This window comes from Narcine bancroftii, chromosome 2 (genome assembly GCF_036971445.1).
Source record: "Narcine bancroftii isolate sNarBan1 chromosome 2, sNarBan1.hap1, whole genome shotgun sequence".
In the NCBI taxonomy this organism is placed as follows: domain Eukaryota; kingdom Metazoa; phylum Chordata; class Chondrichthyes; order Torpediniformes; family Narcinidae; genus Narcine; species Narcine bancroftii.
In genome coordinates, this window is record NC_091470.1 from 311,808,295 (window position 1) to 312,033,593 (window position 225,299).

The window sequence follows — 225,299 nt, forward strand, 5'->3', positions numbered from 1 at the left end:
AAATTTAAACATACAGCACAGTAGCAAACCATTTCAGGCAACGAGTCCTTGCTGCCCAATTAACCTAAATCCTCAGTATGTTTCAAACAGTGGAAGGAAACCGGAACCCCCAGAGAAAACTTACGCAGACACAGAGAACGTACAAACTCCTTACAGACAGAACAGGATTTAAATTGCTGGCACTGCAAAAGCATTGAGCCAACTGCTACACCAATCATGCCACCCCTGTATTCTTCCTCTACTTGTGTATAGATCGATTGCTAGATTGCATGCAAAACACAGCTTTTCATGTACCTCAGTGACAATGAACTTGAATTACATCAGAAAACTCCTGTTATCTACAGCTGCAATGCCCAAAATATCATCCAAACGTCCAAAGTTATCATTATCAGTTGCTATTTCAAAGTAAAATTCTCAGATTTACTTTGTAAAGTTACTGCAGCAGCAACTTCACAGATCTTTGCTTCTGGCTAAGATTTCCAAGGAAGGAAATCAGTTTTGCCAGAAAATAAGAAGATTAAACTGTAACTGACTGCAACATTTTTCCATTGGCTGTGAAGTGTTTAACAGCATGCTAAGGTTGTGAAATATGATCTATAAATGCATCTTTTTTTCCTCTTTATTCGTTGGAGGAATTTACATCTTTATTTAAATTTGCCATCAACAAAATTACAAAGTTAATCTTTAAATATAGTTAGAAATTGTGACAATACATGTTTCACCCTTTTACCCAGAGATGGTTGTATTTGACAGCTGAAAATTATTTGGATGTTAGGGAAAATTATTAAATGTTTGTAAACTAGCAATTTGCAATGGTATATGCAATAGAAGCTTAAAGACTGTTTAGACGCTTTAAAAAATCATACCACGCATGACAAAAACTGATAGAACAAAACTGAAGGTCCATTTGTTAATGCTGAGAGATGTGAGGAAATAATCCTCAAAAGTGAGGCAATGTCCTGTTAGACTGATTCCAATTCCCTTCAGCTTTCATTTTTTCCCAACCCCCCCCCCCAAGTTGCAAGTGCAAGTCATCAAGTTAAAATGGTTGATGGAAAAGTGGGTCTGCTTGCTTGACTGGATTTAGAGAGAGAAAAAAATGGAGAAGGTTGAAAGATGGTCAAATCAGACACAGAATGAGGAATGAAAAATGGAAAGAATGTTGGATTAAGAGAGAGTAAAAAGTCCCAGAAAAAAAGAAATCAATAAATGTGACAAAATTAAACTTTCTAAAAAATGATAATAGAACTCTCTGGTTAAGGCTATCCTTTCTGGGCAAGGAAAGTTAACCATAATAAAGCAGCAGAAGTTTTCTCATTAACTGTATTCCCCAGCATTAAATAACATCCGAAACTTTCTGTAGTGTTTTATTATCATTTAAATTGTATAATACATGTGGAAGGTTCAGAGCAAGCTGTACTTTCATAAGGAAATGACTAATGATTCCTGTGGCCTTTTGCATTCACAGGATTTCTCTCCTCACCATAAGTTGCTGAATGACTTATGCATTCAAGAGAAGTGAGTTCTATGAATGTTACCATTAGTTTGGCAACAACATCTGGATCATTACTAGAACCATCATATCAAAAGCAATTTGATAGGAATGGAACAGTGATTTGGCAGCAAAGTATTAATCAGAGTTGTTTGAAAATTACAATTTTTAATTGAAAATTCAGATAAGAAATTAAAATCAACCAGACAATTCAACCAATTAAAGAGATAATATTGTTTTCTCAACTTTCTAGAATCTAAATATCCTTGGATGTATCTCCGTGGTTAAGAGGCATCTTAAAGAATGTTGTAATTCTTTACGTGTTGCCAATTTCAGGGAGCTATGGCCTTGTTTTTCTAGAGACCCCTGTACATCAATAGTGTTAAGAATTATGTAAACTTTCCTCTTCCATTTGACCTATCAAAGTGTAACATCTCTTTCTTGTCTAGATTAAAGTCCATCTACTATTTCTTTGTCCATATTTCCAACAATTTGACATCCTTCTTTACTGTCCACAACTCTGCCATTTTCATGTAGTCTATAAACTTACTAATCAGCACAGATACGTTTTTATTCAAAGCATTTACACACACAACACAGGTCCCAGCAGAGCCCTGCAGAATACTACTGGTCACAAACATGCAGTCAAAATAACACCCCATTCCCAACTACCCTTTGAATACTGTGGTCAATTTGGACAAATTGGAGCCGAAAGCTCCAGACTAAAACTTCTGTGGACCAGGCTCAGTAGAACTAGAAGAAGATTTGTGGCTTATTAAGTTTATTATTATCTGACTGAATAAACTTAACACAAAAAACAGCATTTCTCTGGATCATAGTGCACACCCATATATTCATAATACAAGGTATATAATTATCACACACACACCTCTCGCCCGCGCGCCCGCCCGCCCGCCCGCGCGCCCCCTCCCTCTCTCTCTCTATTTAAAAAAAATTAATATGTATAAATATTCGGGGATTATTTACTGGGTTACCAGAGACTGTTCATCACTCTCACACCTTGTGGGAAGAAGCAATTTAATTGTGCAAAATGGTAATTGGCATTTCCAGTCCACGAGCCATTGCCACCCAATAATCCCAATCCTCTACAACCCCCATACTTTTTGAAGGATGGGAGGAAACTGGAGCACCTGGAGGGAACACACACAGACATGGAAAAAACAAACTCCTGACAGTAGTGTCTATTTTAACCTGGGTCGCTATAATATCTGTGCTTCCTTCCTAGAACCATAGAATGCTACAGCATAGAAAACAGGCCATTCTGCCCTTCTAGTCTGTGCCAACCATTTTCTGCTAATCCCAATTACCTGCTCCCATTCCATAACCCTCCAGATCTCTCCCATCCATGTACCACATCAGATGGAAGCTCATTCCACTCTCTGAGTGAAGAAGTTCCCTCTAATGATTCCCCCCCAAATCTTTCCCCTTTCACCCTAAAGTCGTGTCTTCTCATATTTATCACTCCTAATCTCAGTGGAAAAAGCCTGCTTGCATTTACTCTGTCCATATCCCTCATCATTTTGTAAACATCTATCAAATCTCCCCTCATTGTTCAAAGGAAGAAAGTCCTAACCTGTTTAATCTTTCCCTGTAACTCAACTCCTGAAGACCTGGCAACATCCTAGTAAATATTCTCTGCACTCATTTAATTTTATTGATATTCTTTCTGTAGCTAGGTGACCAGAATTGCACACAATATTCCAAATTTGGCCTCCCAACTCCTATACTCAATTCTTTGATTTGTAGAGGCCAAGATGCCAAAAGCTTTCTTTACAATCATCTACCTGTGCTGCCACCTTCAGGGAACAATGTACCTGTATCCCCAGATCTCTTTGCTCCTCCGCTCTCCTCAGTGCCCTATACTTACAGTGTATGTCCTTCCGTGATTTGCTCTTCCAAAATGCAATACATCACACTTTTCTGCATTTACATCCATTTACAGGCCTATTCTCCCAAGCTTTCAAAATCTTCCTCACTGTTCATCACACCTCCTATCTTTGTCTCATCAGCAAACTTACTGATCCAATTTACCATGCTATCATCCAGATCATTGATATGGACAACAAGCAGCAATTGTCCCAACACAGATCCCTGAGGAACACTGCTTATCACAGGCCTCCAATCTGAGAAGCAACAATCACGAACAATAGGCTTGGAACCTCCAAATACCCTACACAGGGTTTCAGATGACTTGGTTCCAACCACACAACCATCGGATTCTGAACCCCCAAGTCCCCATTTCAGTCCCAGAATCCAAGACACACAGGAAGTTCTGGAAGAGCAAAGTCCACCAGTTCAAGGTGCTCGACCAGAATAACCAGGACCCTAGACAGATTCAACTTGCAAATAATTGTAAAAAACTCGTGTTGCTGAACATGGTCTCGGTTTTCGCCCACATGGACTCTTCTGAAGGAAGGGGTGAATGCAGTGAACTGGAATTCACTGTCTATAGGTAGATTAGTCAATCAGCCCCTCCTTGGATCCACCCCCATCTGTCCCAATTTAAACCCTGCTTCCCGCCTTACCTCCACTTTATCTGAAGACCATTGTAGATACTGGCCATTAATTGTAAGCTAATAAAATATGTTTGCGCTAACAATAAAATATGTTTGCCTTAACCTTCTGAACTAAACTCCTTTGTGGGACCTTGTCGAAGATCTTACTAAAGTCCATGTAGGCAACATTCAGTCTTTCCTTCATCTACCTTCTTGGTAACTTACTCAAAAATCTCTACCTTCTTGGTAACTTACTCAAAAAACTTTACATGACCTACCACATAAAAAGCCAGGCTGACTGATCTTAATCAGGCCCCCCTCTCTCCCTCCTCCACCCCCCCTTTCTCCCTCCTTCCCCCCTCTTCCTCCTCCCCCCCTCTCTCCCTCCTCCCCCCTCACTCCCTCCTCCCGTCCCTCTCTCCCTCCTTCCCTCCCTCTCTCCCCTCCCTCTCTCCCCCTCTCTCCCTCCTCCCCCCCTCTCTCCCTCCTCCCCTCTCTCCCTCCTCCCCTCTCTCCCTCCTCCCCCCCTCTCTCCCTCCTCCCCCCCTCTCTCCCTCCTCCCCCCCTCTCTCCCTCCTCCCCCCCTCTCTCCCTCCTCCCCCCCTCTCTCCCTCCTCCCCCCCTCTCTCCCTCCTCCCCCCCTCTCTCCCTCCTCCCCCCCTCTCTCCCTCCTCCTCCCCTCCTCCTCCCTCCTCCCCCCTCTCTCCCTCCTCCCCCCTCTCTCCCTCCTCCCCCCTCTCTCCCTCCTCCCCCCTCTCTCCCTCCTCCCCCCTCTCTCCCTCCTCCCCCCTCTCTCCCTCCTCCCCCCTCTCTCCCTCCTCCCCCTCTCTCTCCCTCCTCCCCCTCTCTCTCCCTCCTCCCCCCTCTCTCTCCCTCCTCCCCCCTCTCTCTCCCTCCGCCCCCCTCTCTCCCTCCTCCCCCCCTCTCTCCCTCCTCCCCCCCTCTCTCCCTCCTCCCCCCCTCTCTCCCTCCTCCCCCCTCTCTCCCTCCTCCCCCCTCTCTCCCTCCTCCCCCCTCTCTCCCTCCTCCCCCCTCTCTCCCTCCTCCCCCCCTCTCCCTCCTCCCCCCCTCTCCCTCCTCCCCCCCTCTCCCTCCTCCCCCCCTCTCCCTCCTCCCTCCCTCCTCCCCTCTCTCCCTCCTCCCCTCCCTCCCTCCTCTCCCCCTCTCTCCCTCTTCCCCCTCTCTCCCTCCTCCCCCCTCTCTCCCTCCTCCCCCCTCTCTCCCTCCTCCCCCCTCTCTCCTCCCCCCTCTCTCCCTCCACCCCCCTCTCTCCCTCCTCCACCCCCCTCTCTCCCTCCTCCACCCCCCTCTCTCCCTCCTCCACCCCCCTCTCTCCCTCCTCCACCCCCCTCTCTCCCTCCTCCACCCCCCTCTCTCCCTCCTCCACCCCCCTCTCTCCCTCCTCCACCCCCCTCTCTCCCTCCTCCACCCCCCTCTCTCCCTCCTCCACCCCCCTCTCTCCCTCCTCCACCCCCCTCTCTCCCTCCTCCACCCCCCTCTCTCCCTCCTCCACCCCCCTCTCTCCCTCCTCCACCCCCCTCTCTCCCTCCTCCACCCCCCTCTCTCCCTCCTCCACCCCCCTCTCTCCCTCCTCCACCCCCCTCTCTCCCTCCTCCACCCCCCTCTCTCCCTCCTCCACCCCCCTCTCTCCCTCCTCCACCCCCCTCTCTCCCTCCTCCACCCCCCTCTCTCCCTCCTCCACCCCCCTCTCTCCCTCCTCCACCCCCCTCTCTCCCTCCTCCACCCCCCTCTCTCCCTCCTCCACCCCCCTCTCTCCCTCCTCCACCCCCCTCTCTCCCTCCTCCACCCCCCTCTCTCCCTCCTCCACCCCCCTCTCTCCCTCCTCGTTTATTTTTGGAGCCTTTCTTAAGCAGCGAGACAACATGAGCTACTTTCCAATCCTATGGCACCTCTCCCGTGACTAAGGACATTTTGAGTCTATCCATCAGACCCCTTACAATTTTTTTAACACTTGTCTCCCTCAAGGCCCGAGGGAATATATGATGATGGTGGAAGAGATGGAGGATCCTTGAGACTTCTCCCTTGAGAACCCCTGTGCCTGTTAATTTTGCCTTTAATCCTGGTAGGAACAAACACCACACCCTCAAAATCTTGCCTTTGAAGGCCTTCCACTTGCCAGACACATCCTTGCCAGAAAACAGCTTCTTTCAATCGACTCTTCTTAGGTCCTTCCTCATTTCCACAAAATTGGCCTTTCTCCAATTTAGAACTCAACTCGAGGACCAGGCTTATTCTTATCCATTAGTAATTTAAAACCTAAATGTTCCCCTACATATACTCCTGCCACCTGATATGCCTGGTTCCCTAATAGGAGATCAAGTATAGCATCCTCTCTCATTGGTACCTCTTCATATTGAATTAGAAAACTTTCCTGTACATATATGACAAACTCCAAGCCATCCAGTCATTGTGTTAAAATCTTCTACTATCAAAATTTTCTGTTTCTTATAATGGCGTGCTATCTCTTGACAGATTTGTGCCTTCAATTCTCTCAGACTATTGGGTTGTCTACAATACAAGCCCATTAGTGTGCTCACACCTTTCACTTTCCTTAACTCCACCCACATGGCATCTGTAGGCAAGTCCACAGTGCTATCCTGTCTAAGCACAACTGTGATATTTTCCCTAACTAGCAATGCCACTCTTCCTCCCTCATCTCTCTATCACGCCTGAAACATCAGAACCCCGGAATACTGAGCTACCAGTCCTGCCCCTCCTGCAACCAAATCTCACTAATAGCAATAACATCATAATCCCACATGCAAATCCGCGCACTAAGATCATCTGCCTTACCAACAACACTCCTCACATTGAAATAGATACATCATTTCCATCATGTACAGACCTCTGCTTTCTGTCTTTACATGCAATCTTCACAAGACCCTTACCGTTCTCCACCTCACTATCTGCTCTAACATTCTGGTTTCCCTCCCCCTGCAATCTTATCAGCAAGGATGCTAGTGCCCCTCCATTTCAGGTGCAAACCATTCCATCAGATCAGGTCCCACCTTCCCTTTCAGAGCCCAATGATCCAGAATCATTAAAGCTCCCCCTCCTGCACCATCTCTTTAGCCTCACATTTACCTGCATTATCTTCCTGTTTCTGGCCTCACTAGCATGTGGCATGGTTAGGAATCCTGAGATTACCACCCTGGAGGACCTGTGCTTCATCTAACTCCCTAAACTCTCCTAGCAGGACCTCCTCACCATTCCTACCCACATCATTGGTCCCTACATGGACCATGATATCAGACTGCTCATCCTCTCTCCTTAGAATTGGGAGAACTCGATCAGAGATATCACACAGACCCTGGCACCAGGGAGGCCACAGACCACCTGGGATTCTTAATCTCCCCCACAGAACCTCCTATCTGCCCCCCTATCAAATCCCCTAGCGCTACTGCACTCCTTTCCTCCTTCCTTCCCTTCTAAGCTGAGGGCCCAGCCTTGGTTCCAGAGACAATACCACTGCAACTGATCCCTGGTAGGTTATCCCTACCAACAGTATACTTATTGTTGACGGGAATGGCCACCGGGTTCCTCTGCTCCTACTGCCTCTTTCTCTTGCCTCCCTGACAGTCACCCAGCTGCCTGACTCTTACAGCTGCAGTTCCAGTTCACTAACTTGGTTTATCAGGAATTGCAGCTGGGTGCACCTTTTGAAGGTGTAGTCATCACCAACAAATGTGTTGTCCCTCACTTCCCACATCCTACAATTACAACACTGGACTGCCCTAACAAATGCCTCTATTACCCAATGCCTCAGTTAATTAACTACCTTAAATAAAGAAACACCACTCTTACCTTCTGGGAGTGGACTCTTCCTCAGCCATTACTTGACAAAGCCACTAGAGGCAAATCCACAATGTCCCTCTCTGAGCCACTCCGTCACTGGCCACTTTCACAGCTGTCCCCCTTTTCCTATGTCACTGAGCCACTCCATCGCTGGCCACTTTCACAGCTGTCCCCTTTTCCTATTTCACTGAGCCACTCCGTCGCTGGCCACTTTCACAGCTGTCCCCCTCTTCCTATGTCACTGAGCCACTCCGTCGCTGGCCACTTTCACAGCTGTCCCCCTTTTCCTATGTCACTGAGCCACTCCGTCACTGGCCACTTTCACAGCTGTCCCCCTTTTCCTATGTCACTGAGCCACTCCGTCGCTGGCCACTTTCACAGCTGTCCCCCTTTTCCTATGTCACTGAGCCACTCCGTCACTGGCCACTTTCACAGCTGTCCCCCTTTTCCTATGTCACTGAGCCACTCCGTCACTGGCCACTTTCACAGCTGTCCCCCTTTTCCTATGTCACTGAGCCACTCCGTCGCTGGCCACTTTCACAGCTGTCTCCCTTTTCCTATGTCACTGAGCCACTCCGTCGCTGGCCACTTTCACAGCTGTCCCCCTTTTCCTATGTCACTGAGCCACTCCGTCGCTGGCCACTTTCACAGCTGTCCCCCTTTTCCTATGTCACTGAGCCACTCCGTCGCTGGCCACTTTCACAGCTGTCCCCCTTTTCCTATGTCACTGAGCCACTCCGTCACTGGTCACTTTCACAGCTGTCCCCCTTTTCCTATGTCACTGAGCCACTCCGTCGCTGGCCACTTTCACAGCTGTCCCCCTTTTCCTATGTCACTGAGCCACTCCGTCGCTGGCCACTTTCACAGCTGTCCCCCTTTTCCTATGTCACTGAGCCACTCCGTCGCTGGCCACTTTCACAGCTGTCCCCCTTTTCCTATTTCACTGAGCCACTCCGTCGCTGGCCACTTTCACAGCTGTCCCCCTTTTCCTATGTCACTGAGCCATTCCGTCGCTGGCCACTTTCACAGCTGTCCCCCTTTTCCTATGTCACTGAGCCACTCCGTCGCTGGCCACTTTCACAGCTGTCTCCCTTTTCCTATGTCACTGAGCCACTCCGTCACTGGCCACTTTCACAGCTGTCCCCCTTTTCCTATGTCACTGAGCCACTCCGTCACTGGCCACTTTCACAGCTGTCCCCCTTTTCCTATGTCACTGAGCCACTCCGTCGCTGGCCACTTTCACAGCTGTCCCCCTTTTCCTATGTCACTGAGGCACTCCGTCGCTGGCCACTTTCACAGCTGTCCCCCTTTTCCTATGTCACTGAGCCACTCCGTCGCTGGCCACTTTCACAGCTGTCCCCCTTTTCTTATGTTACTGAGCCACTCCGTCGCTGGCCACTTTCACAGCTGTCCCCCTTTTCTTATGTCACTGAGCCACTCCGTCGCTGGCCACTTTCACAGCTGTCCCCCTTTTCCTATATCTTTATCTATTATCTCAATTGGTCCCCAGCCTTAATCAATTATCTCAAATTGCAGTCTCCTGATTCCAACTCAAAAAGAAGCAATGTAAGAGTTCCTTACCTTTTCAATCCTTCCTCTCAGCTGTGCTGACATTATACGCCTGCTCTTTTCCTGACTTTAAAAAAACAATTAAATAGCTAAGTGGCTACTCATAGCACTCACTACGTGGAATCTCCTTGTAGCCTCCTGATTCCAACTCAAAAAGAAAGAAGGTAAGAGTTCCTTACCTTTTCAAACCTCTTTCTCAGGTGTGCCGATGTCATGTGCCTGTGTAGTCTGCCCTCTCCTTTCCCAGCTTTAATAAATAAATAAAAATGGCTACCTTCTTGATGGTAGAGGTCAAGGAAGAGCCCTATTTAAGCAGCATTCTTCGTAAACATCATTATCAGCGGAAAGGAGGACCCCAGTGATCTCAGCCATTTTGATGATCCTCTGTATTGACCTGCAGACTGATGCTCTTTTTATTTAAAGGGACCATGCAAACAACATCACTATCATTACACATGCCAAGATATGCCAAAGCCAACATAATTTCCTTAAGGGAAAAAGCATGCTTGACCAATCTATTGGAATTCTTTGAAGTAATGATAGGCTAAATAACGGAGATGGAGTGAATGTTTATTTTCAGATGACTTTTGGCAAGGTACTTAATAAGATAAGAGCCTCCGGTATAACAAAAAACATACTAGCGTGGGTAGAGCATTGGCTGATTGGCAGAAAGCAGAGTGTCAGAATACAGGAATCTTATTCTGATTATCCGCCAGTTGCAAATGGTGTTCCACATGGGTCAGTGTTAGGACCACTCCTTTTTATGTTCTATATCATTGATTTAGATTATGGGATGAATGGTTTTTGTGGCCAAGTTTGCAGATGGTACAAAGGTAGGTGGAGGAGTATGTATTGTTGATGACACAGGGAGGCTGCAGAAGGACTTGGACAGATTAGGCAAATGGGCAGAGAAGTGGCAAATTAAATGCAAAGCTAGGAAATGTATGGTCATGCATTTAGGTAGAAGAAATAAATGGTCAGACTATTTTCTAAATGGGGAGAAAATGGATAATTCCCAGATGCAAAGGGACCTGGGAGTACTTATGCAGGATAGTCTGAAGGTAAACTTGTATGTTGAGTCAATGGTGAAGAAACAAATGCAATGCTGGCATTCACTTCAAGGGGAATAGAATATAAGAACAGGGATGTGATGTTTAAGTTTAGAAGGTGAAACCTCACTTGGAGTATTGTGAGCAGTTTTAGGCTCATCAGTTAAGAAAGGATGTGCTGACAGAGGATTCAGAGTAGATTGACAAGTATGATTCTGGGAATGAAAGGGTTATCATATGAGGAGCATTTGATGTCTCTTGGCCTTTTCATGTTGGAATTTAGGAGAATAAGGGGGATTTCATTGAAACATTTTGAATGTGGAAAGGCATGGACAGAGTAGATGTAGAAAGGTTGTTTCCCATGGTGGGAGAGTCGAGAACAAGAGGAGACAACTTCAGGATTGAAAGGCATCCACTTAGAACAGAGATGCAGAGAATTTCTATAGCCAGAGGGTGGTGAATCTTTGGAATTTGTTGGCACGAGTGGTTGTGGAGGCCAGATCATTGAATTACCTATTTCTACTTCTATGTCTTGAGTCTTATGGACAACTGTTGGACATGTTACTTGTACTGACAATAACCACACCAGCAGTGCAAGTACAAGACAGCTTTAATAAACTAATATGTACACTAAGAAGTCATCTCTCTGTAAGACAAACCTGGAAGGCTAGAGTGTAGCTCTGGACTGCTTTATGTACAAGGTCACTGGGATGACCCATGGTGACCTAGTGGTATAATTACATATCACCACATTCACCCCCCCTTAAAAAATTGTTATTCCCCCGCCCCCCCCCCCCCCATCCTCCTTCCCTTGTTTGTAAGTTCATAAGTCCAAAAATTTTCATGGCTTCCATTGCCTTCTGAACCTCCTCAGTAGTGGTATAGGGGTGGGATTGAGGTCTGCCTTTCAGCCTTTCTTGGTGGAGGTGTGGGAGTGGGAAGTACTAGATAGCCATGTGGCCGTGTGGGCTGGGAATCCTCTTGTATGGGATTAGGAACTGCCATCGTCTAGGGTGGTAGTATTTTGTGGGGCGGGCGTATCCAGGGTCCTGATTTCCAGGGTGGGTGGTATAGTCCTCTGGGGTAACTCGATGGATGACTGTTCTAGTGACAGCTGCTGCGCTCCATGTTGATCCGTAGATATCTGTGTTTCCTCCAAGTTGTTCACACATCTGGCCGGCGCGAGATCCCTGGTGGCCACCAAGTCCTCTCTTCCATCTGGGAATGTGACGAAGGCGTACTGAGGGTTCACGTGCCTCAACTCCACTTCATCCACCAGCAGGTCCGCTTTGTGGGGTCTGCAGTGCTTCTGTAGGAGAACAGGTCTCGGTGTCATCATCCATTTAAGCAGCACTGTGCCTGTTGTGGCTTTCCTTGTGAAAGAAAAGATACGGTCATGTGGGGTAATGTTCGTGGCAGTACACAACAAAGAACGTATAGAGTGTAGGACTTCTGGCAACACTTCTTGCCATTTAGTAACAGGCAGGTCTTTTGCTTTTAAGGTCAAGAGGGCAATTTTCCAGATAGTGGCATTTTCCCTTTTGACTTGTCCATTCCCCCTGGGATTGTAACTTGTCGTGCGGCTGGTAGCAATCCCTCTCTCGTACAGGTACTGACGTACTTCTGCGCTCATGAATGCAACACCCCTGTCTGTGTGTATGTAGTTTGGGTAACCAAATATGCTGGAGATGGGTTGGAGGCATTTTATAACAGTGGCTGCTGATACATCAGAACACGGGATTGCGAAGAGGAAACAGGAATATTCATCTATTACGTTTAGGAAATAGACATTTTTATTATTGGACGGGAGCGGGCCTTTAAAATCGAGGCTGAGGCGCTCAAAAGGTTTGGTGGCTTTTATCAGGGTGGCTTTGTCTGGCCAATAAAATTGTGGTTTGCATTCCTCACAGATGGGGCAGATCTTGTTCAATGACCTCATTTCCTCTACCGAAAATGGGAGGTTTTGGGTCTAGCAACCCCTGCATTGTGCAAGCTTTGCAACTGGGACATGTGGTTAGGATGGCACAAGTGCCGCTGGACAACACGTCCGGGGGCTCGTTGAGTCTCCCGGGGCGGTATAGAATGTTGTAGTTAAATGTAGACAATTCTATCCGTCAGCGCAGGATTTTGTCATTCTTAATTCTCCCTCTGTTCTGGCTATCAAACGTAAAAGCCACAGACCGTTGGTCCGTGATGAAGGTGAAGTGTTTGCACGCCAGATAATGTCGTCAGTGCCTTACTGCTTCCACAATGGCTAAGGCCTCCTTCTCTACCGCTGAGTGTCTTACCTCTGACCCCTGTAGGGTTCGTGAGAGAAAGGCCACTGGTCACCCGTCTTGATTTAGGGTGGCTGCCAGAGTCACATCAGAGACATCCGTTTCTACTTGAAATGGGATCGACTCATATATGGACCGCATGGTAGCTTTAGCGATATGGTCCCTAATGTCCCTGAATGCTCTGGTGGCTGCTGGGCACAGTGGGAAAACTGAGGCTTTCATAAGTGGGCGGGCCCTGTCGGCATTGTTGGGGACCCATTGGGCGTAGTAAGCAAACAGTCCCAAACACCTTTTTAGTGCTTTCAGCATGTGTGGCACTGGGAGGTCTAGGAGAAGGCGCATATGGGCTGGGTCTGGGCTGATTTCCCTGTTCTACACTATGTAGCCCAGGATTGGCAACTTCCTGGCGCAAAAGACACATTTGTCCCTGTTATATGTTAGGTTTCTTTCCTAAGCTGCCTGGAAGAAATGTTTTAAATTTGTGTCAGGATCCTCCTAAGTGTGGCCACAGATTGTCACGTTGTCTAAGTAGGGGAACACCGCTTTCAGTTGGAACTCATCTACTATTCAGCCCATTTCTCTCTGAAACAGGCACACTCCATTGGTGACACCAAAGGGGATTCGCAGAAATTGATACAGCCTACCGTCTGCCTCAAATGCTGTGTAAATGCGAGCACTGTTTCTAATGGGCAATTGGTGGTATGCTGACTTCAGGTCTATGGTGGAGAACACCTTATACTGCGCAATGTTGTTGACCATGTCTGCTATGCGTGGCAGGGGTAGACATCTAGTTGTGTAAATTTGTTGATTGTCTGGCTGTAATCCACTACCATGCGGTTTTTCTCCTGGCTTTACTACAACCACCTGGGCTCTCCAGGGGCTGGTGCTCTGCTTTATAATGCCCTCCTGTAGTAGCCTGTGGACCTCTGTCCTAATGAAAGCTCTGTCCCTCGGGGTGTACCTCCTGCTCTTTGAGGCTATTGATGTGCATTCTGGGGTCAGGTGTGTGAACAGCGGAGGGGGTTCTATGTTCAGGATAGACAGGCTGCAGTGTTGTTTCTTCGTAAGGTGTAGTGGGGGGTGAGGCCCGTTGTGCATTATTGTAATGCTTTCTAACTGGCACTGAAAATCTAACCCCAATAGTACCAGCGCACAGAGGTGAGGGAGAGCTAGTAATTTGAACCTTTCATATCTTGTGCCCTGGATTTCTAGAGTAACCCTGCAAAACTGTTTTACCTCAGCCACAAGGTTGCTGACTGCTAACAGGATCTGGTGCTCACTCGGGCATGTGGGTGTGAGAGATGGGAAAATTGATCTAAAATTATGAACATGGAAGAAACTAAAGTTCATCAGTTAATGGCTGTAACCAGTACAAACAGGATAAGCTTGGGGGTTAGGATGCAGGAAAGCAGAGTCAGCACGATTAACATAAGAATCTTCTAGTCTTTGTGACAAGACCATAAGACTAAGAAAAGGAATGGTAAGGTACAATAGAATGTAGGAAGTTGAGGTAGTCTGGATCAGATAAAGGTCTCCTAGCCCTGGACAGAAGTACCAAGTCCTACATATCTAATTAGCTAACCATACACAGATTTATACATATGAAATTAGCCAACCCTAGATAGAATGAGTTAACTCTGCATACCAAGAGATTGTAGCCCCGAGAATCAGGAAGGTGTGAATAAGGACAATGACATGATGGGACACCCACAGGATACCCCCTGGTCCTCCAAGTGTACTGAAACTGCACGTAGGCAGGAAGGATTACCTATGCCAAACCCATCCAGGGGGCAGAAGAATGTAAGGGGGAGGGCACTCTGATACTGAAATTGACTGTATAAAAGTTGGGTGAGCCCCAGTATGTGTGTGTATTCCCAGGGTAAGGGGAAGCACCCAACTTTGCATTGTTGTAGTAATAAATGTTCTTTGTTCTCAATTTTTGTCTCGAGCAATTTCTTTAAAGGTACTTTAATTTCTAACAAATGGGGGCTCGTCCGGGATCACACTCCCTCCACTGACAGAGTACCCCGACGACGAGAGTAGGTGCACCCCGGTTGATTCAGCTGGACTCACGGGCGACGGGTGGCTGGTCAGTGGAAGAAGCGAGTGATATCCGAGAAGAGGCATTGAGAACAAACGACGGAAGGAAGCGCGCTAGAGCATTGCTACTGGAACTCGGTAAGAGTAATTTTACTTGTTTATAAGTATGGGAATAATGAGTAGCAAGGAAGAGAGTCCTGGTTCAGGATGTGAACACCAGATAGCTACGTACAGCCCGCTTGGGTTGATGTTATCTGAGTGGGGCACAGGAAAGACCCGTGGGAAAGACAAACTGACAATGGTCAGGTATTGTTGTAGTCCTGGTTCAGGATGTGAACACCAGATAGCTACGTACAGCCCGCTTGGGTTGATGTTATCTGAGTGGGGCACAGGAAAGACCCGTGGTAAGGAGAAACTGACAATGGTCAGGTATTGTTGTATTGAATGGGTTAAATACCCGGTTAAAGGGAGCTCCGTGTACTGGCCAAAATTCGGATCCGAGGATGAATGGATGTGTAAAGCTTTGAACCTATGGCTCTATCAAAACCAGAAAGACAATGTTGAGAGCAGGGAATATGCAGCCTGCTGGCTCAAGGGATCCATTGAACAGCTGGTTTTGAATGAGAAAGAATTCAGGGATAAGAGAGAGGAGGAACCTTTTGTCCCTGAATCACAGGGTTGGGATGTGTTACATTCCCTCCCTCCACCCTATGTTCCTCCTATGCCAGCTCCTATCTTTCCTTCCCCTCCTATGACCTACCCTTCTGCACCTTCCCCACCTCCCCCACCACTAGAGAAGAGAGAAGAGAGCAGGAGTGGTATGATAACTTGCTCACAAAGCACTCGATTACCACCTCTGTTGACAGGAGAGAGAGGTAACTTTAATTCAGAACAGCGTGAGACTCTTCAGGAAGAAAGGGCAGAACCCTTTGATTCATTTCCCAGGGAGCAGGAACCCAGACCTAATAAGCCAGAAACCAATTGGATGAGACCACTGCGGGAAGTTCCCATGGGAGAGGGTCTCGGTTTCGTAAATGTGCCCCTGACCAGTACTGAAGTGCGTAACTTTAAGAAAGAACTGACCTCCCTGATAGAAGATCCCCAGGGATGTGCCGAACAGTTAGACCAATTTTTGGGACCAAATATATATACAATATGGGGGTCTCGACATAGAATCCCCAGCAGGGGAACAATTGGTACTAACAGGTTTTGTTACCAACTCAGCCCCAGACATTAGGAGAAAATTACAAAAGACAGAAAATTGGCATGAGCGGGGAATAACCCAGCTTCTACAGATCACACAAAAAGCATTTGTCCAGACATCTGAGGATAAGCAGAAAGCAAAGGCTAACATTTTGATGCAAGCAGTTAAAGTAATAGTAGATGAGTAACATGGAAAAGGCAGGGACTGTGTGCCAGCTCCTGAATGTTGGGAGAAGCGTCGGGAGTGGGAGAGTAGAGACCAGAGATAATTTCATAAATCACGACTTCCCACTTCAGTCACTGACCAATATTGATTAAAATTCATGCTAAAAATTAAATGTCATAAATGATCGTTTTTCAATACTGTAGAATTAGCGAATTTAACTACCAGTTAATTCCAATTTATGAAATAAATTGTATTCAAATGTGATTTTGCACAGGGAGTACCTGAGAGTTGTGATGTTATAACATTTGCAGGGAGAAATGTTTGCACAAATAGGGTGAGTTCTACACGTCTTATTTTAAGTGTATGTAAGATAAAGAAAGGATCTGATGTGTAAAGTGGCTGGATCAGCCAGTTGAAGGGGGAGTGTGCATGTCCCTTTAAGTGCACTGTGGCACTTGAAATTGAGGCTTCAGGCTCTTGTCTTGCAGTTAGAGGTATTTCTTCTACACATTCAGCAGTCAAGGTCCGTGAGTTTAAAGATCACCCACCTCTGAAGAATAAAGATACCTCTGGGGATTCCTATAAGTTTAATCATTCATTTCTCTGGTGCATTTTCCTCCGGAGTGAAATTAATGCCTCAGCACAATTTCTCTGTATTGCCGCTGTTATTTAATTCATGATAACTTTCCCCATTCATCAGGTTTATATTTAAATCCGGTAGTGCGGAAGTTACATTGTAAATAATCACGGAGGTAAACCCTGCGCGACTGGATTCAGCTTAATGGAGAAATAAACCTGCGAACTGGTCTATGGTGGTGTGTGAGTACTGCAATAGGTGGAATATGATTTAAATTGGTGGCATCGTTCAGAACAATTGGGCGCATAGGAATAATAGCATTAATTACTCACAGATCTTGTACCTGATACTATTCACTACGTCCCGGCTTCAGGACTGGGAAATTGGCATGGTACAGAGAAATTGCCATGGCACCAATATTTCTTGATTCACTAATGACTCCACAAGCTCCAGGATTCATGCAGCTAAACTTTAAGTGCAATATTATAGAAACTAGCCGGTACTTAAATGATTGTGTGTGCAATCAACATTGCAAAAATATGAAAGGTAATACAGGTGCTCCCCTACTTATGATTTTTTTTTTTTCTTTGGCTTGGCTTCGCGGACGAAGATTTATGGAGGGGGTAAAAAGTCCACGTCAGCTGCAGGCTCGTTTGTGGCTGACCAGTCCGATGCGGGACAGGCAGACACGATTGCAGCGGTTGCAAGGGAAAATTGGTTGGTTGGGGTTGGGTGTTGGGTTTTTCCTCCTTTGCCTTTTGTCAGTGAGGTGGGCTCTGCGGTCTTCTTCAAAGGAGGCTGCTGCCCGCCAAACTGTGAGGCGCCAAGATGCACGGTTTGAGGCGTTATCAGCCCACTGGCGGTGGTCAATGTGGCAGGCACCAAGAGATTTCTTTAGGCAGTCCTTGTACCTTTTCTTTGGTGCACCTCTGTCACGGTGGCCAGTGGAGAGCTCGCCATATAATACGATCTTGGGAAGGCGATGGTCCTCCATTCTGGAGACGTGACCCATCCAGCGCAGCTGGATCTTCAGCAGCGTGGACTCGATGCTGTCGACCTCTGCCATCTCGAGTACCTCGACGTTAGGGGTGTGAGCGCTCCAATGGATGTTGAGGATGGAGCGGAGACAACGCTGGTGGAAGCGTTCTAGGAGCCGTAGGTGGTGCTGGTAGAGGACCCATGATTCGGAGCCGAACAGGAGTGTGGGTATGACAACGGCTCTGTATACGCTTATCTTTGTGAGGTTTTTCAGTTGGTTGTTTTTCCAGACTCTTTTGTGTAGTCTTCCAAAGGCGCTATTTGCCTTGGCGAGTCTGTTGTCTATCTCATTGTCGATCCTTGCATCTGATGAAATGGTGCAGCCGAGATAGGTAAACTGGTTGACCGTTTTGAGTTTTGTGTGCCCGATGGAGATGTGGGGGGGCTGGTAGTCATGGTGGGGAGCTGGCTGATGGAGGACCTCAGTTTTCTTCAGGCTGACTTCCAGGCCAAACATTTTGGCAGTTTCCGCAAAGCAGGACGTCAAGCGCTGAAGAGCTGGCTCTGAATGGGCAACTAAAGCGGCATCATCTGCAAAGAGTAGTTCACGGACAAGTTTCTCTTGTGTCTTGGTGTGAGCTTGCAGGCGCCTCAGATTGAAGAGACTGCCATCCGTGCGGTACCGGATGTAAACAGCGTCTTCATTGTTGGGGTCTTTCATGGCTTGGTTCAGCATATTATATAGCATGACTGTCATTTACTTTCATATAATGTGTTAAAGGTCATCACAAGCATCATTGATTTCCTCGTTGGTTAATCACATTTTCGGAAAGCTTACAGGGACTGTTGGGAGAGAGCAAGGTAGTGGGATCCGTATGGGGACTGATACAGCGCTGTCGTTAGAGAGTGGGGCAGCGGGATCAGTATGAGGACTGATACAGTGCTGTCAATGTTAGACAAGGTACGTCTCCAATTAAGATTTTTTTCAACTTATGCTGGGTCTGCTGGAACGCAACCCTATCGTAAATTGAGGAGCACCTGTGATGTTCTTCTATCTAAAGCCAGCTTTAGATAAACTCTTATCATTCTGACAAATCCAGGTCTAAGTCTAATTTTCCTCCAGCCTTTGAGCAAGCGCTTCCACTGCTGCATCTTACTGATCACCTCCTCACCAATGAATCAGAAGACCATGGTGTATGGCACTCACTGCACAAGCAGTCTGAAAATGTGTACAAGCCTGTTCAACTTCACTTTACAAAATCAACAATCGGTTCCAGGCTCCCCAATGCTCTCTGTGGAGAGAAAATTGCCAGATTTTTACCCTTTTAATGCCCTTAGTTATGTTTGCCTCTTCTCAAAGATTACATGGCTGCACAGAGGAGCAAGGCTGAAAGTGCCTTGAAGTAATCTGTTGGCTGCACTTGTGACCTTTAGTCAGAAAATGCATGGGCTCTTGTCTCACTTTGGGTAGTGCAGCGGTTAGTTCAACTATATTACGGTGGCACTGATGAGTACATGGATGTGAGGGGGTTGGAGGGTTATGGGCAGGGAGTAGGTAGGTGGAACTAGTTGGAGTTTCATGTAAATCGGTGCGGAGTAGAAGGGCCAATATGGCCTGTTTCTGTACTGTTATTGCTATATGGTTATTATATGGAATATGGTTGTGAGCTGTGGCACAAGGCATTTTACTTAAGGCAGAACTAAAGGTTGAATATGTTTCAAGTTCTCTTGCAGAGGCTCTTGTGCTACAATGTCTGTTATGTACTCTAACAAATTGGAGGGTTGTGCCCCATACAGACAAGCAGCTCCAACTGCATTTTAATAAGGTCCTACGGCTCCTAGAATGCTTCCACCAGCGTTGTCTCCGCTCCATCCTCAACATCCATTGGAGCGCTTACATCCCTAACGTCGAAGTACTCGAGATGGCAGAGGTCGACAGCATCGAGTCCACGCTGCTGAAGATCCAGCTGCGCTGGATGGGTCACGTCTCCAGAATGGAGGACCATCGCCTTCCCAAGATCGTGTTATATGGCGAGCTCTCCACTGGCCACCGTGACAGAGGTGCACCAAAGAAAAGGTACAAGGACTGCCTAAAGAAATCTCTTGGTGCCTGCCACATTGACCACCGCCAGTGGGCTGATAACGCCTCAAACCGTGCATCTTGGCGCCTCACAGTTTGGCGGGCAGCAACCTCCTTTGAAGAAGACCGCAGAGCCCACCTCACTGACAAAAGGCAAAGGAGGAAAAACCCAACACCCAAACCCAACCAACCAATTTTCCCCTGCAACCGCTGCAATCGTGTCTGCCTGTCCCGCATCGGACTTGTCAGCCACAAACGAGCCTGCAGCTGACGTGGACTTTTTTACCCCCTCCATAAATCTTCGTCCGCGAAGCCAAGCCAAAGAACATATTCAAAACCCATGCAAATATGGTTTGTGTTTCATTTTACAATTTTTACACTAACACAAAGGAAAGTCAGATTGTTATTCATTTTATTAAAATCTAGTGATTGGTTATATGTAAAAGCATGGCAAGAGGATCAACTAAAACCTGCCTGGGATGGTCCCTTCTGTGTACTTTTAATTACAGACACCGCAGTAAGAACAAGAGAGAAAGGCTGGACCCACATTCAAAGAATTAAACCAGCTTCTGAACCACAACATCACGACACACAGATTCAACCCTCAACCTGGCGTGCAGTTCCTCATCCTTCAGACCTGAAACTTACACTGCGTCGTGACAAAGTGCCGTAATGTTACATTTATTGTCCTATTTTAATGGTTTATACAGTTATTGTTGTATTTTTTATTGTCGTATTTTAACTGTTTATACATTTATTGTTGTATTTTTAACTGTTTATTTTTTTAACTGTTTATTCATTTATTGGGGTATTGTTTGTTAACTGTTTATGTCACTTCATTACTCGCTATGTTTTAAGTCCTCCTGGAATAGGGGCAGCAGAGGTTACAATTGAGCTCCTTTAGAATGTAGACAGGGCATAGATTTAATGTATAGTCATAGTGGGATATGGGTTAACAAGGGATTCCAATACGGACCAGGGGAACTGAACAGCTTTAGTGGAGTACATCTAATTTGTATCTTAGCCTACACAGGTATTAAAGACAGGAGTTTTAAAGCCATAGCACAAAGGACATGGTGGGACAAAGACAGACAGAATGGTAGTCAGGATTGTACATGTCGCAGAGAGAGAGAGTTAATACATATGCTAATGTACACAGACAGGCTGCAACTCACAAGTTCAATGATACCCATGCTAATGTTAGCAGACAAGCTGCAACACACAGTTAAATCACAAGAAACAATTCCCCCCCCCCCAGCTTGGTCTCTTTTCATCACCCCGTGAAGGGGAGCACCAGTTATCAACAACGTGAGCTGCTTGACACTTTAATATCAGGCACCAGACAGCCTTCGGAGATCGGTGGCCCTAGGGTTCGGGGCTGAAGAGGACATCAGATACTAGCCACAATTCAACGGAACCGCCTGACTACTGCTACTCGTTCGCTGCTGAAGGCAGCGTTTCTCACAGACTTCGTCAGGACAATGCTTACAAAAGTCGGGTGGTTAAAAGACACTGCTTCAATGTTTCAACGTGAATCTGCCCATGCCCATGTTCAGACGTGGCAACTTCGGACTGATGTGGGATGGACTAGACTCTTTACTGAGAACTGGAGCCTGATACTCGCAACCCTAATAAGCAGCTGGACTCGCTACTCTGACCTTCATGGTGCTCCCCTACCTAAAGACTTTACACAGAGATTACAATTCGGTTATTGACAAGCTGGGTAAAACTACACCTTACACTTGAAAGATCAGTATTACTGATCTAAAAGAAAAGTGAGGAAGGTGGGGGGGGGGGGGGGATCAGTCACACTGACACTAGTAACCAAAGATCAGTAACACTGATCATGGTGAAAGATCAGTATTACTGATCTAAAAGAAAAGTGAGGATTGTGAGAGATGGGAAAATTGATCTAAAATTATGAACATGGAAGAAACTAAAGTTCATCAGTTAATGGCTGTAACCAGTACAAACAGGATGAGCTTGGGGGTTAGGATGCAGGAAAGCAGAGTCAGCACGATTAACATAAGAATCTTCTAGTCTTTGTGACAAGACCATAAGACTAAGAAAAGGAATGATAAGGTACAATAGAATGTAGGAAGTTGAGGTAGTCTGGATCAGATAAAGGTCTCCTAGCCCTGGACAGAAGTACCAAGTCCTACATATCTAATTAGCTAACCATACACAGATTTATACATATGAAATTAGCCAACCCTAGATAGAATGAGTCAACTCCGCATACCAAGAGATTGTAGCCCCAAGAATCAGGAAGGTGTGAATAAGGACAATGACATGATGGGACACCCACAGGATACCCCCTGGTCCTCCAAGTGTACTGAAACTGCACGTAGGCAGGAAGGATTACCTATGCCAAACCCATCCAGGGGGCAGAAGAATGTAAGGGGGAGGGCACTCTGATACTGAAATTGACTGTATAAAAGTTGGGTGAGCCCCAGTATGTGTGTGTATTCCCAGGGTAAGGGGAAGCACCCAACTTTGCATTGTTGTAGTAATAAATGTTCTTTGTTCTTAATTTTTGTCTCGAGCAATTTCTTTAAAGGTACTTTAATTTCTAACATGGGGATGGCAAGGCAGTTGACTAACCCTTGGTCAATAAAACCCTTTCAGAGCTTTCACTATCTATTAAGCAATTTATCCTCACATCATTAATTTTGATGCACACAGTGGCATCAGATAAATTGTGTAGACTCGTCTGATTGATGCGTAGGGAAGCAAGTCTGGCGTGTCCTTCGTGTCCTTTCATCCGATAGTACTCAGTGTCATATTCATCTCCTGAAGACTGTGCCCTCTGCTCTGTAGCATTTGTCCAAGATGGCCGGCTGCACATGGCATTCTTCTTCTTCTGTTTGTCTGGAGAAAGAAGAGCTTTCCCGCCTCTCATTAGCATGAGAATGGGCCTTGGCTGTGGCCTTGGGGCTTCTGCAGACTTTTGCATAATACGCACATTTTCCACAGTTGGAACAGACATTTTCTCTGGCAGGGCGGAGGGCTCTGGGGTACTTTCTTTGTCCACAGAAAAAGCACTTTGGACCCTCAAGGTGTTCTGCTGCTGTGAATTCCTGTGAGGCAGCATACTTTTCTTTTCGTGGGGCTAAAGAGCCCAGCAGTGTGACTTTTGTCCCAGCCCCAGGGTCCTGTGAGTACTCTTCCAATTCTTTCCTGGTGCTTTCTAAAGCTTCTACAATAGTCTCTGCCTCATCTAGCCCCACCAGTCCTTTCTCCAGCAATCGATGTCTCGTCTCAGTGGACCGTATGCCCGCAACAATTCTGTCCCGATTAAGGTCCTCCGCATACTCCTGAGCTGATACTGCTTTAAGGTTGCAGCCTCTTGCCAGGTCTTTCAGAGAGATAAAGTCTCTGGCAGACTCCCCTACTTGTTGTGACCTGGTCATGAGCTACAGGAGTGGACTTCGCTATGCCCCTTACTGTAATGCCTCTGTAAAGTGCTCATGGCCTCTTGGTAGGATCTGGCATCCTGTATAAGGGAGTAAGGGTGGTCTCCCAGCTGGGCTAACAGCAGCATTAATAGCTCTTTATCCGATGCCTCAGCATCCTCCATGTAATTCAGAAAGCATCTCTGCCAGCGACTGAAGTGGGTGCCAGCTCCAGGATTTCTGGGGTCGAGTTCCAGCCTGTCTGGTCGCATCACATTGCTAAGCTGCAGTCTCTGGTCCCTTAGGTAATGTGGGGGCACCCGGGGGTCGTTCCTGATCTCCACATGGTCTCTGGGTCTAGGTGTAGCAAGGGCAGACCCTGGGGTACTGGGAGCTGCTGGTAGAGCCTCTGTGGGGCTTGTGTCTGCTGGAGGAGTTACCTGGGTGCTTGGGGTTGGTGGCTGAGTCTCTGGCTTTAGGACGTTTGCAGTGTCGGACTCTGGCTTTACCCTACCCTCAATTTAGTTTATGTGTCGTCTGAGTCCAGCGTGCTCGTTGAATGAAGTGATAGAAGGTATTCGGTTCAACAATCAGTTTATTATACAGCACAAGAATAAAACTTAACAGAACTCTGGGTCAGTCGTTAATTCATAGGTCACCTGCACAGTGAGCTATTCCCCAAGACTGACCCCTATTGTCCAGTCTGCTCAGTTTATATAGCTACAATTTACCATACAGAACAAAAGTTGGCTTCCTTTGTTAGATTTTTACATAAAGTATATCACCAGCAATTTCCTTATTCTACAGTTTATCTCGGGTGTAAACCTCTTATCTTAAATCTTCCAGATCAGACCATCCTATTGTTTTGACCAGAAATCAATTCCTGCCCCAGATATTTCCAATCATCGTTCTGTTCCTGTCTGGCCAATGTCTTCTGTTCTCCTTAACACCTCCTCATGCCTTGATCTTCTTCCTAGACTGGTTTTCCATTCCCTTTGTTTCTTACAGGATATTCTTTGTTCTGGTCTGGCCTGTGTCTCCTGTGCTACTCACCACCTCCTTCAGTTTGAGCATTCCTCCTAAATCGTTTCATCCATTTCCTCTCCCTGTATTTGGGAGCAGACCATTTTGCTCAGCCAACTTTGCTCCATGCTGTGATTGCCACTTAATTATCTTATACTTTTCCCTTAACCATGAAGTAAATATAAAAATTGTTACATAAACAACAAACTTTCCACTGCAACCGCTGCAATCGTGTCTGCCTGTCCCGCATCGGACTTGTCAGCCACAAACGAGCCTGCAGCTGACGTGGACTTTTTACCCCCTCCATAAATCTTCGTCCGCGAAGCCAAGCCAAAGAAAAAAAAACACATAGTCCTCTATTCCGTGATATTTTAGCCCCTAGATTCCAACAGCAGCTGGCTTAGGGGGGATCCCAGCGGTAGTGTCAGGTCTCCATGGTACTGGGGATACTGCTGCTGGGGAGTAATGGTAGTGGTGTCTGCTTTCCCTGGCTCTGGAGTGGTCGAGAATTCTGCACATACATGGCGATCAGGAGCACGACATAGAGATCCTTCCACCCACGCTTGTAGTGGCTCCTTTCCGATCGGACCGGAGTTTAGGGTTGGTGGCACCTGTACCGGTGAGCCCACGGGCAGGCAGGGCTCTTGGCTATTTCTTACCTGCCCTATCATACTTCTGTGATCTTCCTCGCATTCCACCACGATTCCAGTATAGTGGTCTCTCGCTGTCTCTGTCCTCAGAAGCACATGCATGCTGGTCATCCCCGGATACTATTCCTCATGAAGAGTCTCCAGGTGGTTGGGAATGTGCATTGGAGCAGAAGCAGCTTCCATCCTAGTAGCTATGATATTAGTTTATTAAATTGTACTGACAATAACCACACCAGCAGTATGAGTATAAGACATAAACTAATATGCACACTAAGAGGTCTTGTCTCTCTGCAAGATGAACCTGGAAGGCTAGACTGTAGCTCTGGACTGCTTTATATACAAGGTCACCGGGATGACCCCTGGTAACCTAGTGGTGTAATTACATATCACCACATTACTCTTGTATCTACTGGTGATATAGAAAAATGGCAGGGACTTAATTGAAGCATGTAAGATCCTGATGAGATTTTGACTTGGTAAATGTGGAAAGAAGGTTTCCTCCTGGGAGATCGTAGAATTAGTGTTTCCTGTTTAAAAACAAGGAGTCACCAATACTTGTAACTCTTGTTCTCTCTCAATGAGTTGTGAGATTTAAAGGTGTTTTCACAAAGGGAAGTCTTAGTAGGCTCTTTGAACATTCTGAAGGCAGCAGTGGATAGATTTTTGTTGAACAAGGAAAAGAATGTTTACCACAGGTAGCCGGGTGGGATTGGAGAGTTCAGATTACAATCGGATCTGTCATGTCTTGTTAAGTAGCAGAGCAAGCTCAAGGGTCATTTCAATCTCAGCTGAATAGAGAAAGGAAAAATTATAATTGGGAACCATAGCTGATTCCCCAGTAGAGAGATGTATCTCTTACAGACCCTGAAAAATCATAGTCCAGGTAATCCTGTGCACGTTCAGTATATTAACATTGTACATCAATAATGAGGTAGCAGAGCCTACAAAAAGAATCCCTCTCACCCAGTTTTGCACACGTAAACAATTGTTCAGAATGCAACTTGACCTTTCACTGTCTTGGCTTTCTCTTCAAGTTCTAGTTTATTATTATTCAATTGTATAACCTGATGAAACAGTGTTCTCTGGTCCTCCTTGCAAAAACATACAAACACACAACCAGACCTTACTCACATACAGACAAGTGATGCATGTGCAGTCTAAAAGATTACTTTTGCCACCTCATGGGTCTGAAGGGATATCTGGTCCCTGACACATGATCTTCAGCCTGAAAAGTTCCTTATTAGCTTGCGCTTGCTTGTCTCTTTCAGTGAATGATGGGAGCTCCTTCCATCGTCCCTGTAGCACCTGTGTCCTCCTTGATGGGCATATTGGGTGTTTCTGCTTCAATTGCCATGGGGAGAACACCTTTAAGGAATGATGTGCTTCTCTGTTGCTAACTGACCATACATGAAGTACAATAGAGAAATCCTACCATGAACCTCCACCACCTAAAATGACAGAAGGAGAAGACAACGAAATGAACTGACTCAGTATATAAAAGTAAAAGATAAAAATTTCTTGTTTATTTTAAGTGACGACATTGTTTAATGGATTTAATGTATCTTATAGATTGAACTTTGAATAAATGGGAAGGGGAGGGAGGGAGGGAAGGGAGGGGGGAAAAAGGGGAGAAAATGACACCATATTCAAGAGAAAAATGTCTGTATGTATTTTGGTCAATATGGTTTACTGTGTGAAAAATTAATTTTTTTTTTTAAAAACTGAGCTTAGCCATACAGATCCTCCTTAAGTACTTGATTCTGGATGTTAACCACCCTAATTGTGTATCACACTGGATTTTATATAATTCCATGAGATTTATGAGGATTATTCTAACTTAACATTAAATGCTATCAGGACTTATGCACCAAAAATAGGTGAAATTATCTGAAACAGGCTTTTGTATAAGACATTAAACTGAGGTTCTTCATTTACTCTCAAGTGGACATAAAAGACCTTATGGCACCATTACACAGAAGAGGAGAGAAAGTATCTTCATTGTCCTGGACAAGGTTTACCACTCAATCTCTAAAACAGTTTTTCATACTGTAACGTGATCGATAGTAGTCGGAAACTTCTGAGCAGCACAAACTCGCTTTTATTAGCTTACAATTAACGGCCATTATCAGCAATGGTCTTCAGGTAAATCAGAGGCAAGGCGGGAAAACAGTTTATATCGAGACCGTGGTGGGGGGGAGGGTGCAGAACCAAGAGGAGGGGCCAGCCGTCTAATCTATACATGGACAGTGAATTCCAGCATTCACCCCTTCCTTCGGAAGAGAACCTGCGGGTAAAAACAGAGACCACATTCAGCAACACAAATTTTTATAATTATTTACAAGTTGAGTCTGTCAGGGGCCTGGATATTCTGGTCGAGCACCTTAGTACTGATGGACTTTGCTTTTCCAGAACTTCCTGTGCTTCCTGTGGTTCTTGGATAGTGGGACTCAAAGGGGGACTCAGGGTCCCAGATCCAATGGTAGCTCCGTTGGAACCATGTCGTCCAGAACCCTGCGCGGGGTATTTGGAGGTTCCACGCCTATTGTGGGCATCAGGACCTCAGTTCCTGAAGTTTCCAGATCTCTGATCGAGACTGTGTCCTCCCTGCCATCCAGGTATGCCACATAGGCAGACATTGGATTTGCATGTAGTAGGTGCACTTTCTTGACCAGCGGGTCTGTTTTGCTTCTCCTCGCATATTTTTTCAGCAAGACTGGTCCTGGTGTTGTTAGCCATGTTGGATGAGTGATCCTCGATGTGGATTTCCTTGGGAATGAAAACATTAGTGTGTGAGAAGTTACATCGGTCGCGGTGCAGAGAAGCGATCTTATGGAGTGGAGCATGGTGGGCAGAACCTCTTACCAGTGTGAGTCTGGAAGGCCTTTAGACCGGAGGGCCGATTTTACAGCCTTCCAAACCATTGCATTCTCCTTTTCAACTTGTCCTTTCCCCTGGGGGTTGTAGCTAGTCGTCCTGTTCAAGGCGATGCCTCTTATGAGCAGGTACTGGTGGAGCTCTTCGCTCATAAATGATGAGCCCCGGTCACTATGAATATAGCTGGGATACCTGAACATGGTGAAAATGGAGTGCAGAGCTCTGATGACAGGTGTCTGGGGAGGGGATAGCAAATGGAAATCGCAAGTGCTCATCGAAAATGTTAAGAAAGTACATGTTTCCTTTGGTGGAGGGTAGGGGCCACTTGAAATCAATGCTGAGTTGTTCAAAGGGGTAGGAAGCTTTACCAGGTGAGCTTTGTCAGGGCAGTAGAAATGCGGTTTGCACTCAGCACAGACCTAACATGACCTGATCATCTCCCTGATGCCTTCGATAGAGAAGGGCAGGTTGCGTACCTTGACGATATGGGCCATATAGGAAATCCCCGGGTGGCAGAGTTCATCGTGAAGTTACTGCAAATGGCTGGAGTGTGCAGCAGTACAGTTTCCTTGGGATAGGGCATCTGGAGGCTCATTGAGCATACCTTGCCTATACACAATCTCATAGATATAAGTGGAGAGTTCGATCCTCCTCCTTGCAATCTTGTCATTCTTTATTTTGCCTGTTCGTATTATTAACTATGAATGCTACAGATTGCTGAACAGTGAGAAGAATGAATTTCCTGCCAGCCAGATAATGCCACCAGTACCTAATGGCCTCGACAATTGGCCTGAGCCATCTTTTCCACGGACAGGTTCCAGAGCTTGTGCCCTTGCAGGGTGCGGGAAAAGAAAACTACCTGCCTGCCCACCTAGTTAAGGGTTGCAGACAGAGCTACGTCGGAGGCATCACTCTTCACCTGGAATGGTGCATTTTCGTCCAAAGCATGCATGGTGGCTTTGGCGATATATCTTCTGAGGTAGTTAAAACTGCCAGGGCTTTGGCTGATAATGGGAACCAGGTGACTTTTAGGAGGGAGCTGAGGTACCTCTTTAGTGCCTTTGTGACCCTTGGGATAGGAAGGTCTAAGAGGGGGTGCATACACTCAGGGTCAAGGCCAATGATGCTGTTCTCCACCACATAATCCAGGATAGCTAGACGATTTGTCCTGAACACACACTTCCTGACAATGTACGTGAGGTTCAGGGATTTGGCTGTGTGGAGAAACTTCTGGAGATTAGTGTTGTGGTCCTTCAGGTTGTGTCCGCAAATGGTGATGTTGTCTAGATAGGGCAAGGTAGCCCTTAGCCCGTACTTGTCTACTATGTCATCCTCATCCATCTGCCTCTGGAAGACCAAGACCAAGACCCCATTAGTAATGCCAAAGGGGACCCTCAGGAACTGATAAAGCATTTGCCTCAAATGCTGTGTATGATGAACCTCAGAATGGATAGGGAACTGGTGATGTGCAGCTTTTAGGTCGATGGTTGAATAGACCCTGTACTGCGCAATTTCATTAACCATATCCGAGATTCAGGGGAGGAGGTATGCTTCCAGGAGTGTGAAGTGATTAATAGTTTGGCTATAGTCAATCATTAGCCTGGGGTTTTGTCCCCCTTTAACAACTACCACCTGGGCTCTCCACAGGCTGTTGCTGGGTTCAATTATTTTTTTTTAATCTTGAAGCAGCAGCTATGTTTTGGCTCTAATAAATTCTCTATCCCCTGCACTGTATCACCTACTCTTTGTGGCTATTGGCTTACAGTCAGGGGTTAGGTTCTGAAACATGGGGGGGGGTGGGGTGGGGGGGGGGTCAATATTCAGCGTGGAGAGACTGCATGTGGAGTCTGGATTTTGGGATTTTCTGTTCTGCACCGTGATTGGGGGAAGTGGGCCTGAGTATTCCATGTTCACACTTTTAAGGTGACTCAGGAAGTCCAGGCCCAGCAACACAGAAGCACACAAACCTTTCAATACATACAGTCAGAACTTGCAAAATTCCTCCCCTTTTCACAGATAAGTGCACAGTACAATACCCCTGAACAGTCGCTGAAAACGATTGTCACACTAGATAGATACGGTAGCCCGTGCAGTAAACCTTTAAGATGTACCGCCAAGCAGTCGTAGAGTTTATAAAGCTCTCTATCAAACCATTGTCCATTAAACAAACTGTCAGATGTCTGTTTACCCTCACCTCCATCGTTGAGTTGCTCAGCTGGTGTGGTTTTGCTTGGTTGAGGACGACTGATGCCAGCACTCTGGAGGCTGCAATGCTCCCCCTGCCAATGTCTTGATCTGAAGGTCGAAAAGGTGGCATTGACCACGAGGAGGAGCAAGATGGACACTATTCCCGCCTTTGCATCTCTTCCGGTAGCGGTTCCCACCGAGGCACAGCAAGATGGCAGCGATGAGAGGCAGGGGCCCACACCTCTGGGCTTGGGCATGGGGTGTAGGACTGTGCAGTGAACTGAGATTCACTGATGGTATGTTAGACTGATAGCTGGCTCCTCCCCCATCTACCCATATATAACCCTGGTTTCCTGCCTAAACCCTGAGCCCCTTTGAAGACCACTGTAATACCCTACCTACCTTCAGTTATTAGCTACTAAAAGCATATGTTTTCCCTCCAGTCATGAGAGCTATTATTCACGCTACAATTTTATTGACATGCCCTAAACGATAGAAGCGCTACTCAAGCCAGTAAACTGTTGATAGACCTTCTGTCCCCCAACATGGCAGAGGAGTTCACATACTGGATAGACTAATTCCAGGCCTGTCTGAATGCGACCAGAGATGTCTTCCACACTGACGAACTCAGGCGGTCAGCACTCATTTCTAAGGTAGGAATGAAAGGGTATACAGTCATCAGGGACTGCACTACATATGATGCAGCCATTGAAGCTTTGAAGGCTCAGTTCCTGAAGTCATAAAATGAGGTTCTAGCGAAGTACTGACTTGTTCTACATCACCAATGGCCAGAAGAGACCATCAAATACTACCTGCTGGATCTGTGGACACTTGACAAGAAGTTCAGGTACAAACCGACTATGGATTGCGTTCGTGAAGAAGAACAGATCCGGGATACCTTAATCGTGGGGGTCTGCTCAAGGTACATGAGGCCATGACTACTCGAGTGGGATAAGAAGGAACTGGTTAGTCACATTGAACTGGCCAAATTGTTGGAACAGGCCAAGCTCAAGAACGACAACCTCGAAGCTAGTGAGCTCGCTCACCCAGGTGACCCCTTCCAAGGACCGGCTGCTCCCATTACCCCAGCCCTAATGGCTGCTGCTTCCCAAGCTAGTGAGTGCTCCTGCACTAGGGAGTGCTTTTCTGTGGCAGTGTGACATTTGTCCCAGCCCCAGGGTCCTGTGAGTACTCCTCCAATCACGTTGTCCAGCTAACGACGCAGTGTGTTCCAGATGTGGCAAGTAAGGGCATTGGGTGAGGGTTTGCCATGTGTGAGGATGTCTGAGGCCTGCACCACTCCTGGATCAGATTCTAGCCCCAAGCTCCCTGAATTCACCTGAACCCACTTGCTGCACTACACACCGACGGAGGATGGCAGTGAGGAAACGGGACAAAAAGGCTTGTCGGCCATCTTGCTATGACCCAAATTCAAACACTGCACCATCGTCATCAGAGGAGGAAGGAGGGCGGCCATCTTGATGCACAATAAAGTCGATGCCATCTTACCCACACAGGGCAACCCAGGATTGCAGGAGCCACTCAAGTGTGCAAAAATACAACCTAAAGATGTATCCTTCCAAGTTTTGCATATTCCTTGCCTCTCAGTCACTCTCTACATGTGTTCAACAACATTGTTTAGTACATCTGTCATTTGAAGGGGGAATTTTGTCAGATGCAACTGTATGTATGTACTTGATGAATTGTGTGTTCTGGTGCTGTTGGGTCTGGACTTCCTGTGTCACCTTAAAAACATGACTTTGGAGTATTTCTGGTCCCCTCCAGTAATGGTTCGGAACATAAGGCCCCTAAAATCAGAACCCACAGACAGCCTCTCCACACTGAATATCCACCCCCCCCCCCCCCATGTCTCTTCCCGAATCTGTCCTCTGACATTGCTACCATGAGCAGGAGGTATAGTACAGCATACCAAAATTTTATAAAGTCTGAAACACAATGTCTGCTTGATGACAGTATCATCAAACCTAGCACAAGCCTGTGGAGAGCACAAGTGGTGGTGGTAAAAGGGGAAAACAAGTCCAGGATAGTAATTGACTATAGCCAAATTATTAATCAGTACACAATCCTGGACACATAGCCCCCCCCCCCACTCGAATTTTCGACATGGTGAATGATATTGCGCAGTATCGGGTCTATTTGACCATTGATCTGAAAGATGCTTATTACTATCTGCCAATCCATTCTGAGGACCATCATTATGCGGCATTTGAGGCTAACAGTCATCTCAATCGATTCCGGAGGGTCCGTTTCGGTATTACTAATGGGGTTTCCATCTTCCAGAGGTAGATGGACAGAATGGTGGATGAGTATGCTTTGAAGCCTACCTTCCCCTACCCCGATAATGTCACCATCTGTGGCCATACCTTGGAAGACCATAACGCCAACCTCCAGAGCATTTTCCAAGCAGTGAAAGCTCTGAACCTCACTTATGACTAGCAAATATGTGTTCAGGATTAAATGTCTTTGCCATTTAGTTATCTTTGGCTACATGGTGGAGAATGATAGAATTGGCACTGATCTCGATAGGATGCTCCCCCCTATTAGAGCTCCCCATTACCAGGACCACAAAGGCTTTGAGAGATGCCTGGGGTTTTTCTAATATTACACCCAGTGGATCCCTCAATACACTGATAAGGTTCACCTTCTCTTAAAAGCCACTATATGCCCCCTCTTGGCTAAATCCCAAACACCTTTTAATTACATCTGAAATCACATTGTGAAAGCCGCCATGCACACGGTGGACAAGAATGTACCTTTCCAAGTGGAAAGTAACGTAGCCCTGGCCACTACCCTCAACCAGGTGGGCAGGCTGGTTGCATTTTTTTTCTTGGACATTACAAGGCCACGAGCTCCGGAACCTCTCTGTAGAACAGGAGAATCGAGCCATTGTAGAAGCCATGAGGCACTGGAGGCACCACCAGGCTGATAGGAAATTTACGCTCCTCACTGACCAGCGCTCAGTCACATTCATGTTTAATAATGTCAAGAGCGGCAAAATCAAAAATGACAAGATTGCTAGGTGGAGAATCGAACTCTCCACCTACAATTATGGCATTGCCTATCAGCCAGGAGCCCTTAATGACCCTCCAGATGCCTTATCCAGAGGAAGCTGTACCTCTGCACACACCAGCCAACTGCGGTCTCTGCATAATGAGCTCTGCCATCCAGAGGTCACCTGCATGGCTTATTTTATCAAGGCACGCAATCTGCCCTACTCCACGGAAGATGTCAGGAAAATGACTAGGTCTTGCCAGGTCTGCACGGAGTGCAAGCCACACTTCTACCACCCTGCAAAGGCATACCTGATCAAGTCATCCAGGCCCTTCAAAAAACTCAGTGTTGATTTTAAGGGACCGCTCCCCTCCACGAACAGGAACACTTTCTTCCACTCTATCATTGATGAGTACTCCCGCTTCCCGTTCGCCATCCCATGTCCGGACACATCCACTTCATCAGTCATAAAGGCCCTAGATTCCATTTTCACCCTGTTTGGGTATCCTGGCTATATTTATAATGACTGGGGCTCAGCCTTTATGAGTGATGAGTTATGTCAGTACCTGCTGGTGAGGGGCATCGCATCTAGCAAGACTATGAGCTATAACCCCCGGGGGAACAGGCAGGTTGTGTTAATACAGATTCTATCACCAATGTGTATATGTACATATGTACAGATGGTAGTGTAGGATGACTGTGATTGGCTGAGAGTGTAGCCACACCTACTGGCAGGTCTTAAAGGATTGCTCCTAGCCAGACCAGGTCAATCTGGATATGCTTGTGATATGCTACAGTCTTTTAGTTAATAAAAGCCTTGGTTTGGATCAACTAGTCTTTGGTTCCTTCGACACGCACTACACAGGTTAAAAAGGAAAACGCCACAGTCTGGAAGGCTGTCCAACTGGCCCTGAAGTCAAGAGACCTTCTAAACTCACACTGGCAGGAAGTCCTCCCTATAGTGCTCCATTCCATCCCGTCGCTACTATGTAATGCAACCAACACTACTCCTCACAAGCTCCTATTCAATTTCAAAAGATGGTCAGCATTGGAACTACACTCCCAACCTGGCTCACCACTCCTGGTCCAGTCCTTCTCAGGAAGCACATGAGGAGAAGTAAGACCAACACCCTGGTGGAAAGGGTGAAACTGCTCCATGTACATCTATGTGGACTACCCAGATGGCGGGGAGGACACCGTCTCCATCAGAGACCTGACACCCACTGGAATAAAGGGTCTGTGGCCTCAAGTGCCCTAGCAGCCACTGAGCTCATTCCCACCACCCCCAGTCAGGGCCTCAAGAGATCGGGTTCAGGAGGAAAGTGCACCCCCCTCTACTGTAGAGGCGGAGACCTGCCCGCCTCTCCTCCCTCACAAGAGGACCAGGAGATTCAAGAAACCCAAGACCTTCCCGTGTTTAGGCATTCCACCTAGATCTCCAGGCCCCCAGACCACTTAAATTTGTAAATAATTGTATATTTTTTTGAATATTTTTCTGAATCAATGTTCTCGGACTTCATTCACAGACCCTAAATTCTGCAGGAAGGGGTAAATGCAGTGAACTGAGATTTACTGGTGGTGTATTATACTGATGGCTGGCTCTGCCCTCATCTACCCATGTATTACCCTGGTGTCCCGCTTAAACCCTGAGCTCCTCTGAAGACCACTATAAGACCCTACCCTCAATTATAAGCTAATAAAAGCATATGTTCTCCCTCCAATTGTGAGAGCTTTTATTTCCACTACAAACTGTTTGGGGGCCACGCACGCGGTAGCCTTCATGGGGTTCCCCATTGCCTGATGGATTTTCACCCAGTGTCCCCCTTATTGCATCCTGAACACATGGAGTCTTTCGTGGGGCATCTGGTGCAGGGATATTTAGCCCATCCACAGAAGTAGCACTTATGGTCACGTGTGGCTGTGATAGTTGGTATCTGGGACAGCTGTGCTCTGCAGGCCTGGCTTTCCAAGAAGGCACTGCTTTTGTTAGTGAGGTGGTCTGCTCCCAGTTGGGCCTGTTCGAGGGATTTCACCAGATCGAGGGTACTAACAAGGTCCTTCTTCCCCAAATTCCAACAGTTGTACCTTGAACTCACTCCAGCCACGAGTGTATCCCAGACTTGTTCTTCTTCCCTCACCCGGGCTGAGGCACTTTCTCATCAGCATCCATAGTTCCAGGACATAGTTGTCCAGCAATTCACCTGATTGTTGCTAACATTGTGAGAGTCGATGTCTCGCCAGCACATCATTCTGGAGCCTCATGTAGTAGGCCTTCGATGGCCATCTCATGCATCCCTGATGACCGCATATCCCTTGGGGCTGACTGGAAAGAGGAGGCCAATCTCCAGAGGCCATTGGAGTGGAAGACTTCTTGAGTGGCCACTAAGTAGGACTGGAAGCACTCTAATCAGAAGGTGAATTCTTTTGGGGACAAGAGGGTCGACCTGGAGCATGTCTTGCATCAATAGGGCTTCCATCCTGTCTTCAAAAGTAAGCTAATAAAATCGTAACATGATTGATAGCACTCGGAGACTTGTGAGGAGCATAAACATGCTTTTATTAGCTTACAACTAACGGCTGGTATCTACAATAGTCTTCAGGAAAATGGGGTTTATATTGGGACCATCAGGGGTGGAGCCAAGAGGAGGGGTCAGCCATCTAATCTATACATAGTGAATTCCAGTTCACTGCACATACTATTATCACATAGCTGTTCATGGCAGCTTGCTGGGTGTGAAATTGCCATCAGGCTTCCTACATTTTACAACAGCTATTCTTCATATACTATTTAATTAGTTGTAAAGCATTTTAGGATGTCACAAAAAGGATGTAAAAGGCTCGATATAAAAATGAATCTTCTTGAATTTCCTCCAAAACATTTTATGTTATGATTGGTCCATTGGCTCTCTGAGATGTTTTATGTGGAAAATATTACTTTGGTTCTTTGTTTGATGCTTCACAACAGAAATGGAAGGAGATTGAGAAAATAATGTCTGTGATTTGCATTCAAAGTGCTACAGAATCTTCAAACTGACACAACAATCAATTTGATGTTGAAATGTGTCAGCAAATAAATAAATGATATATTCGTGAATCAAAAATGTGAGTAACATTTGATTGCATCAAGATGAGTGTGTGACTTGAAATACTTTAAAATGAGAAAGGATTAATCGCCACTTTAAAAGCTAACACCAAAATCTTTGCTAAATTCCTAGAGTAAAAACCAATTTATTTGCCCAATTTAAAACAAAAGCAATGCAAAGAGGAAATTAATCAACATTTTGTTCTTCGTAAAAGAGCAAAAAAAAAGAAAAAGGCCAATCTCATTGGTAGAGATTTTTAAATCTTGGATCAGCTGGTGAATGAAGTGTAACTCTATTGGATAAATGTATCTGTCAATACAAAGTATAATTTGAAATGGCTTATTTACATTTTATTTTGAAAATAACACAATGGTATATTCTAGATGACTAAGTAGGAAAGGATTCATTTATGTTGACAGGTTTTCACCAGATTGATGCTAGTTATCATTGAATGGCTTGACTTTATTACTTTGTTTTCTCTCCCCACCCTTGTGCATTTAAATTTGTGCGATTAATGAACACAGTATTTTTTTTGTCCAAAATCCCTGATCCCTGAACTCAGACTAATTAACAGCAAAACCAAAACCAATAGAGTGCATAATATTTCTGGTTTCAGATGAGGCAGACTGGGGGTGAAGAAAGTCATCTGGAGTCATAGTTGAAGATAAAAGTATTGCTTTAAGAGTTTTATTTTACATCCCATGATGCATTATACTGTATATGCATCTGAAAGAATGTGATTAACAGGAATAATCTGGCCTAAAATTTTTTTTGTGCACTCTCACATTGAACTTTGAGTCTGGTGTCAGAATGTCATCAGCAACGTTTGTGATTTGGCATCAACACTTCTCAATAGCAGCAGGCAATGCCCAGCTCAGCAGGAGAATGGGCAAATGCTGTACCTTTTTCAAGAAGGGAAATAGGGATAATCCAGAAAATTATAGGCCAGAGGACCTCATTTTAGTGGTAAATAAACTATTGGAAAAGATTTGCGCACATTTGAAAAAACAGGATCTGATTAGGGACAGTCAGCTTGGCTTTGTGAGGGGCAGGTCATGTCTTACAAATTTACCCACTGATTCAAGGTGAATTGATCTTCTGGAATCAGAAGTATTTGGGCCATTTTTTAAAAAAAAACAGAGGGTGGTGGTGGAAGGATGTTATTGTGGGCTGAGCCCTGTGTCCAGTGGTGTTCTGCAAGGATTGGTGTTGGGACCTCTGTCTGTGATATAAATAAATGATTTGGATGACAAAGTAGGTGTATGAGTTAGTAAGTTTGCAGATGATGTGAAGATTGGTGGCACTGTAGACAGTGTAATGGGTGATTAAAAAGGTAAATGATCAGTCACAGAAATGGGTAGATAAATGGCAGATGGGGTTTATTCTGGACAAGTGTGAGAATGGTGTACTTTGAGAGTTCAAATACAAGGGGAAAGTTTATGGCAGGCCTCTTAAGGGATTGACATGCAGTGAAAATCCATAGCTCCTGAAGTAGATAGGGTGGTGAAGAAGGACATCACCATGGGCTGAAGGACCCATATAGGAATAGTGATGGTAGTAGATACAGTAGCTACATTTAAGAGGCTGCATGATAGACACATGAATATGTATGATTTAGGGATGTGGATCATGTGGAAGTAGCAGAGTTTTTGTTTTGGCTCAGCCACATGGAGTGAAGGGCTGGTTTCTGAGCTGTACAGCTTTATGTTGCAAATTCAGCCTTCTAAATGTCCACAGAAAGCTTGAACTTTTCACTACATGAAAATGCAGGGAGTCCTTATTCTCATGAACAAGTCATGAAATTGAATTTTGTGGCAGCATCATAGTGAAAACCTGTATATTACAAGCATCTTACAACATTTATTTTATTTTTATGGTAATAATAACATTAATAGAGCTCAAAAGGTAAGTCTGTGTCTTTGGCTCATTGATCATTCAGGAATCTGATGGCAGCGGGGAAGAAGCTGTCCTTGTGCAACTTAATGTTCATCGTTAGGCTCCTGTACCTTTTCCTCGATGGTAGCAGAGTGAAAAGGGCATGTCCTCAATGGAGTGAAGTCTGGTACCTGTGATGTTTCAGGCTGAGTTAACAGCCCTCTGGAGTTTATTCTTGTCCTGAGAGTTGGTGCCTCTACACCAGGCAGTGATCCAACCAGCCAGAATGTTCTCCATAGTACACGGTTCTATCGTTTTAGGAAACTTCACCCACAGCAAAGATCTGTAAAAACAGAGGATATTGATTGAGGAATAATGTTAAATTATTTGTAGGGGACCTGAGAAAGAATTTTTACTCCAGATGGATGCAGTCTGGGCTGGTGGGGAAAGCAGGTAATTTCATCTCATTTAAGAATTATCAAGATGAATCTCTAACACATAGAAGTGCTGGTAATTGGGAATAGTATTGATAGGTATGGCAGATAGTATGGACATGTTAGGCTGAATGACATGTCTCTCTGCTCTATGACTCTATGAATTGTTACAATTATTAGAACTGAAAACGAGTCTATGAGGGAAAACATAAGCTCTTTTATTGAGCTCTCCACCAAATGTTAGTAGCTGATTGAAATGTCAGGACAAACTGTACAGCCAATAAACTTACCTTGGTAGCTCATAAAACCAGACATATCATAAGCAGAGAATATTATACTTGCTGATGAAATGAAGGTGTAGCACTTGGGCAAAAGATGTTGCCTGCTTTACAAAGAAATTAAGGCTTGTCAGAAATTTTAAACTTGTATAAAAGCCCAGTTGAGAGGTGTCACATGGCAGAAGTGGTGTGAAAGTTTAATGATGTCAGGAACTATTGCTTGACTTGTGTTGATTGCATTCTGTTTCTTGACTGTTTTAAAACAAAATGCAACTTGTCCTAAACAGTACATTTTTGTGAGAATGACAATTGTCATTATTAAGTCAGCATAAAGATTACCAACTTGGAAAATATCCCCTATGGAATAAATTGCAGTTCAGATCATATAAAATCAGAGCCCTGCAGATCAAACATTGTTACATTTCCATTGTATTTCATTCCAATAGCTCACTTCCTGTTCAAAGTGACTGGTGCAATGGATGCTGAAAATTTACAAAATTGAGAGAAATTTCTAGGTACAGGGTAGGTTTTGTCAAAAGTAGAAGTTTCTGAATGCTTAATTCTGAAAACTCCCATTTTTAAGGACCACTGTGCTTGGGAAAATCTAACCTTTTTTTAAAAAATGACCTATCTTTAAGCTTGATCATCTTCAACTTTTCTCAACATTATTTTAGAAGAAATATTTTATAAATATGAACATGGCAGTATGTTCAAATATTGTTATAAGATGTGGCAAGCTCCCACTTTCCTTTGAACCCTGCATTGGTTCAGTAGCTATTATCTAAACTTTAATCAGAGTTAGAAATGGTGAAAGTATGTGTTGGTGATAGACACTCTGGTGCTTGATATCTTTTCCAAACTATTTCACATGTAATTTGAACAAAATCAGTTGTGAAGGAATGTTAACTTTGTGCTATCAATTTTAAACCTCTGAGCCAAGAACAAATTTGTTGGATGAAATATTAGGATGTCACGTAGATGCCATCAAAGTTTCTCTCCTACCTTTAAAGGATCCCAGCAGGGTTTCTTGTGTTTGCAGTCTCAAACCATTATGGAGCAGGGCAAAAGATAACCCTTCAGATAAATGCTTTCCTGTCATCACCCTCTTAAATCTCCTTGGAAAGGAGTGCATAGCTAAGCATCATTGGTCATGAATGAGTTGAGCCCAAAGGTTTGTTTCTGTGTTGTGAAGCATGGTGACCAGGTTGTAGTGATGGTCTCCCCCAAGATCAGTCAGGATTTTTTTTCTCCCTTCAGACCAAGACCTGGGGCTCAATTCTTCACTTTGTCTTGACCGGCTGAGTTACTCAAGTATTTCTGTGTGTTTTTACGACGATCGTAGTGTTTGCAGACTTTTATGTTTCACTCAATACCCCACTATATAGTTGGATCCTAGATATTCTCACCTCCAGATGACAATCAGTGTAGAGTGACAAGTGCATCTTCTCAACAATTTCCATCAGCATTGGAGCACCGCAGGGGTAGGTTCATAAGCTCCTGCTCTACTCGTTTTACAAATATGACTGTGTGGTTCATTACAACAACACCATTTACAAATTTGTTGGTGATGCTACAGTAATGGGCTGTATAAAAGGGATGCACCAACTCCCATGACGCTGCCACAAAACTCAATTTCATGACTTGTTCATGACAATAAGGACTCCCTACATTTTCATGTAGTGAAAAGTTCAAGCTTTCTGTGGACATTTAGAAGGCTGAATTTGCAACATAGAGCTGTACAGCTCAGAAACCAGCCCTTCACTCCACGTGGCTGAGCCAAAACAAAAACTCTGTGACTTGCACATGATCCACATCCCTAAATATTCATGTGTCTATCATGCAGCCTCTTAAATGGTGCACGAACACCAACCTCTCACTAAATGTCACCAAAACCAATGAGCAGATCGTGGACTTTAGGAAAGCAAAAGCAGAGGTGTATGATCCAGTGATGTTTGGGGGAAGCAGAGGTGGAGAGTTGAGCAAATTTAAATTCCTGGGAGGAACCATCTCGGAAGACCTCTCCTGGATGCAACATATGAAAGTCATTGATAAGAAAGCATGTCAGTGCCTCTACTTCCTCAGGAGTTTGCAGAGTTCAGTACGATATCAGAAACCTTGGCAGACTTCTATACGTGTAATGGAAAGTGTGCTGAGCAGCTGCTTCACGCGATCAGATATAGGGGGACCAATACCTCTTTGCGGAAACCCCAGTATATCACAGGCAAAGCTCTCCCAACCATCAAGAAAATCTACACAAAGGCTGCCATTGGAGAGCAGCAGCAATCACCAAAGATCCGCACCAGCTAGGACATCCTCTGTTCTTGCTGCTGCCATCAGGAAAGAGGTATTGGTGTCACAAGATTCATACCACCTGGTTCAGAAACAGTTGGTACCCCTCCATCATCAGACTCCTAAACAACAGACTAAATCACATTCATTTAAGGACTCTTATTTTTCACACTATTTTTTACTTTTTCAATATTTTTATTAATTTTTGACAAGTAAATATTACTTAGGTACATGATAATAAAGTGAAGTATTAACAAATCACATTTAATAAGAAAAATGATGATAAGGCCTATGTTACATTGAGGGGGGAAAAAAGCCTAAAGTAAAACATTATACTAATTGTCAACCCCCTCCCTAACACTACCCAACAATGAAAGGGAAAGTAATCAATGGGGTCAAAAATAAAACTAAAAGTAAATAAAACCATACAAATTTGGAAAATATTTAAGAAAAGAACCCCATAAGGATACAAAGATACATAGGGGAGCATCTTATTTTTTCTAAAGTCAGACACGCCATCATATCGAAAAGCCTTAAGTATGAGTGGGAGGGACAGTATCTTTCTATCTCATTAATATGGCCCTTCTAGTGATAAGGGAGGTGAGGGCAACTACATGGGATTGTGAAGCAGTCAATATCAGACCCATTGGCCCACTTATTCCAAAAAGAGCAAGAAAATGATTTGGAGTCAAAGTAATATTAAGAACTAAAGACAAGGTACAAAATACACTTTCCCAAAACCTGGAAATAGAAGGACATAACCAGAACATTTGACACAGAGTACCTTCTTCAGTTATACATTTGTCACATTTGGAGAAAGATTAGAATAGAATTTAGCTAATTGGACTTTGAAATAGTGGGCCCGGTGTACTACCTTAAATTGTATTAATGAATGTCTAGCACAAAGAGAGCATGAATGCACTCGCTTCAAAATAATCCAAAGGAGAAGTTGCATGATGAGGAGGACTTAGTACTTGGTTTCCTATAACTCCTAGGAAAAGAGAAGAAAATTATTATCTAAATGAAATGAACAGAGATTAAAATACAAAGGAAGAATAAGATTTGAAGAAGTTATTTCAGTTTATAGAGATGGTAAACAAGTTAAATATTAATCTAAGGCTATACAGAAGGATAAAAGGACATTGATGGTGAATTACAAAAGATGTAGAATCAGATGAAGATAAAGCAAAAAGAAATAAAATATTAAAGATCTGAGGTTAAGGATATGAATGAAAAATATAAGCAGTTACCAGCAAATATGATACGAGTACAAGAACGAAAGAGTGAGGAAAGTCAGGAAGCAATGGAAGGTTGGAAATGTGAAGAAGAAGCTGGAAAAATTGGAGTGAAGGAAGAAATTGTTGAGAGGAAGATAAAATCAGAAAAAATTGATAAGATGGAAAGTTTTAGTAGGAGATACAACATTAAAATTGTTGGTTTGGAGGAAGGAGAAGAAAAGCATGACATGATTTAGTTTCTCCAAGGATGGATACCCAAGGTTCTCGAGGTAAATCAATTTGAAGGTCCAATTGAAATTGAAAAAGAACATAGAGCCCTCAGACCACGACCGCAATCAAATGAGAAACCTCACTCAATAGTAATTGTGTTCAAATTATCAAGACAAGGAAAAGATTTTAGCCTTAGTAGCAGAAAAAGTAAGAATAAAGAAAAGCCCACTTCAATATCATGGTTTGAGGGTTTTCTTTTATTCGGACATTACTACACAGTTGATGGCTAAGAGGAGACAGTTTAATGAAGTCAAGAAAAACCTTATGTTACGTTGCCCAGCGATGATGGCAAAAATATATTTTTTTTAATGGATTACAAAAGAGCATTAGTTTTTATGGAAACTTTGCCTTTAATAGGCTGAGAAAATGAGAGTGAATTATTAGGAATGAGGTAATGGATGAGTAAATTAGAAGCTTTGTATTGATGTGACACCCGGGAGGTGAAGGGTGCTGGAGTCCATCTGCTGTTGTTCATGAGCTCGTTTGTGGCAATGAGCCACATGGTGCATGATAGAGGGGGATGGTGCTATATTCTTTAGCACAATTAAGGGGGAATTCTACTTGTTTCATCTTGTATTTGTATGTGTGAGTTCTTAGACAACACATGGATGAAGGAAAAGGTTCTTTAAAGTTGTTGTAAACCGCATCATGGGGGAATGCCATGAGGCTGCAAGCCTCCATTACAGATCTTGTATACTGTGTGTCAGCCCCTGGTGGCAGCCAAGTCTAATCAAACATGATCACTATCATTACACTACTATTAACATGTGTCTATGAATGGAGTTGTATTGATTATATTGATGTTTTATTTTAATTTAGAGAATTGATTCAAACAGGATTTTAAATTGGATGATGGAAGAGATTTGAGATTCTTAATGGATATATGATTAATTAGGATTAATACTGGATATATTTGAATTTAATATTCAGAATTGATTTAAAGCACAAGATTTAAAAGCTGTTGGTTTAAGTAATCTTTCTAGAACATTTTTAAAAATATTCATTCCAGTTTTTCTTTTCTTTAAGTTCTTCCAGTTTTTTTAGGGGGAGGGCTTGGGACTTTTTCTTTTTTCCTTAGGGTTCCTGGGGGGTTGGGTTGGGAGGGGCTTCTTTTTTTCTTTCTATTTTCATTTTTAATTTTGGAAAAAGCCATGTATGATTAATTGTAAATGAAATGTATGTAATGTGACTGTATGGCATCAATAAATATTTTTTTAAAAGATACAGATAGAAAAGAGACAAATGTGAACAAATAAAGAAATGTAAAGGGTGCAAATGCAGAAAAAAATAAATATTTAGTAATAACGTAGGGTCCAAAGTAAATTAAAATAGAATCCTATGTAGCTTCAGAAATTAACTGTTGAAAGTCTTGTTCAAATAGTTTTAATTTTGTCCAGGAAATTATCCCTTGATCTTAAAAGTACTGATAGAAACCATTTGAGATCAGGTTGAAAATGATAAATCTTCCCTCTAATGTAAGGTTCCAGATCTGGAGGGAGACTCAAAATTAAAGAATTTAAGAAGCTCCTAACCTGTAAATAATGAAAGAAGTGATGTTTAGGTATTATAAATTTGGTGGATAATTGTTCAAAAGAAGCAAGATTTTGGTCAATAAAATTTCTTAGAATAGATTAGGTACCTAAATTTAACCATGGATGGTAACCAATATCTTGAACCAAAGGTAAAAAGGAGGAATTGCCTAAAGTAGGACTAATTAATCAAAATCTATGGTACCAGAAATGCTTCCTGAATTGAAACCAAATTCTCAAATGTTATGTCTGAGAACAAAATTATCAGTTAATTTGAAAGCTGAAACAGGTGTTTCAAGCATTGAAAGAAGAGAATACTTTTTAGTAGATTTAATTTCTGAGCACCTAGATCTTAAGCATCTTAAAGCACCTAGATGTCCCTGATGATGGATCCAAAAATAAATAACATATCTAATTTTAAAACCTAAAGCTGGGTAATGCCATGCCTCCATTTTCTAAAATCTTTTGAAGGAGACCTTTTTAAGACGGGGGCACTTACTTTTCCATATAAAGGAGATGAGAGAGTCCAGTGAATCAAAGAAGGATTTGGGAACAAAAACCAGAACAGCTTGAAAAATATATGGACATTTAGGCAAGATATTCATCGTGATAATATTGACGCATCCAATTAATGTCACTAAAAGAGCGGACCACTGTGTCAAGGACACATCAATTATTACTAAATATTTTTTTCTCGCTGTATTGAAATTTGTTTACATTTCTCTCTTTTGTATATGCATCTTTTCTCTTGAATGTTGCCAATAAGTTGAAATTCTGTGTAGCCCGCAGGTAAAGGAATCTCAGTGTTGTATGTGATGTCATATATGTGCTCTGATAATAAACATGATGTTTGATGAGTTCTTTTTTCTGTTCTGGGTACCATAGTCGGAGAAACACTGACATTCTTGCCATGGATACAAGAAGCTGAGTGACTTGAATTGCCTTTTTACCTTTAGGATTTGTAGCAAAATAAAACCATTGTATACTGCTTCTGTAGTATGGAACAAAGCATAAGCACATCTCTACTGCCGAAAACTGCACCAATTATGATAACACTTGGCTGAATTTATTTCAGTACAACTGAAATGCAAAACCAAAACACAATTTCAAAAATTATGTGCTTCTGCACAAAAGATTTGAGATTCAAGAAGGAATCACATTGATTTTGAATTGAAGCTTAAAAAATTGGTTCACATAATGGTACTCAATAAAAATATTTTAATGTATTTTAGAAGCATTACAGAGAGCAAAATAAACTGCCTATGGCCATGAGGTACCATTTTATGGCACTAGCAACTGATTTTGAAAACATATAGCAGATCGTGATTAGACAAACATTTAGGTATATAATTGAAGGATATTGTTCTTACTCTATAAATAATGAGAGAAATAAAGGCTGAAAGATTATGCCATGCCACTAATTGCTCCTCGAATCAGTTGGGTCTTATAATAAAGGACCCATATAATGTCCAGCAGATTTCATACATTCTAGACTTTGCCTGTGTACTTTTTCCCCACTCCAGGGGGCCTACTGGAGATTGAAATATTATTAGTCTTACCCCATCATTATTAGCTACTTGAAGACAAATACAAAATGTTATTTCATCCTTTATGTAACAAACTAATTTTGAACAACATTTTTCATGTAAACCAGTTTCCTTCACAGCACTTGTTTTGTCTGTATACCTCCTGTCTACTGGGATGCAAACACAAAGGAAGAAACAAAATTTTGCTGGGTTCACTCTTTTTCAGTATTTCTAGCACATGACCTGATATTTTAAAAAAATATTGAGTGATGGAAATTGATCGATGTAAAAGTGTTTCCTACTTTTAAAATTATAAATACACAAAAATACAAAATTTGCTGTACCCCAGAGCTGAAATTTCATCAAAAATAGATCATATTTAAGCCTAATCTGTAATAATTAGAGAATGTTTCACAGAATTCCCATCAATATAATTTCTCATTGTATTCTGCAGACAATGGAATATGTTGGAGAGTTAATTTAACCAATCGTTGTTTGAATTCATGGGAATTCACTTCTTCAAGCTGCTAACATTACATTTATATTAGATCTACATTAAATTGAATGTAAATTATGATGATCTAAACAGCAATTATGTTTTATCTTTTGTTGTACATCAACTTATGCTCTGGATTCACAGTTTAGTCCAGTCAATGGAACTGAAATTCAGAGGTAGAGGACAAAGTCATTCCTTCTTGAAACTCAGCTTAAATGTAGAACCTGACATCAACATTTCGGAAGTACCTAGATATTTTTATAAGTACAGCTCAGCTTCTCGTTTTTTTCCTCAAGCAGTCCTTTGGGATTGAGTACGGCTTGCTTCTATTCCATGGAATCTGAGATAGATGATGAGGCCAATGTGGGAGCCCAGATACTGCCTCCAATGGGCCAGGATGCAAATGAAGGGTAGGCTCGATCTCTGTGTGCACCTGATCAGTAAACATGAAGTTCTCAACAGTAATCCATATACTCTTTTTCTAATTTTAGAGATTATGGACCAGAGTTTCTCAGGAATCAATTACAATGTTTCATTTTGTGAAGGAGATTTTGAGAATATCCATGAATATTTTATGTGGCAAATGAAAGATGCTGGAAATCCAATAATAAAACTAAAAAAAAAGCTGAGCAATTCAGGCAAAAAAGTGGAAAGAAAAAGAGTCAATATTTTGGGTCTGAACTGGGAAAGAGAAGTTCAAGTGAGTTAACTGACAAAATTAGTTAAGTTTTCTTCCAATAACCTTAAAGAAGCTCTACTCTGGGAGTCTCATTCACCTTGCTGAGATGTAGGATTAATAATGAGCATATTGGCATCTCATCCCTAATTTTTTTCTATGTGTCTGCAGGGCATAAGAACATAACAATTAGAAACTGGTGCAATCTATTTGAGTTCTTATGCCTCTTCCACCATTCAGTGAGATCCAGGATGATCTTTTAACTCAGACCATATTTCCAACACCCTTCTGCATCCTCAATTACCTCAACATCTTAAAATTGAAACTGACACGTGGCCCTTGGAGAAGAGAATCCCAAAAGTTTGCCACTACTGGGTGAAGAAATTACTCATCATTCATCCTAAATGATCTACCTATTTATTCTGAGCATGTGACCTCTGGATCTTGATTCCACTGCCAAGGGAAACATCAGGTTGACACCTACTCTGTCAAGCCCTGAGAGGATTTTGTATGTTTCTTTTCCACACTTCCCCCCCCCCCCTCCCGCCACCCCTCCACCATCTGCACCTTATCTTCGAAAGCTTTCACAACTTGTAGCACTCACTCTCATCTATGTTACGCACAAGTTTTCAGGTAGGCTGCAGTCATGACCATAATGAAAACTGCTATTGACTACAGCCAAAGCACACTTCCCTTTTAAGAACTGCATTGGCAGGCTTCAAGCAATGTAGCAAGGTTTTAACTAATAAGTCACTCACAAAGATGGGGTCATTCATACATTCATAACAACAATGGACATTTGGTCCTTTGAGTCTTTCTAGTTTATTGAAGCATGCCCATTCTCCCATTTATTATCGCTCTAACCTTTCCTTTCTCACATGCTTGACAAAACCCCTCACCTCAGTCAACAGGAATTAGTTGCTGCCATATATTGACATCATAGAACAACCATAGAACATTACAACATAGAAAACAGGCCTTTCAGCCCTTCTTGTCTGTGCCAAACTATTCTGCCTAGTCCCACTGACCTGCACCCATTTCATAATCCCTTAGTTCCTTTTTGAGAGTATGACAACTACTGATCTAGAATAGTACAATATACAGTTTCATTTTTAATATTATGTAACTAAGGAACAGGTGACAACTCTAAAAAGGCAATATCTCAGTTATTCGACCTTCTTCCAAATATGGAAGGAATGAGAAAAATTGTGTTGAATCCCCATAGATGTAATTCACTGCCAGACATGGTTTATTGTTGTATTTCATAAATGGATCAATGAGCTGCATTTCCAGTAAAGATTATATAACAGCATCACACATTTAACTTGGTCAATACTGTCAAATGAAAATTGATACCTCTTTGGAGTTGGTGGTCAAGTGCACAATTTATGATTTGTAATATGAAGTGTGCATAAGCTGCAAATCACCATCTTTCAACTTCGCATGAGAGAATGGTCTAAAGAAGAAAAAAAGGTAACATCTCATTATCAAGCAACAGCTGAGCATCAGATATTGAATGTGAAAAATACAGTGATTGACTGCAATTCTACAGTTGGTGTTGCAGTTGGAGATTAACCCTGCTGTGGATACTCCAGGTCCCATTTCCCCATAGGTTTGTTGTTTTCTTCTTTTAATAATAGGGCATCTGGTCTATTTTCACATTCTTTCGGTGGAAATGTAATTGGAATTAACAGGCGTAAAAGTGTTAATTGTATTGATTTTTTTGTACACTTTATAAAGTACAGGAACCTCTTAGCGTTTTTCACATTGATACAATCACAGTGCCCTTCAAAAATTAAAACAAAATTTAAGGTACTTAGATGGTGACAGAGACATCTTTGCTCAAGATTTTTAAAATAAAGATATATTTTGAAGTTCTATTCTTTGAGATAGACAGCCTATGTCTAATTAAAACCTTGCCCCACTGGATGATTTTCTTCAACTTTAATCTTAATACAAACTTGTGTCAGTTTCTCATCTCTCAGATCTCTTAGTTGTTGCTCAGTTAATGGCGGCACTAACAGTCAATGTTAGCTCAACAAGGCAGTGCACGGTTTCAGGATGTGAGTTTTCAACTTGTAACATTGCTTGAAGCCTGCCAATGCGGTTCTTAACAGGTTACAATTGGCACATGTGCTGTTGAAATCCCACTACAAGGTCAATACCAAAGATAAGACAGCAATTTCTGGGCACCTTGCTTTTATCAGTGTGATGACCAGAAACATGAGAAGCAAATTCATGTTCAAACCCAAGTTTACATTTATTGTCACCTCTACTGTAGTAAGGTGAAAAGATTTGTTTTGAGTGTTATCCAGCAAGTCTATCTATACATAAATACAACCATGTGAAACTGTACAGAGAGTAGAGTTACAACAAGAGATCAATTGGAACAGAGAAAGGTTGTTCAGTAGTCGGATACCAGTGGGAAAGAAACTGCTCATATCTGGAGTTGAATTTTTTAACCACAGAAGAGACATCACATGAGCCAGTATCATGAAAAAGGCATTCACATAGGGGAAAAAAAAAATCTGAGGAAATATGGGTACAATTGTTCAGAAACATCCACTGAAATGCTTTAATATACAGTCAACACAAGATTGATGTTTTTGGTCACCAAGGAAATCAATAGGTACTTAAAAAACACAATGCTGGAGAAACTCAGCTGGGCAAACGGTGTCTGCAGTACTCCGTGTTTTATCACAGTATGTAGTACAAGATAGGAACAGTGAGTTTGAAGGTCATGATATTGTTGAATTGTGGAAGCACGTTTGGTGAAGTAGTTAATGCAACGCCTTTACACCACCAGCGATTGGGTCCAGACCAAAGTTTGAATCCTGCGCTTGTCTGTAAGGAGTTTGTACGTTCTTCCCATCTCTGCATGGATTTTATCCGGGGCTCTGGTTTCCTCCTATCGTTCAAAACTTATCGGGGATGCATGTTAATGGGGTGTAATTAGGGCAGCATGGATTCATAGGCCTAAATGGTCTGTTACCGTGCTGTGTGCCTACATTTTTTTTTAAATTAAATTTTGGAATGAGAACCAAACAGCCTATTTCTGCTTTTACTCATGTTCTTTTGTTCATGGGTTTAAACAGAGGAACTAATCCATTATTAAATATTATATAATGGACAGCTTCTCAATTTGACATTGAAATAAGACTTTAAAGCAATTGAAGATGATTTCATCCTTACCTGTCCAGATCAAGTTTTACTTCCTGTTTGATTTTACTTCCCATCTAATGGGGTCAACGTAACATGAATATCTAATCCAATCCACTCAGTTTCATGCTCCATCCTGCCATATGAAAGATCTAATGCAGCTTTAATGATGAGCCAAAATGAATTGTTAAATATGAGTTCCAAGGCATAGTATGTTTACTTTCACCATTTGTGACTATTTCAGAACCCCAGTGTTTGTATATGTTGTGCTGCAATAGAAAAGTGGCATAAAACCATGAGTGTTGTCATCCCTTCTTCAGAATTCAATTGCAGATGATTCTTCAGGAGTAATTCTTCAGGGATAGTTCAAGCAAGTCCATTGTTCTTAATGGGTTCCAGCCAGCTTTGGCTTGATACAGACTGAAGTTAGGGATTGTTAGCTGACATTCATATTAAGTTCAACAAGTGTCAATGGGGTAGTCTGCTGAAACATGAGATGGGTGACATAATGCTCTCAAGAAGTTCCTGGATTGATGTTTTCAATGTGCCCAGAATCAAGCTGGGTAGTTCAAAGCATAGACCATGATGCAATATCAATAACTCCAAAAGACTGAAGTTGGACAAACTGATAGGCTTTTATTAGTTTCTGAGCAATGGTTCTCAAACTTTATCTTTCCACTCGTGTACCACTTTAAGTAATCCCTATGCCATCGGTGCTCTGTGATTAGTAAGGGATTGCTTAAGGTGATATGTGAGTGGGAAGGGAAGGTTGAGTATCACTTCTCTAGACCCAATTGTTACTGAAATAGTTTGTTTGAGAAAAATTGTCATTGGCCCATTTCCTTTGGAGTTATGAAACTGTGCACATAACGAGTCAATTAGATACGATTAAAACGGGGGTTTTCAAACTTTTTCTCTCCACCCACATACCACCTTAAGCAATCCCTTACTAATCACCTATGTCTTAGGGAATACTTAAAGTGGTATGTGAGTGGAAAAAGGTTGAGAACCACTGATCTACAGTTTCATCCTAATGCAGGGATTCTTTTCTGAAATGATGATAAAGGTAAGGTGCTTATTGTCATATTCATTGTACAATGTATATATGCATCTACCTTGATGCGGCTAATAGCTGCACAGGCCTCTGGCATTAGAGGGAAAGTGGTGGATTTGACAAGGGGGCGGGCCACCTTTGTAGACCCCTAAGGCTGTGGGGAAGGGGAAGATCCAGAAGTGGCACATGCAGCCAGGGTCTGGACCAATGACTCAATTTTCAAAGGCACAGCCAAAGATGGCAAGGTGGATTGTGCAAAATCTGCACTTAGCCTTATTGTTCATGAGATTGAGGTGCATTTCCTGCTAGAAGACTGAGTCTCCATTAGTGACGCAGAAGGGGACCTGTAAGAAGTGGTAGAGATGGCCATCTGCCTCAAACCCAGTGTATTGGTGCTCCTCTGGGTGAATAGGGAGCTGATGATATGTGGATTTCAGGTTGATAGTATAAAAGACCCGATATGTGCGATTTGGTTCACCATATCAGATATATGGGGGAGGGGGCACATGTCTAGTTGTGTGTATCTATTAATGGTCTGACTAGTCAATGACCATCTTGTTCTTCTCCCGTTCCTCACTACCACTGCTTGTGCTCTCCAAGCAGCATTTCCTTGGGTGCTCCCAGAGTACAGCGGCCATGGTTGGGTCACTGACCGTGGTGATCGAAGGTGTTCGTGAGATACTGCCGCCATGGACAGAGGGGGTGGCAGCTTGTGGGGCAACCACAAAGTTTGTGATTGGTAGGAGTGTCAAGGGTTAAGGGGGAAGGCAGAAGAATTATGTTGAGATGGAAAAAAAAATCTATGTTTGAATATCGAATCTGACTATGTTCAAATTACTTAATTCTGCTCTGATATCTAATGATCTAACTTCCACATATAGCAAATGTATTAATGATCTGTTTCAGATTGATTAAGTCTTTACAGGTAACCTGTGCTCTTCAAATTTGTACCACAGGTTTTTTTTCACATTCAATTCAACAGCAGAGCCTCAATTTAACACTCATTTAAAAGATAGCAGACCCAGCGTTGCCCCATTTAGTACTGGTCTGCATTGTTAGCCCAAATTCATGTGGCCAGGTCTCTGGAGTAGAACTTCTGATTCAAGAGTCAGAAGCATTGAACCATAGCTGACACCTATTCACTTGCACCACACAAACTCCGCAAACATGAAAAAACCTTTCTGATCTGCACAGTTCCGGACATTCAATCTTTAACAGTGACAGGCACAGTTGGCACAAACATCTGCACAGTAATGCATAATAAATGTGGCCACTAATTGAAATATCATGCTGTCTGAGCCTGAGCTGTGGAGGCCAAGTGATTTGAGTATATGTTCATTAGTGACCATAATGGTTCAGATCTAAAGCAGCGATAATTACAGCAGTTCTGTTCACAAGAAGTATATTTACCTTTGCCAGTGATAAACTAACAGAAAGTTCACTTCACTTAAAGGAATACAATCCTGAACAGTACTCGTGGTTCTGTACAACCATTTAATTGGTATTAATTAACAGTGGGTGAATGCATGTACCCACCACCCTCTCAGTGAAGAAGATACTTCTCAGGTCCCTTTTAAATCTTTCCCCTTTCACCTTCAATCTATGCTCTCTAGTTTTAGACTCCACTACCTTGGGAAAAAGACTACAACCATTTACCTTTTCTAAGCCCCTTACAATTTTATAAACCTTCCACTCCAGTTCTGCTATGGATGAAGTAGGCAGGTTCATTTCTTCTACCATTAAGGTGATTTTCTGGGTGTTCCCAATGAATGACAAGGTTCCAAAAGCTCCTTATGCATTTTCACTGATCATGGGTCAGTTGGGCTTTTCCATTTTTTTTTCCAATAAAGGTTTGAGGCTACGACAAACCTTTTCCTCTCTCTACCTGGTAATCTCCTGCCGTGACAGAGCTCAAAATAGTGTCCATTTCAGCACTCTGGCGTTGGTCAAGTGAATGATGTGGCTTTCACCTGAGTGTAAATATGGCCTCGGTGCCAGGACCTTGGTCCAGCAGAGGATAAATATCAATGGATTTGCAGGATTTTGTAGAGGCAGAATTGGAGGCCCCAGCTTGGTGCTGTTGACATTTCCAAATCTCAAAATAATGTGCGAGGATGGAGATCACTGCTACTAAGTATTTAATGCACTTGTTTCTGGATTGGAGGTCAGGATCTTCAAACACTATTTTTTAACCTTATCAGGCCAAAGGTGGTGCGGGTGTCTTGAAGCCAAAGGTCAAGTTCATCATCAAAGTCAGCCTTCATTGAGAAATGGCTTCTGGAATATGGGAATGTCCACGTTCTCCAGGGTCTCAGTGAAGACCAATGTTCCACAGGGTTGCACAATGCACCAGGGCTCAGGTTGTGAAAAGGCTCCTCCTTTCAATGAAAGTTCATCCTCTTGAATGATTCAGTGAATGAGTTGTCAATGGCTTGGAACTTTGCATTTCAACATGCAAATATCATCTCTGCACTAGAGTGAGTGAAGTTGGGCTGACCAAAGGTTGATGTAAGTTGAACATTTGTCCTGTAGAATTACTTTACTCCAGCAAAATGCTTGCTCAACATGAGGTGCAGGACTGAAGCAAGAAAGGGTGAGAAATATTTGGGGGTATTGACGCAGTCTTGCCTGACACCAGTTTGCAGGTAACCACATTTGAGAAAGATGGTCCACACTCTCTCTCCCCAATGAAGGAGTCAAAGACTTCACTGGCATCATAAAAGGCCATATTTAGTGCTTCATTATAATGATCCTGGAATTTAAAATTGATGTCCATTATACTTCTAGCCAGACCAAATCCACTCTGTGGTTCAAGAAGAAGCTGGATCAGCGAAAACCGAGGGGGGCCTGCCGATGACTTTCTCTCATTAGCACAATAAGATGGTCATGACAATGGTATTCCTGCAGTCCTCTTTTCAGATCTGAGGGATGACACTGGATATTTGTTCCCTTTCTTAGAACTTTTAGAATTTTAGCAGGTGTCTTGTTTGCACCAGAAACCATGGTTTTCTATTGCAATATGATCTTTTAATTTCATATAATTTACACTGTCTCTCCTACCATTCATACTTCATCTTTAAATTACACAAAATTACCTGACAACACATTCAGGTGTATTTTTTTTGTGTTTGTGATATTCTCCCAATGGATATGGAGACTCACAAATATTGACTCCAGTACAGAAATATCCAAATGTGTTCTGAGTTGAACTGTAGATTTTAAATCTGTGTACATCCACTGAAGAAACCCCAAACCCCAATTACCCAAACCCAAATAGCTGCCCCAAAGATTCCATTCAAGTTACACTGCAAATTACACCTCGTTGAATTATTCATCTGGACTTTCATGCATGTGTCAGGAATTTAAGACTTCCACACAAACACTGATGACTCAAATTTTATGGTATAAATGTACTGGAGTAGTGCTGACCACATCCCACAACTGAACCAGGTGCTTAGCTCAACTGAACTCAATGTGCCTTGGGAATTACATTTGGCAGATCCTGCGCTGGACCAAGTCTCCACGATGAGGATCAAGGTAGCTTCTGTTGACTGTCAGTCACCAAAGAATCTCTGCAAAGTAAATGTAAGTAGCAAGCTCTTGCCAAAAAATTATGGTCCATTATTTCCTTTCACTGTAAACAAAAATACAGACTTTGTATTTAGTAGTTAATGTATGTTACACAGCATACATAACTATAATTATGCCTCCCTCAAAGCCATATCAATTTTCGAAGAACAGGATCTCTCTGTGGGCAAACCTCAAATGACATTCTTATAGAGAGCATCAGAGGTTTGATTAGGATGGTGTACTTCACAAAAGAGTTTTCTTCTCAGATTCTAAGATAATTCATATGATAATTTTGCGATTAGAGTAAAGATAATATCACAGTTAACAAAACATGAAATAAAGTTAATTTAAATGATGATTTTTGCCTACTCCTTCTGTGAAACGCTTTAAATTATTTCACTTAATCTAATTTATATGCTTTGCATTTTGCCATCATTATTATTTGCCATTGCTGGCTGATTCTGTCCATAATGTTCATGTCTTGATTCCTCCCAAGTTGCACGTAATTATGCCACAGAGGGTTTTAATATAGCAGTGCTAAATATGTGCAAAGTTAATTCAGAGTTGAAGAATGAGTCAGATACATGAATTTCTCTCTTGTGTTATAACCCGATTGTTTCAAATTAATAAATAACATCTGCTTTATTGAAACCAAAACATCTTGATAATGAATAATTGCACCATCAACCTAACAAGGCCACAACTTGAGACATTCATTAATATCAACTTTTGCTACCACTAATTATTATCTTGCTGCTGTATTCCAAATGTCCACAGCAACTTGCTGGTAGAAATTATATTTTTAGGTTACAGTTTCTTTCCAAATTAATGGAATATTTGGAAGTGATCTGCGGAAAATAAATACGTATTGGTTGGCAAATATTAGGGCAGGCAGCAGATGTGATGATCTTTCACATAAGTCCTAATACAGTGCAGACAGGCTCATGGCACAGTGTTCTACGTTGGTAAATGAAATGAGTTTAATACCATTTCATCTCAATTTCTAATGGGTGTATCTCAATAAACTGAGACAGAGCTTCCCACCATTGAGCTTTTGACTTTCTATACCTTTTCCACTTCTGGATATTTTCCCCAATTTAGTAATAGGATCATTCACCCCAGAAAATTTTACATTTTTCTGCTGTTAACAATCTTGCACCATGATATAAAAGAAATATGATTGAAAAAGATGAAAAGTGAAAGCCAAGTCAAATGCCTGAATTCTTGTTATTTCCTTCAAGTGAGCAAAACCTGGATTCAACATTGAATATAGAACAGTACAGTTCAGGAATTGGCCCTTTAGCCACAATATCTGCGCTGAACTTGATCAAATTTTTAACCAGAACTCTACAATTTGCAAATGATACGTATCTCTTTTAGTTTCAGAAAAGCAAATTTACAAACTCACCTCATAATGTTACCGTGGCCTCAAGAGGAGAGGTCCATATTATTTAACTTTAACTTAGGGTGTGGAGGGGCTTAAATTAATGTGCCAAGACCTGCAAATGGTCCTGGTTTTAAATATTTCTCCCCGGCCTGGGTGTAGCTTTCTCGCTCTGCCAGGTTGTAGCAGATGTTCTGGAATTGAACTTAACCTGGAGCAATGTGGCAGCTCACAATGGAGAGCAAACGCCGCAACTTTCCAAGACTGAACTGGAAATCTCGGGAGAGGAAGAAAGGATAATTGTTCTGATTCATTACAGGATCCCTCCAAATTCTCACAGTGAGTCGTGAGAAGAGATATACATGCTATTATATATAGTAAAAGTGATGGATTAAGCCCTATAAATCAGGATACAATGTTAATGTATGTTTAACAGCTTTAACATGTTTTGTCAAGCTCAGTTTTTGCATTTTCAAAGATCTAATGCCTTAACTCATCAACAACTCCATGAGCCTCACAAAATGCTCAGGGCTCTGCACCCCATTTCTCGGTCACCATCATCCTCGCTGGCAATTCCAGCATTGGATTTTCAGTCCAAAAGGCAGCGATAGCCAGCATATCAGCCTTCAGAGCAAGGGCGCAAATTCAATATTGTCAGGGCGCTTAACTCTCACACATGCGTCAATCAAACTCCAATATGCGAACCTACTGCACATGCACCAACCAAACTCCAATATGTGAACCCACCGCGCATGCACCAACCAAACTCCAATATGTGAACCCACTGCTCATGTCAGAAGATCACAAGACAAAGGAACAGAAGCAGGCCACTAGGCCCATCGAGTCTGTTCCGTAAATCTATACTAAGCTAGTAATTGAAACAGTAGTTTCAATTTCAGGCCTTTTCCACATATCCCTTGATGCCTTCACTAAAGAGATACTTGTCTATTTCTTGTTTAAATACTCCTAATTAACAGGCTTCCACTGTTGTATGCGGCAGTGAGTTCCACAGATCCACGATCCTCTGGCTAAAGAAGTTCTTCCTAATCTTTGTTTTATATGGATAACCTCTAATTTTCAGACTATGACCCTTTGTCCTCGATTCACCCACCAAGGGAAATATTTTACCCGCATCCACACTATCTAAACCTTTCAAAATACAAAAATCCTCTATGAGATCTCCTCTCATTCTCCTATACTCCAATGAATACAACCCAAGAGCTGCCAAAGACTCCTCGTACATTAGCCCTTGTATTCCAAGAATCATCCTAGTAAATCTCCTCTACACCCTCTCCAACAACATTGCCTTCTGCAATCTTACAGTTTCTACTACACTTCCTACTCCGCCACCTATCTTGGTATCATCCGCAAATTTGACCACAAAACCATTTATACCACAATCCAAATCATTAATATAAATTGTAAACAGCAACGGCCTCAATACTGACCCCTGCAGAACACCACTAGTTACAGAAAGTCATCCAGAATGAGAACCCTTAATTTCAACCCTTTGCTTCCTGCCTATCAGCCACTTTTCTATCCAGTTTAATAACATCCCTGTAATTCCATGGGCCCTCATCTTATTAAGCAGCCTAATATGTAGCACCTTATTGAAAGCGTTTTAAAAATCTAAATAGATAACGTCCATAGTCTCTCCTTGGTCTATCCTACTTGAGATTTCTTCAAAAAATTCTAATAGGTTGGTCAGGCAGGATCTACCCTTTAAAAAATCATGCTGACTTGGACCTATCCTGTCATGAATCTCTAGATATTCCATCATCTCATCCTTGAGGATCGACTCTAATATCTTCGCAGCTACCGACGTCAGACTAATCGGTCTATAGTTCCCTTTTTCTGTCTCCCACCTTTCTTAAACAGCAGAACCACATTTTCAACCTTCCAGACTCTGGAATTTCACCAGAGTCCATCGATTTCTGGAAAATCATCGCCAATGGATCTACAATCTCCAAAGCCACCACTTTAAAAACCCGTGGATGCATCTCATCCGGCCCGGGAGATTTATCAATCTTTAATCTATTTAGTTTGCCTAGCACAATTTCCAACCAAACTCCAATATGTGAACCCACCGCGCATGCGCCAACCAAACTCCAATATGTGAACCCACCGCACATGCACCAACCAAAGAATAATACATGCGCACAAGAATCAAGATGGCCGCGCCGAGCCTCTGGACCCTGGGATGCCAAATAACAAGGAAAATGCACATATTTTGGCTCTTACATTCCCTATATCCCTGTTATAGTTTGTCAAATATAGCATTTGATTAAAAAGCTTGCTTTAAATCTTCAGTACTCCACGCGCGCAGACAAAATTCTGACTTGCGTCCATTCTGAGATATGACCTATCCAAGTGGTCCCAATTACAGTTGTAGGTATACAAAAGAGGTGTAAATATAAACAAATTGACTGCAAATACAGAAAATAATAAATATTCAGTAATAAATAATGTGTAAAGTAAGAGTCCTCGAATGAGTGTCTGAATCTATTGATTAGGATGGTGGAGGGGAAACAACTGTTCCTGAACCTGGTGGTACCAGTCTTGTAGCACCTATACCTCTTTCCAGATGGCAGCAATGAGAACAGAGTATGTCTTGAGTGGTGTAAATCCTGCTGCTGTTCTTCATTGACTTTTGAAGAAATCCAGGATCGACTTACACAATGGGGTATTGAGGCCCAGGTTTTGGAGTTTACTGATCAGATTTGAGGGAACTGATGGTGTAGTCAATAAAGAACATTACGATGTATGAGTCTTTGCTGTCCAGGTGTTCCAGGGCTTTGTGTAGAGCCAGTAAGATGGCATCTGCTATCGACCTGTTTCTGCAGTAGGAAAATTGGGAATGATCCATGTTACCACTCAGATAGGAACTGTTATGCTTCAACACCAGGCTCTCAATACACTTCATCACTGTGGAGATGAGTGCCACTACTCAGTAGTTATTTAGGCAGGTTACCACATTGTTCATGAGTACTAGGTACAATTGAATCTAGTTTGAAACAATTCACACCCTGTCAGAATGAGATGTTGAAGATATCCATGAAAACATTAGCCAGTTCATCAGTTAAGGTTTTCAATACTTGGCTGGATACTCCATCTGGACCCGATGCTTACCTCAGATTTATTCTCCTGAAGGGAACCATACATCATCTTTAGATAGTGACAGTAGAGCATCATCAGGGGGCGTGGGGGTGTGCAGAAGTTCTTCCTTGTTCTGATGGTCAAAATGGGCATAGAAGGCATTGCCCTTTTGCAATGGTTTTGGTTGTGTAGCAGGTTATGTCATTTAGGTCTGAGCCACAGTTGTTGGATATCCATCATTGGTTCCATTTCACCTGGGATATGGGCTTTCCAAAGGTCGTACCTACTCCTTGTGCTGTGCTCTGGCTCTGTGGACTTTAATGCCTGTGTCCTAGCTCTCAGCAGCTTCCAGATTTCGTTGTTCTTCCAGGGTTTCCAGTTGGGGAAAAACACTGAATGATTTGGTGGAGACACACTTATCCACAGCTGTTTTGATAGTCCGTAAAGGTCCTGATATAATCATTCACATCCTCAGCTAAATTGTTGAACAACCCCAATCCACTGACTCGAGGTAGTCCTGAAGCTATTCTTCAGACTTCCGTGACCATCTTCTGAAAAGTACATGATATGTTGGAATAGATATAGTAGGAGGAGGTAAAGGAGCAACACTGACCCTTTGGGACATTCAACCAGTTCCCATCAAAAAACCATCCATAAAATCTTTGTTATTCCATGTAAATGTATTTTTACCTTTATTTCCTAGTAATGGTTTACTGCATAATGTTAAAATTCTAGCAAGACGTTAAAAAGCACATACATTAGTATCAGGTTAAGAAACAATGGTTGGTGTCGGCCTGACAAATGCTTAGAAATCAAATAACAAATGAAATTAACACATCCGTCACCAGCCACACAAAAGCCAGTGTCTGTGCTAATAAATTAATTCACAAAATCTTAGTCGGATCAGTTTTACAAAGGTTAAAGCAGATCCACAGAATATTTCATTACATTTGTCAAGGTACACAAATTATGTTATCTTCTCCTTTCCAATATTACAAATCTAATAACAGGAGACTAAAAGGACAATTAAGCCTGAGGTTTTTTTCTCTTTTCCTCTTCACTCCTCATTTTCTCCTGAAGATGTCAACTTATTTCTTGAGTATGACCCCAGAAGGTGAGTTCTCCTCAAGTATCTCTCATGTGGAATGGAAGCCAACGGTTTGGGTGGTGCTAAGCTGAGGCTGAAAGGTGTGCTTGGAAATATCTGCACATTTCCATCTGAATGAGTAATCACGATTATGAATCACAACTAGTTTCTCTCCTTAATTTAGGGATGCTGAGGGAATGTATAATTTCTCTGTTGATATCTTCCCTGAGATTACACATTGAATTTAGGAACTTGTCTGCAGCCAGAAATAGAAATTGTACTCCAATGAAAATTGTACTAGTTGAACAAGTTACAGTGGATTAATGGCACAAGTGGGAGAAGTGTTTAAAACATGAGGAGCGGACCAATCAAGTGGCAGAGCAAGAAAGCTACACCCAGGCCGGGGAGAAATATTTAAAACCAGGACCGTTTGCACATTAGCAGGAATCAAGTTACGGAGTGAGATAGCTACAAAGGAGCAGAAGCAAATGAAAGTAAAACAAGGACAAAGTGGACCAGCTATTGTGGGAGTAGCTGTTGTGTGAGAGGCTCAGTGCAGGAATAGGAACTTGAGGCTTTGGTTTGTGAGGCTTCAGTGAGCAGAAGTAGAGAAGATGGAGGAGCTGAGGCAAGGTAAGGACCAGTTTTTCTAACTTTTTTTCTATTTCATACATAGGAAGCAGGACAGAGATATGCACTTCATGCAAAATATGGATAGTCAGGAATCCACCCTGGCATCTTCATCCATGAAAAGTGCATCCAGCTGCAGCTCCTTACAAATCAGGTTCGGGATTTGGATCTGGAGTTAGATGAACTCTGGATCATTTGGGAGGCTGAGAGACAGGAGTTACAGAGACGCAATCACAGTAAAGAGACAGGAGGAAGGTAGTTGGCTGACAGTCAGGAGAGGGAAAGGGGACAGGCAAGCAGTGCAGGGTACCCCTGTAACTGTTCCCCTCATTAGCAAGTATACAATTTTAGTTACTGTTTGGAGGCAGGGTGGGGGTGGGGGGTGTGGGGAACTTGCCAGGGATGAGCCACAGTGGTCGTGTCTCTGACACAGAATCTGGCCTTGTGCTAAGAAGCGAAGGGAGGAGAAGAGACGAGCTATAGTGATGAGGGATTCCATAGAAAGGGGAACAGATAAGATTAGTGATGAGGGATTCCATAGAAAGGGGAATAGATAAGATGCGCTGTGGAAGGGATCGAGAATCCCAGATGTTATGTTGTCTCCCTGGTGCCTGGGACCAAGATAGATCGAGTTACCGGCATTCTCAGGACAGGGTGAGCAGCCAGACATCATGCTCCATGTAGGCATCAATGATGTGGGTAGGAAAGGTGAGGAGTTTCTGCAACAGGAGTTCTGGGAGTTGGGGGCTAAGTTGAAGGACAGGACCGCCAGAGTTGTGATCTCAGGATTGCTACACATTCCAGGTGCTAGTGAGGCTAGCTAGTTCTGCTTCAGGGGGCTTAAACTAGATTTACAGCAGGATGAACGAGAGTGCCAGAGCAGATAGAGGAGTGGAGGAGGAAAAAGATGATGTGAAGACTTCATGTAACATCAGAAATAAAAGGGTTGTATATGATGGAAATGTTCTCAGATGTAGCGACTTCAATGAAAGTAGTCTTGTAGGAAAGGCAGATCAGTTTAGAGTGTGGATTAGCGCATGGAATTATGACATTGTGGCCATTAGTGAAACTTGGTTGCAGGAGGGGCAGGACTGGCAGCTTAATGTTCCAGGGTTTTTTGTTTCAGACGCAGAGAGGGAGGAATGAAAGGGAGAGAAATGACATTGCTCGGCAGGTTAAATCTCACAGCTGTGCTCAGGCAGGACAGATCAGAGGACTAGACTACTGAGGCTATATGGGTGGAGCAGAAAAACAGAAAAGGTATAACCACACTCATGGAGTTGTATTATAGACCACATAATAGACTTCAAAAATTGAAGGTGCAAATCTGTAGAGAGATAGGAGAAAGAGGCAGGAAACATAAAGTTGTGATAGTAGGAGATTTTAACTTTCCACGTATCGACTGTGATTCCCATACTGTAAACTGCATTTGAACAGGGTTCAAAGTGTGGTCTTACCACTGACTTGCACAGCTAAATCATAAGATCACGCTTTTTATATTCAACATCCTGCCTGATGAATGTAAGCATGCCATATACCTCCCTGTCCGCTTGAGTTGCCTCTTTTGGGGAACTACGCACTTGCATCTGCAGGTTTCTATTCTACAACACTCTCAAGGGCCCTGCCATTTACTGTGCAAGTCCTGCCAAATTACGTTCTGGATGAGTCTTGTCAAATTCTTGCTAAAATCCATGTCGACCACATCTACCACCCTATCTTCATTGATTTCCTTTGATACCCCCTCAAATAAAACTCATTTAGACTCACGAGGCATGACCTTCCCTTCACAGAGCCATGCTGACTGTCCTTGAGTAGTTTGTACTTTTCCAAATGCTCATAGATCCTATACTGGTCTATAATTCCCAGGATTCTCCCCATTACCTTTTTTAAACAAAGCAACTGCATTTGATGGTTTGGGTTGGATTGGGGGAGTGGCGGTGGGGGCGGCGGTTGGCTGCTTGTGGGCAAGGGCTGGTTTTGGGGGCTTCAGGGTCTCAGAGAATTTTCTTTTAACTGAAAGAAGCACTTCATTTAACTTTCTGGTAATGTATCTCTGTTTTATGTCTGAATGAAGTGAATTTTATGTAATATTGCACTTTATAACATGATAATTGAATTTTGGTGAAGATCTACCGGGACCAATGCCTGAAGTGGGCGCACAAAATCAGTGAACCGGTGCGGACTCGAAAGGCCAACATGGCCTGTTTCCACTCCGTAAATGGTTATGTGGTTAAAGGGATGCTTAAGAGCCGAAGACTCGTTATTGATTGTTACCATTTCCAGGTTTAAGCACATTATCACAAACATTACAAGTCCTTTTGTGTTGAATAATAAATAGTTTTAAAACTCATCTGGACTTTGACGTGAATTCCTTGAACACATCAAGGATCCCATTTAGCCTCCGAGTGTCTTTTTTTGTGGATACTAGTGACTACAGTTAGTCAACAGAAAATTATATTTGGAACATTTGGAGGGGAAACAGTTCTTCAAAGTATTTTGTTTGGAGCATACTGAAATCAATATGGCAGGCATGTTAGAAATGGTGAGAGCAGGCTGCTAACAGCAAACTGCCTCCATCGGTCTGAGTATTGGCTACAGAGCTGCTAATCCTTGAGAAGAACATCCTATCGACATGTTGGTAGAGCCATTTCCTGAGAAACGATGATATTATTGACTGCAGCCGCAGTGGAAACTCACTTGTTGACAGCAGAACATCACAGCTATCAGAAATGGTAGGATTATATTTGTGAATTCCTTCTGTGTATTTATTTAGTTTAAAGATTGTTGACAGGCCACACAGGATCTGGCCCACAGCATGACATCCCTTCTCAGCCCATTCCAAACAAACCTTGAGAACACGAGGCACACCATGGCTCTAATGGAAGGATGGGAAAAGCCATGGATGAAGTCACATAGGTGTCACCACCAGGAATAGTGGGAGAATGGGGTGGGATAGACTGGTGGAAGTGTCGCACAATAATGTGGGGCCCTGTGGGTGTGGTATAAAATCTATCAACTTCAACCCTGTAATTGTGGTCCAGTAACTCTGCACATCTGGATCCGCCAACAGGTTCTCGGCCAATTTCACCACATTGAGACCACCACTAAGTGTATAAACGGAGGGTTGGGACAATCCATCAGCTACAAAGTTTGTCTTCTCTGCCAAATGCCAGACGTCCGTGGTGAATTCTGAGATAAAAGATAAGTGCCACCGTTGTCTGGCAGTCCATAGATCAGAAATCTTCTTAAAGACAAATGTCAGAGGCTTATGATCCTTATAAGCTGTAAATGCTCTGCCCTCTAGCATATATCGGAAATGCTGCACCATTAAATAAAGAGCCAACAGTTCCCGATCAAATACACTATACTTTAGCTCTGGCGGCCTGAGGTGTTTACTAAAAAAAGGCCAAGTGTCAATGACCTTGAACCCAACACACCACTGACCACCCTGTCAGAGGCATCTGTAGTGAGCGCCAACATAGCCAAAGTATCAGGATGTGCCAGCAACGCAGCATCTGTGAGCACAGCCTCGGCCGCCTTGAATGCAGAGTCAGTTTCTGAGGTCCAGTGAATGTCCTTAGGCCTGCCCTGGAGCAAAGCAAACAGAGGGCGCAATACGTCACCAGCAGCCAGACAAAATGGTGATAAAAGGACACCATACCCAGAAATTCCTGAAGCCCTTTGGTCGTGCCTGGTCTGGGGAAGCACTGGATGGCTGCAGAAAGGGCCCAGGTAAGGCTGAATTGATACTTAGCAGGATTCACCCTGAGGCCATGTTCCCCCAAACATTGAAACAGATGTGATAAATGGAGTTTATGCGACTGAGCATCCAGGGTGGCAACCAGAATATTATCGAGGTAATTCAGGTCTTTGCTGACAACATCCATTGGCTGTTGAAAAGTTTGGGCCACGTTTTTGAGGCCAAACAATATCCGGAGAAACGTCCACAGGGTGCATTGGAATCTGATGATAATCTTTCACCAGATCCACCTTGGAAAAGACCCGATAGCTGTGAAGGCAAGTGGCAAAATCCTGGATTTGGGGTTGGGGTATCTATCTGGAACCATAACATCATTCAAACAGCAGTAATCACCACATAGATGCCAACCACCCAATTCCATTGGGACCATATGCAGTGGTAACACCCAAGGGCTGTTTGAACACGGGATGATGCCCATCTCTTCATAGCTTCAAACTGCTTTAGCCTGAAGATATTTGTCAGGTGGGAGTCTCCTCGTCCAGGCATGAACATGCGACCCTGTAGTTTTGATGTAATGTTCCGTTCCATGGGCTATTGAGGTGCCATGAAAGCTGGTGGCCAAAAGGGACGGGAACTCAGCAGAACCAGTGTACTCATTCAAGTCTAGAGTGTGCACCCCCAGTGAGGCAAATGAACTATTTCAGAACACCAGGGGATACATCTGACAAGTGGTTGCATGAACCAACTGAACACATTTCACATCAACCAACAGCTCATGTGCCATGAGGAAGTCTGCTCTGAGGATGGCATACACTTCCAACGGAAAGTCACGCCTTCCACACAGATGGTAACCTGTTGCATGCTAAAAGTGTTGATGGATATTCCATTGGCTGCCTGCAATGGGGTCCCCATGAGCCTGTGTGTTTTCTCAAAGAACGAGTGTGGCACTAGGTTCAGCCTGTGATTAATGATGTGCCTCAGGGAATAGTGCTGAGACCATTATTTTCTGTCATCTTTATCAATGATCTGGATGATGACGTGGTAAATTGTATCAACAATTTGCAGATGACATAAAGATTGGAGGTGCTGTGGACAGCGAGTAAGGCTTTCAAAGCTTGCAGAGGGGAATGGACCAGCTGGAAAAATGGGGTGAAAAATTGCAGATGGAAATAAATGCAAATAATTGTGTAGTGCGTTTTGGTACAGCAAATCAAGGTAAGACATACACAGTAAATGGTTCAGCACTGAGGAGTTTGGTAGAACAGAAGGGGTCTTGGAATACATAATTTCCTGAAAGTGGATAGGGTTGTAAAGAGAGATTTTGGCATATTGGCCACCATAAATCAAAGTACTGAGTATAGGAGTTGGGATGTTATGGTAAAAGATGTATAAGACATAGGTAAGACCAAATTTGGAGTATGTGTGCAGTTCTGGTCATGTGGCTACAGGAAAGCTATCAATAAGATTTGAAAGATTACAGGGAAATACTAGGATGTTGCCGGGACTTCAGGAACTGAGTTATAGGGATATGTTAAACAGGTTGGGATTTTATTCCCTAGAGTGTAGAAGAAGGAGGGGAGATTTGATAAAGATATACAAAATGATGAGTGGTGTAGAGATTAAATGTAAGTAGCTTTTTACACTAAGGCTAGGAGAGACACAAACCAGAGGACATGGGTTATGTGTGAAAGGAGAAAAGTTTAGGAGGAACATTAGGTGGAACTTCTTCACACAGACAGTGGTGACAGTGGAACACTGACAAAGCTGAAGTGATGAATGCAGGCTCAATTTTATATTTTAAAAAAATTTAGAGCAGTATGGAAGTCTATGGACTGGGAGAAGGTCAGTGGGACTAGGCAGAAAAATAGTTCAACATTGACTAGAATAGCCAAAGGGCCTGTTTTCTGCGCTGAAATGTTGTATGGTTCTATGTTATTGGCTATTTCTGCTCTGGGAATAAGGTGTTGCCTGTCTACCCTTTCTATACTTCTCAAATCTCTTACATCTCTACTAAGTTACCTCTCATTTTCTGTCGCTCCATTAAAAAAAAGCCTTAGTTCGCACAACCTTTCTTCATAAGGCACATTCTCCAATCCAGGCAGTATCTGGGTAAATCTCCTCTGCACGCTCTCAAAACACTTGGACATCCTTCCTTTAATGAGGTGTCCAGAACTGAACACAATTCTCTAAGTGAGGACTCACCAGAGTTTTGAAGAGATGCAATTTACCTCAAGTGTCTTAAATTCTATCCTCTTGTTAATGAAAGCCAGCACTCCATACACTTCCTTAACTATATTGTGATAGTACAGATTCTATCTGATGGTAGTGTAGGATGACTGTGATTGGCTGAGAGCATAGCCACACCTACTGGCAGGTCTTAAAGGATTGTTCCTAGCCAGACCAGGTCATTCTGGACTGGTCAACCTACTTGTGATATGCTCCAGTCTTTTAGTTAATGAAAGCCTTGGTTTGGATCAACAAGTCTTTGGTTCTTTTGACGCGCTCTACATCCATTAACAACTTTTGCAACAACTATGACATCATGGCTTGAGGTCCCAAGTTCTTGAATTATTTCTCTAAATCTGCCTGGCTCCCTAGCCTTTTTTTTCATGAAAGATGCTCCTTTAAATCTATTTCTTTGGGAAAGCTTATGGTCACCTGTCCTAATATCTGTTCTAGCTTAATGTCAAATGTTGTTCAATAAAGCACCTGTGAAACACCTTGAGCGAGTGGTATTCTGTCCTCATTGTGTCTGGGGGCTGAGGGGGGTAGGAGACAGAGGAGGCACGGGCAATGGCTGAGTTGATCGCAGTAGAGGGGAAGCCATTTTTTTTAAGAAGGGCAACTCTGGAATGGAAGACCACATCTTGGGAGCAGATGCAACAGAGATGGACAATTCAAAGTATAAAAAATCCTTTATTGTCATGTGATGGAACAGAATATGTAATATTACACAAAGTTGTCTTTTGCATGCCATAAAACAGACAAAGAGCTACCATTGGTGTTCCCCTGCACCTCTTACAGTAAAAGAGAAAGAGAAGAAAAGAGAGTCCCTTCAGAGATATTGAGTGCCTGCGGATTTGCCTTAAGAGCTCACGCAGCTGCACAGATTCCCATTCGATTCAAACATCTGACGTGTTCAGGAAGCCTTCAGTGCCTGTAGGAGCCCTTCTTGCCTTCACCAAGCCTCGCTAATCCTGGTTCCAATACCTGGTTCCCATGATCCAGTCGCCAGCAGCCAGCAGCCCATATAAGCCCCCTGACCACAGATCATGCTCAGTCTATGTGGGTCTCTGAGCCATTGAGCCTCTCATTGGTTCGGTGATGTGGTCACCTTCCCCATAGGGATAATCTCTGCTTCTGGTCTAGCACTCCCTGGAGTCTGCAATCCTTCATGGCCACTCCCAAGCATATGTCACTATCTTGAGTGCAGAACTCCACTGTTGCAGGATTTTACTTCCATTCACCATGGGCTCCTTTAACAGGCTGCTTAAAGCCTGCATAGAGTGCAGGCATTAGAACTGGGTGGTTGAACCCTTCAGATTAGAGCTGTGTCTCTGCTCTTCACTTTCCCAGGTCTACACCTGCAACAAAACATGGCTTCTCCTTTACTGCCATTAACTCAGCCCTTACCTGCATCTCCTCTATTTCCCACGTCTGTCTTCACCACCCCCTCCTCCCCTCAGATGTAACAGGGTTTCCCTTGTCCTCACCCATCAGCCTACCAGCCTCCACATCCAACATATTATTCACCACAACCCTACAACGCAATCCTACCAGAAGACACATCTTCTTCTCCCATTTCCATAGGATTCACTTCCCACTTATCCACCACTCATTCCTGTTGAATCAACCCCTGTGAGGCTAGCTACACTTGTACTTAAAGAGCCTAGACAGACATTTCAAGTGAAGTAGTGCTTCACCTGTGAATCTGTAGGAGTCATTTACTGCATTGGATGCTCCCAATAGGGCCTCCTCTACATTGTGGGTTTTGTCCACTGCAATAGCACACACCTCCCAAAGGCCAACCACCTCAATTCCACACCCCATTGCCACATCAACATGTCTGTCCATGGCCTCATGTACTGCCAGGTTGGGGCCGCCTACAAATTGGAGGAACAACACCTTATATTCCAACGAGGTGCCATCAATATTGATCTCTCCATTTGTCGTTAACCCCTCTTCCAGTCTCTTTCCTTCCCTCATCCCTAAAGCTCTCTTTTATAGCCCTCTTCCCCGTTAATTTTCAGCTTCTTTCTTTTCTACACTCCCACCTGCTTCTATTACCTCTTTCCTGTTATCTTGTGCTCCTCCCCTTTGCCCTGCTGCAACCCCCCCCCCATCTTTTTATTCAGGTGTCTGCCTGATTTTCAGCATTTCTGAAGAAGGGCTCAGGCCAGAAACGTTGACCAACTTTTATTTTCTAAAAATGCTGTATTATCTTGCGCTTTGGTGTACTTTACTAGACCCCAGCATCTGCAGATTTGTTTGGTATGACTCTGGGTTAAGTGTTGTTATTCTTAATAGATGTGAGCCCCACACCAGATAAGGTTGACTAACTGTAAGGTATATGGGAAACACCAAGCATTTTAGGTCTTTTAGATGCTTTTTTCCAAAAGTTCTGAAATATCCAATCATCTTTCCTTGGGAATTCTGGAAAATGCCCTGCACAAATTTCAAAGTTCAGATTTATTGTCAGTGGACATACATGACATCACATACAATTTTGAGATTCTTTTAACCAGCGGGCCAGGCAGAATTTATGCTTATCAGTCGTGCAGAAATTTGTGCTCAAGAAGAGATACAAATACAAAAGAGCAAAATGTTAACAAAGAAAGAATGTAAACAAACTGACTGTGCAATGCAAAGAAGTCATAAACAATGTAAGATCCTTAAATGCATCTCTGATTAAGTTTGTTGATCAAGAGCGTGATTGTAAAATGGTAGCCACTGTTCCTGAATCTAGCGGTATGAGTCATGTAGCATCTTCCTGACGGCAGCAGCAAGAATAGAGCATTGTCCTGGTTGGTGCAGATCCTTGATGATTGCTGATGCTCTCCAACGGCAATGTTCCATGTTGATGATGGGGAGACTTATACCTGTGATGTACTCGGTTGTGTCCACTACCTTTTGTAGAGCTTTCCACTCATAGGTATTGGTCCCCCCCATACCAGGCCCGTGATGCAGCCAGTCATCACACTTTCCACTACCTATCTGAATAAGTTTGTCAAGGTTTTCAATGTCAGACTAAACTTGTGCAAAATCCTGAGAAAAAAAAAGAGGAGCTGACGTGTTTTCTTCATGATGGCATTAGACTATTGGGTACAGGAAATGTCCTGCGAGATAGTTACTCCAAGGAATTTAAATTTGCTCACACATTTGTGTAGAGAACAGAGGGGCAAACCATGCATCAGGCTCAATGGAAAAAATAGCCTGTCCATTTTATAGCATTCCCTTAACATTGATTTATATTATGAACAGAAATCAATTTTAATTGTCTCAGAACAAAATGGCAAAAACAAGACCACATGCTGCTGGTTCAGATATTCATAGCAAATACCTTTCTAAAGAGACTGTGGCTTGGTCAGAGAAAAGGGGTGTAATCTGGGGTCTTCCCACTGATAATTTGCATTGGGCATGTGGCAACGGAAATAAATAGTCACCTGCTCCATAGAAATGAAATGCCCTTCCACAGACTATGCAAATATTCAAATTAAATGTCACTGCTTACAAAGTAACTACTGTTAGAATCCATGAATAGTGATCCATGTATTCATTAATATTACCAAAAGATTAATCATGAAATCAATCATTTTTTTCTTTGGATTCTCTCTGTCCTAGGACTATCCTACATTCATTCCTTTCAGTTTCCCCAGTGGCCACATCAATGTTGTCTTTCTGATGTATTTTTTAATTAAGCGCTGAAAGCCATTGAACCCATTTGGAATAATTCCCAATGTTAACTCCCAATGGGCAGCAGTCCCGCTTGAGAACTCTATTTACCACTTAAATGTGTTACACATGTGGAGATCAAGTGAACAATTTAAATGAAAGAACCCAAATGGATCTTCTGATTTTTCTCTGTAACTCTTGGAAAATAACAAGAAAGACCCAATGACAAAAAGAAATATACTGATCTAAACAAAGACCAATTAGTTAAGCAGGATCATCAGAACAGTTTCCATTCCCTACCCCATTCCCACACAGACACTCTTAATTTTTAAATTAATTTTTAGAGATACTGTACAGTAATGAGCTCTTCTTGCCCATGATCCCGTTGTCCAATTAACCTACAAATCCTATACAATTTTTTGGAAGGTGGGAGCAAATGGGAGCACCCAGAAGAAACCCACACGATCATGGGGAGAATATACAAACTCCTTATAGACAGCACCAGATCCGAACCCGTGTTGCAGGCCCTGAAGTACTTTGTTCTCAGTCTCAGCCATTTCCAGGAACGAAGGGAGGAAAGTTTAGGGGAGACATCAGGGGTATATTTTTTTTAAACACCAAGAGTTGTGGGTGCCTGGACTGCATTGCCAGGGGTGATGGTAGAGGGTGGCACAGTCAGGGCATTTAAGAGAATGAATTAATGAAATATATGTATTATATGTGGGTCGGTAGAACATCATGAATTGAATGGGCTGTATTCTGCTGGTATATTCTATGTTCTAGATAACATCACCTTACAATTATATGAATATTAAATTTCCCACTTCCATTTGGAATGAAACAAGGAAGTCTGTTGATGATGCAGTCCAGTGCAACGCACAAACGTGCTGGAGAAATTCAATGTGTCACACGGCATATATAGGAAGTAAAGGGTAACCAAGGGCCCAGGTTCAAAATGTTGCTTAGCTTTTATGGATGCTGCCTGACCTGCTGAGTGTCTCCAGCACATTTGTGCATTGCGCATTCCCATTTGTTCATTCTCTGCTTGTTCATCCCTCACTTTGTCTCCCCCACCTAATTCCACCTGCCCCTCATCTGTCCCTATCTGGCTCTACTTATCACCTACGAGCCTCTGACCTGCCTCCTTTTACCCATCTAGTTTTATCGATCGATAATCCATTTCCACATGGTTTCAACAGTCATTCACTCGACTCTATTCCATCCCCATCTACTGCTATACCTTTGAAATCCTTCCTGCTTCTTCTCCAGCCTGATGCAGGATCTTGACTCCCAACATTGACTTATACCTTTTGCCACTTGACCTGTTGAGTTCTTCCAGTACTTGTTTTCTTCTATTTTTGAAGCTACCAATGGTGAGAAATGGCTGCCACAGCCCTGGACAGTTGCTGTCTTGTGCTGCTCAACTCAGCAGAGGATATTCTTCAAAAATATATCACTAGATTGAGAATTAAATTTGCTTTAAGTTTCTCCATTGATATTTCTTCTACTTCTTAAACAATGACCATATTGATTTTCTCATCAGACTAACTGCTTTGGTTTATTGGAAAACAAGTGTATTAAATTGCAATATATCAATAGAAGATTGGTCCTAGAATTGCCATATAAACAAAATGCCACTAATTGTGTGGCCCAATTGAAAGAACAAAAGGTAGCTGACTTGATGAGTCAATAGATGCATCATAAAAGCATAGTCTATGAAAATAAAAGTTGGTGAGTTGATATCCATTTAACCTATCTGAGAAGTAAAGGTAAAGTTTCCATTATTGACACATAATACTACATTTATAATGTAACATACATGAAATTCTTTATCTTCGTCCACTGTAAGGAAGACAATCACCACTTTGTCTTGTGCCCCTCACAGAAATGAGGCCCCAGCAAGGAATGAACACATGAACCCTGCTTTACAAGATCAGTGCTCTAACCATTGAGCTATTGGAGCCTCTATGTATGATGCAGTCCAAATGTAGACATAAATTAGGACCCTTTCAAAAATAGCAAATGGGACCACATGCATTGGAAGCCTAGATCTGTAATGGAAGCCCCAAAGTAGTTGTTAGAGTCTGCAGTCCTTTAATGAAGGCAAAGCATTCAAGAAGGGATAAGTTAGAGATGGACTAGGTGAAGATGACAGCAGGATGCAAATTAACAGCAAAAGTGTCAAAATATTTGCTTTTAAAGCAAGTGTTCAGTGGCACCAATACTAACTTCAATGTACTATAAAAGGGAGAGAGTCTGCAAGGGTCTTTAAATTGCTACTGGAAGGAAATTGATCAAGGTTCTTAGTCTCTAGTAACCACTAAGTGCAAAATTTCACTGGCCTCAGGAGCTTTTAATTATATCTCTTCATCCTGATGAAGGGATCCTACTGATGCTGCTCGACCCACTGAGTTCCTCCAGCAGATTGTGTGTTGCTCCAGATTTCAGCCTCTGCATGCTCTCATGTGTCTTTGAAATCTATTAAATCATGACTTTGGTTGTGGCGTTTAACCCGGCATTATTCTTTCAAAGGAATGAATGAATTAAACCATCTTTTATATTACAATTAAAGAAATCCCAGGAGCACCATCTTTGTCTGAAATAAGCATCAGCTTGATCCATTTTAGTACTTTTCCCTTTAAGTTGGAGAATTTCAGATTCAAAACCTTACTCCAACATGGACAGTGGGGCTGACAATTCAGTGTGATACTGAAGGAGTGCTGCATTGTCACAGTATATTTGAATAAAAACTTAAACTGATGCCCCATCTGTGTGAGCAAAAGGTTCCATGGCAGTAATTTTGAAAAAAATAAAGGAGTTCTCTCAGTAAAGGCCAATATTCATCCTATAACTAGCAGTACAAAAAGCAACACAATTGGATATTAGTACTCTATTGCATGGAACTTGCTTTAAACAAATGGTTACCATATTTATTCAGAAAATATTAATGGTTTATTGCGGTGCATCCATTAAGGTGTAGCAAGGCTACTCTTTACACAAAGTGAAGGGAGGAAAGTTGAGGAGAGAGAGCAGGGTAATTTTTTTTTTTTTTTTTTTTTTTTTTACACACAGAGAGTTGTGTGTAATGGAATGCCTTGTGAGGGGTGGTGTTAGAGGCAGAAATATTAGGGTATTTAAGAGACCCTTAGACAGGCACATGGTTGAAAGAAAAATATAGCGATATGAGGTAGGAAGGATTTATTGTTTTATTTTGTAGAAATATATAGGTCAGCACAATATCGAGGGCCTTGGGGCCTGTTCTGTGGAGTAGTGTTCTTTGTTCTAATGCCTGAGTAACCAACAAGCTTCAGGGAGTATATCAGTGAAGTCTCGCCTCCAAGCCTCGTGGATATCTCTTAACAGGAGGCAAAGCAGGGGAATGCTTATTAAAACATTGTAAAAGTTGTAGTTGTCTTGAATATTTAGATACATTTAAAATCTATCAAGAATACTTCAAAGTAAATTTTAAAAATAAATTTAAAATACATAAAAAATAGCTGAAATACATTAAAACAATGAATGAATTAATATATTTAAATGGAGTCCAGTCCAATAAATAAAAATATAAAAGATGAAATATAATAAACTTAATGTGTTTCATTTATCCTTTCCTATATAGGATGGTGATCCCCCATTATGTCAATTGGATTACTCCTCCCATGCCATATGGGAGCAGCCTCTATCCTCAAAGACCACCACCCGGGGCATGCTCTCTTCAGTCTTCTACCATGAGGAAAAAGGTACTGGAGCCTAAAGATGAACACGCAACAACACGAGGACAGCTTCTTCCCTGCTACCATCAGATTTCTGAATAAATAATGAACCATAAACACTGCCTTACATTTCGTGCCCTATAATTTTTACCTTTTTTAATAGTAATGTCTTAAGATGGTTATAATATGAACAACTGCACTTTGATGCTGCCACAAAACACCGAATTTCTTGACTTGTTCTTGACAATAAATCCTGATTCTGATATGTGGCTCATATAGAATGGAGAAGGGAGATGAGGAAAGACTCCCCAGAATAATGCAGAAGAATGCCAGCTCCACCACTGGTGATCAGAAACAGAACAGAGAGACAAGTGCAGCAGGATCTGACACTCAATATATCCCACATTTACAATGTGTCTGCCCAAGCCAGAGATTGACTCACCTGGGAGAGCTGAACATCCATCGGTTTGAAGACAGCTTTATTTGGCCTAATTCCTACATGTCAAAAATATGCAAGTAGTTATTAATAATTTAGAATTGTATAAGAAGTGGAAAGTGCACCTATGACTGCAAGTCTTCTTCTATTACTGCATGATTGGTTCAACCAAAACAAATCATGATCAACTGCCATTGAAAAGCAGTGCTTGCACCATGTATTCTTATATTTCACTCCACTCTAAATATTCTATTTATCACTCAAAAAGAAGTAGATTTATAAAGTATTGACCTTTTGATTCATCATTTCATTGAGGATTTGTATTATTTACACTCCATTCATATATTCAAGTACAATTTCAAGAATACTCTTGATTTTGCAGCCTTTGTTTGACAATATGATAAAGATTCACAAATAGAATAAATTCCTATCACTACAAATATGTCCCCAGTTCTTTAATGTATATTGTTAATTCAAGCAATAATTTTGGCTTTAAACCTGTAAATTACCTTCTATTTATTTGCAGATTGATAAGCAAAGTTACATGATGCACAGTAATTTGTACACAGTTGTATTAAAGTGGCATTCAGAACAATTATGCTGTCAAATAATCTTTGGATGTTAAACATATAAACATTGCAACAGCAGCAAAATAGAAAAATACAAAAAAAGAACCAGTGCGCTCAGGTTCACAGATACACAGCACATTTTCCTCTTTGGATTAAGAAGATATTTGCTGTCAAATCTGCAAACAGATAGTGCTCTCTATTTATAGTTGTTCTATATTGTATAAAAGTACCGTTTGGGCAGAGAGCTGATGCATTTTTAAATTGTTTTTTTTTTAATCTTGAGGGTACAACTTTGGAGAAAAAAAATCTAAAAATGTACCTCTATTGCATATTGCAATAAAAGAGTAATACATTCTGCTTGTTTTTAATATAGGTTCATTACAATCATTTTTTTGTACGTATTTTTCCTCATCAATTATTTATCATCCTCTCTGAAATAGATGTGAAGCATCTTGTAGCTCTTAACCCTTAGGAATGTTATTCACATGTGTGCCTTAATGATAGGTGTGTGCTGACAATTTGATAGGTAACATCCTTCAACATAAAAAACATTGTCAACAGCAGCTGGAAGTGAGTACTTGAGCTTTGACTAACCAAGGCCAATTTATACCATTATTTCCATTCAAGAATCAAATAGCTAACTCATTCAGCTGATTAAACCTGGACAATTCAATGAGTTATCATCTAAATTCAAAGAGGCACCAGGGAGAGGGGCACAGATTATTCCTCTTTGAACAGCATTAACTGGCATTTTGATCTGAATTTTAGTCAAACCTTTATTAAGCTTCTTATTTGTAAGGAATGGTGTAGATGAGCCATTTGAACCTGGTCTACCACAGGACGAGCTCATGACTGATCCAGTCTCAATCTTGAAAATTTCAAATGACTCAGTATCCAATCTTTTGTGGGGTAAATTCCAGATTTTTCAATGTATGCACACATGGGTAAAATACTTGGAACTACACACACACATACATGTATTCTAGCCTACATAGATATACATATAAACACTTTTTTTAAATCCAAAAACAAGTTGTTTATCTGCATCTACCTGATTCAAATTTTATCAAGTTAAACAGGTTAATTAATTCATATTTTATCTTCTCAACACAAGGAATACAAATCATAATTTTAACATTAAGGTGCATCTGTGCTGTATTCTTCCCAACACTAAAATATTTTTCTTGATATTTGGTATCCAAAATTAAACACAACACTCTCTGTAGGACCTGATTAAGACTTCACACAACCAAACCATCATCCCTTGCTTTTCATTTCCTCAGAAAAGCCAACACTACAAAATCTTTATTACTTTTTTTATTGGTCTTTCTTCTCACCTCCCACTTTCCCATCATGAAGGAAATATTCCAGGTTCTCAGATACAAAATGGGGTAGCTCAACATTCCCCCACATTGAAATAAACTCCATAAAGTTGGGATCTTATTCCCATTATTTCCAAATGTCTGCTATCCTGGATGGCATATTTGCTCCAAGAAATACTAAAGTTTTTATGTTTGTTGAATTAAAAAGTCTAACTCCAATAATGATGGGGCAACAGCTGTTCACTGCTGAGGAATGTGCACTCTCCACGCTACTTATTTTCAAATTTACACGAAGCCACAGCCATTCTTGTCCAATATTTATTCGTCGACTAAAACCATAGGTCTTATCTAATTGCCACATTTATGTACGTCTGATTTTGCTATGGGAAATCTGATTGATGTGATTCCTTAGATCCAATAACAAGTATATATCAAACGTATTGTCTTGGATATAATATGCTTATTTAGATGTGTGGCATGCATACATGAACTGTTTTAATTGCAGCATTTGGTGCAGATCACCTCAGGTCAAGATCTCGACGGAGGGTTCACTTCACATGCCTGCAAGGAGCTATTAGTCAAATAATCGTTCATATACTTAGAAGCAAAGAGCTGTGTTTGATGTCGAGTTCAAACTCAGCTAATCCACTCTTTGGAAACGAAATTAATCGATACTGAATCCTGGAGTGACATCTCGACGGCAATTGATACATAGAACTACAAACTGATACACTTCCGTTAATAGATCGTCACAGACATTTGGTAAAATAAAACTCGTCCTCGTTGGAAGTTGACTCGATGAAATCTCTCCATTCATCCTTGCCTATGCGGAGTTTGCTTCTGACGAAGCTTCCTCCAATGAAGTATTTGGTCTGAAATTACAGGCGTTTTACTGAACCTTTTGCTTCTAACCTGCTTTAGGAAACGATCGGTGGGTGAGAAATTTGTCGAACCCACTCGCCTTGAAAAGATTTTCGTACTTCGGATTGTCGCATTTTAATTGTCAAACGCCGACTTCGATGCACCCACGTTATTTTTAGAGACGTGTGCCTGCAAGCACTTTATATAATCGTTTTCCATTACTGCAATGACCCCCCCCCCCCCCCCCCAGCCTTTCGTACCAATGGAGAAGGGCGTCGGGTTTGAAACACAATTGTCCAATCGCTGGCATACGATTGAACTAAGTTCATTTATACCTTTTTACAATGAAAAACAAATGCACGAACTAAGCCATGAAGTTCGCAATCATTCCATGAGATACGAAAATCCTGTAATTGTGTGACCAGTCCAAGTTATATGTGTTGTAAGTTCACAGTGCACCGCGTAGCTTCTCTCATTATAAATATAAATGCAACTGGTTTCAAATGCTTCTATATTATGAAAATCTATGTATTGTATATGTATAACTATCCAGTGTATGCACACATTAGGAAACATTTGACACGTGCGCACACCTTCATATAGATCTTCATATAGTGTGATGTACAAAGTCTGACTGTGCATATGAACAAACAATTTGCACGATAGATACGATAAATTGAAAATGATCCTTTTCTCACCCCCACCCCCCAGTTCTGGGTTTCCCCACCCTTACAGGCTTAACGCTGGTCTTCTTTCTCTCAGGCTGCAGAGCACGCAACTGCATCCCCATTTCGCTTACCCACCCTCCCCCTTGCCCTCCCTCTCTCGCTTCTTTTCTTCTCACTCCCCGCCTCGGCACTGCCCCCCTTAAATCTTTCTCCCTCTCCACTCACCTCTCTGGTGCCAGTTGTGCCTCTTCCTCGCTGCTTCTTCCGCCGTCCTCTGATCTCACACAGATCTCGGGGTGACCCTCGCGCTCTCATTCTTGGCAGACTTCCACTCGTCTTCTCCCGCTGCTTTCTAGACCCCATCCCAAATGTAACGTTTATCCTGCCCATTCGATTTAAATGCAAACTTTACATTGTGTGTTGGTAGGCTGTCCACCTCCCGACGCACGAATTGTCCCTTGCTGTCCCTCTCTGGGACCCAGGTTTCTCTCTGGGACCCAGGTTTCTCTCCTTGCCCCTCTATTCGCCGCTTAGTTTGTAATTCTCTCACTCTTCTGCCGGCCTATTTGCTCATTTGTCGCCGTTAACGCCTTTGCCCACTTGTCCCCATTTGCCTCTCTCTCTCTCTCTCTCCTGGTTAATCTACCTCCACACCACCCTTGTACATTTGCTGAGAGCGGTTGACGTCATCACCCCTCCTCCTCCACCCCCCCCCCTTTCCATCCCCAGCGTTTCAGCCCGTGGACGCGTTTTAATCCATTCTTTAACCGGCAGCGATATCAGCAGGAAGACTGATGCCAGCAGTAAGATTCGCACGGACCGCTCGGTTGCCTGCGCTTGCTCGCTGTTGTCAGTCCAGCCGGCCGCTGGAGCTGTGGCACGGCTCCATGGCTTCCCTTCCGCCACGGTCCCTCTCTCCAACCAAAAACTACTTGATTGCGGGCACATTTCTCAGCGTGTTCACTTAGTGGGATGTCTACCGCGCCCCCAATGGAAATCCATCTTCTCCCGTGATCCGCAGTCAAGCGGAAGCGAGGACCGTGAAGGGAGGCTCACATCCCACACTCGACCCTTTTTTCATTGAACCAGGGTTGGAAATATCTGGGCTAGTTAAGTGGAAGGAAAGCAGCTCTCGTGAGTATGGTCATTGGAAACAGGCGTACAAGCTTTGAGTGCGGGCTAATCTCTGTTGCAAAGTATTCTTGGCTAAAAATGGAAGATGAAAGGACGCTCGAGGTAATTTTATAGCGTGTTCCTGATAACGAAGTACGTGATCATGGAATTATCGGAGGTTAGGTGTTCCAGCGCCAGCGACGAACTCTATACCATTAACAAGACTCCGGGAACGAGACCTAAAAGACTACTTTGGCAAAATGCTGTTCGGCACATCACCGAGCAGAGGTTCATGAACGAGCAAACCAGCGCCAGAACCATCTCGTCCTCGGAAGATTCGTGGAGCCCCAACAGGAGGAAGCAATCTGCGGGCAAGACGTCCATCAGTGGGCACAACAACGGCAGCACCAAGGTGTTTCCTGAGCGCACTAGTAACGACCTGGGATTTCTGCACCTGGACTGCGCTCCCAGTAACTCCGACTTCTTTCTCAACTGGGGCTACACCTACCGGGGGGTCATCTTTCCAACTCTGAAAAATTCCTTCAAGTCCCGGGATCTGGAGCGGCTCTATCAGCGCTACTTCTTGGGTCAGCGGCGAAAGTCGGTGGTGGTGATGAACATCCTGGACGTGCTGACCAAACTGACTGTTCTGATCCTGCACCTGACTTTGGCCTCCACCCCCATGGACCTAGTCAAAGGCATCCTGCTGGGACTTTTCACCGGCATCGAAGTGGTCATCTGTGCCTTAGTGGTGGTGAAGAAGGACACGACTTCGCACAGCTACCTGCAGTATAGCGGTTTGGTGACCTGGGTGGTCATGGCCACTCAGATTCTGGCCACTGGCCTCGGCCACGGACTCTTGGGAGATGGCATCGGTTACGTACTTTTTACGCTTTTTGCCACTTATAGCATGCTCCCTCTGCCCTTGATCTGGGCGATCTTGGCCGGCTTCCTGACCTCCGCCTTGCACGTTGTGGTACAATTACTCATTCCCCGAACTGCAACCCCAACTACAAACCAGGTAGCCGCGTAGATGTTTTGCAGGCAGCATGTGAACCAACTCATACAATGCGACATCACACTTCGGACAATGTCTATTTTCTATGTAGAACTAATAGAGTCAAAAATATCTTATTTAGTCCCGTTTACCCGATCAGCCCACAATCCCCCTTTTGACATGGCTTTGTTGGTCATTTTTTTTATGAAGTGAAGTGTTTGCCCATCCGTGTCTGAAATTAATCGAAACTGCCTTTATACGGTATTTATGTTTTCTCATCTTTCCACGCGTATCGTCAGCAGGCCTTTGTCTTCATCGATGGCTCAGCCAGTCCTGACATTTGACTAATGTGTCTGTGGGTGATTAATGTCCAGGTCCTGGTGAGCGTTCGGTCTCCGCGTGGGACATTTCGTTCCGCTCTATCGGGTGTACCTGCAAACAGCGAGCACGGGAAATTGGCAGCCGACCATTCCACAGGCAGTGTGCCCCATGTACATGTTCAGAAGCCACATCCATGAAGAGTTTTGTTTAACTTCATCGCTGATTTTGCGCAGCGAGACTGCGGTAGCGCAGCCCGTTTCGCTGATCGTCGGGAGAGTGGTGGGATGGTCGGCTCAGTTATCCCCAAGTTGCTCAGCCAATAATCAACCTCGTATTCGATGATCAGTATCCTTGCTGCCAAAAGGGAAACGTACTATTTTTTTCCTCTGTCGCGCTCTTACTTCAATGAGGATAGGGGAAAGGTCCCTTGAAAGCCAGTACCCAGCCCTTAGGGTCCTCTTTGCCCGTGTTTCACAACACCCAGTCGAAGTCCAACCATCACACGCAGACTGTAGGTCGGACCACTGGGACTAAGCTCCCTCTAGTGACGGCATTCACATCAAGACTCCTTCCAAACACGTTAAAAGGCATGTCCCGAAAATCACCCAAAGGGCGTTTTTAAAGAATACTCCACACATTGCAGGTGAAGTACCACATGCTGGCTTCCTCCAGCACCGCCTGCTTAACCTCAGTGCTTTTATTGTAGGGGTTGGCTTCAATTGTGATTCACCCCAAACAATCCACGTTTATTTTGTTGCCAACTATTCACGGTGCTTATAACCTAATAGATCTAAATGATGTCAGTAAAGTTGTCTTACACATGAATTCTACACAGGGTTCAATATTTTAATGTTGCTTTGCTCCGCAGTAATTCCTCTCGGTTTGCATGGTCGGCGGTTTTGGAGAGAAACCGCTTGCAATGAAAGGTCGCCAGGTCTGACCACACATCTATGACCACAGTATATGCCGAAACATTGGCCAGCTGTTATCGTAATTTAAAGTAATTGATGTCAAGAACTACTCGATCACGCTCACGCAATAGGTCTGGAATATACAATTGGTATTAAACTGATTTATTGAGATCATTGAAAGTGAATTTGAATGATCATTTGTAGAGGTATTGCTTAATAAAGTACATTAAGAAGCTATACGGCGAACACCTGATTGTTTTAAGGAAGCGTTAAGACAATACCGTTTTTTTCTCTCTCTGAAGATATATTGCCGGCAAATTAAGTCCTTTAACAGAAAAGGGAATAGATGGTCGCCTCTCGAAAGAGAACAGCAGAATTGATCAGACCGGTCGCTTTGAGGTGTTGTCCTGAACAGGCGCCAAAGAAAGAAAACAGAATACATGATTTTAGATGGAAAATGAAGTGTTGGTCTTTATTGTTTCAGGTGATAGCTCAGTCGGTGTTATTCATGTGTATGAACACGGCTGGGATATTTATCAGCTATCTGGCTGACAGAGCACAGCGCCAGGCGTTTCTAGAAACCAGGAGATGTATAGAAGCCAGACTTCGACTGGAAACTGAAAATCAGAGACAGGTAAGGGTGTTTTTTTTTTGAGAAACAGATAGAACTAGTTTGAGAACTGCAATATAACCCAGCTTGTTTTATAAAGTTGTAGATGAAATTGTAATGCAAATTCAAGCATTGAGACCAGAACTGAGGAGTGACTGATGGATGACAGGGCTGTTGGTTACTGGATTTTAAAACCTATGGGAAGATTTGGGAAATGGGAAGGGGTGGTGATCAAAGATGAAATCACATCAGTGAATAGAGAAAGAAAAGAACGAGATAAGTGGACAATGGAATCTGGAAATGAAAAAGTATTGAAAAATATAGTAAGAGGTGTGTTTAAATTTGCTGTGGTGTTTATACAGGAGGCTGCAGAAACCCAGGCAAGAATGCAGTTAAATTTCATTGGGAGGATTTGACTTTCACACAGATGGGCAAATGAAAAATGAGCTCAAGTCTAGAAGTGAAGAGGAGAAAAACACGAAAGTTTCCAAGCACTGTGGTTGAACTAAAAACGCAATGCTGGAGAAACTCAGCAGTGTACATTATATAGCAAGATAGAAAGGACACTGTTGGACCTGCTGGGATTATCTAGCATTGTTTATTTCAAGGCTAGAAGTCATTGAATTTCTTGAATTGTGTCTTGGGGTCAACAAGAGGCAAGAAATTTTGTATTTAGTAAAGGATAATAAAGTAGGTTTCGTTAACAGTGTGTTGATGCATGAATGTTATTAATTTTGATATTCAAATGAGTAAATGCAAAACAATTACTGAGACACTAGATTCAGAAGAGGTTGAATATGTCCAATGTAGCGCTGGGTGATATATATCTATGTGTGTGTGTATATATATATCTATGTGTGTGTGTATATATATCTATGTGTGTATATATATATATATATCTATGTGTGTATGTATCTATATGTGTATATATATCTATATGTGTATATATATGTGTGTGTATGTATCTATATGTGTATATATATATCTATATGTGTATATATATGTGTGTGTATGTATCTATATGTATATATATATATCTATATATGTATATATATATCTATATATATGTATATATATGTCTATATATATGTATATATATGTGTATATATATACATATATGTATATATATATTTGTATATATATATGTGTATGTGTGTATATATATGTGTATGTGTGTATATATGTATGTGTGTGTGTGTATATATATACATATATGTATATATATTTGTATATATATGTGTATGTATATATATATGTGTGTATGTGTGTGTGTATATATATATATATATATGCATGTGTGTGTATATATATGTATATATATATATATGCATGTGTGTGTATATATATGTATATATATATATATGCATGTGTGTGTATATATATGTATATATAACCAAAGGAAAATGGGTATGGTCTTTTATAATCAAGTTAATGTAACATGACTTTCAACAATTGATTTCTGAAGATACATGGGAGTCTATTTTTAAAAAATGAACATTCATTCTCTTGCTGTGTTCAACATTCCTTGTTACAATTTAAAGTCGTCCATAGGGCCACTACTCCAAAGTTCAATTAGCTAAATATTACCCCAATATTTCCTCTAAATGTGATAAATGTACAACCCAGGAAGGTACTTTATATCATATATTCTGCTATGTCCTTTCCTTTGTAACTACTGGAAAGAGCTATTTACTACACTATAATTCTTGATATAAATCTCTCTCTCAGCCTTTCTGTTACTATTTTGGAATGAGTGGACCAATGGATTTTATTTTGACTCATCTCAATCCCATGTTGTTGCTTTTGCTTCCCTGATTGCTAGAAGGCTCATTTTGCAGGAGTGGAAAGATGCTGTCCCTCTCACACATATACAATGGTTATTGGATTTGATAGCATCCCTCTCTCTAGAGAAAATTAGGTGCTCAACTACTAAAAGGAGTTAAAAAAATTCTCTTGGGGGGGGTCTTTTTTCAATTATTTTCAAACTTCATAGATCAATTATTTTTGCGCTTCATTTTATTCATATTTGTTTTCTCTTTTTCTTCATTTTTTGAACTATTAGTATTGAAATTTGTAGATGTTGCTCAGATGATAGGTTGGGGTTAGAAATTAGGTACAGATTTTTTTTTCTTTTTGATCATTATTATTATTAATAACATGGATCATATGTATCTGTTTACCGTTGTTTACTATCTGTCATAAGATAAAACCGCAAAAGCCTTCAATCAAGTAAAAACTGGCAGATCTTTGGGAGAGGAGAAATACACAGGACAGCAAAAGATAACCAAATGGACAATAAGAAGCAGAAAACAAGAGTATGGGAAATATGTCAGATATAACAAGATTAAAGCAAAAATAACCAAATTAGGCTGATCTAGAAAAAACAAAAGCCTTGAAAACAGATAATTATGATATTGAAAATAATGACAATGAGTGGAAGAAGTTGAAGAGGTAACTTTGCATCAGAAGTTGAATTGGAGAAACCAGATTGCATGTCAAAGAGAGATGGGATGGAAAACTTGCTGGAAGCAGTGTAAATGGGAATATGAAATTATTATAAGTAAGAAAAATCTAATGAAGAAAATAATAACTCTAAAGAATGCCAAATATGTTTCCCATTCTAAAGTAGATCCGATTCCTAAATGTGTAGATACTTTTTAAATTTATTTTGACTAACACATCAGTAGAGTGAATAAATAAATAGCTTCTTGGCTAACCTTTTATAAATGGTTTAATTTAGTTGCTTAACACTGAAAAATCACCAGAAGATTTGAAATGTAAGATGACTAAAGAACAGAAAACAATTAGATGTAAAAACAAAGTGTAATGTCACAAATCTATAATATTAGTCTTACTTTGACCACAGAGGCTGGTTTTACAAACTTTCCAAGGTTCATGCTAATGCTTTTTATGGTACCTATTAGGAATTACACGCTGTATATGTGGATGCATTCTGTATGTCAACAATTAATCCAAAATAATATTAATAAGCAAAATATCTTGTGATCAAATCCACAAAGCAGCTTTCTTGTATCTATGTTCTGTGTCATTCTATGTATCATTTGGATCTTTCCCACACATCTGAAGAAATTGTGCATTAATGTTTTATGAGAAGCAATATTCAATTATGTTGTGTTTCAAAAGCTTCTTTAACATTGTATCCCTGTCTAATTAACATTAAGGAGACTGCTTGAAAATGCATTTTATTGTGGGCATCTTTTAATGTCATTCCTGTAGTTTGAACAATTTCCTGGCTAAAAGGGTGATAGGCAAACTGCTCAGAGGCTTCTGCTGATGCCCGCAGGTTTGACAACAACCTGTGCTTTGCATCATCAGGAAATTGCTAAGTGTGAAATTACTAATGGTACCGATATTCAAGGGGAGGATAGTATTGTTTTTGAAGAATGATTCTAATCATATTTATTTTATGTGATGTTTCATTTGGATATTAAAAATGAGGTATTCATAGCCCATGCTTTTCAGCATTATTCCAAGACAGATTATAGCAGTGAAGAGATATTGAGTGGAAATTGGAATATCATTTCATGTCAACTGGTAGTATAAACTAGAGCAGTGGCTTTCAACCATTTCTTTTCCACTCTCATACCACTTAAAGTAATCCCTAGGCCAATGGTGCTCTGTGATTAGGAAGGGATTGCTCAAGGTGGTAGGTGAGTGGGAATAGAAGGCTGCGAATCACTGCTCTTGGCCCAATTGTTACTGAAATATTTTGCTTGAGAAAAATTGTCATTGGGCCATTTCCTTTTGAGTTATAAACCGTGCACATAACAAGTTAATTAGGTACGATTAAAAGAGTGGTTTTCAAACTTTTGTTTCTACCCACATACCTCCTTAAGCAATCTGTTACCAATCACAGAGCACCTATGGCATAGGGAATACTTAAAAAGGTATGTGAGTAGAAAGAAAAAGGTTGAGAAACACTGAACTAGTGGTAATGAATTAAGAGCTCACTTCATTCTTTGTTTGATTCTTGCTTTGTTGTATGGGATCTACAGTGAGCTAGACAATTGGATTGAAAACTGGCTTGCTGGAATAAGTGGTAGTGGAGGATTGTTTTACAGATTGAAAACCTGTGGCCTGGTGTGTGGTGCAGGGATCAGTTGTAGGTGGACTATTGTCTGTCATCTATATGAATAAGTTACATGCCAATGTAGCTAATGTCGTTAGTCCTTTTTCAGATGGCTTCAGATTTGGTGGTATGGTTGACAGTGAGAAAGGCTATCTCAGATTACAACAAGATTTAGTTCAACTGCAGAAGTGGGTTGAGGAATGTTTGATGTCTGATGGAATATAGTTCAGACAAGTGAGAGATGTCCTATCAGAATAGGACAAACACAGTTAATGGCAGAGACCTGGAGAGTGGTAGAATAGAATTACCTTGGGTATATAGTTTCCATGAAGGTGGTGACATGGGTAAACAGTGGTGAAAAAAGCCTATGGAATGCTTGCCTTCATGGGTTTGGGCATTCAATATAGAGATGGAACATTATACTACAGCTGGGCAAGATGCTGGTGAGACCTTACTTGGAATACTGTGTGCAGTACTGGTTACCACACTGAAGAGGGCATGGATAGTCTTATTTCCAGGTAAAGGAAATATAAAGCTAGGGGGTATAGGTTTAAAGAGAGAGGGGAAATATTTAAAAGAGACCTGAGAGGCAGCCTTTACACACTGAGGGCAATGGGATTTTGGAGTGAGCTGCCAGATACTGAAATATTTTGCTTGAGAAAAATTGTCATTGGCCCATTTCCTTTGGAGTTATGATACTGTGCACATAATGAATCAATTAGGTACGATTAAAACCGTGGTTTTCAAACTTTTTCCTTTCCATTCACATATCACTTTAAGCAATCCCTTACTAATCACAGAGCACTTACGGCATAGGGATTGCTTAAGGTGGAATGTGAATTTTTAAAAAAGGTTGCCCACCCTGATCTATATGTTGCTGGAGAAAAGAAAACTTTCCTGAATACATTTGAAAAATTCCATCCTGTCTAAACTTGTCATACTATAACTTTACCAGTCAATATTTGGACCTAGAGCTGGGAGCAATCTCCTTGCACATTTGCTCCTCTAATTCCCATTGGGAACCAGTGACCATTGTTCTATTAGGTTTAGGATAGGTATGGAGAGAGAGAGAGGGTAGGACCGTGACAATTTAGGACTGGGGAAAGGAATTTGAAGGTAAACAATAAGAACAAGCTTGTTAAAATTGGAATAGGTTGTTTGAAGGAAGAGAAATGTTAGGAAAATGCAATATTTTTAATTGTGTGTTGACAAGAGTCCTGTTAGAGTGAAGGGTCAGAAATGCAACCATAACGAGGTTTGGATGATGAGGGAAATTCAGACTCTGGTCAAGAGCAAAAAGGAGGCATGCGACAGGTATAGGCAACTGGGATTAAGTGTACACCTGGAGCAAGCTTTTTTAAAAAAAATAAATGAAATTAGGAGAGCAAAAAGGAGGCTGGAGATAACTCTAGCCAAAAGCATTATGGATAATTCCAAGAGATTTTGTAGGTATATAAGGCTAATAGGGTAAATAGAGAAAAAGAAGGACCCCTCAGGAATTAATGTGGTCAACTCAGTGTGGAGCCAGAGGAGATGGACAAGGTCCTCAGTGAGTACTTTTCTGCTTTGATGATGGAGAAAGTCACAAGGACTAGGGAACTTGGGACAGTGAATGGTAGCATTTTAGGAGCAGTCAGCATTGCAGTTAAGGAATTACTGAAGGTGTAAAAAGGAAGACAGATCTCCTGGGCCTGATCAGATATATTTAAGGACACTGTAGGAAACTAGAGAGGAAATTGCAGGTGATCTAGCTGAGAACCAGACCACAGACATTTGTCCAGAGATCCACAAAACTATGCAGGGAGCAGGTATGACGTATGAAGAGTTATTTCCTGGGCCAAGTGGAGATTCCAGACAGGAATGGAAATGACAAAGGACACACAACAGCTGTGGCAGGGCCCAAATGATGTAAACTGCAACAAAATAAATCTGGTGCAGTAGAAGATGGTAAAGCTTTGCTCAGAGATTAATCCAATGCATTTATGCTCGATTTGACCACCTGAACAAGGAAGAACTTTTGTCCTTAGATGATCCTCTACTGTCAGTATCCAAGGATAATGTGGAAGCTCCCTTCAAGAGACTGAAGTTAAACACAAAAGTCTACAGACACTGATTGTAGTAAAAACACAGAAATGCTAGAGGAACTCAGCAGGTCTAAGTTAAAGATGTATAACCAACGTTTCAGCCTGAGCCCTTCCTCAAGGAGACTGAATCCAAGGAAAACATGCAGTCTGAATTGAGTACCCAGTCAAGTACTGAAAACCTGTTCTGACCAACTTGCCAATGTATTCACGGATATTCAATATCTCACTCTGTCAGGGCATGATACCCACCTGTTTCAAACAGGACTCGATTGTACCTGTGCCCAAGAAGAGGGCAATACCCTGCCTAAATGAATACTAACCAGTCATACTCACAGTAATGGTGTTTTGAGAGGCTGATGTTGAAGTCTACAAGCTCCTGTCTGAGTGTCAACATGGATCCATTCCAATTAGCTTCCTGCAACCAGAGGTCTGTGGCAGATGCAATCTCACTGGCTCTAGATCAAGACCTGGAACACATGGACAACAAAGATGCATACATCAGGATGCTCCTTATCAACTACAGTTAGGCATTCATCACCAGCTTTCTCTCAAAAATGATAAGCAACTTCCGAGACCTGAGCTTCAATGCCTGACTGTGCAATTGGATCCTGGATTTCCTTACCTCCAGACCACAATCAGTGGGTATTGGTAAGAACATCTCCACGATCTCCATCAGTACCATAGGGCTGCAGTATTAGCCCCTGCTTTAATAGCTTCACACCTATGTATGTGTTACTCGGCTCGACAATAATGACATCCACAAATATGCTGCTGTTGATGGTTTGTATAAAAAGGGGCGATGAATCAGCTACAGGAGGGAGACTGAAAGCTTGGCTGAATGGTGCACCAACAACAACTCCACACTCAATGTCACCAAAACCAAGGAGCTGATTGTGGACTTTAGAAAGGGGAAAACCAGAGGTGTATGATCAAGTGATCATTGAGGGATCAGAGGTGGAAAGGTGAGCAAATTTAAAGTCCTGTGAGTCACTACCTTGGACTACATTTCCTGGATCCATCACATGACTGCCATCATGAAGAAAGCGCTTCGGTACCTCTACTTCCTCAAGAGTTTATCAAGGATTGGTATGGCATCAAAAACCTTAGCCAACATGTAGCAGGAAGTGTACTGACCAGCTGTATCACAGCCTGGTATTGGGACATCAATATCTCTGAGTGGAAAGCCCTCAAAAGGTAATGGACACAGTCCAATACATCACAGGCAAAACTCTCCCCACCACTGAGAAAATCTATATGGAACGGCTACTGCCAGAGAGCACCATCATTAATCAATGATCCACACTACCCAGGACAGCAGGTTGAGGAACAGTTGCTACCCCTCTACCATCACCCTCCTAAACAACAAACTCAATCAGAGACAAATTTAAGGGTTCTTACTTTGCACATTTATTTCTTGACTTTTTATTTTCTGTATTGCAGTCTGTTTGTTTACATTCTTTCTTTGTTTAAATTTCATTCTTTTGTATATGTATCTTCTTGAGTACAGTTTCTACCTGGCCAACAGGAAAAAGAATCTCTGGGTTGTATGTGATGTCCTATATGTATTCTGACAATAATTTTGAACTTTGAAATTTGAGATTGAGTTATCGTTGAGTAGAGGTGATGTGTTGGAAGACTGGAGGGCGGCAAATGCTGTGTTTATATTCAAGATAGGCTGTAGTAAAATACTTGAACTACAGACCAGTGGGCTTAACATCTGTGCCAAGTTACTAGAGTTCTGAGGGAAAAGATAAACAGTACATACACTTGGATGGACAAGGGCAGATTTGGGATAATCAGCTTGGTTTTGTAATTTGGAGTTTATGCTTCAAAAATCTGGGAGTTTTTTGAAGATGTCCTAAGAAGGCTGATGAAGGCAGAGGTGTGGATGTTAAATGTATGGATTTTGGCAAGATATTCAAGACAGAACCCCACAGTCAGCTGCTCTGGAATGTTAGATCACATGGCATCTAAGGTGATCTAGCAGAATGGATAGAAACTTGGCTTCATGGAAGAGAGCAGAGGCTGATGGTGTAAATTTGTTTTTCTGACTGGAGGTCTGTGACTAGTGGCTTTCCAGAGAGATCAGTGCTGGGTCCAGTCCTGTTTGTCATCTCTATCAATGATTTTGATGAAAACATAAGAGGCTTGATAGGCAAGTGTCTGGTATTGTAGATAGTGAAGACTGTTGCCAGGTTGAGAAATTGTTGGTGGAATTAAATACAAAGAAATGTTTGACGTTGCACTTTGAGAATTGTAACATGGGTGGGACCAACATTGTAAATGATAGGGATCTGGGGAGTGATCTAGGAGTACAAGTACATAATACCCTGAAAGTGTGGTCAAAAAGGACTTCATCAGTCAATCTATTAGGTATAGAAGTTGGGAGGTTATGCTGCAGTTGCATCAGACATTGGTGAGGCCCCTTTTGGAGTAGCGTTCAGCTTTTGTCAGTTCTGCAAGAAAAATCTTGTCAAATTTGGAGAGAGTGCAGAGAATATTTACAAGGCTGTTACCAGGGCTCTATAGAGAGAAGTTGAGCAGGCTCAGGTTTTATTCTTTGGAGCCCAGGGAGATGAGGTGTTATTAGCTAGAGGTATACAAGATCATGAGAGGAATGGATCGAGTGATGTGTCTTTTTCCCAAGACACAGGAAATCAGTATCCCAGTGGTTCTCAATCTTTTTTCTTTCCACTCACATACCACTTTAAATAATCCCTATGCCATAGGCATTCAGTGATTAGTTAAGGATTGCCTAAGATGGTATGTGAAAGGAAAGAAAAAGGTTTGAAAAAGCACTGTTTTAATCGTACCTAATTGACTTGTTATGTGCAGTTTTATAACTCCAAAGGAAATGGGCCAATTACAATTTTTCTCAAGCAAAATATTTCAGTAACAGTTGGGTCTAGAGCAATGGTTCTCAATCTTCCCTTCCCACTCACATACCACCTTAAGCCATCCCTTACTAATCACATAGCACCAATGTGACTTAGTGGTATGTGAGTGGAAACAAAAGGGTTGAGAACCACTTCCGTAACCAGATGAAATAGATTTAAGACGAAGGGGGTAAAATTTAACAGGAAACTGGGAGGTATCTTTTTTTTTTACACACAGAGTGGTGAGAGCATGGAATGGGCTGCCAGAGGAGGCTGCTGAGGCAGGTACTATTGCAATATTCAAAAAAAAATTGGGCAGATACCTGGATAGAATAGACTTAGGAGGACATGGGCTAACACAGGGAGAATGAGCTCGTGTAGTTGGGACATTTTGATTGGCCTGGGCAAGTTGGGCAGAAGGGCCTGTTTCCATGTTGTACGATTCTATGACTATATTCAAAAGATAATATTCTCAAATGTTAGCTCATGAAAATAGATGATATAAGATTGTCACAAGTTGTCATTAACATAAACAGAGAGAAACTGCTTAAGAATGATCTGTCATTTGTGAAGGTCAAATAAAAGGGTATCTGCTGTATTTTGTGGCGGACAAAATAAATTCACTACTGGTGCTTGCACATCCTTCTCTCTAATCACGCCAGATGTGGATGCATCTCATAAAGTACATCAGCACAGATATCAGAGTTAATGAGGCATTCTGCTGAATCTATTTTTTCTTCAATTAAAATAGCAATGAAATGTAAGGATAAGAATTCTACATATTTCATTGGAAGAGCAACTGTGATTTTCTTCTCATTTAATCCATAATGGAAGGAGAATTACTTAGCTGAGATACAATCAATACTCTCTTCACTTTGAAATGTAAATTGATGTGCATGCTGCTGGATTAAGAACTTTATTTGTGGAAACTAGCAAACCCATTCATTTTGTTTTCTCCCTTTGTTACATTGGTCTTATCTGCTGAAATCCTCACCCATATCTTTGTTTCCTCCACATTTGACTTTTCCAACTTAGTGATGAAGCAGCATATAAAATAGGTAGGTGAGCATTCTGGGTGATATAAAGTTGCGGATAACGACTCTCTGTAATAAACCAAAGCTATGAATTGTATGGTTAAATTTGATCACTGGTTTAAAATTAGTTTGAGGACTAAGGATGCAAATTCTTGACCTTGTTTCTCACATAGTCAAAATAATCTTGTCTTTCAGAGGTGTATAACAAGTAAATATTGATTTAGGAAATATTGAATTAGCTTTCATTCAGCTAAATGCCAGAAATAAAACCAAAGATGCCGGTAACACTGCAGCATGCCCATGTTGACATTTTCAACTCTAACCTTTCACCAAAAGTTTGAGAAGTCAGACATGTAACACATTTTAAAGAAATGAGAATCCATTCAGCTCCTGTTATACATCTCAGAATTTTCATTTCCATTGAATTCAAAATGGGGAGAAATATCTTTTTTTTTAAAAAAAAAAGGAGCTCATTCAACACCACACATTTTACAATACCACCCAAAGTCAAGTTTTCTCTGTTTGCCATGTAGATTTCTGGTCTTGGGCATTAGAAGAAGACATTGTAATTTTAATTACAAATTTTAATGGGTGATAACACATTTCTGTCTTTTATTCATACTTTGATGTTATGTTGACATGAATTCAAAGAAAAATCAGATGGATTTTACAATTCAACATCCCTGAGTTTTTTTTGTGTCCATAATTACATTACCTTATTCCAGGTGGAAGTCAAAGGCTTTACCACAAAATGAGATTTCAGAATATACCTAATTAAAAATTTTTACAGCGTCTCTTTTCTGCAAGGAAATACAAAGATCAGTGTTTATAAAAGAGAGCATGGGAGATCCCTGTGTTTATATTTTTTTTAAAATGGGATGATTAACATTGAGTGTCAAGCTGAAAATTCTGGAAAAAGTGAGCGGGTCAAGCAGCACTGGCGAAGACAGAAACAGAATTAATGCTTTTCAGGTCAATGACCTTCCAATGGGAAAAATGTAGAAATTAAACATGTTTCTCATTGCGGAGAAGGAGGAAGGAAGAAAGCAAAGGATAGTGAATGATGCTGGGGGAGGTTGAGAGAGCATGTTCATCACAGCTGCTCTATTTGGAGCAGATACAGTATAAATAAGGTTAAAATTAGTACAGGAAAGGAGATGAAGAAAACTATGAAATACAGAACCATGCAGATTTTGGACATTTGAAATAAAGCAAATAAGTTGGAGATGCTCAGCAAATAAAACCAGTTCAGATCAAGGTTCTGTTTATAATTATATATGCAGAAAAATACACAAAAAGGTTTAACATTTGTTTTCCCCTATAAAGATGCACAAAGAGGTGCTATTCATAGAGCACCACTATCAAGATAATAAATAGAAACAAAAGAGAATCCCCTCAGAGGCATCAAGTGTCCATAGATCCTGTGCCTCCTCCTTCTGTACCCTGACCAATATTGAACTCAAACTCAGGGCATCCGAGTCACACCTAAACAGCTCTTGGTTCCAAATGGCCAAAGTATTAGGAAGCTATCACCGCTCAAGCTGTTTCAAGAACCCTGATCATTATTGGGCCATCATGAATCCTGGACCCAATCCCTGGTATCCAGACATGGGCTACTGACAGTCTGTGACCTAGTGTGAGGCCCTTGGCTGCCAAACACTGAGCTAGAGCTTCATCTGCTGGTGTGGATTCCTATCCTGTGAAGTTCTCTCCAAACCTTCTCCTCCCCAATGGTCTGGGGGCTAGGAGGGTGGGGTGTTGGTGGTATTCTCCTGCTCTAGAATGCTGTATTGTCCACTGCTTCCTTGGAGCTCAAAACCGTCAAAAGTCTAGGCTACTGAATATGGGCACTACCATTTGGGTCCAGACATCGAACGGCCAATGAGAAAAGTGCCACTGAGACCTTTCCTCAGGCAATTGGGTGGGACAGCTGGGCTATATGACCTCAGCACTGAAAGGCCATGGTCTCACTCCCCACACTTTCCTGAGCTTCACATCAGTGGTGACAATCTGATAACACTGGTCATCCTTGTCGATCAGTGCTGGGTGCTGAGGGTTGTACTGTGCCTGGACAGAAGGTGAGATGCTGTTCCTTGAACTTATTTCAGATTTCATTGGAACAACAAAGAAGGCCAAAAAGGGTGCAGTCACAATGGGAAAAGAATAGTAAAAGACAACAAGTGGCTCAGGGTCACCTGGTGCAAAGCATTCACCAATCTGTGCTTGATTTCTTAAATGCAGAATTCCACTAAGTGTGATATAGTATTAGAGTTATACAGCATGAACACAGGTCCTTTAGCTCAATTTTCCCAGCCAACCAAAATGTCCCACCCGCAAGTATCACCTGCCTGTGTTTGGCCCATGTCGCTCTGAACCCTTCCTATCCATGTATCTGTCCATACTTGGCAGCAATCCTATCAGGGGTTCAAATCTTGCGCTGTCTGCAAGGAGTTTGTTTGTTCTCCCCGTGTCTGCACGGGTTTCCTCCAGTGGTTCTAGTTTCCTCCTACTCTTCAAAACGAACAGGGGGTGTAGGTTAATTGGGTATAAAATGGGAAACAAGGACTCATTGGCTGAAATATCCTGCACCTATGCTGTATGTCAACATTTAAAATTAAAATTTAAAAAATTGCAATAGTATCTGCATCAACTATCTCCTCTGGCAGCACATACACCCACGTCCCTTTGTTTTTAAAAAAAAAAGTTGCCCTTCGTTTTCCTGTTAACTCAGTAAACTAAATTGGAAGAAGAGCAAATAGATCATTGGTTCTCACAAACATTGAGTGGTCAGAAGAACCAAAATAGAAGGTGTTGCTTCTCTTGAGTAATTGCTGGGGATACTCAGCTGGTCAGGCCAGTTGTGATCGACTCCAGTTGTTGGTCTCAGTTATAATTAAAAAGTTAACCAGGAACTAATCCTTTGGGCTACTAAAAAGGAAAGGGTAAGGGAAGATGTGACTGGTTATGGTGGCACATTGAAGACAGACTGATGTGTGACTGGGTGGGTGGCATGTGGGCGCAAGAAGGGGGTGAGAGCAGTTGAGAGCCCTAGCAATTACAGTGTGGAGAAACTAAGCTTAAGGGAACAGGGAATTATCCTGTGAAAGGTGAAATCTCAGAAAAGATGCATCAGAGCCAGAGAAATTGCGAGAATGCAGATTTGAAAGAAGTTTAATCATGATTGCTAGAAGCATCTCTTGCTAGGGAAGGGTATTGTTTGGTCATCCATCCCTTGAGAGTCATAAAGGGTCTTAGAGTGATGCAGCATGGAATAGACCCTTCAGCCCATCTCATCCAGTTTACATTCTGTGCCCCATTTGTCTGCAGTTGATCCTTATCCTTTGAAGTTGGGGAAGTTGAGAAAGGAGAGGGAAGTATTTGTGAAGTTGAGAGCAGGGTGCAAATTTGCAGCAAAGGTGGTGTAGCCTTTAAGTTTTATTTGGGAGCAGGAAAGAGTGCCAATGAATTGAAGGAAGGTATCTGACTAGAATGGAAACAAAGATTGTCCTACATGGATAGGCATCGCTTGGCCACAGGTATGTTCCTATGGCTATGCTTTCAAGTTGGAGGAAGTGAATGAGTTAAAGGAGTTGCAAACTGTAAGAACAAATTCATCCATCAAAAGGAGGTGATGGTGAAGGGGGATTTGTTGGTCCTCTGTGGAAGAAGAATAAGATCATCAGGCAAAAAAAGCTACTTCTGGAAAACACTAGCTAAGTTCATCCAGATGATAATTTTTTACTTTAGATTTCAGTATCTGTTGTCTTTTGTGGCTCTAAGATTCTTGGGATATTTTAGTATTGGTGGGAATGTGAACAGATTGGGCATCCAAGATCAGGATGTATGAATTGCTACCAAGAAATTGTTGAATTGGTAAAGGGATCAAAAGTCACTATTTCAAGAGGAAAGAGACTTGTCAAGGGGAGAAAGGCTAGAAGTAGGTTGTCGATGTTTGTCTCTGTTATTTATTTTCTCCTTCAATTTGCATCTCCTCCAAGTAGATCATCTGTGATTAGCAAGCAATCCGTACCCTCACTAAACCAGCATCACTTCGACTCGGTCTCTCTTATCTATCCTCTCACACACATTCCTTTTGTTTTCTCCATGTCTCCTCATTCTCTGTAACTAAGGCATGTTTTATTTCCAACTTTTTGTAGTTCTGATTAAATGTCAGCAGTTTAGGCATTCAATATTCTGTCTCCCCACAAATTTTAAGTATTTCTGGCAATTTCCATTTGAATTTCAGATTTCCAGTATCTTTGGTTTTTAAAAAAAATTATTGCAAGTATTATTTGTATATTGAGCAAAACTATGCAGAGTTTAATCTTTATAAGGACGTTCAAGAAAAGGTTAGTCTTTTGAGCTAAAAGTAACATTCAAAGAATGGCAGCAAAATAGTAATTGGGATGTATCTGTTGCAATTCCTCCACATCTAAAGGATACAACTTGAACGTATTGCCTGCGATTGCTAATGAGATCCACATGTTCTTTTTTACATAATTAAGGAGAGGCTGGTTCTTTCAGTTTTGCCACGGTTTGTTGTATTGGAAATGATTAATGACATGTCAAATGTGGAAGATGAACATTTACAGCACCAGTTTCACAAAATCTACATACATCGGTATGAAAATGTGAGGTAAGAAAACTATCTGCTAATAAAACAATTTTTTTTCATTTACCATTCATAATGATCCATGGAGTTTAAACACCTCAAATATGGTTAGACTCAATGTCTCACAGATACATTATTGAGAGTTGTATGACTTAGATGATACTTTAATTTCCAGGCTTGCTTCACCATCAGACTCCTCAACAACAAGGACTCATTTAAGGACTCTTACTTTTGCACTTGTAAAAATTTTCTCTGCATTGCCCAGTTTGTTGACATTTCTTTATCTGTTTGCAGTTCTTTATTTGTTTACAAGACTACATTGTGTACAGTTTTATTTACATTTCTTATAAGGGGTAATTCTGCCTTGTTTGCATGAAAAAGAAGCTCAGGGTTGTATATATCCTGACACTATATATGAAATTTGAACAGTTAAGGAAGCCTGTCACTGTGGATGGAAATTGTTGGTCTTGGTTGTTAACATTTTAATTATTTAATGAATGAGGAAACCTACAAATCTAGTTACCAGCTGTGAGTTTGCACCAGTAGAGATAGAACTATCTGGAATAAAAGCAAATTTGGAGATGAATGCCTTTTGAAAGAGAACTCTGAGAAAACTAAATTGCTGTCCAATGATAATGAAATGGGAATAAAATAAGCTGGAATTAAATGTGGATGTGCAGCTCTTTTTAACAGGACAAAGAAATACATATTAATGCAATGTTTTCCATATTTTTAGCATTCTCTTTGCAGACGTGAAAGGTTTTACTAACCTCTCTACAACTCTGTCTGCACAAGAACTGGTGGGGATGCTGAATGAACTGTTTGCAAGATTTGACCGGCTTGCACATGTAAGTGAAACTAAGCACATATGCAGTGGGTGGAGAGCATTATTGAATTTGGCAGGTTAAACATAACACTGACATCATACTGATTTTTTTTTAAAGAGGGCTTGGGCCCATCATAACATCCTGCCAGATGCAAGGAATCAAATTATGATTAAAGTCTTAGTAAAGGTAGCTTTCATTTTTATTTCTTTTGCAGTTTCTTATAATTGCCTCCAAATTGAAGGATAATTTAAAATGATAGACCTTAAAGTTTCATAAATGGTGCTGTTTTCCAAATAAACTTAAGTTTTATAAATAAATGGATGATTTTACAGTAATGCAGACTCCACTATAATGATTAACTGTAACAAAGAAGTTAAGTCCACAATGTGCTTGAATTTTTTGCAAATAGTCATATAATCATAGCAAGGAAATGAGTCCTTTGGACCAATCTGCCCCCATTGACCAAAATGTCCCACCCATACTAGCCCCAACTACGTGTATAGGTGGCTGTGGAAGGCAAAGATTGACAGGTATTTGAAGAGTCAGGCATCAAGGGTTATGGGGAGAGGGCTGGGAAGTGGGGCTGAATGGGAGGATGAATCAGCTCATGAATCAGACTCGATGGGCTGATTGGCTCCTATATCTTGTAATCATAAAGTATTATCAGAAGATCATTAAAATAAAATGTTAAATCTGGTTCTTTCTCCATGTGTTCTGCCAAACCTAAAGAATTTCTCTGGCATTTTTTTTACACTTCAGATTTCCTCTCTAGCTCCCAACTGTCCAAGAAAGAATGCTTAGGCTTGTTCAAGGAAAAAGAAAAGTGCACCATTTGTCACCAATTGATGAAGAATGCTTCTGGAGACAAGGATGAGTGTGTAACCTACTTCCAGTGACCCATCCTCCTATTTTCTGGCCATTAGACACTCTTGGGAACCCAGCCAGCACCCTTTTTAATATTTGCAGCACACTTTCGGGAATTATTCTAGAGGTCAATGAGCCTGCCATAAACATGTATCTGAATAAGTAAGCTTTATCTACATTTTAAAATCCCATGCATTTTCTCTGCTACATTCTCCCTAACCAATTCAAATGATTTAGTCTTTCGTTATATTCTTGGTCACTAAAGGCCATTAGTCTGTTATTAATTTAATGGCAATCATCTAACCTTTTGCCTTTGTATCTGTCTCTATTGCTAGCTGTTGATAGTTCTGGTAAGGCATTCTAATGCCCTGCTTGCATATATAATACAATGCCTTGTGGCATTGGTCTTAAACTCTCACTGACCCAAACTATCTACTGTAATCCCTTGTTACCTTGCATACTCAACACCTTTGAACAGTCCATGCTCTATGATATATAGATGTTACTGATGTTCATAATATCACACTGATCTACATTAAATGACACTACGTCATGAATCTATTTCTCAAATTTAAGTTTATTGTCACGTGTACAGAGAGAACATTTGTTTTGCATGCATTCAAGCTGGCCAGTGTATACATAACACAGGAATAAAACAGAGCAGTTACAGAGTTAAGTTAGAACAGAGGCAAATTATTTTTCCTCGTGCAAGGATCATTCAGAAGTCTGATAATGGTGGGAGCCAGCTTCTTGAGGACTCAAAAGGTGCAGCCAGTAGGAAAAGGCAGATGGGTCTGCACAATGTAAATCTTGGTGCATTGGCAGCCTGATAGACTCTATCAATAACCACAAAGTCGAGAGCAAGGAAATGATGGGCGTTAATAAACACAAGACTTTGGCTGGCCTGAATCCAGGTACAGAAATGCTGGAAGGGGGGAGGGAGGTCGACCTTTGTGGCCAGGTCATAAGGGGAGGAGACCTAGGAAATGAGTCACTAGTGGGCAGGCCAGCCTCATACATACAACAGCACACAGGTAGGGAATAATGTACAAGGAGAAAACGTATCACTACACAGCCCTGCCTGAAATCTTGCATACAACTTTAACCTTCCATGACTGCAAATTTTAGAACTTGATTTCCAATTTGGGAATACCTGTACTTTGTCCGTGGTTCCAAGCTAGAACCAACCATTTCAAATCCATCAACCATTGCCAACAGACATCCCTGTCCTCGACCTCATCCTTTGCCAGAGTGAGGCCAAGCAGAAACTTGAGGAAAAGCAAGTCATATTCCTCCTGAACAGCTTTAAACCCAATGGCGTGAACATCAATCTTTTTCTAATTTTAGTTAACCCTCACCTCCATCTGGTTCTGTTGTTTCCACCTCTTCTTTAACTACTCCAATTCTTATTTTTCTCTCTACCTTTCCCTTCCCTTCACAGTGATCTTTCCACCTGTTTCGACCCATCTCCCATTGTCTGATCGATACTATAATCTCTTAGCCCCTCCCCAGCTTCTTCCCCCTTTTTCTTTTGTATCAATAAAATGTCCTGGTCCGAAATGATTCAGCCTGATGTATTGAGTTCCTCCAGCCTCCCTTTGTTACTTTCAATTTGGAAGTTGCAGCTAACTTCATCTCAATGGTTGTGGACCCATCCTTCTGGAATGCCAGAAGACTATCTCTCAGCTTTCTCTTCAGCACAGGCAAAAAACATTGAAAGGTTGAATTGTGGAGTAAGATCATATAGTTAACATTATGACTGTGGATATGTGGATACCAAGGTTCAAAGAGCCTTTGAGTAACATGGCAAGAATCTGGCCTTCAGTTGATGACGAGGATTGTTCAGGCATCATCCTGGGGAACTGACAGTGACTCAATGAAGCACAAATCTGCTCATCTTTCTCATCCTGACAGTGTGTATGCTGTCATCACAGTAAATTCTACTGTACCCTTGTTGATACCTGTCAATCAGACAGCCCTGATGACTGCCTTCTATGGTGAGAAGATGGAATCTGGTCTCTCTTGGTCCAGAATATCTCAAGTTATCCTCCAATATCATCTCCTATCTTTTTCAATAAAAGGCAACAGGTTTCCACAGTCTGGGAAAAGTTTGTTTGGTCTCACCCTGGCAATGTGAACGAGGTTAAAGATGGATGATTGGCTGACATTTTTAATTTTTATTTTGTCAAAATTTGAATTGTACTCATTCAAAGTTTTGTCTGTTTGTGTTAATATTTAACAGTCCCTGAGGAACATGCCTTCTTTCTCTTCCCCTCCCATTCCAAATTTCTCACTTTCTCCCCTTCCCCATTATCTTCTTTCTCCTCTCATACTGTGACCTTTGACAAGACATGAGCCTAAACATGCAACTTGAAAAAAACAGACCACTCTTCCCCACAATGCAAAGAATATGCAGATGAAATCGGTTCCTGGAAGTATTATTTGAAGATACCAATTGTTTGCTCATACATTAGTGAGTGCAACATTGTTTTCATCAGATACATTTCCTTAGCACAATGGAATTAAAAGCCAGGTGGGAAGAGTTGCCTTGAACTCCAGTATGATTTGGTACAGTGGGTAACTGATGGAGAGAGCAACAGACTTGTGATGAATGAATGTTTCACAACTATTTCTTGGCAGTGACTATCATGTTTGGGTGGCATCCTCAGCTAACAATTGAGGGAATTTACCTGTTCATGTAATCTATCTCAGAATTTCAAAACCAGAGGGTGTGTGTTTAAGGTGAGTGGAGGGAAGTTTAGGGGAGATATCAGAGGTAGATTTTGTACACAGTGAGTGGTGGTGGGTACCTGAAATAATTTGTCATGGGTGGTGATACAATAGGGATAATGATGAGACTCTTAGAAAGGAATGTGAATGTAAAAAATAAAATAAAATAAAAATGGAGGGTTCTGATTTTTGAGAGAGAGGGAGGTTGATTGATGTGAAGTAGGCTTATATAAGTTGGCACAACATTGTGGACCAAAGGGTACTGTACTATTTAATGTTCTATGTATTAATTCATATATAGTGCCTTCAAAGCATAATTGGTGCAATTGACATCAGTCCGTGGTGTCAGAAATCAATTTTTTTTTCAAATCTGTGTACTTGTAACACCTGATGTTCTTTGCCAAAGCAGAATAAAAATCAGTAGCATTGTCTTTTCACACTGGAGTCTCTGTGGGGTACATGTTGCATCAGAATCCCACAGACGGCAAAATATTGTAGATCAGAAGCATCATGACCTCAATGGCCTCCGGCAAAGTGTCCAGGGTGCTGTCTGAGTTGTAGAAGTGGTAACATACTTCAGTTGGGAAAGTGATGATGATGAAGCGAAACAAGAAAGTCTACAGGTGCTGTGATCATAGTAAACACACAAGTGTTGGAGAAACTCAGCAGATTCCAAGTCCTCCATAGGAGGCAATGGTACATAACCAACATTCCAGACCTGAGCCCTTTGTCAAGGCAGGAGCAAAAAGCAGGCAGTGCCTGAATATAAAGGTAATGAGTGAAGGAAAGGAGAGGGAGGGGGTGGAGCACAGGCCAACAGGCAAGAGGTCATAAGTAAACATGGAGAGGAGGGCAGCAGAGAAAAATTGAGAATTGATTAGTGAAGTGGGGTCATTTTGTGGATGCAGAGATGGAGGAAAGGAAACGGGGATAGGAAAGAGAGGGGCAGGGAGCTGGGGGAAAGGAGACATAGCAATAGATAGAGAGAGATTAGGGTGAGAATAAGTTCTGCCAGCTGGAGGAGGGTGGTGGTGGAGAAGGACTGGTTGGGTCTTTTGTTGAGAAAGAACCAAAGAGTTTTGAGGCCTTCGATGTGGGGGTTGGAGGTATGTAGAGATTGGATATTCATGATAAAGATGAGGTAGTCAAGCTCAAGGAACTGGAAGTTGTTGAAGTGATGGAGGACGTGTGAGGTATCGCGACGTAGGACTGGATCAGGGAAGACAAAATAGCAGGGTTCTACCTGTGGCAATCCATTTCAATTCTTTGCCCTGTTCTCATGCCAACATATCTGTCATGCACTGCCAAACTAAGATCACCTGCAAATGGTAGAAACAACACTCTCCAACCAGATGGCATTAGCATTAATTTCTCCAGTATCTGTTAGCCCCTCCATCTCTCTCTCTTTCCTATCAGTCTGTCTCCTTCTCTCCAGTACTACATTCACAGAGCTAATCCTTCCCCAATCAATTCTCTGCCTTTCTCTCCTGCCCTTCTATGTTCTATTCATGACCACCTATAGCCCCTTGGCTGTTGGCCTGTGCTCCTCCCCCTGCCACTTCTTCTCTCATTCCCCCCACCTATTATTCAGGCACCTGCCTGCTTTTTGCTCATCCCTTGATGGTGGGCTCCGGCCTGAAACATTGGTTATATATCTTTGCCTCCTATCGATGTTGCAGTTCCTGCTGAGTTTCTCCAGCACATTTGTAATGACGATCCTGCAGCTGCAGGCCACCCTTTAGTGCTTCAGGTTCGGAGAAAATCACAATGTTGTTAAAGCAAGTATATTCCAATTTTGTTAGTAGTTTGGTAATTCCTTATATATACCTTTGGGCAAAATTGGGAAGCTATTTATTTAAATGTTATCTTAATCTCTCCACTAATAGGACTTGCATTGCCTCAACTGAAGATTTTATTTTGAAACCATTCTAATTTATTTGCATACATTTTCAGTAGAGCCTCTTGATTAATGTTACTTGAGTCATTTGCTATCAATCTATTTTTTAATCCAATGCTAGATTCATTTTCAGATAGGCTAGTTAAATTTAAAAAAGATTCGGCCATTGTAATACGGATGTCCTTTTACTACATGTAATCTATTGCCATAAAACAATTATTTTGTATTTTTCATAGATTTTCAACTTTTTGGCACAGAGTAAATAACCACTTTCTTTTCATCGCAATTTATTCAGTCTATTTTGCTTCAATAACTGGAATATATATCACTTTTTAAGCTGATTTGGATCATGTTGTGTTCTTTAGAACTCGGTAATTAGCATTTCTAGTCACAAATGTCACAGAAAACCATGAAATATTTTCTGTACAGAATGTTACATTATCCTGTGATGTGCAAGTATTCCACATCATTCATTAAAGGAAAGAGAAATGGCTGATTACAATTGTCAGAACATTCAATAAATGCAAAACTATTACAATCTGCAACAATATTTACTTAATTATAAATGTATAGCAACATTTATCATAAAGCAGTGAATATTTGGTTGAATTGTAAAAGGTACCATGATACAATTATGGAAGCCAGTGTATTAATCAAAGTTTTCAATAATATCTTAGGAACATCACTGTCTAAGAATTAAAATCCTTGGAGATTGCTATTATTGTGTATCTGGACTTCCTGAGCCACGTCAAGACCACGCACACTGCTGTGTTGAAATGGGTCTTAGTATGATCAATACAATAAGGTAAATCCATCACCATTCTGCTTATCTCCCTCAGCATATTAAAAATCTCACTGTCCTAGTAAGCATTTATAGTGCACTTAAAGTTTTGTGTGTATATACAATAATTAAAACTGAAATGTAGTAATTTAGTAAAACTTAAGTGTAGTAATTAAGAATATTTCCATCTTAGATTTAAATTGATTTTTAGAAGTTGAGCCTTAATTAACTATTATGAATCATTCTGTTTATTATAAAAGTGGCATGTGCTATTATTTAAATACTTGGTCAATCTTGAAAAATCTTTGATTGTTTTCCATTTCTATGTAAACTATATCAGGGGGATATTTAGCTTCAATCCCTTATTGTTACTTTATGTAAGAAACACCATGATTCATTTTTATTGGATCCATAAAACTTGCTTTGCTGCTTTCCCACATCCATGTTAATGGTGGAGGTTTTAGACAAAAGCAAAGGAGTGGTGGATTCTGTTCTTAAGTATGAAGACTGCAGATAAAAGCCCCATCTTTGATCTATCAGCCTGATACTGAGATTTAGATATATCAGAGCAATGTGTAGCTTCTACTGTACTACTGAACTTTATGCCTTTTATTGAGATGTTAACCAACATGCCCTCGCAGGCCCACCTTCTAATGTGAGAAAGATCATGGGAGCTCTGCCAATATTCTACCCAACATTTATTCCTCAACCAAACTCATTAAAAACTAAAATAGATTCTTTCATCATTTCTCATGAAGGGAAATTAGACTTGTTGGTGAGACTTTGCAAGTTGATTTATGGATTTACCACTGACATTGTGAAGTTTGATGATGAAACATTTTGAAATATCTTAGAATCATGAAAAACACATTACATTTAAAAATGTATCTAACAATTTTATGAAGCTGGACTGGAGGTGTAAACTAAATTAGTAAACTTTCATTTTATGCTGTCCTCCGTCATGGAAATTGAATTTTACTGAATGCTAGCCTTTTTAAATTTCATCAACTGCATTTTTTTTACATCCCAAGACTTGTAATTACTTTGGCTTCGGAAGGTTATTTTTATGTCTACTTACAGCTTTGTTTCTTTAAAGTCTAGTAAACCAAATAAGAATCATGAAACAAGTACAGTCCTATATTCCTAACCCTAATATCTGCATTGTCAGGAACTTTGATGGCAAATTTGGATTAGGCTCCCTGGTTTGGGAAGTAATTAATATTTAACATGTCAGACCTTAAAATTTTGTAATTGATTCTTGAGAATTATTGATTCTGGTTACTTTGAATATTGGTCATTCAAGTTAAGCCTTTGACTGGTACATCTTCCACTTGCCTCTCCTCTCCTTCCAATACCCATGACACATAATATTTGCCCATCTTCACCTCCCCTTCTGTAACTCCCTGCCTCATAGCATTTCCTACATGACCTTTCGTCTCAACTTTTTCTCTACAATTTAGTGCTCACGTTTTTCATTCTGTGTGAAACACGTGGATATTTTTCATGTTTAAAGACAGTTTGTGAATGCAAGTTCACAAAAACAATACTAGAGGCCTCAATAACATGCATAACCTAGTTTGTCCACTTAGCATCTGAGCCATGAAATTTGAAAATTGCTTCAGTAAATTATAAACTATTTGGTTGCGTTAAGGGAAAGGAAAATGCATTGGAGTATGTTACAGCAAATACTTATTCATTTTATTCCAGTTTAAACTACTGATACTGTCACTGAAGCCTTGTTTATGCATATTTTGTCCAGAGATTCACATATTGCTGTACCATATTTTAAAATGCTCTTTTATGGGTCCCATTCCCATTTTACTCCAACTAAAATCCCATCATTTTCCATATCAATTCCAAGCAGTGCATAAGAACTATTTTTATACATGATCCCTTCTCATTATCAGCCATCAATTTGAATTTGTGCATCTTGCAGCAAAAAACATCCTGTAGTGTACTCTTTGAAAATTCAGACAATCACTGATAATTTCTCTTCAAATAATCAATAGGTCCACTGAGATGAATGGTGGGAGGAGGGCGGGGGCAGTTCAACAGGATGGACGTAATGGGAAGTCATGGCATTTAGATTAAAAATGCTCTTTAAAATTTCATTATTTGACTTGTTCTTGAGAAAGGATTTGCACTTAGGCAGATTTTTGGAATGGTGCAGGAAATACAGGGTTGTAGTTATGGGTGATTTCAACTTCCCTAATAATGACTGGCACCTCCTGACTGCAAGTGGGATAAATGGGGTTGCATTTGTTCGGTGTGTTCAAGAAGGATTCATGTCACAGTATATGGACCAGCCGATGAGAGGAAAGGCCATACAGGATCTGGTTCGGGTAATGAACTTGATCAAGTGGTGGGCCTCTTGGTGGGGGAGCATTTTGGTAAGAGTGGCCACAACTCCCTGTGCTTTAGCATAGCTATGGATAAGAATAAAAGCAGACAAAATGGGAAAGTGTTTAATTGGGGAAGGGATCAATATGATGGGATGAGGCAGGAACTAGCATGAGTAAATTGGAAACGGATGTTCAAGGGTGAAAGAACAGAACAAATGTGGAGAAGAGGCCACTTGTGTTGGGTTCTGGATAGGTTTGTCCCACTGGGAAAGGGAAAAGATGGTAGGAAAAGTGAACTGTGGTTGATGAAGCAGGTGAGGAAGAAGGAAACAGGAAGGGCTCATCAGAAGTATATGGTAGCCAGGAAAGAGCTAAGGAAAGGGCTAAGGAAAGAGCTCAAAGGGGGCATAAGAAGACCTTGGCCTGGATGCTTTCAGTGACCGAGACACTTTGGGGGCCCTTCTGGCCCTCAGCATCCTTCAGACTCTTGCATCTGATTCTCATGAGCCAGTCTGCAGCAGCACACAGCCTCTGTTGGTCCCCCGGCTGCAAACAACATGCAGTCCGTGTAGATCCCTCAGCCACTGAGTCCCCTGTTGGTTTTTTGTCACGGTCACCATCCCGCAGAGTCATTTCCTCTGCTTCTCCTCCTCAATGGAGGGAAGGGGTCCCCATCACTGGTGTCTTGTCGGTCCACTGCTCCCTCAGAGTCTGCAACCCTTTATTGCAGCTCCCTCAGAGTCTGCAGCCCTTCATTGCAGCTCCCTCGGAGTCTGCAGCCCTTCATTGCAGCTCCCTCGGAGTCTGCAGCCCTTCATTGCAGCTCCCTCGGAGTCTGCAGCCCTTCATTGCAGCTCCCTCGGAGTCTGCAGCCCTTCATTGCAGCTCCCTCGGAGTCTGCAGCCCTTCATTGCAGCTCCCTCGGAGTCTGCAGCCCTTCATTGCAGCTCCCTCGGAGTCTGCAGCCCTTCATTGCAGCTCCCTCGGAGTCTGCAGCCCTTCATTGCAGCTCCCTCGGAGTCTGCAGCCCTTCATTGCAGCTCCCTCGGAGTCTGCAGCCCTTCATTGCTGCTCCCTCGGAGTCTGCAGCCCTTCATTGCTGCTGCCAAGCACAAGCACTGCCATCTTGGGTACAGATCTCCACAGTTGCAGGATTTGACTTACAAATACTGTTGACTCCTTTAACAGGCCATTTAAAGCCTATATAGAGCACTGGGCAGTTGAACCCTTTGGAGCAGAACTGTGCTCTCTCGGACTGTGCCAGCAGTAGTTGTGGCATTACAGCAACTCTGGCAGCACATAGTCATCTTTTTTGTTATATTTGCTGAAAGATGGCTTACATTCAGACAGGCTGCAGATCCAAGACTAAGACAAGCCATAGGAGTGATTTCCATTGGAATTCACAATAAAACAGGAAGCAGATAGACCTTACTTGTTTATACATTCCTGACGAAGGGCTCTGGACTGAAAAGTTGTTACCTTTTACTTCGTATGGATGCTGCGAGACCTGCTGAGTTTCTTGTACTCAAACTCAGAATTTGCAGATTTTTATAATTTAAATTCATGATTTGTAAATGTATTCAGAAAAGAAGGAAGTTGGATTATTCAGTATCAATGCATTAAGTATTAAAACCAGCAGACAGACAGATTTTCAAGTTAAGGTATTGATTAACAAAACCTTTGAGATACGGGTCAATATTTCTGAAAACTGTTCAATAATAAATCAAGAAATTTACTCCAGCAAGTTTAGCAAGATCACATTGACAGAATTACCTACTATGGTGATGTTTCACACTTTTTTAAGAAACCCCAAAAGTTTAAAAAAAAATAAAACCCCAAGAATGCCGATTAGTAACTCCCTTAATAATGAGAAGTGTCCCTCGCCACTAGTGTCATGAAGACAGAATATCAAAATTTAATTTAAATAAATTAAGAATGATGAGCTTCTTCAAAGTCTCTATTAACTTGATCACCATCGATTTTAACTTGAGCCTCAGTCGGCTGTCCTCCAGGTGAAATTCCTCCTTTCGATTTTTCTTGATCCCTTTGATTTGTTGAGACACAGAAGATTGTCTTCCATTCTGCTTTAATATTAGGCAATGAATTGGAAAATTCCAAAGCTTCAGACTCATTAGTGAAAAATTGAGCTTGATATTGACCATAAAAAAACTTAAGAACTGCTGGGTATGGAAAAGCAAATTTATATCCCTTTTTCCACAAAACTGATCTTGCTGGATTAAATTCTTCTCTTCTTTTGACAATTTCATTACTTAAATCTACTTAGAAAAATACTCTATTATTCTGAATCACTAAAGGACTTCGTTGTTCCCTGGCTTTTTGAACTGCCATTTTAAAAATAATTTCTCTATCTTGGTAACGTAGACATTAAATCAAAATAGAGTGTGGCGGTTGCCCTAGATACGTTTTTTACCTATCAAGTTCCAAACCATTTTGAAAATTGTCTGATCCCAAAATTTCAGGCAGCCAATTTTAAAAAGAATTTACTGGGTTATTGCCTTCAAAGTGCTCAGGCAAATCAACAATTTTCACATTATTTCTTCAACTTTCTACAATAAATCTTTCTTCCGAATATCCCACGCCGTAAAAGAATATTCTATCTTATTAACTGTATCTTTACATTCGTCCACCTCCATATAACATTCCTGGAAATATTCCTCAAATTTTTGAACTTTAATTTTGATTTTATCAACAGTTTTATTACACTTTGCTATATCTGCCTTCATTACAGTCATTTCCTCTTTACTAGTTCCCAAATGAGTAGTAAAATTTGCATCCATTTTCTGATTAATTGAATCCATTTAAAAAAAAATCTTACCAAAACTCTGTGGGTCAAGAGGTTTTGGGGTAACATAATGTGCATCCATTTTACCTTGAATATATTGGTCTCCTTCTTCTTCTGATTCCTCTCCTTGTGTCTGTGGCAGAAGGCTTTCTTTTTCTACTCCTGGTTCTCTTTCTCCCTCCTCCGTTGAAGTTGCCAGGGGCTGAAACTACAGGCGGGCTTTTTGCTTAGCCCTTGTTTGACCATCGATCACTGATGGAGTCGGGTCAATAGACTCTGACTCGATCGCTTCCGTGCCATGCATGTGCGTTGTTTCTACAATCACTTCTGTAGTTTTCTTTCGTGCTCCAGTGCCATCTTCCCCAGCTCTCCGAGAAGGTGGCGAAGGAGCCTGAATCCTTACTGCGGAGCCTTCGTCAGTCAGGGCTGGAGAGGAACCAGAAATGGAGACTGAGTATTCAAGCTAGGCCTAGTTTCATCCATCAAAGTAAATTCAATTACAGTATTTTTTTTGCATTTTGAGTTCTGGATATTTTTGTAGCCATCTTTAGTGACCTTTAAGAAATTTTTAAAACCACTTTACCTTTTTAAAAAAAAAATTAAGTTTGTAATTAATTCCACGCCGCCAACTCCCCCCTTGATGTTTCACACTTGAGGGAAGTGTGTATCAAACTGAAGCTGGATATATCTCCCATCTTTGCAGACAATAAGCAAACAGCTGATCAAGCTAGACTGGAAAAAACATTTTCACCATTATTGCTTCAAAGTCGATAATAAATGAACTAGGACATTACGATGGAGTCGGAACTGCTGTGAATATTAGCACAGTGAAACTTTAAAATATTCTCTTACTGAAGAAGTTGGCCTGTTTCTATTTACACAATGTCAGGTAACGATTACAACACAGAGCAGTTTTTAATCAGATTTATTGTCAGAGAACATTCAACCTTGAGATGCTATTTCTGTGGGTGAGCCAGAATTACCACTTATTGGTAGTGTAAAAAATGGTACCCAATGTACACAACATATACATGTAAACAAATAAAGAACTGTAAACAGACTGCAATACAAAGAGAATTCAAAACATCAATAAAGTGTCCAAGTTATTGAGGAATCTGATGGTAGAGGGGTAGCAGCTGTTCTTGAACCTGAATCTTGTGGCATCTACACCTCTTTCCTGATGGCAGCAGCGAGAACAGACCATGTGCGGGGTGATGTGGATCCCTGATGATTGCTGTTCCCCTCCGATGGCAGTGTTCACTGTAGATGTTCTTAATAGTGTGGAGGGTTTTGCCTGTGATGTCCTGGGCTCGGTCCATTACCTTTTGGAGGGCTTTATGCTCAGGGGTGTTCCCATACCAGACCCCGATGCAGCCGGTCAGCACACTTTCCACAACACATCTGTGAAAATTTGACAGGGTTTCTGGTGTCATACCAATCATCTGCAAACTCCTCAGGGAATAGAGGTACTGATGTGCATTTTTCATGATGCCATTAATGTTTTAGGTCCCTTCTAGATAGTGACTCCCAAGAACTTAAATTTGCCCACCCTCTCCACCACTGATTTCCCACCCCCCCCCCCCCCCCCATGATCACTGGGTTGTTTACCTTTGGCTTTCCTTTCCTGAAATCAACAATCCGCTCCTTAGTTTTGGTGACATTGAGTGCAAGGTTGTTGTTCGTGCACCATTTAGCCAAGTTTTCAATTTCTTCCTGTATGTTGACTTTCTTTATACAACCCACTACCATGTAGAGTGTGTTATTGTCATTCTGAGCCACAGTCGTAGATGTAAAGTGAGTAGAGCAGGGAGCTAAGGACGCGGCCCTGTGGTGCTCTGGTACTGATGGAAATTTTGGAGGAGATGTTCTTACCAATCCTCACTGATTATGGTCTGGAGGTTAGGAAATCCATGATCCATGGAAATTAATGCTTGAAAATCTGTCATTATTACTTTTGTTTTATAGGTATGTGAGAATTCACACAAAACATGAGATCGACATGCGTATAGGCATACACTCCGGATCTGTACTTTGTGGAGTGCTTGGCCTTCGAAAATGGCAATTTGATGTTTGGTCCTGGGATGTTGATATTGCAAACAAACTGGAATCTGGTGGGATCCCTGGGTAAATATCCTGTCTTATGCTCAAGCCATAAGCAATTTAATTTTCATCCAATGATAAATTCAAACAAATCCCTTTGTCGTTAAGGTTTCTGAGGGAGCCGATTCTATGTGGGGATCTAAATGTATTTCTTTTCCTCTGCTATTTTGCAGGAGGATTCACATTTCCAAGGCGACACTGGATTGTTTGAACGATGACTATGAGGTGGAGGAAGGGCACGGAAAAGAGAGAAATGAGTTTCTGAGAAAACATAACATAGAAACGTACCTGATAAAACAGCCAGAAGAAAGCCTACTAACTCTTCCTGAAGACATTATGAAAGAATCCAGTACATCCTGCGACACAAAAAACAGCACTGCAACATTTACTGAAGGTTCCTGGAGTCCTGAGCTTCCTTTTGATAATATTGTTGGAAAGCATAATGTAAGACAACTTTTATTTGATGACGTTTCTCAGGTGTTATGTTTCATTGCAAATCATGTATTAAAGTATTTTGTATATCATACACTGATAATCTTGGAACCCTGCACCAATCATTTGTTGGTCGATAATTCAAAGACTAGCAGACCTTATTGCCAATCATTGCTTCCATACTGAGACCTAACTTTGCCCATAAAGCAATTTTTTTCTTCTGTATTTTCTGCTGTCCCCTTTTCCCACAATTTTTCACTAGAGTCGTATGCTTAAAAAGTACATTGCCTAGAAATTGGAGGAAGGGTCATTTTTCTGTGCAATGTGAAATTTAACTTGAAAAGTTAAACATAAAATGGAAAATCAAAGATCTGCTGTAAACACCTTTGAACTCCAAGGTTGTTTTGTGCAGCAAAGGATCCTGAACAGAGGGAGAGACAGCCACTTGTGTGGCAGGACACTACTTCTCTGCCGTTCGCCTCACAAATCAACCACGTGATGCCCATAACCACTAAAGTCAAAGTCTGACGCTGGTTTCAGCTTCATTTTGAGGTGATCTGCCTGGAATCTAGCACAGCCTCTACAATGATCCCTGACTCTGAGGTCATAATTATCACCATATTCCCTTCCCTCCCTCAATCCAAGAACACTGATCCAACTATCACCCTTACCACTATCCCCAATAGCTGACCCAAACCCTGATATTCTTCCAGGCCTTTTCCCTACTGTTTTATTCTGACCCTATTCCTTCCCTAATCCATCAAAAATGGAGTGTAAAATACAAGCACACGCATAATTCTCCCCACGAGCTTTCAAAAGCCATTGAAATGTCAGAGCAAGGTACAAGAATCCAAGGCAAAGGCAGAATATATTATATGTCTGTAGAATAATAAGTAAGAACTTTTCTATTTGTTTTATAGAAATATACCCAAGGAATTTTTAGATCACAAAAGCAAATCAATAAAGAACCTTGGCATCCACTGTATAAATGAGTACATTTACTACAAACCACAAGAAAAAAAATGAATGCAGTCTTTTTAAATTTATCACTCAGAGAATATATTCCATCCTCCTCCAACTCAACTATCCCAAATGAGTCTTGATGAAGTGTTCTGACCATTCTTTATTTCTTACTGATGTTGCTTGACCCATTGACTTCCTCCAACAGATTCTGTTGCTCCAGATTCTAGCATTTGCTGTCTCCTGGGTGTATCCCAACTGACTATCTTCCGTTCCTCCACTGTTCTCTTGGCACCTTTCATTGGTCCCATCTTCGCACCAAACAGCACATTTTTCCACTGCCAGATGCCTGCTCGTGCTCCAGGGTCTGAGGTTTAGCACCCACTCCAACCATTCCACAAGATAAGTGTTACAGCTTCCCTTCTGACAGATTATTATGCAGGCTGTATGCAGCTAATATATTGTAATCAAGTCAAATGTACAATCAGAATGCCATAAGCAGGTCCAAAGCTGAATAGTACTTCTTTCCTGAAGTACTCTTTCTGAAAGCTGTTCAAATAATTTCATTGCTCTTAGTCAGTTATTCACTCACAATTCAGTTGCTGATAAACTCCGTCAATCAACATGCTTCCCATTTGACTTTTAACGTCAAAATAAAATGAAAACTACAAATGATAAAAATAGAAAAATACCAGAATTGCTCAAATGAAGCAGCTATTATAGTGACATTAAAAATGGGTTTTGGATGGTTGTCCATTATTGGAGACAGTAGAATCTTGGTGTACTCTTATTACGAGACTGTCATGGAAGTATATCACAGTGACATGAGTGATTTATAATGATATATAGTTTATTAATGAGGTGAATAGTAACTATGTGTGACATCAAAATTTGCATTAAATTGTTATATTCTATGGATTTTTTTTTCTGAAGGGAAGGTAGATAAGAGATTTGGGAAGGAAAATAAGAGCATATTGATCAGAGAATTTCATTTCATATTGCTCATAATAGCATGACGTTAATGTCAATTGTGCATGTAAAGATGCACTGTATCAGCATGTTGCTGTCTGTCCATGAACAGACAGTTTGGATATGGCTGTTGAGTACAGGATACAACATAATAGCTTTCTTAACATGTCATGTGCATGCACATTTTTTAGTAAATATAATTGGTCAACAATCAATCAATTACATATAATGAATGAAATATTTGTATTTTTTACTAATTCTGCATGTCTTTGAGTTGATTATTTCTGTTATATAGTGCCTGACAACGTACAACTTTACAATTGATTATTACAATAAGAACAATAATCTTTGATGCATCTTTAAAACATTATCAAGAAAGGACAATGTTATACAGTAGCGATAATTAATATGAATGAACCCTGTACAAATTTTAATATAGGCATTAGATTTTTTTATAATGAACAACTGCATTATCTCATTTTGTTCCTGCTTGCAAAGTGGTTTGTGTGTAACATTGTATCAAACTCATATGTGATTAGTTAGTCTATCTTTATCAAGTGCTATTTGCAAGAGAAATTAAGAGTAACCCCTTAAGGTAAAGAACTTCTATCCTTTATCATTTCTGTGAATATCTCTCAGGTATGTGGTACTCCTCTGGCCACTGTGTTTGTGTCCAATTGTCCATTATTAAGGCTCATTATTATTCAGCAATACAAAACCCTGACAAATTGTGGGCAGCTGAATCATTTTTCTTTCATCTCACAAGATTGGGTTTGATTTTCCTAGTACAGTAATAGTATTAAACTACAGAAATCACCCTTGAATTATTAATTAGAATTAGCCCATTATTGGCATTTTATAGCACCCTTCTGCCTCTTTGGATTTTAATCTTCTGTGTGGGATCCTGGCCCCGTGGATTTACACTTATTAAGTGATTAAGGTAATGTCATTCTGACTCCACACAGGATCTGTTGTTCCACTTAGCTATAGTCCATAGCGAGAAAACAATATTCTTGAAATACAGATACCCTAAATAAGGTTGAGAAACATTCACAATAAACAAATGGAGAGAAACACAAGTAATTTAATAAAAGGAATAACCACCACTGGAGATTTATTCCATCTTAGTAAGCTTTCTGTTATTTTAATATGTTGTTATTTTTGTACTCCCCAATACAGTGATCCAAGATTAAACATTGCACTTGGTATTCCATATACAAGAGCTGCCCTGTCACCAATGAAACAACCTCAATCACAGCCTCTTCCTCCAATAGCATGTTTCAATTTTAACTTCAGAAATTCCTCTACTTCAGTTGAATCACACTTTTATTCCCACACTCTCTCTGTTATTTGATGAACTTAAAATAATTTTAGATTTGAAACCACTTCTATGGCTCAGGTCCACAGGTATGTCAAATTCGATTCAGTTTAAATTGCCTGCAGAAGTCCGAACAAATGGACTGGCTTTAGTTTTTGCCGGCCTAGAATCATTCACAAAGCCTGGAGACTGAATGATTTTGTCCTGGCTCTAGAGATGCCACTACATTTGTACTCTGGATTATAGTAGCCTCCATGTTTTCTGGTACTGTAGAATATTTAACCAGCAAAACCATTTCTGCAAACCTATGAAAAGGGATATTGCAGCTTCAGCCTTTAATTTATATTTCACAAATAATGACTTAGTCATAACTAAGTTTGTAAAGTGCATGTTTGCTAAACATTGTAACATGCTTGAAGGCCATTTGACAAGGTTTTCTATAGCAGTCTGAAATCTGAAGGATTCTGTTTGGTTGTGTGAGGGTGTGTCTGCTTTTATCCTCTTAACCATAAATAGAGCAAAGATATTTTTTTAAAAATATATATTTACATTTTCTTCCCATCTTACTCCATTGAGGGTATTGTTAATGATGTGTAATATCATAGCTTTAACCCTGATGGTAAATACATGGCATTAGGCCATTTGGCTTTATTGATGTAAAAGAAAGTCATTCGTCTGGACCTGCCAAAATGGTAGTGTTACATCAATTGAAACTTTTTAAGTAGTTTATTAAAATGCATACTTTTAAAATGAAATAAAATTACAAATCATATGTTTCATCTAAAAGAAGGGGATATCTGGGGGGGGGGAGAAAGAAAAAAAGGAGGGGAGATGTTTAATATTTCCACATTTTAATAATGGGAGGTCTGGAATACTGGTGAATTGACAACACTTTAATTCTCTTTTTTTAAAAATTCTTATCAAATGAAGTTATTTTCTGCCTGATTTGCCTTCAGTGAAAACAAAAAAAAAAGAAAATAAAATTATTTAAACCAGAATGGTTTCATTTTGACAATGGAAAAAAAACATGGAAGAAAATCCTGCTGGTTTGTTTGCTGTCTATTTGATGTTGTTAACAAAAATTCACTTCAGTCTATATCAAAACATTAAAAACTAATTGCAAACAGATAATTAATCTAATGATAAAGCTTTCCAGGTTGTGTTTCAATTGTTACTTTCTTCACATCGTAATCGTTTATTTAAAAAAAATAAAATAAAATAACAGTCTAATGATCTACGCACTGATGTGATTTGTGTCAGCCATAATTGAAATAAAAAGTGATACAGGAATTTTACTCTTTACCTTCACCACATTCTCACCCTTCTTCCCATGAGTACTTATTATTGTAACCTCTGACTTTTTAAATGTTACGATAGATAATTTTCTATTTCAAATATATCATGAAATGTTCACAAAAAATGATTTAAAAAAAAAAAAAAAATATTTTGAATAGTACATTTAGAAAATTTAGAAGCAAGGTCATATTTTAAAATTGCTAAACAGAATTAGTTACAAGCTATTAAAGGCCTTGCATAGATTTCCTCTGGATGCTACCACAAAAGCAGCAACAATCTAATGAACTGAAGTAAAGTTTCCTCTGTGTTAACACTGGAAGATCTCTTCCTTTCTAAGAGAAGCATTTTCTGATGATCTTATCGAGCATAATCTCCATTCATGCTGATTAGCTTGGAGAAAGAACAAGAATACCTCAGAAATGAGAGTTTATATATTTTAAGGTTTGACACTGAAATCCTACTGTGGCCCTGAATTATTAACATAACCAATGATTTATTGCATGGTATTTGTGGTTTAGTGGATAAGTGGCAGATGTGCTGTGGTAGTTATTCATTCAAAATATCAAGAATGTAATACCAGCAGATGGATCTAAAAGTAGAGTAAAAGAAAATTAATGTTTTTTTTTCTTCTTGATTCAATAACAGATCATCTCCACCTTGTCACATGTCCTTTAACTGTTCATTCTAATGCAATTGAACAGAGGTCTAGAGGGGTTTATTCTCTTTGCATGTGCTTTCCCTAGACTCTGGCTGCCCTAACAAGAAATTCAATAAACCTGCTTCCAAACCACCTTGCACAAGCTTTGCATGTCCAGTCTGGGCCTGAGGAAATTAACAAGCGAATAGAACATACCATCGACTTAAGGAGTGGGGATAAGTTAAGAAGAGAGCATATCAAGCCTTTCTCACTGATGTTTAAAGACTCCAGCCTGGAGGAAAAGGTAGCTGGGCCACAAATACACATTTTGGCAGCCTTAGCAAAGCAGGACACATTAAATGATACCAAAAGCATTAACAGAAAAAGATAGAATTACAATTTTTGAAATTTGAAGAGTAAAGACTTGTTATTGTATAACTTTCCAAGTTTTATACTGCCTAATAAACTGATTAGAGACATGATTAAAATGTGAAAGGTAAACTCATTAAAAAAATAGTTAATCAAAGCTATTTATTTTCATAGTTTGTTCATTGGATTTGATAACTTATCAGATCTCTTATTTTAAATTTCCCTGTAAAGTAATGCAAGCAATGTCATTTAAAAAAAAAAGTCGATAGTTAATTTTTTAGTTGGCACTGCTCATCCTGGTAGGCAAAGTCTTGCTAATTTCCCAGAACTCCTGTAGATACAGATAAATCACTGCAATCTACTGTGGGATCAATGAAATATGGCCCGTTAATGTTTTGTGCTTCTTTCTTACAGTATTCACAGATGCGAGATGAAGTTTTCAAGTCAAATCTGGTGTGCGCTTTTATTGTCCTAATATTCATCACAGCCATACAAAGTTTCCTTCCATTATCAAGGTAAATAGTAGAAATTATCCATGCTGGAGAGATCAATTGTGCATTTGTTTTAACCATCTGATGTACCACAACATGATATGCTTTATGTTTGGTTACATGGCACCTGGGGGGAAGATTTTTATCCATTTAATTTCACATTAAATTTATTTCAAATATCTCTTGTGTCAGGGCAAATTTAACAAAAAGCACAAAAAGTGAGACAAGCATAAAGAAAGAAATAGAGTAGCAGTAGAGAAAGAGACAAGATCAAGACTTAAAAAGAAAATCTCAATATATGTGGATAGGAAAGGCTTAATAAAATATGGGCAATGCCCATGCAAATAGGATTAGCTCAGGTAGTCAACAATAAACCTCTAAAACTACCCAATAACTTGGCTTTATAGCCATTTGTAGCAACAAATTGCATAGATTCACCACCCTCTGGCTGAAGGAATTTATTCTCATCTCTGTTCTTAACATGGATCCTTTTATTGAAGTTGTGCCTTCTGGTTCCAGACTCTCCCAATACTGAAAACATCTTCTTCACATCCACTCTATTCAGCCTTTTCAATATTTAGAAATCCCATCTCATCCTCCTAAACTCCAGCAAATACGGGCCCAGTGCCATCAAACACTCCTCATACGTTAACCCTTTCATCCCCAGTATAATTCTTATAAACTTCCTCTGGACCCCCTCCAACATCCTTAGATATGGGGCCCAAAACTGCTTGCAATGCTCCATATGGGGTCTCACCAGTGTTTTATCAAGTCTCAGCATTACATCTTTGGTTTTGTTTTTGTATTCCCACACCCTCTAAATGAAAGCTAACGTCATATTTGCCTTCCTTACAATCAATTTAACATGCAAGGTATCCTTTCGGGAATCCTGTACCAGGAATGAAAGCAAGAGCAATGCTGTCTGGAGCTATGCTCCCGGTAGGGCCATTAAAGGTGGTAAGGTCAAGGATGAGGTCCCTGACGAAGGCCTCAACGGTAGCACAGGTGGATGAAGTTGCTTCAAACTCGATGGCTGTGAAGATGGATGAAGGCTGCAACAAATCCATCAGCTCCAATCATCATGGTTTTCATGCCATTGAAACTAGTTGGTTGATTTATGAAGTATAGTGTGCTTCCTGGAGTGCAACATTAAGTACACACACAGGCACCTTAATTCGATGGGCCACTTTCCAAGATTGGACTCCTAAGCCACTTGAGAGCCCAAAGGAACGAAGTCCATTATCCTTGACCTCGAGGGGATAGCTATGACAACAACTTGGAATGAAAGTCCATTTGGACTTCTGGTTTCTAAATTTTCTCCACAGTTAGAAAATGGTCCATGCCTTTATTCCACGTACTTGTATTCCTTCTACCATATCTTTGTCCATACTCCCATTTGTCCCTCTTCAGGCTTCCTGCTTCCTCAACCCTACCCACCCCTCTACCAACCTTTGATTTATCGCCTCAATGCCATCAATTCTGTCAATTAAATAATTTACAAACCGTATGGAAAGTAGCAGACGCAACAACGAGCCCTCTGGAACACTACTATCACCGGCAGCCAGCCAAAAAAGGCCCCTTACATTTCTACTCTTTTTGTCATCCAATCTTCAGTAAATCTTGGTGTAGATGAGTTTGGCTGAAGGGCCTGTTTCCATGTTGTACAATTCTGACTCTATGAAGCATTTTGTTATTATAAATATATTTAATCATCCAGGCGATTGGGAATAGAAACTAAGGACAGTTCCAACAATTAATTTATGCTCTTATTCCTTGTCTTACTACAACATAATTTACCAATTTGACACATTCCTCTTTCCATCTATTACAACCCAATAAGGAGTGTAGAAATTCTGGAATAATACTAAATGAAATTTAATAAATTCATGGCAGCCTTACAGACATTCTTGAAATGAAAGCTATTGGGAGATAAATGGATCGATATAATTTTACACTGGACTAGATCTGCGAAGTATTCAGAACCAAAAGGTTAGAGCAAATGACTGAAGCCCTATCAATGCCAGTAAATGCTAACAGACAAAGTAGTGAAATATTTGAAAGATGCATTGCTGAACCTTTATTTTCTCTATTATACTTCAGCTCAGATTCTGAAGATTGAAATAGTCACATTTGCATGTATAAATGCTACCAGGCTTTTTCCACTGAGGTTAGGTGAGATAGAAACTAGAGTACATGGGTCTAGGGTTAAAGGGGAAAAGTTTAGTGGAAACATTATGAGGAACTTCACAGAGAGAGTGGTGGGAATGTGGAACAAGCTGCCACCTGAGGTGGTGAATGCAGGCTCAATTTTAACATTTAAGCAACATTTGGACAGATACATGGATGGGAAGGGTATGGAGGACTATAGAGTGGTTGCAGGTCAGTGGGACTAGGCAGATTACTAGCTCAACACAGACTAGAAGAGCCAAAGGGCCCATTTTCTGCGCTGTAATATTCTATGGTTCTAGTTAGGATGAAAGTGACAGTGATGGGTTCATTTGGTTCCATCCATGAGGCATTAAAAAGAAACTGACTGCCCTGGTAACGGCAAATGAACCTGATAATATCCCAATCATTTTTAGTTTTTTTTTCCACAAGGTGTGGGTATTGCTCAGAAGGGCAGTATTTCTTTCCCATTCCTAATTGTTCTTGAGATATGGTGGTGAGCCAGAAACTTGAACCACTGCAGTCTAACAAAATTAAATTATTCCCTCAGTGCTTTTGGAGAAGGAGTTCTAGGACTTGAATTTAATAATCATTAAGCTTTGTAGAAGGAAACCTGCAGCTGGAGGTGGTCCCAAGCACCTGTTACCCTTGTCCTACTTGGTGGGAGAGATGACAGGTTTGGGAGGTGGTGTCAGGATAGACAGGGAAAGTAACTGCAGTGTATTCTATAGATGTTATACACACCAGAGCCACCATGCTGAAAGAAGTGCCTGTTAAGACAGTTGATGAGCTACCCATTCAAGCAGGCTGTTTTGGTTTCTCTCCCCCCCCAATATGGTATTGAGCTTCTTGAAAGTTGATGAAGCTACACTCATCCAGGCAAATATACAGTGACTGTTTATGTTCCTGACATGTGACTTGACAAAATTTGAAAGGCTTTGGACATTAGGAGCTCAATCACTCACTGCAGCATATCTAGTCTCCAACTGCTACTTCTAGCCATGCTATTTATGTTAATTGAGTTGTAAATCAATGGTCATCCAAGGATATTGATGATAGTAAGACTTGACAATGGTGATGCCATTGAATATGAGTATGCGAGAGAGTTTATTATATTCACATGTACAATGTACACAATATCAAGGGTAGGTAGTTAGAATCCATTGTTGGAGCTGGTCATTACCTAGCAAATTTGTACACCAGAATGTTAGTTGCCGCTTATCAGCCCCTGCCTTGATGTTGCCTTCTTCAATTTATGTCTTGCTAAAAAGTTGAGAATAAAATTGAACATTATGCAATTATTGCAGTTATTTTTCTTCTATTTCAATAATCAATTGTTTCTGTGCATAAAATATTATTGGGCTAGACTACAACTTCCAGGATATCATCCTGGGTTAATTTGTCTGGTAAGCAAATGAAGGATTATACAGAGTGACAGTATGAAGTAAGTGCTTGAACAGAATAATGATGCCATGTTTTTTTTCCTTTAGAACAATGGCAATGGTGATCCAATTTACCATTCTGATCATGTTGCATGCTGCACTGGTATTAATTACTACTGCGGAGGATTATAAATGTCTGCCTTTAGTTCTTCGGAAATCGTGCTGCTGGATCAATGAAACCCATTTTGCAAGGAATGTCATAATATTTACCTCCATTATGATAAACTTTCTCGGTGCTATAATAAATATAGTACGTATTATTGTTTTCTGCTCTTTTATGGGAATAAATCTTTCTACAGGTTTAAATTTAAAACCACTGAAAGTCGTGTAGTTTTAAATGTTGTAGTCCTTTAAGAATATAATCTATAGATTATTTCCATCCTTAAAACAAGTAGTAAACAATTGAACAAAAATAACTCCAGTGTTTGGTTACAGTATATAGTTTGTTTTGAAACCATAAAATATTGGAAAATGTCAGCAGATCAGGTAGTCTCTGTGTAAGCAGAAAAGAATTACTGTCCCAATCAATGATTTGTCAGTTTGGAATATTGACAAATTTCTTCCTGGCTATTGAAGGTTTTTCCAGTCAGTCCTGTTAAGAAAGCTGAATCTGCTACTTTAGTCAATTGCTGATGGAGTCGAGTAGCAAAGGAAGGCCCCATTGGAACTGGGTAGCATCTCCCTCTCTGACAATCACATCTCAAAACATGTCATATTGGATCTAGTATCGGATCCAATACTCTTTACCTCAATGGGGCTTTGTGGGCAAAATATCAGAAAATGAAAGGAAATAGCAAGATACATCATGTACAAGCAGCAAAGCTTTAGTTTAAATTAGGCATTGTGTTAGACATAGACATGGGCTAAAAGGCCTGTTCCTGTGCTACACTGTTCTGTGTTCTAAAGTGCTTTCATTTTATTTTTTACATATTTCAGTTTAATGATTTAAATTATTTATGTTTCAGTTGCTTAAAATTCCACAATCATTCAAATTTTGAATGATTTTTAAAAATTAATTTGCAATGACTTTAAGAATTTGTAAAACATTTAAATCATAATGGTAAACACCTATCACTGGATTAGCTTTCTGACAGATGCTAGTACCTCCTCACTGCTTTGCTCCAGTTTCCTGAGGCAGCTGGAGTTTGGAATGCTAAGAAAGCTAATGTGAAGGCACAGAGCAAGTGCTACTGGGTCAAAATGCAGGAATGTAATGTCACTTTTTAAAAATACAAAGAAGAACAAAGACAAACTGTTCCATCCAGACCACATCCTCAAAGCTGCATGTACTGCAGGGAGAAGAAAATTTAAAAAAAAAAAGGATGGGGAGAGAATCTGGGTTAAGGGCCAATGGGAAACTGTCATTTAACCCCCAAATGTAGTCATGCCTGGAGACTGCAATCTCTAATAAAATTTCACCCCTACCAATTATCTCTAACTTGGAGTGTTTCTTTCTCACTGGAATTCAACTAATGACCTTTTGAAGTCACAAAGCTTGTGCGGGTTGTGGGTGGGCAAATTTAAGCTGCGAGTAAGAGGTGAAAGTTGGGAAAGTGGGCACATGCATGCAGATTTGATTGATCTTGGATAGATAATAATCAGAAGGACTTTATTTTGAGTGATGGTAGAGTGGGAAAAGGGAAGATATAGGAACCTGGGTGTCCTTGTACACTTGGCACAAAAAGAAGCATTCAACTACAGCAATTAATTTGGAAAATAAATGGTATGTTGGCTTTCATTGGAGAATAGGAGCAACAATGTCTTGCTGCAACTATACAAAGCCTTTGGTGAGGCCTTATCTCAAGTTTCATTTACAGTATTTATCTCCTTATCTAAATAATGCAGGGTTAAAGGATGAGGAGAGTTTGGGTTGTTTGGGCCTGTAGTTGTCAGAGTACAGAGGAATGAGAGATTATCTCATAGAAACGAATCCTATAAACTTCTCATGGAGATAGATTATTCATGTTCATGACTATACTGTGCATGGTGGCAGGAGTGTGTAGAACCAGGATCAAATCCCAAGTTGTGGGGTATGCCATTTTGAACTGAGATCGGGAGAAAGGTCTTCACTGGATAGCGATGATCCTGAAGAAATGTCTACCACAGAAGGCGTGAAATTATAGTCATTGAATAAATTCAAGAACGAGATAGATTTATTTCTTAATGCTAAAGGGATCAAGGGAAGGTGGGAATAGGGTATTGAATTTGATGATCCATAGGTGCTTTGTAAGGGATTATTTAAGATGGTATGTGAGTGGAAAACAAAAGATTGAGAATCACTGCTTTAGATTTTTGGTTGATATGAGAAACATTTTCAGCATAGAGAGATAATAGTTAATTCGATAAAGAGAAAAAAAAATGACAAAGCCACAGGACAAGAGTTGGGAAATGGACTGACATGATTAATCTTGCAAAGACCTGCTGTGGGCTCAATGTACAGGTACTCTATGACTTGCAACCTATGTGACTTGTATCCATCCCCACATATGACCGAACTTTTAACAAAAAATAAGAAAAAATATAAAATTTAGACAATTTATGTTGTATTTGGCAAACTATAACAGGGATACAGACACTTAAGAGCTAAAATGTTCATTCTTTCTTTGTTAGTCAGTGTCCCAGGGTCCATAGACTGGGTGTGGCCATCTTTATTCCTGTGCACATGTGGGAGTCTTCGGTTGACGCATGCTTGGTGGATTCACGTACGGGAGTTCAGTTGGCACATGCGTGAGAATTAAGGGCGTGAATTCAATGTTGTCAGGGCACTTGATTCTCACCCATATGCCAACTGAACTCCAATATGCAAATGCACCATGCATGTGTCAACCAAAGACTCGCATGCGCACAGGAATCAAGATAGCCATGCCTATGGACCCCAGGAAGCCGATTAACATGGATGGTGATCTAAAGACGAGGCATGCCAATTTTAAACTTCTGTATTTTTTTTACCTCTTTATGTTATGCAATTTTTATGCCAATTCCTTGAGACTTTCAGTTGCTTGAATTTCAGATAACGGGGGTTTTACAGTACTTTGAATGGATTTGTGATGAATTAAATATATTCCACCTAATTTTTGAGCTTCTTTTCTAGTTTTGGTGTGACTCTAATAAATCAGCAACTGATAAGAACCAAACATTCAACTCCACTGCCAAGTGTACAGATATATGCTTTTATCCTGAGGTACGTAAACACTCGCTTATCAGCATGGTTGTCTTTAATCTAAGTATTCTGGAACTCTTTTCAATAAATCTCAATGGTCTGATTGTATGCATTATTATTGAAAAATAATATGTCCCTCAGCCTTTTGCACATATAGGCAGAAGCAATTATTCACTGGTAGAAGCAAAGTGAAGAGGGAAATAAGGAGAGCTCAAAGAGTTTTTCAGATGCTTCAGCAGAGAATTCAAGGAAGAATCCAGAAATATTTGAGAAGTATATTAAGAACAAAAGAGTCACAAGCCTCTTGCTGCATATCGCTAGTTCCTATTAGGTTCTGTACTTCGTGTATTGCTTCAATCGCTGACCATGTCTCCATTTTGGTTTGGTCATCCTCCACACCACCATCTTGTGGTGTAGCTTCAGGCACTATTCAGAATTCAGCCTCAAATTCCATTATCCCTAACAACTGCATTCTCTTTCTTATCTATATCCTCCCTCAGTCTTGCTGGAAGAGCCACTTTATTTCCCTTTGTATCTAATTGCTGCCTTTGCAATTTATCTGTTTTCTTCATCTTCTCGACCCATAGCTCCTTAGCAGCTGCAGCTGCTGTTTTCTTCATTATGTCATTCATCGCACTCAGACCTAAAACATGCACAACAATCTCTCCAAAACAGTCCTCATAGAACAAGTGGATCCAATGGACCAAACTGTATTCTAATCTGTAATAAATACGCAGGTTTACTGCTTCTTCAGTGGTCTTGGATGTTGGTATTTGTGTCTTTTTATTGATCTGCTCTAACAGAGCTCATTTGATCTATTCTTCTACCAAATCCAATTTCCAATTTTCTATTGACTAATGAGTCAATAGTCCATTTATTTGACTTGTTCAGTCTACTTTATTGACTAACAAGTCAACAATCCACGATTTATTTGACTTAATAGGCCATTTCCCTTCATAATCACTTGAGAAACATTTAGATGTTGTTTGTTTTGACTTGTTAATGAAAAGTCCGTTTCAAAGTAACATTGAGATTTTCACTATTTGAACTCTTGAAACAGTAAACTATACTTAAAACAATTAATGAACAGACAATAAACTATTAATAAGTTAATACTTTCAAAATTTTACATTCAAAGAAATTATCTGAAATGCCGCCTTCTTACTCTGGTCCGACATAGAACAAAAGAAAATTCAAACTAACCTTGCTAATATTAACCACACAGAAAAAGACACTGGCTTTCAAGCTGTTACTATAGAGATACTCCAAGAATTCATAAACAATATGCTTGCTGCTAGTTTCTTGCGAATGTGTTTGCAAGTCATTTCAAAAATGTTTGACCTACTGAGCCTCTCCAGCATTGTTTTTACTGTATAAAAAACATTGGTTTAGTCAAAGAGTAGTTGTAGAGATTGAACAACTGTGACTAATCGAATCCCTAGTGGTTCAGTCCTGATACTCTCACTTTTTGTAATATACATAAATGAATATTGATGGGAAACTGAGTAAATTTATTAATAATGTCCTTCACTAGACAGTGAAGAAAATTACCTGGATTTACAACAAGATCTACAGTAGATCAGCTGAGGAACTTGGCCAAGTAATGGCAGATACAGTTCAACTCAAAGAAGTGAGTTGCTGCATTTGGGTAAATTGAACCAGGGCTTTACATGCTCTGTTAGTGTCAGGCCCCTAAAGAATTTTATGGAACAGAGGCACCTAAGGGTGCAAGAACATTGCCCTTTAATCTTGACAGCACAGGTAAACAGAATTGTGAAGAGAGCTTTTGGGACACTCTCTTCATTGACAGTCTTCATTGACTGGGACATTAAATACAGGTGCTGGGACATTATGTGGAAGTTATACAAGATGTTGCTGAGGCCACACTTGGAATATTGTGTACAATTTTGGGCACTTAAATCTTGGAGGGTGCTATAAAGTTGGAAAGAGTACTGTAGAGGTTTACAGAGATGTTGCCAGGATTAGGGAAGTTGAGTTACCATGAGAGACTGGAAAAGCTTGGCCTGTTTTCCTCAGCATAGGCGGTTGAGAGGGGATCTTATTGAGGTCAATAAAATCACAAGTTAAATAATATCAGTTTCCTAGAGAAACTACAGTACTCTCCATAGTGTTTGGAATAAAGACATTTTTTTTCCTTTATTTGCCCCTGTACTCCACAGTTTTAAATTTGTAATCAAACAATTCATATGTGATCAAAGTGCATGCTTCAGATTTTATTCAATTATATTTAATTAGATTTTGGTTTGAGCATGTGGAAATTACAGCACTTTTTGTTCATAGTACCCTCATTTCAGGGCACCATAATATATTTGAGACATAGCAATGGTATGTATATTTTGTACTTTGTTGCATATCCCTTGAATGCAATGACTGCTTGAAGTCTGCGATTCATAGACATCACCAGGTGCTGAGTATCTTATCTGGTGATGCTCTGCTGAGCCTCGACTGCAACCATCTTCAGATCTTGCTGGTGTGTGGGCTTGTTAAGTTTTCTCTTCAGCATATTGAATATAGATCAGGTGACTGACTTAGCCATTTGAGAAATTTCCAGTTTTTAGCTTTGAAAAACTCCCTTGTTACTTTAGCAGTATGTTTGAGATCGTCTTGCTGGAGGATGAAATGCTGTTCAATGCAATTGGAGACATTTTCTTGATTTGAGCAGATGTCTCTATACATCTCAGAGTTCATTTTGCTACTGCCATCAGCAGTTATATCATCACTGAAGATGAGTGCACCAGTACCTGTGGCAGCTATACATGCCCAGGCCACAACACTCCCACCACCACGTTTCACAGATGAGGTGGTGTGCTTTGGATTTTGAGCACTTACTTTATGCTCCTTTTGCCATCACTCTGATACAGGTTCATCTTGGTCTCATTTGTCTACAGGACCTTTTCCTAGAATTCTCCAGGTTATTTTAAATACTTCTTGGCAAATTGTAATCTGGTCATCTTGTTTCTGTGGTTAACTAGTGGTTTGCATCTTGCAGTGTAACCTTTGTATTTCTATTCATAAATTTTTCTGCGGACAGTAGTCATTGACACATCCATACCTGCCTCCTGAAGAAGGTTTCTGATCTGTCGGATAGGTGTTTAGGGAATTTTTCTTCATGATAATGAGAATTCTTCTGTTATCAGCAGTGGAGGCTTCCGTGGCCTACCAGTCCCTTTGTCATTACTGAGCTCACTGATGCGCTCTTTCTTCTTAACGATGTTCCAAACAGTTGATTTTAATAATCCTAATGTTTGGATGATGTCTCTTACTGTTTTATTCTTGTTTTACAGCCTCATAATGGCTTCTTTGACTTTCATAGACACAACTCTGGTCCACATGCTGAAAAATGGCAACTAGACTCCAAAGGTGATCAAAAGCTTAGAAGCAAGCCTAGATCTCTTATACCTGCACCAATGAAGCAATTAAACATACCTGAGTAATCACAAACTCCTGTGAAGCCAAATGTCCCAAACATTATGGTGTCCTGAAATGGGGGGTTTATGTATAAAAAGTGCTGTAATTTCTACATGGTCAAACCAAAATGTATACAAATAACCTTGAATAAAATCTGGAATGTGCACTTTAATCACATGAATTGTTTGATTACAAATTTAAAACAGTGGAGCACAGGGGAAAATAAAGGGAAAAAAACTGTCAATGTCCCAAATTTTATGGAGGGCACTATATATGGTGAGTAGAGGGGGATTTTGAAGGGTCAAGATGGGATAGTTCTTTACTCAGAGGGTATATGGATCAAGCTGCCAGACAAACTGATGAAGGCAGGTATGTTAGCTCCCTTTAAGAAACATTTGGATAATTACCGGTACCTGAGAGGGGCAGGGGCCTAATCTGGGTAAGTGGGACTAAACAGGAGGGCATGGTGTTTAGCAAGGACAAGGTGGACCTGTGCATCTGTTTCTGGGATGTAAAACTCTTTGACTTTATGGTTCCATTATCAAAGATAAATCAGCCCAGAAGATGACATTAAATGATCCTAAAAGAGGCACGTGATGGAGACATGAAATGATTCGTTGATGGCATGATCATTAAAGGTGAAGTGAAGGGACGAGAGGATGACCTGAAACCTGAGCAGTTAAAAAAAAAAGCAGAATGGTAGTTTTAGCTTTTGTAAAGAACTAGATATGAATTCTGTATAAATTGATTATTTTTAAAAATGTATAACAATCTAATTGCATCTTAAATTCACCTCTTCCAATTTTAATAGAGGCAGCTCAAGTGACTAGCTCTACACCATTTCCACTGGGAAATTAAAACAAAATGAATTGTAGAAGAGGCTGTTAGCTCATCCAAATAACCCACTCTCAGGCAGGTCATTCACTAGCATCTTTTTTAAAAAAAACAGTGTGCCTGCATCTTTACAATCATTTCAAAAGGAAAATTATTTTATGAGCTCAGCAAGGAGGAGAGACGCAGAAGTTTGATATTTTAAACATTTTCAGCTCCTTACGCAAATGCTGAATCTTCTCCATCCTAACTTGACTCCATCCCATATCATAACATCTTCGAATCACCTCTTCCCCATTTACCTGATTGTACCCCAAGGCTTTCCCAAGCATGATCTAACCTCAAACACAATTTTCATGGGATTTAATGATCAGATGGGATCCTTCTAGGTTGCACAGAATTTAATGACAGGGTGGCAAGGAGGCAAATGGAGTTACTGCCACATGTTTTAATGTTTACAGTAGGAATGGAGGATCATTTAGATTTTAAATTTAGACATGCAGTACAGTAACAGGCCATTTTGGCCCTACAAGTCTGTGCCTCCCAATAATCACTCCATGAACCTACCCACCAATACATTTTTGAAGGGTAGGAAGAAACCAGATCCCCCAGAGAAAACCCATGCAGACATGGGGGGGGGGGGGGGGCGGGTGGAATGTACAAACTCCTTACAGGCAATGCAGGATTTTAACCCATCGATGGTCCCCATCGCTACACCAACAGTGCCACCCTTATTGATTTGAAATAATGATTTGATTCTTCCAATATTTACTCCACATTTTCTCCATAAAAGTATTACAGATATCAAGAGAGCCAATGTTAAAGTGAAGTAAGGAATTATAGGCATAATGTGGGACTTGAGCAGCTGGTGCACAAAGAACAGAAGATGATCTGGAATAGATCCTTTGATCCAATCTGAGAAGAAAAGCTATTATGCAAAATGTGTGTTTCGGCAGGAGAAGAACAAATTGAATGCTACTACAAAGTGGGAAAATTGCACAGATATCAGAAGATAGTTCATTATATCAAAGATGGTAGAAAGTTGGGGAAGGAGAAGGGATGCTGCACCATAGCTCTCATCAAGAAAATTTAGTTTATGTATTGTTCAGGATTCCTTTGTGGCAATGGTGTAAAATAAGCTGACGCATTAAAGCATGTTGAGAAAATTAGATAAAAATTTGTGACCCAGTTACACCTTCAAACTATTTTGAAACAATTGGAAAGGAGAAGATTAGACAATTTGCTGGCACAGAGGATTAAAGATATTGTTTTCTCTGGAGAATGACAACAATTTTGAAACAGTAGGATATGGGTCAAGGCAGTGGGAACCAACATGAGAAAAAAGTTGCTCTATGATTTATACTAAAATTTATTGACAATTGGATTGAAATCATCAACTTAATTCAAACTGGACTCTTTGAGCTGGAAGAATTAAGTTTTCAGCCCAGAACTGTCACTAAATTTGTGCATTTTTTACACTCAAGGGGTGTAATTTAGCACTGTAAAGTGCTTTGAAATATGAGATAATAGAAGGTTATGAGCTTTCTATAGAGCTAGCTGAAGGATTTAGATGATGCCACATTCATCTTAACACATGTATCTCTACTCTAAAATAAATGTTTAATTAATTATTTCATTTAAATAGATAATTTAAATGTAGTTAAGCCTGGAAATTGCATCTTAAAGCATTGACCAGATTATTTTCTCTGTTATTTTAATGATGTATTAACCCATTTAAAACTAATTAGTTAATACTTCCATTGAAATAATGGACCAAGCAATCCCATAATATCATAATTATTTATAAACTCCAATATTCAATTGGAACTGATGAATTACATTGAAATAATCATTCAATTCAATAATCTCTAAATAATACATTTGTTTACTGATTGATTTAAAAAAAAATATAATACTTGGAAACTTCTTCATCATTTCAGAGCCTTAGACAAATTGTGAATGTGACAGAAATGCAGTAGAAAGGTTTTAATCTCAAATAATTAAATAATGGTTACAGTATTTAGCATTTTATCATAGCCCCAGGATGTATAAAATCACATTTTAGCCAAGGAAAATATCTCTTCCAATATTAGTACAAAAGGCTGTGAAGCAGGTTCTATAGTGAGGTCATCTCTTGAAATAATTTAAGCGAATCCATTAGCTTAAGATTTATATAGGTGAAGTTAATTAAATCCTAAATGCAGATTTCATAGGGGAAAACAATATCATAGAGTTAGAATACTATACAGCATGGTAAGATGACCTTCAGCCCAACTTGTCCATGCCCACCAGTTGTTAAGCCAGGCTAGACCCATTTGTTTGTGTTTACCCATATCCCTCTAGTCCAGAGGTTTTCAAACATTTTTTTCACTCACATACCACTTTAAGTAATCCCTATGCCATAGGTATTCTGTAATTAGTAAGGTGGTATGTGAGTGGGAAAAAAATTGAGAACCACTGCTCTAGATCCAATTGTTACTGAAATATTTTGCTTGAAAATAATTGTTATTGGCCTATTTCCTTTGGAGTTATGGAAGTGTGCGTACAATAAGTCAATTAGATACGATTAAATCAGTAGTTTTCAAACTTTTTCCTTCTACTCGCATACCACCTTAAGTAATCACTTACGAATTACAAAGCACCTCTGGCATAGGGATAACTGAGGGTGGTATGTGAGTGGAATGAAAATGTTTGAAAACCAGGGTTCTAGACCTTTCCTATCCATATACAGTATCTTTTAGATGTCACGATTCCTCTGGCAGCTCATTCCACATACCCAACATGCTCTGTGTAGAAAAGGTACCCCTCGGGTATCTTTTAAATATTTCACTTTTCAAGTTAAGTCTATGGCCTCTGATTTTAAACTCCATTATCCAGGGGAAATAAAAACTCAATGGCTATTTACTTTATCTCTGCCTTTCAGTTTCCTTTGCTCCAAGGAGTAAAGACAGCCTATCCAGTCTCTCCTTATAATTCAAGCCTCATCCTCATGAATCTTTTTTGCACCCTTTCCAGATTAATTGCATTTTTCCTACCATATGAACTGTGCACAATGCTTCAAGTGTGGTCTCACCAATGTCTTGTACATTTGTAACATGACGTCCAAGCACTGATGAAGACAAGGTGCCAAATATTTTCTACAGTCTGCGTACATGCTGTTAATGGTAATTGATAAACACTTCAGTTAGTAATGCTAACTTAGCAGAAACTTATTAATAGATATTCATTTTTATATAATATCATATTTTTGTCTTCCAATGCATTGTCCTAATGTTGTACTTCCTTGTCAAGCTTCTATTTGATCGTACCATTAACACCAGTGCAGGATTACGTAAGGGTCTGGAAATAAGCCATAACCAATTCCACCAAAGCTAGTTTTGGGTCTGAGATGCATTATACACCAAGAGTACACAAATCAGGCGAACGTTTTCACAATATGCTGAGTAAATGCAGGATTTTTGGTGATATCAGTTCACCGGTTCAATAATTAAGGCCTGTTTGGTAGCAACACAAATCCTTCTTTAACCTTTTCCAGATGCCTTTGTCATGTAATAACACAGAAAATGCAATATTACATGAAATTTTATTTTCCCTGTTGTAGGGCACTCAGAGTTGCCATTATTATTGCCCGGTAACCCTTATATTAAGAGAAAGAGGAGCAAAAGAGAGTTTCTTCAGAGATATTGAGTGTCTGTGGATTCACCTCCAGCACTCTGCAGTCACACAGACCCGTTTGATCCATTGGCAACCCAAACTCCATATCCAAACCTCCAATACAATCAGGAAGCCTTCAATGTTCTCTCAATTTCTGTTTCCTTGTGCTAATCTGCTGTCAAGCACAGGTGCTGCCATCTTGGTCACAATCCCACAGTTGCAGGATTTTAATTAAAAACACTTCGACTGGCCATTTAAGGACTATACAGAGATGTCAACATTCTTCTGGCTCTCCATCCCATAGGATGATGATGATGGTTCCTTTCAGTCAGACTGTGGGGTTTGATCTGTGTGCCCTGGAGAGGCTGGACAGGCTGATCCTTGACAGGCCCTGCTTGTCACATCCTTGGCAAGTGAGGCCTGGAGGGGAAACGGGGGCAGAATCTCTGTTCTGGCGCTTCCTGTGCCTCTCCTCTGTTGCCTCTTTGAGCTTTTTCTCAGCACCGTCCACATCTTTTCTGATGGTGTCCCTCCACTGCGAATGATCTGGAGCCAGATCCTCCCATGCTGATGGGGCAATGTCAGCTTTTGTGAGGCTCTTGGGCAGAACATCCTTGTACCATAGTCAGTGGTCTCATTTTCAGGTACCACTGGACAGTTGGTTGTACAAGATGTCCTTGGGCAGTTGTCTGTCAGGCATCCTGACAAAATGTCCTGCCCAGCGCAGTTGGGCTGACATCACCAAGGTTGAATCTGCCGGCATTCTGGCTTGAGAAAGAACCTCTGTTTTGGAGACCTTGTCTCAATAGGTGATCTTCATTATAAAACATAGGTGACGCTGCTGTAGTTGGTCAAGGTGACATAACTGACTCTGATATGGGCACCATGTCTCACATCTATGTAGCAAAGCTGATATGACAATGGCACTGTACACCTTGCACTTGGTGGCCAACCTGATGTTCTGTGACCAAACTCAATCTTTCAGCTGACCAAACGCAAAGCAGGCCTTTCAGATTCTTGACTCAATCTCTGCATCTAGAAAAACTGAGGTTGTTATTGCACTGAGCTAATGTTGATATTAGGGATGAGCAATTGGACCCTGAGGGAGCAGCACTGTTTCTCCACTGCCAGCCAAGGCAAAGCTATCTGCTCTTTAGGTTGTAGTTCTGAAATTTTCCTCACACTTCCACTTTCGATCCTCGCACAAAGTGTTGTACCTTTCTTTATTTTTTCTGGACTGAGAGAGGTCGGGTCCCCCGCACAGCCTGGGCCGATTCAAGCGTAGCGCGCATGCACGATTGGTCATCCTGCTCCAGAGGGGATCGATGCCGATCGCCAGTGTCATCTTGCGCAGCGATACGCGAGTTCGGCGCCGGCGTGGTATGAACACTACCCGTCGACAATGGCTGTGGTCGGGTCTGTGCCGAAATCAACGCTGGAGGCTCCATTTTTCTGGTAGGCCGAGTTTCTTCAGCAATTCCAGGCTGTTTAGTAGCTGATTTTTAACCATTTGAGCTTTAATCTTTCTCATATCTGTATTTAAGGTACTTCAATGGTATAATTAACAGCTTAAAAATTTTTTTAAAGAGCTTTTAAATGGGTTTTAAATAGTTCTGCCAGGGGGAGGTGTTTTCCCACATCTTCTCCCTACGCCATCACACCACGCCCACCCAATGTTGTACCTTTTCATCTCCTTCCTCTTTCAATAACCTCTTTGAAACCTAGTTCTCACACTAAGTCCTTGCTGACCTATCCTAGTGTCACCATGTGTGGTTCAGAATCAAATTGTTCTTTGCAGTACTCTTATCAGCTCTTTGGGTGCTTACCACATTAAAGGGAAATGTTTAATCAGATTAATTAGTCCTCCTTCTGATTCACTCTCTGGAGGATTCACAATGTAAAAATTTGTTTGCCAATTTTTGTCCTCATTACTGTAATGTCTCCAAATTTGAAACTAAATTAACAACAATAAAATTTAGACCCCGTAAAGCTGACAACAACATTTTATAGCAGTTATCTTAACATGTGAGATGAAGTACAAACTTGGGAAGCCTTGCAACAGTATAGTTTGTACTGTGCACTGTTTGGTATTCCTATTATAAGAAAGAACATACTTGTATAGAATGGTGCAGAGCAGGTTCATTAGAATATTGTTTTGGGACATATGGCTCATCTTAATGAGGTAAAAAAAAGAGTAGATTGAGCCTGTGCTTTGTGTTTAGAAGAATGAGAGATGATCTTACTGAAATATTTCAGTTTCTAAGGTGGTTTGATAGAGATGTGAGTATAGAACATTACAGCAAATACAGGCCCTTCAGCCCACTATGTTGTGCTGACTTATGTCAACGTATTCCTCAACAATCTAATCCTTCTGTTCTTCACACCATAACCCTCTATTTTTGTTACATCTATGTGCCTGTCTGAGAGTCTTTTAAATGCCCCTATTGTACCTGCCTCCAGCACCATCCACAGCAATGCATTACAGATACCCATCACGCTCTGTGTTTTTAAAAAAAAAACCCTCTGACATATCCCCTAAACGTTGCTCCACTCATCTTAAGACACAGATGTCCTCTGGTATTGGCTGTTGTTGCCCTAGGAAATGGATGATGGTTGCCCAACCTATCTATGCCACTAGGGGTATTGTCTTGAGATAAAGGAATGTTAATTTAAGACTAAAATGAAGGGGAATTTCTTCTCTCAGTGGGTTATGTACCTTTGGAATTCTTTACACCAGAGAGGGAAAACTTCTGGCCAGGAAGCACGCACAAGATCAAGGTAGATTTGGACTGCAGAAGACACAAGGTTTGAGCAGCAGCTAACTTCATGAAGCTGTGGGACCTTCTATGCTCCTATGTTATCTGTAATATTCTTATAAAAATATATTCTAATCCAATGTATACTGTATATGACCAAAAGCTTTGTAAAACAGAGAGGTTTTAAGGAAGCAAATAAATGAGGATTGAGATGGCACAGAGCACGGAATTTAAATATTTAAAGATATAGTTGACCATTGTGGAGTAAAAGAAGGAAGAATTCAATCGAGACCATCAGCAGAGGAACAGAAATGAGAGAAATGCAGACATATTTATGGGGAAAATAAATCAGGGTGTCTTTGCTCTCCAGTATGATGCTGCATTATAGGACTAACAGCACTGATTTACCACAGCTTACAAACAAATAAAGAATACACTCACTCGTTTCTTTCAGCACACCGTGAAGTCGACTTCCTTTTTATTATTCACTAGATACAACATTGCATTCTTCAACTCCCAAACACCACCCAGCTAAACTCCTCTGATCTCATTGGCTCACTGCCGCACAAGTGATCCTGACACACTCACTCTCCTCTTGCTGCATCTGAGCTGAGATTCATCACCCATATACTGACACTTAACACACTCGTGCATGAATGCCATTACCCCCGCGCATGGCATCGCTTACATCATCAGCAATGGTCAGGACTGCTCCCGATGACAGCGACAGGACCCAACAATTTTTGATATTTTCTAGTGAGGTACAGCATTGGATGGCAAAGTGAATTGTTTACCAGAAAAGCTTCCTCATTTGAAAATTTAGAGACCATGGATGAGGGATACGAAAAGAGGAATGGCCAGAAAAGGAGCGAGTTATAGTTTGAAGAAGGGAAGTCCTTGTATTTATAGAATGCCTTTAGATCCTTGTAACATCCAAAATCACTTCATAGGCAATACAATTCTTTTGCATGCAGTAGCCAATTTATGGACAACAAGGTCCCAAAAGCAGTGCTAATGGTGAATGTTTCACTGAACACCTATGCTCTGATTGTGGGTCTAAACTTCAGCCTCCTGTAGCCAAAACATTCTTTCAGTGACATGTCGGTCCTTGGCCTCATCCATTGTCAGGGCGAGACCAAATGAAAACTTCAGGAACAGCACATCATATTCCTCCTGGGCAGCCTTAAACCTAACAGCATGAAAGCATGAACACTGATTTTTCTAATTTTGGGTCACCCACCCCCAATCTGATTCCACTGTTTCCATCTCTTCTTAATGTTTTCTCTCTCTCTAAATTTTCACTCACCCCTTTCCTAATGGTTTCTCCCTCTACCTGTCTCCCCACCTCCCACACCTCAGGGCCCCTCCCCCACCTTCTTTCTTCCTTTAGAGACAGACAGCATGGCTAGCGCAATGCTATTACAGAGCGAGTGACCCAGATTCGAAACTGGTGCTGTCTGTAAGGACTTTGTATATTCCCCCTGTGTCTTGTGGGTTTCCAATTTCCTCACACCTTGGAAAAATAGGTTAATTGGGGTATTTGGGAGACATGGGCCCATGGGCCGGAAGGGCCTGTTACCATGCTGTATGTCTAAAATTAAATGTAAATGTATGTAATTTTACTTCTTCTACCTTCGTCTGAATTTTTTATTAGGAATTAAAATGTTAACTGACGTGTTGAGTTTCTCCATTAATTCTTTGTCTGCTTTTGTGCTTCTCTGAAGTATTTTGGAGGCATTGGTGGTGCAGTAAACGTTGGTGAGATATTAGTCTCGGAATTTTCCTGTTTTATTTTGAGTAAACATTTGGGGGCCCAGTTTTCTATCTCATCAAAAATATAGTGCCTCTGAAATTGCAAAACTCTGAAGGTTTATATGAAAGTGTCAGCCTTGATCAAACACTCACGTTTTGTGGGGAACAAAGACATGAAGAGAAAAAGAGAGCTAGAGGTGGAGAAAAGCAACAGCAGTAAAAGGTAATTGACTGTAGTAGTTAAAGGCATATATGCTGCTGGAAGGAGTTATAAGAGAAATGAAAGATACAATTCCAAAGAAAGGAAAATATCCAGAAGCAAGATGGTTAAAAGAGACTGAGAAATGTGAATTTAGTTACAAAATGAGACCACAATAGTAGAGAAACCATGGGAGTTGGAGGTCATGGGAGCTCATAAAATTAGCATACGGCTCGAAGGCTATTTGGAGTGAAAGATTTGAAGAGAATAGTAGTACTGCACTGAGTTCAATAAAGACTGCTGCATTGAAGATAGAAATAGCTGAGGGGAAAGAGCCACAGGGCAAAACCTGAACAAGGGGAGATGATGAGAACTAATTTGAAGTGGTTTGATAAAATATTAGATAAAGAAGATTTAAATTGTGTGAGGGACTGAACTGTGTGAAAAGTTCATGGAGGCAAATAGTGAAGGATAGAGATCAGAAAGACTTTAGACTAACTTTCTTCTTTCTAGTGCATTTTTGATAAGATGAAAGTGGTGGTAACAAGTGTTGAGTGCTAAATTTAAATCAAGTCTGGGGTGTTAATGCAATGCAGAACCACGACAGCACAAACAGTCCCAAGTGAATCGACATCCTTCAGAAATTTCTAAGTATTTTGATAAATGTTGATCCATGCAAGGAAGTGGTGCACTGATTGAGGACATCTGGAGAGAGGTGTGAGATTAATTCAGACTGGATAGAGCTGGCAGGAAAGCAAGCATGACAGGAAAGCATTGCTTGACATGAAACATTGATTGAAATATCAATATGCCCTCCAGGCCAGGTTAGGAAAAATGTAACCAGAAGCAACAGGTTTGAACAAGGGGATATAAACCTCTGATATTGATGGGAGAGGAGGAAGACAAAGAAATAGGAAATCAAAACTAATTGATCAAGGAATGACCTGTGAGCAAAAGTATCATCTCTGCCTCTCTTCACACAGCTTATACCTGCTTTTCTGAGCGTTTCCAGCAATTTTTATTTATAGTATGTTGATTATTTTGTTTTTATTTGATAGCAGTGAGAGAGGCAGGAAAGATCAACTCGGGCACCAAGTGTGAGATGCTATTAAACTTCATGAGCATGTAATTGCCATATGACAGGAGTAATGACATTTTGAAAGTACTTTGGGATGACCCGAGATTACAAAAAGCAATACATGGTTTCATGTCCTTTAATTTCCTTTGATAATTTCTTTTTAATATTTCTTTCTTTTTCAATCTTTTTAAGTTTCAGATTAATAAACATAAGAATGATACAAAGAGATCAGGATTGCATTAACAATGGTTAACGTATACAAACATTGAGCAACATATGTAAACTGAACCTCTCAATCTCTTAAAGGCCAAACATGAAAAGGAATCAATTTTATTACATAAGTATCCCCCTAACCAAGAACCAAAACAAAAGCTGGGCTACCATGTTTCAGCAGTTAAACTATTATTTTGTGACTAATTCCGCTCCTCTACACTGACAAAAAAAAATTTGGAAAAGATCAACTTACATCATTTCAAAATGTTGAATAAATGCCCTCCATGATTCTTCATATTTAACTGGAGCATTGCCAGTATCACTTCTAAGTTTTTTCAGCATTTAAACATGGAAATGTTTAAGGAACATGTTTTAAGAAAACCATTGAAAAGTAGTAGGTAGTTTAGGGTCTTTCCATTTGAGTAGAATGAATCTCCTGGCTATTATTTGATAGCAGTGAAAGAGGCAGGAAAGACCAACTCAGCATTATGGAATTTAATGCTGATAAGTGTGAGGTGCTTCATTTTGGTAAGAAGAATCAGAACAGGACATACGTGGTAAATGGGAGAGCATTGATGAATACAGAAGAGCAGAAAGATTTAGGTGTAACGGTACATCGTTCCCTGAAGGTAGAAACTCACGTGAATAGGGTGGTGAAGAAGGCTTTTAGTATGCTGGCCTTTATCAATCATTGCATGGAATATAGGAGTTGGGAGGTGATGTTGAGATTGTATAAGACGTTGGTGCGGCCTAATTTGGAGTTCTGTGTGCAGTTCTGGTCGCCTAATTATAAGAAGGATATAAACAGAGTGGAGAGAGTGCAGAGAAGGTTTACCAGAATGTTACCTGGGTTTAAGCATCTAGAGTATAGGGAGAGATTGGACAGATTAGGTCTTTATTCTTTGGAGCGTAGAAGGTTGAGAGGGGATTTGATAGAAGTATTTAAGATTATGAAAGGGATAGACAGAGTGGATGTGGATAGACTATTTCCGTTAAGAGGAGAAAAGATTAAGACAAGAGGACATGAGTTAAGAATTAAGGGGCAGAGGTTTAGAGGTAACATGAGGGGGAACTTCTTTACTCAGAGAGTGGTAGCCGCGTGGAATGATCTTCCGGGAGAAATAGTGGCGGCGGAGTCAATTGTATTATTTAAGAAAAGGTTGGACAGGTATATGGATGAGAAGAAGATGGAGGGTTATGGGCATTGTGCAAGGAGGTGGGACTAGAAAGGGGTGTTTGGTTTGGTGTGGACTAGAAGGGCCTAATGGCCTGTTTCCGTGCTGTAATTGTTATATATGTTATATGTTAAAGTAACAAATGCAATCACCTGACAAGCTAAAGCAGACAAGTGGCCAGAGCTCAAAACTGATCATTCAAAAAGTGCAGTAATAGGATGAGGTTGTAGGTCAATGGGCAAAACTGCTGAAATTTTAATATTTCTAAAGAATTTTAATTGTTTTTTTTTAACTGAAGTGAACTGTTTCTCTGTTATTTTGTTGTGGTTTTATATGCCTTACTTAGTAACCTCCTTTGAAGAAGACCGCAGAGCCCACCTCACTGACAAAAGACAAAGGAGGAAAAACCCAACACCCAACCCCAACCAACCAATTTTCCCCTGCAACCGCTGCAACCGTGTCTGCCTGTCCCGCGTCGGACTTGTCAGCCACAATCGAGCCTGCAGCTGACGTGGACTTTTACCCCCTCCATAAATCTTCGTCCGTGAAGCCAAGCCAAAGACTTAGTCCAGTTCACGGTATTCTCAGGAGGGAGGGTGAGCAGCCAGATGTCTTGGTCCATGTAGGTACCAATGATGTGGGTAGGAAGGATTTGAGGTCCTGAAAAGAGAATTCAGTGAGTTATGTGCTAAGGTGAAATACAGGACCTTCAGGGTCGTGATCTCAGGACTGCCACCTGTACCATGGGCTATTGAGTTTAGAAATAGGAGGATAATGCAGCTTAACATGTGGCTAAAGACATGGTGCAGGAGGGAGGGCTTCAGGTTTCTGGATCACTGGGCTCTCTTCCAGGGAAGATGGGACCTGTATTAACAGGATAGTTTGCATCTAAACTGGAAGGGGACTAATATCCTTGTGGAAAGGTTTGCTAGTGTTGTTCCAGGGTGTTTAAAATAGATATACAGGGGGTTAGAAACCGAAGTGACAGAGCAGACAGTGGAGTGGAGGAGGGAAAAGATAATGTGAAGATCAGATGTAACATCAGAAATCAAAGGTTTGTACATGGTGGAAATGTTCTTGGATGCATCTATTTCAATACAAGTTGTAGGAAAGGAAGACAAACTTAGAATGTGGATTGGCAAATGGAATTATGGCCATTAGTGAAACTTGGTTGCAGGAGGGGCAGGACTGGAAAATCAATGTTCCCAGGTTTTTTGTGTCAGATGTGAAAGAGTGAGAGGGATGAGGAGGGAGGAATGGCATTGCTCCTCAGGGAAAATATCACAGCTCTGCTCAGGCAGGACAGACCAGAGGGCTCATCTACTGAGGCTCTATTGGTGGAGCAGAGGTACGGGAAAGGTATGATCACACTCATGAGGTTTTAATATAGACCTCTCAACAGTCAGCAAGTATTGAAGAAGCAAATCTATAGAAAGAGAGCAGACAGCTGCAGGAAAGATAGGGGATTTTAACTTTCCACAAATTGACAGGGCACTCTCATATTGGAATAGGGATGGATAGCTTGAGGTTTGTCAAATGTGTTCAGAAAAATGTTCTACATCAATATATATAAATACCAACTGCAAAATGGCAAACTTTGAGGAAATGAGAAAATATCTAGATAGTGTGGATTGGAATAAGTTGTTTTCTGGAAAGGATGTGCTATGTAAGTGGAAAGCCTTCAAAGGTGAAATTTTGAGAGTACAGAGTTTGTACGTTTCTGTCAGAATTAAAGGCAAAGTTAATAAGTATAGGGACCTTGGTTTTTGAGGGACCTTGGGGATCTAGATCAGAAGAAAAGAGAGGTGTATAACAAGGGTAGGTAAAACAGAGAAAATGAGGTACTTGAGGAGTATAAAAATGCAAGAAAAGTCTCGAGAAAGAAATCATGAAGACTGTGTATTGAGCCAGAAGCGATGGTGAAATCTTAATTTTTTTTGCATCAATATTTACTCAGGAAACTGGCACAATATCTGTTGGAAGAAAACAAGCAGCGAGATCATGGACCTTTACAGTTTAAAGAGGAGGAGGAGGTGCTTGCTGTCTTAAAGCAAATAATTCCCAAGGGCCTAATAAAATATTCCCTCAGACCTTGAGGCAGGGGCTCTAGCAGAATTATTTAAAATGTCCTTGGCCATGGTTCTGGTGCCAGAGGATTGGAGGTTAGCTCATGTTGTTCTGTCATTTAAAAAAGGCTCCAAAAGTAACCCTGGAAATTATGGACCAGTGAGCCTGATGTCAATAGTAGGTAAATTATTGGAAGGTGTTCTAAGAGATCAAATGTACATGCATTTGGATAGCCAGGGAATGAATAAGGATAGTCAACATGGCTTTGTGCATGGTAGGTCTTGTTTGACCAATCTTGTAGAGTTTTTCAAGGAGGTTACCAGGAAGGTCCCACTTGAGAGGTTTATAAGGAAGGCTCAGACACCTGATATTCAAGGTGAGGTATCAAATTGGATTTGATATTGGCTATACAGGATAAGCCAGAGAGTGGATAATTGCTTATCAGACTGGAGGCCAGTGACTAATGATGTGCTCAAGGATTGGTGCTGGAAACATTGTTGTTTGTCAGTTACACTATTGATCTGGATGAGAATGTGGTAAATTGAGTCAGCAACTTTACAGATGACACTAAGATTAGAGATATGGTGAATAGTGAGGAAGGATTTCAAAGCTTGCAGAGGAATCTGGACCAGCTGGGAAACTGGGCTGATTTTTAATTTTTAAAATTTTTCACACTATGAACCATATTAACCAAAATACACACAAACATTTCCCTCTTGAATATACACAGTGTCATTTTCTCCCCTTTATCCCCCCTCCCCTCCCTCCTTCCCACCCCCCTCCAAACCCATTAAACATTCAACAGTACAATAAATCCATTAAACAATGTCATCACACAATGAAAATAAATAAGAAAATTGTGTCATCTACTTTTACACATTGGGTCAGTTCATTTCATCTCCTTCTCGTTCTATCATTTTAGGGGGTGAAGGTCCGTAGAAGGCCCTCTCTGTTGTGTTCCATGTACGGTTCCCAAATTTGTTCAAATAATGTGACTTTATTTTTTAAATTATGTTTTTTTTCCAATGGAATACATTTATTCATTTCAATGTACCATTGCTGTACTCTCAGGCTCTTTTCTGATTTCCAAGTTGACATTATATATTTTTTTTGCTACAGCTAAGGCTCTCATAATAAATCTTTTTTGTGCTTCATCCAGTTTGAGGCCCAATTCTTTACTACTTATATTACTTAGAAGGAAGATCTCTGGATTTTTTGGTATGTTGCTTTTGGTGATTTTATTTAATACCTGATTTAGATTTTCCCAAAACTTTTCCACTTTTTCACAAGCCCAAATTGCATGTACTGTTGTTCCCGTTTCCTTCTTAGAGCAAAAACATTTATCCAATAATGTTGGATCCCATTTATTTAACTTTTGGGGTGTGATATATAGCCTGTGTAACCAATTATATTGTATCATGCATAACCTCGTGTTTATTATATTTCCCATAGTTCCGGAGCATAGATTTTCCCATATTTCATTTTTTATCTTTATGTTTAGATCTTGTTCCCACTTTTGTTTGGGTTTACAGCTTATTTCATCATTTTCTATCTCTTGCAGCTTGATGTACATGTTTGTTATAAATCTTTTAATTATCATTGTGTCTGTAATCACATATTCAAAGCTGCTTCCTTCTGGTAATCTCAGTCTGCTTCCCAATTTGTCCTTTAAGTAGGTTTTCAGTTGGTGGTATGCAAATATTGTACCGTGAGTTATTCCATATTTGTACTTCATTTGTTCAAATGATAATAAATTATTTCCCAAAAAACAATTTTCTATTCTTTTAATTCCTTTTCTCTCCCATTCTCTAAAGGAAAGGTTATCTATTGTGAAAGGGATTAGTTGATTTTGCGTATTTTGGTAGTTGGTCATTTGTTTTTTTTTCTTTTGTACGTGAATCTTCTTCTAAATATTGAGCAGATGGCGCAGTACTGGTGAACTTCTATATTGCACCAGTTTTTCATCCCACTTATAAAGTATATGTTCTGGTACCTTCTCCCCTATTTTATCTAGGTCTATCCTGGTTCAGTCTGGTTTTACCCTTGTTTGATAAAAATCTGATAGATATCTTAATTGTGCTGCTCTATAATAATTCTTAAAGTTTGGTAGGTGTAAGCCCCCTTGTTTGTACCATTCTGTTAATTTATCTAGCACTATCCTCGGTTTCCCCCCTTTCCATAAGAATTTCCTTATAATTTTCTTTACCTCATTGAAGAATTTCTCTGTTAAGGGAATTGGTAATGATCGAAATAGGTATTGTATCCTTGGGAGGATATTCATTTTAATGCAATTTACCCTTCCTATCAGTGTTAGTGGTAAATCTTCCCAATGTTCTAAGTCGTCTTGTAATTTCTTCATTAATGGCTGATAATTTAATTTGTATAGATGGCCTAGATTATTATCTAGTCTAATACATGGGTATCAGATTGCTTGTGTTTGCCATTTAAATGGTGATTCTTTTTTAAACTTTGTGAATATGCATTACTCATTGGCATCGCTTCACTTTTATTTGCATTGATCTTGTACCCCAATATTTCTCCATATTCCTTCAATTTCTTATGTAATTCTTTTACTGATAATTCTGGTTCTGTTAAGTATACTATGATGTCATCTGCAAATGGACTGATTTTATATTCCTTTTTTTATTTTTATCCCTTTTATTTATTTTCACTTCTTATCAGTTCTGCCAATGGTTCTATTGCTAAAGCAAACAGTGAGGGAGATAGTGGACATCCCTGCCTAGTTGACCTGCTTAATTTAAATTGGTTCAATATATATCCATTTACTGTCACCTTCGCCATTGGACCCTTATATAATGCTTTAATCCAATATATTTCTCTGGTAGGTTGAACCTCAGTAATACTTTGAATAAAAAATTCCATTCTACCCTGTCAAAGGCTTTCTCTACATTTAAAGCAACAGCCACTGTTGGCGTCTTATTTCTTTGTACTGCATGGATTAAGTTAATGAACTTACAGACATTGTCTTTTCTTCATAAATCCAGTTTGATCTAATTTTACTATTTTTGGTACACAATTGGCCAATCTGTTTGCTAATAGTTTTACTATTATCTTATAATTTGAGTTAAGTAGAGATATTGGTCTATACGATCCTGGTGTTAGTGGATCTTTCCCCGTCTTTGGTATTACTGTAATTATTGCTGCTTTACTTGAATCTGGCAAGTTTTGTGTTTCTTCTATCTTGTTCATTACTTCCAGGAGAGGAGGAATTAGTAACTCTTTAAATGTTTTATAGAAATCTATTGGGAGTCCATCGTCCCCAGACGTTTTATTGTTCAGGTGCTTTTTTAAAAACTATATCTTGTATTTCCTCTATTTCAAATGGTTTTATCATTGTTTTGCTCTTCTTGCAATTTCGGTAGTTCAATTTTAGTTAGAAACTCATCTATTTTGTCTTCTTTCTCTTTGTTCTCAATTTGGTATAATTGCTCGTAGAATTCCTTAAAGTTTTCATTGATCTCTGTTGGGTTATATGTAATTTGTTTGTCCTTTTTCCTTGATGCCAATATCGTTGTTTTAGCTTGTTCTGTTTTAAGCTGTCAAGCCGGTATTTTGTGCATTTTTTCTCCTAGCTCGTAATACCTCTGCTTTATTTTCATTATAATCTTCTCCACCTTATACATTTGTAGTGTTTTGTATTTTATTTTTTTTGTCCGCCAATTCTCTTTTTGTTGTATCTTCCCTTGTGGCTAGTTCTTTTTCTGTACTTACTATTTCCCTTTCCAGCTGTTCTCTTTACCGATTGTAGTCCTTTTTTCATCTTAGTTACATAACTTATTATCTGCCCTCTGATGAAGGCTTCATTGCATCCCATAATATAAATTTGTATTTCACTGATTCTGTATTTATTTCAAAGTACATTTTAATTTGGTGCTCAATAAATTCTCTAAATTCCTGTCTTTTAAGTAGCATGGAGTTTAATCTCCATCTATATGTTCTTGGTGGGATGTCCTCCAGTTCTATTGCTAATAACAGGGGTGAGTGATCAGATAACAATCTAGCTTTATGTTCCGTTTTCCTAACTCTCCCTTGGATATGGGCTGACAACAGGAACAGGTCAATCCTTGAGTATGTTTTATGTCTACTCGAATAATATGAGTATTCCTTCTCCTTTGGGTGTTGTCTCCTCCATATATCCAAAAGTTGCATTTTCTGCATTGATTTAACCATAATTTTGGCTACTTTGTTCTTTCTGCTAGTCATTTGTCCAGTTTTATTCATCTTTGAATCCAAATTAAGGTTAAAGTCCCCTCCTATCAATATATTCCCCTGCGTATCTACAATCTTCAAAAAAATATCTTGCATAAACTTTTGATCCTCTTCATTAGGTGCATGTATATTGACCAAATTCCAGATTTCTGAATATATCTGACATTTTAACATTACTTATCTTCCTGCTGGATTTATTATTTCCTCCTCTATTTTGATTGGTACATTTTTATTGATTAATATAGCTACACCTCTGGCTTTTGAGTTATATGATGCTGCCGTTGCGTGCCCTACCCAGTCTCTCCTTAATTTCTTATGTTCCACTTCAATTAGATGCATTTCCTGCATGAATGCTATATCTATCTTTTTCTTTTTTCAGTAAATTTAGTAGCCTCTTCCTTTTGATTTGGTTATGTATTCCATTAATATTTATAGTCATATAGTTCAACATGGCCATCTCATACTTTGTTTCCATCTCATTTCTGCTTCCTCATCACCCTTTTCCCCATTTCCATTTCTCAATATTCTTTTTTTTTTGAATGCACTGTATGACAACATTTCTAAAACATAAAATATTTCAACCATTCCCACATCTAAAATTCACTTAACCCCAAGTGACCCCCCTCTCTGAGTCGCCCCTTGTCCCTTGCTGGGCAACCATAACTCCCCCCTCCATTCAGACTGTGAACCCATTTGCAAGTGTCAACTGATTTTGCAGTGACTGTTATTCTCTCCAACCCAACCCCCTCGAGAAAAGACTTTTATCTTCACATTACAACAAAGCTCCCCCTCTTTCTTATTTATTTATTTATTTATTATTATTTTTAACCCCTCCCCTTTTTTTAATTCCCCCCTTCTTCCTTACTTCCCTTTTCTTCCCTCCTTTAGTTCTTATACATTTATTTTTATTTCTTTATATGTAGTTTGTCGTCGTTCTTTGGTCTTGTTACATCTCTTCATCTCTCTTTCTGTCTTGCAGGCATTCTGCAAATTCTCGTGCTTTCTCCGGATCTGCGAACAGTCTGTTTTGCTGCCCCGGTATAACTATTTTAAGCAACGTTGGATATTTTAACATAAATTTATAGCCTTTCTTCCATAGGAATGATTTTGCTGCATTAAACTCCTTCCTCTTCTGTAGGAGCGCAAAACTTACGTCTGGGTAGAAAAAAAATTTGACCTTTGTATTCCAGTGGTTTTTTTGTCTTCTCTCATTTTATTCATTGCCTTCTCCAATATATTTTGTCGTGTATCTCAGAAATTTTATTTGGTTTTTGTTGTGACTGTGGTTTCAGGGCTAATGTTCTGTGTCCCCTTTCTATTTCCATTCCTTCCTGCATTTCTGGCATTCCCAGGACTTTTGGGATCATTCTTTTATAAATTCTTTCATATCTTCGCTTTCTTCATCTTCCTTAAGGCCCACTATCTTTATATTGTTTTGCTTACTATAGTTTTCCATTATATCCATCTTTTGAGATAACTTTTGATGAGTATTTCCTTAATTTTTTTGTGACTTTTTCAATTTTTTAAGTCATTCACTTCCATTTCTACCACCATTACACGTTCTTCCACATTTTCTAATCTTTTCCCTACATCTGTTATGACCAGCTCTATTCTACTCACTTTTTCTTCTGTACTTTTCATTTTTCTTTCCATTTCACTAAATTCTGGTGTCAGCCATTCTTTTAATGCTTTCATTTGTTCTTGAAATTTTTAAAAATCTATCTACTGTCCATTCATTTTACCTCCTATTCTTCTGTGCAGAGCTTGGTGTACTTCTTCTTCTGTGTCTGCTCTTGGGTTTGTGTCTTTTATTTCTCTTCCTTGTAACTGTGTCTCTTCTGACTTTCTTGTTGAGCTGCTTGTCTCAGTTTGTTGGGTATTTCTTTTTCTATGGTCTCTTGATGTTGGTCCTCTTCTTCTGGGTTGGTTATCTGTTGTGTCTCTGGTTTCCTTTTTTCTTTCTCACCCCACCCTTTCCCATTGCTTTCTTTATCTTCCAGCTGGGAGCCCTACTGTCGGGCATCTCTCAGCTGTTCATGCTGTGGAGTTTGACTCCACAGCTGGTCCCCCTCCTGTCGGTGTGTCCTTGTCAGGCGCATGCGCAGTTGTGCACCCCTGTTTGGCTCCATGAGCCATATTTGCAGTCCTGCGGTCGGTGGGTCGACTGACCCTACGAGGTCTCCACTAACCTTGCGGAGCGGGGTCCTCTTTCCACGGCGGGTCCTTGCTTGTTCATGCAGGTAAGGCCTTCACCTTTCTCTTCTGGCATCTTTCTTTCTTTTCTTTCCGTTGTTTTTGGCTTTTCTTTCTTAGGTGCCATTTTCTCCACACCTTTATTTTTTATTTGTTGTGTCTAGGGCTTTACTTTTTCTTCTTTTCTGGAGAGGGCTGGTATTCTTCTACCGGCCACTACTCCATCATGTGACTGCTCCAAAATTGGGCTGAATAATGGCAGATGGAATTTAATGAAGAGAAGTTTGAGATTTTGTATTTTCAAAGGACAAAATAAGAAAGGACATACACAGTAAATGGTAGGACACCGAGGAGTGCAGTAGAACAGTGGGATCTGGGAATACAGATACATAATTCCCTGAAAATGGCATCGCAGGTGAATAGGGTTGTAAAGAGAGCTTTTGGCAAATCGGGCTTCATAAATCAAAGTACTGAGTGTAGGAGTTGGGATTTTATGGTAAAATTGTATAAGACAATGGTGAAACTAAATTTGTAGCATTGTGTGCAGTTTTGGTTACCTAACTACAGGAAAGATATCAATGTTGGAAAGAGTGCAGAAACAATTTACTAGGATGCTGTCCGACTTCAGGAACTGAGTTGCAAGGAATGGTTAAGCATGTTAGAACTTTATTCCCTGGAGCAGAGAAGAATGACAGGAGATTTGATAGAGATATTTAAAATTATGAGGGGCATAAAGATACAAACTAGAGGAAAAATACAAAAATCTGTAGTTACCGTGGTGGAAGTAAAAACACACAATGGGACATGGGTTAAGGATGAAATGGGAGAAGTTGCAGAAAACATTAGGGGGAACTTCACACAATGAGAAGCAGGAGTATTGAATGAGCTGCCAGCTGAAGTGGTAAATGTGGGCTCACTCTTAACATTTAAGAAGAATTAGGACGGGTACATGGATGGGAGCAGTATGGAGAGCTATGGACTGGGTGCAGGTCAGTGGGACCAGGCAGAATAATAGTTCAGCACAGACTAGAAGTGCCAAACAGTCTGTTTCTGTCCTGTAATGCTCTATGGCTCAATGGTTCTAACTTTTTATTGTGAGAGTCAGATATTAAGTAAAACTGAAGTATTGTCCAACAACCTCACAATGTGGCACAGTTCCAAAGGTGATGGCTTAAAGTAAGTTATCTTTGCAATTAGTGTCATAATTTACTGCATCTTAGTTCCTCAAAGTTTTAAATTAAGGGAAAAGATTTTCAAAAAGAGGAATGAATATTCTACTTATGAAATAATTAAAAGTGTGATATTTTTAGAAACTTTGTTCAGAGTATCTGGGATGGAAATGTCCCAAATGTACAGACCATGCAGCCCAAGCCTCAGAATTTATTTCTATGGGAGACAAAAGTTTATGGTTACATTTGAAATTAAATATATAACTTGACTGGTAGCCCAGTGAATAATGAATTAGTGTGCTATCATTCTGAGTCTTAGATGTCACCATGCTCATGTATCCACTCCATTATCTACAATGGTAGAGATAAAGAACAAGTCCAGAAATAAATTTAAAGGAGGAAGAAATTACACTGAAACATCCAGGGTAAATTGACAGAGACTACAGTGTTTTATTGGAAGACCTAAAAGTAAATAACTCCAAGAAACAGCTGAGCATTTAATAATGTAGCTAAGTTCCTAAGTCTCCTGTAATATATTTGCAGAGTATCTGAAGCACTGTCTGTTGCAGAGTTGAAACTTTAACCTAACCCTTTTGTGTTATCTATCTAGTATTTTGTGTTTACTGGAGTTCTAGCAATGGTGACCTGTGCAGTGTTTCTCCGTCTGAATTCCATCTTGAAACTTGCTGTGTTACTGATAATGATTGCAGTTTACTCACTGCTGACTGAAACCATCTACAGCTCGCTGTTTGTTAGATATGACAACTTTTATCACAGTGGAAAGTAAGTGATTAATGTTCTATTGCACTCAATATCAATTGCATTACTTGGATATGGCAGTATGCCAGTTTTCTTTAAGTGCTGATGCAGTATTGTTTAATGTCCAATTTCTGGTCTGGATCTCCATGCATCTCAGAGTCCATTCAATTCCAAGATATGTCTCCACAGCCTACAGAGGAACTATAAGGAGATGTGATCTGTCTCTGATACCCTCTAGCTCCCAGCGGCAATAGTAATAGAGCACGGCTTTCAGCTTCATAGGTATCAAGAAGAGGGAAATAGAACTGTGTAAAATCAAGGGTTTTACCAAAATAAAACAGATCCCATGAAAATAAACAAATTTGCTGCTCTAGATTGGATAAGGATATTCAGCACCGAAAGAGAGCATACATGGGTTTTCAAGGACAATGTGATTTGGTACAAAGTTCTTGTTATTTTTACATAATAGGACACAGAAGAGCCATTTGTCAAGCTTTTAAAGATCCAGAAGGATAATGGTGTTCCTGATACAAACTACTTGCAAGGGTATCAGTCACCAATCATACTTGTCATCTGAATTTTGGTTCCATTTGTGTATTACATATCTACTATTCGCAGAGATATGTTTCTCTTCCATAGAATTTATTTACCCATTACTTTTGTTCCACAAGGAAATGAGCTCTGAGGTGACAGAATCAGAGCTTCAGGGAAACTAGAATATACAGTATGACTGATAAAAAATCTAAATCAGGTGAAAGAACTGCTTTCTGATTCTATGTACTTGTAAGGATTAAATGATTATTATAAATACTCCTGAATAATGACAATAAAAGATTAAAGGAATGATTTGGTTATATTGTGTCTGAATCTGACAATTGAAATTTTCAGGCGTTATGAAGAACATGGATATCCAATGCTTGTCTGATACAATTGTATAACCACACTATAAGTGAGTAGACAGGGTGCTCCCAGCCTGACTCCACGTCACACTCCTTTGAAGCATGTGCGTGAATTCCAAGATTGTTCTGGCCTCCTACTTTCAGCTTTGAGTCATGGAGAGCAAAATTCTTCATCAAATTCTTGAGGGTGTCTTTGCATGATATTGGAATGATAGCATGGAAAGTAAAACAATTTGTAAAAAAATTGATGGTCAAAACCAATCACATCACAGCCTCTACAATTATGTTGAGCTGATCTAGCTCCTTTAATTTTATGCCTTCTTGAATTGTCAATGGAATATGATTATAAGGCATTTAAAGCTTTTGCCCTCGATCCTCTCTTCTGATGGCATTGGCCATGTAACAGTCAGGCCTTTACCTGGCAGATTAATTGTTCTCTCCTAATTTCCTGTCAGCCTCTGTGGCATTACAGCGGGAGATTGGAAGAACTTCCTCCAATGTGAATTGCAAAGCTTAACCTTTGCTGATGTCTTGTTGTAATCTGTGTTGATTTTGGAAATCTTTTCTATCCAAATTAAAATAACATTACTCAGGTATGTTGTTTACAAAAGGGTGTTCCAATTTGTTCTTCTGTAGCAGAGACTTCCTGGGCACGAAGGAAACTTCCCTACTACTCATGGCAATGTTCCTTTTGGCTGTGTTCTATCATGGGCAACAGGTAAGTTCAACCTTCTAAATTGTGGCAATTATACTCTAACATTATAATAGTAACAGCACACAAAAAAGGGCAAAGAATCATTAAATCTATTTTGGTTAGGTGATTCTTGCTTGCTGTTGTGGCTTTGAAAGTACTACCTGTGTTCATTGCTGAGAGAGACAAATATGTTCAACTTAATCTCCTAGAGATATTTATCAGGCATCAAAAATTCATGATGCTGGAACGTATATGATAATGGGAGTACTCTAATTACACACACTGCCAATTTGATAATAGTGAAATACATCTTAGTGTTAAAATTCTGTATCTTCTTTTCACATTCTTTCATATTACATGTGATGCTACTTTTACGAGTGTAGCGTTGGTTAAGTACAAATGAGAACATATTTGCAATGTATCGGTATCCATTCTCAGTAGTCTTTACAATTATGTAGGTATTTTTTTCACTGTTATACAAATGTGTTATATTACTTGGAAAAGGATGAAAATAATGCCATAGGTGAAAATTTGATTTAACTTGCATCAATACATTTGCTCAAATCCAGCAACTCTTGTACTATTATGCCTGGTGAAAAAAAAAATACAGAAAATGTTGGAAATACTCAGCGGGTCAAACATCAACTATGGAGATAAAAAAACATTGAGCTAAAATATTAATTCTGTTTCACAAAACAATCTGCTGGAGAAACTCAGCAGGATGAGCAGCATCTGATCAGGAGAATTCATTGTCAACATTTTGGGACTGATGAAGGGTTTTGACCTTTAACTCTTTTCTTTCTCCAGGTATTTCCTGACCTAATGAATATTTCCAACATTTTCTGTCTTTGATTCAGATTTCCAGCATTTTCAGGGTTTTATTTCCTTTTCAAGAACAAATTTTGACATGGTCAAGGTGGTTTCTATGGTTGCTTGTTTTTCAGATCACATTCACTATTCAGGCTCACTTTAAAAGTAGTCATTTAATGAGGTTAAAGGCCTCCATTAGGAGTCATAGAACAGCTTATGACTTAGTAGGTCTTACAACTTTCAAGAGTACAGACGTGAACGTAATCCACCTGATTCACAGCCTGCTTTATTTTATATCCATTAGTACAAATGGTTGGAAAGTCATATGGGCTATGAATAGGATATATTAATATCTAGGCAAATAGCAATTATTTTTTTCTCACTTCTCATGAAAGTCAGAATATCTTTTCAACCCACAAGAAAAGGTTTGATGTACTCTTATTAAAAAAAAAAATAACATTTCCATTCATTCTTTTCTAACAGGAGGAAAATGGAGAGGAAATAGAGGAAGGAGACAAGTATACAAAATGATTAAGGGTTAGGATGCATTTCATGGAATAGTATTCACTTTATGCAAATTTAAAGAGATGATAGAAATTTAATTGTGTCTATGAGCATAAGTTGAAATAGCAATGTGCAGTGAACCCACACTTATTCTTCCTTGTATAGGTAGAGGGCTTGCACAGTCATCAGTTTTTTCTGTTTTCTTCATTGGGGCATGTTAGGTTCATAGATTTCAGGAATACAGTACGCTTCCCGTATCTGAAGTTCTGAATACTGAAAAGATCCAAACACCAAATTTTTTTGCAGCATGATGTCACAAGTTGAAAAATATTTATCATCTGACTTGTCCATGTGGGGCTCTGATGCTCTGTTGGCACCAGTTTGGTAACAACAGAGTTCAGAACTAGCTGGGAAGACAGTTGCTGAATGGCTTGATGTCGGCTCAGAAAAGCAGGCTGGATTCTTGAGCCATCAGTGAGCGACTGGAGGAAGTCGGCAGGTCAGGCAGCACATGGGGAGAAATTAGGTGCAAGGGTCAGCCCTTAAATCAAAGGTCATGAAAGCTGATTGCCCTGTTCTCACATAACTCCATCTCCTCTCTCTTTCTATTTTTTTAATCCTCCGCTGTACTTTGTTTACAAACTGCATGCCGCAGTCTCCCAGCCATAAGCGATTGGAAGAATCCCTTGGCTCAGCGTCCAGGCACGAGCAAGAACCTTGAGCTCCCAGGCAGGAGTGGGGACCATAGTCAGGACTAATGGTAATGGGGAGGTGTTGGGGACCTGCAATGGCTGATGCTGCTGTGCTGTTTTTGGGTTTTTCCAGTTTTGTTCCGACAACCAAAAAAAATGAAATACTCAACATTTGGTCCCAAATGTTTCGGATATGGGGAAATGCACTGTACTATGCGCCGACTGAAACTACTGACTGCTATTTGACACCATGCCTGCAACTCTTCAAGAGGAAGAAACTATTGAATCTATCCAATTTTGGAGGGCACCGTGCAGCTTAACTGCCAGGGAAGCACCTCCACAGGATGGACTCTCTATTTCATAGATGCCAGCTATGAGATTCTGGGGCAAGTCAGACACTGAAGGCCAAGGACCTGCACTGGGAAGGCACTGAGGATGGAAATGAAAGGCCAGTGGAAGGAGGCAGGTAGAGATCAATACCCACATCATATCCTGAGAACTATCCAGTGCCTTAAGAAGTTCAATAATGTTACACATAAGGTCAATATTACTAGGACTGGAAATTGAATCCATTAATGCAACATTTCCATACACTTCCCATCATCAAACACATAACAAGCACTTGCCGCTTTTCATCAATTTCAGTCTTTTCAGCCACACGACACAACATTCAAGTAGGATGCCAGAAATCTCTGATTATTGGGTTATCCTTGTTTCTCTGATCAAACTCCAACACTGTGAATGATGGAACAAAGGGGAGAAAATAAATAGATTTTCATAAGAGGATTTCCAAATAAAATGTTAAAGTAGTTAAATGACATTGCCCCTTCTCTTTGTTGATGCTTAGACTAGGTTAAACAAAGCTTTTATTTGCAACCTAGAAGGGAATGGCAGCTGAGTGGAAAGTCAAGTGAAAGTCTGGTAGAAGATCAAAATGTGGAATAGCCGCCCAGTTGAAAAACTCACCTCCAGGTGGTGTAGAGTGAGGCTTCTCCTTGTGACAGAAAATTAGACTGTACATGTTGCTGCATTCCAGTTGAAAAGTGGTGGATACTGCTGACAATGCTGCAATGCAATGAAATATTAGATTGGTTCATGGGGCTTAGTAATGCATTTCCCAGCTTCAAGTTGAATCAGGACCCTGTTTATTATTTTTGGTTTGCATTCATTGGCAAGCATAGAGCACTCTTCAGTATCTTTGTAGCTGTAAAGAACTTATTTTGCTTCTCTAAAAGTTCCCTTACAGCCCTGACTTGAACCCTGTAAAAGGCTAATAGGTTTTGTAAAGAAAGGAATTGAGATGCTAATTGCAATAGAAGTATTATCTGTAGTGCTCTTATGACCACAGTATTCCAATTAATTATGGTCTTTATTAGAAGGGGGAGTGGGAAATGGTAATGCTGTTGAAGGTCAACAGGAAATACTAAGTTTTCAACTCAAAGGTACATTGTGGTATAATGACATCCTGTAACCTGACAGTCCACATCTAAATAGTGCCAAGGACTCTGAACATCTTAGCAAAGACTATCTGTATCTTTTGTACCCAAAGCTGATGGAACAGGATTTTCAGGTGAATCTGAAAGACAATATGGCACACTATTTTCAGTAAGTCTACAGGAGGTATTTTTTCATGTCAATGGGTTTACCTCTTATCCACCTACCTCTTCCTCATCTTTCCCCCCCTCAAAACTGCTGAGGAAGACCAAGAAGAAGGGAAGATCATTTGGTGGTGAAATGAGGTATGCTCTCTGGAGAGCGCTGTGGGACATCTTCCAGGCACCCCAGGTCATGGGATATCTCAAGACACTCCTGTTAAGTCTGATATGGTCCTAACATTCCAGTAATAAATTGAATTTGTCCTCACTAGTATGCTGAATGCAGTGAACAACAAAGAACAGAGGGCATAGCTCTCTGCCCCAAATTGCATCCTTTGTTTGCTGTAATGAATGCAATTTGGTGGGAGCACAAAATAGTTTAAGAATTTTTTTTTTAAATGCAATCTTTCTGGATACATGGCTTTAAACATGAGGATAATTTGGTGCTGCTCACACAAAATCTGTACCATCTTGTAGTAGTAAAACAGGATATTGTCTTTTGGAAACGCCCAGCAGAATCCTTCTGAGCCTCATCCTCCAGTCTCCTCAAATAAGTCAGCCTTGTCTTTATTCTTTCATTTTCTACTTCTGTGGACCTCGCAGGCTCACTGGAACCCATATTTTGTAAATGTACTCTCCTCATACTCAATCTCCAACAAAACTGCTTGTAATTGAATAAAAGTGCTGGAGAAACTCAGCATGTCACAGTGTTCTTTATGCAGTAAAGATACATAACTAATGCTTCAGGCCTAAGACCTTCATCAAGGTATGGCCAAAAAGCAAGCAGGTGTCTGAATAAAATGGTAGGGGGAAGGGCAGAGGGAGGAGCCACAGGCCCACAGATAAGAGGTGGATATGGACCGGAGAGTAAAGAGAAAAAGGCTAAGGTGATGGGGGAAGGGATAGCTGTCTGAATGGAGAGGAAAGGGAGTGGAGAGCTTCAGGAAAGGAAAAGGACAGGAAGAGAGAGAGACTGGGGATTGACAATGAAAACTGATGTTAATGCCATCTGGTTGGAGAGAGCCCAGACTGAATATTAGGTGTGGCGGCTCCAATTTGCAGATGGCCTCGGTTTGGCAGTGCATGAGGCCATAGAAAAACATGTCAACATGATAGTGGCACATGTAATTAAAATGGTTGGCCACTGGGAGATCTCGGTCATTGCTGTGGACAAAGCAAAGGTGCTCAACAAAATAATCTCTGTCTACATCCAGCTTCTCCGATGTGGAGAAGGGAGAAGCAGGCATAGTAGATGATCCCCGCAAATTCACAAGTGACGTATTACTTCACTTGGAAGAAATGTTTGGGGCTCCGAATGATGTTAAGGGAGGAGGGTTGGGGACAAGTATGGCACATCCTGCAGTCACAGGGGTAGGTACCAAGGGGGTAATTGGTGGGAAGGGATGAATGGATGAGGGAGGGCGAAGAGGGGAAGATGTGTATGGTAGTAGGATCATGTTGAAGGTGAGGGAAATTACAAAGGATAATATGTAGGATGCAGAGGCTTGTGGGGTGGTAGGTGAGGACAAAGAAAATCCTGTCCTTGTTGTGTCTCATACCAGAGAGAATAGGGCAGATGAGCTGGAAATAGAAGAGATGCTGGTAAAGGCTGATTTGATGGTGGTAGAGGGGAACCCACATTTTTTTTAAAATGGAGGGCATCTAAGATGATCATAAATGAAGACCTCCTCATTCTGGGAGCAGATGTGACAGTGATGGAGGAATTGAGAGAAAATAATACAATCTTTATACGGGACAGGATTTAGAGAGGTGTAGTTGAGGTAATTGTGGAAGTTGGTGGGTTTTTTGGAAAATATATGTAGATGTTTGTCTCCCAAGATGAAGAAAGAGAGATAGAGAAATGGAAGAGTGTTGCCAGAGATGGACCAAGTGAAATGCTGGTTATGTATCTTTAACTTTGTTGCATAAAGAACAATGCATGACTTGCTGAGTTTCTCCAGGATTTTTGTATCTGTAATTAAAGACCATTTTAACAAAATCTGAGTTAAGACTTGCTTTCTTGTGATGGTCCAAATTTGGTGATTAATTTCATTCTTTCTGACTCAGTTTATTATCAATGAATCAATTTCATGGCATCAAACATGCACTTGATAAAAATGTATGTATTTTCCATTTCAAAAGATAATTCTCTATCACTACATTTCAATCAGCATTGTAGAAATTTGTTGAACTTTGATCTGAATAACAAAAAGAATAGAGCATTTCTTTTGCATAGCCTTTAAGGACAAATTCCTTTAAAAATGTGTATAGTTATGTTTGACAAAATTTGAATGTTTCAACAAAAAATGCTTGAAAGAATTGCATTGTGTTTTAATAACTCTAGCTGGAATACACAGCAAGACTGGACTTCCTTTGGCGTGTTCAAGCAAAAGAGGAAGTTAATGAAATGAAGGAGCTTCGAGAACATAATGAAAATATGCTCCAAAATATTCTACCAAGTCATGTTGCACGTCATTTCTTGGAAAAGGAAAGAGACAATGAAGTAAGGTCATCACACAGCAAAATATAAATTAATTTAAAACTAATCAAATCCATTATCAAGATTTTTATCCTTTGCATTTTTTTGCATTCACTTTAATGAATGGACAATCAATGATTGCAAACGTCCCCACAGCCCTATTATGATTCCTATATTAACACCCTCTGTCATCCTTATAAATACAGGATTAAATATATAAAATTATATATTGCTTGATGATATTAACTCCCTCTTCCAAAGAAATCCATGAGATGGAGCAAAATTGCAGCAATGTGCTTCTTGCCACACTTCCCTTCTGCCAACACATTCCTTTCAATATTTTCAAGGATGTGCAGAATTTCTACTGGAATTGGATGAGAACTTCATGAATTTTGTTAGAAATCTGGTAACATATACATTTATTACCTTTCAACAGTCTACTGACCAGACAATCTGCTATGGCCACCGTGCCCAGTAAAATATATCAAGAAAGAAAAAGGTAACCCCAAAAAGTGAAGTTATTTCTGTGTGAAGTAGAAATGCTCCACATGAATAATTGAAATAGTACACATCCCAGAATACTGATTCGTTGTACAATATTAAATTGCAGCAACTGGGGTGAACTCTTGGCTGCTGGATAGTGAGATGGTTGAGACTGGCAAGCAGCTAATAGAAGTCCTTTAAGGGTGCAGCTCAACGTAAGCAGGTTAATGATCCTCAGCTCCACAATGTTACAAATGGAAAGTGAACTGGGTTCATTTCATCATTGAAGTCAAATGGTTCACATCACTGATTGTGTGATTCTTCATTGGGCTCAAAGGAACAAAATCTTGGAGACAGTATATCACATACAGAGATGACTGTATTCCAGATTTCTTGTTTTTGTACTGAGGAATAGTTTCCAGGTAAAGATATTTAGTCCTCTTAATTGAAAGTTGATAAATATGGATAAATTAAATACAACTCTTGGCACTGAATGTCCATGTTGCTTAATTCAAATTATTGATTTATTCTGTTACACACAGAACAACTTTAAATTATGAGAAATAAACTAACTCTGACAATCAGGTGGTTGATTCCTCATATCTTTTATTACAATTATTGTTTTTTTTACACCAGGAGCTTTATTCACAGTCTTATGAGTCTGTGGCTGTGATGTTTGCCTCAATTCCAGGATTTGCAGACTTCTATTCCCAAACTGAAATGAATAACCAAGGAGTAGAATGTTTACGTTTGCTAAATGAAATAATAGCGGATTTTGATGAGGTAACTTCACACTTCATGGCTTAATGAACTGTTTGGCTTTTTGGGTTCTTTTGCTGGGTGTTGTAGTATGCAAGTTACTATCTTCAAGCATTTGACAAGCCATTGTTGCTTTGCCAAAGCATAGTAACAACAAGGGCAGCATAGGTGATGTAGTGGTTCGTGCACCACCTTTGCGGTGCCAGCAATCGGTTCCAGATGTGGGTTCAAGTCCCCCGCTGTCGGTAAGGAGTTTGTATGTTCTCCCCATGTCTGCATGGGTTTTGTCTAGGGGCTCCAGTTTCCTCCCACCATTCAAATGTACTAGGGTGCAGGTAAATGGGGTGTAAATTGGATGGCACGGACTCTTGGGCCAAAATGGCCTGTTACCATGCTGAATGTCTAAATTTTAAAATATATATATATATATATTTCTCTTCCTGGCTGTGGTAGAGATTTCAAATCTTGGCTGTACATTGTGTTTCCCAATATAGCATTGTTGTGTTGAGGAGAGAGAGAGTATTGGCCCCACATTTCTGTCCAAAGACTATATGTATTTCCTGTATTTTTTTAGGAAGTTTCTGAATTCCTGAGGTTTTGAAAGATGTAAAATCCTAAAATTAATTTTAGGAAATGATTACAGGGCACTTAGATAATAAAAATAATAATAAGCTGATGGAACATAGATCTATGAAAGGGATGTATGGTTAAGAAATTAATTAATGGACATAAAACTGAGTAGGAATAGTCTATTCATTTTTGGGTTGGGAGGTGGTGGGAATTGGTTCTGAGGCCTTACTTGTTCACCAAAATGTGAATATTTTGGAATATTCAATGTTGCATTGACCTACAATATAAACTACATAAGATTGATTTGCATGAAGGGAACTTGGGCAATAAATTCATGTTTGCAAATGATTCAAAACTGGGTGTGGGCTGTGAGGTGGATGCACTGAGTCTCCAGGGGATATAGACAAGCAAGGTTAAAATGTAAGAATGTGGAGAATGGAATATAATGTGGAAAAATATAAGGCCATCTGTTTTGGTTGAATAAAACAAAAAGGTAGAGATTGAAAAGTGTTGGTGTTCAGAGGACTTAGAGGTTCTTCCATACAAATCACTGAAAAATACTTTGCAGATTCAGTAAGGCATTTGAAAAATGAGTGATAGATTGACCTTTATTGCAAGAGGATTTGAGTACATATTGATCCAATTAAATGGGGCCATGTTGAGACCAGATCTGGAATATTGTGTAGCAGTCTGGTCCCTTTATCTCAGGAATGATTTACATGCAATGGAAGGAGAGCAGTCAATTCCTGGCATGGTGGATTTATTATAAAAGGAGACAGTTAACAAACTAAGTCTGGAGTCTCTTTAATTTGGAGCAATCACAGATGATCTTATTAAAGTGTACTAAATTCATAAGGGACTTGACGGGATAGATGCAGAATTGACGTCTCCAGGATTGGAGTGTCCAGAACCAAGGATCAACATTAAGAATAGAAATTAGCAGAAATGAGGTTACCTTTGGGATAGTGACCCTTGGGCCAAATGGGCTACGTGCCTCAATTTCTTATGTTCTGATTTTAAGTTCTTAAATAATTGCCCAATATAATGCTAGTGGAATAGTGAGAGAAGGTTGTTCAATAGCTACTGTGAAATAAAAGGATGATCTATGCACTCAGATTTTAGTTTTGGTACAAAAATTCCACTTTAGTCCACTACGTGCTGAAACACAATCAGATCATTGTGTCAAAATAATCAACGTTATTCAGCTTTATTGAACATTTATGAGCTACTGTGTTTATTACCCCATTCACAATAATTAATATAAAAGATATTAATTTTCTAATCAAGTTGAGAAATTATCAATAAAATTTGCATTTTCAAAATCTACAGACATCTAAAATTCAAACAAAACTCAAATGCTATTACCAACTCTTTTAATGATGCATGCAATTAATTACACACTCCTCTGTCTTCTATATTGACGAGCATTAATTTTCCTTTTCATGGGATTCTGCCATTTTCTTTTTAATTTATTGTTGGATCTACTGCTACTGTCATTTCAGACATTTCCTGGTTTCACACTACCTACAATCAAAATTTTCCTTGATTTTAAGCACTTCTGTGAAACCCACCTCCCACTCTTCTTTGCTCCCAGATTATCCATTTAATTAAAGTCTTCCATGTGGTGTGCCATTCCAATAAGTCTGTGTCCCCTGTTCAAAATATGGTGGCAATAAATGAACGCAAAACTCCAGTTTAGTCTAACCAGTTATTTGTTTTCATATTCATCTCTATTTATAAAGCCATATGCCTTTATAATATCCTTTCAACTTGTCCCATCATTTTGTCAGGAATGTATGCAAATACTGTTCAGTTGTTTCTCTTACCATTTTCATTTACATCTTGATTAAAATGAATAATTTCCTATATCTCTGCAGTAAATTGCATTTGCTACTTTATAACTTTCTCACTTCAGAGTATTGTGTCATTTGCAAACTTTGAAATTATTTAAACTGTACTGGCATAGGTCTTTAATATATTTTGATCTAAAATCAGCCCATCACTCCATGCCCTTCAAATATGAAACCTATCTATTCAAAACTGCTTATTACTCTCTTCTTGGTGTGACCTTCAAGCAGAAGGTATAGGAGTCTGAAGTCAGGCAACTCTCAATTCAACAACAATGTTTTGAGCTATAACTATTAGGCTCTTGACCTTCCATAGCACTACTACAGAGCCACCAAAGATCTGTCTGCATCTACCATCACTTATATTTTGTACTAAATGCAACGTGAATATTTATCATTGTGTTTTTCTCTTGTGGTAATGTAATTTATATTTATTTATTAGTGTACTGTATATATTTTTGTAGCTGCAGTAAGCAAGAACTCCAGTGCATCTGTACATGGTACTTCTGTATGTGACAATAAACTCTCATCACCATCATTCACTTCACCAATTTACATCCTGTTCAGTCATTGCCCTTTTAATTCCATTCACATCAAACATTATCTACTCATTCTATTGCTTCAACAAAGAAGCAAGTTAGTTAAATCCTACTTGCCTTTGACAAAGTTTCATAACTTTTCTTCACCAATCTATATTTTCCCAGCCACTGATAAGGGTGATTGGTTTGTAGTTGCCTAGTTTATTCCTATCATCTTTTGAACAATAAATATTGGATTTAGTTGAAAAGATTACGCTTAAATAATAGTTGGGCGGGGTGGTAGAATAGATTTAATGGAGGGAATTCTAAAACTGAAGAACACATCTGGCAAAATCATGAATGAACATGTGTCCAGAGTTAGTGGAGACGAAGATTTTAGAAAATTGAATAATAGAGGGAGGTTAAAGAGAGGGGGAGGTGATAATAAGCAGTCTACCTTTAGATTTTGGAATTATGCTATATCTCAATTCTGAATAGGAATGGCATTAACGGCAACTTCTCTGGTTTCTGTTTGCCTACTCTCCATTCTCCCTCTCTTCCATTAGCTTTTGTCTTCTTTCCTCCAGTTCTTCACCCCTTCCCTCTCCATTCACAGAGCCATCCCTCCTCCCCCTGCTTGCTGGTGTGCCTTCCCTCCTTTATCCATCTATTACTATCTGCCTTTGGGACTGTGCTCCTCCCCTTGCCCCTCCCCACCCCACCATTCTGTTCCGGTACCTGTCTACATTGTTTCCTACCTTGATGAAGGGCTGAAGCCTGAACTGTTGGTTATTTATCTTTATCTTTGCTATATAAAGTGCACTGTTTGACCTCTGAGTTTCTCCAGCGTTGTGGTTTTTACTTTTATCTCAATTCAGTATGGCTGTTTATCAATCTTGATACTTCTTGCAGTTATTGGGTGAAGAACGATTTCAAGACATTGAAAAGATTAAAACAATTGGAAGCACTTATATGGCTGTGTCTGGACTGTCTCCTGAAAAACAGGTATATAAACAAATATGGTAAATAATGTATGCATAATTTATAATATTTTAAAAATGCATATTTCTCATCATAGTTTACTTCTGTCAATTACCACTTACAGCAATGTGAAGAGAAATGGGGCCATCTGTGTGCTCTGGCAGACTTTACCATTGCTTTAAATGAAAGCATACAGGAAATAAACAAACATTCCTTCAATAACTTTGAACTTCGGGTTGGTGAGTATAACTTGATTCTGCATAATTTACTGATTCACTATTGTATTTGTTTTGGAAAATTCTAGTCTTTTAATTATATTTAATGTTCAATGCAGCTCCCTTAAAATTTTTTTTTCAAAATTAGCAAATATGAAGAAATCACTATTGTGGTCATCTCCCACTTAAAAACACTAGAAGGCAATGTGTAGATTCATACACAGCAGGTGCTAACAGACCCAATGACTAGTGTGTCATCTATTTTCTACCTGCTGGGAAGCAGGTCAGTTTGTTAAAGAGATGTCTGCATGTAGCTATACAGGGAGATAGAGAGGAGAGAAGAAAATAAAGCAGAGGCAGAGAATCAATGGCAAGGGATTTATTAGAGAGAGCAAAGCCAGGAGATGGGAATCTGGGGAAAGGAAACACTGAAGAAGGATTAAGCAGTTATCCTATGCTATGGAGCATACCAGTCAGTCCCTTGTCCTCATCAAACCCTGTGGTGCATGTGAACTCCATGCCACAAACAGATGTTGCCCCAATAATTATTGTGGCCACATCTTGTAGCATGTAATGCTGCCAGTCAGCAAAAGGGCAGGACATGATACAAGAGGACAACTAAAAATGTTGTCTCATTAGGGACCCTTCAATTCATGTATGTTCTCAACTTGATGCATAATGCATTTCTTACTGTGAGTGAATAACAAAGTTCTAGGTGGCAAACCTTTTGATTAAATTTCTGCCAGTTATTCAGGAATGTGGTGGGCAAGGTGAAGTTATTAGGTGTGCAAAATACAGTTTGAAAATAATCACACCATCAGCTGATGGATGGAACATCCACTGGAAATTATCTCAAATCTGGAAAAATGTCCAAGCTATTTTATATAAAACAGTGAAAATGCTTTTTCTTTTCTAACCTTTGTGCATGAAAAGATTTGCAGGTTAATTTTTAATCAGCTCGTACAAAATACTTTATGCAAAAGAATTATATGGAGTTAAATGATATTAGCAACAATAAACACATAATTGCACATCTAAAATAGTAAACTATCCTAAAACTGATAGAAACAAGGTTGTCCACCCAAGGAGACACAGACTGGTCCACAAAGTGGTTGACGAACGCGGCGACCGCACAGATCTGGGGGTGACACCAGCTGTCGTCCCAGGAGATCTTCCGTGCGGCGGGAAGACAGTGAACCAATCCCTGACACTCCAATGATGCGGTGCCTGGAGCCCATACAAACACAATAAACCAGTCTTGACTTCGAGACTTTGGTGTGCATATCATTCTTCTCCATGCCCGCGTAGTGTGAACACTGAATTGGTGACAGACCAGGTGGAGCCAGCGACCACCCACATGGTCTCAGTCACACACCCAACGTTTTGGACATTGCATCCACATGTGTGGTTCGAGCAGGCTGAGGCTCAGTTCCAGTTTCGACACGTCGCCGCTGCTAAAACCTGCTACTTCTGTGTCGTGAGCGCACTCAATCAAGACACAGCGACAAGGGTCATAGACTTCCAACGGCAGCCTCTGGAGCAAGGCAAATATGTGGCCCTCAAAGAGCTGTTAACCCGCACTTTCAGGCTTTGCCGGCGAGAACACACCACCCGATTGCCGCACGTGGATAGATTGGAGAAGAGGGTCCCGACTGCCATAATGAGCAAGATACTCACTTTGACCGAGGGCTACAAGCCTTCCCTGCTTTTCGAGCAGATCTTTCAGGAGTAGCTGCCTGAGGATATCCGACTCTTGTTCACAGATGAAGACTTCAGCAACCCCCAGAGAGTCACGGTCCAGGCAGAGATGCTCTGGAGAACAATGAGGGATACCAGCGCCATCATAGACCAGGTTGGCAAGCCTCACCCACAGCCAATCGCTAAGCCAAGACTAGCGGAGAGGCAAGTTAATACCCTGGGACAATTTTGCTATTATCATCAACGATGGGGTGCATAGGCCCGTCAATGCCGCCCATCCTGCAGGTTCCCAGGACATGCCCTAGCCAATCGTCATTGATGGCTGCAGTGGTTGGCCCACGTGATAGCCTTCTCTATGTTTGGGACTCCTTGTCGGGCAAGTGTTTCCTGGTTGACACCAGCATAGAAATAAGTGTCTTGCCCCCTGCAGAGCTCGACACCTGCAATGGCAAGCAGGGCCTAGCACTGAGGGAAGCTAACAGCTCCTCCATCCGAACCTTTGGTACCCGCACTATCCCCTTTCAGTTCAGCCAGTTTACATGGACATTTACCCTCGCGGCAGTGGCTCAACTGTTCCTGGGACAACTTCCTTCAAGCCCACTACCTGTTTGTAGACTTCAAGGAATGATGTTTGGTGAATGCTAGAACTTTAGAAACTCTACCTCTGGGGGAAGCCAAACAACCCGTCCTCCACCTTGATTCTATAATGCTTTCAGATAATGAGTTTGCCCGCATCGTGGCGGAGTTCCCCTCAATAGTGATGCCACAGTTATTTGCGGCTGAGCCAAAGAATGGGTTAAGGCACCATGTTCTGATTGAGGGCCCCCTGTTCCACACCAGGGCACGCTGGCTCCCTCCTGAAAAGCTCAACCTCTTGAAGGAGGAATTCAAGAAAATGGAGGAGCTAAGGATAGTGCAGTGCTCCAACAGTTCCTGGGCCTCCCCCCCCCTCCATGGTGCTGCAAACAGTGCAGGTGGGGGGGTTGTGGAGGTGATGTGGCAACTACCGCCGCCTCAAAGAGGCAAAACACCAGACAGATATCCCGTGCCCCACATCCAAGACTTCGCCGCCAATCTGCATGGGGCACAGGTTTTTTCCAAGGTGGACCTCATCTGGGGGTACCACTAAATCCCAGTTCACCCCCAGGATGACCCCAAAACTGCATTTTTAACCCCCTTTGGCCTGTTCAAATTCCTACGGATGTCCTGTGGGCTGAAAAACACGGCACAAACTTTCCAGCGGCTGATGGGTGCAGTGGGCCAGGACTTCTCAATTGCGTTCATCTATTTGGATGATATCCTCATCGCCAGCCAAAGCCGCTAAGACCATGCCACTCACCTGAGACAACTGTGCACTCGGTTAGTGAATTTGGCTTAACAATTAACCCTATGAAGTACCAATTCAGCCTGGACACTATTGATTTCCTGGGACACAGAATAAACAAACACGGGCAACACCCCTCCCCGAAAAGTTTGAGGTGTTCTGGCACTTCTCCAAGCTATGTATAGTAAAGGGGCTACAGGAATTTACCAGAATGATAAACTTTTACCACAGATTCATACCTGCAGTGGCCCGCATCATGAGCCCCATCTTTGTGCTGATAGCAGCAAGTCAAAGGACATTACCTGGGACAATGAGTCTTTCAGGGCATTCAAGTATGCCAAAGACACACTGGCCAATGCCACCCTCCTGGTACACCCCAGACCAGAGCCACCTACCACTCTGATAGTCAACGCCTCCAGCACTGCAGTAGGGGGGTACTAGAACAGCACAATGAAGGCCATGGCAATCCCTGGCCTATTGTAGCAGACACCTCCATTCCTCCAGAGCTCAAATATAGTGCCTTTGACTGAAAGCTATTGGCACTGTACCTGGGAGGGAATACATTTTCGTTACTCTTTGGAAGGTAGGCAATTTAAAGTCTTCACAAGCTGTTGACCTTTGCCTTCCATGAGGTATCGGACCGGCAGCAGAGACCCTTGTCCTACGTGTCCGAATTTACCATGCACATACACCAATGTGATTGCTGACGGTCTGTCATGCCCCGTGATTAAGTTGGTCCATGTCCTGTCCCAGGGGGTCAATTAAGTGACCCTCACCAAAGCGCAGCAGCAGGATCCTGAGATCCCCACGTATATGACAGCTCTCTCTGGTCTCAGGGTGAAGACGTCCCCATCAGCCCAGGTAACCTGACTCTACTGTGCAACGTCTCCACCAGCAGCCCTCGCCCCATCGTCCCGGCCACATGGAGGTGCCAGGTTTTGACCCCATGTTTTTGACAGCCTGGTGCATCTGGAAATACGAGTCACAGCCAGTGGGCCAAGACCTGCATGCACTGCCAGTCCTCCAAAGTGCAGACTCACACAAAGGTGCCCACAGACTTTTGAACCAGTGTGACGCAGATTCAGCATTATACATATTGATATAGTGGGGCCACTACCAACTTCCCGTGGGGCGAGATATCTACTTACCATTGTTGACCACTCCACTAGGTGGCCTGAGGCAGTTCTGCTGACTGATACCACCACGTAAACCTGTGCCAGGGATCTCATCAACACACGGGTGTCCAGACAGGAGGGCACAATTTACTTTTGGGCTCTGGGCAGTGCTGGCTAACTTCCTGCGGACACAGCTCCTCCACACCACAGCGTACCACCCTCAGGCCAATGGGTTGGTAAAGCGGTTTCACAAGCACCTTAAGGCAGCCTTGTTGGCCTGGCTTAAGGGTCCCAACTGGGTGTACGAACTGCCTTGGGTCCTGCTGGGAATTTACACAGCGCCAAAGGAAAACTTCAATGCCTTGGCAGCAGAGATGGTCTACAGCACACTCTTAATCATTCCAGGGGAGTTCCTGGCCCTCGACAAATACCTAGAAGACCCTGTGGCCACCCTTGAGACCTTGTGGCGAAAACTGGGGTCCCTGGTCCTACAACAACCCCCACAACATGACCAGCCCAGACATAACATCCCCAGGGACTTAAAGACGTCAATATGTGATTGTGTGAAGTGGCACACACCGGCTGCCTCTACAATGACCCTACGAGGGGCCCTACAGGGTCATCAGGGACAACAGCTTCACTTTCATCCGTGACATAGCAGTAAGGAGGAGATCTTTACTGTTGACCGCCTAAAGCCAGCATATCTGGACAGTTACCAGCCAGTCTCCACTCCTCTTCCACGACGCAAGGGCAGACTGCCCAGGTCAAGAGACAATGGCCTGATTGCCGGTTCGGTGAGGGTCGTGTAGTGGCCCATACACAAAGACTACGACTTGCCCACAAAATGGCCAACCAATGTGGTGACCACGCGTACCAGGAGCGAGGGGGGAGGGAGGAAGTGACATTGGCCATCGTCACGTCCCTCATTACAGGAAGACAGTGAACTATGGGGTAATGCTGGGCAATATCATGATGCAGTGCCCTGACGTCAGCACCTGGGGCGCATATAAAATGCGTTGACCAGTGCAATAAATCAGTCTCGACTTCAAGACTTTGGTGTGTGTGTCGTTCTTATCCATGGCTGCATAGCACAAATGCTACACTGTATTGTTTAAGAACCTAGATTACCAAAAGCTTGGCTCAATATTGGTTTTAAAGTTGAGAGGTAAGTAGAGATGTAGAAATATGGAATAAAGAGAAAATTCCAAAGCTTAGGGATTAGCTAAAGATATATCTGTAATGGTGGCACACTAAAACCACTAAGGATCTTGAGGGCAGAAGAGGTGATGTATACATACCGGATTGGTTGAGATCCACAGTTAGGAGTAATTATTTATTTTCTAATTATAAAGGTGAATGCAAGTTAATTCATTCTGTTTGGACTTTACTGGTTAAAAAAATGAATTTCAACTGTTTTCAAAGCAGTGTATAAATACAATTCTTTAGCTTACAAATGTAGATTAATGAAAAGGTCATTCATTGTCTGTTAGCTCTTCCATTTAAGCTGAGATAATAAGGAAAAGGAAAGTAAAAGGTCCAATGAGATATATCAAAAAATTGAATACCAGACATGCATGACTAGGAGCTTGCCAGTGTACTTAGCTCTGGGTCCAGAGGCTGAAACAATTGAAGAGGACTCCATGTGCCAACACATCATTGCACCACTGCCTAGAGGGCCCCTTGTGTATGGATGCAGATATTCATGCATTTGAGTGCACTGACTCATGTTCCACCATAATTTCTCAGTCAGGAATACCTGTGGTCCACAGCAAGTATCCCAAGGCAGTCAAAAATCCAATTGCCCTGGCAGACCCATTGTGTCTGCATGCTCCTGCCCCATTGATTGGTCTCCACTTATCTCAACTCTGTTTTGTCCCCCTGGTCCAGTCCGTCTGGGACACTTCATGTATCCTGCACCACTTTAACAACTTCCAGTTCCCTGAACTGGATCACTCATTGTTACCATCCTTATGCACTTCCATCCACCATTCTGAAGGCCTCAAAGCCCTTTGTTTATTTCTGAACAATAGATCCAACCAGTCCCCCTCCACCACCCCCTCTGCCTGGCAGAACTTGTCCTCACTGTCAATAATTTATCCTTTAACATCCCACTTTCACCTGGTTAAAAGGGTAACCATAGGTACCTACGTGGGCCCAAACTATTGCCTGCCTTTTTGTTGGCTACATGCTATAAGGCTACATAAACAAAAATCCTCAACTCTTCCTTCACTACATCGATGACTACTTTCACCCTCATTCACCTATAATGAGATCATTGACTTCATCCACTTTGCTGCCAACTTCCACCCTGACCTAAAATTCACTTGATCCATTTCTAGCAACACTCTCCCTTTCCTTGATCTCTCTATCTCCAGCTCAGGAGAAAAACTTCTTTCATTAACCCACCAGCTCTCACAGATACCTTGACTATACTTCTTCACACCCTTTCCCCTATGAGGATTCCATTTATTCCCTCAATTCCTCCATATCCATCACATCTGCACCTAGGATGAGAATTTCCATGCCAGCTCATCAGAGATGACCGCAGGACATGCTCCATTTGCACCCACATCTCCTACCTCACCACCATTTTGGGCTCCAAACAGTCCTTCCAAGTGAAGCAATATTTCAGTTATGAATCTGCAGGGGTCATCTACTGCATCCAGTTCTCCTGTTGTGGTCTCCTCTACATGGAGAGATTGAGGGCAGACTGGGAGATCACAAAAGCGTGAATCTCCAAATAGCCACCCATTTCAATTCCCCATCCCATTCATTTTTTTCATGCACTGCCAGATTGAGACCACCTGCAAATTGGAAGAACAACACCTACAAATGGGCATCCTCCAATGGGATAGCATTAATATTGACTTCTCTGGCTTTTGTTAAACCCTACCCCTTCACTTCTTCCCCCCAGCTCTACCATTCTACCTTTTTCCTGTTTCCTTTCACAAAGACATAATCAATTCTCAACTCTCCCCTTATATCCAATTAACATTTTTTTATTGGTCTGGACTCGTCCTCCAGCCAGCACTATGACTATTCTGAGATTTCCTGTTTTTTTTTTGTTCTGTTTATTCTTTACTTATTCTTTGAAGAAGGGCTCAGGCCTAAAACATCAGCAAAGTATCTTCGTCTCCTATAGACGATGAAAGACTGGTGGAATACCTACAGCATTTTGTGTATGTTTTACTACAATCACAACATCTGCAAACTTTCGTGTTTCACCTAAAACTAGGTCACAGGAGGCAAGAGTTTCCTCTTGGGTCATCAACAACATTTAAAGGGAATTGAAGTGAAAGAGAGCACGCTTTCAGTCATCAGATTGCACCCAAGCAGGGGACACAATTGAGGACCAATAAACAGAAACCAGAAAAGCATCAAGATATGAAACTTTACAGACAAATTATAAATTATTTCACGTTGTTTTCAAGATCATTATTATCTGACTGAACATGTACAACCAGACCATGGTACACATAGTACACACTAATCACATGTATACATGAAGATGTTATATAAAATGAATATATTTACATATTTTAGAATATACTCATTTAATTAATAAGAACCCCAATGTTATAGGATACCATTCATCAATCTCACTGCTGTGAGAAGAAGCTATTTCCCAGCCTCGCAGTTCTGATTTTTATGCTCTTATACCTTCTTCCTGATGGTAGTACGCCAAAGATACTGTGTGCTCTGGAAAGAGTCCTCAATAATTCTTTGAGCCCTATTTAAGCAGTGCTTCCAATAAAAGTCAACAATAGAAGAAAAGGAGACCCCAGCGATCTTCTTGATTCCTTTGACTATCCTTGGAATTTACTTCAAGTCCATTGCTTTGCAGCTACCAGAGAAGGCGCTCTCGATTAAGATCCTACAAAATAAGATGGGCGCCAGTACTCTTGCTCTCCTCAATGTCCTTAGGAAGTGTAGGCACTGCTGCACCTTCCTCACTAATGAGGAGGTTTTTGGGTCCAAGATAAGTCATCAGCTACATACGTACCAAGGAACTTTGCTCTCCACTCGTTCTATGACAGAACCAATTTATGTGTAGTAGTCCACAATCATCTCCTTTGATGTGTCTGCGTTTTTTATTTTATAAATGATGCTCAAGGCTATTAGAACTCTTCAAATGCTTCTTCATTTTGGACAGATAACATCCTCCACTGTGCAGGAATAACTCTCAAGGGAGTAGTGGCGTTTGCAGATGCTCAATGGTTCACCTTAAATAACCACTAACATGCATGTTAATACCTTCATTGTTGCCAGAACTATAATTCATTACAGCTGGCCATGCCAATATGAAGTAATCTAATGCATAATATTCTGATCGTGATTTTACTTTGCCTTCAATGTGAGTTTTACTACGTCTGAAGGCTCTATCACTGACCTATTCAGCTCTTACAACACTTATCATGGTCACCTTTTAACAATAGAAAAATATAAAGAAGTCATAAGATGAGATGAGCCATCTGCCCAAAGTTGCCTGCTTTCTAGAAACCCCTATTTGTGTGCAAAATTAAAATTAATAGAAGTATGTCAGAAAGTGTAACTGAAAAGTAATAACAGGATTGAGTGAAACTGGTAGTGGATCAGTCATCACTTTGTACGTTGAAATAATGGCTAAAGTGAACAACATTCAGAATCTCACAAAGATTTCTTAATGCAGATTGAGTGCATATTTCATTGGTTTGAAATAGGTGTTCTCTTACTTAATGCCAGCCTAGACGATATGTTATGCACATTACTTACAGCTGGTTAGGCTACAATGCTCTGTAGCCACCCCTGATGTCAGAAAGCATTTTAAAGGTATAAATTTTCAAGCAAGGTTTAGACATGCAGAGTGGAACTGATCAGAGGAAAATATATTTTATACAGAGATAAGAGTTCTTATAATTAGATGCCATTCACAGAACCGTAGAACAATTACAATACAGAAACGGGCCACTTCAGTCCCTCTAGTCTGTGCTGAACCATTTTTTCTTGCCTCGTCTCACTGACCTGCACTCAATCCTTAGCCCTCCATTCCTCTTTAATCCATATACCTGTCCAAATTTCCAATAAATTTCCATCTACCACTTCAGCTGGCAACTCGTTCCACACTCCCATCACTCTCTGAGTGAAGAAGTTCCCCCTCATGTTTTCCCCTAAACATTTCCCATTTCACCTTTAACCCATGTCCTCTTGTTTGAATCTCACCCACCCTCAACAGAAACTCACCCACCCTCAACTCTGTGTATCCCCCTCATAATTTTAAATACCTCTATCAAATTACCCCTCATTCTTCTACGCTCCAGGGAATAAAGTCCTAACCTGTTTAATCTTTCCCTGTAACTCAGACCCTGAAGTCTGGGCAACATCCTAGTAAATCTTCTCTGCACTTTATCCATCTTATTGATATCCTTCCTGCAGTTAGGCAACCAAGACTGCACACAATACTCTGAAAATGGCCTCACCAATGCTTATACAAATTTATAGTACTTTAACATAACAAGGAAGAATCAGAAAAAATGCACAATGCTGGAGAAACTCAGCAGGCCAAACAGATCAAGGAAGAAGTAGATTTTGTATTTAAGTTACAAGATCAGCAACTTATTCATGAATGTTATATTCAGTATCAATTGACATGCACAGCAAATTGTTTGGAAATTTAACACATCATCTAGACTCTTCACATGATTATTGATGCCCTGTATTGATATGAGATTGTAATATGGAGAGGTTCATTTGGTTTGTATTATATACATTCATTCAGCAGGTTTCTTGTACAAATATCCTCTGTTAGAGGGAATTAATTATAGCTTGTGCAGTCATTGCTTCCCTCTTCTGCTCTCCTGTTCAGATGGAACATTTGCTAGTAGGTTTTCTTGTTTTTCTGCTGCTCTTGTGCTTGTTCCAAGATCTGCCTTATGGGCCTCAGGCAGCTCATGTCACTTCATTTTGCTAGGTGTGCAACATACTATGATGAAATCATATGAAACATGAACGCTTAGTGAAGCAGGAGCATGTGGAAATGCTCAATTGAGATTATGGTTCTTGGGTAGGAGGTAGAACCGGGCAGTGCTCGGTTGGAAATCATGGATCCTGGTTGGCATTTATCTAAGGGTATCCCAAAACTTATGCTAACAGCAAAATCTCATGTGTAGAAAATGAAAGGCATTCTTTGTGTTCAGTTTGTAATCAGAAAGAAATCTTGAGACTGGGAAGAGCTGTGCAGCCCAAACACAGATGAGGAGAAAGCCATTTCCATCATATCCAACAGAAGGTGATGATGAGCATGTGTAGTGACTTCTGTCGATCCTCAGCAATGCTCATGTTCACTTGAGCTCCACATCTTTCTGCTGAGCGTCAGCACCAATTGCCCCTGTTCATCAGACACTAGCCCTACTAACCACTGAACTTTGCTCTGGTAGCCTATTTAGCACTGTGCTGTGCAGTGATGAGATCAGTTTAATTAGTTCATTGCTGCAGGAGTACAAGCAGAGGGCTGAGTCTTTAACCAGGTTCTCAGCACATTAAAAGGTAGAGGTGTGGGATATCTTGGATTGCATAAAGTCGGATGAATCCCCAGGGCTGGATTTGATCTATCCCAGGATCTCTTTAGAAGCAGGGAGGAAGGTTTTTGCATCTTCATAAGCCACAGCTACCAGAACACTGGAGGATACATTTAGGTTGGGGAGAAGAATTTAAAAGGGAGTGTTCGAGGGTCTCGTCGGAAACTCATAGAGTGGAACTGTGAAAGAGAGGAGGGACATTTGAAAAAACAGCAGAGGTAGGTGCTTAAGTTTCCCCATTAGTTGTAGCTAATAAAAGGAAGGTAAGATCAAGTGGAGCAGCCATTGGGTGAGTGGCCCAGTGTAGGAGTGGGAATTTGCGGCTTTGGCTTGAGAAGCTGAGGGGAGTAGAGGCTGAGGTGGAGGTGTAAGAGTTGAGTCAAGGTAAGGACAGTTTTTTCTAACTCTTTCCCTTTAAATAGACAATGGGAACGGTAGCTAGGGCAGGGACATGCTCCTCCTGCAGAATGTGGATAGTCAGGGAAGCTCATTTGCGAAAAGTGCATCCAGCTGCAGCTCCTTACAGACTGTGTTAGGGAATTGGAGCTGGAGTTGGATGAACTCTGGATCATTTGGGAGGCTGAGGCGGTGATAGACATGAATTACAGGGAAGCAATCACACCCAGGAGGCAAGAGGAAGGTAGCTGGGTGACAGTCAGGAGAGGGAGCGGGAAAGGGAATAGGCAAGCAGTGCAGAGTACCCCCATGGCCATTCCCCTCAGCAACATGAATACCACTTTGGATGCTGCTAGGGGGAATGACCTATCTGAACCAGGCAGCAGGCAGGCCAATAGCACTGTCATCGGCTCTAAGGCTCAGAAGAGAAGGGCAAAGAAGGCAGATAGAACGATAATCATAGGGGACTCGATATCAGGGGAAGAATAGGAGATTCTGGGGCTGCTAAATAGAGACCAGGATAGAGTGTTGCCTTCTGGGTGCTTTGATCCATGGTGTTTCTGAGCAGGTACAGAATATTCTTAATGGGGAGGGTGAGTAGGTAGAGGTTGTGGTACATATTGGAAACCATGCCAGATGTAGGAGAGGGGTAGAGGTCCTGCAAAGTAAGTTTAGGGAATTAGGAAAGAGGCTGAAGAGTGGGACCCCCTAGGTTGTACTCCGGTGCCACGAGCTAGGGAAGATCAGAACAGGAAGATAGTGTAGACAAATGTGTGGCTGAAGGGATGGTGCAGTGGACAGGATTTCAAGTTCTTGGATCATTGGAAACTTTTCTGAGGAAGGAGTGACTTGTACAAGTGGGGCAGGTTGCATCCATACTTGAGGGGAACCAATATCCTGACAGGGGTTTGCTAATGCTGTTGGAGGAGGTGGGGAGGGTTTTAAACTAGATTTGCAGGGGGAGGGGAACCAAAGTGAAGAGGAAGTGGTGGTTAGTGCATAAGTTGAAACAGATGGTAGGGAATTTGTAAAGAAGTACAGGCAGATGGGGGAATATAGCAGTCAGTGGGATGAGTTGCAAAGCAACAGGGAGACAGAGTCAAAAGTAACAAATACAGGGCTAAAGATTTTGTATTTAAATGTACGCAGCATATGAAATAAAGTAGATGACCAATGTGTAGTACAGCTACACATTGGCAGTATGATGTTGTGGCCATCACGGACTCATGGAAAATGATGGATGTCATTGGGAGCTTAATGTCCAAGGATATACAGCTTATCCAAAGGATAGGCAGGTAAGCAGAAAGGGTGATGTGGCTCTTTTGGTGAAGAACAACATTAAAGCTTTAGAAAGAGGTGACATTGGCTCAGAAGATACAGAATTATTGTGGGTTGAATTAAGAAATGGCAAGGCACTCTTGGCAGTTGCATACAGACCTCCAAACAGTAGCTGGAATGTGGATGTTAAATTACAACAGCAATTAAAAAAGGCCAATCAAAAAGGTAATGTTATGGTAGTCGTGGGAATTTTTAACATACAAGTAGATTGAAAGAACCATGTTGGGACTGGATCTCAAGAGAGAATTTGTAAAAAGTCTAAAAGTTGTTTTTAGAACAGCTTGTTGATGAGCCCACTAGGGGTACTGGATTGGGTGTCGTCTAATACACCAGAGGTGATTAGAGAGCTATTAGGGGGAAGTGATCACAATATGATTGACTTAATTGGAGATTTAACAAGGAGAAACTAAAGTCAGATATGTCAGTATTTCAGGTGAGTAAAGGGAATGACAGTGGCCAAAGTATATTGGAAAGGGGCACTAGGAGGGAAGATGGCAGAACAGCAATGGATGGAGTTTCTGCAGGAAATGAGGAATGTGCAGGATAAATACATTAAAAAAAAAAGAGGAAATATTCCAATGGAAAAATGTCACAACTGAAGGCAAAACCAACGTCAAACCAAAAGGAAGCAAAAATTAGTGGGAAGATAAGGGATTGAGAAATTTTTAAAAACAAAAAAAAATTCATAAGAAGGGAAAAGCAGCATGAAAGTAGGCTAGTAAATAATATCAAAGAGAATGCAAAAAGGTTCTTCAAGTATATATAACCATATACAGCACAGAACAGGCCAGTTTGGCCCTACTCGTCCATGCCGGAACAAATCCCCACCCTCCTAGTCCCACTGACCAGCACCTGGTCCATACCCCTTCAATCCTCTCCCCTCCATGTAATTATCCAGTCTTTCCTTAAATGTAAATAATGTCCTTGCTTCAACCACCTCTGCTGGAAGCTCATTCCACATTCCAACCACCCTTTGCGTGAAAAAAAATTTACACTCATGTTCCCCTTATAATTTTCTCCCTGCAAACTCAAAACATGGCCTCTGGTTTGAATATCCCCCACTCTTAATTGAAAAAGCCTATCCACGTTAACTCTCTCTGTCCCTTTTAAAATCTTGAACACCTCCATCAAATCCCCCCTCAATCTTCTACGCTCCAGAGAAAAAAGCCCCAGGCTTCTCAAACTTTCTCTGTAACTCAAACCCTGACATCCTGTCAACATTCTCGTGAACCTTCTCTGCACTCTCTCTATTATATAAGGAGTAAAAGAGAGGTGAGAGTAGATATAGGACCATTAGAAATAATAATGGAAGATGACAGGAGATGGCAGAGGAACTAAATGAGTATTTTGCAACAATCTTCACTGTGGAAGAGAAGATGTTGAAGGGAGTCAGGGAAGGGAAGTGAGTGCAGTTACTATTTCAAGGGAGATGGTGTTCAGAAAGCTGAATAGTCTCAGGGTGTATATGTTCTGGACCAGATGGATTGCACCCTTGGGTTCTGAAAGAGGTAATGGTAGAGATTGTGGAGGCATTGGTAATGATCTTTCAGGAAACAATAGATCAATATGGTCCTAGAGGACTGGAAAATCACAAATGTCACCACACTATTCCAGAAGGGAATAAGGTAGCAGAAAGTAAATTATAAATTGATTAGCCTGATGTCAGTGGTTGGGAAAATGTTGGCGTCGATTGTCAAGGATGAGGTTATGGAGTTTTGGAGGCACATGACAAGGTAGATCAAAGCCAGCATGGTGTCCCTAAAGGAAAATCTTGCTCGCAAACCTATTGGAATTCTATGAATAAGTGACAAGCAGGCTAGATAAAGGAGATTCTGTGGAGGTTGTGTATTTGGATTTTTAGAAAGCCTTTGAAAAGGTGCCACACATAAGGCTACATAAGAGCCTATGGTATAACAGGAAACATACTAGCATGGACTGATAGGCAGGAAGCAGAGAGTTGGAATACAAGGATCATATGCTGGTTGGTTGACAGTTGCTAATCATGTTCCACAGGGGTCAGTGTTTGGGCTGCTGCTTTTTATGTTGTATATTAATGATTTGGATTATGGAATAAATAGCTTTGTAGCCAAGTTTGCAGTTGATACAAAGAAAGGTGGGAGAGCAGGTAGTTTTGAGGGAAAAAAAGAAGCTGCAGAAGGACTTAGATGAATTTGGAGTATTGGGCAGAGAAGTGGCAAATGAAATATAATGTCAGAAAGTGTATGAACGTGCACTTTGGTGGAAAAATAAATGTGACTTTTTTATATGGGGAGAAAAATGAAAATACCCAGATGCAAAGGGACTTGGGAGTTCATGTACAAAAAAGTAAACTTGTATGTTGAGTCGCTGGTGAAGAAGGCAAATGCAAGGCTGGCATTCACTTCAAGGGGAATAGAATATAAGAGGCTTAATAAGGCACTGGTGATACCTCACGGAGTATTGTGAGCAGTTTTGGGCTCTTCGTTTAAGAAAGGATCTGCTGACATTGGAAAGTGTTCACAGGAACTTCACAAGGATGATACCAGGAATAAAAGGGTTATCAAATGAGGAGCATTTGAGAGCTTGCTGGAAGTTAGGAGAATGAGGAGAGATCTCAATGAAACATTTTGAATGTTGAAAGGCGTGGACAGATTAGATGTAGAAAGGTTGCTTCTCATCATGGGAGAGTTTAGGTCAAGAGGGCATTTTAAGGAATAGATTTCTGTACATTTAGAAAGTCAGCAGGCAATCGAAAATTGTCAGCATGGCTTTGTGTTAGGTAAATCCTCCTTGAATCTAATTTTACTGAGTTTTTTGAGAAGATGCGTAAAATGGTTGATGAAAGCAGGCCAGTAGCCATTATTTAGTAAGCTAGGTGACAAGACTCCAGGTCGGTTGGTCTTGAAGATTGAGGCATGTGTTCCAAAATGAGCTAGCTAATAGGATTGAAAATTGGCATGATGATAGGGTAGTCCTGCAGTATTAATTGGAAGTATGTGACCAATGGTGATGGGACCTTAGTAGCTTGTGATACATGTTAACAATTTGCATATGAATGGCAGAAAAAATGAGTGGTGTTATGTCTATCAAGATACGTTATCTACGTTTTCAGCAGAATATCAATCAAATGGAATGTTGCGTAGAATCTGGCAGATGGAATTTAATCCCAAAAGGTAAAAGGTGATAGATTTTAGGAAGTTAAATAGGGCATATACAGCAAATTATAGGGTACTAAGGAATGTTGAAGAACAAAGTTTCGACCATAATTTCATGAAACTAGCAACACTTAGAGAGTGAAGAAAGCATATGGAAAGTTTACCTTAACTGATTGAGGCAAAGAACCATAATAGTTGGGATGTTATGTTGCCACTTTACAAAATGCTGGTTGACCATATGTAGTAATGTGCTCATTTCTGGTTGTTACTTCACAGGAAATATGTGATAGCACTGGAGAAAATGCAGAGGAGATTCAGCAGGATTAATTTAAAGGGAGAGTTGGATAGGCTGCACTTGTTTTCCCTGGAATGAAGGCTGAGTCTTGACCTAATATAGGTATATAAAATAATGAGAGGAAGAAATGGGGTAGATAGACAGAATCTTTCTTTCCATGGTAGGACTATCAACAACAAGAGGGGATAGGCATATGGAAGAAGTTTCAAAATGGATTTGAGGGGAAGTCTTTCACACAGAGATGAGGTGCTGGAATCAGATACAAGCACATTTTTAAGGGGTATTAGGACAGGTGTTCAAATAGGCAATACATAGAAGGATATGTAACTGATGTGGGCAAATTGATTTTGTATTGATGAGCAAAAAAATCAGCATGAGCATAATGCACCAAAGGGCCTGGTTCCAAGGTGTGCACTTTATGACAGATTTTATAACCAGGTGTGCTTTGAATCAAGCTATTCCAGGACAGATAAAGTGCTGGCATTTACTCAACAATGTGAAAAGTTACTTAAATATGTCTTGTTCACAGAAAAGTGTAGGGTGATCCAATCTAGTTTATAATCAGTCTGCTCTCTCTCATCAGCAAAGTGATGGACAATGCTATCAAGCAGCAGTTACATACTGATAGACTGCTCACCCACATTCTGTTTGGGTTTTGTGAGGACCACTCAGCTACAGTTTTCCTCTAAACAAAGATCAAAGAACTGAATTCCAGAGATGTGAAAGAAATTGCTTTAGATCTTCTTCTGGCTATCCATCTGTATGATGATGGTGGTTCCTTTCAGTCAGTTTGTGGGGCTTGATAGGATACCCCACTCCTCAGAAAGGAACAGCATGAATGGATTTAGGTGAGTAGGGATTGTACAGGTCCAGACCCACCCTCTCAACATCCCCTGCCAGATTCAGCAGCATGGTGAGGTCCAAGAAGTTCTGTTGCAGTGAATAGCCAGACCAAGCTTGCCCTTTCTGCACTTCATGGCACATTAATTTTGATATTAATGCTATATTTGATAGAGTTTGCTGCTAAAGAGTCTGCAAATACTGATGTCAATGAGTATCAAAGGAAAATACTTCATGAGGTGGATTCTTACCTCATAATACAGAAGATGGTTGTGAATAGTTTTTAATTCTAGTGCCAGATCATCAATGAAAAAGTTCCTCAGGTTCCTTTGGGTTAATCATCTTCAGCTGCTTTATTGATGACCCTCCTATTATAAGGCAACCGTACATTTAATTAGATGGTTGAAAAATACAAAATTATTTTTGTCAAGTGCTGAATAACCACTATTAGTATTTCATTAATGATCATAATAATAGCTCTTAAGAGAGGTTGAACTATCTTGGAGTGTTTTCTCTGGAGAGGCTGGTGGACAATCTCATATAATTATATAAGATTACAAGAGGCATAGATTAGGTAGATAGTCCTTTCAAAGGGTAGAAATGTCAAATACTAGAATGCATGAACTTGTTGAGAGGGGGAAAGATTAAAAAGAGGGATTGTAGAAGCAGATACAAAAACATTTCATAGGCATTTGGACAGACACAGGAACAATCAGGAAATAGAGGGAAAGAGTCTATGTGCAGACAGATGAAATTAATTGAGCTTGCCATCATGATTGGTGCAATTATGGTGGGCTCAGGAGCCTATTCCTGCTGTATTCACTGACCATTTCTCTCCTTAGAGGCTGCATCCCTCCAATTTCTCTTTGTTCACTTAAGATTTTAGCATCTGCAGTTCTTATCTTTCTCTATGTTCTGTTTAACCATGCCTTTAAGATCATGTACCACTTCTTATCTATCAATTAGTTTTTACAGAAAGCTGAATTTAGACATGTAACTTCAACTGGTATTTCTTCCTCTGTCCAAAATTAAAATTATTCTGATAAATAGCTCATTTTAGTTCACAAATATTTGAAGTAAATATTTATGTCCTTCAGTCCATTATTAAACACCTTAACGACTGTAGCATCTTTCCATGACCCATTTAGCCCCACACAAGTAGCATACATAAACACGTCAGTGTAATAATTTTACAAATGTAATACAGCATTTTAAAATCATTTCCTCACATTTAATTATCGTCTCCATGTTCTCCCAGTTATAAAGTATTACACAGTGACTCATACTGGCAGGTAGTGTGTATTGTATAAAATATCTATGATTCTTGATTTTTTTTAAAATTGGGCCACAGCATTAAAAGGATTCAGCTGTAATTACTGGATTATTTTCCAAGATCATATTACATTAAGTTTTAGATATATTGTCTTTGCATGCTCCAAGATAAATATAATATAACTGAAGTAATTTATCAGGAGCTTTAGAGCAGATTCAATCATTAATTCTCAGTAAACTGATAGTATTTTATGTTCCTCATTTTTGAATTCATCATGATTGGTGCAATTATGGTGGGCTCAGGGGCCTATTCATTTTTTTTATATGGTACTACACTTGGGTATTTTTTGCTATGTTAGGGGCAATATATAATTGGAAATTGTTGCTCTTGTGTTTTGTTCATAGTGCAGACAAGTCTGCCAGTCTTTTGCTCATACCTTGACAAAGAGCTCAGGCCTGAAACGTGGGTTATCCTTTACTTCCTATCGATGCTGTGTGACCTGCTGAGTGAAAATCTGGTCTCTGCCAACATTTAATCTAGAACAGTAATTAGAGGCTTAAAAAAAAATCAAACCTAGTCTCTACTTATGATCAGTGCTCAATCTTTGCTAGAAAACATATGAATGGGACAAAGTCAAAGCCAGATCAAGCTCAGTTGTAACATGTTAAATCTGTTCTTTTGAACAAATCTGCCTAATTCTTTTCTTGTGATGTCAAAACATTACTATTTAAGATGTACTCTAAATCTTATGGGTTTAGTTCATAATAAAATATATTTTTAGAAAATAAAATATATGCAACGTGAGTAATTAATAATTAGGTTGTCATGACATCAATTGTCACTTCTGGAGGATTTAATGCATTGAAGTAGTGAGTAATTTACCTAATAATGCACTTCTACTTCCAGGTATTAGCCATGGATCAGTCGTTGCAGGGGTTATTGGCGCCAAGAAACCTCAATATGATATCTGGGGTAAAACTGTAAATTTAGCAAGCCGTATGGACAGCACAGGCATTAGTGGCAAAATTCAAGTGCCTGAAGATACATACCTTATCCTGAAGGACAAAGGATTTGCCTTTGAATACAGGGGTGAAATATATGTCAAAGGGATAAGTGAACAAGAAGGAAAGATTAAAACCTATTTTCTTCTGGGAAGAGTGCAGCCAAATCCACTTATCATGCAACCAAGGAAGCTAACCAGTCAATACTCGTTGGCTGTTGTTGTCCTCGGACTTGTACAGTCACTAAACAGACAAAAACAAAAACAAATTCTGAATGAAAACAACAACTCCGGCATAATTAAGGGACACTACAACAGAAGGACATTACTTACTTCCAATATACCTGAGACAGTGACACAAGCGGAAGGCTCAGAAAAAACTGAAATGCCATGATAATATTTTCATTGTGTTGAAATTTTGTATTTCTTTTATATATACATACACATATAAATATATATATATAAATATAAATAAAAAGGTTTACTTTTTTAAAATTGGTCTAGTGTTTTGAAATGTGCATCATTTTCATTGAGAAATTAACATTTAAGTTCAATATTAATCCACATAATTCCAGATAAGTTAATGTATTTACTCATGTTATTACAAAAACTGTTTTTCATTAGTTCACTAAAAATTAAAAATAGTGTAACATTTAATGAAACAAAATAAAAATGAGTTGTTATAATCTGCTTTTTTTAAAGATTGAAGGAATCAGAATTGATATATTGCCCTCCATAATATTTGGGACAACATTATTTGTCTCTGTGCTCCACGGTTTTACATTTGTAATTAGCAATTCACATGTAATTAAAATGCACATTCTAAATTTTATTCAAGGTTAATTTTGGTTTGACCATGTAGAAATTACAGCACTTTTTATACATAGTTCTCCCATTTCAAGGCACTGTAATATTTGGGACATTTGGCTTTACAGGTCTTTGTGATTACTCAGGTTTGTTTAATTACTTCATGGGTGCAGGTATAAGAGATCCAGGCTTGCTTCTAAGCTTTTGAACACCTTTGGAGTCTGTAATTGCCATATTTTTTTACAAGGACCATACTTGCGGCAATGAAAGTCAAAGAAGTCACTATGAAGCTGAAGAAACAAGAATAAAACCGAAAGAGTCACCACCCAAATCTTAGGATTACCAAAATCAACTGCTTGGAACATCATTAAGAAGACTCAGTGTACTGGTGAGCTCAGTAATCACAAAAGGGCCAGAATGGCCAAGGTAGATCTCCACTGCTGATGACAGAAATATTCTCATCTCAACGAAGAGAAATTCCAAAATGCCCTGAAACAAGCAAGAACTGAAGATGGCTGTAGTAGAGGCCTGGCAAAGCATCACCAGAGAAGATACTCAGTAGCGGGTTACATCTGTGAGTCACAGACTTCAAGCAATCAATACATACATGATATGCAACAAAGTACTAACTACGACTACTTTTAATATACATACCATGGTTATGTCTCAAATGCTATGATACCCTGAAATGAGGTATAAAAAGTGCTGTAATTTCTACATGGTCAAAGCAAAATGTACGCCAATATCGCTAAAAAATCTGGAATGTGCACTTTAATCACATGTGAATTGTTTGATTACAAATTTAAAACTGTGGAGCACAAGCACTGTATAAAGGGAAAAATATTTTCTTTATCCCAAATGTCATTGAGAGCACTGTATGTAGGATTGAAAAGTGAATTGCGAAATTCACAAAGACCCTGTTTTGTTACTCTGACAGGTGTAAAAGGTCGTGCCATTAGATACAAGGGTAGCAAGGAATGACCCCTAATGTTCGGTGCAAAAATGATTCTTGAAACAACATTAGAAAAGAAGGTTACTTATAGGTTAGAACATGTTACAGTATTTGAAAATTAGCTTAGTACCTGGAGATGCTAAAAATGCAATAATTTGCAAAGCAATGAGAAAAGAGAAGCAAAACTAAACTCTGAGTTATTTCAAAAACTCACAATGGTCCAAGAGGCTGATCAGTATTAACAGTACAGCTTCAGGCAATTGTCCTAATTTTATCATCACTGCCTTCACACGCATCACTCTCCCAGCTAAGAGAATAATGAATAATGAAAAGCAATAACTGCAGAAGGAGGCATATTCTTTATGCAAGGTAGATGGAAACCATTTTGGGATCCATCCAGACACTCAAGCAGAAGATTGTCAGTAAAGTCTCCGCAAAGATTAATATCAAATGAATGCAACTTAAAATTCCTCATATCTTTGGGAAATCTACAATGCAGATAAAAACCTATGCACTCTGCCAGCACCAGCAGGTAAAAAGATGTGAATGATATGTTCTGTCTTTGAGATTGGCATTTGAATGATCTCCATAATGTATTAGTGAACAGTAAACTGTGAGACTGGCAGAGATTTTGATCAGCAAGATAGAATGTTCCTCATGTTTAGAAGTTTAGTGTGTCCAATGATCCTTCCCTTAAGGCAAAATAGATGAGGAAATTACAGGAGGTCACAGATCTCACAAAAATGCATTTTGATGTTTTGCCCATTAAGTAACTTGAATCTGGGGCAACAAAGATGGTGAGTAAGTAAAGCTGACATTTTTCAACCCCAAAAGGATAAAAATCACACTGGAGATGAATTTGGACCTCACACTGTAATTAACATCATCCAGTAATGTTCCAGCTGCAATGTGATGAATATTCCTCTTTTAGTATTGGTTGATGGTAAAATTAATAAAAGATTTGAAGGACATTTGTGCAAGTGAAGAGGTGGTAGAGGTTCAGGAAAGTAAGGAGAGGGATACAGTATTAAGAATAATTGCTAACTGCAATTCTATTTATTTATATATATAAAAGAATTTCAGGAATCATTCATTCATTCTTAATGAAGGGCTTAGGCCTGATATGCTGGTTACACTTTACTTCCTATGGATTCAGTGTGTTTGCTGAGTTTCTCCAGCATATTTATATATTGCTGATAAACCATTTTCTGTTCCTTCCCTGCAGCCCTGAAGTTTACTTCTTTTCAGGTAGTTCTGCAATCCCCTATGCTTGCTATAGAGTACTTTCAAACCATTCATTCCAAATCACAACTGTGTTGTTTTTGTTTTTTATTGACAATCACTTTAAAAAAAAATTATTTCAACTGTTCAATTACCAATCTTACTGTAGTTTGAGTTAATATCTCATTTTTTCCATCTTCCAAATTTTTCATAAATTTAAAGGCTTTGCCACCTCTCTGCTCTTCGGAACCACAACTTTTCCATTTTTCTACTGTGTGGATTGTGGTCATTGCTTGTTGCCGTCATACTAAATAACTTTGCAACCTTTGTAAACCTTGATCTTCCCCCTGAAGTGAGTTGCCAAGAATTGTTTTTAAAAGGTTTGTATAGTTCCTTTCTTTTGTATTTCTCCATTAATAAACTCAAGATATCAACGTGCATTTTCACAACTTCCTCAATTTATTGCATCATCTTCTAATGTTCATGTAAACACATTCCCAGATCTGAGCTTTTGGACTTCAAGATCTTAATCATTGAATTCACAATGTATCTGATCATCACATTTCCTTATGGTGAAATTCATCTAAAATGCAGATGTCCATTTCAACAACCTGGATATTTAGAAGCCTATTACTATCCCACTCTTGTTATCTATAATCCCACATATCATAGATTCTGCAGATCGTGTTCATCCATATCAATTCAAATCTTTGGCTGTTAACATGGAGTGCCCTCTATAATGTTTGGGACAAAGTCACTTTTTTTTTCTTCATTTGGCCCTGTGCTCCAGTTTTAAATTTGTAACCAAACAAATGAAATAAACATACCTGAGTACTCACAACACCTGGGAAGCCAAATGTCCCAAACATTATGGTGCCATGAAATGAGGGAAATATGTACAAAAAGTTCTGTAATTTCTACATGGTCAAACTAAAAGATATACAAATAACCTCAAATAAAATCTGGAATGTGCACTTTAATCACATGTGAATTGTTTGATAACAAATTTAAAACTGTGGAGCACAAGGGCAAATAAAGGAAATAAGTGTCTTTGTCCCAAACATAATGGAGGCCACTATATATATCAAAAAAATATATTATTTGTTTTTGTTCACATTTTTCATCTTTCCTACTCCATTAATCCTATTTCTGGACTAGGTGACTTTTCTACTTTAATAACTGTTGATTTTTTATAAATATTCTCCAATTTCAATACTGCTTTCACTTTAACTATTTTATGTTTTAAAGCTCAGACACTATACACTCTGCCACTACAAGATTGCCTTTCAAAGTTCAAATTTATTGTCAAGAGTACATAAAACCCTGAGATTCTTTTTCCTGTGGGTGAGGCAGAATTACCACTTATTCATAGTACAAAAAACTGTACTCAAGAAGATGTGTATACATGTAAATAAATGTAAACAAGGTGACTGTGCAATATAAAGAGAGAAAAAAAATCAATAAAGTGCAAAAGTAAGAGTCCTTAAACTCAATCAGAGAGTTTGAGAGTCTGATGATGGAGGGGCAGTAGCTGTTCCTGAACCTGGTGGTGCGAGTTTCGCAGCACCTATACCTATTTCATGATGGCAGCAGTGAGAACAGAGCATGTGCTGGGTGGTGTGGATCCTTAATGATTGATGCTCATCACTGACAGCAGTATTCTCAATGGTAGGGAGGATTTTGCCTGTGATGTCCTGGGCTTTATCCACTACCTTTTGCAGAGCTTTCCACTCAGGGGTATTGGTATCCCCATACCAGATCATGATGCTACCCATCAGCACACTTTCCACCACACATCTGTAGAAATTTGCCAGGTTGGTGAAGTCATACCAAAACTTTGCAAACTTCTGAGGAAGTAGAGGCGCTGACATGCTTTCTTCATGATGCTATTAGCATGCTGGATCCAGGAAAGATCCTCTGAGATAGTGAATCCCAAGAACTTGTATTTACTCACTTAAATGCAGATCCCCTATCAACCCCAATCTTCTTTTGCTATTTATGTGTTTAAAAATAATTACATGTAACCCAAATGACCCCTTAACATGATTATGTTTTTAAGCATGCTATGGGCCCAGAGGACCCCAAAACCCAGCAGCAATAGAACTTCAACAAGACAAATGATTACTTAAACAAAAGTCATTTTTAATTTTGTTTAAGCATAAAAACAGGATCAAATTTTAACTAATTCTAAGCACATGTGTATCTCTTGTGTATAAGTTCAGAAAAGTTCTTCAATTCACTTTTCACTCCTCCAAGTTCACCGGTATCAGGGAATTCTTATACTATGCACAGAATTTAACATTTATGAATTTTCACCAACCTCTGGAGCTTAAAGGTAATTGGTTACCACTCAGGAAGGTTCTTGTTGGTTTCAGAGAGATTCGTTGCTCATTGGACACACACACAAACTGATTTATTCCGATTAGCCACTTAAGTGTCTTGCCAAAGAAACTTGCCCCATCAGGGTTTTCCAAATGATAACCTCTTCTTCTGTAGGTCACTACAGCATTCCTTTTGTTTCCCTTATTTCAGGTGAAATACTCTAGCCAGTCATTTCCTCTTGTATGGGCCACAAGGATATTCAACAGGCTGAACTCGGAACTCACAACCCATCTTCAAAATGGAGTTTCAACATGCTGCCAGCTTTCCATGACTGAAGAAACCAGTTCTTTCTCTCTCTCTCTCTCTCTCTCTCTCTGCTTGCAAAACCACATGACCTTGTATGAACAGCAACTGCAACCAGACAGTTAGAGGCACTGGACCCAAACTTCTGAGTCCATTCATCTGTTACTTTCAAAACAATAATCCATTTATATCTGCTTTTGAAATTCTTTAGCAAAGCAGCCTCCTTGTTTGATTGTTTTTGCAAATGCTCTTGGTGCGTGAATGACTCACTTTCCGCAAAACTCTTGCATTTTAAATGAGATCTGTTTTGTGAAGTGTTTGTTTGTTTGTGATCTACACTACTCCCACAATCTATCTCCTTCAAAAACATATCTATAGACAATATAAAATATGATATAATCCATTACAAGCCTTTTATTATTACTCAACACTTAGCTTAACACCTCTACAACTGTCCCAAACCCAATCTAGACACTACAATACCTGATGTGATGAAATATGGAAAATCAAATAGGGAAAGGTCATATTCAGTAAATAATAGTGTGCTAGGGAATGTTGGTGTACCAATGTTGGTGAAACCTGAAAGGCATAGGATGATCTTGCTTTTAGACCAATGGTTCTCAACCTTTTACTTTCCATTCACATACCACTTTAAGTATTCCCTATTCCATAAGTGTTCTGTGATTAGTAAGAGATTGCTTAAGGTGGTATGTGGGTGGAAAAAAAGTTTTGAGAACCACTATTTTAACCATATCTAACTGACTCATTATATGCACGATTTCATAATTCCAAAGGAAATAGGCCAATGACAATTTTACTCAAGCAAAATATTTCAGTAACAATTAGGTCTCGAGGAGTGATTCTCAACATTCCCTTCCCACTCACATACCACCTTAAGAAATCCCTGACTAATCACAGAGCACCGATGGCATAGGGATTACTCAAAGTGGTACACGAGTGGAAAGATAAAGGTTGAGTGAACCACTGTGTTAGGGCATAGTATATAAAAGTTGAGGCATAATGTTACAACTTCGGAAACATTAGTTCAACCACACATGGAATACTATGTGCTGTTCTGGTCACAAAACTGGAAAGATTGCAAAGAAATATACAAGAATGTTGGTTGGATGGAAGTCTTTGGTTATAAGGAGAGAAAAGATAGGCTGTTTGTTTTTCCTTGCAGCAAAAGCCTAGGGGTACCTGATAGAGGCATGTCAAATTATAAGAGTTGTAGATAGTGTGTAGGTAACTAGAATCTTTTCCCCAAAGACATAACTTCATGGGAAGGGGAAGGAGTTTTAAAAAGGATTTGAAAGTAAAGTTTCTTTTACGAGGAGTGGTTGATATTTGCAACATCCTTCCAGCAAGGTGATAAGAATCACTTTCAGAGACAGGCACTTAAATAAGCAAGTCATACAAAGGATTAATACAGAGGGACAAAACAATTGACATCAACATAATGGGTCAAGGGGCCCACTTTTGTGCTTAACCATTCTATAATAATAGAGCACCCATTCACAACCTTTTTTTAATTGGCTATGCCCCCCCCCCCCCCACCCCCTTAGGTCTCTGTTCAAATTTATGGGCTTGATTCTTTATGAAGCAGTCAAGTTTAGTTGGTTTCATTAGCCCATTTTACCCTTGCATCCCATTAAATTGGCCATTCAGTGTCCCGCAATAGGAATGGGAGTTTGGCTTTTCACACTTGGATCACCCCTAATTGGGTCACTGAATACTTTCACACTTGCAAGGAGCCATCCACGGAGTTAGGACTATTCTACTTTCTACTGCCAATGTCATGACGCATCAAGCGATGGTGGGCCTGCCTTAAATCCTGATCAATGTATTATAATCTTATATTTGAACAAAATAATCATTCCTAATTATAACATAATTAAGCTTTATGTACAGCACAGTCTAAGCCCTTCAGTCCCTGTTAATGTTGTGCTGACCTATAAACCTTTATAAGGGATCGTGGGAAGGTGCTAGCAATAAATAGCAATAGCGGATAATTTTTAAACAGCATGGGAAAGTTGGTAGCGCTAAAGTACTCAATTTATATAGTGTGGGAAAGTTGATAGAACTATAGCATTCAATTTATGTAGCGTGGGAAGAGCTATAGCACTCAATTTATATAGCGTGGGAAGAACTATAGCACTCAATTTATATAGCATGGTAGTGCTATAGCATTCAATTTATATACTGTAGGAAAGTTGATAGAACTATAGCGCTCAATTTATATAGCATGGTAGCGCTATAGCGCTCAATTTATATAGCGTGGAAAAGTTGATAGAACTATAGCACTCAATTTATATAGCATGGTAGCACTATAGCACTCAATTTATATAGCATGGGAAGAGCTATTACGCTCAATTTATCTAGTGTGGGAAAGTTGGTAGCGCTCTAGCGCTCAAGTTATATAGCGTGAGAAAGTTGGTAGCTTTATCCCAATCTTTATAAAATGTGTGCTATAGCACTACAACTTTCCCATGCTATTTAAAAATTCTCCACTATTGCTATTTATTTCCCCCTCTCTCCCCCCCCCCCAACTTTCCCATGAAAAAGTTTATACCTTCACTTTAATGTTTTCTTCCTTCACGTCCCTGCACTTATGCAAAAACTGGGTGGTTTTAATCCCACAATGCAATTGCCCGTTTCACACTTGCCTGATTGCAATGCCAGCGCCTGCAGATGCAGGGGATTGTACTAGAGGTCGAGGCCATCAATCCTCGGTGTGAGATCACGTCATCTGTCGCTGTCATTGAGCTGATTTTGCTTTCACACCTGACACTTTAAAGGCACTTGCAAGTGTGAAAGGGGCTTTTCATACTTGTCTTCCACCGACTACACAAAACAAATGTTTTCAATCTATGGACCCTGTTGAAAATTGCTACTCTCAAGCAACTGGCCAGTTTGTCTAAGCCCTGGGCTCAGTGTTCTCTTCTTTGTGATTGTTGATGCAACATCATCTCTGCCCATATTTTCCAATGACAGGGTACTGAACTTTAAGATCAGCCATGATCTCATTGAATGGCGGAGCAGGCTCGAAGGGCCGAATGACCTACTCCTGCTCCTATCTTCCTTCAATCTTCAAGAACGTTCAAAACACTTATTTCTCGTCGATTCATCCAGTCAAAGGTCACATAAACAAGACAGTTAGAAAGGCATACAGCATGAACAGACCCTTTTTGTCCCTGCTGCCCAAGTTGGCAATCAGGGCTCATCCTTTTGACTTGCTTCTGTCCCATGGTTTTCTTTGTGGTTTCACTGGTGGCTGAATCAGCAGACTGCAAAGCTACCCCTCACGAACCCGCCCCTTTGGAAAACTGGGGAGTTGGGGAAGAAATGCACTGGTGGGAAATCTTTAGAAGAGAAATATAAAATACTGCAGACACCAGAAATAGAAGTAGAAATAGCTAAAAATGCTCAGCAAGTCAGACTGCCTTTGCAGTAGGTGAAGCAGATCTAACATTTCAATTCTTGGCCTCCATGATTTTGAATCTCCACCAGAACTCAGCGTCTGCAAATCACCACGGTTGCGTGGCCGGACTATGACGTGGGCGCCGTCTCATGCCCTTCAATCCGGACTATTTGTCACGCGGGGCCAGTCACACATACGTCACCTGCGTCTTCCGATGCGCTCGTCCACGTTCTCAGCCTGCCCGATCTGATGTATCGGCCGCGTGACGCGCTTTGAGCGGAGAGAGCGACCGCCGCAGGCCGGAGTATGGAGGAGGCGAGGAGGGCTCCGGTGGCGGGACAGCCGTCCAGCGCCGACAGCTGACTCGGCCGCCGCGTTTCGGCCCCACTCTCTCGCTGGATGCGAGGCGACTCTCGGTGACGGACACCCGGCGGCCGTTGGCGATGTCCTCGCAGTGGGTGTCAATGGGCAGTCACCTGCGAGGGGTCCTGGACGTGGCCCTCAGGGTTCCCTGCATCTTCCTGATCGACGCCATCTTGAACTCCTACTATGACGGAGACGAGCCCTTGGCCGCGGTGGCTCGGCAAGTATCGCAGCGATTGTTGGGTGAGTGACTCCGTGGGGGGGGTTCTGAGCCGCCGCAGGCCTGCAATGGACTTGCTGCCGGCTGTCTCCGCTGTATCAGTTGATCACTTGAATCTGGTGATGGGGTGATGTTCAAAGTTCATGGCTGTAGAAGTTGTCTGGGGAAGGTGAAATGTTTTTTTTTATGGTGAACCAGCCTTCTGGGGAAGGGCAGAGATGTCAAGTTTTACTCATTTCGTTCAAGAATGTTTAAAATCGTCATTTGAGAAGAAAAAAAGGCTGCAGTGGTTGAGCCACTGGAGGATGACCTGCTGCCACGCACTTGATGGTCCAGGTGAAGTAGTAATGATGGAGAACAAAATATACCAGCTGTAAGTAGCCCATGCTGCCTTTCAAGTCTACTGCCACTCAACGAAATCCAGGCTTATCGCCGATATGAGCTGAGTTTCCCCCTCCCCCAGATTTCATGTCCAGAAATCATCGTTTTGAAGGCAGCCCATGACATTACATCGCACTACTTTGGAATTGAGAATTTCAAAGATTCCACCTTTTTTTCTCTTGAGAGATTTGTAGATTTCAGTTCTAAATCTATTCCTCTTGTTTGATTTCTGGATTCCTCAGCCAGGGGAATTGACTTCCTTGTATCTGGGCTCTTAATAACAAACATTTAATAAAATTGCCCATCTCTCTCAGTTCTGAGAATGGAGGCCTAATTTCAATTTCCACTGGTGACAGACCTGTCATTCTCTGAATTGGAATTTTTACTGCACTCCCTGCGTAGCAGATGTGTCCCCTTTTTTTAGGGTAAGAAGACCAATAAGACAGAAGGGAGGGGTGGGGTTGTGCACTTCATCAAGGAAGATCTTTCCAGTGGATCCTTTAAAGAAACTGCTGGAGAACTACAGTGGCATGCAAAAGTTTGGGCGCCCTGGTCAAAATTTCTGTTCCTTTGAATAGCTAAGTGAGTAAAAGATGACCTGATTTCCAAAATTTAAAGATGACACATTTCTTTAATATTTTAAGCAAGATTAATTTTTTTTCCCCATTTTTTTTTACAGTTTCAAAATAACGGAAAAGGGCCTGAAGCAAATGTTTGGGCACCCTGTGTTGTCAGTACTTAGTAACACCCCTTTGGCAAGTATCACAGCTTGTAAACACTTTCTGTAGCCAGCTAAGAGTCTTTCATTTCTTTTTTGGGTGATTTTCACCCATTCTTCCTTGCAACAGGCTTCTAGTTCTGTGAGATTCTTGAGCCATCTTGCATGCACTGCTCTTTGGAGGTCTATCCACAGATTTTTGATGATGTTTAGGTTGGGGGTCTGTGAGGGTCATGGCAAAACCTTCAGCTTCCACCTCTTGAGGTAGTCCATTATGGATTTTGAGGTGATAAGAATCATTATCCTGTGGTAAAAGCCATCCTCTTTTCATCTTCAGCTTTTTTTTTTACAGATAGTGATGTTTGCTTCCAGAATTTGCTGCTATTTAATTTAATTCATTCTTCCTACAACGTTCCCTGCGGCCACTGGCTGCAAAACGTCTAAAATATGATCAATCCACCCCATCCTTAACAGTTGGAGAGGTGTTCTTTTCACAAAATTCTGTACTTTTTTTCTCCAAACATACCTTTGTTTATTGCAGCCAATTTTAACTTCATCAGTTCATAGGACTTTAGATGTTTCTTTGCATACTTCTCACACTGAATTTTGTGTTGAGGACACACACAAAAAGGTTTTCTTCTGATGGCCCATGAAGGTCATATTTGTGCAGGTGTCGCTGCACAGCAGCAGAATGCGCCACCACTCCAGAGTGTGTTAAATGTTTGCAGTGATTTGCCTTTCCAGCAAACCTACGAGCAGTTCTCTTCATAGGTTTTCTTGGTCTTCTTGGCCTCAATTTGACCTCCACCGTTCCTGTTAATTGCCATTTCTTTAATACATTACGAACTGAGAAAACGGCCACCTTAAAAAATACTTTGCTATTTTTTTAGAACCTTCTCCTGCTTTGTGGACATCATTTATTTTAATTATAAAAGTGCTAGAGTATCATATATTTTAATTTTAAGAGTGCTATGTAGCCGTTTAGAGGAGCCCATAACTGCTGATTATTGGGACAACATTTGATGAGTCAGGGTATTTATAAAGCTTTGAAATTTGCATCACCTGGCCTTTCCTAATGGTGACTGTGAACAGGATAACAAGCCCTAACAAGGTAATTAGGGTCTGAGACCTTGGTAGAAGTTATCTGAGACCTCAAATCTTTTGAGGTGCATGGTGCACTTTTCCTTTTTTTTCCAGAATAATACCCTAATCTTGGTTAAAATGTTGAAAAGAATGTGTCATCTTTAACTTTATGACTTATGGGGATCAGTTCATCTTCTACTCACTTAACTATTCGCAGTAACAGAAATTGTGACTTGGGGTGCCCAAACTTTTGCATACCACTGTATTGTATGAGGCAGGAACCATGAGGGTTCAAGGTGACTACTGTAGACCATCAAAGAGTCACTGGTAGCTAGAGGTTCAAATATACAGAGAGATTGCTGAGGTCTTTCAAAAAAATCAGGGTTGTTATTTATTAAGTATATCCAGAAAAAACTTTCTACTGCAACATCTGGATAGGCCCAAATTAAAACACAAAAGTCTAGTTGAAGTAAAAACACAATGCAGGAGAAACTCAGCAGGTTAAACCGTGTCCTTTATATAATAAAGATACATAACTGACTTTTAGGGCTTGAGGCCTTCGGCAAAGTGGAAAAATGTTGGCAAGCATCCAAACCAAATGGTGAGGGGGTTAAGGAACAAGGTCCCAAAGGCAGGAAGTGATGGGTGGAGAAGGGAGGGAGGACACACCAGCAAGTGGGGGAGGAGGAATGATTAGTTGAATAGAGAGGGAGGGGGATGGAGAGCTAAGGGAAAGAAGACAGGGGAAGAGAGAGCAGGTTAGAAGAAACTGGAGAAGTCGCTTAATGCCATCTGGCTGGAGAGTGCCCAGATGTTGTTCCTCCAATTTATAGGTGATCTTGGTGGGATCATACATGACAGCCGAGTATGGGAATTGGGGGGTTGGGGGGCAGAACTTGAATGGCTGTCATTGGTGTAGATAGAATGAAGGTGCTTCATGAAGCAATCTCCCAGTCTGCACCGATGTAGAGAAGGCCATAAAGGGAGAACCGGATGCATTAAATCCGTCTTGCGGATACACGTGGTGTTGCTTCAATTGGAGCCCAGACTGTGGTGAGGGAGGGGGTGTGGGCACGTGTGGCAGGTCCTGAGGCCACAGGGGAAGGTGCTAGGGGCAGGGGGGAGGGGCGATTGGTAGGGAGGGATTAGTGCACAAGGGAGTCATGGAGGGAGCGGTTCCTGCAGAAGTAGAGGGAAAGATGTGTCTGGTAGTGGGATCCTGTTGTAAGTGCCTGCTTAGGAAGGGTCAGATAACTAAGGTACCTATAGGGAAACACTGGGATGTGATCACAATTCTGTTAGCTTAAAGATCATTATAGAAAAACTATAACATTGTTCCTCAAGTTAGAATCCTAAATTGGGGCAAGGTCAATTTCAGCTTGATCAGGTAGGAGTTAGCAATAGTTGAACACAAATATTAGGAAGTAGGCGTATAGCTGTCAAATAGGAGATGTTTAAGAGCGTGAGAAGGAAGGTCCAGGACAAACATGTTCCTAGTAGAGTAAAGGGCAGGAATGGCAAGATGAGGAACCCTGGCTAATGAGATACCATTCCTTTTTACATTGGTTAACCTGTAAATTGTCCGTTCACTAAACCGGATAAAGAAGCAGTTTTTGCTGTTCATGCTGGACCACTATTAACCAGTTTTCTACATCATTTCTCACCCAGCACCAGGCATTCCCAGGGAGAAGGGCGCCTATCCTCCATCAGTAAGATCTGAATGACGCATTGAGTGATGGCAGATCTGTCCTCCCAGAGAAACCCCTCCATGAGTGCTTCATGCATACAGCCCTTTCTCTGCCGTATGGAATTATGGGAGGGAAGGTCCACCATCTCTCTCTCTCTCTCTCTCTCACATATTAAAATACAAGACATAATACATTTATCAGAATATAGTAAATTGAATACAAGTTTATACCTTTTTAATCTTTTGTTTCCTTCACGTTCCTGCACTCACAAAAAAAATAATCAGTGGGTCACTACTTTGTCCCTAGATAGTCCATGTCCCTTTTACACTGGGTTAATTGGGACACAGGTGTCAGATGATCCCTGGGATTATGCACCCTACCTAGGCAGACCATCCTGGGGTGATTTGATGCCTGCGTGCTGATTTGCAAGTGTTCACACTGGCCCTTTAATCGGTTTATTGGCCATTAATTACGAGGATAAGGTTCTGGTGTGAAAGGAAAACATGTTCTCAGTAGAGTAAAGGGCAGGAGTAGCAAATTAAGGAATGCTGGCTGATGAAATATAGGCAAAGATTAGAGGAATGATTATAAGAAATGTAGAAGCATAGTAAAGTGGAAAATAAGGAGAGCTAAGAGATTTTGGCTTTAGCAGATGGTATAAGGAAGAATCCAAAAAGATTTTGAGCATTAAACACAAGAGTCACGAAGGGGAAAAAAAATGCCCCCCCCCCCCCCCACTTAAGGATCAGGATGGGTGTCTGTGTATGGAACTGGATGGGATGCAGAAGATCTTAATGAATATTTTGTGAATATGTTTAGTGTGAAACATTAATAGAAGTGAGAGGTAAGCAGGGTAATTGAAGGTAGTCGAGGGCATGTCTTCATCAGAAGTGAAGAGATGTTAGCAGTTTTAGACTGTATTACGATGGATAACTCTCCAGGTTCAGACCAGGTATATCCCAGAACATTGCGTATATGTAGGAAGTTGATTGTTGGTCCCTTGACAGACATTTCTAAAATTACTGAACATTATTTGAAAAGGGCTGTGAGGGTAACCTAGGTAGCTATAGACCTTTTAGACTGATGGTAGTAGTGGGAAATTGCTAGAGAAGATTCTTGAGAAATTCTATATCAAATTTTAGATGGCCAGGGAAAAATTAAGAACCAATATAAATTTGTGTGTGCAAAATCATGCCTCGTGAATTTGATATAATTTTTTTTGAAGAGGTGGCAAATAGGGTAGAAGAGGGCAAGACAAACTTATTTATATGGATTTTAGTAAAGCATTTGATAAAGTCCCACATGGTAGATTGTTATTGGAAGGTTAGGACACATGGGATATGAAGCCAGGGAGCCAATTTGATAAGAAAATTGGCTTGGCAATGGCAGTCAGAGAGCAGTGGTTGTAGAGGGTAGCTTTTCAAACTGGAGAATGAGAATTTTGGATAATCTTTCAGATAATCAGAGTTATAATGTATATGGTAACCTATGACCATGTCCTCCTTTTGGAATAGCCACCCTACCCCCTCCACCACATATGCAACCCCTCCACACTCCACTTCACCCCACCCCCCAACTCGGAAAGTGAGGGGGTGGGGTGAAGTGTGGGCAGTGGTGTATCTAGCGAAAATAGTGCCTATGGCAAGCACTGAAATTGCAGAGGGGATGCACTGTGGGGAGATGGAGATCAGCATGGGGATGCAGTGTGGGGTCTGATCCATCTGTGCTGCAGGCAGGCTCAGGGTTCCAACAGCATTGCTGGTAGCCCCTGCCTGCCCGTAGGCTACAACATTTTCCTCTCCCAGACCCACATCTTTGGACTGCACCTAGGACATGCAGCCAGCTGATTACTCCCCTGCCATCATGGCACCTTCAGTGGCTCCTTCAACTCGTATGCCAGTGCACCGACTTTGCCTCCTTGGACTGTGGTTTCAACAACGTCTATCAGCCACCCCTGATCGAAAACTTCCTGATACATTTCTGCGCAACCCCGATGACCCTCCCCCCTGCCTTGCGGGGACGGTGAACCCCCGTGACCACCCCCATTTGCAGGGATAGAAATCCCTGTGATATTTGGGAACATACTCGCGAGTGAGAGGCTGGGGTGAGGTGCATAGAACAAAGCATTTATTGCCTGTTGAGGATGTAATACATTACTTAGGATGTTGCCACTGGAGGCTGGGTCCCCCTTTGCTCCTCTATACCAGGTAAGCATTGTGAAAGGGCGCATGAAACTGAATTTTTTTGGTCCAGTGTGAATGGCCCTACCAATATTTCAAAATGGGTCGTTCACACACCAAATTAGCAAGTTGCCAATGTCAAAGAGGCTTAAGACCAGAGGGCTTATCTACAAGAAGAGAGAGGTAGGATTTTGAAGGGAGGGGACAATTCTTCACCTGAAGTCTAGTGAGCATTTGGACTGAGCTGCTAATCTGGTAGGGATGGGTAAATTAGCGTCCTTTAAGAAACACTTGGATAATTAAATGAATGGGAGGGGGTTGGAAGATTCTGGGCAAAATGCAGCCAGACCAGATAAAAGGAGAAGGGCATGGATGAACTGGGCCTATGATTATGATTATGACAATGTTGTTCACAACATTCAAGGTGTGATCCCACAAGAGTATTATATAGCAAGACATCTTTGCTTTAGTGTTCAATTCCTTTAATAAATAGGATGCATTTTATTTTCTATTGCTTGATGCACATATTACCTTTCAGTGACTTGTACACAAGGCTACCAAGATCCTTTTAAACAAATATTTTCCAGTTTCTTGGTGTTTTATAAAAAATTCTTGGCACCTTTTTGCTACTAAAGTAGATGGCCTCATTTTTTTCTAAATGGTATCTCATCTGCCTCATTCCCTACTTACTCAGCTTAGTTATCCTCTTGAAGCAGCTATTTTATCAAGAACAAACTTGGGAACTTTTTATTTGGTTTTGGCCAAATAATTAACTAGGTGTGCCGAAGCATTGTCCTTTTGTTACCTGATAAGCAAAAAAAGATTTTTCTAATAAGCGAGCTATTTCTTCTATTGTTATTCACATGTTATTCCATCTCCTATACTTTAACTCTTGTCTTTTAATCAACACAAAATTGACAATAAAAGGTAAAAGCACAATGCTGCAGAAACTCAGCAGGTCAAACAGTGTCCTTTATATAGCAAAGATAAAATACATAACCAATGTTTTGGGCTTGAGCCCTTCACCAAGGTATGGAAACATTTTGGTAGATGTTGGAATAAAATGGTATGGGGGGGAGATGTGTTCGCAAAGGCAGGAGATAATAGGTGGATAATGGAAGGAAGGCACGGCACCAAGCAAGGGGGGAGAGAGTTGGCAAGGTGAATAAAGGGGGAAAGGGTGGAGAGCTGACAGGTGGAAGGGAAGGGAGGGCAAAAGGAGAACAGGTTAGCAGAAACTGAAAAAAGTTGCTGTTAATGCCATCTGTCTGGATAGGGAAAATCAGGTATTGTTCCTCCAATGTACAGGTGATCTTGGTGGAATAGTACATGCCATGGACAGACATGTGAGTATGGGAGTATGACATGGTTGGCCACTGGGAAGTCTCTGTCACTGGTATGGACAGGATGAAGGTGCTCAGCGAAATGATCTCCCAGTCTGTGCCCAGTCTCTCCCATGTAGGGCACCAGATGTCCTAAATTAATCCTGCAGATGCACAAGTGAAGCGTTGCTTCACTTGAAAGGCCTGTTTGGAGCCCCGGACTGTGGGAGGGGGTGTGAGCACAAGTGTGGCAACTCCTGTGAGCACAGGGGAAGGTGCTGTGGGGCGATTGTTGGGGAGGGATGAGTGCATCAATAGTGGGGAGGGTTTTCCTTGTGATGTCCTGGATTGTGTCCACTACCTTTTAGAAGGCTTCATGCTCAGGGGTATTGGTGTATTGTTGGGGAGGGATGAGTGCATGAGGGAGTCATGGAGGGAGTGGTCCCTATGGAAGGCAGAGAGGAAGATGTGACTGGTAGTGGGATCCTATTTTCAAGTGCCGGAAAATGTGTTGGATGTGGAGGGGTGGTAGGTGAGGACAAGGGGAATCCTGTGTTTGTTGCATCTTGGGGCAGAGGGGGCCAGGGCAGATGTACAGGAAATGGAGGAGATGCAGGCGATGGCTGAGTTGATGGTGGTGGAGGGAAAGCCACCATTTGTGGAAGAAGGCAGACATTTCAGAAGATCTGGACTGGAGGACCTCATCTTGGAAACAAATATGGCAGAGACAGAGAAGTTGAGTGAAGGAAATGGAATCCTTGCAGGGGACAAAGTGTGAGGAAGTGTAGTCGAGGTGGTTGTGAGCGTTCGGTTTGTAATATATGTTAGTGGAAAGCTTGTCTCCTGAGATAGAAACAGAGAGGCAAAATTGATAATTTTGACAATAATGTTATCCTCAATTCCACGCGTCCAAAACATGTTGACCACCAGCCTCCTGCATGAGACTGTGTTATTGTCGGCAAATTTGTAGATGGTCTTATTGTCATACTGAGGCACACATTTGTAGGTGTAAAGTGAGTAGAGCAGGAAGCTAAGTAAATAGCTCTGTTTGCTGCATACTGATGGAAATTGTGGAGAAGTTCTTACCAATCTTCACTGATTGTGGTTTGGATGTGAAGAAATCCATGATCTAATTGTACAGTGGGGTGTTAACCCCCAGGTCTTGGAGGTTGCTGATCAATTTTGAGGGAATGATGGTGTTAAATGCTGAACTGTAGTTGATAAAGAGCATCCTGATGTATGCATCTTTGATTTCCAGGTGTTCCAGGACATGGTGTAGAGCCAGAGGGATGGCATCTGCCATAGACCTGTGTACAATAGACGAACTGGAATGTATTCATGTCATCGCTCAGACAGGAGCTGATCTGCTTCAACACTAGCCTTTCAAAATACTTTATCATTGTTGATTTAAATGGTACTGGTTGATAGTTGTTAAAGCAGGTTACTACCTGCTCATCCATGTACCTGTCCAAATTCTTCCTAAATGTTAACATTGAGTCTACATTCACAACTTCAGCTGGCAGCTTGTTCCACACTCCTGCCACTCTATGAAATAGTTCCCCCTAAACATTTCCCTTCCATCCTTAACCCATGTCTTTTGGTTTGTATTTCATCTATCCTCAGTGGAAAAAAGCCCACTTGCGTTTACTATATGGCTCATAATTTTGTTTACCTATATCAAATCTCCCTTCATTCTTCTCTGCTCCAGGCAATCAAGTTGTAACCTGTTTAACATTTCCCTTCAACTCAGTTCTTGAAGTCCCAGCAACTTCCAAGTAAATCTTCTTTTCACTCTTTCAATTTTATTGATTTATTTCCTGTAGTTAAATGGTCAAAACTTCACACATTTCTCCAAATTTGGCTTCACCATTGTCTTGCACAACTTTACTATAACATCCCAACTCCTATACATCCCCAATACTTTGATTTTTGAAAGCCAACATGCCAAATGCTCTCTTTACAACCCTATCTACCTATGATACCACTTTCAGGGAATTGTGTATCTTTATTCCCAGATCCCTCATTTCTATCGTACTCCTCAGTGCCCTACCATTTTCCGTGTATGTATTAGCTTGGTTCATCCTTCCAAAATGTGACATAGAACTTTCCACTGCAGCCACTCCCAGACACTAACTCACATTTTGACTTTCAGAATGAACAAAGCAACCTATTCTTTTCCGAGAAGTCGTTCAGTATTTCAGGTGCACTGAAAGATTTTTGCAAAGTCTATATTGTTGAAAGAAGATTTGACTTGTGGCAGGAGGCCTCATTTGCCAATTGGAGAAGGACCAGACTATGGTACTCACTCAGAGACTTCACTGATCTGACCACCTTTCAACCTGTAATTACAGATCAGCACAATGCTGAAAGTTGAATGCTCTAAAACACACATGTCAAACTCTGGCCCGCGATATAATTATATTTGGCCCGCAAGATCATTTCAAAAATGTATTATAGGTGCGCTCGCGACTGGCACCGGACGGCCCTTCCACAGCGCGAGTGCACTTCTCCCGATCGCCACGGCCTTCAGCGCTTGCATCCGCGCGGACCCCAAGGACGGCTGGTTCGGCCCTGCACGTGAAGAGAGAGATGGTGGCTGTCCACAAAGGCTGATCGGCAGCGCGCTGGGCCTGAGTGGGTGGGTAAGCAGGGGTGGGCAGAGGATGTAGGTGAGGAGTAATGGGCAGGGGAAGTTATGGTGGTGCGAGGGGCAGTTAGAGGAAGGGATGAGTAGAAGGAGGGATGGATAGGGAAGAGGTAAAAGGGGAGGGGCAGGGCGAGTAGGGGAGGGATGATTAGAGGGTGAGAGACGGGTAGAGGGAGGAACAGGTTGAGGGGAGAGGCAGTAGAGGGGTGTGTATAAGATGGGGTGGGTAGAGGCAGAGCGAGTGGAGTGAGGGGTGAGTAGAGGTTGGGTAAAGGACTGGTCAGGTAGAGGGATGGTGGATCGAGGGTGAATAGAGGCCTAGAGCCTGAGGAGTGAGCAGGAAATGCTGAGTCCTGATGCAGGCCAAAATGGACACAGCCTGTGAATGCTGACTACATCTCCACAGGGACCAAATAGGTTTCCCTCAGGTCAAGCAAAGGGTGAACTTGAGCTACCTACTCCTGACCTGTAACATTATCCTCCTAAAATGATATCCTAAAGTTTAACATTACATATGTTGAAAGAAGAGAAAACATGCAGATGTTGTTGAAAATTTTCAATAAATATTTAGTTCGGCCCTCGACTTAGTCCAAGTTTTTAATTTTGGCCTTCCGTGAATTTGAGTTTGACACCCCTGGTCTAAAAGAAAAGATTTTTTAATGGTCCAATAATCAGGATAGGAATGACATATTGTATTTAAAAGTTTGTTCTCTGGATGTGCAGATAAGCAAGTGGAATGTGTTGTGAGTTGAGGTAGCACAAAGGAAAGCAAGTAAAAACACAAAGCTGAAAAGTATCATACCTTGACCAAGGGGTCAAGCCTGAAAAGTTAGTTATGTATCTATCTTGGCTATGTAAAACACACTGTTTAACCAGCTGAATTTCTCCAGTTTTGTGTTTTTACTTCAATCACAGTGTCTGTAGACTTATGTTTTAAAAAAAGAAACCAAATTGGGAATGGAAAATGGACAATGAAAGCCTGTGTAGATGAAGACATGTAAAGGGGTGACAGATTATTAAATGAAATAGGCTAAGTTAGAGAGACTGAAGGGAATCTTTTCATGGGACTGTAGAGATTGTATCATGTTTCTGCTGAACATACTATACACGAGCAATATATTTTGCAGAAAGGAGCTTAACTACCTCAGACCCTACTCAGTTCCCGACACCATGGCTGCCCACTCTCACTCAGGCCACAGACACCACAGTGCCCCCAACACCACGGCCACTTACCAGAACACCGACCCTGACCGTGGACACCACGGAGTTACTGATGCCATAGCCGCCCACACCCAGCCAAGCTTTGAACCCCTACTCAACGGAGCTCATGATGCCTTGACTGCCAACTCCAGCGCTGGACCTGCAGAAGATGATGCTGGAGCCTCCCTTGCTGACTTGCACCACATGGCTCCCAACATAGACTGTTGCTGGAGTCCTGACCTTGCTACTGGATCCCTCTCCACTACTCCTTCGCCATCCTTCTACACCCCTCCCTACTTCACCCCCATCTCCCCTTCCCTGACCCCTCTTCTCCCCTAGCTCTCAAGCCCCAGATCTCCTCTGTTTCCCCCCTCCTCTGACCTCCCTCTCCTCCTTCTCACCTCCCCAACCCCCTCCTCTTCCCTCCATCCACCTCTACCTCAGTCATCCCCAAATCTCATCATCCCCCTCCCCCCAAACACTGATTTCCCCACTCTAACCCCTGCTTGGTTTTTACTATACCCTCTGACCTTCCCTTCTCTGATGCTCGGTTCTCAGGAGAGGCCTTAACTTCGTCCCCCTCATGCCACGATGCCAAACTTTTCTGCCTCCGGGCCCATTTCCGGGACTGCAATTCTCCACCACCCCCACCCAAGACCCTTTCTCCTACTTCTAGACACCTTCCTCCTTCTGGACACCTCGTCCTGGCCAGCTGCCCACTCTGGATCTTTTTATTTTAAACTGCCGCAGAGACATCAACCGTCTCAACTTTACCACCCCTCTCTCAAATTCTAACCTCACATCCACTCTCTCCACAACAATCCGACCTCATACCTGCAGACAATGGTGGTGGAGTTATGGTCTGGCGCACTAACCTCTACCTTGCCAAGACCAGTTGACAGCTCTCGAATACCTCTTACCCCACCGAACTAGTTTTATCTCTATCCTTTCTCCTCTGGTCCAATCCCTCCCCACCTATATCTGCGACACCTCACAAGCCTTCCATCTCCTCAATGACTTCAGATTCCCTGAACTGATGGATGTCTAATCCCTTTATACCCCTATCCCCCACAAGTCTGAAAGTATTTCACTTCTTCCTAGACCAAAGAACTGACCAGTCACCCTCTATCACCACTTTGCCTGGTAGAACTTGTCCTCACTCTAAATAACTTCTCCTTCAACTCCTCCCACGTCCTCCAAATCAAAGGAGTAGCCATGGGTACCCGCATGGGTCCCAGCTACACCTACCTGTTTGTATGCTTTGTAGAGCAATCCATGCTGCAAGCCTATACAGGCAAGACACCCCCCCCCCCCCCCCACCAAATCTTCCTCCAGTATACTGTGATGAGCTTGTCAGCATCACCCACTTCGTGTCCAACTTCTACCCCGATCTTAAATTCACCTGGTCCATCTCTGATAACATAGTTTTAAGCTGAAAGGGAAAAGTTCAGGGGGAACATTAGGAGAAAGATCTTCACTCTAATAGTGGTGGGAGTGTGGACTAAGCTGTTATTTGATGTGAATGCTGGCTCGATCTTGAGTTTTAAGAATAAATTGGATAGATACATGGATGGGAGATGTCTGGAGGGTTATTCAATGGGAGCATATCAATTGACTAGCAAAAATGGTCAGCCCAGACTAGAAAGACCGAATGGCAGGACATGTCAGGAAGGGAATGGGGTGCGGAATTGAAATGGATAGCCACTGGGAGATCCACACTATTGCGTGGCACAGACCCGAGGTGTTAAATAAAGTGATCTTTCAGTCTGTGCCAGTCTCTCCGACGCAGAGGAGACCACAACAAGAGCACCAGATGCAGTAGATGACCACTGAAGATTCACAAGTGAAATGTTGCTTCACTTGGAAGGACTGTTCGAGGCCCCATATGGTGGTGAGGGAGGAGGTGTGGGTACAAGTGTAGCACTTCCTGTAGTCACAGGGCTAGGTACCAAGGGGATGATTGGTGGGGAAGGAGGAGGGGACAAGGGAGTCATGGAGGGAGCAGTCCCTGCCAAAAACAGAGAGGGGATATGTATCTCTTGGTGCGATCATGTAGTGCAGAAATGGCAGAGGACGATGTGTTTGCTGCAGAGGCTGTTGGAGTGGTAGGTGAGGATTCCTGCCCTTGTTGCGCATTGGGGCAGAGGGGGTCAGGATAGATGTGCAGGTATTGGAGGATATTCAGGTGTGGGCCAAGTTGATGGTGGTAGAGGGAAAATCGCGTTGTTTGAAGGAGGTCATCTCTAATTATCTGTCATGGAAGTCCTTGTCCTGGGTGCAGATGCGATGGTGACGGAGGAATTGAGAGAATGAAATTAAATCCTTACAAGGGACAGGGTGTGAAGAAGTGTAGCCGAGGTAGCTGTGGGAGTTGGTGGTTGTAGAAGATGTTTATTGAAAGTTTGTCTCTCAAGATGGAGACAGACTGAGGAAATGGAGAGTGAATTTTAGGTCGGAATATAAGTTGACAGCAAAGTGGGTGAAGTTGATGAGCTCATCATGGGTGCATGAGGCAGCACTAAAGTAGTCGTTGATGTAGCGGAGGAAGAGTTGAGGAGTGTTGCCTATGTAAGCTTGTAGAATTGATTGCTCCAAATAATTAACAAAAAGGCTGGCATGTGGGTACCCATGGTATATTTTTGAACATAGTCCCTGATTTGTACATTTTGTAGCATTTCATGAGTAATATTCTCTTCACTTTAGTTTCTGTTGGTGACATCCAAACTAATCCTGCAGTTGAGGTGGGATTTTTAATTCTTTGTAATTAATTTTGTCAAAAATATTTTAAATGCTGAATAAACCAGCTGACTTCCTCCAGCATATTAGTGTTTTTACTACAGTCACAGTGTCTGCAGCTGTGACAGATTATAGATATGTTTTTGGGAGGTAAATTGGGGCAGGTTTATTTTAGTATAGGTCACATACAAACACTTTAAAACAGATCTTATTTAAAATACTGGAGCTCTGGTCATGCTAGACAGGCCGGCAGCCCAGAGCCTTTGCAAAAGCTTTGGAGAATGCCCAAGAGACTTCACTAATGGATTGTTGTTTAAAAAAAGGCAACAGATGAAAGAACTTGGAGCCGTAGGGTGTCTGGAGTGGAGCTTGCTGTTCTAAGAGGGTCATGTGGTTTTGCAAGCAGAGAGAGAAAAACAGGCTTTCTCTCAGAGAGATAGAGAATTCAGTTTTGCAATTTTACAGTCAGCAGAAGCAGTTGGGACTGGAACAGGACAAGCTGGCAAACTTGTGGAAAATCCCATTTGGAAGACTGGTTGTGACTGCTTAATTCAGCCTGGTCAAAGCCCTTGTGGCTCATACAAGAGGAGAGAACTTGTTGGCTAATGTTTCACTTGAAATAAAAGAAACAAAAAGGAACTCTGTGGTGATCTGAAGGAAAGAGGTTATCATCTGGAAAACCCTGATGAGGCAAGTTTCTTCAGCAAGACAGTGAAGTGGCTGATTTAAAAAGGAGTCAGTTGTGGGTGTCCAGCGAACAACATATCTTTCTAAAACTGACAAGAACCTTCCTGAGCGGTAACCATTTACCTTTCTAGCACAAAAGCCTGGTGAACTTCATAAATGTTAAATTCTGTGCAGAGTATAAGAATTGCCTTCAACCAGTAAACTTTGAGGAATGAGAAGTGAGATTGGACTGTGAACCAAAGAACTTTTCTGAATTTACACACATTACATACACGAGCACTTAGAATTAGAAAGGGGTTAAGTTAATAGTGATAAGTTAAAGTTTGATCCTGTTTTCATGTTTAAAGATAATTAAAAGCAACTTTTGTTTAAGTATCAATTTGTCTTGGTGAATATCTATTTGCTGCTGGGTTTTGGGGTCCTCCGGACTCATAACGCAGCCTATCATGTTTCTCTCTGATTGATATAATATCTAGTTTGGGTTGTGAACAATTTATTTGATTTTGTGTTTCCTTGGAACATATACTTCAAAGTTATGTTCAAGGTAGATATTGGTGCTTAAAAAAAAATTGGGGAATTTAATGGTTACTGCTGGGTGTGCCAACCCTTTACATATCATTTATTTAACATCCAAACCCATATATTCCAAATATAAACTCCACAACTTAACAAAAAAAGGATAATTATTTCGCAAATTATAAATTATCTTTTCCAGATACAAACACGATTGCAATTCATTTTGCCATCTTTGTATATTCAATTCCACATCATTTTTTCATGTAATAGCTATTGGTTTTCTTGTTATAGCTAACCCTAATCGTATAAATGGTTTATACATCTGTCATTAATGTATTCAAATAACCCAATAAACACATCAATGGGTCCAGTGGCACACTAAGCAGTAACTATTTTAATTTTAGTTCCGAGGTGGGTGGGATGGGATAGTTTTATGTGGGGCGGGGGGGGGGTTAAGGGATTTGTTTGTTTTTTTTGTTGTTTTTTTATGTCTTACGTTTTGTAAAAGCTTAAAATAAAAATGTCAAATGTAGATGTTGGTATTAGCATCAAGGTTATCATTTATTTCATATTTATGCAAAATTTTGATGGGAATTAATTCTTTAGCTCTTATGGTCTACTTCATTTCATGATTTTCAGTTGAATGACTTGGGAGAACAGTTAATAATGAATTACAATGAAGACGTGAACTAAATTTTCTAAAGGACATGCAGTAACGTTTATAAAATGTTTTGGTTTTTTTTCTTAATAATTTTACATATTGCACATTTATTTCCAGGTTTTCAGAATTTAAATTTGTACTTGCAAATGGTATGATCTCTGATGTAGCGGAGGAAGACTTGAGAGGTTGTAGAATTGATTGGTCCAAGTATCTAACAAAAAGGCTGGCGTGTGGGTACCCATGTTATACATTTGAACACAGACCCTGATTAAGATCTTATTAAGATCTTGTATGAGTACAGTTAAAAACCACTGAATCTGATTCTTCAATTGTTTGTGCTATTTCATAACAGATTGTGCTTTATTGATTTTATGGAAGTTTATAACTTGCTTGAATTGTGTCCATAAATTGAAAGCTGCTTTGTTTAGATTAGCTATTCCATACAGAATTTGCATCTGAGTCAACTCCTCCATATGACTCAAATTTCTTAGATTTTTTTCTTATTTTCCCTCCAATAACCTTTTGGAGAGGGTGTGAAAAAGGGCATGATTAATCAAGATGTGGAAATGGATGTTCTTGTACGTTGAGCATGTCTGAGATGGGTGTCAACATTGGAGAGGCAATTAGGATTGATCTCTGGGCTATTAATCACTTGCACAGGAACCTTTCAATTTAAGAATTTTTCACTTTAATGGAGTAACTGAATCTTGACTGTGTTTCCTTAATTAGTTTTCTGCTTTATAAGTAACTAATTGTTAATGTTAATTGTCAGGGAAATTATATCAATATTTGCAATAAATAGCAGCTGTGTCAACAAAGAATGCTATTCACCAGACTGAGTTTCAGGGACCAGACATCATTTCTGAAAGAAACAAGCTGAAGCCAATTAACCATTGATGGAATTGTTTTTAGAAAAAGATCTCTGCTGGTGATGGTAGAACATTCTTGGAAATGCATCATGTGTTGTGAGCACAGTTGTAATGAAGATCAAAATGGTTAAAAATCTAGTTAGAAGATAGGAATTAAGGACATGTGCTTACATTTGACATTCTCAGGAAAGACAAGGAAGAACATGAGAGGCATGGTGGATTGTGGTGCCAATACATTCAAGGCCTTATTTGTCTACTAGGAGAAGCAGCAAGAGGCAACAGATACTGGAAATCAATAACTTTTCCAAAAAGGGTGAAATGAATTATCAAAGAAGGTGGCTACTCTCTATGAAAGCCTATTTTCAAACACAGTGACCTCGCATGTTTATTTCAGTGGCTGAGTAAACTGCTCTAGGTTTCTTGGTGTTGCTTTGGAGGCAATGGTAGGAGCAACTATAAACTATTGCTCAGAGAACCTGAGAAAGGGGTATTTGATTGCCAGTGTTCCTGTGTTCTAGTTTTAATAAAAGCCTGGATGACGGCACTGCCCGCTCAAGATCAGATCGCATTGTTTTCATCACCTTTCTTTTTGTAATACAGTACGAGGTAAAACATGGCAACAAACTCTTTCTCACTATGGACAATGTTTCTGTACATCTGGTCAAAAGTAAGAATGCAGCGAGAATATCCATGCAGCATTTTGTGCTATAGCTCTCAACATCCAGGCGCTTCTCAACTTATGATGGGGTTACATTTCACACTGAATAAAACATTAACGTACACAGTTGAAAGCACATTGGGCATGAAGAATGTTTGAACTATACTGCATGATACTCTCACACAATGTTGCTATCACCCAGCATCTTGACAGAGTAGCACACTGCATATTGCAAACACGGGAACAGATCAGAATTTGAAATTGAAAGTACAGATTCGAACCATTGTAACTTTGGACCGTCATAAGTAGGGGAGCACCTGGTAGTGAGCTTATGACTACATAATTTTTCAGAAAATTTGGAAGAGGTACAGATCTAGAATATCCCTTAAATACATTATTGTCTCCTGAGATACAAACAATAATGAAAGATTATGGAATTTATAGCTAGAATGTGTGCTTAGCTCCCACAAAGAGTTTTTTTCGTTTGTAAATCCAAGAAAACATTCAGATCGGTAAAACCTGTTGGATTTGTTGAATTAGATCTGCATAATGTGTAGTTGTTCTGGATTTAAATTCTGAGGACCTCAAAAATGATCATCGGCAGCATCGATCTTCAAAGGAGCAGGAAGATCCTCATAGCCATTCTAAGAAGTTTTGAAATATATTGGCTCGTCTGCTTTTATGTTGGTTTGATTTTTGTGTTAGATCCAGTACAACTCCAATTATCCAAAATGGTCGGGAGCTGGCCTATCTCAGATAAACGGGTTTTTTGGAGAACTGGTCATTTTTTAAAAACAGCCCAGAAGCAACAGAAAAATCACTTGTAACAGTGTTTAAACAACAACAAACAACCAGGGAAGGCTTTTTAGTCATTAAAATAATGTGATATTTCAGGACACCGTAATATTTGGGACGTAGCAATGAACGTATATTCGTCATGTTTTGTACATATCCCTAGCCTGCAATGACTGCTTGTAGTCTGTGATTCATAGACATCACCAGATGCTGACTTTCTTCTTTGGTGATGCTCTGCCAGGCCCCTTCTGCAGCCACCTTCAGCTCCTGCTTGTTCCAGAGATTTCTCCCTTTGTGTTTTCTCTTCAGCCTATGGAAGGCATGATCAATTAGATCAGGTGACTAACTTGGCCATTCAAAAACTTTCCATTTTTTAGCTTTGGAGAAACACTCTACCCAGCTATTTCTTCTTGTAAGGACTACAAGGGTTTTCAAAAGCTGAACTAAGAACTAACAGCCAGTCTTCAAAATGGGGTTTTCAACAAGCCTGCCATGTTGCAGCCTCAAAAGCCACTGTCGAACTCACTTGTATCTCTCTAAGATAAATCCTGTGTTTTTTTTCTTTCCTCTCTGCTTGTAAAAACCAGAACCTCTCTCAAGGCTCCAAATCCAATCCTTGTAAGATCTTTATCAGCACTTGAGCCCAACTTTGTTCCACTTGCACCTACTTCTGAAGTTTCTTCCAAAGCAATTCCATTGTCTTTTTGCAAAGCCACTGTTGCCTGAATGTCTGGCTTCAGCAAAGCTCTTGCATTTTAAATAAGATGTGAAGTGCAAGTATCAGTTTGTGAAGTGACCTATACTAAACCTCCCCCCACCCCACACACAATCTCTTTCAAAGACATATTTATATATAATATAACCTGTAACAATATATTTTCCAGTCTAACTGATACATTTAAAGGGTGCAGGAAAAATAGAAGAGTGGAGGAAAGTTATTGGGTGCGTAGGACACACTGCTGAGGGTAGTGATAGAGATTGATACAATGGAATATTTAAAGATACTTGGGCACATGGATTTAAGAAAAATGTACGGTTTTTCAAGGTTGTGAATGATGGTATGGTTTGAGAAACCTTATAAGGAGAGTGGTGATGGCAGAGTAGGTTTATATAGGTCATCACAACATCGTGGCTAAAGAACACGTACTGTTCTTGTTCCACGTTCTGACACTTGGCTAGCATTGTGGCTATGAAAACAAGGCACCTGCTGATAAATTCAGAGAAAATTTTGGGAGACTTTTATCCAGTGGTTCAAAAGCACAAGACACTGCCATACTTGAAGCAACTATCATAGTTTCATTTAAATGTAAGCATTCAAGGCGCAATGAAGGAAGGTCCTTGAATGGAGTACTATTTTTTGATTTTGTTTTGTTTGTATAAAAATATGAAACTTGTGTCATGTGAGGGATTACAAATAAAGATGTTATGACATTGTATTTAAAATTTTGTACAGTTATATTTGATTATCTTCTTCAATGTTTTTCAGGTCTTTTAGCATCATGTGTCGTTCTCATCCTATCCCAAAGAGCTCTCTTCAGATTGTACCTGTTTGGCTGCGTCGTTCTACTTGCCACAACTTCTATCCTTGTGAACTACTACACCACTCTCCACGTAGACTTCTACAATGCATACTACTCCGCAGCGTTTGGAATGCAGTTGTTGCCGCGCAATGGTCCAACCTTGTGGATTGCACTTATTACTGTTCAGCTCACATTTGGCATTGGATATGCAGCATTACTCAGCATTCCATCAATGTTTTCTGCATTAACCATGGTAAATTTCCTACTGCCTATACTGGGTCTGGCCTTGGAGTTACCAGAAGACATTCAGAATTTGTTAATTGCCTTTTCAGGCATATATATAACAGCACAAACAGTACTTTACATTACAATGAATTTAAAATGGTTTTATTATACAGTAAGATATGTTTATTTGCTAGTCCGGCATATGTATCAAATCTATGGATTACAAGTTGTTGTGGAAGACACCTGGAAAAGAATTCGCTTCCCTGATGTACTGAGAGTTTTCTGGTTGACTCGGCTCATCGCACAGGCCATCATTTTAGTTTATGTAGTGAAAGTAACACAAGGTGAATCAGGGAATAGGAGTTATTTTATTTCCTGGAATGACAGTTGGGAAGTGCTCTGCAACCTTATAATAAGTGGTTGTGATTCAACACTGACCGTCCTTGGAATGAGTGCAGTCATCTCATCATTAGCGCACTTCCTGGGACTTGGAATCCTGGCTTTCATTGGGTCGACTGAGGAAGAAGATAAACGATTGGGGCTTGTGGCTCCAGTTTTATTTTTCATTTTGGCACTACAGACCGGTTTGAGTGGACTGGAACCTGAAGAAAGACTGGTTCGCCTTAGTCGAAACATGTGCCTTCTGTTGACTGCAATTTTGCATTTCATTCATGGAATGACAGATCCTGTGCTGATGTCACTTAGTGCCTCCCATGTTTCCTCGTTCAGAAGACACTTGCCTGTTCTCTTGGTTTCCATTAGCCTTTTCATTCTTCCAATTATACTCAGCTGCACTTTGTGGCAGGTCCACACATTGAACACTTGGTTGTTTGCTGTTACAGCATTCTGTGTTGAATTGTGCTTAAAAGTCATTGTTTCCCTCACTGTGTATACTTTGTTTCTAATTGATGGATATTACAATGTGCTGTGGGAAAAACTAGACGATTACATTTACTATGTTCGTTCAACAGGGAATGTTATAGAGTTCATTTTTGGAGTGATAATGTTTGGAAATGGAGCTTACACAATGATTTTTGAATCTGGAAGTAAAATTCGTGCCTGTATGATGTGCTTACATGCTTACTTTAACATTTATTTGCAAGCCAAGAATGGATGGAAAACATTTATAAATCGGAGGACTGCTGTTAAGAAAATCAATTCCTTGCCAGAAATAAGAGGCAATAGTTTGCATGACATTGGTGATGTGTGTGCAATTTGCTACCAGGAGTTCACTACTTCCGCCCGTATCACACCTTGCAATCATTATTTCCATGCGCTTTGCCTGCGCAAGTGGTTGTACATTCAGGATACGTGTCCCATGTGCCATCAAGGAGTGCACATTGAAGGGAACCAGGGTGAAAGCCTAGTGTTCGTCAATAATAATGGAAATCTTCCACAACGTCGGCAGGTGGTGGATCACTTTATGGCAGCAGCTGTTCCTGCTGATGCTGACAGTGATCGGAATGAAGACAATGACAGCATTGAATATGACGAAGAGGAATGGGCAACTCCGAATGGCAACGTAGGCGTGGTGGATGAATACTTCGATGAGACAGATGCAAGTGATGAGTGAGGCTGCTGAGTGCAGAGATGTTGATTTTAAACAAAAAAACTGCCAACCACACATCAGGGAAGAAAGTGACTTTTTTTTTGCAAAAGTGATTGTTCAAAGTTGTATCGGACCAGCAATTAGAAGGGATTAATTGGGCTGTGAAAAGTTGCATTCCATTTATCATTGGAGAGCAGAATGGACAAAGCACAACAGCTGTGAAAAGACGCTGGTGATCGGCAAGTGATGGTATCAGCCAACTTATTTATTTACGACCTGCTGTATGGTTTACCTCTTTAAAAAAAAATCTGCTGGCCTCTTGTGAATCATAAATTTGTGTATACTGTATATGAAATAAAAAGTTTGACTAAATTAGTTTTCAAAATATTGCCTATGTTAATGCCAAAAAAATTAAATTGCACCTCTGTAATAAATTTCAGTATTTTCAGGAGCTTTGATATGAAAGGCATCATTTTTCCATTCCAATTGAATAGTCCAGTTGTCCTATGTACCCATTAAAATGGTTATCCAAGTCAATTTAATGGCAAGCATTAATAAACTTTGTTTTATAAATGTTCAATTCACGTCCATACAGATCAAAATATTATGACCTGTTTTAATGCCAGAAGATGGAAGGAGTTGACGGTTCAGACAGCATCCAAGGGTAGAAATGGTCAATTGTCATTTCAGGTCAAGACCCTTTAGTATTGGTAAATAGCAGATGCTCAATGACACTTAAATCATTATCTTATCCCTTTTGACATTTTGGAAAAATTCAGAACCCTTTGACACATTGAAATTTGTGGATAATTAGCCCAGCTTTGTGTGTCCATACCTCAAGTTGTCTTCCATTCGACCTTCCTCTTTATATCTTTGTGACTTTCTTCCATTTATTCATATAGATGCCTTCTCAAAGCCATCTAAGCCATAGGTAGCTAAACTATTGCTTTGAAAATCATCTTTAGGTTAATTTGATTTGGAGATTAAATGAGGTGGCACAGTTAACAATAGTGGGTGGCTGGCACAGTGCTATTACAACACCAGCAATGCGGGTTTGAATCTGACGCTGTCTGTGAGGAGTTTTTTTTCATTCTCATGTCTGCATGGGGCTCCAGTTTACTCTCACCCTCTTAACACTCTACAGGATTTGAAGGTTAATTTGAGCGTACGGGCTCACGCACCAGGAAGCTCTGTTAAATGCCATATCTCTTTGAAGAAAAGGCATAGCATGGTGACAGGCCCTGCCAACCCATGAGCCAGTGCTGCCCAAATACACCAGTTAACCTACAAACGCCACACGTTTTTGGAAGGCGGGAAGAAATCCGAGCCCCAGGCTGATGCTGTAACAGTATTGTGCTTATTAGTATGCTATCTGCGTTGTCTCGATGAACAATCATGGACTAATTGGCACCTCTACAGTTGTGGTCTGCACTAGTGATGAAAGGGTGCTGTATGGGTGCAACACTGTTAAACGGCAGCACGTGGTTGATGACAAAAGTGAAGTGATCCTCAATTTGAGGGTTCTGCTTGGCCACAAATGGTGTGCCATCACAGATTCCTTGCTAAAGAGAATAAGGAGTCTAGTTGGGTGTTTGCAGTAACATGACCGCCTTCTGATGTGGTCCATCCCTACCTCTGAAAAGACTGAATCTCTCATCTTTAAATTTCCCATCCACTTCCATCTTCATCAACAACCCTGCCCTTCTTTGCCCTCTGAAACACTCCATAGATTAATTCTAAATTGCTTCTTTGTGACATTAGGTGATTGTAAATAAAATCTTCCTCATTGCCTTGTGTTTTATGCTTATAAAATGTCTGTGCCAGTAGTTGCTACAACTCGTATTCATTATTTGGACATCCCTGATTTAAGCTGTTGCCTTAGCCTGTGATGGCTCCTCGCTGAGTAATATTTTTCTAATTTTCTTAAGGAATTTGCACTAGTAACTCCTAATTTTTGATTTTTCACGAAAGCAGAAATCCTTTTGCACAATGCCTGTACATCCCATCATAAATATTCTTTAACAAGATTTTGAGCATTTTAAAACTTAATCTCAATCTGTTATGGCAGAAGAGGCTCCCTTGGTCCAGGGCATCTGAATGGCAGAAGAGGCTCCCTTGGTCCAGGGCATCTGATGGAATGAGCAAGGAATTTTTTTTGTTTCATTGGCACTAAATACTTACAAAATGGCTTATAGGGGGAATCGATATGCTCCATGACCAAATCTGTGCTATTTCCTGTTCTGATGCTGTTCCCATTTAGCAGTGTCCATGGTAGAATATTGATTATAAAAATTAATAAATAAAATACGGTGTAGAAAATGAAACTGGTTACTATCATTAAATTTTGGTGCTCAGGCTTTCTCTGGGCATTCCCTGATGCAGTAATTGCTTGTAATATTTTGTTCACCTTCTAAAATTGATGTGTAGACTTCAATCTAAATACATCCTCCAAAATTCCATTGTTCATCTATTAGCCTCAAAGGTGTAAGGTAAAACATCATGAGATGGGAATGTGTAAGGAGTTACCCTGTACAGGGCTGTAACAAGATGTGAATGCATCCTTGTACTTACAAGATAAGAGAGACATTGATGGATTGAGAGGCAGGAAGCTAGCAGGGAAAGGATAGCAACAGTTTTAGTCATTGGACAAGTAATGATATGATGATGTTCTAAGCACGTATCCAAGGGTATAAAAAATCACCATTTTGCTGATAACGGCAGAATGCATTCTCCGACTAACATTGTTAGTCGCAAGTGTTACAATCCGGTAATAAAGAACAAAGAACCCTGATTTCGACTCAGTCTGGTGTTTGTCTCACTCATTCATGAACAAAGCAGACTTAACAAAGGTAATAGTCAACATGCTTCTAAAATGCAGACTCTTCATAGATACATCAATCTTATCTTTGCTCAGTTTTACTTCTGAATTTCTAGCTGATTTTCCACTTCCCAAAATGCTTAAAATGTTGTAATGTATTTCTTAATACCATTCTGCTTCAGTCACAAACTAATTATTCTCTGGGAGGTTTCTTTATCTATCAGATTTCACTTAATAATATACAAACTTGAATCATGATAGGTTGTGTTTTAAAATTTCCATTCCAGAAACATTTTCCAGAGAAATAGATGTTATATTTTGGAAGGGAAGTGTGGGTAGGACCAACATGATGAATGGTTGGGATCTGGGAAGTGCTGCAAAGCAGAGGGATCTAGGAGGTAGCTTGAAAGTGGTGTCAAGGCTTTTGACACATTGGCCTTCATCAATCAGTATAGAAGTTGGGAGGTCATGTTGCAGTTGTGTAAAAGGTCGCACTTAGAGTATTGTGTTCAGTTTTGTACTTTGCTGTTGGAAAGGATGTAAGCTGGAGAATGTGCAGATATTAAAACCATAGAACATTACAGCACAGAAAACTGGCCTTTATGCTATGGGAATGGAGAGTGTTATGCACAAGTTGTTAAAACCATAGAACATTACAGCACAGAAAACTGGACTTGATGCCTTTTGTCTGCGCCAAACTTATTCTGCCTAGTTCCATTGACCCCTCCCATCCATGTACCTGTCCAAATTTTTATTAAATATGAAAATTCAGCCCACATCCACTACTTCAGCTGGTAGCTTTTTCCACACTTCCACCACACTATGTGAAGAAGTTCCCTCAAAACTTTTCCACTTTCACCCTTCACCCATGTCCTCTGCTTTGTTTCTCACCTACTCTCGGTGGAATTTCAACCCATGTCCACTACTTTGTTTCTCACCTATCCTCAATGGAATTTCAACCCATGTCCTCTGTTTTGTTTCTCATCTATCCTCAGTGGAATTTCAACCCATGTCCTCTGTTTTGTTTCTCATCTATCCTCAGTGGAATTTCAACCCATGTCCTCTGCTTTGTTTCTCACCTATCCTCAGTGGAATTTCAACCCATGTCCTCTGCTTTGTTTCTCACCTATCCTCAGTGGAATTTCAACCCATATCCTCTGCTTTGTTTCTCGCCTATCCTCAGTGGAATTTCAACCCATGTCCTCTGCTTTGTTTCTCGCCTATCCTCAGTGGAATTTCAACCCATGTCCTCTGTTTTGTTTCTCACCTATCCTCAGTGGAATTTCAACCCATGTTCTCTTATTTGTTTCTCATCTACCCTCGGTGGAATTTCAACCCATGTTCTCTTATTTGTTTCTCATCTACTCTCGGTGGAATTTCAACCCATGTCCTCTGCTTTGTTTCTCACCTATCCTCGGTGGAATTTCATCCCATATCCTCTTAATTGTTTCTCACCTACCCTCAATGGAATTTCAACCCATGTCCTCTGCTTTGTTTCTCACCTTCCCTTGGTGGAATTTCAACCCATGTTCTCTACTTTGTTTCTCACCTATCCTCAGTGGAATTTCAACCCATGTCCTCTACTTTGTTTCTCACCTATCCTCAGTGGAATTTCAACCCATGTCCTCTACTTTGTTTCTCACCTATCCTCAGTGGAATTTCAACCCATGTCCTCTGCTTTGTTTCTCATCTACCCTCAGTGGAATTTCAACCCATGTTCTCTGTATGTCATTGTAACCTCAGCATCTCACTAATTTCAGCCATTTAAAGAAGACCTGACCATGAGGATTTGGGGGGGGGGGGGCGTGGTGGTGTGGGCTGGCTATAGGTTAAGCTAAGGCACTGGGCCCTAAGGCTTCCGCTCCCTATCATCATCCTGGCCAATGTACGATTCTTGAAAAACAAACTCCAAGCCGGATTACATCAGAGAGACATCAGGATGTGCTTCACAGAAACATGGCTAAATGAGGACATTTTAGACATGGTGCTATCCCCTCCACCATGCTGACTGGACACCAGCTTCAGGATAACCAGGAGAGGTGATGTTTATGTTGACATGAATTCTTAGTGGTGTACAAACATGATTATTGCATCTCAATCCTGCTTCCCCGACCTGGAACGTCTGGTGATCAAATACTACCCATTCTACCTGACAAGGGAGTTCACCACCATCATCCTGGTCCCAGTGTATATTCCACCTCAAGTGAGTAATAATGTGATTAATAGCAACAAAACAACATTTCCTGATGCCTTCCCATCATTGTAGGGGACTTCAATCAGAGCAACGTGAAGAAGACTCTAATGAACTACCATCAGCAATTTACCTGCGACATCAGGGGGGCCAACACACTTGACCACTGCAATATCACTATGAAGAATGCCTAGCAAGCCATTCCATGATCACACTTTGACAAGTGTGATCACCTAGATATACGTTTACTCCTGGCATACAAACAGTTACTGAGGACCACATCACCAGTGGTGAAGATGGTGAAAGTATGCTCGAGGGAGGCAGAGGGGCGTCTGCAGGACTGCTTTGAATTGGTGGACTGGTTTGTATTCAAGGACATTCTTTGGCTTGAATGAATATGCAACATGAATCACCGACTTCATCAAGACTTGTGCAGACAAGTGTGTGCCCCCATACAAATACCACGAATTCCCCAATCAAAAGCATTGGATGAAAAAGAGGATTCACAAGTTGCTGAGGGTGAGATCAAGGGGGTTTGAGGTCGGGGATCCAGATGTCTGCACCAAAGTGAAAATTCTGGAGGAAGCTAGAGATAGAGACAGGTGCACGCCAGCTATGGCAGGGAATGAAGGCCATTATAGCCTACAAAGCTGGAGTGAACACCATAGATGGCTGTGATGCTTCATTACCTGATGAACTGAACAACCTATGCCCACTTTACAAAGAAGAACCCAACAGTGCCTTTGAGAATCCCTCCAAAAGCTGAGGACCCTGAGATGTTTGTCTGAGGCTGATGTCAGAACATCATTCAAGGAGGTGAACTCTCACAAAGCATCAGGCCTTGATGGGGTACCTGGCACAGTACTGAAAATCTGTGCCAACCAACTAGCTGAAATGTTTACTGACATTTTCAATCTCACTGCTGCAGTTAGAGGTTCTCACCTGCTTCAAAAGGGGATCAATTATCTCAGTGCCCAAGAGCAGAGTGAGCTGCTTCAACAACCATCGCCTAGTAGCATGAACATCTACTGTGATGAAACGCCTTGAGAGGTTGGTCGTGGTCAGAATTAATGCATACCTATGCAGAAGTCTGGACCCACTGCAATTCCCTTTGCATCATAATCGCTCTACAGCAGATGCAATATCACTGGCTCTCCACTCAGCTCTGGATCACCTTGAAAACATCAATTCATTCATTTGGCTGTTCTTCATCAACTGCAGCTTAGCCTTCAACACCATTATTATGTCAGTGCTGGTCAATAAGCACCAAACCTTGGGCCTCTGCAACTGGATCCTTGACTTCCTCATCGGATGACCAGTCAGCACGAATTGGAAACATCTCCTCACTGACAATCAATACGGGCACATCAAACAGCTTAGACCACTGCTCTACTCACTATACACCCCATGACTTTCTGGCCAGGCAGAATTCTAATGCTATATACAAATTTGCTGATGACACAATTGGTAGAATCACAAATGGCAATGAGGAAGTTTACAGGAGGGAGGTAGATTAGCTCATTGAATGGTGTAATGATAACAACCTTGTGCTCAATATTAGCAAAAACAAGAAGATGATTGTGGAGTTCAGGAAGAAGTCAGGTGTACATCATTGAGGGCTCAGTAGTGGAGATGGTCAAGAACTTCAAGTTCCTGGATGTCATCATCTTCAAGGATCTGACCTGGAGCCTCCATGTTGATGCAATCATGAAGAAGGCTTGGCAGCAGCTATAATTTCTGAGGTGTTTGAGGAGATGCAGTATGTCACTGTAGACTCAAACTTCTAAAGGTGTACCTTGGAGAACATTCTGGCTGGTTGCATCACTGTCCGGTACAGAGGTGTCAATGCTCAGGACAAGAGAAAAAAAAAACTCCAGAGGATTGTTAACTCTGCCAATGAGGCTAGTTTTCACTCCAATGAGGACGTCTACAAGAGATGGTCTTAAGAAAACAGCCTTTTACCTCAAGTGCCCCCACCACTCAGGCTATATTCTCTTCACTCTGCTACCATCAGAAAAAAGGTACCGGAGCCTAAAGAAGGGCACTCAATATCTTCCCCGCTGCCATCAAGTTCCTGAATGATCAATGAACCAAAGACACTGCCTTATTTTGACTTTTTGTGGACTTTTTTATTGTTGTAAGATGGTTTATAATATGAATGTTTGCACTGTGATGTGATGCTGCCACAAAACAACAAATTTCGTGGCTTGTTCATAATAATAAATTCCGATTCTGGAAAAAGCCTTTCATTTATCTGTCGATAACCCTCATCATTTTGTATACCTCTATCAAATCTCCTCTCATTCTTCTACACTCCAGGGATTAAAGTATTAACCTGTTTAATCTTTTCCTGCAACTCCTTTCCTGAACTCCAGGCAACACACTTGTAAATATTCTCTGTACTCTTTCAATCTTTCCTCGGTAGGGGACCAAAACTGCACACAATACCCAAAATTTGGCCTCATCGATGTCTTGTACAACTTTACCATAACATCCCAACTCCTAAACTCAATAGTTTGATTTATGAAGGCCAATATGCCAAAACTTTTTTATAACCCTATTTACCTGGACACCACTTTCAAGAAATTTATATTTGAATTCTCAGATCCCTCTTCTACCATTCTCAGTGCCCTACTACTTACCATGTATAACCTACCTTAATTTGTCCTTCCAAAATGCAACACTTCACATTTGTTTGCATTAAATTTCATCTGCCATTTTTTTTTTGTGGTTCAGACCCCTTTGCAAGCTTTGAAAGCCTTCTTTGCTCTCAACAACACCTCTAATCTTTGTGTCATCACAAATTCTGTTGCTAGGACTCTGGGGTCTGACCTACTGTATAGGCAAATGTTGAGTATGCTAGGGCTTTATTCCTTGGAGTGCAGGAGGATGCATGTGATTTTTGGGGTATAAAATCACAAGATGGATAGATCGGCTGAATGCAGTGAGCCTTTTGCCTAGAGTAGGGGAACAGGTAACCAGACCTCATAGGTTTAATGTCAGTGGGAGAGATTTGACAGAAACCTGAGGAGTAACTTTAAAAAAAAATTGTGGTGAGTTAATGGAATGGGCTGTTGGAGGTTGAGGCCGGTACTGTTGCAATATTTAAGAAAATATTGGACAGATGTATGGATAGGATGGAGTTAGAGGAAAATAGGCCAAATGCAGGGAGGTGGAACATTTTGGTCTGCAAGGGCAAGTTGAGACAAAGGGTTGAAGATCACAATTTTTCATTCCAGAAAAATATTCTATTGGGACTTCACTGTCATACTTGGGTCAGCAGTAGGAAATCTACTGAGGATTGTTGCGTACAGGATTTACAAGCATTTGGAGAAGCTTTGGGGATAGTATAGATTTGTGAAAGTCAGGTTGTGCTTCATGAGCCTAATTGAGTTTTTCAAGGTGGTAACAAAGGAAATTGAAGTTAAGATGATGTGGTGTATATGAATTTTAGTAAGGTGTTTGACAAGGTCCCCCATACTCATTCAGGAAGTCAAGAGGCATGGTATCTGGGAACCTTGGCTGCTTGGATTCTGAAATGACATGCCTGCAGAAGGCAGAGGGCAGTGGGTGATGGAACATATTCTATCTACCAGTCAGTACCTGATGATGTTTTGCAAGGAGGTTACCAGGAAAGTTGATGAAGAAAAACCTGTGTATGTTGTCAACATGGACTTTAGTAAGGCCTTTGATGAGGTCCCACATCGGCAGTTAGTCAGGGAGATTCAGACACTCAATATTTATGGTGAAGTAGTAAATTAGCTTTGACAATGGCTGGACAGAAGCCACATAGTAGTGGTAGATGATTGCTTCTCAGACTGGAGGCCTGTGGCTAGAGGTGTGCCTCAGGGATCAGTGCTGGGAATATTGTTGTTTGTCATCTTTAGCAATGACCTGGATGATAATGTGGTAAATTGGATTAGCAAATTTGCATATGATATTAGAGGCATTGTGGACAACGAAAGTGGTTTGCAGAGGGATCGGAGCCATCTAGGAAAATGGCAGATGAAATTTAACGCAATCAAGTGTGAGGTGTTGCGTTTTGGAATGACAAACCAAAAAAAGGACATACACAATAAATGGTAGGGCACTGAGGAGAGTGGTAGAACAAAGGGAAATTCAGATACATAGTTCCCTGAAAGTGGCATCACAGGTAGGTACAGTTGTAAGGAGACCTTTTGGCCTTCCTAAATCAAGGTATTGAGAATAAGAATTGGGATTTTATGGTAAAGTATAAGACATTGGTAATGCCAAATTTGGAGTAGAGTTAAGCAAAGTGGCATATTATGTTCCAGCATGGACTAGTAGGGCCAAACTGGCCTGTTCTATGCTGTATATGGTTATGTGTTTAGTCTGGATAACTGAAGTAAGTTGAACTTTGAATATGCAGTATGAGGTCAATGGCAGGATTCCTAACAGAGAAACAGGGATCTTGGGATCCAGGTCCATAGATTCCATAAGGTTGCAGCACAAGCTGATGGGGTGGTTAAGTAGGTGTTTGGTGTGCTGGCCTTCATTAGTCCGAGGATTGAGTGTAAGCTGTGAGGTTATGTTGTAACTCTGTAAAATTCTGTTTAGTCTTGGAGTATTGCATGCAACTTTAGTCCTCATTTGCAGGAAGGATGTAGATGATTTGGCTAGTGTATAGGAAATTTACCAAGATGTTGTTTGATAGGAGAACATGTCTTGCGGAGCAAGGTTGGAGCAATGAGATAGGGCCATAGATATGGTGTACAGCCAGTGAAATACAAAATAATGCAGATGCTGTGATTTTTAGTAAAACCAAATAAATGATGAAGGGACTCAGCGGGTCTTGCAGCGTCAAGGTAATGAATAAAAAGCAGGCAGGCATATGAATAAAAGGCAGGAGAAAAGGGAAGCATGTGCAGAGGGTGGAGTACAGACCAACAAACAAGGTATTAATGGGAGAACAAGAGAGAGGCAATTAAAAAAAAATTATAGTAGTAGCTGATTCTGCCCAAATTAACCTACAACCACATACATTTTGGATGATGGGAGGAAACCAGAGCACGCTGGGAGAAAAATGACACAGACACAGGGAGAACATACAAACTCATTGCAGACGGCCAGATTCGAACTAGGACACTGGTGGTGTAATAGCATAGCGTTAATTGCTACACTAACCATACTGAGAATTGACTTTGGGATGGGGGGTGGGGTGGTTTTTATTTTGTGAAAGCAGAGCTAGGGGAAAGGAGACAGGGAAAAGGGAAGAGATAGAGACTGAGCAAGGAGAAAGAATACCTAGGGCAAGTTCAGGTATCAAGTTGCTGATGGAAACTGGAGAAGTCCGGTTAATGCCATCTGGTCAGAGGGTGCCCAGACAGCATCTGAGCTGTTGTTTCTTTAATTTGCGGGTGCTCTCAATCTGGCACTGCATGACATATGTCGGCAAGAGAATGGGGAGTGGTCACAGGGAGATCCCCATTATTGAGACTAATAGAGCCAAAATGTTCAGCAAACTCCCAGTCTGCATCCAGTCTCCCCAATGTAGAGACCACCACAGGAGGACCAGAAGCAGAAAAGGACCCCTGCAGATCCACAAGTGAAGTGCTGGTTCAGTTGGAAGTGACGAGTGAGGTGGTGTGGGTGCAAATGGAACATCTCCTGCAGTCAAAGGAGTAGGTACAAGTGGGGGGGATTGGTGGGAAGGGAGAAGTGGACAAGGGAGTCATGAAGGGAGTGGTCCTTGCAGAAGGTGGAGAGGGAAGGAGATGGGAAGCTCTGTCTGGTGGGATCATGTCGTAGGTGATGGAAATTATAGGATTGGATGCAGGAACCGGAAGGGTGGTAGGTGAGGACAAGGGGAATTATTGATTTAAATTTAACCATTCAACATGTTAACAGGCCCAATCAGCCCATGAGTCCGTGCTGCCCAATTGATCTACAACCTCCAGTACAATTTTTGTTTAAATGGTGGGAGGAAACCGGAGTACCCAGAGGAAACTCGCGCAGACACAGGAAGAATGTATAAACCCTTTACAGACAACGCAGGATTCGAACCCTAATTCCGATCACTGGTACTGTAACAGTGTTGTGCTTATCGTGCTGCCTGTCCTTGTTGTGCCTAGGGGCAGATGTGCAGGTAATGGACAATAGTTGGGTGAGGGCTATTTTGATGGTGGTAACAAGAGAAACTTGTCCGTGAACTACTCTTTGCAGATGATGCCGCTTTAGTTGCCCATTCAGAGCCAGCTCTTCAGCGCTTGACGTCCTGCTTTGCGGAAACTGCCAAAATGTTTGGCCTGGAAGTCAGCCTGAAGAAAACTGAGGTCCTCCATCAGCCAGCTCCCCACCATGACTACCAGCCCCCCCACATCTCCATCGGGCACACAAAACTCAAAACGGTCAACCAGTTTACCTATCTCGGCTGCACCATTTCATCAGATGCAAGGATCGACAATGAGATAGACAACAGACTCGCCAAGGCAAATAGCGCCTTTGGAAGACTACACAAAAGAGTCTGGAAAAACAACCAACTGAAAAACCTCACAAAGATAAGCGTATACAGAGCCGTTGTCATACCCACACTCCTGTTCGGCTCCGAATCATGGGTCCTCTACCGGCACCACCTACGGCTCCTAGAACGCTTCCACCAGCGTTGTCTCCGCTCCATCCTCAACATCCATTGGAGCGCTCACACCCCTAACGTCGAGGTACTCGAGATGGCAGAGGTCGACAGCATCGAGTCCACGCTGCTGAAGATCCAGCTGCGCTGGATGGGTCACGTCTCCAGAATGGAGGACCATCGCCTTCCCAAGATCGTATTATATGGCGAGCTCTCCACTGGCCACCGTGACAGAGGTGCACCAAAGAAAAGGTACAAGGACTGCCTAAAGAAATCTCTTGGTGCCTGCCACATTGACCACCGCCAGTGGGCTGATAACGCCTCAAACCGTGCATCTTGGCGCCTCACAGTTTGGCGGGCAGCAGCCTCCTTTGAAGAAGACCGCAGAGCCCACCTCACTGAAAAAAGGCAAAGGAGGAAAAACCCAACACCCAACCCCAACCAACCAATTTTCCCTTGCAACCGCTGCAATCGTGTCTGCCTGTCCCGCATCGGACTGGTCAGCCACAAACGAGCCTGCAGCTGACGTGGACTTTTTTACCCCCTCCATAAATCTTCGTCCGCGAAGCCAAGCCAAAGAAGAAGAAAGGGGAAACCACTTTTTTTTTTGAAAAATATCTCTGATCTGGCATGGATGACCTCATTCTGGGAGCAGATGTGACAACAACAGTGAAATTGAGAGAAAGGAATGGAATCCTTACTGGATAGGGTGTGAAGAGGTGCAGTTGAGAGAGCTGTGGAAGTTGGTGGTTTGTAGATGTCTGTCGAGAGTTTGTCTCCTGAAATGGAGAGATTGAGAAGGCACAACCTTGATAAGAGATGGATCAAATGAATCTGAGGTTAGGGTGGAAGTTGACAGCAATGTGAATAGTCGATGAGGTCATCATGAGGCAGCTCTAAAGGAGTCATTGATGTTGTGGAGGAAGAGTTAAAAAGGCCATCCATGTAGCCATCAAAAAAGGCATAACTGGGGCCTGTGAAGGTGTCCATGGCTGCCCCTTTGACTTGTAGAAAGAAGGATGAATCAAAGCAGAAGTTGAGGGTGAGAACAAGTTCTGAGCTGGAGGAGGGTGGTAGAGGGCAACTGATTGGATCAGTTGTTGAGAAAGAATGGACTTGAGGATGAAGGTGTATAGTGATTGGATGTCCATGGTAAAGATGAGGTGGTT

The 225,299-nt window shown here is 40.9% G+C and overlaps 2 protein-coding genes and 1 long non-coding RNA gene across 10 annotated transcripts; 2 read left to right on the forward strand and 1 right to left on the reverse strand.

The window, feature by feature from the left end:
• Nucleotides 1–47,979: 47,979 nt before the first annotated feature.
• LOC138755523 (uncharacterized) lies at nucleotides 47,980–191,385 on the reverse strand. 8 transcript variants are annotated; one of them, XR_011352360.1, is made up of 7 exons: nucleotides 190,277–191,385; nucleotides 181,538–181,732; nucleotides 179,467–179,583; nucleotides 162,084–162,319; nucleotides 108,718–109,056; nucleotides 88,198–88,331; nucleotides 47,980–48,053 (listed from the first exon to the last, which is right to left on the reverse strand). It is a non-coding gene; the product is annotated as an uncharacterized lncRNA (long non-coding RNA). The 8 variants fall into 8 exon arrangements; XR_011352359.1 differs by lacking the exon at nucleotides 47,980–48,053 and adding an exon at nucleotides 73,388–73,524; XR_011352364.1 differs by lacking the exons at nucleotides 47,980–48,053; nucleotides 88,198–88,331; nucleotides 108,718–109,056 and adding exons at nucleotides 152,037–153,809; nucleotides 154,041–154,139; nucleotides 181,371–181,455 and having other exon boundaries at nucleotides 190,277–191,379.
• Nucleotides 78,939–181,882, forward strand: adcy8 (adenylate cyclase 8 (brain)). Its single transcript, XM_069921665.1, has 18 exons — nucleotides 78,939–79,872; nucleotides 81,565–81,714; nucleotides 96,280–96,410; nucleotides 97,123–97,234; nucleotides 103,382–103,509; nucleotides 110,596–110,754; nucleotides 110,904–111,174; nucleotides 116,449–116,646; nucleotides 117,126–117,226; nucleotides 120,859–121,060; nucleotides 123,902–123,991; nucleotides 149,327–149,499; nucleotides 151,014–151,092; nucleotides 157,014–157,172; nucleotides 158,268–158,414; nucleotides 162,238–162,330; nucleotides 162,431–162,545; nucleotides 181,395–181,882. The coding sequence occupies exons 1-18, from the start codon at nucleotides 79,015–79,017 to the stop codon at nucleotides 181,880–181,882; spliced, it is 3,654 nt and encodes a 1,217-aa protein (XP_069777766.1). The 5' UTR covers nucleotides 78,939–79,014.
• Nucleotides 190,684–212,904, forward strand: rnf139 (ring finger protein 139). The gene is made up of 2 exons (XM_069921666.1): nucleotides 190,684–191,120; nucleotides 210,725–212,904. The coding sequence occupies exons 1-2, from the start codon at nucleotides 190,958–190,960 to the stop codon at nucleotides 212,554–212,556; spliced, it is 1,995 nt and encodes a 664-aa protein (XP_069777767.1). The 5' UTR covers nucleotides 190,684–190,957; the 3' UTR covers nucleotides 212,557–212,904.
• Nucleotides 212,905–225,299: the final 12,395 nt, after the last annotated feature.

What these genes read in the sequence shown, in the direction of transcription:
- adcy8 (XM_069921665.1), top strand. Translation starts at nt 79,015, where the DNA reads ATGGAATTATCGGAGGTTAGGTGTTCCAGCGCCAGCGACGAACTCTAT. An exon ending in ATATATGCTTTTATCCTGAG is followed by an intron (nt 123,992 to 149,326) that starts GTACGTAAACAC and finishes TTATCTATCTAG; the next exon opens with TATTTTGTGTTTACTGGAGT. An exon ending in TAATAGCGGATTTTGATGAG is followed by an intron (nt 158,415 to 162,237) that starts GTAACTTCACAC and finishes TACTTCTTGCAG; the next exon opens with TTATTGGGTGAAGAACGATT.
- rnf139 (XM_069921666.1), top strand. Translation starts at nt 190,958, where the DNA reads ATGTCCTCGCAGTGGGTGTCAATGGGCAGTCACCTGCGAGGGGTCCTG. An exon ending in AGTATCGCAGCGATTGTTGG is followed by an intron (nt 191,121 to 210,724) that starts GTGAGTGACTCC and finishes AATGTTTTTCAG; the next exon opens with GTCTTTTAGCATCATGTGTC.